This window comes from Geotrypetes seraphini, chromosome 11 (genome assembly GCF_902459505.1).
Source record: "Geotrypetes seraphini chromosome 11, aGeoSer1.1, whole genome shotgun sequence".
Classification (NCBI taxonomy): domain Eukaryota; kingdom Metazoa; phylum Chordata; class Amphibia; order Gymnophiona; family Dermophiidae; genus Geotrypetes; species Geotrypetes seraphini.
Genome location: NC_047094.1, coordinates 86037037 through 86325394, shown reverse-complemented (window position 1 = coordinate 86325394; position 288358 = coordinate 86037037). Strand labels below are relative to the sequence as shown.

General features: G+C 43.3%; 1 protein-coding gene across 4 annotated transcripts; it reads right to left on the bottom strand.

Annotated features, from left to right (window-relative positions):
- Nucleotides 1-47553: 47553 nt before the first annotated feature.
- On the bottom strand, nucleotides 47554-280863 carry KCNQ2 (potassium voltage-gated channel subfamily Q member 2). 4 transcript variants are annotated; one of them, XM_033914168.1, is made up of 17 exons: nucleotides 280568-280863; nucleotides 215020-215110; nucleotides 211298-211424; nucleotides 192139-192314; nucleotides 190335-190460; nucleotides 175712-175822; nucleotides 175165-175260; nucleotides 165331-165425; nucleotides 150905-150928; nucleotides 146318-146386; nucleotides 116603-116632; nucleotides 92279-92502; nucleotides 91608-91713; nucleotides 84367-84498; nucleotides 71808-71909; nucleotides 53449-53560; nucleotides 47554-48463 (listed from the first exon to the last, which is right to left on the bottom strand). In XM_033914168.1, the coding sequence occupies exons 1-17, from the start codon at nucleotides 280861-280863 to the stop codon at nucleotides 47732-47734; spliced, it is 2649 nt and encodes an 882-aa protein (XP_033770059.1). In that variant the 3' UTR covers nucleotides 47554-47731. The 4 variants fall into 4 exon arrangements, with proteins under 4 accessions (XP_033770059.1, XP_033770060.1, XP_033770062.1 ...); XM_033914169.1 differs by lacking the exon at nucleotides 71808-71909 and having other exon boundaries at nucleotides 91608-91716; XM_033914171.1 differs by lacking the exon at nucleotides 71808-71909 and having other exon boundaries at nucleotides 92279-92466.
- Nucleotides 280864-288358: the final 7495 nt, after the last annotated feature.

Here is a 288358-nt window from a genome sequence, read left to right as displayed (position 1 = left end):
CACTCAGAGGGTAGTGGACACATGGAACGCGCTCCCGGAGGCTGTGATAGGCCAGAGCACGCTACAGGGGTTCAAGAAGGATCTAGATAGGTTCCTGCAAGAAAAGGGGATTGAGGGGTACAGATAGAGGTGGAGGTAGGTTACAGAAATAGTCAGAAACCACTTCACAGGTCGTGGACTTGATGGGCCGCCGCGGGAGCGGACCACTGGGCACGATGGATCTCTGGTCTGACCCAGTGGAGGCAACTTCTTATGTTCTTATGCCCAGTTTTGCCTGTGTCATGTTCTACTCCCCAGACCCTCCTCCCGTGGCATCTGTGCATGCATGGATGTGACTCAATGATGTCACTGCATTGCGCGGATGCCCCTTCCCGACGCGATTTTGATGGGGAAGCTTTTCAAAACCCAGACAAAGTGCCGGGTTTTGAAAAGCCATCCAGACCCCCCGGACATGTCCTCAAAAAGACATGTCTGGGGAAATCTGGACGTCTGCTAACCCTAACCATTAGTGGGGCTTGAATGTTTATTACGTAACCATGTGAAGACTATCATCATGTTGGGACATTAGTGTCTTTCGGTTCATAGACAATGGCGCGAAAGACAAAGGCGCGCGCCGACAACCGAGCGCAAGACGGAGGCGCGCGCCGAAGAAAATTACAGTTTTTAGGGGCTCCGACGGGGGGTTTTGTTGGGGAACCCCCCCCCACTTTACTTAATAGACATCGTGCCAGCGTTATGGGGGTTTGGGGGGTTGTAACCCTCCACATTTTACTGTAAACTTAACTTTTTTCCTAAAAACAGGGAAAAAGTTAAGTTTTCAGTAAAATGTGGGGGGTTACAACCCCCCATACCCCCCACAATGCCCCCACAACGCAATGTCTATTAAGTAAAGTGGGGGGTTCCCCTCCACCACCCCCATCGGAGCCCTAAAAACAGTAATTTTGAGCGGTGCGCACCTCTGCGCTGCGCTCAATTGTCTGGGCGCGCCTTTGTCCTGGCGTGCTTTGACCTGACACCATGTCTTTCTATGCAGGAGCTTTAGAAAGTTTGCCTAAGTGGACAGCATTAGAAGTGCCCTCCGCTATATACCCTCCTCCATTGAGAAAAATGGCCATTTAACCCTATCCTCTGTTTTCTGTCTAATAAACAATTCCTAATCCACAACAGAACATTGCTTCCTATACCATGACTTTTTAATTTTCTCAGGAGTCTCTCATGAGGAACTTTGTCAAAAGCTTTCTGAAAATCTAGATACATTACATCAGCCAGTTCACCTTTATCCACAAGGACAAAAATGATCTTACTGTAAGCCTGAGAATAAGCAGTTGGTTCTGGATCCCTTTAGTATATCCGACTTACAGAGAAAGTTGATCAGTATCTTGAAGGTATTGTCATTAGATGCAGAGTCAGCAGTGAATCAGTGGAATAGTTCTTTGCAGGCTTCACTTCATTTGGTAGCCCCTATAAGGGAGAACCAGGTGGGCGGGTGGGGGCTAGGAGATTATGGTTCACTAATGATTTGCTGTTGAAGCTATGTTTAAGGAAGAGTGGCAAAAATACCCTCCATAAGACAAACAGGCAGGTTATGTTTCTTATCTTGTTATCATGAGGCTATACAAACTACTCTTATTATGATGCTAAGATTGAACAGTTGCCCCAAGGCTCAAGAAAACTATTTTGGGTGGTCTCCAGTCTGATAATGCCATCAAGCAATATGCAGAGTTTGGATTTGACTCTTACTGATTTTGCTTGTGGTTTCTTAATAAGGTGGAGACCATAGCACAAACTTTTGATACTGTTGGGTAGCTCTCAGAGATAGAATGCCCTTCACTTGATAAAGACTTGTGGGGCTCTTTCCCGAAGGTGACATCCTCACTATTAGCAACAGTTGTTCTGCGTGTGAATGATTCTAAATGTGATTCAGATATTTGTCATCCTGTGATTAAGGTCCTGCAGGAGTCAGTCTCTCCTTTTGCCACTATTATTAATAGCTGTTTTGAGGCAGGTAGTATTCCATATGCACTGAAAGTGGCAGCTGTAAGACCAGTGTTGAAGGCTGCGGACTTAGATGCTAATGTTGTTGCCAATTATAGGCCTTTCTCATCTCTTCCTTTTTTGGCAAAGAAGATGGAGAGGGTGGTGTATGCCCAACTGGTTGATTTTCTAATTGAGCATGATTGTCTTGATCCAAACCAGTTTGGCTTTCATATGAATCATAATATAGAAATGTTGTTTTCTGTTCTAGATTTAGTGCGAACCAGGTTTGATAAAGGTCATCATTATCTGTTGGTCACCCTGCAGCATTTGATACAGTACACCTTGGGATTCTGCTTGGACAATTGTAATCTCTTGGAATATGTGGGCAGGTGCTCTTTTGGTGTACATCTTTTTTATCTGACCGTAAATTCTATGTAGTCCATCAATAACAAAGACCTGCTGTTTTTTCTGCTTGTATATCTGCTTGTATATCTTTTTTTTTTTTTTAATGTATTCTTGATTCCCCTGTGTCAACTTTTGAAGAAGTTGAATGTTGTCTTCAGAATTTATGATAATGACATCCAGTTTCTGGTACCATTCATAAGAACATAAGAAGCGCCATCTCCGGATCAGACCTTCGGTCCATCAAGTCCGGCGATCCGCACACGCGTAGGCCCTGCCAGGTGTACACCTGGCGTAATTTTTAGTCACTCATATCCTTCTATGCCTCTCGTAAGGAGATGTGCATCTTGTTTGCTTTTGAATCCTAGGACGGTTGATTCCGCAATAACCTCCTCTGGGAGAGCATTCCAGGTGTCAACCACTCTCTGCGTGAAGCAGAACTTCCTGATATTTGTCCTGAACTTCACTACAGGTTGTATTTGAAGTACTGAAGTCTTGTTTGACAGTGAATCATTTACAGCTAAATGTAGAAAAGACCAGGATTTTGGTATTGGCTAGTGCTTTGTGCACTGCTGTCCCAGATTGTTTTTTTGGAATGGTGTCAGATTCTTGATTGTCAACCAGTTGAGGAATTTTGGGGTTATTTTGGATACAACATTGTCTATGCAATATCACATCCAACATGTTATTAGAATTGTATTTGTGAAACTTAGAACAGAAAATGCTGTAATTCAAACCACGCCTGTATTTAAGTCTGTATGTTACGTCTATACTGTAAACGCTGTGTCCTATGTCCACCATGTCTGTACTTTTAGTCCGCTTTACTGTGAATGTACTCTTGTAACCCATTCTGGGCTCCTGTGGGAGGACGGGTTAAATAAATGATTACATGAATAAATAAAAGTTTAAGGTCCTGTATCTTGTCTTCAAGGCTATGATGGGTGTCTATTATTTTGGCAACTACTGTTTCTGCTTATCATCCATCTCAGGCTTTGTGTTCTGGTGATCAAAGGCTGTTGATGTTTCCTTCTAAATCATTAGTGAGACTGGAGCTTCGTATGGAACAATGTAAAAATAAATAAATTTTTTTTTCTTATAAATAAACTATATACAGTACATATTAATTCTTCCCCACAGTTCAGTGGTGTGGTAGCTGCTCCTGCTGGAACATCCTGATCTCATTCAGTATGCTGAGGAATGTGTAGTTTCTGTGTCCTGTTGGGGAGCATAGTTGCTGAGGGTGGCAGGGGTGTTGACTGAGGTGGCTCATTCTCAGTGTGTTCTTCCCCCTCCAGTAGGTACATGTCAGTGTATATGTTTTCTTCCTCAACCTCCTGCTGGTTAGGCCCTTGGGTGAGATGAGGTGAGTTTCCCACTGGCCGGGGTCCTCAAACACCACCTTCTGCTCCATGTTCTCTTCTCCAGGTGCCTGGGTGGTGGCTGGTTGGTCAGCCACAGGCTGGATGCCATCCTCCTCTTGAAGGAGGGTGACCTGTATATGAGCAAAATGTGCATATCTGTTAGACATATTTTATATGAATTGCATAATAGTGCAGCTAGCCAGTGCAATGTAGATAAAGAGACATTTGGGAGCCTTTGTGTTGTTACCTTGGGGACATCAATGTTCTCTAGGACCAAAGAGATGATATGGCAAACAACCCAGGAGCCACAGATATGGTGCATGTTAGTCCCATGAGAGATTAACTTCTATAAGGGCATGTAGGATGTGGTTTGGTGCTGCTGCAGGCCCTGGGGTGACCAGCCACTGGATGCAAATATGAAGTTCCAGGGATGATGATACGGTTACAGGGATCCAGGTGTGGTTGGTTTCCCATGCCTATGAGGCCTATAGCTGACTGCAAGGTGACAACAATCCATGTTTGTTCTTCCCTGTTTTCTAGTCATCTCTTCAGGAAACTCCTTGATATAGTCACTGTACTAACTAGGAGGTGGGAGACATAATTTTGGGAGGATCCTGCTGTGGGATTAACAGGCCAAATATTTAGGAGCCCTCACTGCTACCAGTGCTTGCACGCAACCCCATGACTCGTGCATGCTTTATGGGATGCCAAGGGGACCTTAGGGGTAGGGAAGATTCCTCAAAAGTGGTGCCTTGCCAAAGGGGATGGATGTGTGTGTGTGTGTGGGGGGGGGGTGTAACAACCCATCTCTTTGGAGGTTTTATGGGCCCAACCATGGCACAGCTGGATGTTTCATTGGGCAACACTTCATAATGGCATGTGCATTCTGTGTGGACTGAAGAGCTTGCTTTTTAGGTAGCACCTTGTGCTTTAAATGCTTTTTGTGCTCACTGTGGTGTCCTTCGTGAACACTCCCTTGTCAGGTATGTGTGAGGTATACAGTCAGGGCCAGATTAATGGATAGGCCCAGTAGGCATATGTCTAGGGCCCGAAATAGTCAGGGGGCCCACTAAAGGCCAACTTACCAATATGCCAATTTTTTATTCAGACGACAATGGACCCCCCTCCACAGCAATGGGTCCCCACCTGACAATGACAACAACACCAGCCGCCCCCCTCCCCCTGGCATCGACGGACAGCAACGTGGCCTTCTGCCGGAATCAATGGCAACACGGCCAATGCAGCTCCAAAAAGGTCCCGAGATAAATGCGTCTGCCAGTCCATCCCCCTCCTACGTCACTTACTTCTTCCGGCAGACACAGTCATCGTGGGATCTTCATGGAGCTGAGCTGGCTGCGTTGCTGTTGATGCTGGGGGGGCGGTGTTGTCATCGTCGTCGATGTCGGGTGAGGGACCATTGACATGGGTGGCATTGCTGTTGCTGGGGGGGGGCGTTTCCATTGCCGTGTGGAAAAGGTGCTGGAGGGAGAGAAAAGGGGCAGATGCTGATGGAATTGGTATGCAGGGAAAGGGGGAAGACATAAGGGGGAAAGATACTGGATGGAATTGGGTTGGAGAGAAAGAAAGGGGGCTGATGCTGATGGAAGTGGGGAGAAGGGATAGGAGAAAGTGAAATGCCAGACCATGAGGGTGTGGGTGTGGGAGAGGGAAGGGAAGAAGAGGAGAGGAGAGAGATGCCGACCATTGGAGGAGGGAATGGAAAAAGATAGATGCCAGACCAATGGGGTGAAGGGAAAGATGGAAGGGTGAGGCATGCAGTTTCTGGAAGTGGCATAGAAGGACAGAAGATGAAAGAAAGAGAGTGACAAGAAGATAAGGAGAGCAGAAACCAGAGAAGACAAAGGTAGAAAAAAATTTTCTATTTATTTATTTTTTGCTTTAGGGGACATGCATCGCTGTTTCTGTGGTGTTGCATTGTATGCAGAGTCCAGCTTCTTGGTGGTTCAATTTAACCTTTGTCTATGTATTTCTATTTTATCCCCCGTTTTACAAAACTGTAGAGCATTTTTTTTAGCGCCAGCCATAATGGTAACAGCTCTGATGCTCAGAATTCTATGAGCATCTGAGCTGTTGCCACTGTGGCTAAAAACCATACTACAGTTTTGTAAAAGGGGGAGAGGTTAGTTTGTGATTACATATTTCATACTAGACAAAGGTGTTTTCTATGTTCTGTTTGTATGAAAAACATGGTTTTTGTTATCATTGACTAGCCTTTGGCAAAATGCATCGGGCATGGGTTCTTATGAGCACCTTGAATAAACCTGATTTGAATTTCCTTATTTTCTTCCAATCTTCTTTTGTTTCATGTTGGATTCTTTGGTGGACTGCTTGCCTTGTTGTTTCATTGCAAGTTAACATACATGGAGTGGAACATACTAGAGGAGTTCCAGATTTGGTTGTTTATACATACATATGGATTACAGTTGGTTGATGTAGAGTGAGGCAGTTGAGAGGCATTGTAAACTTGTTTATTAATATAGACTTATATTTCGGATAGTATTACTGCTTTACAGTATATTTGAACACTTTTATATATGCATGGAAAGGGTTCAGAATTAAAGTCCTGGGTAAGTAGGTGGGAAGGGAAAGAAGGGGGATTTGTTCAGAGATGTTTGGGGGTTGCATAGAAGAAAAAACTGTGCACTGGTATGCTAATCTTTTTTAATTTTAATTTAAAAAAAGAAAAGAAATACAAGTGGAAATAAAGAAGTAAATAAGAAAACAGATAAACGGGGGCGGGGCATGGACGGGGTGAGGGTGGGGCGGGGCAGGGCCATGGCAGCCTAGTGTACTTGTGTGCCTAGGGGCCCTCAAATAATTAATCCTGCCCTGTATATAATAGTGGTTTTTCTACACAGGAGGTGATTCTCACTACAGCTCTTTATCATTGCTTTTTCTTTTTCCTGTCATAGCTGCTACAAAATGCTAGGTAGTTGTCTGTGATATGCTTGGCACTTTGATTTTGCTTACAGAAGGATGCTGTCCTACAACCCTTCCCCCTCGCCATATCATTTCATTGGCTTGCAATTGACTGAAACACATTGTTGTAGCTATGGGGGTTGTGAGCACACTGTTTATAGGGTTACTGCATAGTCAGGCATTGCTGCAAGAGACGGCTATTATAGGAGTACTATATTGTTGGTACTCGTGTTGGATTCTGAAGTGTTCCCTCAAGTCCAGGATCAGTGCAGTGTCCTCCCTCCTAATGTGCTGGAACTGGCGGCTCAGTCCTCTAAGTCCCTAAGGATCCCAAAGCATCTGCACAACACATCTTAGTGGAGACAGGCTTCAGATGATGGCCCTTTATAGCTTGACAAACCAGGTTAACATGATATGTTTTGCTATGCTCATCACATGGTCTGTGATAGCTGAGGGCAGGCTGACTGGGGGCTTGCTAGAGGGTCTGCAATCACTGCATGGCCAGAGGTGCTGCCTGACATAAGGTGGGCATTGGGACTGTGGATGGCTTAGAACACTTTCTAGGTTACATCTGCACTTTGGCAGGAAGGTGGTGATGTCCAATCAGGCATGGTGGGTAGGACTTAGGGACTGCATAAATGAGCTGCTGGCACCATCCATATATCTATGTAGATGTGGAACAGCAGCATTTGAGCTTAAGTGAGGGTGTCTCAGAGATGTGCAGTCCCTGATTTCAGCTTTACATGCTCTTGGGGGGGATATGTTCTTGCCTTTTGGACATATGTGGCCCATGGGAACAGGGGAGGGAGCCTGAAGGCCTTCCCACCAACTCATTGTGTGTAACCCTGACATCATATGGTGCTTGCACATGGCCGATACTGAGTTTCCGGCAGCACTGCATAACCCTCGTCTTTTCAGGGTTCTCCTTATTAATCTCCATGCCCTCATGGCCACATTATGGGTTGGGGGAGGAGCAACCTGTAGTTGCCCTTAAATATATGTCTCCAGAAGGACCAGGAGGCAGCTTAGTTTTGGAGACAAGTTTGGCTTTCTGCATGCCATTTGCCAGACTGACTGCCCTTCCATATGCAGCACTATACATGGAGGTTTTGCAAATGAAAGAGGATGTCCTCCCCATCACAGCAGATGGCATCCTTCCACCACAGGGTCACCTCCACATTTAGTCATTTTCACTAAGTGATTTTGCAACATTGAAGAAGACTTATCTAAAAACATCTGTGTTGATCTGCAGTGCATCCAAAATTGGGACTTTTTTGTAGGATGATTTTTGAATATTGTGTAAAGCACAATCCTCTTTCAGTTATCAAGTGGCTTTTTGGGACATTTTATGATAGACTTTTTTTTTCACTTAGACATCATATCAAAAATGTCCCTCCCTGTAGATCAATACATGTACTGTACAGAAAGCCTTTATCAATAGGAGGTGTCCAGGGTACCTCTTGCCACATATCTTAAACATTTGGCTTTGTTCCAACTTCTTTCGGCTTAATATGTCTAAAATTTAAATCAGGATCATACAGGATTGCATGGAAATTGAGTATCTCTAGCTGTTCTTGGACAGTGACAGAGAGAGAACAATATGAGTTTTTAATACATTATTCGATGAAACTCTTGGAGCCTGTCTGTACTGACAAATATACAAATTAACTCTTTCGATATTGTTCTGTGAATTTTCTCCTCATCCATATTGATATAATTACATATTTGCAGCAAGCTAGTGACCTAGCTGGCACCCCGAGCTGGAAGGGAATGAAGGGAGCACAGCAAGGGGCATCAAGGACCCATCATCTTTCTCTGTATCTCTGCAAACATCTGTTTCTCCTACTGCCAGGTGCATTTCTAGCAGAAATGCAAATATACTTAGAAAGACAAACACATGGGGGGGGGGTAGAGAGGGAGACCACATTTTCAGCATTTTCTCAATAAGACAGAATGATTCTGTGAATAAATTATGTGGTTAGTTCTTTTTAATGATATTTATTGGCCTTACACAAAACTCAGTGTACAATATAATAATTGTGCTTTTAAACATCCTTGGTATACCCTCATTTTACCATCATTCATTTTTCTCTCTCTCTTTTTCCACTCAAGTCACACTCTTCCATTCACACCCACACTGCCTCATATCCAGTGTTTTTCCTTGCAAGGAAAATAAATTTAACCAGAGGAAACATTGATGTGCATAGAGACAAATCTCCAAGTCTCTCTTTAGTTTCCATACCTTGAAATGTTTGTATTTAGGTAGGGTTAAGAAGGAATACTGAATTCTGGCCAGCTCAGATTAACTAAAAGCCTCCATCATAAGAAAGCTTTTTTTCTTAGAATTAAAATAAAGGAAAGCTTTTAAAAATCCACATCTAAAAGCTTGTGTCTTTTAAAACAATTTTACATGATTAAAAGGAAAAAAAAACTGCTGACGAGATGGCCCCATTTTTATTATACTCATTCTGGTTTGAATTAATTAGTATTAAAAGTTTTCCCACTCACTTCTTTCTGAGGTGATGGTTTTTTTTTTTATCAGCTATTAAGAAAAAAAATCACCTTGTATTAGCTGTAGATTTTAAACAATTCATTTTGAGGGGCATTTTATTTTTTTTCAATTCTTTATTCATTTTTACACAACCAATACAAAGTACAACCAATTATACATAAGTGATACAATAGACAGCACTAATAGCAATCAAATAATAATAAGATAAAATACATTTCACCCCCTCCCTCCCTCTCACCCATCCTGAATGTGTATGACACTCATTCAGAAATCAAAGGGTGATGTTAATGGTCAATTCTTGCAATACTTCGCCAATGGAACCCAGATCTCATTGAACTTATTATAGTGTTCCAATTGTATCGAGTTTATTCTCTCAAACTTATAAAATTGGCACAATGTTTCCCACCAAAAGTTATAATTTATTAACGGGGGTCTAAGGCTAAGACTCAGCCATTTAAATCTTACCAGAGGCCTGCTTTCTCTGCATATAAAAGGCATTATCAAACCATCTCGTCCTCTTCGAAGCCACCACCACAGAAGAGACAGAAATCACAGAAACCTCAGACTTCTGCTCCTCAATAACTAGCTCAGTCTTTTTGACATGCTTCTAGAGAGCATAGCAGCAATACCCTCATTTCAGCTACCTCCCCACCTCTTCAGAGGCCAACTTCTTTTATTTCATCAATGCTGGACTCTCATTACCACAGACACTTGGGTACTCAAAGTCATACAGGAGGGTTACCCTCTTCATTTTATCACCATTCCTCCAAACAACCCTCCAAGAGAGTCCTCTTTCACATTTAATCAGATGTCCCTTCTTCTTCAGGAAATGAAAGCTCTAATTCAACTAAATGCCATAGAAGTAGTACCCCCCTTTTCCAGAAAAATCAGGGGTTCTACTCCAAAGAGTTCTCAACAAATATCTAGTAAAAGAAAAGTTTTGCATGCTATCTCTGGGGACTCTGTACCCACTTCTAGAACGAAATGATTGGCTATATTCTCTGAACCTCAAAGACGTCTACACACACATTTCCATACACCAAGACTACGGAAAGTTTCTTCATTTCTGTGTAGGTTATCATCATCTCCAATACATAGAAACAAGACGGCAGATAAAGTCCAAATGGCCCATCCACAGTAACCATTATCTCTTTCTCTTTCTGAGAGATCCCACGTGCCTATCCCAGGCCCTCTTGAATTAAGACACAGTCTCTGTTTCCACCACCTGTTCTACAATTTGCCTCGCCTCATCTCCAAGAGCATTCACATCTCCAAGAGCATGGGTGTCCTGTACAGAATCGCGCCTAAGCCTGCCTAACAACTCGATTCTTTAACCAACATCCATGTCACAGGAGCTGGTTAGAGACTGGTTGCCACTGAGCTTATCGCAACAAGGGATCCACTGCCACGATAAGTTTAGCGGCAATACATCCCCACCCCCGTGAAGACTACCGACATGAGGGATGCACAATCCCTCCTGCCGGAACCTCCACCCCCTGAACATTGCACGGCAAGAGGGATGCTCAGTCCCAGCTACTCGGCACCCGCGAACTCTCTTTTGCTGGAACCCCACCACCATCACCACCATCATGGTGGAGACAGTGGTTGCTGTCCATATGTCTTTTCTCCTCTCTCCTTTCTTGTTTTATTCTGTCACTACTACTATCTTTGATATACCGATCTTTCCTTTTTAGCTCTTCCTGCCTCTCTAATCACTCAAATTTCACTCTTGTCCTTTTTACTTTTCAGCTACTTATCAACTTCCCTTCTCCCTTTCTCATGCTCTAGTGCTCCCATTTCCCATCTCATGCCTTCTCCAGCTTCCTATAACCTTAGCATCTCTTTCCTTTCCTCCCCCTCAGATCTGGTATCTGTCTCTTTCCTCCACCCAGAGCTGGTAACTGTCTCCTCCCCCTCCACCCATGCTCTGGCATCTCTCTCTCCTCTTCTTTCCCCTTCCTTTTGTTCCCTGGTCTTCCTTGACAATTTATTTTCTGCCTCTGTTTAGATTAAATTCTTTCTTATTACCCAGTCCTCAATTTCCCTATTTTCATTGTGTCTACCTACAGCTTGCCACCTCTTTTCCTCACCCCTTCCAGTATCTCACTAACTCTATCCTCTTCCCCCCAATCCAGCATGTTCCCTTTTTTTCTTTATCTCCTCCTTCTATGCAGTATGTTCCCTCTCTCCCCTCCTTACTTCCATCCAGTGTCTGCTCCCCTCTCTCTTCTCCCCACTTCCATCCAGAGTCTGCTCCCCTCTCTCTCCTCCCCACTTACGTTCAGTGTATGCTCCCCTCTCTCTCTCCACTTCTATCAGTGTCTGCTCCCCTCTTTCTCTCCACTTCTATTCAGCATTTGTTCTCCTATCCTCCCCACTTGCTTCCAGCGTCTACTCCCATCTCACTCCCCCACTTCCATCCAGTATCTTCCCCCCTCTCCTCACCACGTCCGTTCAGCATCTGCTCCCCTCTCTCCACCCCACTTCCTTCCAGCATCTGCTCCTCTCTCTCACTCCTACCCCCCACTTCCATCCAGCATTTTTCTCCCTTTTTCTCCACACAATAAACCTAAAGTACCATTCAACCTCTTCCCCTTGTTGGGCCATATCCCTCCCTTACCCTCACCTTCACAGATGCTTTTCAACCTCAAAGTTTTCTCTCTCAGAGGTGCCAGGATGCAGCAGCCATTCTCAATAGTTGCACGCGGCTACCCCAAAGCTTCTCCTCTGACACATTTTCCTATTTCTGCCTCAGAGGCAGAGGAGAAGCTTCAGGACAGAGAAACTTCAGGGCAGCCACATGCAACTAGTGAGAATGGCTGCTGCATCTTAACCCATCTGAGATAAAAAACATTGAGGTTGAAAAGCACTGTGAAGGTGAGGGGAAGAAAGCGAGCTAGCCCAACAAGAGGAAGAGATGCCCAGTCTGCGAGGCCCTCTGGAGCTGTGGGGCCCAGGGCAGCTAGCAGTTCAAGTTCAATTTATTTAATATACCACCAATATAAACCCAAAGTTAAAATCAATTGATACTGTGTTTGGCTCTAGAATTATTCATTATGGTTTTAAGACAGCATTATTTTGTTGGCTCCTTCTCATATGTTTTATTAGTATGTTTTATACATTATTTGTTATTTTATATAAAATTTTACATATGATTATTTTTTTATATATCAATAGCCCTACTGGATATGGGCTACTTTAGGACCCTGTGGTTGGTACGCTATTTCAGGGGGTGGGGGAATCAGGGAGGGTCATGGGTTTGGAGGGGTGCTGGCAGGAGGGAGTGGGCATCTTTCCTGCTGCAGAAAGTGTGTGTGTGCGTGGGGGGGGGTCAGGGGTTCCCTGCCGCTGCCGCTCAACTGATCACAGCAGGGAGATTCCCTTGCCATGATCAGCTCAGTGGCAAGCAACACAATTCTCTAAATGGCGTCTGGTGACATAGACACTGGTTAGAGAATTGGGGTGGCTAGGTAGGGTTAGGCGTCTGTCCATTAGGACAGATGCGATGCTATATAGGACACCCATGTGTGATTCTCAAAAGCTGCTTAGATGGCTGCTGAGACTGGGCGTCCTATACAGAATCAGGCCCTAAGTGTATAGCCCTTGATGGAGTCTATGGGCTAGATTCACTAAGCAAACCGATTTTATTCCTGCCTGATTCACTTACCTCTCTGCCGATCCGATTCCGATCCACGCATGCAAATGAGGGGAACGGCATGCAAAGTAGGCAGGGATACGATTCACAACATAAATTTTTGAAACCGACTGGGATGGCCGATCGACACAAAAAGCGACTACTGGGGATCAGTTGCAAGCATCCTTTCTAACTGTCCTTGGGCCTGAAATCCCAGCCCTGCAGCCCATCTCTGCTGCTCTGCTCTCTGCTCTTTCCAGCCGAATTTCCCCCTGCTCCTGCTGCCCCGACTCTCCTGCTCTCTGCCGCCCTTCCCCACAGTGCGAGCCTATGGTTTTAAAGCGGGGCTGTACTGCGGGAAAGGGCAACCGAGAGCAGGAGAGTCAAAAATTGCAGGGATGTAAAAAAATAAAAAATACTGGCAGTTACTAATGCTGGGGATCGCCTTTCCAGAGCAGGAGAGTCAGGGCCAGTAAAACAAAACAAACAACCCCCCCCCCCCAGCAAAAATGAACACCAAATGCATGCGCAGACCATCTACAGGGAAAGCAGATGGTCTGCGCATGCGTCAGGATCACACACTAGCGATCCATGCGGTCGGAGGGGGCATTCCTCCGACCACACTCATTTAAATTTTATTGTTTGGTGAATTGGTTGGGCCTGAACGGATCGGCCGCAGATCAGGCACGGAAACAAGGTTTGTGAATCTAGCCCTAGGTTGTTTAACTTGCTTTTTTTCAAACCACCTTCGTATTTCAGTGTCATTCTGTCACTGCCAAAGTGACTAATAATAAAATAAGAAACGCTGAGCCCTGCTAATCTGCCACACAGCTTCTTTCTTCCTTAGCCTTCAGAGCAATCAAAAAGTGTCAGTCAAAACCTCAGAACAAGGTGAGCACTGTGACAGACTCTGTCTCTTGTCACCTCTGTCTCTACAGGAAGGTCAAATCTAGCTCTTACACATCCCTTAACTTAAAAAAAATAATGAGCCATACGGTAGGGCCTCAAGAGATCCATGTCTTAGATTAAGATTATTTGTGTTAGCGACTGAACTTTTGACGTATCTTAATGTTTCTCCCTACCTCCATTTTACCATTTTTATTGCCATCTTAAATATGTGTGGTTCATCTCTCCCTCCCCTGTATTCCATTACTTTGCATTATCTGATTATTGACAGTATGTCAAACCGAACTGAACTATGAACTATACACAATCTACAAATAACTTTGCATCTTTATCTCATAGAGCTTTAAGATATATTGTTTGGCCCACATGTAATGTAAATGTTTTGTAAATGGATTTTGCATTGCCTGCAGTGTAGGTTCCATGGATTATAGCCAGTTCAAGTTTCTTACTTAAAGAATATTATCAATGTCTCCATCACCCTTTAATGAAGGTTACAGAGTACCAAAGTCAGATCATATTTTTCAAATTGATAAACTGCTGTAACCATCTCTTGGATTTAAAATTTCTCTAATGGTAGAGTGCTAAGACATCAATTTGCTCCATCATATTTGACCAGTTGCTCGGAGCAACACATTTCTACTTAAGCCCTTTGATCAACTCAGGCTCTTCCAGATTTGATGCTATTCTGTTTATGAAAAGGGTTTGTAAACAGTTGTTTTAATTGAATTACTAAAAGCATGTAATGAGTCTGTTCATATTCCTCATCACAAGCAGTAAGAAAGGGATGTATTAATAACCTTCTAGCAGGTCTAGAGGAGTGGTTGATGCTTGGCTAGTACCCTTGCTTGGCAGTGTGGTATACAGGGCCGGATTTTCTATAGGCTAACTAGGCTTCAGCCTAGGGCCTCAAGATCAAGAGGAGCCTACATTCAAATTGTTAGCAAAATTAAAGTTACACTATTCTAAAAACAGTGAACACTAAAACACTGAACCGAAAATAAGGAGAAATTCTACGCTTCGGGATCGGAACCGGCTCCGGCCACAACGGGGCGCCGACTCGGCTTCTCCCTTTCTTTTTCTCACCCTGGGAGGAGGATCGGGGAGGGAAAGACGTTAGTCCGGAAACAGCTGGGCAAAGCCCAGCCCTGTGGGGAGAGAGGCAAAACGTGGATCCGTCAGGACAGGGCGGCCCAGACTGGCATCGGGGGGGGCGGGGGGTTCCAGTGGAAGGGGGATGGGAGGCAGGCAGGCTTGCATCGGAGGGGGGTGGGGGATTAATGGAAGGCAGGCAGGCAGGATGGCATGGGGGGGTGTTCAATGGAAGGGGGATGGGAGGCAGGCGGGCATCGGAGGGGGGTGAGGTGAGGAAGGACGCACTGGGGGCACTATGGACATAGAAAGGGGCAATGTTGTGTGTTATGTTTGATTAGTTATTGTTTCAAGTACTATATATGGTGCTGAGAATAAATGTCCAAATAAGTGTTCTCGACTTTTTTTTATTTATTATCCGTGTCACATTTTTTATAAAGGTTAGTACCAATAACAACATGTTTCATTTAACATATTGATATATATCACAGTAATGATGTATTTTATTATCTCTCATGTAATTTACAAACTTAAAAATGGGAGGTGAAAGGGCCTCATAAGTGGAATAGCCTAGGGCCTCTTTTCATCTAAATCCGGCCCTGGTGGTATATTTTCCAGGTAGTGTACATTATGAGGTAGGACTACAATCTTCCTACTGTATAGGTATTGCAGAGAGCTAGCATTCCTGTTTTCTGGTATCATGTGTTAGCTTTGCCACCTAGTGGGACTTCATGGCTCTTGCACCAAATTTGAAGTGCTGGGAATCAGACTATATACACTGTGTTTCACAGTCAGTAATGCAGCCCTACAGTAAAGGTCTTTGACTTGCTCCATAGTCCTACACAGGAGAGATTAATATTTCAGCATCATTCGCTCTATAGAGTCAGCATGCGTAGGAAGAGAGACATTGGGCCTGAATGGTAGTCCAGGTATGGAAACTGAAATGTTTCTTAGCATGGACAAAGAGGGGGAAAGGGGAGTGATCACTGTCAGGCCGTCAAGCTGGTATGACTGACAGTTGGAAATTAGCCATAGCTAAAGTGATCTGAGCATTGAAAACTGAGGACCAGATGCACAGAGCTCCGGCAACCTAGTGGAAAACACTGGGTTTGGAGTGAGTTCCATTCTCACGGCAATGCTCAGCACAGATAGCATGCAAATTATATGCACTGCTGTGAAAGAGGGAAGAACTGTGTCTGGCGCCTGCGCACAAGAGTTGAGTGGTAGGTGCAGTTTTTGGGCACATGCCCAGTGTAGGGCTGCAAACACCATAAATATTAGTACACTTCTCCCTCCACATTCACAGTTTCAGCAATCGCAGATTTGATTATTCGCGGTTTTTAGCTTGCTGGCCCCTCCCCCCAAATGACATCAGCTTGCATAGAGAAATCGCTGATTCCCAGCACTTTCTTCACCGTGTTTTGCCTTTCCTTCAGAACAGGCCAGGTCTCCCACCATGTTATTTGCGGTTTCACCATATTCACGATGGTTTTTAATAGAAAAACAGCGAATAACATATGAAAAAGTTATTCGTGGTTTTTCTGTATTCATGGGTCTGCTAATCTCCTACCACAGCGAGTACGGCGGGAGAAGTGTAGTAGTTTCTTTTTTTTTCACACACACACACGCGCACAAACAGCTCCTCTTCAAGCTACCAAAAGCTCCCGTCCTGCTGGAAAACTTTGACTACTGTAAGGTGGGCAGTTCATTATACGGAATGCTCATTTTAATACTAATGAGCTCGTTGTAATGCACTGGCATAGGATTCTCAGTGACTGTTACCCAAGAACCCTTTTGTGCATCAGAGGCGGAGCTAACTTGCAAGTAAGACTGGCTACAACCAGTCTTACTTGCACACCAAGCTTTTGAGCATTGGGGCCTGAGTTAGTTGGTTCTTATCTGCTGACATGTACTGCAGCACTTGACTCTCTTCCTATGTCCTTAGGAGCAGGAGTGCTGCAGGAGTCTTTAAAGTAGTTAGAACACCAGGCAAGAATTTAGAGTTCAAACTCCCTCCTCTTTGACAGTTGGTCACTGTCTCAGGTAAACATTTAGGGCATAATTGTCAGTGGCCATTGCTGCTGGGTAAAGTGGCAACACCTTCTTCATATATTTAATGACACTAGCCATTTAAATAAATTTAAGTGGTGATCATCCTACCACTTCGATGTATAAATAAGGACTGGTTCTTGCTGGTCTAATTTATGCATAGAAGAATAGGCGTCGGAACAGGGGGGACCACAGGAGCCATGGCCTCCCCCAAACTTGCCAGTAATACCGGCCAGCGTGCCTGCTGGTCGTCACTCTCGGCTGCAGCCCCTTGCCGACTTCTACTTCTTCCCACTGCGCGTACACCTTTAATTTCTCCTAAACATGCAGAGCCGTCCTGACATTGGCTCCGGCATCTTCCCTGCACTGCGGCCCGCCCTCTCTGACAACTTCCTGTTTCCGCTAGGACGGGCTGTAGCGGAGGGAAGATGCCGGGGCCGTCAGGACAGCACTGCGTGTGTAGGAGAGATTAAAAGTATATGCGCAGTGAGAAGGAGTAGAAGTCGGCGAGGAGACACGCCCGAGAGAGTCGACCAATAGGCACGCTGGCCGGTAGAAAGGTGACATTTCAGATTTGGGGGAGAGAGTGAACATATAGGTCTTGGGAGAGGTAGTGCAGGTCCAGTGTCTCAGTTTTGGTGCCCACTTTTATTGAATTGTCTAGACATTCGTGCTCATTTTCAGGGCTTTAAAGGGACATAATGCCTGAGGATTTAAAATTTGCCTCTGTATGTTATTAATGAAACTTTACTTTAAAAACAGGTTAATGAAATTTTGTGGGGATTTAGTCAGGATTTTTCCAGATGTCTCTAGGACCACTCAATTGAGAAGGAAAGAATTTCTGAAATTGAAGGATAGAGTTTTGGCCCTAGAGGCATCTTTTTACCTGAAATTTCCCTATAAATGTTTGGTCAAGTTACAAGATATTGAGTATGCCTTTTGGGATCCTATACAACTACAACAATTTTTAGTTGCGAGTGAACAGAAATGAGTTTGTTTCATCTAGCTGAGAATATGAGGAGAATTAATTTAAAATAATATCCCATTTAGTAAGGAATGATTCAAGGTTCTTTAGTGCGAACCGAGAATTATTGTCCTTTAGTTTTCTTGAATTTATTTGATTAGAAATAGTAATATGTGCTCCCCATTAATGTGGGCTTAAAAGGAATTATGTATGTATGATTTGATTATGTATTGTTTTGTGTGATCTTTCCTTTTTTCCTTTGGAATTATTGGATATTGTAATGTATTCAAAATTATAAAAAAAAAAAAATTTGCCCCTGCTGTAACTCTCCTTGACCTACAATTGAAAAAAGTGAACAAAATTCAAAACCCCTTCCCTAACCCCAGGGACTGGGATTGCTAATGTGGCTTTCACTGTTTCGGGAGGTGGCTTAGAAGAACTTAATCACAGCTCAATGGTGACAAATAGCGACTGTCCAAGATGGGAGCTTTGATTACAGAAAGCATGATCAATTTTATAGGGGGCTCATATTATACTGGACTTGGACATGGCTCAGCTGAGCTCTTATGAAATTCTTTCCGGTTTGTGTGTAAAGAAAGGCAGGTGAAGTAAACACAGTCACCCTGGGCTTTGGAGAGTAGACAGAGTAGGGAAAGAACTGGCACTTACCTGCATATTTTATAAATACCTGCATATGTGCACTGAATCATATTAACATATATACACACATACAATTACACCTGTCTCAAAGCACATATGCATGTGCACCTTCTGGAGAGCAGCCTAATAGAGCAGCAGACTGAGAACCAGGGGAGCCCAGTTCAAATCCCACTGCATCAACTTGTGCAAATCACGTCACTCTCCCTTACCTAAAATACAGTTTTACTCTGTAACTCCCTCCAGGGACAAGAAGATCCTACTGTTCTTGGACAAGGCATTGGGAAAATTCCTTCCTGCTTATCCTTTTTGCCCCATGGGGTCATTTTATAATAGCACAAAGGTGCATTATACAGCACAACTGGCATCCTGTTATAAATTGTCCTATAAAAGGATCATTTTCACAGCCAGTACAGGTTCTCTCTGTCATCTGAGAGGTTGGCTTGGGTGGAAGGTTCTTATCTCTGATTTTTCTGAGGTACATTCTGATCCAGGTCATCATCAGCAAGCTGATCCAGTCCTGGTTTTAGTAATTGCATGCATTGACTTATAGTTCTGTCTTTCTTAATGGAAAAATAAAACTACGAGTCCATAGATGCAATAGAGTAGAATATCCAGTTATTTATTTGGATTTAGTTTGCACATTGTCAGTCTTACCTCACGATGAGTTACATTCAGGTACACTGGGTATTTCACTATCCCCAGAGGGCTTACAATCTAATTATGTAACTGAGGCAATAAAGCAGCATCTCACAATCTTTACAAACTAGCGGGGGATGCAGCTCGAGGGCATCCAGAAGTGCGTGGAGGTCGACACGATGACATCATGCACATGCGTGACATCATCACGTCCATATCCATGCATGTACAGAGGCCCTCCTGATGGGGCCATGAGACACCAGTGGGAAATGGGGGGGAGGGAGGTGCTGAAAAAGAAAAGGTGTGGAGAGGAGAGACGCCAGGGAGGAGGAGAAGTGCCAACACCAGCTGACTGCCTACAGGATGTGCCTCTCGCATTCAGCCAACGCTGTTGCCTCTCTTCCTCCCTGGCGTCTGGCGGCACAACTAGAATCTTGCAAGGCGCACACTTTATGATACACTTCATTGGAAAGTTAAGTGACATGCCCAAGATCATAAGAAGCAGCTGCTGGATTTGAACTTGGGTTTCCCTGACTGTCAATTCAGTGCTCTAACCATGCTGCTGTATCCCTTTTACCAAACTGCTATATTTTTCCATTCTCTACCTGTGACTTTTCTCCTCACTCATTGATGATAAAAGTTTTAAGCATTTGTGTGTATATCACCTCTACCTTTCAGCAGTTTCTTCAGTCACCCTGGGCAGTCTTTAATCTCCCTCTTGAGCTGAAGGATGTTGCTGCCAATTTAATTGCTTTTCATGTAATTTTTTAAAAAAACTGCATTGTAATATACCTTGTTTAAATGTGTGAAATATCAATAATATTATTATAGTGTGAAATATCAATGTTTTTAAATTAAATTATCATTTCCTGTGTATGTAAATTTTCCAGTTGAAATAAACCAACTTACCCATCTAGACCTGTACACAGTCTTAGAGAATCAAACCAGAACCAAAATTGACACAAGAGAAATCTACAATTTTGTTTGCAATAAGAACCTGACAGTCACATGTATTATTACACATAAGAAAGGTTTAAAAGTTGATACAGGTTCCAAAGGCATTTTGTATGAAAGATTTCTTTGGAAAACAAAAGTGCAAAATAAGCCAAGGCAGCCAAGCAAAATAAAATGAAAATGACTGTCTTTGCTTTCCATGGACAACCCAACTTTAACTGGCTTTCCAGTTTGAAGGAGAAGCTAAGTTCTTGCTGCACGTGGAGGAGAAAGGGTTGAGATTGGGCAAGGTCTTTTTCATGGCATGTTCTAGTTAATTCACTCCCCATGGCATGGTCCCCTTGGCATGCTCTCCAAGACAGGTTTTATACACACCAAGATTATGTCCTATAATGAAGCTGGAATAGACAGTGTGATAAATGATCATGATTTATTTGTTACGAGGGCTGTCAAAGTTCTCAGCCCAACCAAGAAGAGAATGATGTGGAGCCATGAAACTTACAAGTTATTCCACACTTTTCATTTCAATTATATGAAATGAAAATTGTCAAGAAAAGTGTGGAATAACTTGTAAATTTCATGGCTGCACATTATTCTCTTCTTGATTAGGCTGAGAACTTTTCAGCAGTCCCTCCTATTGTGATGTCATAATGTCTCATTCCATCAAAGCCTATGAGCCAACCTTATCAGTGATGCCACAATGGTTTGGTTTCCCTATACTTGTGCCCATTTACTAGATGCATTGGTCTCACTGAAACAAAAAGAAAAGTGTGGAATAACTTGTAAGTTTCATGGCTCCATATCATTCTTTTACTGGTTGGGCTGAGAACTTCTGAGCAGCTCCTTGTATTTCTTCTTCTGAATCACTCATAACCCTCAAACCATTCAAAGCATCAATTACAAAAGCATACTGGTTTATCTTTATTTATCTATGTGAAATTTGTGTTTCAGTCTCCAATTTGGTCTATAATTTGTATAGAAGTAGCTATGTGAAGCTTTATTTTGCATAGGATATCTAGTTAGGAATTGGGATGTCCGGGTTAGGATGTTCACAATTCCCCAAGTATTTTGCAAACGTTTCTGTTGAACTTGGAACCTTTTATAAAATAGGTATCATTTTCAAAAACCTGTAGGCCCCTTTTACCAAGCTGTAGTAGTGATGCTGCTGTGGTAAATGTACCGAAGCCCCTTCAATTCCTATGGGCTTCAGTGCATTTACCATGGCATCATCACTACTGCAGCTTTGTAAAAGAGGCCTTATATGTTTTAAAAAAACAAACAAACTGTGATATCACCGAGAGCTTAGCACATATAAGTGCTGGCAATTACACATGCACTGTAAGGGGTGTGGTTACTAATGTGGGCTACTGTCAAGATGTGTTATTTTTACTGTGATTCCCAGTTATTAGTAACTAGGTCTGGTTGCATAAAATAATCCCTGTGCTAAAATAGCGTGAGTTCATGGCAAAATAATCCATTTTGACAGGAGCCCAGATTGATAACTTTCCCCTTTAATGTGAAAAGTTTGTCTCTGGTATCCAGAACTGATATTGTGATGTCACAATGCCTCATTCCACCAATGTCTAAGAGCCAACCTCATCACTGATGTCACAATGGCTTGATTACCCTATACATGGCTCATTTTTATTGCATGTAGCACTGATTTTGATTTCTAGAGAGATTTTTTTCCTTTAACTAAGGGAAGAAGTTATCAACATGGGCTACCATTAAAGTTGTTATTATACTTTTAGCTCCAGCTATTATTAACAAGGTCTCATTACATAAAATGGGTCCTATACCAAAATAGCAGGGGTTAGTGGCAAAAGAGCAGTGGTAGCACATGTTTGTAACTATACCCTTTAATGCTTGTCTTGAAATATACATGTTTGTCACCATTTACACAGGTAAGTGCCAGATGTCACAAAACTACACATGTAAGATGATTCAATTAAGGATCCAATGAAATAACTCTTTAAAAAAATGTTTAAGCTGCCCCCTCAGTCACTGGTAAAGACCCAAAGTTCAATGAACCTTATGACCCTTATGACATAGAAAACATTACAAGGAAATATTTAAAATGGGAAATACACTATTTTTATTGGACAGTGTAGGTCCCACCTCAGAATCTGTGCATTCTATATAGGATGGGTTGCTGGAGAAATTTTGTGTTTGTGTCATTGTATGTGTCGTTACGGAAATGCTGGGTTTGTTTGGTTTTCTTTCTGGGTTTGTTTGTTTTTTAAAAAATAAATTCTGAGATGATCATCATTAAGGATGCACTCTCCCTTAAGAGTTCACACTATTAGCAAAGAGCGTATATTCTTTTTCCAGTAGTGCATGCATGCATGAATCATTATACGTGTGCCCACATGCATTAACTATTGGGAAAAAGTGCACACATCTTTGCTAATAAGGCACACTGTTTAGTAAGAGTGCAAAGAATGTACATTATTATCAGTGCCGCCCATAAGAAGAGTGTAAACGCCTGCAGAGCTGGGGCAATTTCTTTATTTCTGATTAAACTGCTTTTACCAACCTGTAACAACGAGTTTTTCTTTGTGCAGTATTGGATAGAAACGGCAAGCAACACTCATTACAGGTTGCTGAAAGCAGTTTACTCATAAATTGGGAAGAACAATTCTAAAAAAGAAATTGTAAACATAGAATATGACGGCAGAAAAGGGCCACAGGCCTAACAAGTCTGCCCACTCTAAGGACCCTCCCCCCAAGCACTTCCACAAAGTGAACCCACATGCTTATCCCATTTTTTCTTAAAATTGAGCACGTTGCTTGCCTTAATTACCTGCAGTGGAAGATCATTCCAACGATCAGCCACCCTTTTTGTGAAGAAATACTTCCTAGTGTTGCTATGAAATCTCCCACCCCTGAGTTTCAACGGATGCCCTCTTGTTGCCGTAGGTCCTGTAAGGAAAAAGATATCTTATTCTATCTCAATATGGCCAGTTACATATTTGAACGTCTCTATCATATCTCCCCTCTCTCTGAGTTCCTCAAGAGAGTATAGCTGCAACTTACCTAGACGTTCCTCATATGGGAGATCCTTGAGTCCTGAGACCATCCTGGTGGCCATTCGCTGAACCGACTCCACTCTCAGCACATCCTTTTGATAATGTGGCCTCCAAAATTGAACACAATATTCTAGATGAGGTCTCACCATGGTCCTGTACAACGGCATTACAACTTCGGGCTTCCGGCTGACAAAACTTCTTCGGATGCATCCCAGCATTTGCCTAGCCTTGGATGAAGCTTTCTCTACTCCTAGGTCGTGTTCTGCAGCAGTTCTTGTTAAGGTCTCACCATTCAGTGTGTAAATACTGCATGGATTTCTGCTGCCAAGGTGCATAACTTTACATTTTTGGGCATTAAAACTCAGTTGCCAAGTTGCGGACCATTGTTCTAGTAAGAGTAGGTCCTGTGTTATACTGTTAGGCATTGTGCTTATGCCCACTATGTTGCAGTTTAGCGTCGTCGGCAAATAATGCAATTTTGCCTTGAAGTCCGTGAGTCAGGTCCTGTACAAAGATATTAAATAGGATGGGACCCATGAACGAGCCCTGCGGCACTCCACTGATCACTTCCGATGTTTTAGAGGGAGTAGAATTTACCACCACCCTCTGAAGTCTGCCCATGCCATCAATGTCTGCCCATGCCATGCCAAGTCTTTAACCCATGCCATCAATGTTTCCCCTAATCCCAACGAACTCATCTTGTTCAATAACCTACGGTGTGGGACACTGTCAAAAGCCTTACTAAAGTCCAAGTACACGATATCCAGGGACTCTCCCATATCTAGCTTTTTCGTTACCCAGTCAAAGAAACTGATCAGATTGGATTGGCAGGACCTTCCTTTTGTAAATCCATGATGGTGGGGATCCCTTAGTCTCTCATCGTCTAGGATCGTATCTAATTTATGTTTAATCAAAGCTTCCATAAGTTTACACACTATCGTTGTGAGACTTACCGTTCTGAGGCAGGCCCAGGTCTTTAATCAGAAATAAATAAATTTCCCCAGCTCTGCAGGCGTTTACACTCTTCTTTTGGGTGTCATTGCGTTGTGTTGAGTTTTAGAACTCCCTTTTTTGTGTTGCATTATTATCAGTGCTGCATATGTGCAGTAGCACTATAGAAATGATTAGTGTTAGTGTAGTTAGTGTTTCATTTAACGACATAAAATGACATTTCCCATTTTGTTGCAAATGACAGCACATTCAAAAATTGTTATTTAGGTGCATGTATTGCTATATACACCTTTAAATGCTGCTCTTTACATGTAGAACTGTAAGTATTGTGGCTGAATATTTCGTGCGCTCAGTGCTGCAGCCTATGGGACTCATTTTCAAAACAGCAAGACGTCCAAAAAACAGCATAAACAGCACTTGGATTCTATTTTTAGAACAGGTCTCAACCCTATAAATATGAAGCAAAATCCTTTCTCAGGAGGGAAGACGCTCACTCTCCCTCTGGAACCAGCCTGGATCAAGCTACAATTCTTCTCCTTCTTGGATCACCATGATGCTTCACCAGGCCATGCAGCCTCTGCTCCATTTTAAGGATTATTCATATTGTGAGTAACTTTTTGAATCCAGACAAATTAATCCTTCTGCTTTAGCAACATTTGTCTTGTGCAATCTTATTGTCTTTGCTCAAAAGGGCCCATTTGTAACAGCTTTACCTGCTTGATTAATGCTTAAATAAATTTTCAGTTTGCTTATAAATGTTCTGAATCTTAGTTCTTGATATTTAGGGTTCCTTTTACTAAGCTGCGCTAGCGTTTTTAGCGGATGCAGCATTTTAGCACGCACTAAACCCACGCTATGTGAGTAGAACTAATGCCAGCTCAATGCTGGCATTAGTGTCTAGCGTGCACGGTATTTTAGCGTGCGCTATTCTGAGCATTAATGCCCTAACGCAGCTTAGTAAAAGGAGCCCTTAATGAGCTAAATTTTAATCAGGCGAGCTAATTTTCCCCAAATTAATAAGCCAGAGAGGGATGTATATTATTGGTTATGTTCCGTCCATTTAATAATAATTTTTAGTAACAATGGGAAATCCTAGTAGAGTAGCAAGCAGGTATCTGGAGTAGCCTGGTGGGTAGTGTACTGAACCATAGAAAGGGGGATCCAGACTCATATCCCACTATGTTCATTACAGTTATGGTGGAAAGTGTGAAGCCACTAAAACTCACCCAAAACCTACTGTGCTGCCATAAAGATGACACCTGCATCCATAAGGGCTATTGGGGTGCTAGGCAGATAGGTATAGTAGGTTTTGGGGGGCTCACCATGAACTATATGGGGGTTATGGTAAAATATGTGCATGCCACCCTTTATGTGAAGTTCACAGCAGTGCTCCTAAGGTGCTCCACTGCTTTGTTGACATGCTTGTGTTGCCAGTCTATTAAAATGCTGGCCTCCTCCCATGTCTAAATGGACTTGCTTTAGATGTTTTGCATTTGGACATTTTGTTTTTCGAAAAAGGCCAAAAAAGACATCTTGTGGTTTCGAAAATGGTCGTTTTCCCTGCCTAATTTTTGAACGTCCTTGTAGTGATGTCAAAAGTCAGACTTAGAAGTCCTATCAAAAATACCCCTCCACATGTATTGTGTGCCAGTGTTTAAATTAATACGATCTCTTGACCTAGTACATTCTAAACAGCTGCTTCTAAACAATTCCTAGATCCGGTTAGAGGCTGAAACTTTGTGCATTTATATCCAAGTATTCAAATTAACAGCAAACATCCATAAACTAAAAATCTGAACTTCACAGGGGAAATGACCTCCCTGAATTTTCTTTCTTTTATCCAAATAGGTTAAATTGTATATCCTGAGAATTCATAGGTTGCTGATTAAAAAAAAAAAAAAAAATGAAATCAGAATTTTCAAGTTTTGGAAAATTAAGGGTATTCCCAAGAAATGTGTGTGTTGGGGGAAGGGAGGGAATGATGTCATTGTTGAAATACCTTTATGATATATAAGTTAAGGCATTTTTCTTGATCTCTTCACCCTCCATACATACACATGCACAAATACACACTCACACTATCTGTGTTTCTAGCTGCACCAACCATAGGGGAAATCTTTCACAATCAGTAATGTGTGAATATGGATAGGTCTGACCCTGTATGCTGTTACTCCCTTTGAAAGAGAAAGAAAAACATTCTAGAGCTTCTCTCTGCAGGAAACTGATCTATCGATCTATCTCATAATTAAAAGTGAAGGAATAAAAAAACATGCATGAAAGTGATTCCTTGTTCATTACTAAACATAATCATGGAAAGATTATTCACATTCAAAGGAGCCTCCTAGATATTATAATGTCAACTGAAATAAAAGGAAATTACGAGGCCATGAGGAAAATGATGGGAAAGAAACTCAGCAACAGCTCAGGGAAGATGGAGACCATAGAGGAAGCCTGGGCCCTATTCAAGGGCACGGTGCACGAAGCACAAAACCTGTATGTCCCCAGGTTTAGGAAAGGGTGCAAAAAAAATTGAACCAAAAACCCGGCGTGGATAACAAATGCAGTGAGAAAGGCAATAAGTGATAAGAAAACATCATTTAGAAAATGGAAAAAGGACCAAACTAAGGACAACCAGAAGGAGCACAAAAGGCACCAAAAGGACTGTCACCGAGTGGTTAGGAAAGCAAAAAGAGAATATGAGGAGAGACTGGCGGGGGAAGCAAAAAACTTCAAACCATTCTTCAGGTATGTGAAGGGGAAACAACCAGCCAGGGAGGAAGTGGGACCTTTGGACGATGGAGACAGGTAGGAAGTGGTTAAGGAGGAAAAAGAGATAGCTGACAGGTTAAACAAGTTCTTCTCGTCAGTCTTCACGAGAGAGGACACATCCAATATCCCAGAACCCGAGGAGAACATAAACGGAGACCATGATGAAAAGCTGGTCCAACTAGAAGTAAGCAAAGAGGATGTTCTCAGACAGATAGACAGACTGAAGAGCGACAAATCACCAGGTCCAGACGGCATCCACCCAAAGTTATTAAAGGAACTGAGAAACGAAATAGCGGAAACACTACACCAAATTTGTAACCTATCCTTGAAAACTGGGGAGATCCCAGAGGACTGGAAAATAGCCATTGTCACGCCCATCTTTAAGAAGGGATCAAGGCGTGACCCAGGAAACTACAGGCCGGTGAGCTTGACCTCGGTTCCGGGAAAGATGATGGAAGCACTGGTCAAGGACACAATCTACGAACACATAGAAAACAATGGACAACTGAAGGCGAGCCAGCAAGGCTTCTGCAAGGGAAGGTCATGCCTCACGAACTTACTGTATTTCTTTGAGGGAATAAACAGCCAGGTGGATAAAGGGGAATCCATAGATATCATTTACCTTGACTTCTAAAAGGTCTTCGACAAGGTACCTCACGAAAGACTGCTTAGGAAGCTGTGGAACCACGGGGTGCAGGGGGATGTCCACCGATGGATCAAACACTGGCTGGCTGGCAGGAAACAGAGGGTTGGAGTAAAGGGCCATTACTCAGACTGGCAATGGGTCACGAGCGGAATTCCACAGGGGTTGGTGCTGGGACCACTCCTGTTCAATATATTTATCAACGACCTGGAGACGGGGATGAAATGTGAGGTTATTAAATTTGCTGATGACACCAAACTCTGCAGCAGGGTAAGAAACAAGGAAGACTGCGAAGACCTGCAAAAGAGACCTAACGAGACTGGAAGAGTGGGCAAAAAAGTGGCAGATGAGTTTTAACATAGAGAAATGCAAGGTCATGCATGTAGGGAAAAAGAACCCGATGTTCAGCTACAAAATGGGAGGATCACTGCTAGGGGTGAGCAACCTTGAAAGAGACCTGGGGGTGATGGACACAACATTGAAAGTATCAGCACATTGTGCGACAGCCTCAAAGAAAGCGAACAGAATGTTGGGTATCATTAAAAAGGGTATCACGACCAGGACGAAGGAAGTCATCATGCTGCTATATCGTGCAATGGTGCGCCCACATCTGGAATACTGTGTCCAGTACTGGTTGCCGTGCCTCAAGAAGGACATGGCATTACTTGAGGGGGTCCAGAGGAGAGCAACTAAACTGGTAAATGGTATGGACAGGTTGAAAATGCTGGGGCTGTTCTCCCTGGAAAAGCGGAGACTTAGAGGAGACATGATAGAAACCTTCAAAATCCTGAGGGGCATAGAGAAGGTGGACAGGGACAGATTCTTCAGACTGTGGGGAACCACAAGTACAAGGGGTCACTCGGAGAAATTGAGAGGGAACAGGTTTAGAACAAATGCGAGGAAGTTCTTTTTTACCCATGGAACGCGCTTCCGGAGGTTGTGATAGGCCAGAGCACACTACAGGGTTTCAAGGAAGGTTTAGATAGGTTCCTAAAGGATGAGGGGATTGAGGGTTACAGATAGATGTAGAGGTAGGTTACAGAAATGGTCAGGAACCACTTCACAGGTCACAGACCTGATGGGACGCCGCGGGAGTGGACTGCTGGGCGTGATGGACCTCTGGTCTGACCCAGTGGTGGCAACTTCTTATGTTCTTATATCATTAACAAATCAGACTAGATATCACCTCTTCTCTCCTTTCTTCATCAGTCACCAATCACATATGGTATTATATTTAACTTATTGATCCTGACCTTTCAATCATTACGCTTAGACCGGCTATCTTATTTCTTATTCCCTTCCTTGTACATTTTCCTCTTCTTAAACACCTTTACTTGTTTTTCCTCCAGCTTCAAAAACTAGGCTAAAATTATCACATATGGCAGCTTTTGCTTTCCTTGCACCTTCCTGCAAATACCACCTGCTTGATGCTAATCCTTATATTCTTATATCTCAAGAGTTCTTTTCCTAAGTCCAAGAAGCATTTCAGAACTGTTTTATCAAAAAGTTGTTGGTTTGATCTCTGGTCAAATGTTTGCATATTGTATATGTTATATTATATTATTTTGTTATTACTGTATTAATTAGATTGTAAACATCTATGATGGATTTCTAGTTGAATTGTTTACTAGAAAATGTTTAAATCAATAAATTATTTATCATTGTTATATCATTAGATCACCACTTATTGAAATTTAGCAATTGATATAAGCAATTTAGTAGTATCAACCTTACCATGAAGCAAATTTCAAATCATAGGTGATCTGAATATAGGGAAATTCCACATCTGGTATTAATAAGAGGGTTAATTCATGAATTGTTTTTCATGCATCATGGTTGTGTTCCTTTCCACATATTTTTTTAGATCTATTTTTATCTATTTTGGAGATGTTTCTGGTTTATGGCTGCCACAGGATAGTTCATTTGTATTTTATTTGATTAGGTGTCTTGGAGAAATGCCAGTAATGATCATTTTCTTCTAATACTGTATCAAACATTGCATAAAATTTCAAATCTGGCTACAGTAACCCCAGGATAGAAACCATCTATCCTTTCTCTGCCCCCTCCTTCTACACAGTGTCCAGAAAAAAACAGAACCCGTTAGCTAGTTTCAAAATACTTTTTCAATTGTTTTTAAACATGTATTATGATCGTTGAAAATACATTAGTATAATATTTTTTCTTAATTCATAATTTGTGTTCAAAGTGCCCTCCTTCAGCCTTGATACATTCACAAAGTTTTTCATACCACTGATCTGTCGGCTTAATAAATTCTGGGGTTTCATTAAGAGCTCTACTGTTTTATGAGCTCGAAATGCTGAAGCTCTGTCCTGTTGAAAATAAAATACTCAGAAATGTCTTAAATTTCACACAGAAGTTCCAGCTGCCATAGGATGTCTTTGGGTTATTTGAAAAAATGTTGGGGGTCCCATTTCCTCTGGACACCGTGTACATTTACACCTGCAGCTCCCAGACTTAAAGTTGGGTTGCCTTGTTTGTATCTAGTAATTATGACAAAAGTGAAATATATCCTATACATGAAGTCAGTAATAATTCAGTATGTACATACATTCCATCCTGTGTGGTATTTACAGCATGTAACAGTAAAGAATACGTAGAAATAGAGGTTTAAAAATGTGCTATAGAAATAGACTTGCAAACTTGTAGTTCTGAGATAAAAGTCATTACAATTTGTAAGAGGCATTCAATGTGTTTTGTCAAAATAAAATGTTATCCATATGCATTGTGCAGAGACTGGATGGCTGCAAATAGTGAAACTGTTCTGATGAGTTACACTTAATGCACTACATTGTACAATATTTCATGACATGCAGCACGAAGGTCAAATGGCATTCTAGTTCTCAGATGGAAAAGTGAGTTCTGGTCCTGTGAAATTACTTTATACAGCATCAACCATGCCACAAACGTATAGAATAATTTGTAATTAATCCATGCTACTACTATCTGTCTAGTGACCATTTATCTCCTCCAAATTTTGAGCTCCAAGTCTATAATGTCACACATTAGTTTTTGGAGCAACCAGTTCCTAAGATGTAACAAATGTCATTGTGTTCTTGAGGGTACACTGCCATGAGATGGAAAGAAATTCCAAAACACCAGGAAATACCAATCAAGCAATGGGGCTTAGATTTTAGATGTTTCTCCTTATTTTTCATTGTCTAAAATATCTGTATTCACAAAACATATTTCTTCCAGGTCCTCTATTGGTCCCCTGGGAGATAGGATCCTGGGCTTGATGGACTGTTGGTTTGACCCAGCAAAGAATATCTTATGCTTTTCCTTAAAATTCTTACATGGTGTAAAATTTTGATTTTGAAGCTTTTGCATTGCCTGGCACCCCAAAATCTGGCAGCACGTGTTAAAAGTAAGAACCAGTAAGAACTTTCAGTTTTTTCTCAAATAAGTTTGTTGTAAGTTTTTTCAGGACGGAATTTTGTAGAGACTAAAATGCATTTTTTTTCATGTATAGGCCCTATCTATTGAAATATAAATTACATAGAATTGAAAGAAATAGATGAGATTTTATTATTTTGCAAAATGCATAAGGCTTCATTGTTTGTAACATATTTGGCTTATGAGATTTCTATGAGATTGTTAATATTTTTATGATGATTTATATTTTTATTTATGGTTTGATTTTTATGAATGTGCTACAAATTTTTGGTTGATTGTTGTGAACTGTTTTGCAAACTTCATTTAGAAGAGATGGTATATAAATTTAAAGATATAAAATATCCAGCTCATTATACATAACAGTTATGTGCATAGCACTAACTTGTGAGGCCATTTGCTTAAAACTGTAACTACCAGTGATAAACGCAGCAGACGTGCTCATTAGATAATGATATTGCTTCAGTTATAACAAGAGTTTATGAGGGACTACTAAAAAGTTCTCAACCCAACCAACAAGCTGGAGCAGTCTCCATCAAGGGCTAAACACTTACCCCCTCTTCTATGACACCGCACTAGTGGATTTTAGCACAGAGAGCCACGCTGAATGGCTGGCGCTGCTCCCGATGCTCATTGAGTTCCTATGAGCGTCGGGAGTTATGCGGGACATTCATTGCGGCTCCCTGCACTAGAAACTTCTAGCGCAGTTTCATAGAAGAGGGGATTAGCCAGTGATTTTCCATTTTTTTTTTTCATTCCATTAGAAAAATATGAAATGAGAAAGTGGCAAATTGCTGGACTAAGGGGCTCATAATCAAAGAATATAAACGTTCAAAAAGCGTACTAAATCAGCATTTGGAAGTCCTAAGCACCAGGATGTCCAAGTGCTGATAATTGAAACTGCCTTTCTGGGATTCCCAGTGAGGTGTCCCTATGCATCCAGACTTCAAGATGGGCATGAAGGAGGTGTGTCATGGTGAGCTTTGGGCATGCATAAGGGTGGGTTAGACTTGAACATCTTGCTGTGAGAATTGACTATTTTGCAAGATGTCCTGGATGAAACTTAGATGTTCAGAGAAAGACCTGCTTTAGAAGTGTCTAAGTGCCATAAAGGTGCCCAAACTGACTAGATGGCCACTACATGCTCATTGACCCCCTTCCACAACATAAGAATGAGAATAAAAAGGGTACATACCTGGCTCTAGAAAAGCAGCATCTGGTATGGGGAAGCATAGTAGAGCATCAGGTGTGTAGAGTTACCTGGTGGGTGGGCTAATGAACTATAGAGAGGAGGCCCAAAAGTCACTCTAACCACAATATCTATGGTATTGAGCTCATTGAAAACCACCCAAACCCTACTCTACTGCCATATAGGTGCTACCTGCAGCCATAAGGGCTATTGGGGCGGTACACTGTTGGGTATAATAGGTATTGGGGGAGTTTTGGGGGGCTCACCATAAATTATAAGTGGATTATGGTGAGATATACATCCGACATCCTTTATGTGAAGTTTACAGCAGTGCTCTCTAAGGTATCCCATTGGTCTATTGAGATGTCTATGTGGCCAATCCATTACAATGCTGGCCCTTCCCACATCCAAATGGGCTTGATTTGGACATTTTGAACATGGACGTTTTTGTATTTGAAAATAGGCCAAAAGGTTAGATATCCTAAAGGTCATGATGTCCAAATAGATCATTTCTCCCCCCCAAAAAAAATTTGGACATCTATCGGTTTCAAATATGGTCATTTCCCCACCCCAATATCTAGATGTCTTGCAGGAAATGTCCATATTCGGTCTTAGACGCATTATCGAAAATGCCCTTCTACATGTATAGCCTTCGATGTAGATTGCCCCAACTTTGGTTGGGCTGAGAACTTTTCATTAATCCCTTGCATGTATCATAACCATAGGGTAGAATCAGTGAGGAAAGTTTAAGATGGCTCTCATACAATTGTACTTTGATTCAGTATGACTGAGCTATTCTATGCTCCAAACCCCTACCCTATATATCTGTGTACTGTATGTGCACACCACAGACCAGTGCATGTCTTATGCATTCACTGAAATTACCTAGCTATATAGAAACATAGAAACATGACAGCAGATAAGGGTCAAATAGCCCATCCAATCTTCCCATTCGTAGCGTCCACTACTGTATCTCGTCCTCTCCCTAAAAGATTCTACATGCCTTTCCCATGCTTTCTTGAATTTAGACACAGTGTTTGTCTCCATCACCTCTACCAGGAGACTATTCCACTTATCTACCACCCTTTTGGTAAAAAAGTATTTCCTTAGATTACTCCTGAGCCTATCACCCCTTAACCTCATTCTATGCCCTCTCTCATGTATTTATACTTTGTAGGTATTTAAACATCTCTATCATATCTCCCCTCTCTCACCTCCACCTTATGATGTAAACCATCAACCTTTTTAGTTGCCTTCCTCTAGACCAATTCCATCCTATTTATATCTTTTTGAAAGTACAGTGCTTATTCTACCAGTAACCCTAAGAACTATATAGCTTTCCAATTCTTTCATTATGTAAGATTGTATTGTTGACTTTGATTGTAACCTCTTCGCTGATTGTCCAGCGCTTCTTGCTGTAAACCGCCTCGAACTTCCATGGCTTTGGCGGTATATAAGAATAAAATTATTATTAAATTATTATAGAATTGTACACAATATTTTAAATGAGATCTCACCAGTCTTATACAGGGGAATCAAAACTTCCTTTTTTCTAATGGCCATTCCTCTCCCTATGCACCCAAGCATCCTTCCAACTTTCACTGTTGCTTTTTCAACCTGTTTGGCCACCTTAAGATCATAACATACTATAATAATAACAGTTTATATATTAATAATAATAATAACAGATTATATACCGCAGGACTGTGAAATTCTATGCGGTTTACAATGGTTAAAAGATGATACAAATTAAGTAGAATTAACAAGATTAGCTAGTTATTAACAGCGCTAGAGATCAGTTATTGTGGAGTAGGATTGTACAGGTTAATTGCCTAAATACTTCAGGAACAGATATGTTTTTAGGTGTTTCCTAAATTCCTCATAAGTAGTAGGCGTGAACAGTTGTTCTAGATCTTTGCCCCATAATGCCGCTTGATGTGAGAGAAGATGTTGATGATGTTTTTTAAATTTACATCCTTTAACTGGTGGGGAAACAAAATTCGAGTGTGAACTTCTCTTATGTTTGTTCTTTGAGAAAGAGAATAGGTCAATTAAATATTTAGGGGCTAAACTGAATAGTGCCTTAAAGCAAAAGCATCCGAACTTAAACTTCATGCATGCCTCCATCGGTAGCCAATGTAGAAGTCGGTAGGAAGGTGTTACATGATTGAACTTCTTCAACCCAAAAATTAGCTTGACTGCCGCATTTTGCACCAATTGTAATCGCCGCATATTCTTCTGCGAAATTGCCAGGTAGGCGATATTGCAATAATCTAGTTGACTCAGTATAAGGGATTGTACTAGGATTCTAAATGATGAAACATCGAAATATGCTCTAATGCAGTGTTTTACAACCGCTGTTCCACGGCACACTAGTGTGCCGCGAGATGTTGCCTGGTGTGCCGCAGGGCCGCCATCAGGGCAGTACTACCAGTCCTGCATTCAGGGGCCCGGAGCTGACAGGGGGCCCGAGGCAGGGGCGCCAGTAGCTCGCCAAGGCAAAGTGAGTCGATCACCCAGGACTCACTTTGTCTTGGCAATCTAATCTATCGAGCCGATAAGTCTTCTTCTCCCCGACGTCAATTCTGCAGTCGGAGAGGAAGTTCGGGCCAGCCAATCGCTGCCTGGCTGGGCGGAACTTCCTCTCCGATTGCAGAATTGACGTCAGGGAGAGCATGCGTCGGCGTCGGCTTTGGGGCCTGTTATCCATTGGTGGGTACTGTTCCCCGATGGCAGCGGCAGTGGCAGTGGCTTGGGGAACGGCAGGGAGAAAGAAAGAAAGGGGGCAGGCAGGGAAACAGAAGGAAAGAAGAGAAACAGAAAAAAAGAAAGAAAGGTCAGGGAGAGAGGAAGAAAAAGTTGGGGGAGGGAATGAGGTGTGGAGGAGAGAAAGCATACAGGCTGATAGAAGGGAAGAAAGATTGGATGCACAGTCAGAAGAAGAAAGTGCAACCAGAAATCACCAGACAAGGTAGGAAAAATGATTTTATTTTAAATTTAGCAAAGTGGAGGCAGTATTACAACAGTTTTCAAAGGAATTTGCCCAAATAACTTAATAGTTAACCGGGTAAATTTCCAGAGTGAAAACTTCCCTTCACTTACTATGCACAGTTCTGAATTTATATCTGCTGTCTATATTTTACAATATGGTCACCTTTTACTAAACCGCAATAGTGGTTTTTAGCGCAGGGAGCCTATGAGCGTCAAGAGCAGCGCTGGGCATTCAGCGCAGCTCCCTGCGCTAAAAACTGCTATTGTGGTTTAATAAAAAGGATGGAGGGTATATTTGTCTATTTTTGTATGCTATAAAAACCAAATACAGAGAGAGACTGAGAGCTGTTGACGAAGAGCTACGTGTGTGTCTTTCTTCGATTCCAGCCAGAATATCAGCTTTGTGTTCAGCCAAACAGGCCCAGGTTTCGCACTGAATAAAGTATTTTATAATTTTTCACTATTCTGTTTACTTAATATTTCATAATAAAGTAATTATAAAATACTTTCTTTGTGTTTATTTGATTCCTATTCAAGAGAATTACTTTATATATAGTCAATATAGGCACAGAGTTAAATTTTTTAACATTTTCTAATGGTGGTGTGCCTCGTGATTTTTTTCATGAAACAAGTGTGCCTTTGCCCAAAAAAGGTTGAAAAACACTGCTCTAATGGACTGAAGCTTCCAGAAAGTAAAAAAACCCTTTCTAACTAAGGAGTCCACCTGGTCTTTCATGGTTAGACTCTTGTCCAATGTTACACCCAATATCTTCATAGTGGGTTGGAAGGGATAACTATGTTTACTAATGCACAGTGATGTTTTAGAGTCAAGTGGGTGTGGCAAAGCTACAAAAAATTTTGTTTTCTCTGAATTAAGCATCAGTTTGAATTAAGTCATCCATTGTTCCATCAACTTTAGTACTTCTGTTGCCTTAGGAGTGACTTCCGAGAGAGAGGTAGCGAATGGCATAATGATTGTAAAGTCGTCTCCTTAACTAAATAATTTTATCCCCAGCTGTGCACCCAATGATGACGTGTAGACATTGAAAAGCAGTGGGGATAATGGGGACCCTTGCGGCACACCAGATGGATTGCTCCAGGTATCAGAGAGATCATAATTAAAATGTACTTGATATGTGTGGGACATAAGGAAACCTCAAAACCAGTCTAACACTTCTCTGATACCAATTGCATCTAAGCATTGTAACAGTTTCCCATGGTCCACTAAGTCAAAGGCAGAGCTCATATCAAATTGCATGACCCTTACTAAACAGGAACAGTAAATTATCCAAGATAGCTGCAATTACTGTCTCAATGCTGAACAAAGGTCTGAAGCCAGATTGAGTTTCATGTAGAAGGGAGAACTGATCAAGGTATTCCATCAATTGGGCATGTACTAATCCTTCCATGATTTTTACAATAAAAGGGATGGATGCTATTGGTCTGTAGTTGGTTACCAATGCTGGTGATTCTTTACGATTCTTTGGAATTGGGGTTATTATGATATGACGGTTATTAGTGAGGAATTTTCCATTTTTTAAGTTATTGGTTAAATAATTCAGCAAAGATAGTTTAAAGTCTAATGGAGCTGCTTTCATAATTTCTGGAGGACATGGGTCCAAAACACAGTACGATTTAGAATACTTGTTAAATAATTTGATATAATTATTCCATTCTAAATCTTGAAAGGAACTCCAAGTCATGTCCGCTGGTATTTCAGTTCCTTGTATGTTAGTTATTTGATGTTCGTATATGTCATTTGTTGAACAGTTATTTTCTAGGTTTTTAATTTTTGAATTGAAATGCTGTGCTAAATCGTTTGCTGAGGGTAGTTTACTATTATGCATGAGTTGAGTGTAGCGTGTGGTGTCAAATAAATTCGTAACCAAGTTGAACAGCTCTTTTGCATTGATTCCATTATCCATTAGTGAATTTTTGAAAATGGAATGCTTTAATAATAAGATGAAGTTTTTATAAGCAAAAAAGATGAAGAAATATTTATAAATTTAATATGTTTAAAGAAAATTTTCATGACAAGTTACGAGTTGAACTATAAAATATAAAAATAAAAAAATATTAGGTTTGATATACACAGGGTGAACTCAGTGAGGAGTGCTGCTACGCTGATATCTTTCAGAGTAGCGTTCTGGGTCTATATATCAAAGTTTAGTTCTTTGCATTTGGAGTTATACATGGCAAGATAGCTGCTTTGCTTTGGACTGTTATTAAACCAAAAAGAAGCAGATTGAACACTATGAAGTGAGGCATAGATTTTTCTTTGTCCACAACAAGTGACCTCCTCTTCTATGCACCAGGACATTTGTCAGAAACATTAAACAAGCAACTTATGATTTGTTACAAAGTACCCAGTCCCAAGGACTCAGAGCATGCTATGCCAGTAATAGCCAGAACCCATTGTTCACAAAGACAGACTCCACCAAGGGGCTCCAATAATATCTGCAGAAGTGAACCGTCAATGTCACGGCTGCAGTTTCTAACCAGCTGATTAAAAAAAAAAAAAAATTGTATATGGAGCTGATGTGCTCCTGCAGTGTTTTATGCTTAAAGGCATTACATTTGTCAACACATAGAGCTTATTATGTTCAAATATAGTGAAAAGTGCCAGCTGTCACAAAGTCTGGTACCAGAATTGGATGTGTCATTCTAGAACTGAAACATCCTGAAGACTACAGAGCAGTAAGCAAAGGAATTCTGCAGACCATCTTCAAGAATGTGGACATTGCTGTTCTTCAAAGGAATAAATGACTTCTCCAGATTATTAGAGGATCCAATCTTATACAATGATGTCTGAACCTGTCCAAGAATCACTCCTTCCCTCATAGAAGTCTTTGCCAAGGTCATTACATACACTGTTGGGATGGTTTTTTTTTGTAAAGACTTTGTCCCACTTCTGTGTCTTTGAGAAAAGTGTTTGTTACGTCAGGCCCTGAATGCTCTGTGCTATGTAGAGAAGGTAAGCCACGCTTTGCTACTACTGAAATAGCATTCTCCAATGACGAACTACAGTTACAGGCAATATAAACAATGTCGAGCTTATTATTGGTGAATTTAATGTGCTGATGCAAACACACTAACCTGTTGGTATCTAATTTCAAGATATTAATAATGCAAACATCTGCTTTATCTGCCAAAATATCATGCCAGGACATTGTATGCAAGAGGAATGGGGGGTAAGCTAGGGAAGGGAGAAAGAAAATGGGTGAGCAGTATCTCTTATAGACCCTTCCCAGATCCCTCATATTATGACTGAATTATTAGAGTGTGTCTATATTGTGTAAACCTAACTAATCCCCCCTTTTACGAAGCTGAGTTAGGCTTTTTTTTATTGCCGGCTATGGCAGTATTAGCTCCGACACTCCTAGAATTCCTATAAGCGTTGAAGCTAATAGCCGGCGATAAAAAACCTAACGCAACTTCATAAAAGGAACCCTAAGTCTTTCCCAAAACAAAACTTCCACTATTATATCCTTCTCCCTCCCCTTCTTTCATTTTAAGATCAGATATAAAGTTCACATTGTTGGTGATATGAGTTCTTTTTAGTCTAATGTGGAGTACCCTGAGATACATTTTGTATATTAAATGCAAGAAAAAATAGGATGCTGTTTTACACTTATCACCTCACTATTCATACCCTGGGAAGTGATAGGCTCAGGAATAGAACTTTGTGGACCCCATAAATTCCCAATCAATGCAATGAGAAACTTCCAGATTATATCACACTTGCATTGAAATATTTGTGGATATACATTGTCACTTATCATGGTCACTCATCAAAACCATGAAGATCAACATGGGAGTTGGGCACTTTGGTCTGAGCTTATGACTTCAGAGTCACTTATTGGACAAAAATCTATGAAATTCAATATAAATGAATCCTCATTTCCTTGGCTTTTCATGAGGCCTAGTACATCTGGCTTTTTTAGCTGAGATTCATGAATTTTCAGGTATTAAAGACTCGCATCATTAAGGCTTTTAGTGGGTGAGGCACATGGAAGTTCATGCTTGTCAGCCCTTCTGCAATATTATAGGATTTGCCCACAGAAAGGATGATACTATGGAAATATATTTCAGAGTTCAAACTATGGATATCATTATTTTTCTAAATGCATTCTGCTTCTAGAACTATTTCAATTACAGTACCACTCTAGCATGTTTTAACACGCTGCTTTTTGCCACTCAGGGAATCCTATTTGAAGGGGTACTGAAAAGTTTTCAGCCCAACCAAGAAGAGAATGACATGAACATGGTTCCATCAATGATCTGAACCAATGTCCAAACATAGAATTTCATTTCTGCAAATTGGCACTTAACAAAATAAGATAAAACTCTTTTCAGCTCGTGGCAAAATAACTATCAGAAATTAGGATGTTGGTTGGTTGGACTGAGAACGTTTCAGCACCCCCCTCCCCCCCTGTAGGCTCTATAGTGAATTTGCCAAGTAATATCTGCAGACATTTTCAGGATTTCAGATTTTTGATCTCATAATGACCCAGGAAATTATAGCAAAAACAAAATTGAGTCCAGGATCCAAAAGACCAAAACAAAGAGCTAGACCCTAGAAACACCTAGCAGCATGGTGAAGAATGCTTTATTGATAAACTGCCTGACTTGGCCACGTTTCAGCATATGCCTGCATCAAGAGCATGTACTCATATACTAAATGTTCACATTTGTGCTAAACAATGGACTACCCCACAATGACTCAGCTCTAGTATGGGAAGCATTGAAACTCTATGGTTCATAGACAAAATCATGCGAGACAACAGCGCGCTGACAACTGAGCGCAAGGTTGACGGCGCGCCGAAGAAAAGCACTATTTTAAAGGGTTCCAACGGGGGATGTAGGTGGGGAACCCCCCTATTTTACTTAACAGACATCGCGCTGGCGTTGTGGGGGGTTTGGGGGGTTGTAACCCCCCTCATTATACTTGAAACTGAACTTTTTGCCTGTTTTTTAGGGAAAAAGTTCAGTTTTAAGTATAATGTGGGGGGTTACAACCCCCCAAACCCACCACAATGCCAGCGCAATGTCTGTTAAGTAAAGTGGGGGGGGGGTTCCACCCCACACCCCCCGTCGGAGCTCTTTAAAATAGTGCTTTTCTTCGGCGCGCCGTCAACCTTGCGCTCAGTTGTCTGTGCTCAGTTGTTGGCGCGCCGTTGTCTCGCGCGATTTAGTCCCGTCACCAAACTCTATATTCTATTCCATTCCAATTGTGATTAAAGTTAACGAATACAAATTCTACATAATCTATTGCAGTGCATACATTGTCCATTACAAGGGTGCACATTTAGGATATGAACAGGGCTGCTTTTAAATATGCTGGGGTCCAGGGCAAAAATTAAGGAGGATGCTCCCAATCTCCTCCTTGCCTCCTTCCTCGATCTCCCCATCTGCCATTAATACCACACAAAAACAACTTTAAATGAGATTACTTCTTCACACACAAAACACAGATAGACCATCACCAAATACAGAACAAGGGACTGCAAACAGAAATATAAAGACCACATTTGAACTGCTAACTCCAAGAAATTAAACTCAGCAAGTACTGCAACATTGGAGAGATAAAATGGCATAGCCGCACACAGCTCCTCATCCAGTCTGGCAGCCAGAAATTTCCAAGCTCTGTAGCTAGCAACAGTGTCCCTGAGCTGCCACCAGCCGCAGAGCTTGAAGAGATTTAGCTGCCTGACTAAAGGCAGAGATATTCAGTTGGTGGGGTTTGGAGATCCTTGCTAGATCAGGTATTTACATTTTGCATTTAGGTGGGGGGCATGGAGAAAATTTGGTGCCCACACATTTTGGGATCAGTCTTCCTCCCAATCAGCTGTGCCACTGAATAATACAAAGCTAACATATTCCAGTTAATAAATTCCAAAATAAAGTACCTTTATTCTACCTTTGTTGACTGAACATTTTATTTTTCCATCATGTTGATCCCAGTTTGTCTTTTCTGCCTTTCTGTATCTTATGCTAATTCTCTTTCCAGTGGCTGCTATCCATTTGGCTTTTCTCATCTCTTCTGTCTTGTTTCATTCCCTCACTACACCTGTTTCTGATATACTGATTATTCACTTTTAGTTCTTTTCTAGAGTTACCATATGACTCCAGAAAAAGGAGAATGGATTGAGACATCCGGGTTTTACTTCCATCTCTACTCTTTTCCCTCATCAAATTCTGCTCCCTTTCTTTTCTGCTGTTCTTCCCTACTCCTGCCCCATTATTCATCTCTCCCTCTTTCTCCTAAGTCGAACATTTCTATCTCTCTCATTCCTCCTTTCCTCTCATTCACCATTTCTCCCTCCCTGCTTCCCATTCCCAAGACCAACACCACTTTTGACTTCCTGACTGTGCTCTCATCCCTCCCTGCCTCTAATATCTCTCATTTTCTCTTCCCCCCTCCCTCCCATTGCCTACCATCTCTCTCTCTGTCATCCCCCCTCCCATTTTTGGGTTTATCATTTGTTTGTCCAGGACCCTCTCCCCAGCTTTGGTCTAGTATGTCCCCTCTCTCTCATCCCCTCTCCCAGTCCCTCCCACAACTAAATTAGAAAAGCTTCAGGGGGCCCTGTGGTACAGCATCTGCTACTTTTTCTCTTGCCTGGCCAAACATTTCCCTCTGTTCCCTCTCATTTTCCAATCTATAAAATCCATTTCTCATATCAGCAACTCCAAACAGCTGCCTTGAAGATTTTTCTCTGCTGCATTCTGCCCCCCCCCCCCCTCCCCATGCAACTTCCCGTTTCTGCTTGGTCAGAACACAGCAGAGAGAAATCTTCAAGGCAGCCATTCAGAGTCGCTACTGTAGGAAAGTGAGGGGGAAAGGAGGGAAACGTTGAGGCATGCAGAAAAGGTGGGAAATGCTCGGCCATGGGTCCCCTGGAGTTGCAAGGCCCAGGGCAACTGCCCTGTTTGCCCTTCTCCCCACCCCACCCCCCATAATGCCGACCCTGGATACGAATGTATGCCTATGATGTAGCTGTATGTTGTAATGTGGCTGCATTAGGCAGATCATCAGTAAAACTTTCTTTACCATATTGCTATGTGTTTATGGTGTCCAACTCTTTGTTCTGACAGGAAACTGTAGGTAAGCAACAACAACAAGAAAAGAGTAAAATCTAATTAACAAACAGCAGTGGCAACGTCTTTGTAGAACTTAGGTAAGGTGATTAGCCCATAGTTTGTAGGACTAATGGATGTTGTAAAAGATCATGGTGGTCTCCAGTCAATTCTGTAGTCTACAGATAAAGCCAGTGTTCCTAAGGTTTTGCCTCTGCAATGAATGAGACAGAGCTGTACTGTATAAACAGCCATGTTAAACTTTTCATCCCTCATTGGCCAGGCTGTCACACTTTCTCATTTTTGCAGTACAATAGAATCACAGCCATCTTTTCCTTTGGCAGCAGTGCATGAATTTGGAAGAAACTGGTTTACATTGTGTTTTCATAGGTTAATCAGTAATAATAGCAGCAGTAATCTTGTGCATTCTAGAATCCCACACAATGACTTATTTACCTCCTCGTCTCCTTGCAGGCTTAGTCGTGACCATCAATGCTACATGATGCCATATGATTGGTTACCAAATATTATAATTGCTCTTTCACATGAATCATCAAAAGGGCTAAGTTTCATGAATGTGTGTTCTAATATACTAATAACAGTAAGAAAAGTATAAAATTGAAGTATTTTCCTCTGTAAAAGATGTAAAATGAGTAAATGTCCTATCAAATATTTGCAGCAGCAAAATTTAGCATTTTCCTAAGGGGAGAACTAAGATGGCAGTGTCCCCCTTCTATTGATGAACTTCACTAGGTTTCACTATATGTTTTAGACTCTTTTCTATACCGAGCAACAGGAAAATTAAATGGGCTTTTCTGATCTATCTTCCTTGAGGGGAACCTAGAAATATGGTCTTTCAATCCATTGATGGTCATTGAAGGCACAAAAATCTCTGATTCACAGGCTAAGCAGATGCTCAGTCCTAACATTCTGCAGCTAACAAAGCCTACTCCACTATAAAGCCAGTGCCCCTTCAGATTTTGTGGTAGTGAAGCAGAAGAGGCAGTGACAGCTACCTCCGAGATAAGAGGGTCCTCACTGAAGATCTGAGGACATGAGGACTGCTGGTGGAAGCATTAGAGCAGGCACTTTAAGCGGTGGACAGTCTGCAAAGCCAGGGCTTTGTTTTTCCTGAGAGGCTACTTTTCCAGGTGGAGTCTACCAATGGCATTTGGGAGGATTTTATGGTTGAACTCTTGGGAAAAGTACTTTGTCTTCCACTGGATATTGTTAATAGGGTATTAACTTAGGGGCTCATTTACTAAACCATGGTAAAATATGGGTTTAATGCCTTTTAATGCAGGCTTTCCCACATGCTAAGTTCAGAGGTACTTTTTTAGGACTTCATTTAAAAATTTGCAGGTCAGGCACTAATACTCCCGTTAGAATGCAATATCTGCAAAAAAATAATGCAGAAATACTTGCAACCTTCTAAATAGGAGGTGCTAAGTGCTCCCATGTTCTAAAAATAGTGCCTAGGTTAGGGACCTTAATCATGGATGCTTAGTGATGCCTTAGTTCATTACGCAACTTAATTATTTTTCAGTGGTTTAAATCAGTGGTCTCAAACTCAAACTCTTTGCAGAGCCACATTTTGGATTTGTAGGTATTTGGAGGGCTTCAGAAAAATAGTTAATTCTTATTAAAGAAATGACAATTTTGCATGAGGTAAAACTCTTTATAGTTTATCAATCTTTCCTTTTAGCTAAGTCTTAATAATAATATTGTCATTTATAGCTAAAGAGACTTATGATCAAAGAAATAGTTTTATTTTACTTTTGTGATTATGATAAGCATACCGAGGGCCTCAAAATAGTACCTGGCGGGCCGCATGTTTGAGACCACTGGTTTAAATGGTGTGCTAATTGACCATGCCATTAAAAACCGATTTAAAAAAAACTGTGTTGAGGCACCCTCTGACACCTAACAATGACTGACCTAAAAAGTAGGCATGGTTAGGAGCGGAGGATAGGTATTGCTGACTTAGACTTCACTAGGCGTTATAGTTAGATGCTGGTAATTTAGGCCAGGAAAACTCTGGCCTAATATATTGGTGCCTACCACAAGGACACTTAGGACTCCTTTTACTAAGCTGCATTAGCGTTTTTAGCGCATGCAGCATTGTAGCATGCACTAAACCCACGCTACATGGCTAGAACTAATGCCAGCTCAATGCTGGCGTTAGCGTCTAGCGTGGGTGGCAATTTAGCGCACGCTATTCTGCGTGTTAATGCCCTAAAGCGGCTTAGTAAAAGGAGCCCTTAGTGATGCCTAAGCATGATTATATAAAGGAAGCCTAGCAGTTGATTGACAAGTACATGGAGTGGTGCCTACAAGTCAGGTGCTGCCAGGCCCTTAGAGGGAAATTCTCCAACTGGCGCCTACACTTAGGTGTCAGAAAACACCCTATCAGTGCCTAAGTTAATTAGCAAACACCGTTTGAAATGTCAAATAACTTTAAATTTAAAGCGCCTACAGAAAAGGTGCCAAAATAACTCCTCTGGAGGCGGCTACCAGTGCCTAACATAGCTATGGGCTGGAAATGTAAAGCACCTACATAGTCACGATTCATGACAAAGACGGACGTCAGAAATATAGGACTGGAAAAACCTGGCCTGCATTTCCGGTGCCTATCTATCTGGGAGGCGCGATTCTCTATATGGCACTGTCGCGTGATTGACACGAGATCGGTGGCCGCTTTTTAGAATCTGGACCTTAGTGCGCACCAACCATAACAAACTAGATGGATAAGATAGGAGTGCCCACTGCACATGACATGATCCCTCCAAAGTATTTTTTTTTTTTTTAAATTATGCAGTAGATCTGTGTCTCGCAACTCGAGTCGGCGTGCTGATAACAGCGCATGCGCAAAGGCCCTTCAAACAGGCCTTGAGCTGAGAGAAGGGCCTGCGCTGGAGAGAAGGGCCGGCAGAGAGAAGAAGTGCTGGCGTCGGGAGGTTGCTTACAGGATGTGCCTCTCTTCGCGAGAGGCACGTCCTGTAGACAGTCATCCAGCCTAGCACCTCTCCTTTTCCTCAGTGTACCGCGGCACACCTGAAATCTCGAGGCACACTGGTGTGCCACGGCACATAGTTTGCGATACACTGCAGTAGATAATGCATAGGTTACCATGTGCTATATGCTTTAATTATTTTGTAGTAGCCTGTTCTCATATGCTAATCCTGCATTAAGGGGTTTACAATTCATTGAACAGTAATCAGGTACTCAAGCATTTTTCCTATCTGTCCTGGCAGGTTCAAAATCTAATTGTGGTACCTGGGACAATGGAGATCTCATGCCCGTTAAGGGCTGCAAAAGTAAGAAAAACCATGATCATACTCTCGCTTGTCAGGCAGCTTTCTATGACAAGGACTTTCGACACCTGCTATTCACGTCTCATTCTTATTTACATTTCAGAAAAAAAACCTAAAAACTTATCTTTTCTCAAAATTTATAGCTAATTAGATCCCCATGGTTCATTTCATCTGTTATTAATTTAATTTTTTTAACTTCAAGGTTATACGGTCTAGAAATCTGATTTTATGTTATGTTAAGTGCCTTGCCCAGAGTCACAGGAAGCAGGCTGGGATTGAACTTGCAACCTCAGGGTGCTAAGGCAGTAGCTTGAACCACTAGGCCACCTCCTCCACTCCACTTTAATAAAAGGGCTCCTAATTTAGGATCTGCCTTGAAGTGTGTCAAAGCAATCATATCAATTAGTTAAGGGTGTAGAAACATTTCCTGTATCTTGGGTCAAGTATGTGAGAAACTCTCTCTTTGAGACATTACGGAAAATTATGACAGCTTGAACATGTGGTCAATCAACCAACGAAAAACTTGAGGTTAAGATTAGCCAATAAAAAAACCCCTCTTCTTCAGAAAAGGGATAATAATCTAGAGCAGAGGAGCATGGGATTCTTGGTGGTGTCTAATTCATTGATTTACTGCAAGCCACTGGCTTTGTTAGGGAAAATAGAGGAAACATGTGAACATCTTTTAAAAATTAGGAGATCAATATTCAAAAGCATTTTTTGTAGTCAATGGTGTCACTAGCTGCGTAACTGCATTAAAAATAAAATTGCAGCAGATAAACCTAACTTTGGCCTTTTAATCACAAAGAGGCCCTTTTATCAAAGCTTAGCACACACTAAATGCTGCATGTTCTATTTTATTCCTATCAGGTATTTGACACTTAGCACTTGCTAAGGTTTAGTACAAATGGCTCTAAAATGTCATATGTTTAGAAAAGGGACAGCTTGAGTTTGGGCAAAGGCATACTTGAAATGTTTAAATTCAACAGCAAAATTCAGCCACTGAGCTTACAAGTTCTCTTTCCAAGAGGTGACTGTGAAATAACAGGTCTGAATTGAAGCAAATAAGTAAGCACGTAAGTAATACATTAATTTTCTGTGGTGACCCTTACAATGATTGCAGCATTGAAACTATTTAGTCTTAGATAAGGGGTCCATAACACTATATATTGACCTTTATGAATTTAAGGATAATCAATTTTCAAAAACTCTGATTCCTTTGAAATGATTTCATTGATATACTGTATAGCTGAATCCTTGTAAATAGAAAAAGAGTCCTTCCCATTGTAATGACTTTTGATTTACCAAGCACAGGTAGTTAAAAAAAGAGGATAAAAAAATCTGAGATTACCCATATTTCTATGACAAGCCCTCCTGTGGCTAAATGTGTGGATTTGTTTCTGGTGAAATCTGTTCTACAAAACATTTCTGGGTTACCAGGTAAAAATCATTCCTTCCTGACTCAAGTTAGGTGAATGAAATATTTGAAAGGGAGGTAGTTTTGTAGGGCTAGGTGGTCCAGGTGGTCCATTTACCTGTAAATATTCAGGAAGGTGTAAAATGATTTATAAAGTAGATTTCTTTCTTTTTCTCTGACCTCGGTCGGCTAAAAACTGTTTCACTTGAGCAATATCAGTTCCTCGGTTTTAGTATTGGAGATTTGTTTTGCTGTTGCCATACGATGTCATTAACATTACATAAAAATTGAGTTCAGAACGAATCCATCTCTTCCCCCCACCCTACCTTCTTCCTGTGCTGCTCTATGGAAGGAAACCATCATATTCATTGATTAAAAAAAAAAAAGTTATGGCTTATGCAGATAAGCAGACCTCTGTACTGTAGGAGCATTAATGAAAACAGAATAAACCTTTGAGAAGAGGGGCAGAGATGAGTAGCGGGTATAAGCAGAGTGGGTACAACAGAAAGAAATTTAGAAATATAGTTCTTCCCTCTGCCCCCTCCCCACACATTCTACTTACACACTCTGTTATGGCTTCTGACTACATCATCATACAGCTCAGTAAGAAAGACTAAAGGAACCTCCACACTCATTTGTTGGGTTAGTGCAGTCCTTACTCACCACGCTGTGGTATGCATATGTTAAGATTTCTGAAAGTGGCTTTTTCTGGGAAAAAAAAAATCATTGATTTCTCTTTGTTGATAAGAAAAGATTCACAAATTAATACATGTCCAGCTGAAGAATCTTAGCACTCATCTCTTGGAGAAGTTCAAGTCCTGGCAGTGTCTATGGTCCCTATAGGGGGGGGTCAATGTTATTTAGTGCCAGACCATCCCATGTCACCATAAGGTCCCTCCCCTGTGGCTGATCTTGGTGGGGGTCCACAGGGTGTGCAAAGGTCAGAATCTGTGTCTGATTCTCCCTCAGCAATATAGGGTCGGATTTTGGCGCAAGGCGCCACTGTGGCATAACAACCATTGTTGAGTACATCCAAATTATCTTTGGACTGTGAAATGCTGAAGCCACTGAAGGAACGCTCCAGCTCATCATGGTCCACAGATGGGATAGAGATTGAAGTGTCACTGTCCCGCAAGCCACTCTCCTGGTGCTTTACAGAGCCCTCTTCATTCCGAAGATACTCTACACCTGCCCGGCTCCCTCCACTGTATGCTGATAGAGATCGTTCATGTGTTGGGGGAGGTGGGATTCTGACCAAGGATCCTGTTTCACCCACAGGAGAGGAGCCCTGGCTGTGCCGCTGGTACAAGGGTTGCTGCTGCCAGGAGGTGGAAGGTGGGCATGTGTTCATTGGCATTCCATTTCCCTGTGGGGCAGAAAAATTCTTTTGCCCCACAGAACTGGTGGAACGGATAATTTTGGTGATGCACCCATTCTTGTCTATAGGTTCCCTGCTGTCCTCTGGGCTATGGTATGGGGGTGCTGGCTCTTTGGACCCAAAGTAGGCTTCAGTTTCTGAAGGTGGGATTCCCATTCTCTGCATGTAGATATTCACCAAAAAATCCAGTTTTTTCTCCATGGACAGCACCTGCAAAAGTTCATATGGTTCCAGAAGAATTTCTTAGAAAACAATTCTGTCCTGTAGGACTAATTCTTGCTTAAGTAATGCTTGCAGTGTTTACTGTCTAAATAAATAAGCTTCACAGGTATGTTTAAATATGAAATCTGTAACCTTTAGATTCTTTCTTTCTCTCCCGCTTGCTCTCTGTTAATTTAACTGGTTTTAAAAGACTCACTTTTTTTTTTTAGTTGACTTACTGGCTAAAGTTACTTTTCAAACTGTGCCTGTCATCACTTTGCGGTCCTTACACTAACAGGCCTCTCCCTCCTCCCACTCCCCAAAGAATCGTGTGGAAACGTGAGAGCAGTTGCATACGAAGGACGGGACAGAAGGGGTGGGGGTGGACCACCCCAGGTGCACGCCCTAGAGGGGAGCACAACCGGCCAGGTCCGGAACCTCCTGGGACCTGCACTTCAGCGTGGCTGCCAGTCCATCCCTGCGACCAACAAAAAGGCTAAGAAGCTGGCGGAAGTGGCAAAAGCACCCTTTATGGAACGTCCTCCCAATCTGGCTCTATCCCACCCCCTTCATGACACCACTGGACAGTGTTCTCAGCCATTGGTCAACCTTGCCTGGGTGCTGCGACCCCAGGCGCCAAAACGCTGATCGAGAACAAAAGCGATCAGCATTCTGGCGCCTGGGGTCGCAGCGCCCAGGCAAGGTTGACCAATGGCTGAGAACGCTGTCCGGTGGCGTCACGAAGGGGGTGGGATAGAGCCAGACGGGAGGACGTTCCATAAAGGGTGCTTTCGCCGTTCCCGCTGGCTTCTTAGCCTTTTTCTAGTACCGGATTTTCCGCTGTGTTTTATAATTGAAGAGAAGAACCATAGCAGTGGCGTACCAAGGGTGGGGTGTGTGTCAAAAAAATGATGGGCCGGGGGGAGGGGTGTCAAAAATGATGGGCCCTGGGTGTCACATACCTAGGTACGCCACTGCGTGAGAGATCAAGGGTTTCAGGTTTTAGAACCTTAATAAAAGTCAGCCTGAAGAGACAAGCCACTGGAGCCACCTTTTCTTATCTAAGGCAGAAATTCCTTCTTCATTTCCAGCTGCAGTGAGAAGCTGATGCAGGCACAGCATATGGCAATTCTGTGCGTACAGCTCATTTCTTCCTCTCTCTAAGACAGTGTTTCTCAACTTCCACTAACAGGCATTAATGCGCAATAATTGAGTATTTTAACATTCAACAAGCACAATACTACACTTCCCCCTCCCCATTCGCGGTTTCTGCACTCATGATTTCACATAATCGCGATTTTTTTCTGGGGAAGGGGAAAATTAAAAAACCCATATTTTTTACCTCCTTGCCACCTTCCCGGCCTTACCTGGTGGTCTAGCGGGCTTTCGAGGCAGGAGCGATCTTCCTACGCTCCTGCCCCGTACAGATCACCATGAGGAAATGGCTGTAGGGAGTTCCCGTCGTAGTCTCGAGAGACTACGGGAACTCACAGCAGCCATTTCCTCATGGCGATCTGCACGGGGCAGGAGCGTAGGAAGATCGCTCCTGCCCCAAAAGCCCTCTAGACCACCAGGTAAGGCCGGGAAGGCGGCAGGGAGGTGGGGGTGGGTCAGAGCCGGATAATCGCGGTTTTTCACCATTCGCGGTCCGGCTCTGCCCGTATCCCCTGCGAATAACGAGGGAAAAGTGTAATGCTACATCCAGAAGGGGTGTATCCAATATTTTGTAGTGTAAACATTTGAATTAATTCTTCACCCATCCCATGCCCCAAAAGAAAAATTCTAAAAAATTGGGTAACATAGAAAAACAGGCAAACTACTGCAAAATCCCTTAATGTGGAGATACAATTGACTTTTTCTGTTCATTAACTGTGTGTGTTAAGGGATTAATGCCCTTTAGTAAAAGGTAGGGTTATCAGATTTTACTATCGTAAAATCCGGATCCAGTTCCACCCAACTCTGCCTCATTCTGCCCAAGTCACGCCGCGTTCCGCCCCGGCCTTACCCCCCTAGCCCCGCCCCCTCAACCTGCTCTCGTGCATGGAGCCGCATCAGGAGGGCATCTGCAACATGCGCAGGTGTGATGTGATGATGTAACACCCATGCGCGCAGGTGCGTGACATCACCGCATTGCATCCGCACAGGCGCAGATGCCCTCCTGACGCCATCCCGAGCCGGAAGCTTTTCAAAACCCGGCCAAAAGTGCTGGGTTTTGAAAAGCCGTCTGGACACCTGGACATGTTCTCTAAAACGAGGACATGTCTGAGGGAAATCCAGACGTCTGGTAACCCTAGTGAAAGGTTCCCTTTTTTGTTTTGAAAAGAGCATCAAGGAACAGGGAGCAGAGATCCCCTATTTGTCTTTCTGTCATGTGAGAAAGTGTCAGCCTTTTATTATAAAGCACCTGGTGTAAAGTCATGTGGTTGTTTCAAGTTAAGGTGAGGCCTTTTTAATTAAACTAAGGGGGCAAGTTATCAAAGCGGGCTGCTATTAAGACGGGTTATTTCACCACAAGCTGTGCTACTTGAGCCCAAGGTCCCATTTATGCAATAAGGACATAAGAATTGTCACTGCTGGGTCAGACCAGTGGTCCATCGTGCCCAGCAGTCCGCTCACGTGATGTCCCTTAGGTCAAAGATCAGTGCCCTAACTGAGACTAGCCTTACCTGCGTACGTTCTGGTTCAGCAGGAACTTGTCTAACTTTGGAAGGTGTTTTCCCCTATGACAGACTCCGGAAGAGCGTTCTAGTTTTCCACCACTCTCTGGGTGAAGAAGAACTTCCTTACGTTTGTACGGAATCTATCCACTTTTAACGTTAGAGAGTCTCCTCTCGTTCTCTCTACCTTGGAGAGGGTGAACAACCTGTTTTTATCTACTACCGTATTTTCACGCAAATAACGCACACCTGTGTAAAACGCGCACACGGGTATAGCACGCAGAAACCACGATTTTATGTACAAAAACTTTTGTATACCGCGCTCACGGGTATACCGCGCATGCAGCCCGACTGTCCTTTCGCCCGCCCCGACTCTCCTCTGGCCACCCCGACTCTCCTTGAAAGTCCTGTCCCCCCTTGAAGATCTGCCTGTCCCCCTTGAAGGTCTGTCCCCATCCTGAAAGCCTGATGCCTCCCCCCCCCGACGTCCGATACATCCCCCCCCCCGGCAGGACCACTCACACCCCCAACCCCGAAGGACCGCCGACTCCCCGACAATATCGGGCCAGAAGGGAGCCCAAACCCTCCTGGCCACGGCGACCCCCTACCCCCACCCCGCACGACCGCTCGCACGCGCTCCCACCCGCACCCGCATCCACGATCAGAGCAAGAGGGAGCCCAAGCCCTCTTGCCCGGCCAACTCCCCAACTCCCCGACAATATCGGGCCAGGAGGGAGCCCAAACCCTCCTGGCCACGGCGACCCCCGCACTACATTACGGGCAGGAGGGATCCCAGGCCCTCCTGCCCTCGACGCAAACCCCCCTCCCTCCAACAACCGCCCCCCCCCTAAGAACCTCCGACCGCCCCCCCAGCCGACCCGCGACCCCCCTGGCCGACCCCCACGACACCCCCACCCCCCTTCCCCGTACCTTTGGTAGTTGGCCGGACAGACGGGAGCCAAACCCGCCTGTCCGGCAGGCAGCCAACGACGGAATGAGGCTGGATTGGCCCATCCGTCCCAAAGCTCCGCCTACTGGTGGGGCCTAAGGTGCGTGGGCCAATCAGAATAGGCCCTGGAGCCTTAGGTCCCACCTGGGGGCGTGGCCTGAGGCACATGGTCGGGTTGGGCCCATGTGCCTCAGGCCGCGCCCCCAGGTGGGACCTAAGGCTCCAGGGCCTATTCTGATTGGCCCACGCACCTTAGGCCCCACCAGTAGGCGGAGCTTTGGGACGGATGGGCCAATCCGGCCTCATTCCGTCGTTGGCTGCCTGCCGGACAGGCGGGTTTGGCTCCCGTCTGTCCGGCCAACTACCAAAGGTACGGGGAAGAGGGGTGGGGGTGTCGTGGGGGTCGGCCAGGGGGGTCGCGGGTCGGCTGGGGGGGCGGTCGGAGGTTCTTGGGGGGGGCGGTCGTTGGAGGGAGGGGGGTTTGCGTCGAGGGCAGGAGGGCCTGGGATCCCCCCTGCCCGTAATGTAGTGCGGGGTGGGGGTAGTGGGTCGCCGTGGCCAGGAGGGTTTAGGCTCCCTCCTGGCCCGATATTGTCGGGGAGTTGGGGAGTCGGCCGGGCAAGAGGGCTTGGGCTCCCTCTTGCTCCGATCGTGGATGTGGGTGTGGGTGGGAGCGCGTGCGAGCGGTCGTTCAGGGTGGGGGTGCGAGCGGTCCTGCTGGGGGGTGAATCGGGCGTCGGGCGGGGTGGGAACTATGTAAAAAAAATTTTGTATACTGCGCTCACACGTATAACGCGCGAGGGGTATGCGCGGTAGGTAAAAACGCGTATAACGCGCGCGTTATATGCGTGAAAATACGGTAAGTCTATTCCCTTCATTATCTTGAATGTTTCGATCATGTCCCCTCTCAGTCTCCTCTTTTCAAGGAAGAAGAGGCCCAGTTTCTCTAATTTCTCACTTTACGGCAACTCCTCCAACCCCTTAACCATTTTAGCTGCTCTTCTCTGGACCCTTTCAAGTAGTATTGTGTCCTTGTTCATGGATGGCGACCAGTGCTGGACGCAGTATTCCAATACCATGGCCCGGTACTACAATAGCACAACTTATGACAAAATAACCCAATGCAATTAAAGCTGTATTAAGTAAGTCCAATAAAACAGTATTCTCTTTAATATTCCATTCTAGAATAATGCAAAACTACCATCAGACACAGACCCTGCAAAACCTTTTAACAAGCTGATTTCTAAAGTTACAAAGATCCCTGAAAGCAGAAGCCAAGGAGCTGTCTGATAAGCCAGCAATGCCTGCTTCTATTACCCAGAAATCCTGGTGAAGACAATGCAGAGGTGGTAAAATCAAGGAAATAACAAGGAATCAGTTTGCTGTACCTGCTTCTCAACTTTTCCAAGTCTGCCCATCATACTGGGGTCCTCAGGCATCTCCCCATCTCCTGGGCTTTTACTCGTCATCACTGGACCTCGACCCACAATCTGGTCAACTCTACCAAGAACACAAACCCGAGAGGCCCCCAGATTAGTTTCTGATGTTTAAAGGCTGTTTCCTGCTTCCCTAACACAGATGCTCCTTTTACATCATCTAATTCTGGGGTGCTCTGCACAGCTCCTCAAGTGGTAACAGCTCCAGTAAGGAGGTTGATAGAGAGCACTGGAAAACCTGGATTTTGTTTATGCACATAACTTTGGGCAAGCATGCAGAGTAATCAGCCACTCACTGTAAGCCCCTATAATTTTGCAGTTTTACTACTAATTCTATTTTTGAGGTGATTAATTGAACCATTTTTCGATAAGATGTCTAAGTTTGACTTTGGATGTTTCCCACAAGACATCCAGAGTCAGAAGTGGAGAAATGACAATTTTCAAAACTGGCAACATCACAAGACATCCAAAAATTTTTTTTTTGAAAATCGTCTACTTCGACATCTTGGCTGCCAAGACGTCCAACCCTTAGGACATACAACTTTATTTCCCATTTTCAACCACAAAATCATCCAAGTTCAAAGCATCTTAATGCAGACCATTTGGAAATGGGAGGAGTCAGCATTGTAATGGACTGGCCGCACAGACATACCAATAGAGCAATGAGGGTACCTTAGAGGGCACTGCTGTGAACTTTAGACAAAGGATGCCAGAAGTACATTGCATCATAACCCCTTACAATATATGGTGAGCCCTCCAAAACTCACCCAAAATCTACTACACCCACCTGTCTACCACCCCCCAATAGCTCTTATGGCTGCAGGTGGCACCTATATGGCAGTATAGTAGGATGTTGGTGAGATCACCCTCTCCACCATAAATGTTGTGGTTAGAGTGGCTTGTGGGCCTGGGTCCTCCTCTCTGTGACTCACTAGCCCACTCACCAGGCTACTTAAGACCCCTGTGTGCTGCTCTACTGGACTTTCCCTTATCAGGTACTGCTGTTCTAGAGACAGGTATGCACTGTTTCATTCAGATTTTTTTGGGGGGTGGGAGGGGGTCAAGAACCACTGGGGGGAGGAGGTGTGTGTGGGGGGGTCATAACTTAATCCTTCCAGTCATCATCTGGTCAGTTTGGGTACCTTTTTGGCACTTAGTCACTTGTAAAACAGGTCTAGCTAACAACGTTTAAGTTCTGTTCAGGACGTCTTAGAAAAGGTTTGATTATATTACCCCAACATGTCCAAGTATAAGCCTGCCCAAAGTTGGCCCATAACAAGCCTCCAATACGTCCCCCTGTTGTTCTGGATGCAAAGCTTGTAGAACGACTCACAAGATGTCCAAGTGTCGATTTATGCCATTTTTTTGGACGTCTTAATGTTTTCAAAATGCTCCCAAAAACTAGTTTAATGTTGCAGTATAACAGAAGTACTGAAAAGGCTTTGGATGGAATTTTGCTGTTTTCTCTCCATGGTTGCTTGGGGCCTCTTTGCAACAGTCTTTTTGGCAAACATTACGGATACTTTAAATTAGGAAACACCCACCACCTGTGAATTTGCTGCATTACTCAGGCTGACTTATGTACATGAGATGGTGGCCTTCTCATTTAAAGGCATCATAGGCCAGTCTTTATGACATCATAGTGCCACACTAACAGGGATTGTGACATCACTGTATGGATCTATAAGTGCTCTGCAGTTTGTATCACATCACAATGCACATGCCCAAAAGTTACTGTGAAGTGACTCCACTGACTGAATTAGGAGGAGGAAATGGTTGACCACAATGCAGAGCTGCTGATCAGAATAATCTTAAATGCTGTAATTGGCAAATGTAGGACAGGGTCTATTAAAAACATATATAAGAACTCTCATGATATCTTCTATCTTGAAGTTTTGAACTATTTCAAAACTATCCAGGTAAATTGACCAGTGCGCTCTTTGCTTTTGGTCCTGGTTAAGATCTGTGGACCCTACATTTTTACTCATGCATAATTTTCCTTTGGATGTCACACTTAGACTTGAGAAATCTGTCTTTTCCAAGTTCTACATGTGCATTTTGACAGCTGTGACACTGTTTGTTCTGCAGTGCATGTGATGGGAACATGAGTCATCTTGGAAGAGATGGTCTCATGGACACAAACAGACAAAACGAAAAGAAGGAAGCAGGAGGGAGGGAGGTGGGGAAAAGGGGAAGTGAGATGGGACAGGTATAAAGGTATAGCAGAATAGTAGCCTCAGCATTCAATCCAAGTCATACTTGGGGAAGGTTAAAGCATTTTCACAGTCAAAGCCAAGAAGAAAATAGGAAATATTATAACCTTAACCCCAGAAAGACTCGTGATGCTTTGCCTCTCTACAGCTCAAGCAGGGGGGTTAAGACAGCTGTGAAGCATGTGTTTAAAAATGCCAGAGGAGTAATCACTATAGGTGTAAAAGCTATCTGTAAAACATTGCAGGCTTATTGCCTCTTTCTAAGTGTCAGGGGCTGAGCCAGATAAACTCCCTCCTAGTATATATACAAGACACATAGATACCATGCACACACACATGTGCACAAATGCCCGCACACACACACATACCTGCTGGGACTTTAGTATGAGATTTTCTTAAAGGCATTTCAATGATATGGTACAGTTATTCAAATGGCAGTAGGTGAATATCAAGAAAACACTGCCTAATATATTTACTGTAAACAATGGAGCTGAATACAAAGGAACTGTCAAGAGACCCACAATTCCTCTAGTTTTGGCCTACAGTAAGATGGTAGAGTAGACCTGCTTTTCTTTGTTTTATTTCCACTACCATGTCTTCCCTTAGATTGTCCTTGTTCTTGTTCCCTCCTTATGTAGATTTTCACGCTTGAACAATTATATTTGAAAAAATATAATTAATATGATTATTACTTAAATATTGTCATTGCTCTAGCTTTCCTTTCAAAGTATGTTCTTTGATTTGTTAATTTAAAAAAAAATAAATACTGTAAATCAATCTAGGAAACTCACTATTCTGTAAATAGTCCCCATTATTCACCCTGATAGGCATCTCATTAACCTGAGAAAATCTTCTGTACTAAAGAAGAGGGGAATGAGAAGTGAAGGCAATATAATTAATTCATCAGAGATCTGTAAGTAGGATGGCTTCAACACCTCAGAGCTTGTCACTGGCTGGGAAATATGGGGGGGGAGGGGACTAGTACATCAAGGAACTGTGCCATGCAGCTCTACATTGCTTTCTAATTTATTTCAAAGAAGCATTAAACTAAACGCAGGCTCTAATGCAGAGAAGAGTATATCAGCCTTCCTCAGTACTTGGAAATTAGTTTAATAAACTAATTTTGCACTTGTTATTCAGCAACTAACATCAAATAAAATAAATAAATAAATAATGATCTAAAACTGAGAAGTGCTCAGGGGCTTAAGTACTAGGGGAATGTTCAGGGGAGGGGGAGTGAGTATGAGATTGATGAGGTTATAGTACTGAGGAGGGTTCAGTGTGGGGAGGGTGAGTGTGGGATTAATGGCGTAGTAGCTCTGGGGAAGGTTAAGTATGGGGGAATTGAGGGTGGGATTGATGAGGTTATAGTCCTGGGAATGTTCAGTATGGAATGGGGTGAATGTGGGATTGATGGCTGCTGGTCTCACATAGAACAACTTATAAAATACTCCTTCTTGTCTTCAAAATTAAGATTTAATTTAATTTAATTTTTAATTTAATTCTTATATACCGCTAATAACCGTGCGGTTTCTAAGCGGTTTACAAAAATGATGCATTAAAAGATACAATAAATAAAAATAAATAAGATAGGTGCTTGGAAATTCCCTAACTGTCCCAAAGGCTCACAATCTAACTAAAGTACCTGAAGAAACAATTTATGAAAAGTAAAGATAAAAATATAAAGACAGAGGTAGAGACAGAGATAGAAATGAATATTCCAACAAGATGGCGGCCAGTTAGGTAGCCAGTTATAATAATAATAATAATAATAATAACAGCTTATGTACCGCATACCGTGAAGTTCTATGCGGTTTACAGAAGATTAAGCAAAGGTAACAAATTGAATTGACTTTAAGAGGGGAGGAAGAAAGAGAATTAATAGGACAGGAAATTCATTGTTGAGGAGAGAGTGATCAAAAGGACAAGTTAATCGCTATAGAGGGAAGAGAGAAGAGAGGATCAGTTGTCTAGATGCTTTAGGAACAAGTGTGTTTTTAGACGTTTCCTAAATTCCCCAGAAGATCTCCCACTCACCTGCCTTCTTAGACAAATATCTTATCTCACACACCCCTTCTAAGGCCCTTAGATCCTCTGATCAGAACTTACTGACAGTTCCCTCAATCAAAGACCTATATTATACTAGAAACGCCATCTTCTCCACAATTGCTCCTTCCCTCTGGAATGCAATGCCACCACATCTTCGCCGTGAAAATTCCCTAAACAAATTTAAAACTTAAAACTAACCTCAAAACATTTCTATTCAAAGATGCATACCAAAACTGCAGTTAAGAATCCTGTTCAAGGGAAAATAAAACAAACAGAGAACCGCTTTTAAGAAGCAACCCCCCCCCCTTTTCCTCCTGTTTTATCTTCTCCCTCTTCCCTTCCTTTTATTTTTTAATGTTATTAAAATCTCCCTTCCCCCCTTCTCCTCTTGTATCCAACCTGTCTAAATTTTGTCCTTGTCTTGGCTCCAACCTACCCTATTTTATTTCTTCTTCTTTTTTTTTTAAGTTTTTAAATTTTTAATATTATAAACCGTCCAGATAACCATGATGGTCGGTATACCAAACTATAAATAAACTTTGAACTTGAATCAGTGTGGAGGGCATGAATGTGGGATTGATGAGATTATAGTACAGTCCATTCTCATTATTTGTGTGTTCCCCATGTGTGATTTTGCGTTAGAGAGTTGCGCGGGGATAGAAATCCCACCCGTCCCCGCCAAAATCCCACCCGTCCCCACCCATCCCCGTGAGGAATCCCTCCATCCCCACCCGTCCCCGTGAAGAATCCCCTCCGTCCCCACCCGTCCCCGCGAGGAATCCCCTCCGTCACCATCCTTCCCTATAAACTTCAGAAATAGTTATTTTATTTAATTATGCTACTGAATTAAAGGCTCTGGTAGAGACCCATTTACAAATAAGCAAAGAGATTTTATTAATTTGGAAATATTAATTGGGAAGAATACATACTTTGTAAATGGGTTTCTACCAGAACCTCTAATGTAAATATAAAATATAAATACTCAGCTGATGAGAACCCACAAACTGTCAGCTGAGGACTTCCTTTGCAGTTGGCCTGGGGTCCCTTTTGCCAAGCTTGGCAGGCAGCAGTAGCGTCCCTGAGTCACAGATGCTGGCACCTCAGTGGCTCATGGATGCTGCCAGCGACTGCTGCGCTTGGTGGAGGGGAGTTCTGACCATCTCTAGAGGAGGTCCTCTGCTGGCGGTGCTTGGGGATCCCCACCAGTCACAGCAACAGCAACAGGCCAACAAGTACTTCAACACTGTAGAAATAAAACCAGAAATGCATTTCCTTTTCTTTTGAACACAAAACAAAGATATCTGCCATATACATTTCCCAAGGCAGATGACTCTATGCAATGTCACCTCGGTAACAAAATACAAAAATAGACAAATACACCCCCTCCCTTTTTACTAAACCACAATAGTAGGTTTTAGCACAGGGAGTTACGCTGAATGCCTCGCGCTGATCTCAATGCTCATAGGCTCCCTGCGCTAAAAAATGATATTGCGGTTTAGTAAAAGGGAGCCATAGTGCAAAATATAGACAGCAGATACAAATTCTGAATTCAATTTAGTGATCAATTTAGTAATTTTGATCACTAAATTGAAAATAAAATCATTTTTCCTACCTTTGCTGTTTGGTGATTTCATGAGTCTCTGGTTGCACTTTCTTCTTCTGACTGTGCATCCAATCTTTCTTCCTTTCTTTCAGCCTCCTGTATGTTTCCTCTCCTCCAGACCTCATTCTCTCCCCCAACTTTTTCTTTCTGTCTCCCTGTTCCCCCTTCTTTCTGTCTCCCTGTCTGCCCCCTTTCTTTCTTTCTCCATGCCCTCCCCCAAGCCACTCGGTTTGCTGCCACCATCATCGGGGAATAGCCCCCAAGCCACCGCTGTCCCAAGCTTTCCCTGCAGAAGCGTCGCGCTGGCCAGCATTCCACTCCCTGATGTCAATTCTGACGTAGGAGAGGAAGTTCCGGGCCAACAAGGCATTTCTCCTCATTCCATCCAGGCTGAGCCCCATCTCTCCTTGATCCAGCATTTCCCTTCTGTGTTTGTCAGAATTACCATTCCACCTATTTTCCAGCATCACCCTTCTTTGTGTCCATCTCACCCATATCCCTATCTCACCACTTTTTCAGAATCTTCATTTGTCTCTGTCCTTGTCTTTACCCCATGTTCACCATTTGCCCTTTCAATGTCTTTATCTCCCCCCCACACTTTTTCAGCATTACTTCTATGTCTCTATTTCACCTCCTCTTCATGTCCCCTCTGTATCTCTATCCTTATTCAGTAGATCCTGCTTACTCTTTCTCTTCTTTGTGTCACTATCTCCATTTTCAGCTTTCCCCCCTTTTCCTTTGTTACTGCACCCGGTAGCCAGAATCTTTCCACCCTCCCTCCACTCCGGCCCAGCCCAGTATGAAATATTTCCTTTTGTTTCCCTCCCCTCTCTCTTTCTCTCTCTCTTCTCCTCCCTCACCCACGAGTCCTGCATCTGGCCCTCTCCCTTCTACCTGCACCTGGCAACACCCCCCTGCTCCGCGGCTCTCTTCAGCAACTCGTCAGCAGCGGTGATCAAGACAAGCTGCCGACATCGAGGCCTTCCCTCTACGAGTCCCGCCTTTGTGGAAAAAGGAAGTTGAAACAAGCGGGACTCGCAGAGGGTAGGCCCCGACGTCAGAAGCTTGTGTCGATCGCTGCTGCTGAGTTGCCGAAGAGAGCCGCGGAGCAGGGGGTGTGGCCGGAAACAGGTAGAAGGGAGATAGGAAGGCTGTAGAAGCTCCGGAGCATGATACCGACCCTGGCCAGGATGATTTCTTTTTCAGGCTGCTGCTGCTGCTGCCGCTGCCACCCCCCACCCGAAATGACAAAAACAGCCTCATGCCCGCGTCTGCGTCTTTGACGTCGGGGAGAGGAAGGCTGATAGGCCCGGTAGATCGGGACGGCAACACGAGTCTATCACAGAGGCCGGGATGGGCTCTGCGATCGACTCATGTTGCCTTCCTGAACTACCGGTTGATCGTGATCGACGTGTTGGGCACCCCTGACTTAGAGCCATAGAGCATGAGAGAGACTCCCACGGGGATGAAAACAGCCTACCTAAATTCTGGCGATGCAGGCATGCAGCTTAAAAGTCCGGCGTCGCGGCGGGAAATAGCCATGCTGAGCAGTGAGCTCAGCACGTACACAGATGAAAGCCTTGCTTGCTGATTGGTCCAGCAGCACGGCGGAGCGGGGCCGCCGGACTAATCAGCAAGCAAGGCTTTCATCTGTGTACGTGCTGAGCTCACTGCTCAGCATGGCTATTTCCCGCCGCAAAGCCGGACTTGTAAGCTGCATGCCTGCATCGCCAGAATTTAGGTAGGTTGTTTTCATCCCCGTGGGAGTCCCGTGGGCCAGGGGGCGTCCCCGTGGGAGTCCCGTGGGTCAGGAGAGCATCCCCGTGGGAGTCCCGTGGGCCAGGGGGCATCCCCGTGGGAGTCCCGTGGGCCAGGGGGGGAACCCGCGGGATCCCCGTTCCCGTGCAGACCTCTATTTTGCGTATCCATGATTGCATCAGTTGCTACCAATATTCCCTATTTGTGCCGCTGTTTTGCATATTTGCAGACTAGCTCTTAAAAAATGGCTTTCTTTGCTTTCACTTTCACCTTATGGTCAGGCATTTGCTTCCAGATATGGCCCCCTAGCAACTGAAGAGTGACTTACAGGTACTCCAAGTGCTGTGCCATGCAGGAACCTAACCCTATTTTCCCAATAGGATCCATTGTTCACTTTCCACAATTTTGAGGCACAATGTGTACTGCTGGAACCCAACCTCCATTTTTCCATTGACTCAGTGTTTCGTTATTCACAAGTTTTGTGTTTCACTAACATTTTCAGGAGCCATTCTACAGAGAATATTGGAATGGACTGTACTGGGGAGGTTTCAGTATGTGGATTGATGGGGTTATAATACTGAGGAGGGATCAGTGTGGAGGGAGGGAGGTGAGTGTGAAATTGATGAGATTTTACTAGTGATAAAATAAAAGCTATGATCTTCAGGCAAACTAAGGTCTAGATTCACTAACCTGCCCGAATGTGCCTGATCCGTGGCCGATCCACGGCAGGCCATCTGATCCATGATAGGTCAGCATGCAAATGGGGGCGATCGGAGGAATGCCCCCAACCGACCACACAGATTGCTAGTGAGTGATCCTCAAGCATGCGCATGCGTTTGCCCTACGTAACCCAACTTTTCTTTAACTTATTTTTAGGCTCCCGATCGGTCCGGCGGAGGAAAAGTGTACCCGGGAGGTTACCTAACTGGTTTTTGAGCTGTGTCTCTGAATAGCTGAGCCCGGGATCGGTGGGCTGGAGCTGGGACTCGTTTTTCCCCATCCTGGGAAAAAGCCAGGAGGCATAGCAGAGCTCCACCAGCAGTGAGTGGAGGCAAACGGGGCTTTTAAAGTTTCACCTTCTCTTTCCGACCCCCTCCAGAATGAGCTGCAAGTGTGAGGGGCTCCTTTGAAGTTGTTCAAGACTCCAGCACTGTGAAAATATCTTTGCCGTAGTGCAGCCCCGTCGTGCAGCCCCGCTTTAAACCCGCGGGTTACAACCATGGGTTAAAAGCACAGGTTCGCAGAGGGGGCTTCTGAGCGGTGTCAGGTCAAAAGCGCGCCGGGACAAAGGCGCACGCAGACAATTGAGTGCAGCGCGGAGGCGTGCGCCGAAGAAAATTACTGTTTTTAGGGGCTCTGACGGGGGGGTGCATGGGGGGGAACCCCCCACTTTACTTAATACAGATCGCGCCGCGTTGTGGGGGCATTGTGGGGGGTTTGGGGGGTTGTAACCCCCCACATTTTACTGAAAACTTCACTTTTTCCCTGTTTTTAGGGAAAAAGTTAAGTTTCCAGTAAAATGTGGGGGGTTACAACCCCCCAAGCCCCCCACAACGCCGCCGCAATCTGTATTAAGTAAAGTGGGGGGGGGCTCCCCCACAAAACCCCCCATCGGAGCCCCTAAAAACAGTAATTTTCTTCGGCGCACGCCTCCGTCTTGCGCTCAGTTGTCGGCGCGCGCCTTTGTCTTCCGCGATTATGTTTATGAACCCTTCTGAGCAGGTAGTGGGAAGTTCAGTCGCTGAAGAGGAATCCTGCACTGGGCTAATGGAGCAGGGCGGCAGAGAACTGGGAACAGAGAGGCAGAGAGCAGGGCACTTTTTATTGGTTTATTCAGGGCGGCAGAGAGCAGGACAGTCAGCAAGAACGTGAGCGACTGGTCCCCAGCAGTTGCTTCTTCTGTTGATCGGCAGGCCAGTCGGTGTCCCAGATTTGTTTAGTGAATCGCTGCCTGCCTGCTTTGTATGCCGTTTCCTCTCATTTGTATGCACGGATCGGAATCGGATCGGCACAGGGTTTCAAGACTACGCTGGACAAGTTCTTGCTAAACTGGGACGTACGCAGGTGAGGCTGGACTCATTTAGAGCACTGGTCTTTGACCTGAGGGCCGCCGTGTGAGCGGACTGCTGGGCAGGATGGACCACTGGTCTGACCCAGCAGCGGCAATTCTTATGTTCTTATGTAGTGAATCGGGTTGGAGGAAAATGGGGTCACAAAGGGGTCGCAAACCAATTGGTACACGATCGGTTTGTTTAGTGAATCTAGCCCTAAGTTCTTTCACGTCAATTCTTAACACCTTTTGGGCATCTCTCTCCCTGTATTGATCTCAATTAAAATGTTAATTTATACCTACAGGTTTCTAGTCTTGTAAAGAGATGTTTCTGTGTTTTATGAATGCTTTATTCCATCCATTCTCTTTTAAATACTATTGGGGCAATTCCATAGGGTAACTCCAATAGGAGTGTAGGGATCAATATTCAAAGCCGTTTAACAGGCCAGAAACGCCTCCTCGCTGGTTAATTTGCTTGTTTGATGCTAACTAGCCATATTCAACCATCAAGGTCACCGCATTAATGTTAGTTCTACCTTTATGCAGTGCTCTTAAGTGCTAAATATTGCAGTTAACTGGCTATGGTTTTGCTGACTTCATAAAGTCTGAATATGGCACAATATTGAATTTCCAGGTGGCAGTCAGGACGATACTGAGCACCACTAACTCAATATTGACCTCATTTCCACAACAAAATCTGAGCATCATCTAATATAATAAAATGGTAAGCCGCGCATGCGCACTTCCTAAGTGTGTGCCAGTTTTCCATGAGCTGTAGCGACACATAGGAAGTGTGCATGCGTGGCTTACGATTCTTTGAAAGACGCGGCGATGGCTCCTCTCACAATCTCCGCCTGCGTCAGACTTCCGACGCAGGAGGGGATCATGAGAGGAGCCACTGCCGCGTCTTTCAACTACAAAAAACCAAAAAAGCAAGGCGGATGTCGGCCCGATGGCTGGAGTTCACCGCTGAGTCCGGTGAGGAGTGCTTCCCTCAACAGGAACCGTCGGGTCTAATTCAAATACTCCCGGTAGGTCGGGAGTGGGTGGAGCAGGCTTGCACGCCTGATGGGGACCGAACGGGAACTAGACTCCCTGCAGGAGCCAGCCAGATGGCTGGAGATCACCGGACTGGACAGGGGGAGCAGGTAAGGGGGTGCTGCAGTACAGGAGGAGCAGGGAAGAGGTGATTCTGGACAGGGGGAGAGGTAACAGGAAGGGAGGCCTACTGCTGGATAGGGGAAGCAGGGAAGAGGTGCTGCTAGACGGGGGGGGGGAGGTGGGGGGGGAGGTAAAAGGAAGGGAGAAGGGCTCCTGCAAAGGAGAAGAGCTACTGCTGGATATGGGGAGCTGGAAATGGGGTGATGCTGAACAGGGGGAGATAAAAGGAGAAGGGCTACTGCTATATAGGGGGAGCAGGGAATGGGTGGGGGTGCTGCTGGACAGGGAGGAGGTAAAAGTAAGGGAGAAGGGCTGCTAGCACCCGTTAATGTAACGGGCTAAACAACTAGTTATAGAATAATAGAGAAACCTGGTATCAGTGCACCTGACATTTAAGTGGCAAGTATACAAGCTAGCAAGACATTTTTTTCTTCTTAGAAAACTTAAAAGTACTCGTAAATATTTTAATTTGATTCAGTTTAAGATTTTGGTGCCATCAATAATTCTCAGTCAAATTGATTATTGTACTATTGCTTATTTAGAGTGTTTTTTTAGAAATGACCAAAGCATTACAGACAGTTCAGAACACCGCTTTGCGTCTGATTTACTCATTAAAGTAATCAGACAGCAAAGCTCCTTACTAGAGAATGACACGGTGAAAAAATTGGTCCCCGTCACCGCCCCGTCCCCGTCTCACCATCCTCTGCACCGCCCCGTCACCGCCATTCCCTTCACCGCCCCGTCACCGCCACTGCCACCCCATTCACCGCCCCGTCACCGCCACTGCAACCCCATTCACCGCCCCGTCACCGTCACCGCTGCATATATAAAAGCCTCAAACGGGTACGATTTTAAATACTTTTCTTTATTTACGTATAAAGGAAACATTCTTTAAAACTTTAAAACTTAGTTAAATATTAGTTAATAACTATACAAAAACAAACACGACGTGTACTTTTAATGCTTACAATGTTAGCCTACATGGTAAGTAGACGCGGCCGCTGTACCTAATCACGGCAAATCGTGTACCTAATCGTGTACCAAATCGTGTACCTAATCGCAGTCACTATGCTAATCGTGATTAGCATAGTGACCGCGGCTACGGCTGCAAGTCTCCCCTCCCCCCAGCGAACACGGCAGGAGGGCACCCAACCCCTCCTGTAGACCCCCCCAACGGCCCTCCCGACAATCGCAGCAGAAGGGTACCCAACCCCTCCTGCCGGTCCTCCCAATGGCCTCCCCTAAGATCGCCGGCAGGAGGGTACCCAACCCCTCCTGCTGGACCCCCCCCCAATGAACCCTCCCACCCCGGAACCCCCTTAGTCTTACTTTCCAAGTTGGACCGGACGGCTCCTCACACGTATGGCCAGCAGGCTTGCCTCCGTCCAAATGAGGCGGGCCCGCCCCTACCCTGCCCAACCCACAGGATCCTAGGGCCTGATTGGTCTAGGCACCTAAAGCCACTCCCGCTATAGGAGGGGCCTTAGGTGCTTGGGCCAATCAGGCCCTAGGATCCTGTGGGTTAGGCAGGGGAGGGGAGGGGCGGGCCCACCTCATTTGGACGGAGGCAGGCCTGCTGGCCAGACGAGCGAGGAGCTGTCCGGTCCAACTTGGAAAGTAAGACTAAGGGTGGTGTTTCGGGATGGCGGGGTTTGTTGGGGGAGGGTCCGGCAGGAGGGGTTGGGCACCCTCCTATTGGCGATATAGGGGGCCGTTGGGGGGCCGGCAGGAGGGGTTGGGCACCCTCCTACCAGTGATCATAGGGGGGCTGTTGGGGAGCTGGCAGGAGGGGTTGGATATCCTCCTGCTGCGATCGTCGGGAGGGCCGTTGGGGGGGGTTGGGGTAGGCAGGAGGGGATGGGTACCCTCCTGCCGCGATCGTTGGGGAGGGCTGGTTCTGTCGGCATGAAGGGCTGAGCACCTTCCTGCCGGCGATCGTCGGGGGGGGGTTTCTATTGGCAGGAAGGGTTGATCTGACAAATGAGGAGCCAGTATATTGGGGGGCGGAGTCAATGCGGCAACGTGCAGGTGAAACACAGGTAAATAGCGGTTCCTAGAAGGGGGGACATTGGCCTGTGGGGACAAATCTATTCACCGTTTTTGCGGGCGGTGAAAGGATTTGTCCCCGCGTCTGCGGCGATTTGCTAATGAGGTCACCATAACCCGCAGCCAAACCGCAGCCATGCAGCGGTTCGCTGCGGGGATCGCTCCCCGTGTCATTCTCTACTCCTTACGTCTTACAATCTCATTGGCTACCTGTTGAAGCAAGGATAGTTTTTAAATTGTATTGCTTCCTTTATAAAGTTCTTTTTGGGCTAGTTTCAATCTATTTTCACAATCAGTTCATTTTAAAAAGGGAAGATTGTATTTCAAGGAAATCAAATAAAACATTTTTATGTTATCCTTCACCTAAAGGCATGAAAAGATCAAAACCTTTTGATCAATTATCTTCTTATCAGGCAGCTAAATTAACTAATTAGATTATTGAATCTTCTGTTTTACTGTATGTTTAGCAGGAATATCAAAACTTACTTGTTTAAGAAATTTGTTATTTTACATTTATATTATGCAAATTTGTAGTATCAAGGATAAATTGTTTCTTCAATTTTAGACTTTTATAATTCCTGGATATAGTCCCATTTTCTTAGACATATTAAGGGGCATTTTCAAAACATACATCTAAGTCCTATTTGGACATATGGCGCTAGACATCCAAAGTCGGCAGTAAGAAAATGCCTATTTTCAAAAGGCAAACCACCATATGTCTAGAAATAATAATAATTTTAAAAATCCTCCATCAAGACATCCAGGCCATTGGGACACTCAGACCGCCAGAACATCTATCTTTATACCACATTTTTGACCAAAATTTTGTTCATGTTCCAAACATGGCTGGGCTGAGAACTTTTTAGTGGCCCCAACCTTGTCCTGCCCACTCTCCACCCCATGTATTTTTGTATTCATTTGCATGCTGTAGCAGTTAGACTGCTGTTATAAACTAGTTGCTTTGCATACATATGCATGTAAGTGCCACTTTTCTGTGCATTTACTAATGGAAGGAGTGCACAACTGCATCAGCCTAGTTAAAGAGTTGCTTTTTAAGGTTTTACTTATTTAATTCCATACTTTGGTCTTTATTTCCTGACTTCAAGGGTCTATGTGGTCTAGTATCCGGCAACTGTAGTTAGACCAGAACATAGCTGTCAAACTAATTTTGGAAGCAAAATCTTTAGATGGGTAACACCTCTCCTTAGGGTTGCACATTGTTAGCTCTCTCTAACCCTTGCTTATAAGTCTTTCTATATTACTGTAGATTGCATCTTTTCTCTCATGTTTCTTTATGAACATTAAAGGTCTTCTCAACAAAATCTTCCGGTTGTTCCCTATTTGTCTAGAGGGCACCAGACCATCAACACTCAGGGGCAGATTCTCAAAACTAAAATATACCCTTTAACGTGCTCACTAGACCAGTTCCAGATGGTTTAGCATGCATGTATTTTCACGGCAGATTATTAAAACGGCTTTCCGTGGAGTTTTCTAGCAGTCTCCGATACTGCCATGCAAATGTAGTACAATGAGGTCTTTAATATTAAAATGAGCACTCCTTCACTTTGGCATACCCTTCCTTTGAAATGCCATTCAAGAAATTCAAACAAGCCTTCAGACCTGTTACTTTTGATCTAGGGGATGGGTGCATTAGGGCTGCTGACCTGGCAGACTGTCAGATGATGATGTTGTTTCGGATGTTTTATTTATTTATTCTCTTATTATAAACCTCCTCCTGTATATTGATTTGAATAAGTATATTGGACATTTAATTTCTCACACTGTCACATTTTAAACACATACTCCAAAACATGGCATAGCTAAAAATCTTAAGGCATCTGTTTTCAAGGGGAAGCAGCCAGTGTGCTGAAGCAGAAAGCCAAAGTGCATGCTTATTTGGGGGGGGGGGAGGGGTCAGCAATTTGTATGCCCCAAGTAGGAAAGTGCACATATGAGCTAGTTAACCACTCCAACACCTGCCCTGTTGTCCCTGTAAAACAGATTCCCAAAGTGGGTTGTGCATGACTGAGACAGCACTAACTGGCCATGCTCAAGCCATGGACAGATGGTGCTCTGTGTGCCTAGCCACAGTGCAGAACACTTTCAGTTTGGGGTTTTTTCTCTTTGGTTTCTTTGCAGCACAGAACACCCACCAGACTGTACAGTCACTCATGCTTAATTAGGCCTCATGCATGCATGCATAAAACAGAATAAGGGGAATTTATTATAACCCACCGCCCCAAGAGCAAGAGAACAAAGGAAAGAAAAAGGAAGATAGAGGAAAAATAAACAGCCAAACTGCTGAAAGAAAAGAAAACTTTAGTACCATTTTTCTGAATAAAACTCAGGCATATCAGCAAAACCCCTTCAGCTGACACATGGCTGCCTTCTTATTGTCTGGCTTATTTTTAATTCTAGTCCAGCTGTAGTGTTTCTCATTAACAGGGGATTCCATATATGAGTAAATTGGAAAGCTCATTAAAACAGATGGGTAGAGATTCAGCTTGGAAGTAAGCAGCTTATAAATTTAAATTAAAAAAATTTGGTTCTTGAATATTTAAAGGTACAAGCCCTTAAGGCTACTAAGTTTTCTTCTAGGAGCCATTTGTTTTGGTAATGACTCCTGATGCGGTGGTTTTTCTGCTTTGGCTACATCTGGACATGATGTAAGCATGCTTCCATTCCATTCACACCAGCTTTTTAAAGTGGTGTGGATGGGTTAGAAACATGTGAAAAACCAGAAGCTGATAAGATTCTTTTTCATAAGCCAATACCCCTGGGTCATACCATTCAAAGTACAGTGGGTGGTTTGATAATCCTAATGGTATTCATCTGCTAAAAATGCCATGCTGACATTACCGGCAGCATAATGACACATACTCACCACTGTCCTATATTTTATGCTACTTTGGATACTGCTTATACAGACTCATTACAGTTGGCCACTGTTCAACTGTTTTTCTTATCAGATCATAAAAAAATGCACTTATGATATTAGCAACCATATATCTAAAATGGCTGCTTTTGAAAGGTGTACAGTTATTTTTTAAGTATGTTACTATGACAATATTTTTCCAGACTGATGCTACAGCAGAGAGAGTAAGAAACTCTAGAGAGGTCAGGGCTGCTCTCATAGTGCTGCTTCTCATGGAAAACCTCACCCCACTAAGGGAAGATTTACTAATGGCTAGGACTGACTAGGACAGTGTAGAAACAGATCAGCATGCTGAGCCCTTTTTTGACCACAGAAATGTCCAAGTCCAAAATGTCCATTCCCAAACCATTTGTGTCCATTCCCAAACCATTTGGACATAGAAGGGGACCAGCATTGTAATGGACTGGCTACAAAGACATCCCAACAGAGCAGTGGGACACTTTAGAGGGCACTGCTGTGAACATCGCATAAAGGGTGCCAGATATACATCTCACCATAACCCTCTTATAATTTATGGAGATCCTCCTAAAACTCCCCCAAAACCTACTATACTCACCTATCATCTCAATAGTCCTTATGGCTACAGGTGGTACCTATATGGCAGTAAATGTTGGCTCACATTTTCTGCCATAAATGTAGTGGTTAGAGTGGCTTATGTGCCTGGGTCCTCCTCTCTATGGTTCACTAGCCCACCCACCAGGCTACTTATGATACCTGTGTGCTGCTCTACTAGGCTTTCCCATATCAAGTGTTGCTGTTCTAAAGATAGATATGTAGTGTTTCATTTAAATCTTTGTGGGGTGGGAAGGGTATAGTGACCATTGGGGGAGTGTGTGTGGAAGGGGGGGAGTCATTACTTAATCCCTCCAGTGGTCATATAATAAGTTTGGGTACCTTTGTGGCACTTAGATGCTTTTAAAACAGGTCTAGCCTAAAATGTCTAAGTTCCATCTGGAAAAGGTTTGATTATCGCTGCAAGACGTCCAAGTCTAACCCACCCAAAACCTGCCCATATCATGCCTCCCAAAATGCCCAAATGGACGCACGGTAGGAAAACCATCTTGCTAGATGTCCAGAAAGTCAGCTTCCAAAATCGGCACTTGGATGTCCCGGTGATTAGGAAGTCCAAGTGTTGACTTATGATGGTTTCTGGATATCTTTATTTTATTTTATTATGAGCCCCCATAGCATCACCAATGTTGGTTAGTAAAAGGGCCTCTAAGAAAATAAACAAAAATTTTTATTGTGTTTCTTATTTTTCTTAGAACTCTGTGGAGAAATCTTTCTGAGCCTATCACCCAGGCTTGGCTGAACATTGCCCTCTTACTGTCATTTACCTGCACACCCTGGCTTTCACAAAGCACATTCCTAAAATAGATATTCCTACAGGTGCATTCATGTCAGGGGAGTAAATAACTCAAATGAAATTTGTTGCCTGACAATGTGGTCAAGGCAGTTAGCATAGCTTGGATTGGCCATTGGTGGAGACAGGCTGCTGCTGAGAACAAGGAACCTATGGTCAGACCCTGTATGGCCTGCCTTATATTCTGGTGAACATGGCCAGACCTTTCAAGAGCACATCTGCTACCTTATCTTCTCGGCTATGCACTCCAATTACAAGTACAAAGTACCTGACCACGCCTTCTGCACATAGGTAGCAGGTGGCAATTTCTACAGGAAAACAACACACATTGTTTCCCTTAAAGAAAGTGCCTGATGTCTTTGTAAATTATATGGGCTGTTCAAACTTTGCCCTGGTGTGCCACTAAATTACTCATCCCATGCAACACTAGTGTCAAGTGCCAATGCATAAGAAAAGATGGTGACCAGGACATCCAAAATTTTCCTTGCTGGCATTTCTCTCATACTCCAATCAGAGAAGTATTTGGAGTAGAAGCATCTAGCATGTTGTACATAATGCAGATTTGGTGTAATTTCTTTTTAATGTTGTCTTTGCTAGTGATTTTATATGTTGTTGTCTTGTTATGTTTGATGTTATTTTAATGATTTAGCTAGTTTTGATTGTGTGTTTTATACTGATTGTATATTGATATTGTACTCCCTCTTGGAAAAACTGAGTTATAAATGAAATAAACCATAAACCAGAACTATGAGTATTTGCTTATATCTCTAACTCTGTGCATACTATCTAAGGATTGGTGACTTTGAATTGGAATATTCTAGATCTCACTATAACACAGTCCAAGATCTATCATACACAGGAAGACCATTCAGAGCAATTAAAGGATAGAGGTCAAATGGCTTAATCTTATAATGAGTATTTAAAGACAGGTAAAACAATTTTGGTCCTAGATTAATTGAAATAGATATCCTCAAACTCATTAGGACTAGCAAAGCACCACTGTAGCTCCGCACAACCATAGCTTAAAGGAGTGTGAAGAAGAGACAGAAGCCATTATGTGGCCTGGTTTGAAAGGGGGTTTGCCATAAAGGAAAATATAAAGCACACAGAATTGCAGATTTGGCAATCCTAACCTAGGACAGTATTGGGGTGACTCTTTAGACATGGCTCCTTTGGATGGATACTTCTTATGCCGGGGAGTTGAAGGGGGTGGGGAACCCACAATCATATCTATCCTGGCAAAATAAATAGAAAAAAAAAAACACTAGCAAAATGCAGATGAAGCAACAGGAAAGGACAAAAGAGGTCCATAGGAGAGCCACAGAAGCACAGAGAACAACTGAAAACTGACAAAAATTTGACATATAGTTCTCTTGATAAACATGAAAGCAGATTACAGAGAAGCATTAATCTTTTCTGATCACCTGCCAGATCCTAGGTAAGAGCACTGAAGCGGTATGCTCTCTCACCTATGAATTTATGAAGTGCATCACTTTCAAAGATTTCCATCTGAAATATTGCATCAATGTTGGAATATATTGGAATATTGGGAACAGAGAAACATAGAAAAATGAAGGCAGATCAAAACCAAATGACCTCTCCAGTCTGCTCATTCATGCCATCTATTTCACTCCCTCAGAGATCCTGTGTATTTGGCCCAAGTATTCTTGAATTCAGATACAGTTTTCATTTCCACTACCTCCACTAGGAGGCCGTTTCATGAATTCACCACATTTTCCATGAAGAAGCATTTCCTAAGGTTGCTTCCAAGTTTATTCTTTTTCATCTACATCCTATACCCCCTTTCAGCTGAAATTTGCCTCCTGGGCATTTATGCCATGTAAGAATTTAAACATCTCTTTCAGATCTTTCCTCCCTCTGCCTTTCTTCCAACGTCAACCACAACAATAACAAAAAAAACCAGCACCAAAAAATTCCACAGGAAAAAGCAAAATCTCAAACAAAAAGACTACGGAACTGAAGTTGCGGATGACAATATCTATTATTTATTAGCTTGTGAGACTGCTCTTGCTCCTTATGATTGCACTATTTGTGAATTTGTTTTAGAACTGCTTTTTACAATATTAGATTCACTTACTCAATGGTTTAATTTATACTAAAATATGTGTGTCATCATATCTTGGACCCCCAAGGAAGGCTATTTATAGCCGAAACAAAGACTGTGTCAGTTCCGCACCATCTACATTCAGTTCTTTGGGCTTTGTATTATTACACATTTGCTCGACATATGGGTATATTTTGTATCACATGTGTATTTTTTTTACATATAGCAGCATTTAGCTATATTGACAGTTTTTAATTTGTTTTAATAAATTTTTAATAGATTTTGTCATCCAGAACATTGGTTCCACAGTCTTTTTGTTTCTTCCCAAATCTACATATTGAGATCTTTACGTCTGTCCCCATATACTTACCCTCCCCCCCTTTTTTTTACAAAACCGCAAAAGCGATTTTTTTAGCACAGGCCAGTACACTGAATGTTCTGTACTGCTCCCAACACTCATAGAGTTCCTATGAATGGTCTGGGCTAAAAACCACTATTGTGGTTTTGTAAAAAGGGGGAGGGTTTATGATGAAGACCCATTACATTACATACCATTACAGATTTCTATTCCGCCATTACCTTTCGGTTCAAAGCGGATTACAAAAAGAGTTATGGAAGAAGGGTTACAACGTTAGATCAGAGAAGGTTTCCAAGAGAGGGAAAAGTAGGATCTGGGGTTAGGGAGGGGATGGTAAGAGGGGGGTTAAGTCATGACCATTTTAGTAGCTGCCTTTTCCGTGTATTTCTTTTTGAAGGTGAAGTCTCCAGAATTGTACACAATTTTCTAAATGAGGTTTCATCAAATTTTTATACAGGAGCATCATCACCTGATTTTTCTTACTGACCATTTCTCTCCATATGCATCCTTGAAGCTTTCATCATCACCTTTTTCTGCCTGTTTAGCCACCTTAAGATCATCATATATGATCGTACACATGTTTGCTCTTCTTTCATCCCTAAACTATTCCCTCAGGTTTTTCCAGCCCAAATGCATGACCCAGCATTTTTTTAGTACTAAATCTTAGCTGCCAAATTCCAGACCATTCTTCAAGCTTTGCTAGGTCTTTCCACATATTACCATCACCATCAGGAGTGTCTATCCTATTGCAGATTTTTGTATTATCCACAAACCTTACCAGATAGCCCTTCAGTAATACTGTTTACAAAAATGTGATATTCTCTCAGTTTAGGTTTGCATTCTGAATAGCATTAGTAGTGTTAGCAGAAGAAGCAGCTCAAGGCATTCTGTTGCCAAAGGCAAGGGATGAGAAGCATTTTCCCACCAAAAAGGGCAGGTCCACTCAGGTCAGGTAGCAGGGGGAGAAAGTCCCCTCACTCACAACACTGGTCAAGCAGTTGCCCCAAGAAAAAAAGAATGCAACTTATATTTCCAGGCTATATATTATAAAAATTACAAATGCTGATTATACGCAGCACAAAGTGTTGCAGTTAAGTTATGTTATCTGGAACTCTAACATAAAAAATACTGACCCTCCAAGCCCTCCGCAGAGAACTGTTGTAAGCTTCTGCGGGATATCAAATTTTAATAAACATAAACAAGATAAATATCTGACTATGGTGTCATCTCAGCAACAGCAAAATAAACCTTCTCTAGTACGAGGCATCTTGTGAAGTAATACAAAATCCTATAAATTCACTCAGAACTTATAGAATACATCTACTATTCCATAATAGCACCAACTTCCAAAAACCACACAAGGACCTATCTAGGAAAAGGCAGTATTGCAAATATTGCAGTGGGCCCTAGAGCATTAATACACCTATTGTGAACTGAATAAGTCAGTTTATTACAGATTTCAATAGACACTCAGTGAACAGAACACCTGGCCTCAAATCACATATGAATAACACATACATATATTCCCTCTTCAAGTACAAGATAGACCACATACTAAGGGCTCCTTTTACAAAGGTGCGTTAGGGCCTTAACGCGCGAAATAGCTCACGCTAAAATGCCACGTGTGCTAGCCGCTAATGCCTCCTCTTGAGCAAGTGGTAGTTTTTCGGGTAATCCAGTGCGTGCGCTAAAAACGCTAGCGTATCTTTGTAAAAGGAGCCCTAAAATGCAAATATGTAGACAACAGTTAAACTGAAACCCCCAAGAAGCCAGATTCAGGATACAATATAACAATAGAGAAAGAGAGATGCATTTCCTCTTGTATTGCACAAATTATAAAGATAACAGATGTAAATTCCCCAAAATAACATTCCATTCACTAAATTGAAAACATAATTATTTTTCTACCTTTGTTGTGTGATGATTTTATTGTTCTAATCATGTTGGTACCACACTCTGATTTCTGCTTTCCTCTGTCTTCTCTTAACTCTATTCATTGAATCTCCATTTGCCATTTATTTTCTCTCCAATTGACATCACTTCCTGCCTTACATCCATCTTTGACATCTTTGATCTTTTACCTTCAGCTTTCTTCCATTTTTCGACCTCTGTCTGCTGAGATTTTACCTTTCCTTCTCATTATACAGTCTTCAAGATCCCTCTTTTTATTGCATCTACCTATAGATTTTCATCTCTTCCCTCCCTATCTATGTATGTTCAGTATCTCCCCTCTCTCTTCCCTTCTCCGTGTCCAGAATCTCTACCTTTCTTCCTCCCTCTCCATATCTAGCATCTCTTCCCTTCTACTCACTTCCCCCATATCCAGCATCTCCCCATCTTTCTTACACTCCCATTTCCAACATCTCTTCCTCTCTTTTCTATTTTGTATCTAGAATCTCCATATCTCTTCTTTTCCCCTCTGTATATCAACTCTTATCTTCCCAGTCGAGCATCTCTCTCTTACTCCCACACTCATCTGTCTTCAACCTTCTGTTCCCTTCCCCCTTTGTCCAGCACTTTCCTTTCCCTTACTTCTGCCACCATTTCTCTTACTGTGATGCCTACTTGTCCACATCAGAAGCAAAATAAAAGGGCAGTATGGAGTCTTAGGGCCGGTGTACATGGTCAACATCTATACTTTTCTTTTGCTTCTGCCACTTGTCATTAGCATTTGGAGGTACTTCTGCCCCACCCACCCCTTCCCCACCCATGATGGCATAATCTCATTGGTCTGGGTGGAGGAAGAGAAAAAGAAAAGTTGTTTCCACCAGTGGAAAGAAATTGAGGCAGCCACCCCAGTGGAATTTGGTGGGCATTTGCTACTGCCCCTAAAAATGTGCTACCCGATGGCACTTAACAGCTGCTTAATGATACAATTGAATCCGGCTAGCATCTAATCTGAACACGTGTGAGACCAAGTTCTGACTGATCTATTGAAAGCAATGGATCTAAGGAACAATAAATCAAAAGTATTTGGACATATCAAGAAAAGAAGGTTGAAAACCAAACCCATGAACAGAGATGTGAAGAGATGCCCTGGCAGTTGGTAGCTCAGTTTCTGCCTACAGAGGACATCGAGCAAGGTCAGCAGGTTCCATTCATTAACCTAAATGCTCTGGTCCCCTTCTGTACTATTTCATGCCTAGTGCCATATTCCTAAGTAGTTATTCTGAAGATAAAATATCCCATTACATTTGTAATCGCATTGTAACACTCTAGGGAAACCAATGGCATGACCAGATCTCTGACGTGTGCACTGAGCAGTTCTACTGCAACTTAGCTACACAAGGGGGTCAATTTATCCAATCTGAAACCAAAAAGGGGGCCATGGTGAATGGAAATACAGGAGGGATGCATGTATATATTTGGGGAAACAGGTAATAAATGTATGTGCGAGAGAATGTGATAGGTAGAGGTAAGTGTGCTTCATAAGAATCAGGATCACCATAGGAGCTATTTTATAATTGGGTACCACAATTTAGACACCCATTTTAAATGGACTGTGAGCCTATGCTATAACATGTAATTGCTGTTATAGAACACTAGCATTACTCCTGGTGGAATTCTGTGCAACTGTGCAATGCAGAATGTACGCAGAATCCCCCAGGTATACAGAGTTCCCTGTGATCTGTGCATAATTGGCACTCTGCAGCGTGAGACATCGCACTCCCTCTCTGCAGCCTGAGGCATTTAATATTCCCTTCTGTGTGGCCCGAATTGCTGTCGGCATATCTTTAGGCAGCCTGCACGGGCTCTGCAGGCTTCCCTCTACTGCATCCCTGCCCTTAGTGAAGTCACGTCCAGGGCAGGATTAACCAATAGGCCAAGTAGGCACGTGCCTAGGGCCTGTAGTTGTCAGGGGGGCCCGATGAAGGAGGGCATCAACATTGTTTTTTCCAAACGGCAATGGGCCTCTCCAGCAACGCGGGCTCCCCAATCGGCAATGCGGGCCCCACCCCAATCGGCAATGCAGCATCCTCCCCCCCCATCGAATGAAATAAGACAGGCAAGCAACGCAGGTAAGAAAGGCAACGGGAACTGTAATTGTGCAAGCAGTGCTACTTGTCCAAAGCTTCCCTCTGACGCAGCCTCCTGTTTCCTCCTGGGCGCATGGTAGGGTGGGACAGGGCGGGGCAGGGGGCCCAGTGTACTTGTGTGTCTAGGGGCCCTCGACAAATTAATCCTGCCCTGGTCACATCCTCTTTCTTCATAGGAGGGACCGCGGTAGAGGGAAGCCTGCAGTGCTGGCAGCAAGTTGTCAATAATTGGAAATGGCGTTGCTGAGGTACAATGGGGAGAGAAAAAATTGAAGGCTCTTTGTTTTCTCTAGTATAATTTAATGAAAATACTGAATTGTACTAAAATTCTGGATAATAATTAGTAAAAATATTGTTTAAATGTTGTCAAATAAACTTGCAGAATTTGCAAATTTTGTGTTTCAGAATTTGCAAATTTGTTTGCGCAGAATTTCTCCAGAAGTCTAGCATATAGGTACTAACCTTTTATACCAATTATGAAATAGGCCTGATTTTTGTGCTATGCATATCCTTTCCATATTGTATATTGTCAATGTGTGTTTAATTGTTTTTTTTATATTTAGCTGATTACCTTGATGTCCTAGGATCATTTGATGGTATACCAAATGTTTGAATGAATGAATAAATAAATATATCAGTTCTATGACTGGCATAAATGTTAGCACCTGAATGTAATATTTATGCATGTATTTCAAAGTTAAGTTGAGCACAGAAATGTCAGCCCCTTTCATGACCCTCCCCTGTGACTGACTCCTCCCTTAGAATTACATGCTAAACCATTTTAGAGTATAATTATAGAATGGTAGTTGGTCCCACTATTGCAATTTATGTGCATAACTGTACACTTCTGTGCATAAATGCTAGTATTCTATAAATTTTGAGTGTGCAACAAGTTTGGCAACCTATTACAGAATGAGGGAGCGTGAAGCTAAGGGGGAATTTATGAAAAGGTGGGCACCTTTAGCGGGTTAAAAATACAAGGGGGTTTCAGGACTAATGAATGCAAACTAAGCCAGTGTAACCATCAGACTTATATCTGTGTCTATGGTTTGGTTTTCTGAAGTCCTTTCCCCTATAGAGGTATCTACTGGTTGGTTATTATATCTATTGGTTGGTTTCCTTCATGTTTTATGAATTAAAGAGAATACCCAGTTTGGAGGGACAGAGACAGGATGATGATAACTGACTGGAAGGTGAGGCTGGTGGGAGTTGAGACTGATTGAGATAGGGTTGAGAGATAGGTATATATTGAGAGAAGAGAGTGGTGGGGGAAATCTGGGTTGGGGGAGACAAGATGGTTAGTAGCACTGTAATGCAAAAACTTGAAGATAGAAAGGTGAGGTAAATAGAATAACTTCCAACCAAACAAATCCTCACTCAGCAGGAAAAAGTATAAAATGGAGAGACAGACCAACTTGTATCTTTCTTCTCATTTCTTTATTGAAAATTCTTCATTAAACATTGGAGCAAGAATGTTTAATGCAGTGGCGTACCAAGGGGGGGGGGGCGGGGGGGCGGTCCGCCCCGGGTACCAAGCCCTGAGGGGGTGCTCCCGGTCCGGTCCAGTTACCCCCCCCTGCGCCGGGTGTCGCGTCTGGAAACAGCCTGCAGCAAGATCGCGATGCCAGAGATCTTTGCCTGCTTCGACTGTTTCCTCCGCCATGGTCCTGCCCCTCCTCTGATGTCAGAGGAGGGGCGGGACCGCGGCGGAGGAAACAGCCGAAGCAGGCAAAAATCTCTGGCATCGCGCGATCTTGTTGCAGGCTGTTTCCCCAGGGCAGTAGCGTACCAAGGGGGGCGAGGGGGAGGTCCATCCCGGGTGCCGCCTTAGGGGGGGTGCACAGCTGGCCCGGTCCCTATCGCGCTCCTACCCTCCCAGCGAAAGCAGCATCGGCGCCATTATCGAAAAAGGTAATGGCGCCAGGCCTTGGAGCACCAAGGCAGACCGCTTCTCCCCCCTCCCAGCCGAAACCCCGCTGACCATCCTATCTCTCTCCCCCCCCCCCCAAGTGAACCTTTCTGACCCTCCCAGCGAAAGCAGCAAACCTCCCTCCAGTAGCGTCGGCTTTATCCTCCCTCTGCCGCATCACTGATGACGTCATCAGTAACGCGGCAGAGGGAGGAGAAAGCCGCGAAGGAGGTTTGCTGCTCTCGCTGGGAAGGTCGGAAAGGTTCACGGGGGGGGGGGGGAGATAGGAGGGTCAGCGGGGGTTCGGCTGGGAGGGGGGAGAAGCGGACTGCCTCGGTGCTCCATTACCTTCTTCGGGCAGCAGCAGCGTTTACAATTCGCTGCTGTTGCCGGCTTCAGGCCTTGTTCTCTGCCGGGTCCTGCCTACTTCCAGTTTTCATGAAGACAGGACCCGACAGAGAGGAAGGCCTGAAGCGGGCAACATCAGTGAATTGTGAATGCTGCTGCTGCCCGATGAAGTTCAGGACATCAGGACATCGGGGAAGGAGCAGGGAGAAATCGGCTGCTTGCTTGGGGGTGAGGGTAGGGAAAGAATCGTGGAAGTGGAGAAATCGGCACGATGGCTTTGTGCAGGCTAGGGGGAGAGAGAAAGAAAGGAAAAAATAAAGAGGGGGGGGCCAGGGGGAGAGAGAAAGAAAGGCAGAAAGAAAGAGGGGGACCAAGGGGAGAGAAAGAAAGGCAGAAATAAAGAGGGGGACCAAGGGGAGAGAAAGAAAGGCAGAAATAAAGAGGGGGTCAAGGGGGAGAGAAAGAAAGGCAGAAAGAAAGAGGAGGGCCAGGGGGAGAGAGAAAGAAAGGCAGAAAGAAAGAGGGGGACCAAGGGGAGAGAAAGAAAGGCAGAAATAAAGAGGGGGGTCAAGGGGGAGAGAAAGAAAGGCAGAAAGAAAGAGGGGGGCCAGGAGGAGAGAGAAAGAAAGGCAGAAATAAAGAGGGGAGCCAGGGGGAGAGAGAAAGAAGAAGGATCAGAAGAAGGACCAGAGACTCATGAAATCACCAGACAAAAAAGTAGGAAAAATGATTTTATTTTCAACTTAGTGATCAAAATGTGTCCGTTTTGAAAATTTATATCTGCTGTCTATATTTTGCACTATGGCCCCCTTTTACTAAACCGCAATAGAGTTTTTTAGCGCAGGGAGCCTATGAGCGTCGAGAGCAGCGTGGGGCATTCAGCGCAGCTCCCTACGCTAAAAACCGCTATCGCAGTTTAGTAAAAAGGGAGGGGGAATATTTGTCTATTTTTGTATAGTTGTTACTGAGGTGACATTGCATAAAGTCATCTGCCTTGACCTCTTTGAAAACCCGCGGAATATAAATGATAATTAACATTTTATCTGCGTACAGCGTGCTTTGTGTTTTTAAAATTTTATTGTTGGTAGATCATTTTGACTTGGCCACAAAGGTAAGGGGGAGGGAGGGAGGGGAACTGCTGAAAGACATCTAATAATCCTTGCAGGCTTGACTGCAGGGAATTATTTTTGTAAAATCATGTTTTGTTATGTGACTGGCATTATCTAGACTTTAATTTCTATGAATGAATAGAATGAAAATGATATAAAATTACTTGCTTGTTTTTATGTGCGTGCGCTGAAGGAAAGTGGAGAGAGAGTGGGCTGAGGATGCTGAAGGGAAATGGGGAAGAGAGTGGGGAGAAGACGCTGATTTATAAATTGACAATTGTACAGAATATTGTTTCTTTTTATACTTTAATATAAACAATTCAAGGCTTGTGTGGATGGAATCAGGTGGTTTGCGGGGATGGGGACCGAGCTTACGGGGATTAGTCCAATAAAATTGTATTTTTTTATATCTCATTATTTGTTTTATTTTTATTTGTTAATTTATAAAGTGGTGATTGTTATGTATCAGTTTTTTCAAATTTACATCTACTGTCTTTATATTTTGCACTGTTTTAGAGGACATGTGTTACTGTTTTTTGTGGTGTTGCATTGTATCCAGGGTCTGGTTTCTTGGCGGATCAGTTTAACTTTTGTCTACATATTTCTATTTTTAGTTTGTGATTATTCCATTTTGGGCGAGGGTGTATCTCTGTTCTGTGTGTATGAAAAAGACATAGTTTTCAGTTGGCATTGACTACAGGACCAATTGACTGTGCGGGATCTGGCTTGTTTAGTTTTACAATGTATGTGTTGGTGTTCTAGTGCTCACTGCAGTGTTTAAGATGCAGCCTTTTCCTAGGTACACTCTTGTGGTGCGATATGTAGATTGGTACTAAAAATCATATTTTTCATATAGATGGGGGGGGTGTCAAAAAATGATGGGCCCTGGGTGCCACATACCCTAAGTACGCCACTGCCTGCAACTACTCCATATGTACTTCTAATGTCATGACAATTTAGACATAATTTATGTTTTGTTATGTTTGGAATAATGGTTACATATATGAGGTTCAATAAAAGAAAATTTTCACTGCCTGTTTCTATTCTGACCATTTATTCCATTTCATGGTTATTGCAAAAAAAAAAAAAAAAAAAAAATTTTTACATGGGGGGGGGGGGGGTGTCAAAAAATGATGGGCCCCGGGTGCCACATACCCTAGGTACGCCACTGGTTTAATGAAGAATTTTCAATAAAGAAATGAGAAGAAAGATACAAGTTGGTCTGTCTCTCCATTTTATACTTTTTCCTGCTGAGTGAGGATTTGTTTGGTTGGGAGACAAGATGATCTAAGGGAGAGAGAGAAAGAGTCCGGAGTAGGAAACTTCCATTAAATTAGACCTATTTTTCTGAGTGCGCTTGGGCAACTGGTCTTACTGCATCACTGGAAAGGGAATCTCCCCCTTATCCGCTAGGGCACCACCCACTTTATCCAGCACTGCTCCTGGATCTCACATTTAGGTCTTTGTGTCAACACAAAAATAGCGAAGATCACCGACTTAGGTTGCCAAATGTTGAAAGTGCCATGTATTTATTTTTTATTTCTTTCATTTGTGTGTTGCACATACCTATACAAGCTCTAGGCAACATTACTTACATTAAGGCTATTCATCTGTGCTACTTCAAAAAGAGATATCACCATTCCTCTCTGGCCCAACACCCAAATTCCATCTAGTCTCTGTGGGAGGTCCCCTCAATTCTCCATGTTACAAGGCAGGAACAACGCCTTTACCCACCAGTCTTGCTTTACGGTGCTAGCTCCTGCATCTCCTAAGTTCTATTTTCCAAATTGCTGAACTATTTGTCTATCCTGAAAAATCCCCTGAACAAACCATTCCATGACAGTTGATATTTCACAAACCCTAAACATTCAGAACTATTCATCAAGTGGATTACACAGACTGTACCGCGGAATCAGCCCCAAGATGATTCTGCAGTACCTGAGCTGTAATTATCTCATCTCTCTAGAGCAGGGGTGCCCAACACGTCGATTGCGATCGACCAGTAGCTCAGGAAGGCAACACGAGTCGATCGCGGAGCCCATCCCGGGCTCCGTGATAGACTCGTGTTGCCGTCCTGATCTACCGGGCCGATCAGCCTTCCTCTCCAGTGTTTTCTCTAGGGCCTTTTAGCTGGACGGTCCGCCCAGCTGTCATCTGCTGCTGCCACCGCTGCTGAACATTAAAAAAAAACAAAAAAAACCGGCTTGGAGATTTCAGCCCGTAGCGAACTTATGCTCCGTGGCTCTAACATGTGCGTGCCGGCTTCCCTTCTCTTCCCTCCGAAACCGGAAGTTATGTCCGGGGGGGGGGGGGGAGAAGGGAAGCCGGCACGCACATGTTGAGAGCCCTGAAGCAAGCGTTCGCTATGGGCTAAGGCGGGAGACAGGTTAGTGAAGCATTTGCTCTTCTTGCTGCCGGGTCCTGCCTACTTTCTGTTTCCGCGAAGGCAGGACCCGGCAGCATTTCCCCCAATAGGTTGATCACGATCTTGAGCTGATCAGCCTTCCTCTTCCCGACGGCAGAATTGACGTCGGGGAGAGGAATGCTGGTCGGCCGAAGCAGGGAGAGCTTGGGGCGGCGGCGGCTTTCGGGCCCATTATTGGTGGCGGTTTGGGTCCTGGTCCCCGATGGCAGTGGCTTGGGGGAGGGCAGGGAGAAAGAAAGAAAAAGGGCAGGCAAGGAGACAGAAGGAAAGAAGAGAAACAGAAAAAAAAGAAAGGGAGGCAGAGAAAAAGAAAGGGCAGGGAGAGAGGAAGGAAAAGTTGGGGGAGGAAACGAGGTCTGGAGGAGAGGAAGCATACAGGCTAAAAGAAGGGAAGAAAGATTGGATGCAACCAGAGACTCATGAAATCACCAGACAAGGTAGGAAAAATGATTTTATTTTAAATTTAGTGATCAAAATGTGTCTGAATTTATATCTGCTGTCTATATTTTACACTAAGGTCCCCTTTTACTAAACCGCAATAGAGTTTTTTAGCGCAGGGAGCCTATGAGCGTCGAGAGCAGCGCTGGGCATTCAGCGCAGCTCCCTGCGTTCTAAAAACTGCTATCGTGGTTTAGTAAAAAGGGAGGGGGGTATATTTGTCTATTTTTGTATGGTTGTTACTGAGGTGATAGTGCATAGAGTCATCTGCTTTGACCTCTTTGAAAAACCCTGGAATAGGAATGATAATTAACATTTTCTATGCGTACAGTGTGCGTTGTGTTTTTTTAAAATTTTATTGTTGGTAGATCATTTTGACTTGGTCATTTTAAAAGTAGCTCGCAAGCCCAAAAAGTGTGGGCACCCCTGCTCTAGAGGAATCACTATGAGATTTGCAATGGGAACAGTTTAAGCATCAACACGTATGCGAGTAGAATGGAATAAAGTCACAGACCAAGCATTCGGCTATCACCGTGAAGCTGAAGTGCATGATCTGAGCTCCCACTCCACAGACCCTGAAGAGGTTCAGACTACCATTCCATCCTGTCTTCTGGTGCTGCCTACTGATTTCTCACCAAGTCCCGTCAAAGCAACAGCCCATCACAGTCACTTATTATATCAGCTCACTATGGGAAACATTTCTAGGTCCAACCAGCCCATAAAGAAGCTTACCTTGACCTAATCTGTAAGGTCAGGTATCAAAAAATATAGTAGTAAAGGAGACTTTGAAAAATCATGAGCCACTCATATCTACTGTGGGATTATGAATCTGTAGCAGTCTAATTGTTGACATAGATACCATGTGCTAAAGTGAAAATCAGCTATTGGGAACTAGTTTCAATCTACCTTCAACTGCTCAATGCTTCCTCCTTTTCCTAATGTGTTAAAGTCTGGAGCTACTATTAAAGAGAAAGGCAGGAGGTGTGTAGGGGGGATGACTTGCCTGGACTGCAGATTCTTGATGCGTGAGAGCATATCTAAATGTCCAGCTGAGTATTGCTCAATCACATCCATGACATCATAGGGCCGCAGGCTCTCCTTGAACTTTCTTTTGGAGACCAAAAATCGCATTATACTGCAAGGGAGAAGAGGGAAATGTTGGGATCACATTCTGTGAAAATCCTTCACTACTGCCTACAGAAACATATCAGAACTCATGTCCAGATGTGATTAATAAATGTGAAAATATTTGAACCCAGCATCCATGCCAACCATGGGTGAAGATATCTGCCATAGATAATCATACATGTTTAGCAGCAAATGCTTCTAACTTTGCAGATTATTTGCATTTCCATGTTTTTATGAGCTATCACCAGCAAGGCAGGGGTATGGGGAGGGGGTGCTTTGGACTTGTGGAAAAGAAATGGGTATCATTCATAAATATGGCCACCTCTGAAGATTTGTCCTAAGTTAATAATACTTGTGGAGAACACCTAGAAAAACACACAGAGCAACATCCTGCCCCTTAGAAAAAAATTTTCAGCCAAGCTTCTGGATAGTTTTTGTCCGTGGCTGAGAAAAAGCATCACAGTTCAGCACCTTTTATCTGAAGATCTATTATATGGGACTTCAGAAAAAGGGTAAGTTTGAAACCGTCATCAACAAATAAACGGTGGGATGAGCACTAAGGGCCAGGGTGATGAGCACTAAGGGCCAGATTCTATAAAAGGTGCCTAACTCAGTAGGCGCCTAGGAAAACAGCACCTACCGCATGCCAATCAAAGTTAGGCACCATTCGTAGAATTGCATCTAATGGCACCTAAATCAACTTAGGTGCCAGTATATTAAGCCAGGGGTTTCTTGGCCTAAATAACCAGCACCTAACTGAATCCATGTCCATACTCTGCCCAAATCCTCCCCTAAGAACATAAGAAGTGCCATCTCCGGATCAGACCTTCGGTCCATCAAGTCCAGCGATCCGCACATGCAGAGACCCTGCCTAAGTATGCCCACTTGCCGGTAGGCGTCATGGTGATAGGTGCCTACCGAGTTAGGTGCTTACCGGCTAATAATTTTTTAAAATTGTTTTTTAATGACACTTTCAATTATCAGGGCCAATTTTTAAAAAATTAAATTAGGTGCCTAGATCATCAGGCACCCCAATCTAGTTGCCTAACTGTAGGCACCTTTTATAGAATCAAGGCCTAAGTGCAAATTCTATATTGGAAATTCCTCATGTGATGGTACGATACAATACTAACTTAAGTCTTAAGTTATGCACCTAACTTTAGGCGCAAGGACATATGATAGCTCAAAAGCTGTGTAAATACTTGTACCTAACTGCTGCCAAGCAGGTAACTAACAGTATTCCATAATCTCTATCTGTATTAGGCATGTCCTTAACCTGCCCATGACCCGCCCAGGTCCATGAGAACTTTCAGCTGGCCACTACTGATTTTGCGCATATACTTTGCAAAATCTTGACTAAGGGCAGTTGCATGCCCTAAGTAGTATCAATTAGTGTCAACTGACACCAATTATAGTTAATAATTGGTTGTTAAATCCAATTAGCAGCTAATTGTTAAGTTATGTGCATAACTGACCCTGTTCCATAACTTTTGGGTGCAATTTTGTTCACTAAGGGCTAGATTCACTAAGCCCACTGATCAAGTTCTTACCGCTTAGCGACCCCTTTGCGACCTGACTTCTCTCCGACCCGATTCACTAACCTCTGTCCCGATCATCCTCTGATCTGCGCATGCAAATGAGGGGGAACGGCATTCAAATGTAGGCAGGCAACGATTCACTAAAAAAAAAAAAAAAGCAACACCGACTGGACTGGCCGATCAGCAAACAAGCGACTGCTGGGGACCAGTCGTTCATGTCATTTCCGACTGCTCTGCCCCGAATCTTCTGTTCTCTGCCTCAACTCAAGCCCTGATTCTCCTGCTGCCCTGCTCTGCCCCAAATCTCCTGCCCAATTTTCCCCTACTCTCTTGTCCTTCCCCGCTTTGGTTAAAACCATGGGCTCGCAAAAAAGTAAAAAACAGTAAAAAATTGTAAAATTTAGCTCTGCCAGGCACAGAGGGCCAGAGATTGCGCAGATCTGTGCATGCATTGGGATTGCTACAGAGTGATCTGGGCAGGTGGTTGGTGGCGTGATTCTGATCACCCTTATTTGCAAGAGGGCGATTCATGAATCAGCCCCCCGGACATGGATCAGATCTCTCACGGATCAGATCCGATCCATGCCCTTAGTAAATCTAGGCCTAAGGCTCAGATTCTATAAACAGTGCCTGAAGTTATTGATTGATTGATTGATTGATTCGATTTTCTAATCTATCCTCCCAGAAGAGTCCAGAACAGGTTACAAGTTTACATACATAATAACAGTGCAGAGAGTGAATTCTAGAAGTATGCAATGAAAGAAAGATAGTGTAGAAACATCTATCAATGACAACAGACTGAGTACAGAATTCTTGAAGTAGTAGGACAGTTTCATACACAGAAGGATAAATCTGATATAGGTGTTTGAGATATTTACAGTAGTTTGACATTTTTAACAATTACTCACAAAACTAAGCATAGGTATTAGGATTATTTACAGTGTAGATCAATTGTGGCAATTTCTCACAATCCAGAGAGTCTGGATTAGGTGCCCAGTTTGGCGCCTAGCCGACCTAGGAGCTTAATTTAGGGCTACTTTTACGAAGCCACATTAGTAGCTTTATCGTACGCACCTTTTTAGCGTGCACTAACCTCTGCATTAGCCGAAAAACTGCCACCTGCTTAAGAGGAGGCAGTAGAAGCTAGCGCGGCAGGCAAATTAGCGTGTGCTATTACCTGCGTTAAACCGTTAACATGGCTTCGTAAAAGGAGCCCTTAATGTTTTATATAGCTTAATTGGCATCATTAATGAGCTATAATGAGCTCATAATTGGTAAAAATTAAAATTAATTGGGTGGTAGGCGCCTAATTGGGTAAGCTTTTGAGTAGGCGCTTAGCCCAAGGCACCTACCAGAAAGTGGGTATGGTTAGGGCAGATCATGGACAGATCTTGGGAATGTTTTGCATCTAGGTGCCCAAATTGAACTTAGGCGTAAGTATTTAGGCTATGAAAAGCCTGGCATAAGTAAGGGGCGCCTAAAATTTTGATGCCTACTGGCACCTAAATCAAATTTAGGTGCCACTAGGTGCAATTCTATAAATGGTGCCTAACTAACATACATCGTCTTCAGTGTGTTAAAAATACAGCAATCAGGCTTCTAAAAAACCTCTGTGCCCAAGACCCTGTCTCCCAGACTCTAGCGTCGTCTCACTGGCTGCCTGTAGCTAAACGTTATGTCTTCAAGGGCCTGATTCTAGCATTCAAATCCTTGCATGACATGGCCTGGGCTATGTGATGGCTAAGCTTCCTCCATATGTACCGAACCAATCTCTCCGCTCCCAGGCTGAAATACGCCTCAAAACGCCCCCTAGTTGTGCCCTGCAACTGTAAACTGCCAACTGACGTTCCTACTCCCACTACATACTGAGCCACTGGAATTGACTGCCCCCGCATATCAGATCCCTTGAAGGACTCCTCAACTTTATGAAAGCAATAAACACATACCTCTTCACCTAGCACCCTGCCCTTGACTGATGGGCTACATAGAAATGTACATTGGTACCAGAACCCGGTATGTGTCACGTAAGGAAAGCTTATAAGGTAAAATCTTGTATTATAACTATGGCAAATCCAACCTGTAAACTGTCTATGTATCAATTAGGATAAAACTAGTACTGTAAGAATAACCAGGGTAAACTGTAACTGGTAAGCTGTATATTATATATATTAGTATTAGACCCTTAATATGTGTCTCGCTAGGAAAAAACTTGTATTGTAAACTTGTGCTGAAATTATGGTAAATCTAGTGTAAATTGTAACCTGCCAACTATATACTATGTATGTTTAACCTGTAATCCATTCTGAGCTCTTTAGGGATAATTGGATAGAAATCGAAATAAATAAATAACTGAAGATTGACAAGTGCTATGTGCCATGTTCCTCAGTGCCTGTCTTAGGCACCATTTATAGAATCAGGGCCTAAGTGCAGACTTGTGTGTGCAAGTTTATAGAATGAGGGGGAACATGCAGAGCCCTCAGGCTATGACCCTTTCTCATTTAACAAATGACTGTATTTCTGTGGGCTGTCCCATGGCCTAGCCTAACCCTCCTTCATGCCTCAAATACTACTTTCTCTCCCACCTGCCCTCTGACTAGTGGATAAGGCAATTTGCTATCTGGGTCTTTCCAGCTTTCCCTCTGGCACAGCTTAGTTTCTGAAAAACTTCTTCAGCCATGTGGTGCCACAGAAATGGTAAATAATTTATCAATTTGCAAACTACAGAGCCTGCCATCCAAGCCCGGATAAGCCACAGCTACGGCACTGAACTTCTGAAAAGGGAATTACAAAGGGATGAGACTAATGGTAGGGAAAAAGATTAAGAAGAGGATAAGCACTGTAAAAACGCTAGATCAAGCTTGGTCCCTTTTTAAGGATACAGTCACCAAGGCGCAAAATCTATATATACCACGTATCAACAAGGGATCCAAGAGGAAAAAGAACAAAGAACCGGAGTGGCTCACTGTAGAGGTGATGGAAGCGATCACAGACAAGAAAAAACTTCATTTAAGGAATGGAAAAGATCAAAAACGGATGAAAACAGGAACAAGCACAAACAACATCAACACGGGTGCCATAAGGCAGTAAAAGGGGCCAAAAATAGCCAAGGAGGCAAAAAACTTCAAGTCATTCTTTCAATATATTAAAGGGAAACTACCCACAAAGGAAGCGATGGGACCGCTGGATGACCATGGAATAAAGGGAGCGCTAAAGGAGGACAAAGCAATCACCGACAAACTGAACACATTTTTTTGTGTTTGTATTTACCGAAGACGATTTAGACAGCATACCGGAAACCATCAGGCTATATGCTGGAAGCGAAGACGGAAAGCTGACAGGATTGACGGTCAGTCTAGAGGAGGTATGTAGGCAGATTGATAGGCTTAAGAGCAATAAATCCCCGGGACTGGATGACATCCATCCGAGGGTCATCAAGGAACTGAAAGGGACCATAGCTGAACTACTTCAACTAATAGCCAATCTGTCGATCAAATCGGGAAAGATTCCAGAAAACTGGAAGGTGGCGAATGTTATGCCGATCTTCAAGAAAGGTTCGAGGGGCGATCCGGGAAACTACAGACCGGTGAGTATGACCTCAGTACCGGGAAAGATGGTAGAGTTGCTGATAAAGGACCGCATCATTGATCACCTTGGCGGACACGGGCTGATGAGTACCAGTCAGCATGGTTTTAGCAAAGGCAGATCGTGTTTGACGAACTTGCTGCACTTCTTTGAGGGAGTAAACAGACAGATAGACAAGGGTGACCTGGTTGACATTGTGTATCTGGATTTTCAGAAGGCATTTGCAAGCCATGGAATCGAGGGTGAAATACTCACGTGAATTAAAAACTGGCTAGAGCATAGGAAACAGACAGTGGGGGTAAATGGACTGGAAGAGCGTCACCAGTGGGGTGCTACAGGGCTCGGTGCTTGGACCCGTGCTCTTCAACATCTTTATAAACGATCTGGACATTGGTACGACTAGTGAGGTGATTAAATTTGCGAACGATACGAAGTTATTCAGAGTAGTGAAGACACAGGGGGATTGCGAAGATCTGCAATGTGACATAATCAAGCTCAAGAAATGGGCATCGACATGGCAAATGAGGTTCAACGTAGATAAGTGAAAAGTGATGCATGCTGGTAACAAAAATCTCATGCACGAATACAGGATGTCCGGGGCGGTACTTTGAAAGACCTCAAGAAAAGAGACAAGTCGATGAAGCCGTCCACACAATGCTGGGTGGCAGCAAAAAGGGCAAACAGAATGCTAGGAATGATAAAAAAGGGGATCACGAACAGACTGGAGAAGATTATCATGCCGCTATACCAGGCCATGGTGCGCCCGCACCTGGAGTACTGTGTCCAGCACTGGTCGCCGTACATGAAGGACACGGTACTTCTCGAAAGGGTCCAGAAAAGAGCGACTAAAATGGTTAAGGGGCTGGAAGAGTTGCTGTACAGTGAGAGATTGGAGAAACTGGGCCTCTTCTCTCTTGAAAAGAGGAGACTGAGAGGGGACATGATCGAAACATTCAAGATACTGAAGGGAATAGACTTAGTAGATAAAGACAGATTGTTCACCCTCTTCAAGGTAGGGAGAACGAGGATAGATTCCGTACAAACGTAAGGAAGTTCTTCTTCACCCAGAGAGTGGTAGACAACTGGAATGCTCTTCCGGGGTCTGTTATAGGGGAAAACACCCTCCAGGGATTCAAGACAAAGTTGACAGGCTCCTGCTAAACTGGAATGTATGCTGGTGAGGCTGGACTCATTTAGAGCACTGGTCTTTGACCTAAGGGCCTCCGCGTAAGAAGACTGCTAGGCAGGATGGACCACTGGTCTGACCTAGCGGTGGCAATTCTTATGTTCTTATGTTAAGCTGGAGTGGGCTCCAGGGGAGATGGACAGAGTCACAATGGATGAGAGGGAAGCTCCGGATGTGCTGCAGGAGGTGACCTCCCATTAATTGGAAATATCTATTAACCTGAAAGCTCTGGTCCTCTTCTGTACTGTGCACTTTGCCACATAAATAGTCACAATGAAATGCAGTGGATCATAAGGAAAGTTAGGTATCCTGAATTTTTCACATGCATGCCCATAGAGTTGTATATGAAACAATAAATAAAAATGGAAATCGTGAAAGTAAGGGGTTTAGCAGGTGGAGACCTTATGGTGAGGAGACCTTATGGTGCACTGAAAGAGGTCTCCTATGGACACCAGACAGATGACACCCAATATGGGCAAACCCAAGAGCCACCCTATCTTACCCATGTTCCTATGTGAAGAAATGGTTGTGAAGTGAAAGATGGCTAATGTTTTGCTCTAACGTTAAGAACTCACTTGTGAGACTCTCTTAGAAAACAAGAGGACCTCTTATGCAAAGATACACTTTGCACTGACCTGGTAAAGGGCTTATTGTTTTTGGAAAATAACCTTGCACGAATTTAGTATAAAATTATCAGCTGCCATTGTTAGGGAACTTTTCTTCAAGTATATATAGATGGTCTATCATGATGACTGTGCGACCCTGCTACACAAGGGGGAACTCTCGTTTCAGCCTTCTTCTGTATCTTACCATACAGCCCGGATGGAGACCTTGAGTCCAGGGGTTAAATCCTCTGTCACAAACTCACAGGTACAGCTCTTATTGTCATCTGCAATGTCCTCTCCAGGGAGACTTACTTCTGGGTGCAAAAGCAGAGCTGAGAAATTATACAGTCAGATCCCAAATCAAGAATAATAAGTTTATGAAAACGAGGGAGAGAACAGAATACTGGTATCACTTCTGTACATGTAAATAGCAAATGAAAGACAGATATTTACCATAAACAGAAATTCATACAGCAGTTCTGAAAAAAGGCATGCCCAAGTTTAACTACGATACTAGCTATGAAATTTCCATAATGACTACTGTTAAAAGGCATCTTGCTGGTTTCTTTGGAAAATGTCCAAGGCCTTTATGCAAATAGGGAGAACACACATCACTTGGATCTGCATTGCAACAGTACTGTATCCTGAACATTAGTCCATGGTTCTTACATGGGTTCTCATTGTTGTCTTCTGCAAAATAGCTGTAGAGAGTAAACAAACCTGGCATACAACCGCTAAACCCTTTGCACAACTGCTTCTCTTCCACTCTAAGCCTACTTTCAGTCAATGCCCAGTGCCCTGAGTTCGAAATTCAAATTTGTGAAAAAGCAACAGCCTTCACCAGAATCTGTATAAAGAAGTGTACAAACTGTTCACCTTCCGAGTTCTGTCGTGATGCAGCACCCTTTATGCGGAATGCCTGACGGCTGCGACTACGATCCCCAAAGCTCCAGCTCTTGGGCACTTTGCTGGGACTGTCGTCGATGCTCTGGTCAGCACTGGGGGACCTGCGAATGCTCTGACCTTGTGGAGAGCCTTTCCCCTTGGAGGAGACACCACGAGGGCTGGAGAATACGCGCTCCTTCAAACTCACCTTCTGACTGTTCAGAGAGAAAAAAAATGAGTCATAAGCAAACTAGCCCTGAGTAACTCCCACATCTAAAGCCTGGCATACCCAGAGAAAGCTGACCTATATACCTCTGATGAAGTCACAGAATAAGTAGATTAGCACCATATTCATGTGTGCCAGTCATGGGTCTCCTATGCACAAAAGTAAGATGAACTTGTGCTAGATGTATAAGGTAGTGGCAAACCAACATGCACTGGCTTAATCAAGGAAAGCTCTTCCCTGAAGTCTGGTTTTGTTTTTGTAAAATATAATTTGCAAGCTGCTTTTTATGTGTTGTTTAGGTATGCGTTTATAGCCAATGAGCTGCTTTAGATAATTCTGCTTTGCAATGACATTCCAGTAAAAAGATCACAGTAGAAATGGACCAGTAGCACGTGTTATCCTATTTAATACTTAGCAGTTAATTTAGCACATGAGTTCACATATGCAAATGTAGGAACACTGTAGTACATCAGACTCAGTTTGGTGGTAATAAGGAAACCAACAATTCCCTGATTCTGTTCAGTACATTCCATAATGGGTCACTGCGATCCATTATGGAAGAACAATCTCTGGTCACATGCCACAGTGCTGTGCCACAGCAAAATATCATTATCACTGTGCCATGATATCATGTACTGAGCTGCCAGAGAAGTATTATAATACTACTACGATAGCAAAAGATCACAGAATCAGCGCAGCTTAGAACCACATGGTCCAAATATGAACAGCAACCAGTGGAGCATTAATATAACCTGCAGATGAAAGTCTCTGGGTCAGTGACCCAATCTTTCATTATTTATCTTTAGTCTATATTTTCATAGAATTCTTGGTCCAACTTGATTGCATATTAAACACATCTCTTTTGTAGTTTGAACCCAGGATATCCACCTTCCTAGTAGACATTCAGGGCAGAAACTAGGGAGGAGACTCCATAATCCATCTACATTCCCCCCTCTATATTCACGGGGCTTAGGGGCAAATCTTGCCCGCGAATAAGAAAAATTTGCAAATACCTTTAGGGTCGACTCTGAACCACCGCCCGCCTCCCTCCCACTTCCCAGTCCTCTCTACACCTTACTTTTAAAACCTGGTAGTCTAGCGGTGAAGCGGGGCAAGAGTGATCTTCCTACGCTCCTGCCCTGTGCAGAGCCATGATCAAGAATGGCTGCTTTGAATTCCCACTGCAGTCTGGGAGGCGGGAGGGAGGTGGGGGTGGGTTAGAGACTCACAAATAACCAAATTCGCAAATCCTAATCCCATTAATATGAAGGGTCCCCTCCCTTCATATTAATGGGATTAGGATTTGCGAATTCGGACACATACCGGGTCCTAAGCAGCTTTCAGTATGAGGCAGGCTCGGGGCCCCCATGACATAGGAGCCCAGGGAAGTCGCTCTGTCTGCCACTCCCTAACACAGTGTCTCTCAAACATTTTTCGTTCTGGCACACTAAACGGAGCAAATGATTTTTGTGGCACATTATAATTAAAATTATAAAATTGCGAAACCAATAAAAAATAAAAATTGAGAGTTATTTCTTTAAAGTTCTTTAAACTATGTGTGGGTAATTGTAACAACAGTGAAACCAAAGTAGATAGAATAGAATTGCTAATCAATGCAATAGATATGCTTGTTTTTGAGTGCAAATTAACTCAAAATTCAGCTTGATAGTTGATGAGCAAACCTGCATTTCATTATTCACCATCTGCAGTCGCTCTCTTTTTTTTTTCAATTTTTTAATTTCTGTCAGAGCTTGAACATCCAAGTTCGTAAAGATAAGATAAGCCTTGATTGCTTTGTTGCTCAAGTTAGGATAACTATTCCATCAAAAATAAAACTAAAATTACTTTTCAAGGACCAATCATGTCAAAGAATGATGCTTGTCTGGGCAGTTGTATTCTTAAACACACAGATGCTCATAACATTGACAGACTCTTGAGTATGCAAAGTACATGTAATCTATTCTAGTGTATACCTATGAAGGGAATTTTTTAAAATAAAGTAAAATTCTGGAATATCCAGGAATCTATTTGGGGCACACAGTTTGAGAGACACTGCCCTAACACCAGCCTTCCTTATTTGTGCCTGATTTGAAAGATGAAGGTTTCCAACCTCAGGTAATGTGTTATCTGGTTCAAAATCACTGATATGCGAAAAGGATCTCATTCCCTGAACAGAGACCTATCCCACAGAGTGTGCATCACCAGAGTTTTACCACATGCTGTGATTTTCTGCCTTTCTTCTACCCTCCAGTCCATGATGATCATATTACAACATCACATGAAGTCAGACAACTTAACGTAAAGGTAATAATGCCTCAGAATGTTTCACAGTTCTTTAATGGCAGAGGACAGGAAGGCTGGAAATGCAGAAATCAATACCAGACACATGGATTATGCATTTGTTTCCAAGCACTGAGCATGCAGACCCTAGTGCTCAGGAGGGGATAACATAATGTGAAACAACAGAGAAGGGTCTCCCTTCCTCATGCAGATGAGGGATTTCACATGCAGAGAAAGTAGCACTCAGCACACAATGTCAGAAGAGGAGGACCTGAGGGAGACAGGGACAGACAAATGCTTTCAGGCAAGGTCATGTCATTGAACTTCAAGGTCATATAAGACGACAGATAAGGCAAGCACCCCCAAAAGTGGCAGAAATGTTTTTTCTAATGCTAACCAAGCCAGTACGACACTTCAGAATCAGCACTGTTCTCACCAAAACAACAACAAAAAAGGAAATGTCAGATAGAAAAGAGTCTGGAAGGTCATGAAATATAAATTTAATGATGTTTTGCAAACAGCCGCATCTGGAGAGGAGGAATGAGTAATAAGGAGGAGGTTATGTGCACTTGTGACTCCAGGGGCCTGGCCATGTTTCCTGTCTAAACGTAATCATTCTTTATTAAAATATGGTAAAGCATGTTATTACATAAACAATATTAGCAGATATTTGTTTAATTAGCAGGTAATTATTATGGAAACTCCTCCGTAGGAGCCAACTTTTCAAAATAATTGGAAGTGCTCAACTTGCCACAAGTTACCTAGTCCATATAAAGGAAATTAAAGAATGGTGGGGTGTTAACAGATCTGGGGCTAGATTCACTAAAGTCTCCGATTGTCTAACAATCGTCGCTAAACTGATTTGACTGGTTTAACGACCGATCGTATTTGCCGACCCAATGCACAAAATGATTTACCGTGTGTTTTACCGTGCGATCACTCATTCTCCGATCCAGCCATGCAAATACGTCATTAATATTAAAATGCCATGCAAACTAGATGACCGATCAATGTTCTAACATTGCTTCGCCATGCACAAAAAATAGCAATCACTTTGACCGAACAAAAAACCCCGACAGGTCGACCTATTGGTAACTGACAGGTCTGCCTGTTTTTATTTTCAGTTTTTTTTAATGGAACAGATGCTGCGCCTATGTTACACAAGCACAATATTTACCCCATTTTAAAAAAAAACCCACAAGCTGAGCCACCGCCCCTGATGACGAGCCACTGCACCTCCCACCCAATACCATCCACTCACCCCTAGATGGCGATGGTCACCCCTGCGACAGCAACGCACCCAGAGAGACAGGAGGTATGCCCACTCCCTCCTGCCTCAGCAACGCGGTTGTGCATCCAAGTCACCTAGAACACCCCTCCACGGACACTCCCTCCTTTCCGACTCTCCACTGCACTTCCTGATGCTCCCCCCAACACCTCCCACCCTTCAATTTCCCTGAACGGACAGGACTTCTCTATCGTCGATTCCATAATAATCCTGGGAGTGACGCCAGACCATTACCTCACTCTAGGTATTCACATAGAGTCACTGATCAAAAAAGGCTTCTCGACACTATGGAAACTTAGAACCATCAGAAAGTACTTCGACGTAGCATCCTTTCGCCTACTGGTACAATCCTCCATCTTAAGCCTGCTCGATTATTGTAACATCATCTATTTGGGGTCCCTCAAGAAAACCATTCAAAGACTCTGAATCATACAAAATTCAGCAGTGTGACTGATTTTCCGCATAAAAAAATGGGATCACATAACCCCCTACTATCAAAAACTTCATTGACTGCCCCTAGAAGCAAGAGTGCTGTTCAAATTTGCCTGCCTTTGTTTCAAATCTATTCTTGGTATGGCCTCCCTATACCTGGTCTCCCATTTTAAATTGGATTGTTCCACCAGGCCTACACGCAGAATACATATGTTCAGCCACCCTATAATAAAAACCTGCCGATACAAAAGATTCCTTGACAGAACTCTAGCCTTCCAAGCAAGTCAACAGAACGGCTGGCTAGGCAACATCATCAAGCACTCCTCATCCTATCTTAACTTCAGAAAACTAGTTAAACCAACCTGTGTAACCGATTTGTAACCAAGAACTCTTAAACCTTCTCCTGTACTCTTACCAAATGTACTCGATATCCCTACATTGTGACTTTAGGTAACCAAAGACTTCATTGTTATTTTTTTCACTGACTGTCCAGCTCTTCTTGATCTAAACTGCCTCGAACTACTAAGGCTTTCATGGTATATAAAAAATAAAATTATTATTATTACATGATCTCCCCTCCCACCACCCCAACAAGACTCCAGAAGACATCCCTGGTGGGTTGTGGGGGTCAGCTCAGAATCCACAACTCATGCACCCCCAAGCCCCTTCCCCATACCTCATTGTAGAAGCTGGCAAGAGGGATGCCCACTCCCTCTTGCCAGCAGGTCGGGTTCTTCAAAATAGTGGGCCTTCCCCTTCCTGATGCATCCTGGGATACACCAGGGAGGGGCCTAAAACCCCAATTGGCCTGGATACCTTAGGTACCCATGCCAATCGGAGTCTTAGGCACCTCCCCAGGGATGCACATCCAGGTTAATGAGGCAGGAGTGAGTGGGAATCGCTCCTGTCTCTCTGGGTGTGTTGCTGTCACAGGGGCGGCCATCATTGTTGGGGGTGCTTGGAGGGTATCGGGACCCACAGTGGTCATGGGGGTGTGTGTGTGCAGCAGCTGTGTCAGGAGGGGGCTAGCACGACTTTTATTTTTTATGGGGACAGATATTGTGCGTGGTTAACACTATGCACAAAATCTGTACCTATAATTAAGAAAAAAAAGGTTTACTGCCATGAACAGCTGTGGCCAGCCTTCTGTTACCCTATCCTTTTATTTTCCCTTTTTTTGTTGTTGTTTCCTTTACAATCTAATTTAGTTCTACCCCTTCTTCCCTTGCCAGTATGTTCAGGTTATTTTTCTCAGGCCTATTTTCTTATTTTTCATGTTTTTGGTTGTTTACCTGTTTAACTATGACTTTATGTAAAACCGCTTTGAAATTTGATAAGGCGGGATAACAAATTTTTTTAATAAACTTGGAAACTTGGAATACATTTATGGCAGAAAGTGTTAGTCCACCGAAATCCTACTATCAACTTCGATGTTTCTGTGGCCTCATACTTTCCACTATAAATGTAGTGGTTAGAGTGTCTTATGAGTCTTCCTCCTCCTCTCTATGGTTCACTAGTCCACTCAATAGGCTACTTAAAACACCTGTGTGCTACTCTAGTAGGTTTTCCTATACCTGGTGGTGCTGTTCTAGAGAGAGATATGTACTTTTTCATTCAGAATTTTGTGGGGTGAAAGAGGGTGCGTGTGTGGTTATCTGGTCAGTTTGGTACTTTTTGGGCACTTAGATGCTTCTAAAACAGATCTAGCTCAGAACGTCTAAGCAATGGCATAGTGAGGGTAAGAGGTGCCAAGGATGGTGGCACCCCTCCCTGCCCCCTGTTACTTCCCTGCCCCCTGCCACACACATTCACCCCTTCCCTACCCCATACCTCTTTTAATTTCCCTGGCATTAGCAGCATCACCAATGTGCTGCCCGCGTCAGCTCTTCCTCTGACATCACTTTCTAGGCATGGGACCCAGAAGTGACATCAGAGGGAGAGTCGACGCTGGTGCGAACAGCAGGTTGGCGTTGCTGCTCAAGCCAGCGAAGAGATAGAGGTATTATAATGGGGGGGGGAGTGAAGGTGCATGCACAGTGGGGGAAGGAGTGGGAAGGAGCGGGGCGATGGGTGCAGAGAGGAAGAGGGGTTCTGGTGCCCTCACCAAAACAGGGCCCAGGTCGAACCACCCCCGTCCCCCTTACTATGCCACTGCATCTAAGTTCCATCTAGGATGTCCTGTAAAAAGTTTGATTTTCGCTGCAAAATGGTCAAGCCTATCCCAGCCCATATCCTGCCCAAAACACATCTCTAACAAGCCCCTTTCTGAGCTGGACATTTTGGAGGGTGAGCGTCCCGCAAAACATCCAAGCTCTTGTTTTGAAGATTGTCACCTGGACATTTTGTGGAGAAAAACATTCAAGTACTGATTTTTGGAACTTTTTGTGTTTTGAAAATGCCCCTAATTGTGCCATAGTAGATGATGGCAGAAAAGGGCCTACACACTGCATATCCATGGAGGAAATAACCATAACCATTAACTCATAGCATGTGTTGCAATATATAGTAACTTATTTATTCTTAGTGTAGTTTGCTTTTAAGAAATGAAATAAATGCCAATGTGAAAAAAGACAAACTAAACAAAGACGAAAAACAACTCCTGGGTGAATTCTGTGTCACGGCGCTATGTAGAATTTGTGCACATGAATCCTCATGTACGGATTCTGAATTTGTCTTAAAGAAATCAGTATTAGCAGCAAGGAGGGCACTGGGTCCAGCATGGTCAGAAGGAGGAAGCAGTCAGGGCCGGATTTAGATGAAAAGAGGCCCTAGGCTATTCCACTTATGAGGCCCTTTCACCTCCCATTTTTAAGTTTGTAAATTACATGAGAGATAATAAAATACATCATTACTGTGATATATATCAATATGTTAAATGAAACATATTGTTATTGGTACTAACCTTTACAAAAAAATGTGACACGGATAATAAATAAAAAAAAGTCTTTCTCAGCACCATATATTGTACTTGTAACAATAACTAATCAAACATAACACACAACATTGCCCCTTCCTATGTCCATAGTGCCCCCAGTGCGTCCTTCCTCACCTCACCCCCCCCCTCCGATGCCCGCCTGCCTCCCATCCCCCTTCCATTGAACACCCCCATGCCATCCTGCCTGCCTGCCTTCCATTAAACCCCCCCCAACCCCTTCCGATGCCAGCCTGCCTGCCTCCCATCCCCCTTCCACTGAAACCCCCCACCCCACCCCACCCCCGATGCCAGTCTGGGCTGCCCTGTCCTGACGGATCCACATTTTGCCTCTCTCCCCGCGGGGCTGGGCTTTGCCCAGCTGTTTCCGGACTGACGTCTTTCCCTCCCCGATCCTCCTCCCAGGGCGAGAAAAAGAAAGGGAGAAGCCGAGTCGGCGCCCTGTTGCGGCCGGAGCCGGTTCCGATCCCAAAGCGTAGAATTTCTCCTTATTTTTGGTTCAGTATTTTAGTGTTCATTGTTTTTAGAATAGTGTAATTTTAATTTTGCTAACAATTTGAATGTAGCCCCTCTTGATCTTGAGGCCCTAGGCTGAAGCCTAGTTAGCCTATAGGAAAATCCGGCCCTGGAAGCAGTAGAGTGAAGCATTATTGGCCACACTGGTGATAAAACAAAAAGACTGCATTAGCAGATTGGCCTTCATGGTCAGAAAGAGGAGGCAAGAAAGAGTTAAATGTGGTGGGGAGGATATGATTTGATTGAATAGCTTAATATGTCACTTTGTACAAATGTTTTATATTCAAATCTGTTTTATTGAGGTATATAGACAGAGAAAACCAAACACAATACAGTCTAACTAGTAGCCAACAATAATGAATGATCAGTTTAGGAAATCATCCCTCCCCTACTCACCCATACCCACCCAGAATCATCCCCCCCCCCATATGAAAGCAAAACAGCAGCCGACCAAAAGATCTCAATCACTCCAGCGGTCCTTACTCTTGTGGCCCCCAGGCAACTGCAAACCTCTCCCCCCCCCCCCCCCCCCCCCCACACACACAGAAAACTACCTGTAGTTTCTGATCCCAAGCAACCACAGTGACCATAAAATTCCTTAAGTCAGTGTATTCAAAAAAAGGAAGGGTGGGGATGGTAGAGAAACTGAATTAACAGGGTTTGAGTGGAAGAGAGAATTGGGAAGGGTTGCTCCTGGGGATCAGGAGAGAGCTGAGAGGAGGAGGACATTCCCAGCACAGACACAAGGAAGTAGAAGCTTCCCGAATGCACATATTCTAGTGGTCAGAGGTGCTGCCTCAGCACCCTGCGGTTGCAAGTTCAATCCCAGCCTGCTCCTTGTGACTCTGGGCAAGTCACATAGGCCTGGATTCTGCAAACGGCGCCTAGAAAAATGGCACCGGCCATGGGTCAATCACGCTTAGGTGCCATTTACAGAATGGCGTCTAGTGGCGTTTTTGTAAAAACTTAGGCACTGGAAATGTAGGCCAGGGTTTCAAAGGCCTACATTTCAGACACCTAGGTTTTTGGAGAATCACACTTAGTGGTGACTAAGTCATGCTCCGCTCATAAAAACACCCACTTAGGTGTTATGTGTCACTAAGTGCCGTGCGATAGGTGCCAATCTTTTATAGAATCAGGTTGGCGGCTATCAGCCAATTAATTTTTTTTTCCAATTATTGAAGCTATTAAGGGGATTTTGCCAATAAATCCCCCCTCCCCCTTTTAGTAAGCCATGATAGAGGTTTCTACTGCATCCCAGAGTGCTAAATGCTCCGACGCTCATAGAATTCCTATGCTAGCATTGGAGTATTTAGCGTTCCGGGCCTTTCTAGAAACTTCTACCACAGTTTAGTAAAAGAGGACCTAATTTAGGCGCAGTGAATCGCAAACTGTGTGCCACGGCATACCAGTGTGCCTAGTGAGATTTCAGGTGCGCCGCAACACACTGGCGAGGAGGAGAGTCATCCGCGCCGGCTGACTGCCTACAGGACGTGCCTCTCGCAGCGAGAGGCACGTCCTGCAGGCAGTCAGCCGGCATGGATGACTCTCCTCCTCGCCGGCGTCTCTCCTCCTCTCTGCATATCCCCTCCTCCCCGATCCCTCCACCGAAGCGAGTCGCGACCAGATGGGCCTCCGCGCATGCACGGATGTCGACACAATTATGTCACACATGCACGTGACATCACTGCGTCAGTGGCCGCACACTTCCTGGTGCCTTCCGGCCGGGGCAATGGGTTTAGTGAGCCGCCAGTCAGAAAGTTTGCAAGTCACTGCTTAAGAGAATCTGGCCCTTAATCTCTCCTTTGCCCCAGGCACCATAGTTAGATTGTAAGCCTGCCAGGACAGATAGGGAAAATACATAAGAGTACCTGATTACTATTCAATGTATTGTAAACCGCTTTGGGTGAACCTCATCATGAAAAGGCAGTTAATAAATCCCAGTTAATAAAATAAATATTATCCCACCAATCCACTTAAACCCTACTCATGAATGACCACTTTCAGTCTCAGTCCCAATCCTTGATGCTCTTCTGAGAATGCCAGCTACCAAGCAAACTATTGCCCAGCTCAGTCGTCATATGAGTACAAATATCTCTCACCATTTTGCAGACCTCTGTGCAGGATCCGTCACTAGTGCTGAACCATGAAAAGCAAAGTGTTGTTTACAATTCATCAGCTGATCCAGTGACTGAAATTCCAGGAGCATGCACTCTTTCCAGCTTCCTGGGCAGAGTCCAAGCTCCCTTCATAGATCTGCCTTGCTCTTGAAGATCTAGATTCACTCCATCTTAATCAACATGTATCATTAATGAGACTGGAAAACTGCCTAGCGTTCTATGACATATTATTTGTATACTGTTAGTTTTTTAACAATTTCTCTTTGGAACCTCATAAGCTGTTGATGGAACCCATAGCCTACTCTGAATCAGTATAACATAGTGCAAGACTCCCTGTACACTGAGAGAGCCTATGAGTCAGTCGAATAATATATAGCACAATTCTGTTGAACTACAATACTGTGAGCACAAAACAATGTAAGAGCAGACAGTGCATTCACTTAGGGGAGGGGAGGAGGGAGGCATTTACTCAGAGCCTACACCAGTATCTCGCAAACTTTGTCAAGCCACGGCACATTGAATATAGTGGCCACAGCTTGAGGCATCCGGAAGTGTGTGGACGTTGATGTGATGATGCCCTACTGACAGGCCCTGAGCCGCCAGTGGGGGGGGAGGGGGGGGTGTGCCAGAAGGGAAGACGCGCGGAGAGAAGAAGAGGCGCTGGCGCAGGCTGATTGCCTACAGGATGTGCCTCTCGCCACAAGAGGCACATCCTGAAAGCAGTCAGCCGGCGCCTCTCCTCCTCCCCGGTGTCTCACAGCATACCTGAAACCTCAGGAGGCGCACTAGTGTGCTGCGGCACACAGTTTGCGATACACTGACCTAGACTTACAAGGGGAAAGAGGGAGAAATTTAACGGGATCCTACACTTAGAGGGGGAAGTGGGAGGTATTTGCCTGGAGCCTACATTTAGAGGGGAGTGGGGGGGGGAGAGAAAAGAGGCATTTACCTGGAGTCTAAAGTTAGAGGGGGGAGGAGGGAAGCATTTAACTGGAATCTATACTTAGAGAGGGAGGACGAAAGCATTTACCTGGTGCCTACAAGTAGAGTGGGGAAGAGAGAGGAATTTAACCAGAGCCTGCACTTAGAGGGGGAGAAGGGCCACATTTACCCAGAGCTACATTTAGAGAAGGGAAGAGGGAAGAATTTGCCTGGAGCCTACACTTAGAGAGAGGGAAGAAGGAGGCATTTAGAGTGGGGGGAGGGAGGCATTTACTCAGAGCTTATACTTAGTGGGTGTGGGGGGGGGGGAAGGGAGGCATTTGCCTGGAGCATATATCTAGAAGGGTCAGTGAGGGACAGGAATAAAGGATAATGAAAGCGGAAATTATTTATTTCAGAAGTCTAACTTGATTTGGCTCCAAGAGAGGCAGAAGATTGTGAGCCCACTGGGACAGATAGGGAAAATGCTTGAGTACCCGATTGTAAAACTGCTTAGATAATCTTGATAGGCAGTATATAAAAACCTAATAAACTTGAAACGTCTGAGATTCCATGCAACAGTTTCACAGTAAAGAAATAACTAACTAATGGGTTGTTCAACATATATTATGTCATCCCTAGCCTTAGAGCAGCAAAAGAACAATCTGAACATACTTTGTTTTCCTGCTTCAGAAAAATTAGGGCCAGAAAATCAAAGGATTTCAAATTTTGCTAAATTCTACTTTTTCCAGAGTCTCTGTGTATCCTACAAGCTTGTGCTAATGCCTAGCTGGTTTCAGGAGACCTTGTATAACAAGGATCCCTCTGCTTCCACTCATTGAGGACAGTTTAGACCAATCCTACTGTTTTCCTAATGATCCTTGTAGCTTTGATTTGACAAATAAAGTTTACGCATCCCAAGATACCAATGACTTGAGGGTCTATACAACAATGTGCTACTGCATGTGATTCCCTAATCTGTCCCAGTGACCCAATTTGGTGTGCATGTGGACTATTTCTCCAATTTATACAAATGTATCTATGTATATCGACTTGACTACCTGATCATGCCTATGACCTGTGTAAATGGCACAGAAACCTAGGCACCAATTTATAGAATTACCTCCATGATCCTTAAGCTGACAACCAGTGTCAAATGAACAGGTACCTTAAAAAAGGAGGATTAAAATAGTTTACTGTGGAAAGAACCCAAAATTGTATCATGATTTTTGAATTGCTTACTGGATAAAAACAATTTAAAGAAAGCAAACCATCCTGTGGGGAAATATTAAGACAAGCCCGTTGACATATTTTATTACATCTATGTAGTTGTTTTTGTCTTTAATTTCTGTGCCATTTCCTTACACATCTAGGGTGGGAGGGAAGGAGGAGGGATTGTACAGTTGTATTATTTTGAATAAGTGTAGGTTATTGAAAGAGTATATACATTTGTGTTATTGATTAATCTATGGGTGGGTGGGTGGGATAAAATGATTGATTTTGAATATCTGTAAGTTGAATGTGCTTTTCTTGACTTGTTATATGTTCTTATACTTGTGTGTTGCACTGTTAATATTTGAAAATTAATAAAGATTTTTTTTTTAAAAAAGACAAGCATCCATAAGAATAATGTTTTTTTCATTTGAAAAAGGTGCTTAGCTCCTCTGGATCCCTCCTCACTTACAATTTCAAGAGAAGAGAGCCCCTGTATAAGATCATATTCATGCATGCCATCTCAGTCTCTCTGCTCTAGTCTATCCCAGTGTTCGATGCATTCTTGGGCAAATGCTTTACTCTAGTTCATGTGTCTATTCTCAATCAAATTGTTCAGGCCACTATTCACTGAAGAATAAATCTGCTAATATCAGCATAGGGTTGTTCTTTAAAGCCAAAAGCTCTATTGATAACCAGGATTGGGTGCATGTAGAGATTAAAGAAAGCGAGGAAAAATGTAGTATCTTGTGGGATCCCATACTACAATTGCTTAGAGTAGAAGTTCCTCCCCTTCCAAACTACTGATTGAGTTCTTCTACACAAAAAATGTCTTGAACCTGCTTCTGGTACCATCATTCATGACTCTCAGTATCAAGATCTCATGGCTGATGGTGCCAATGGCTATAGGTGTCTGCTCCTTCACTCTGTCCAGGGATCTATATTGGGGTTAGTATCCACAATCATTTTGAAAACTTGGCTCCTATGTCAGAGTTAGGCACAAAGTCCAACAGGAGCAGAAGGAAGGTCTTATACGATATTTGTCAAAATGTATTTACAACTTATCCAGTAGAGCTACTGAAGTCCTACAAGTACAATGTGATTGGCCAGCAACTGACCAGCTAACAACATGTTTATAACAGTTTGTTGGGTTAATAAATAACAGCCTCTCTCTTCCCTTACAAGGATTTGAATTTTTTTTTTAGCTGTCTTTGAGATTTTCCTGACCTTCACAGGGCTCTTTGTCAATAAAGATTTGTTGTCCAGAGAACAAAAATTTGGGGAAGCATGCAGGACCTCCTTGTCCCCTTCCTCTCCCTCCTCATCACAGGCATGCATTGAGAGAATCCACATGACACTGAAGCGAGGTTTTCCAATCATGCAAAGCTAGAGAATATCCCCCCACTCCACCCTACCCTTAGCCAGTTTCTATTTGGTGCCCAGCCAAGTTTGGAGACAGACAGGCTTGTTACTATGCAACATCTCAGAAAAGTGCAGTGTAACCAAGGAAAGACATTCTAAATTCAGACTACAGAGGCACATACACACAGGCAGTGGTGAGTCTTTGAAGCAGGTTATTAACCTTCAGGGGACTGTCAGTTTTAGTGATGGAGAGCTTGGCTGAACAGTCTAATAGAAGATCATTTCCTGTATCATAAAGGCCCAAAAATTCTGCTGTAGTTGAGGCAATAAAAGCCATTAAAAAATAATTCATCTCATTTAGAAAATAAAATAAAAAGCCTGCAACGGCATATGCCTAAGTCAATAACTCAACTCTCAACACAACATTGTAATTCCCTAGGTGCCATATACTCAATTGTAGCAAAGGGTGAGCAGGTATTGGCAGTTTACTGAAATACTGGACTCAGAATCTATGAGTAGGTTGTGTTTTATCCTGGACTACAAAGTATAGCTTGAAAAAAAGTTACATGGAGGAACATTTTTGATAGGACATCTAAGTACAACTTTGGACATTTCCCACAAGACGTCCAAAGTCCGAGGCAGAGAAATGGCCATTTTTGAAACTGGCAAACCGTTCGAAGTCCAATTTTTTTTTTTTTTTTTAAATCACCTATTTAGACATCTTGGCCACCAGGACATCCAACCTTAAGATGTCCAATTTTGTTCACAATTTTCAACCACAAAAATGTTCAAGTTCAAAATGTCTAAATCCAGACCATTTGAATTTGGAAGGGGGCCAGCATCGTAATAAACTAGCACATAGACATGCCAACAGAGCAGTGGGGCACCTTAGAGGGCACTGCTGTGAACTTCCATAAAGGGTGCCATAACCCCCTTATAATTTATGGTGAGACTCCTAAAACTCCCCCCAAACCTACTATATCTACCTAACACCCCAATAACCCTTATGCTGCAAGTGGCACCTATAGGATTTTGGTGGGATCATACTTTGCACCATAAATGTAGTGGTTAGAGTAGCTTATGAGCCTGCGTCCTCCTCCTAAGGTTCACTAGCCCACCCATCAGACTACTTAAGACACCTGTGTGCAACTCTACTAGCCTTTCCCATACCAGGTGCTGCTGTTCTAGAGATATATATGTACTGTTTCATTCAGATATTTGTGTGGTGCGAGGGTGTTAGTGACCAATGGGGGGAGTGTGGGAGGGGTCATAACTTAATTCCTCTGGGGGTCATCTGGTACCTTTTTGGTACCTAGATGCTTTTAAAACAGGCCTAGATGCTTTTAAAACAGCGTTTATGTTCCATCCAGGACTTCTTGGGAAAGGTTCAATTATCACTGCAAGACGTCCAAGTCTTGCGCACAAAGCCTGCTCAGAATACGCCTCCAACACATCCTCTTTTAGTTTTGGATGCACAGTGGCTAGGATGCCTTGCAAGACGTCCAGAAAGGACGGTTTTGAAAATCAGCACTTGGATGTCCAAGTGCCGATTTATGTCATTTTTGCTTTAAGGTACTAATTTTGTTTCTCCACCGGTTAGAGGATGTAAATTTAAAAACACCATCAACATCTTTTCTCATATCAGGCAGCATTATGGGGTAAAGATCTGGAACAATTACTTATGCTCACTAATACTTATGGGGAATTTAGGAGACACCTAAAAACATATCTGTTCCTGAAGTATTTAGGTAACTGATCTGTAAAATCTTATTCCGCCATAACTGATCTCTAGAGCTGCTAATCACTAGCTTTTAACTTTGTTAACTCTATTCAATTTGTAGCACCTTTTAATCATTGTAAACCGCATAGAACTTCACGGTCCTGCGGTATATAAACTGCTATTATTATTATTTTTCAACGTCAAAATGTTTTGAAAATGCCCCTAAAAGTATCTGACAGACTTGCAGCATATGGATATGATCAGTTAGCTAACCACTTAAACACCTGCTTACCATACCTGAAGAGAAGGAAATAAAAATGTAAAGCTAGGAACCTCCCTCCACTTCAAAATCACTGAGCTCTGGAACAACCTTACCTCCCCTCTTCAGAACTTGAGCTCTCTCCAAGTTTTCCGCAAACATCTGAAAACCTGGCTTTTCTCAAAAAAATGTAAGTCTCCCTCCAACTTAGGAATCAAGGAAACTCTTATATCTTGGCATCCCAAGTCCTCTAAATTTTCTTCACACCTCTAAATTTTCTTCACACCTCTAACGCTTCCTATTTCTCCTACTGTAAACCACGTCGAGCTCTACGAACGTGGAGATGATGCGGTATACAAACCTAAGGATTAGATTAGATATGTGTACAAGTGAAAAATATAGATGTGTGTATGGATAATGAGAGAGAAGTATAGTGAGTGATGATAGCAGTAAGTTTTATCCTGCACAATCACTTGCAGTATCAGGAAAGCCCATAACTCTTTGTAGCTCCTTGTGTATGAGTTCAGTGTGTATCTAAATATAGAGAATGTTCCAGATATACTCAGCCTTTCTCCATCCACCACTGAACAGAGACTTGCAGATGCTTATCCTATCCTAGATTTCCTCCTGACTCTGCTCTGATTAAGTCCTTGGGAGCTGCAATCCTGTGGGGTGGAATTGTACCTCTACTAGGCAGAGAACTGTGAGGAGGGGAAAGAGTGCAGTGAAGGGAATCAGCGCGTGCAATTAATCAGTGCTGGCGTGCAGCTCACATCCCCTGGTACCTAAAGGCTCCGGCACAGCAGCTGCACAGATTTTCTCTGTATGTTCTGTCCTCACTGAAAACGAGGGGAGAGAACAGATTAACAGAGTGAAAGTAAGTTGTTTTTCACTGGTCTGGAAGAAAGCTTTCACTTCAGAACCATAGGCAGGAACATCTAGGCAGTAGCTTTATTACATGGAGGCAACCCACCTAAGGATGAATTCAAAGAGGGGCTAAGTGCACCCCTCAAAACACCTCTGTATTAAGTTTGCCATATAGCTCTAGAAAAAGGAGGACGGATTGAGACATCCGGGTTTTACTTCCATTGCTTTCATTTCAGGAGCCATATGGTAACCCTACTCTGTATTTCTGCAAGGTCAGCACTCTACAAAGAATCTTGTAACTGCTAGAATTGACTCCCTAACACCCTTCTGCCCTCACCCCCCAGAATCTCAGGTAACCTTTCAACTTCAGTCAATCTTGAAGGCACACCTTGCTAGCTAAAAGGATGAGATAGAGGCAGTCGCATAGTAAGGGGGTGAGTAGACTGCCCTAGGCGCTGCCTTGGTGGGGGTGCCAGCACCTCTCTGCCTCCCCATGCCATACTTGCACCCTCCTTTCCCCACCCCTGTACCTCTTTAAAATCTGTACTAGCATGAGCAACTACTCTAGCCTGATGCTTGCACCAGCCTGGCATTCTCTGAAATCACTTCTGGGTCGCAGGGCCAGGAAATGACATCAGAGGGAAAGCCAATGCCAGCACGAGCAGCAGGCTGGAGAAGCTGATGGCGCTGGCGAAGATTTAAAGAGGTATGGAGGTGGGAAGGGAGGGTGCGAGTGTGGTGTAGTGTAGTGTAGAGCGGGTAGAAAGGTGCTTCCCACCCTTTCTACACCACTGGATAGAAGTGGAGGGCAGAGAAATTCAGTCTCATTACGGCATATTTGCAGCACATTTTCTGGAGCTTTTCGCCTGAGTTCCATTTTTAAGTGAAATGGTAAAATAAAACAATAAAAGTGCACAAAGACGTTGAAAGAGGAGGTACTGAGATGGAAAGAAAGTGTCCCAGGCAGGTCTGTAGCTAGCCATGTGCAGCCAGTGTGGCCACACAGGGTGCAAGGGTAGCTGCTAAACTTGGCTTCCCATGCCGGAGTGATGCAAGTGGGTGGGGCACTAGGATTGAGTACATTCTGCACAAAGTATGCTTCTGGCTTATAATGTTCCTGATCCCAAGATCCCCCACCTTAATTCTCTCCAGCCAAATCCATGATCTCATGTGACACCATCAGACACAATCCTTTAGGGTCATTGAGTCCAACGTGAAAATCATTTAGGTATGAGCAGCCAAAGAGCCCACATCTAAATGCCAGAGATCCGCATGATTTAAATATTCTATTTTTATTTATTTATCATTAATCGTCCCTGTTATAAACAGGGATAGAGCACAAATTCAATCAATTCAGAAATACAAGCAAGCTTTAAATCATTCATTGCTCTCATAAAAATTGTAAAAAGTGATTATCAACTGAAACATACCTTAGCATAAGAAGGCATTGGCAAATAATTGAGTTTTCAGCATTTTCTTAAAAATTCATCCTCTCCACACAAAACCACAGGATACCAGGCAAGGCATTCCATATGTTATGCATATAAATGCAAGTCCACCCATATGTACGCCCCTCCTGTGGGCAAGGCCTTAGGCATATGGGCTGGGTTGAGCCCAAGTGCTTAAGGCCCTGCCCACAGGAGGGGCCTAAGCCTACTGGGCCTATCCCGGTTGGCCCAGGCGTCTCAGGCCCCACCTGTGGGCGGGATTTGAGCCGCCTGGGCCAATCAGGCCCTAAGGCCAGCCATTCATAGATGGCTGGCCTATCGGACGGACGGGCTTGGCACCCGTCCATCCGACCAATGATTTTGAAGATACGGGGAGGAGGGTGGGTGGTCGGGGGGTCGACAAGGGGGTCGTGGGTCAGCAGGGAGGGCGATCGGGGGTTTGGGTGGGGGCCCTTGCATCGAGGGCAGGAGGACTTGGGCTCCCTCCTGTCCGATAGTGTCGGGGGGGGGGTTGGGGGTGCCGGGGCAGGAGGGCTTGAGCTTCCTCCTGCCCCGATAGTGTACATGATCCATACAAATCCTCAGGATTCTAGGGAGAGAATTCCAGAGCTTCACTCCAGCTATAGAAAGCATAGATGCTCTAGATCGTACATAATGAACACTGTCTTCCTTCACATAGATCAGCCTCATCCCTCCTTCGGATCTCAATTTTCTACAGTTTTGATAGACCTTCCAAAGAGTGTGGAAGCTTAAAGGAACAGACCCATATAAGGTCTGGTGCACCGTAGACAGCACTTTATGACAAACTCATTTTTGTATTGGGAGCCAATGTAATTGCTTCTATACTGGCGTAATATGCGCTATCCGTGGTATTCCAGTAATTAATCTCACCACAGACTTCATCAGCTGTTATAGTGCTTTACATTTGACCTTGGTCAAACCCAGGTAGAGCATATTGCAATAATCCAATCGTGTTAATGTCAGTGCCTGAACCACAGAATGAAAGTCATACGACAGAAGCACTGATCTCAATTGATAGAGTGTGTGCAATTCTGAATACCCTCCCTGGACAACCCTGAGGATTTGTTTCCCAATTGAAAGTGCATGGGCTAAACAAACACCAAAATGACCATCTCTCTCCTAGCCACTATCTGCAAACCTTGAACCGTAAATTCTATTGGAAACTTGTCAACATCTTCACTATTCACAATCATTATTTCTGACTTCCCAACATTCAACTGTTCAAATCCTTCTCAACTCCAACATACTCTTTTTCACTGGGAAAAAGAACAGAATGTCATCTGCATAAAATCGGTAATGCACACACAGGTTATGAAACCTTTTTCCCAATGTTGCCAAATAAATATTGAATAGCTGATAGGGTGGATAACTGATAGGGCTCATAGGGCTGAATAGCTGACAGGGCGGATCCCTGAGGAACACCTTTTTTTTTACAATCTTTCTGTCTGACACTAATTGACCATTCTGGATAGAATATGATCTTCCCAGTAAATATGATGAAAACTAGGATAATATTTCACCAGAAATTCCTAAATTTGATAATTTCATCAATAATAGATCTAAGTTAACAGTATCAAAAGCCCCAGAGATGTCAAGAGAACCATACAATAGGAAACATGTTGATCAAGTCTTTATCTCCAAATTTCCACCACTGATGTTAATAGCCCTGGTTCTACAATACAGCCATGTGGACAGATAAACTGATTCCTATGGATAGGGAGAGAGTGAAGCCATCTTACTGACTGATGCCAATGGAGGCAGTGCATGTGTATAGATCTCATGTATATTCATTGGGGAAAGCCTGGAAACAGCTGGATTGTGGACACTCCTGTCCTAGAACCTCTGAGCTTGGAAATATTACTGCTAAAAAGTACGTTTAAAACGAAATCTGAATCAGGTCATTTCTATGGTGACCAATTCATGGACCAGTGCTAGCCAGCCATCAGTCAGAAGCCTGGATTCCATTTCTGACTCCTCTCCGAGGTTTATTAAATTCTGCCCCTTACAGAACCCCCATGCTCAGGCAGGGAGGCTGAGGTTGAATTTTAAAAGTGAAATTTCAGCACTGGAAAACCCTTCAGATAAATATAGTGACAAGCATCAGCTATTGCCATGGAGATAAAGAGGGCGAAGGATACATGCAGGTCAAAATTTAAAACCACTTATGTTATTGACAGAATTGTTGACCATTATAGTGTTTTTATTTTAAAATTCTGCGGCAGAAACAAATATAACTTTGGCTGTTTACATTGCTGAATAGCCAAAGTTACAGGTTCAGAAAAAGGCATGTTTTGAGGAGGAGTGGCCTAGTGGTTAGAGCTGCTACCTCAGCCCCTGAGGTTCTGGATTCAGTCCTAGTGCTGCTCTTTGTGATCCTGGCAAGTCACTTAACCCTCCATTGCCAAAGGTACCACACTTAGATTGTGAGCCTGCTGGGACAGATAGGGAAAATACTTATAGTATCTGATTTAAAAAAAATTGTACATTGTCCTGCATTTCCCAAAGATAGGGTAGTATATCAAATGCCAATAAACATAAAAACCAAGGACAGTTACAAGGTTAGGGTGGTGTCAATATTTAGTGTGGTTTACTCAAACAGAGAGTACCACTGAATACCTATTCTAACTGCTGAGGTACCCTCCAATGAGGGAGGGCAGAGCTAGGAGTTATGCAGACATGCGGCCTACTTAGGGCAGCAAAAACTATCCTATGAAAATTAGGTGTCTAGCTTAAGTGCCATCACTGAATACTGGCGGTTCCTGCGTAACTCCAACAGGCACTCAGACTCAAATATTGAGTGTCCAATGCTTGGATAGGGCACAAATGCTGACTGAATTATAGCTACTATCACTATATACTTGAATATAAACTGATCCAAATATAAATTGAAGTAACCTTTTTGTCTCCCAAAAAAAGGGGGGGAAGGTTGACTCGAATGTAAACTAATCCTCTCTTTCCTTCCTCCCCCTTCCCTGATGTTCATATTCCTGACTTTCCCAAGGTGCGGTGTCCTGTCCTGCCCAGCCCAGCTCATTCTATCCTGTCTCTCCTGTCTCTTCATCCAGCCCCCTCCCTCCCAATGCCCATTGCAGGTCTCTCCCTGGGCCTACCTTAAACCTTGGTGGTCCAGTGGTAAGCTGGGACAAGAGCAATTCCCTCTTATCTTGTCTTGGCTGGCTCTGCACCCCTTGCCCCTTCCCAGATATATTGCAGGCCTCGCCTGGGCTTGCCTTGAGTCCTAGTGGTCCAGCGGTGAGCCGGGACAGGAGTGATCCTTCCCGTGTCATATCCCAGCTGGCTCTGCATCCCCCCTGCTTCCTAGACCTCCCAAATGCCTACCTTTGATTCCCTGGTGGTGCATTGGTGAATTGGGGCAGGAGCAATCCTCCTATGCTCAGGCCCCGTGCAGGCTTGCTATTGGAAATGGTTGCCATGAGTTCCCACAGCAGTCCCATGTATGTGCATAGCTGATGTATATGCATTTCTGATAGCGAGCTTGCACAGGAGGATCACTCCTACTCCAGTTCACTGCTGGACCACCAGGGCATCAAAGGTAGGAACTTGGAAAGTCCAGGATGTGGGAGGGAGGTGGGGGGGGTTTGCAAAGCTGGCTGGGATGGGACATGGGAGGAGTTGCTCCTATCCTGGCTCACTATTGAACCATCAGGGCTCAAGGCAGGCCTAGGGGAGGCCTGCAACATGTCCAGGAGGGGGACAGGGAGGTACAGAGCCAGGGAGGACTCAAATATAAATCGAGACCCCCATTTTTGGGCCATTATCTTAGCCCCCCCCCCAAATTCTAGTTTATATTCAAATATATATGGTACTTCCTATTTTATTCCAGGCCACAATTCAACTGCTGAATAATAACTCTTATATTCAACTCTGAGCACATGGCTAGCAGATAAAGCTTTAAATATGTAAAAATTCTACTTAAAATTATATGGAGACTTTCAGCTTACCAATAATGAAAATCTGCATAACTTAAAATGTTTATCACATCTACTTTGGGATAATCCTATAAAGAACCACCTAGTTTTGGGGAGCAGAAATGCGCATAGATGTTAGTGCTCTAGCCACCTATGCATCTAAATGACCTTATTCAATACCAACTAGCAAAAAAATATGTGCCATTATTTGATAGGGTATACTGTACCAGGGAGAGTGCACATGAGCAGAGAGCCCACAATCCAACCGTAAATGATAGCATTCTACCATCTAGTCATTGGCATTTACGCCATTTCAGGCTTTTGTAAGTAATCACACCTTAAATGTAAGTGCATTTTATCTACTTGAATTACTATTCTCCAAAGGAAAGTAGGCACCTGCTTTTCTTTATTAAAAAAAAAAAAAAAAGGCTTAAAATAGATGCCTGCTTACCTTCTTATCCTAGGTGCCCTGTTATAGAATCACTCTCCAAATGTTTATTTGACTGGATTGATCTTTGGCTGGCAAAACAATACTGCCAAAACTGACCTCATCATTTTCATGTAAAAGAGTTTCCTTACTAAGGTGGAGAGCTGCAGGTCTGTCTCAGCTATGTAGATGGTTAAGAAAGGTGCTGCTTTCTAATGACCAGAGCCACTAATGTACTCTGCTCTGGCCTACAATGTCTCTTCCTTATTGTTCTGTATCACAAGGTTTCAAGGTTTTATTAAAATTAGATTTAATCGCTTATCTAATTTCTAAGCGAGTTTCCAAAATATATTAAAAAAAGAACATGAACATAATAAAAATATCATTAACAATACCATTAATACTTACAGAAAGAAAGCAATTACAAAGAAACATCAACTAATAATTGGCATATTAAAAAGGGATAAACGAGACAGACAGACGGGAAATAAAAGGAAATAGGATTAGAAATACAATTTGGATAGGAACGAAAGACAAATAAGGAAAAAAAACAAAAGGAAAGGGCTCGTTGCTGCTTAATTTCTTAAGGGAGTTAAAAAGGATACTGTAAAATTTAAATCAAATGTTAAAAGCTTCTTTAAATAAATGACTCTTAAGTAGGCTTTTGAAACGTTCGAGATTAGCTTCTTCTCTAACAAGAGCTGGTAGGGTATTCCATAATCACTCAGGCTGCAGCTCTTGCCAGTAGCAGGTTCTTTTTGACCTGCTAATATGGGGTATAGTGGCCAAAGTACCTCAAGACCCATCCTAGAACTGGAAATCATAGCTGCAAATGCCTATCCAGGACTCACAGGCGTGCACAGATCAGGTCCTCACACACAGATATCAAACATCTGGAGGGCAGTATTCAGCTGGCTAATAGTTAGTTAAAGATAAATAGATAAGATATCTAGATAAACCAGTGCTGATGAATATTACAGGATAAACTTAAATCAGATGTTTTTATCCAATTAATGGACCACTGGTCTGACCCAGCAGTGGCAATTCTTATGTACATTGAGCATGCTCCAGCTCACCCAAATAAATTTAACAGTCGTGAATATTGGCACTGTTCTGTTAACATTTGATTAGGCTCTTTGGCACACTATTTCTTCACTCAACATGTAACTAAATTCTGGAATTTGTTGATGGGGAATGTGGTGAAAATAGCTAGCTTAGCAGGGTTTTTAAAAGATTTGGATAATTTCCTAAAAGAAAAGTCCATAAGCCATTATTACATGGTCCTGTGGAAATCCACTACTTGTTCCTAGGATAAGCAGCATAAAATCTGTTTTTCTCCTTGGGATCTTGCCAGGTACTTGTGACCTGGATTGGCCACTGTTATAAACAGGATACTGGGCTTGATGGACCTTTGGTCTGTCCCAGTATGGCAACTCTTATGTTCTTATGTTTGACCTCTACTGGAAGACTGGATAAATAATAACTGGACAATGAGTTATCCAATTAAAATTCATATGGTCAACCATTCCATCTGTTCGCCTTCCCCTCCCTAAAACTATGTCATTTCAAAAGATTCCTTGACAAAACCTTCTCCTTCCAGGCGGCCAAACTGAACCCATGGCTAGCCCAAATTGTGCTCGACGCTCCCACCTATCTTGACTTCAGGAAAAAACTCAAAACACACTTATTTCACGGACAGAATCCTTAACACACCCTCTTACACTTCTTCAACTCCCATCAATGTACGTGAATCTCCACCTACTCCTTCTTATTGTACTCTCCCAACCCGTTACTTCAAGGACCTGTATTTGTTTTTCCTATTTTTGCCTGTAAATAAATTTTACCTTCCTCCTGTACACTCATGTATATTTCTGCTAACTTCAATGACCTGTACACTCCTAAAATGTATATTCCTGCCAACCTCAATGACCTGTACATTCCTAAACTGTTAACTCCAAAGACTTCATTGTTTGTAACCTTAATTAACTGATGTGAACCGCCTAGAACTCCCTGGGAATGGTGGTATATAAAATAAAGTTATTATTATTATTATTATTAAGGAAAGCTAAATGTCAGGATTTTTTAACAGAATACATTGCCTGAACTCAGAACCCCCAGTATATGAGACAGTAGGACAGAACTGCATACATAGGAATGTTATGATAATATCCACTGAGAGGGAGGAAAGGGATTTGGAGGGTTACAAACACATAGAAAGAGGGGGGGGGGGGACACATGTGAGCATTAGCAGGACCATATCCATAGTGGGGTGATATTTTCAAGTATTAGGGTGAGTATGAGCAAAGTTAAACACATGATGGTGGTGGTGGAGGGAGTATTAGCAGAGTTACTAACCTGGGTGATGGTTCAGGCTGCTGTTCTCTCCTTAAAACAAGAAGAAATGACATATATATTAGCAGTGATACATGTTTAACATATGAGCAGTGTGTATATAAAGTCAGGAAGAGAAAACAGATGAGGATGAGGTGGTAAGAGAAAGGCTTGGGGAGTGAAGGTGAAGGGATTGTGACATTTGCTGCACTAGGATAAGAACATATAAGAACATAAGACTTGCCTCTGTCGGGTCAGACCGGAGGTCCATCGTGCCTGGCAGTCCGCTCACGCGGCGGCCCCTCAGGTCCAGGACCTGATAGTGCTCCTACCCTAAAACTCACATACGCTTTTCGCTTTTGTCCTGTAGAGTAACCTTTTATCTATACCCTGCAATCCCCTTCGCTTCCAGGAAGTCATCCAGTCCCTTTTTGAAACCCAGTATTGTTCTCTGTCCTATTACCTCCTTTGGAAGCATGTTCCAGGTGTCCACCACCCTCTGAGTGAAGAAAAACTTCCTTGCATTTGTTTTGAATCTGTCCCCTCTCAGTTTTCTGAGTGACCTCTTGTTTTTGTTGTCCCCGCTAGTCTGAAGAATCTGTCCCTCTCCACCCTCTCTATGCCTTTCATGATTTTATATGTCTCCTCTCAGTCTCCACTTTTCCAGGGTAAAGAGCCCCAGTTTGTCTAACCTTTCGGCATATGAAAGGTTCTCCATTCCTTTTATCATCCTAGTTGCTCTCCTCTGGACCCTCTCAAGTATCGCCATGTCTTTCCTAAGGTACGGTGACCAGTATTGGACACAGTATTCCAGATGTGGTCGCACCATTGCTCGATACAATGGCAGGATAACCTCCTTCGTTCTGGTAGTGATACCTTTTTTGATAATGCCCAGCATTCTGTTCGCTTTCTTTGAGGCCGCTGCACATTGCGCCGCTGGCTTCATTGTTGTATCCATCAAAACCCCCAGGTCTTTTTCTAGGGTGCCTTTCCCCATCACCCTTCCTCCCATCGTATAGCTGTACATGGGGTTCCCTTTCCCCATGTGCAAGACCTTACATTTCTCCACATTGAAGCTCATCTGCCATCTTTTTGCCCACTCACACAGTTTGTTCAGGTCGCTCTGCAGTTCTTTGCATTCTTCAACAGTTTTGACCCTGTTGGAGAGTTTTGTATCGTCCGCGAACTTGATAACTTCGCACTTTGTGCCCGTTTCCAGATCGTTAATGGATGTAGAGTAACTACACTGTTCTGCACTATCACCCTTTTCCTACAAAGAGCCTCTGACAAACAGTGTAAAGCGTTTATCCTTGCTATAAGAGGCAGAATATTACAGCTGCTATGTTGCTTGAGAGAACTCAGGCATACAAAAGTCTATAGGGGTTAATTTCATAAGGGACAAGATTGTACGGAGTAGAGTTTTATATACTCACCCTCAAATTCTATATATGGCGCCTAAAGTTATGCACATTCATCAGTATACATAGCTGATGTATGTGTATAGCTTAATTAGATAATGGCTTAATTGGCACTGATAACTGACAATCAACATCTTATACTTGATGTTAATTGGAGTTAATTGAAAATTAGGCATCTAACTTGGTAGATGCATAGCGCAAAGTGGTATGTGCCTTGTCCAAAGTGCATTTTCCTCCCATGGGAGTGGCTTAGATATATCTGGCCAATTGGAGTCTTAGGCCACTCCCAGTGCATCCCAGAATGCACTTGGAAGGAGGCTTAAGACACCGGTTGGCCCAGGTGTCTACGGCCCCGGCCTTAGGTGCCTAGGCCACTCAGGGCCTTAGGCACTTCCCTGATGTGTCCCAAGATGCATCCGGAAGGGAAAGGCCCACCATTGTGAAGAGGTGGGCCTGCCGGCCTGAGGATATAGGCATTAGAGAATGACACGGTGAAAAAATTGGTCCCCGTCACCGCCCCGTCCCCGTCTCACCATCCTCTGCACCGCCCCGTCACCGCCATTCCCTTCACCGCCCCGTCACCGCCACTGCAACCCCATTCACCGCCCCGTCACCGTCACCGCTGCATACATAAAAGCCTCAAACGGGTACGATTTTATATACTTTTCTAATATCTCCCCTATGTATCTGCCATTGCCCCCCCCTGTGTCCATATACCATCCCCATGGCATGTTCCCTTTTTGTCTCTGTCCCTATGCCCCATGCACATAATTTCCCCTCTTTCTGTTACCTTCCTGTGTCCAGATTTCCCCTATCTTCCTCTTCCATACCAGTGTGTCTCTTCTTTTCAACCCCATCTAGCTTTTTTCCCTCTTTCTTCCCTCCCCCCCCCCCCCCCCCCGCCTGCTTCTAGCATCTGGCTCACCTGCCTGTCCTTCCCTTTCTTTTCTGCTGTGGGTTTTTCTTTCCGTTTTCATCACCTTGGCCCAGAATCCTTTTCCCTTTCACTCCCTCCTTACAGTCTGAGCCGGGAATACGGGTGATCGCACAGTCCTCGCAGCCCCCACCCGCCTGCCCAATCGATCCTAGTGTTTAGCCAGCTCTCTCCCTTCTCCTCACCTTAATTTGCAGGCTTTCTTTTTCAGCGACCTGCACGCTTTCCCAAAGAGCCGCACACGCGCGGCTGCTCAGTGTTCAATCTTCTGCTCTGCTGCAACTTCCTGTTTCCGGTTGAGTCAGAGCAGAAGATCGAAACTGAGCAGCAGCGGCTCTTTGATAGCGTGCGGGTCGCCGAAAAAGAAAATCTACAAACTAAGGTGAGGAGAAGGGAGAGAGCTGGCTAAACACTAGAATCGATTGGGCAGGCGGGTGTGAGCTGCGGGGACCGCGCGATCCTTCATGCCTCACTGCGGGGACAAGACCCATTCACCGCCCCGCGGGCGGTGAATGGCCTTGTCCCCGTTTTCTTCCCCATTTTCGGCGGTGACCCGCGGCTAAAATGTGGTGGCCGCGGGTAAACCGCCACCGTGTCATTCTCTAATAGGCATCCCTTTGGCTTACCTTACAACTAAAAGTATAGGAAACTTGCGGTGGGGGGGGCTTGGGAGGTGTTAGGAGTACTGTCATTTTGGCATTTGGAAGGGTCATGGGTTCAGGGGGGCCTGCAAGCAGGAGGGAATGGGCATCCCTCCTTCCTATCATGATTGGGGGGTGCTTCAGGGGTTCTGGCAGGAGGAAGTAGGCAACCCTCCTGCCATAGAACTTCGAAGAGGGGTTTGGGGTTTCCGGCAGGAAGGAGTGGGCATCCCTCCTGCCAATGTCGGGGAGTCATCTGCTGCAGCCGCTCAATTAATTGCAGCAGGGGTATTTGCCCCTGATCAGCTGAGCTGGCAGGACTCCTCAAAGCCGTGAATTTGGGGGAGCACTGCTGGCTCAGCTGATCACGGATAACTTCCCCTGCCAGTTTTTGGCTGCTGTGGCTTGACTTTAGGATCCCATGGCGGTATAGATAGGCAGCTGAAATGTAGGCCAGGGTTTTTCAGGCTTATATTTCAGCTGCCTATCTTGGCTGAATTTAGGTGCGATTCTGTAACCGGCACTGTCATGTGATTGAGCAGGGCCGCCATCAGGGCAGTACTACCAGTCCTGCATTCAGGGGCCTGGAGCTGACAGGGGGCCCGGGCTCACCCAGGGTCGCAAGCATAGTCTCCTCTCCTTCTCCTTACCTGCCCTGCCGCAGCACACAGCCGAACGGAAGTCTTCCCGATGTCAGCGCTGACGTTGGAGGGAGGGTTTAAGCAAAGCCCTCCCTTCCTCCAATGTCAGCGCTGACATCGGGAAGACTTCTGGTCGGCTGCTTGCGGCAGGGCAGGTAGGGAAAAGGCAGTCGTGTACCGAAGGGGGGGGGGCGGTCCGCCCGGGTGCAGCCATGGGGGGTGTGTGCACAGCCGGTCAGGTCTCCTTAGCCTTTTGGCGCTTCCCCCGACCGACTGACAACAGGCCCGGCCGACAAACCTCCCTGCCCTGTAGCAGCGAATCTAAATTACCTTCTTACAGCAGCTTCAATACTCCAGCTGCTGTAAGAAGGTAATTTAGATTCACGGCTACAGAGAAGGGAGGTTTGTCCGACCGGGCCTGTTCTGTTGTCGGTCGGGTGGGGAAGCGCCACAAAGGTAAGGGGCAGGGAGGGAGAAAGGGAGGAAAGGTGGAGTGGAGAAGAAAAGACGCTTAAGGGAAATGGGTAAAACTGAGGGGGGAGAAGGCCACTGAAAGCACTGGGGAAGACAAAGGGGTGGAGAAGGACGCTGAAAGGACATGGGGAAGACGGAGGGGGGGAGAAGGATGCTGAAAGCACATGGGGAAGACAGAGGGGGAGAAGGATGCTGAAAGGACATGGGGGAGAAGGACACTGAAAGCAAATATGGAAGACAGAGGGGGGAGAAGGATGCTGATAGGACATGGGGAAGATGGGGGAGGAGAAGGACGCTGAAAGGAAATGGGGAAGAGAGAGTGGGGAGAAGACACTGGCAGGGAAGAAGACAGAGATGCCAGACTATGGAGGGAGCGGAGGGAAGAAGATGGGTGCCAGACCAATTTGGGAGGGGGGAGAAAGGGAGAGGCACAGTAACAGAGCAAATGGAAGACGCAGAAAGAAGAGAGACAGTGGATGGAAGAAATTAAATGAGAACATGAGGAAAGCAGAAACCAGGCAACAAAGGTAGGAAAATATTTTTTTTTTTTTTTTTGCTTCAGGATAAAGTAGTATATTAGTTGTGTTGATAAAAATGTATAAACATTAGAGGCTCTGGTAGAAATCCATTTACAAAGTATGTATTCTTCCCAATTAATATTTCCAAATTAATAAAGTCTTTTTGCTTATTTTTAAATGGGTTTCTACCAGAGCCTTTAATTCAGTAGCATAATTAAATGAAATAACTATTTCTGTAGTTTATAGGGACGGGAGGGGATGGAGGGGATTCCTCGCGGGGACGGGCGGGACGGAGGGGATTCCTCACGGGGATGGGCGGGGATTCCTCGTGGGGACGGGTGGGGACGGAGGGATTCCTTGCGGGGAAGGGTGGGAACGGGTGGGACTTTGGCGGGGACGGGTGGGATTTCTGTCCCCGCGCAACTCTCTACCCCATGGTCCTAGGCCACCATAGCACAAATTCCTGTATTATGCTTCTGCTGTGCACAACAATAAACAATAAACACTGCTGTCATACTTTTTTTTGTCCCCTGCCAATTTCCTGATAGCACCCCCCCGGACAAAAGTGGATCCGTCTACCTGGCCCGTGGCCGCAGCCGGCGATATACTAGGTGCATGCCTCTCGTCTCCTGACTCCTTCACCAAGGCCCGCCCTGTCTCCACTCCGATTAGCTTAGGGTGCCTAGCCAATCAGGAGACACATCACTTGCCTGCCACTGAATCTGCGAAAACGGGTCGGCCGGATGACGTCACCACATCTCTAGGAGGACAGGACGAGAGGAGCAGCATGAGGAGCTGGAGAACTAGTAAGGCAGTGATCTATTTAAACATGCACCTTTCTTCCTCCATCCCATAACACACACAGCCTGGTGGTGATGATTATCAGATTGATTCATGAATAAATAATGATGTTATGAGTGTGCACCTCTTCCTTCCCATCCTCCTTAGCATGTCATATACAGCATGTTACATTACACAAAGTCTGTGTAATGTAACATGCTGTTTGTGACATGCTGAGGAGGATGGGAAGGAAGAGGTGCACACTCATAACATCTAATATAATAAAACGCAAGTGCGCATGTGCACTTCCTAAGTGTGCGTCCGTTTTCTGTGAGCTGTAGCAACCCATAGGAAGTGCGCATGCGCGGCTTACGGTCTGGCCTCATGCGAGGCAAGACAACTGCGCGCCCTTCTCTGCTCTCTACCTGCAGAGCGGCGGCTGCTGCCTTCTAGCACACCCTGCCCTCTCCAAGCCGGGACCGCAGCCAGCCAACGATCGCCTCCACCGTGTGGAACAAGTCGATGACTCCCCCCTCCGGCACCAACCGCTGCCGCTCCTGTTTGAAGCGGCCTGATGAGGTTCGCGGCCAGCTGTAGCGAACCTCGCAGGCCGCTCTCCACATGAAGCACGTTCCCTCTGACACAATCGCGTCAGAAGGAACATGCTACCATATGGAGAGCGGCCTGCGAGGTTCAAAACAGCCGCCCATGAACCTAAGCAGGCCATTTTGAACAGGAACAGGAGCGGCAGCGGAGGCACTCCCCCCTCCTTTCAGCGGCCGGCAAACAACATGGAGGATTGCTTCCGGGAGGAATCGGCTTCCAGCCTCAAATCTCAGGCCTGACCCGCGACTCAAAGGGGAGAGGATATGCTGGATGGAGGGAGCAAGACAGATACTGGTTAGAAGACTGAAAATAAAGGGGGAAGAGAGAGAAAGAGAAGATGATGGAAGGGAGGAGTTAGCAAAAAAAAAAAAACAACCAAAAAAAAAACTTCCCAAAAAAAACAAACAACTGGAGAAATAGAAGCAGATAGAGATGCAGAAAAATAAATGGAGGAAAACTGAAAGATAAGGTTAAAGTCTGAGATGGATGTAGGAGAGGAAGTGAAGACAGGAATGAGAGAAGAGCCAGATAGACTGCATACCCTGGTAAGAAAATTGAGAGAAGAGAGCAGAAACTGGGATAAATATGAATAAAATGGCCAGACAATAAAAGTAGAAAAAAAGAATTTTATTTTTAATTTCATTAACAGAAAATGCAGTTTTACTGTAAATTTGCACTGCTTTCTTTTTATATTTCAAAGTGTATAGTGTTTTTTCTCTTTCTCTGGTGTTGAACTGCATATTGCTGGACAGGGGGAGCAGGAAGAGGTGCTGATGGACGAGGGAGCAGGAAGAGGGGTGAGGTAAAATAAAGGGAGAAGGGCTGCTGTTGGATAAGGTGAGCAGTGATGGGGTGGGGGAGGACACAGGAGAGGTAAAAGGAAGGGAGAATGAACAGGGGGAGCAGACAAGGGGTGGTGGTGGACAGCCAAGGAAAAAAAAGAAAGAAAGATAGAAATACAGAAAGCGGCTAAGGACAGAGAAAAAAAAATAAAGACAGACACACACACACATATTCTAGCACCCGTTAATTTAACGGGCTATAAGACTAGTCATTATACAGTGGTGCCTCACACAACGAACTTAATTGGTTCCAGGAGCAAGTTTGTTATGTGAAACGTTCGTTATGTGAAACGCGTTTTCCCATAGGAATACATGTAAAAAAAAATAATTCGTTCTGCAGTATAAAATATGCTAAGATGACATAAAAAAGATAAATTTTTTGTTATTATTTTTATTTAGATACATCTAAAAACATACATCTCCCTGTCCTTTTACTTCCACTATCTTCCTATCCCATCTCTATTCCCTTTTGTCCCTCTCCCCATGATCAATCATCTCACCACCTCTCTCTGCCCTCACCCTCAGGGTTCAAGATTGCTTCCACTCTTTTTCCTGTTGTTCTCTCTGCCTGTCACCCTATGATTTAGCATCCCTTCTGCCCTTGTCCAATATTTCCCCTTCTCTCCCTCCCTCTCATCCCCTGCTCCAACATGTGCTTTCAGCGGCCTTCTCCCCCCTTAAGCGTCTTTTCTTCTCCACTCCACCTTTCCTCCCTCCCTGCCTCCACCTTTGTGGCGCTTTTGCACCCGACCGACAACAGAACAGGCCCGGTCGGACAAATCTCCCTGTCCTGTAGCCGCGAATCTAAATTACCTTCTTACAGCAGCTGGATTATTGAAGCTGCTGTAAGAGGTAATTTAGATTCGCGGCTACAGGGCAGGGAGGTTTGTCGGCCGGGCCTGTTGTCGGTCGATCGGGAGACCTGACCAGCTGTGCACATTCTTCGGGGCGGACCGCCCCCTCCCCCCTCTTTCGTTCGCCATTGCCTTCTTCCTACCTGCCCTGCCGCAGCCGCACACAGCCGAACGGAAGTCTTCCTGATGTCAGCGCTGACGTCGGAGGAAGGGAGGGCTTTGCTTAAGCCCTCCCTCCGACGTCAGCGCTGACATCGGGAAGATTTCCGTTCGGCTGTGTGCTGCGACAGGGCAGGTAAGGAGAAGGAGACTACCCTCGCAGCTCGACCAACCCCGCTGCGATCCAACCCCGCAGGAACCCCGGACTTCGTTGTGTGAAACGAAGTCCGTTGTACGAATCAAGACATAAAGTTCGTTGTGCGCAGCGTTCGCTGTGCGAGGCGTTCGCTGTGCGAGGCACCACTGTATATTCATCCATAGCTGCATGTTAATGATGTGCTCATATGCACTTATTTATCATCATAACATATACATCATCATTAACATGCAGCTGTGGATGTGTAAGGACAGGCTGAGGAGGATGAATGGGAAGGAAGGAAGGTGCACATATCAACATATCGTACATTTTTAACATGCATGATGCAGCTATAGGCAAGCTGAGGAGGATGGGATCATACAGATGTGTATGCTCAGATATGCGCTCAGATGTGTTTGTTTAGATATGCGCTCACATATACAGTCAGATGTGTATGTTCAGATATGCGCTCAGATGTATAGTTTTTTCTGATATATTTATAAAGCTTACAGTATTTATAAAAACACATTTAATACTTGTTACAAAAAATATTGTGCAATTGTAATCTACTTCTGGCCTACAAAGGTCAAAAGAAATCCTTAACTGAGATTTTACATTCAAAAGTGAATTATAGCTACTAGCACTATTATTTATTAGTTATTTATTATGCAGTTGTTTGTTAGTTTGTTATTAGTTCAGTATTAGACATATGTTAGTTTAGAATAGATAGGTATAGATTAATTTAGTTTAGTTTAGGTTAGGTTAGGGCCCTGCTGAAAGAGTCTACCTTGACGTGGTTGCAGGCTTACAAATCTTTTGGTCAAAGAGTGCGGCGACAGAGAAAAGTATGTGTGTATTCGGCCCATGGAAGAAGGGGGGGCCGGGGGGGGGAAGGGGTGCATGGGGCGCCCAAAGGATTGCTCAGTAAGGGGCCCAGAAATTTCTGATGGCGGCCCTGTGATTGACACACAATCGGTGGCCACTTTTTAGGTCGCCACCAACATAGGCGACAGTTACAGAATCTGACCCTCAATGCCTGCACTTCCATATATACACAAAGGGGGCCCACAGCAATGTAGCACCTACTCAAACAAAATGAGGGTAAGTTTATAAAAAACATTCCTTCCTTCTTATAAAATTATTCCATGCATACAAATACAAATATTCAATCCTATGCTCTCCTGGTTGGAGAAGAAAGGAATGAAAAGCTTGTGTTTCTTAGGCTACTGCTTCTGCCTTGATGAAGCTGACACCAACAATCTGTGCAAGGCCAGTGTGGGTCCATGAGTATCTGTGTATGGTCGAGGCCTGCCGGTTTCCACCCTCTCCGAGAATCTTGAAGGGGGGGAGCTGGCAGGCCTTGAGAATGCACAGATGCTCAAGGCCTCACTCCAGCCTGCACAGAACATTGGTGTCAGCTTTATCGAGCACCAGAATGATAAGTGCAGTGGCAGTTGGATGGGGGGAGGATAGTAGTGCTGGTCATCGGGGGAAGGGGGAGGACTTGTAGAGGAAAATAGCATTTTTCATTGGAGGGAGGGAGGATTTGTGTAGGACAGTAGCATTGGAGTAGGGGGGGGGGGGGGGCGGACAGTAATGTCGGTCTTCAGGGAGGGTTATGGAGGGCAGAAGTACTCATCCAAGTATACTGGCTACCTATGGAGGTATGGGTGGTACTCAAAACTTGTGTATTGGTATTTTTGATATTGCATGGCCAGATTCCAGCATATATGACTGGGTTAGTCAAAATCTTATTTAAAAAATTGTATTCTTTCCTTCAAATATTTTTTATCCCTTCTTTATCCAAGTGTATAAAACATTAAACATAAGAAGAAGGGAAGCCAGGGCACGAGGCAGACCTCGGCGGTTTGTCTCTTCTTGCTGCTTGACTTTTTACTTTTTTTTCTTGCAGTGCAGAGGGCCGGAGAGGGAAGGAGAGGCCGAGGGGAGGAAGGCAGAGCAGGCAGGAGGAACCGGGGTCGCGGCGAGAGGTAGCTCCGCCCACCCCCACCGCGTCACAGGTCGCGTCGGCGCCCGGGCTCCCCTTTAAGAAGAAGGGAAGCCAGGGCACGAGGCAGACCTCGGCGGTTTGTCTCTTCTTGCTGCTTGACTTTTTACTTTTTTTTCTTGCAGCGCAGAGGGCCGGAGAGGGAAGGAGAGGCCGAGGGGAGGAAGGCAGAGCAGGCAAGAGGAACCGGGGTCGCGGCGAGAGGTAGCTCCGCCCACCCCCACCGCGTCACAGGTCGCGTCGGCGCCCGGGCTCCCCTTTAAGAAGAAGGGAGCCAACGGCGCCCAGCCGTTCGACGCGCGGCCTTTGCGAAGGAGCCTTGCGAGGGAGCCAGAAACGCTAAATAATTCAATTCTTTTCTCTTTTTCCTTTCTCTTACCCACAGCAGGAGCACACCAGCACTACACAAGAGCGATGGAAGACCCAGGATCCCAGAGGTACTTTCCGGTATACTGCACAGAGTGCAATATGTATGACTACCTCCCTTTGGGAAGGCGGGAGTACATATGCAGTCGGTGTCAGGAACTGGAAAGCCTGAGGATGGAGGTCGGCAGATTGAGGGTCAGGGTACAGGAACTAGAGGGACTGGAGGAACTGCGCACCACAGAGGAGACGAGCTGGTCTACCCATATCACAGACGGAGAAGGCCCCATTGTGGACCAGGTGAGGGACCTCGAGAGATTCATCGAGGAGGCCTATAGGACGGTGGAGGAACGGGAGCAGCAGCAGCACAGACGGATGTCGGCAGACGAGACCCAGGATCCACAAGGCGACACCGGGGAAGGACCTAGCGGAGGGACCACGCAAGAGGAGGAGACCACAACTCACCAGGACCCAGAGGGAGAGACACCACACTATACCGAGGACACGGACCTGAGGCAGAGGAGGTTGCTGAGGAAAGGGAAGTCTGCTATTGTGGTGGGAGACTCGATCTTGAGAGAGGTAGACAGTCACGTAGCTGGAGGAAGGGAGGACCGGCTAGTGACTTGTCTGCCAGGGGCCAAGACACGAGACATCACTGATAGGATCGAGAGGATCCTGGACGGAGCAGAGACAGAGGAGACTGCGGTAATAATCCACGTCGGAACAAACGATGTGAGCCGGAGGAACTTCAGCATGGACGCACTGACTGACCAGTTCAGGGTCCTGGGACGAAAGCTGAAGCGGAGCACACGGAGGATAGCATTCTCGGAGATCCTGCCTGTACCGAGAGCAGATGCAAAGAGGCAGGCAGACCTCCAGGCTGTGAATGCATGGTTGAGGAGATGGTGCCAGGAGGAGGGTTTCCGCTTTGTGAGGAACTGGACGTCCTTCTGGGGAAAGAGCAAGCTCTACCGGCGGGACGGCCTGCACCTGAGCACAACGGGAACCAGACTACTGGCAACCAATTTGAGGAAGGAGATCGAGAGGGCTTTAAACTGAGGAGAGGGGGAAAGCCGACAGCTGATCTGATGTTGACGCTTCGGACAACAGCATCCAGAACAGATGCTGAACGGGCTGACTGCAGGAAGGAAACAGAGGGACCGGAAGACCTCAAAATCAGACAGCGAGGGAAACATCAGGTAAAGGGAGCTTGCTGGGAGAAGACTAAGGGGCATGGGGACACAGAGGGACTGAGTGGCATGAAGGTGAAAGCCGAGGGTAACATGGAAGTACCACAAGGCGAGGGGGATCAAACAGAGGCTCAAGGGATGATAGCCCAGGATGGGGCCGGTAGGGCTAGAAATCCCAGAGGAAAAGCGGGAAAGTGGGGTGGCAGAAATGTGGGGGAGCTGAAACCTAAGAGGGTAAAGGCTGAGGGCAAAGCAGAAGCACAGAGAGCGGGAAAACTGCCAGAAATCCAAGGGCAAGTGGCCCAGGTAAATGCAGAGGTGGAAGAAAAACGACGGGACCTGCGGTGCCTATACACAAATTCAAGAAGCCTCACGGCCAAGATGGGTGAACTAGAAGTCATGGCCAAGGGGGAGGACCTGGATATAATTGGAATTGTAGAAACCTGGTGGACAGAGGAAAATCAATGGGATGTAGCGCTGCCGGGGTACAAGCTCTATAGGAGGGACAGGACCCACAAAAAAGGGGGAGGCATAGCACTATATATAAAGGACACTATCCACTCAGTCGGGATGGATATGGCAACGAAGGCAGAGGGGCTGGAATCGCTATGGGTCAAATTACCGGGAAACAAGGACGCGGGCATAAAACTGGGGCTGTACTATCGACCACCTGGTGCGCCAGAGGGAGTCGGACGCGACTTGGAAGAGGAATTGAGACAGGAGTGCAGGACTGGAAGTGTAACAGTGATGGGGGACTTCAACTACCCAGGGATAGACTGGAGTACGGGTCACTCCAACTGCACTAGGGAGACAGGATTTGTAGAAGCTGTGAAGGACTGCTTTATGGAGCAACTAGTCAAAGAACCGACGCGAGGGGGTACTACTCTTGACCTCATCCTAAACGGATTAGGGGGGCCTGCAAGAGGGGCAGAAGTGGGAGGCCCACTAGGCAACAGTGACCACAACACGATCAGATTCACATTAGAAAGAGGGACACCCATAGTTAGGAGGACCGCAACAACTGCACTGAACTTCAAGAAAGGGAACTATATTGCTATGAGGGAAATGGTGGGGAGAAAGCTCAGAAACATCTTTAGGATGGAGACTGTGGAAAGCACCTGGACCCTATTCAGGGACACCCTGCAAGAAGCACAGAGAATGTACGTCCCCAGTTTCAGGAAAGACTGCAAGAACAAGCGATCAAAAGACCCGGTTTGGATGTCAATAGAAGTAAAGAGGGCGATAAAGGACAAAAAAGTATCCTTCCGGAGATGGAAAAAGGATCCAATAGAGGAAAATCACCAGGCGCACAAGAAATGCCAAAAGGAATGCCACCGGGAGGTTAGAAAAGCAAAGGGGAAATACGAAGAGGGGCTGGCCAGGGAGGCGAAAAACTTCAAGGCATTCTTCAGTTACGTAAAGGGGAAGCGACCAGCGAGAGAGGAAGTGGGGCCGTTGGACGATGGGGACAGGAAGGGAGTGGTTAAGGAGGATAAAGAGGTAGCTGAGAGGTTGAACACGTTCTTCTCGTCGGTTTTCACGAGCGAAGACACATCTAATATACCGGACTCAGAGGAGCTCATGAGTGGGGAACAGGCTGAGAAACTAGAGCACATAGAGGTAAGTAAGGAGGATGCCCTCAAACAGATAGACAGGTTAAAATGTGGCAAATCACCGGGCCCGGACGGGATCCACCCAAGGGTTCTGAAGGAACTAAGACAGGAAATAGCGGGCACAATCCAGCATGTTTGCAACCTATCCTTGAAAACTGGTGAGGTACCAGAGGACTGGAAATTGGCAAATGTCACACCCATCTTCAAGAAGGGATCGAGGGGTGACCCCGGGAACTACAGGCCGGTGAGCCTAACTTCAATTATAGGGAAGATGGTGGAAGCTATGATCAAGGACGCCATTTGCGAGCACATCGAGAGGAATGGCCTACTGAGAACAAGCCAGCATGGATTCTGCAAGGGAAGGTCGTGCCTAACGAACCTTCTGTACTTCTTTGAGGGAATAAGCAGTCGGGTGGACAATGGGGAGCCCATAGACATCATTTACCTCGATTTTCAGAAGGCTTTCGACAAGGTGCCACATGAAAGGCTACTTAAGAAGCTGTGGAACCACGGGGTGGGAGGGGATGTGCACAGATGGATCAAACAAGTTTCAAGTTTTATTAATTTTGATATACCAACCATCAAGTTAATATCTGGCTGGTTATCGGGTAAACACTGGTTGTCGGGTAGACTGCAGAGGGTTGGAGTAAAGGGTCAATTTTCTGACTGGCGGGGAGTCACGAGCGGTGTGCCACAGGGATCGGTGCTGGGGCCGTTGCTTTTTAACATATTCATAAATGACCTGGAAAAGGAGGCAAAGTGTGAGGTTATAAAATTCGCAGACGATACCAAACTGTGCGGCAGAGTTAGGACCAGGGAGGAGTGTGAGGACCTACAAAGGGACCTGGACAAGCTGGAAGACTGGGCAAACAAATGGCAAATGCGCTTCAACGTGGACAAATGCAAGGTCATGCATATAGGGAAAAAGAACCCGCTGTTCAGCTACAAATTGGGGGGGGGGTATTGTTGGGAGACAGCAGACTCGAGAGAGACTTGGGTGTGTTGGTGGATGCATCACTGAAACCATCTGCACAGTGCGCAGCAGCCTCGAAAAAAGCCAACAGGATGCTGGGCATCATAAAGAAGGGCATAACAACCAGAACACGGGAAGTCATCATGCCATTGTATCGAGCGATGGTGCGTCCACATCTGGAATACTGCGTTCAGTATTGGTCGCCACACCTCAAGAAGGACATGGCGGTACTTGAGAGAGTCCAAAGGAGAGCAACGAAAATGGTAAGAGGGCTGGAACACTGCTCATACGCCGAGAGGCTGGAAAGGCTGGGGCTCTTCTCTCTGGAGAAAAGGAGGCTCAGGGGAGATATGATAGAGACCTTCAAGATCATGAGGGGCATAGAGAGGGTGGATAGGGACAGATTCTTCAGACTAAAGGGGACAGCAAATACAAGGGGGCATTCTGAGAAACTGAAGGGAGATAGGTTCAAAACAAATGCAAGGAAGTTTTTTTTTCACCCAGAGGGTCGTGGACACTTGGAATGCACTATCAGAGGAAGTGATCAAGCAGAGTACGGTCCAAGGATTCAAACAGGGATTGGACAGATTCCTGACGGATAAAGGGATCGTGGGATACTGAGGGAGGAGCTGGGATGTAACACAAGTATAGAATGTTAACCAGGTAATGAGTATAAACCAACCAGGTCGTGCATGTGCAAGACTGGAGGGCTAGGACTTCGATAGGAAGGCAGGACTTAAACGAGATACCAAGGTGGCAAGGGAGCCCCTTCTAGTGATTCAGACAGGTCGTGACCTGTTTGGGCCGCCGCGGGAGCAGACTGCTGGGCAGGATGGACCTATGGTCTGACCGGCAGAGGCACTGCTTATGTTCTTATGTTCTTAAGACATTTGCAATAACCTTTACCTTTCAGGTGACTAAGATTTGGAATCTACTACCATTAACTTTGAAATATATGACCAATTATAGACAATTTCTCAGATCTTTAAAGGCATTTTTATTTCCCCTCCAGGCCTCAGACCTTCCATCCTCCATTTCCATAAGCCCCTCTGGACCTACCTTTGTGGGTCCCTAGCAGTCTAAGAAGATATGGGCAGGAGCGATGCAAAGTTCCACATTAGGAGTCAAAGAAACCTAGTTCAAACCCTACTGCTGTCTCTTGTGATGTGGGTAAGCCATTTTATTCTCCATTATCTCAGATACAAACTCAGATTTTAAGTTTTCTGAGAACAGAAAAATATCTACTGTTTCTGAATATACCTCACCTTGTGCTGCTAAATCCCAAATCCTATCTTTCCCAAGTCACTAACTTTCAAGAAGATTTCAGGACAGTCCTGCATTTTTGATAGCTCTATCCTGACACATTATGGAACTTATGGTTCTGATTTCAGTCAGGGACTACAAATCCCACATTGGATTAGGATGTATATTCAACTAGCCCAAAAATATCTCCACCCTGTAACTGGGTAACTTGGCAGCTCTGCTATATCCAATTCTCCAACTCCAAAGCCAGCAAAAATCATTTGGCATATTCAGTTCTCCCTGATGCATTCCATTTCCTGAAAATGATAGGTGCAGTTTGTGTTCTCTATTTTGTCTCACTATGAGATTATGATATGCTTACAGGAAAACCAGCAATCATATGAAATAGCAGTATTAATCTCTAGGTCACTAATGAAATGCTCAGGTCACAGAGGCATTGTGCCGGCTCCACTGCAGAAATGCTCACTGCCAAAGATCATAGCATTTAAGAACATAAGAAGAACCTCCATCTCCGGATCAGACCCATGGTCCATCGAGTCCGGCGATCCGCACACGCGGAGGCCCAGTCAGTTGTACACCTGATGTAGTTTTAGTCCCCCATATCCCTCTATGCCTCTCGTAAGGAGATGTGCATCTAATTTGCCTTTGAATCCTAGCACAGTGGATTCCTTAATAACCTCCTTTGAGTTTTTCTACTGCATTTGTGCGTAGCTATGGAAAAACTATTAGCCAGATAAGTAGGGGCTGCACCATATAAAACCTTGTAACAAAAACAGCCCAACTTAAGTACATAAGTACATAAGTAGTCGCCTCCGCCGGGGCAGACCAGAGGTCCATCCAGCCCAGCGGTCCGCTCACGCGGTGGCCCATCAGGCATATTGCCTGGTCAGCGGTCCCTGACTAATTTTATTGCCTACCTCTACACTTATCTCTAAACCTTCCACTGCTCTTATCTGTACCCCTCAATCCCTTTGTCTTCCAGGAACCTATCCAGGTCATCCTTGAAACCCTGTACTGTGCTATTTCTTATCACGGCCTCCGGAAGGGTGTTCCATGTGTCCACCACCCTCTGTGTGAAAAAGTACTTCCTTGCGTTTGTTTTAAACCTGTCCCCCTTCAATTTCATCGAGTGACCCCTTGTTCTTGTGGTTTCTTTCAAATTGAAAAATCTGTCTTTGTCAACCTTTTCGATGCCCCTCAGGATCTTGAAGGTCTCTATCATATCTCCTCTGAGTTTCCGCTTTTCCTGGGAGAACAGCCCCAGCTTCTTCAGTCTGTCAGTGTATGTAAGGTTTTCCATACCCTTAATCAGTTTTGTTGCTCTTCTCTGGACTCCCTCAAGCATTGCCATGTCCTTTTTGAGGTACGGTGACCAGTACTGTACACAGTATTCCAGATGCGGGCGCACCATAGCCCGGTACAGTGGCAGGATGACTTCCTTCGTTCTGGTCGAGATACCCTTCTTAATGATACCTAACATTTGGTTTGCTTTCCTCGAGGCTGTGGCGCACTGTGCCGACGCCTTCAATGTCGTGTCTACCATCACTCCCAAGTCTCTTTCCAGATTACTGACCCCTAGCATTGATCCCCCCATTTTGTAAGTGAACATCGGGTTCCTTCTCCCTATATGCATGACCTTGCATTTCCCTACATTGAAGCTCATTTGCCACTTTTTCGCCCATTCTTCCAATGTCGTAAGATCCCTTTGGAGATTCTCGCAGTCAACCGTGGTTTCAACCTTGCTGAATAGTTTGGTGTCATCTGCGAATTTGATGACCTCGCATTTTGTTCCCGCCTCCAGGTCGTCAATGAATATGTTAAACAGGAGCGGTCCCAGCACCGATCCTTGAGGAACCCCGCTCGTGACCCCTTGCCAGTCCGAGTAATGGCCCTTTACACCAACCCTCTGCTTCCTGTCTGCCAGCCAGTTTTTGATCCATCGGTGGACCTCCCCGCACACCCCATGATTCCATAGCTTCCTGAGCAACCGCTCATGTGGTACCTTATCGAAGGCTTTCTGGAAGTCTAGGTAAATTATGTCTATGGGTTCACCTTTGTCCACCTGGTTATTTACCCCCTCAAAGAAGTACAACAAGTTTGTGAGGCACGACCTACCCTTGCAGAACCCATGCTGGCTCGACCTTAGCTGTCCATTTTTTTCGATATGGTCACAGATGCTGTCCTTAATCAGTGCCTCCATCATCTTTCCCGGGACCGATGTGAGGCTTACCGGCCTATAGTTTCCCGGGTCGCCCCTCGAACCCTTCTTGAAGATGGGCGTGACATTAGCTATTTTCCAGTCCTCCGGGATCTCTCCAGTTTTTAGGGATAGGTTGCATATTTGCTGAAGTGTCTCTGCTATTTCATTCCTTAATTCCTTGAGCACCCTTGGGTGAATGCCGTCCGGACCTGGTGACTTGTCGCTCTTTAGCTTGTCTATCTGCCTGAGGACATCCTCCTGGCTCACCTCTAATTGGACCAGCTTGCTATCTTGATCTCCATTTTCTATTTCCTCTGGTTCCGGAATGTTGGATGTGTCCTCCCTCGTGAAGACCGACGTAAAGAAGTCATTTAACTTGTCAGCTATTTCTTTTTCCTCCCTCACTACTCCCTTTCTATCCCCATCATCCAAGGGCCCCACTTCCTCCCTCGCTGGTTGCTTTCCCTTTACGTACCTGAAGAATGATTTGAAATTTTTTGCCTCTCCCGCTAGTCTCTCTTCATATTCCCTCTTTGCTCTCCTAACCACTCGGTGGCACTCCTTCTGGCTTTCCTTGTGTTCCTTTTGGTTGGCCTGCGTTTGGTCCTGTTTCCATTTTTTGAACGATGCTTTCTTGTTACTGATCGCCTTTTTTACAGCTGCCGTTATCCATGCTGGGTTCTTTATTCGATTTTTCTTGCACTCTTTTCTGAACCTGGGGACGTACAGGTTCTGTGCTTCGTGCACCGTACGCTTGAGCAGGGTCCAGGCGCTTTCTACGGACTCTACCTTCCTTGTGCTGCCGTTGAGTTTCTTCCCCACCATTTTCCTCATTGCATCATAATTCCCTTTTCTGAAGTTGAGCGCTGTTGTTGTGGTTCTTTTCACCCTGGATGATCCCAGTTCTAGTCTGCACTGGATCATGTTGTGATCGCTGTTCCCCAGTGGGTCTAATACCGCTACTTCCTTTGCAGGTCCCCCCAGTCCACTGAAGATTAGATCAAGAGTAGCTTCTCCTCGTGTAGGTTCCGTGACCAGCTGTTCCAGGAAGCAGTCCCTTGTGGCTTCCAGGAATTTGGTCTCTCTCTCGCAACTTGAGTGCCCGATACTCCAGTCTATCCCAGGGTAGTTGAAGTCCCCCATCACCACCATTTCTTAGGAAGCATAATTTTCTACTGTGCAGAAGAAAGAGGTCACCGTATACGAGGGATCTTCAAAAAGTTGCCACGCTTTTCTTTTTTTAAGCACTATTTATTAAATATCTCAAATGCAAATGACATCATTTTTCCACATAATCACCCTGTTTTGCGATACATTTTTCCCAGCGTCCTACTAACTTTTTTGGGGTTGAGCGCATAGCCAATGTGCCGCCACTTTCATGTCATCGTCAGAGGAAAATCTTCTGCAACTTAAATATTTTTTAGTGATCCAAAAAGGTGGAAATCAGATGGTGCTAAATCTGGACTGTATGCTGGATGTTCCATGACTTCCCGGGTTTCAGCTCTCTTTGAAGCATGTCACAATAGATTGCACTTGTAACAGTTGTTCCTATTTCCTGGTAGGATTCAAGAATATGCCCTTGAAAATCCCAGAAGATGGTCAACATCAACTTTCTTGCTGACGGTTGCATCTTGAATTTCTTTGCCACAGGAGATGATGTATGCTTCCATAGCATATTCTGCTGCTTGCTTTCTAGAATCCACGTTTCATCACCGGTGACTCTTTGCTGCAGAGTTTTCACCTTCTTCATGAAAACGGGCCAAATATTGGGAACATTTTTACAGCTATCAATTGGCAAACTTTTAGTAAGTTTTATACTACGCATGTCAATTCGTACTGTAGGCTTGATAGCTGCCCCCCGAACGTTATGAGAGTTGCCCCTGTCACTTTTAAGGCTAACCTGTTGATTTGGGTTAATTTCTTACTATCCATAGGGAAGTTTCCAGAGGAACTGGGTCAAATTTTGATTACACCAATTAGAAAAAATCCAAAAGAATCATCCAGTATGGCATCTAAATTAAGACCCATTGCCAGTATTACTCTGTTAAATTACTGGAGGGTGTGGTAAACACAGAACTAATTACATACTTGGATAAGTTTAATATCTTACAAGATAATCAATCTGGCTTCCGGTCAGGCTTTAGTACCGAAACAATCATGGCCTCTTTGTTAGATTATCTTCACTCACTATTTAGTCAAGGTACAAGTGCTTTGATTTTGCAGTTAGATCTGAGCAGCGCTTTTGATCTGGTAGACCATACCATCCTTTTAGATTCTTTGGAATCTATTGGTATTGCGGGAAACATTTTGAACTGGTTTCTTGGATTCCTGGGTAAAAGATTGTACCAGGTGTTCAAGGACAACAGTTTATCCTATCGTTGGGAAAATTTCTGTGGGGTTCCGCAGGGTTCGCCTCTGTCCCCTACTTTGTTTAACATTTATCTTGTTTCTTTGGGAAATCTCTTGCAAAGTTTAAATCTTAAGTTTTACATTTATGCGGATGACGTTATCATAGTCATCCCATTAATCTGCTTGTCATCTGAGCTTAAAAATTCTTTAGCGTACATTCTGAGTCAGATTGAACTCTGGATGATTGCCTTTAAATTGGAATTAAATGCGGAAAAAACTAAATTTTTTCATGCAACTCCTAATGATAAGATCAAAGAAACGACGATACATGTGAACGGACTGCACTATAATATAGAACAGTCTCTAGAAATATTGGGAGTGACTTTAGATAGATATCTTACACTGGAACAACATACTGATTTATTACTTAAGAAATGTTTCTCGTGCTTTAGAAGCTTCGCACCATTAAGAAATATTTCGAGGAAGTTTCTTTTCGCTTGTTAGTGCAGTCTTCTGTCTTAAGCATTCTCGACTACTGTAATGTTATTTATTTAGGTGCCTATAAGAAAATTCTCAAAAAATTGCAGTTCAAAATACTGCAGTTCGACTCATTTTTGGTTTAAAAAAAATGGGAGCATATTACTCCTTTTTATCAGAAACTTCATTGGTTGCTGATTGAGTCTAGAGTTTTGTTTAAATTTTCATGTTTTTGTTATAAATCAATCTTCGGGATGTCTCCAGACTTTCTTAGTTCCTCATTTTTCTTTGAGCCACTCAACTAAGACTACACGCAGAGTCCATCTGTTTACATATCCTTCTACTAAGTCCTGTCGTTATAAGAAGTTCCTTGAGAGAACTCTCTCTTTTCAGGCCGCTGAACTGAATGCTTGGTTTGGAAAAATTATGCTAGCGGTTTCTTCTTATTTTGATTTTAGAAAATTGTTAAAGACACAACTGTTTGATAAGTTTGTATCTTAATGCTTCATGTTTTAATCTCTTAGGGCTCCTTTTACAAAGGTGCACTAGGGCCTTAATGGGCGCAATAGCATGCGTTAAATTCCCGAGCACGCTAGCCACTACCACCTCTTTTTTAGGAGGCGATAGTTTTTCAGCTACCGCACCCTATAGCGTGTGGTAATTTTGTGCGTGCGCTAAAAACCCTAGCGCACCTTCGTAAAAGGAGCCCTTAAGAGATTTTCATATTTATAATCTGATGTATTTCCATTTGTATTGTAGTTATCGCTGTATGTTTCAGCTCCATTTGTTGTGAACCGCCTAGTCTGATGGTATATAAGAATAAAGTATTATTATTATTATTAAGTGCTTACGCTTATGCTCCTCTTTAGGCACCCATCTGGCACACATTTTATGAAAGTTAAGGCTGTCATGAATCAGGGAATATACAGATCCAACACTCACATTCAGCTTTTCAGTCATCTGATCAACTGTAATTCTTCTGTTTTCACGAATCAGTTCCAGGGCTCTTTCTTCATTCTGCGTGGTAGTGACCAAGATCTCTAACATCTAATTAAAGACCAGTTGAATCCTTTCCTTTTTTTGTAAAATTCATGGAGGGCTTGGTCCAAATACAATTAACAAAATATCTGGAGCAACATTCTCTATTGCATGATTCTCAATCAGGTTTTAGATCTCATTTTAGCACGGAAACAGTACTGGTTACATTGCTGGACTATCTAAATAGCTTGCTGAGTAAGTGTCGTAATTCACTTGTTCTCAAATTTGATTTGAGCAGCGCTTTCGATCTGGTTGACCATACTAAATTGCTGGAATGTCTGGATGCCTTTGGAATCCATGGTAAAGTATTTTCTTGGCTTAAGGGATTCCTTGAATCTCGTTTATATCAGGTTAGATTCAATAATGTCTTGTCCACTATTTGGAAGAATCCCTGTGGAGTTCCCCAGGGCTCACCACTTTCGCCTATATTGTTTAATGTGTCTTCTTCTTCCCTGGGTTCCAAATTGAGCAATCTAGGAATAAAACTATTCAGCTATGCTGATGATATTACGATCATCATTCCTTAAAATATGACACTGACCCATATCACGCACACTATTGAACTTGTTCTGAATTTGATGGATTCATGGATGACAGAATTTAAACTGAAATTGAATCATGATAAGACTAAATTATTTTTTGCCTCTTCTCATAAGAATCCTCACGAACCATCTATTATGGTAAATACAATTCAATATACGATTTGTTCATCTATTAAAATATTGGGAGTCGTATTTCATCAAAATTTAACTATGAAAAAACAGATTGAGTTCAAAAGGGATATTATACATTATGGAAGTTACGCACTATTAGACCTTACTTCTAAATCTCTGCATTTAGACTTTTGGTCCAATCATTGTTGCTGAGCTTGCTAAACTATTGTAGTATCATTTATTTAACAAGTACCAAGAAAAACATAACCAGATTGAAACTGATTCAGAACACTGCGGTGAGATTGATTTATGGTCTGAAGAAGTTCGATCACGTTACTCCTTTTTATCATGAGTTGCATTGGCTTCCTATGGAGGCATGTATAATTTTCAAACTGGGTTGCTTATGTTATACAGTTGCCTATGGTTTAGCCCAAACATGGTCAAAATACGGCCTGCGGGCCAAATCGGCCTGTTTAGTTGTTTAATCTGGCCCGCAGCTGCAGGAAGGGACTGGCCAGTGTTGGCGCTCGTCTGCCAGTGGATGAGGCCCGCAGAGAGATGTGGGAAAGAGAGTGAGGCCCCACGGGAGCGAGAGAGCATGAGCAAGCAAAGTTGGCTTTCCATGGCTCTGCCTGTTGGACCCTCTGCTGTCATGGGCTGCATGCTGAGCGCCGAGTACAAGGCAGCCGAGGTAAGGAGCAAGATGGTCGACTGGAGCCTGCGTGAGGATGGCGAAAAGGCGGCCTGCAACATCAAGATCCTGCTGCTGGGTAAGAGATGTCTGCCTCAACACTCTCGAAGCCTTCTCCCTCCCTCCCTTTCTTTCGTGAGTGCGACGCCGCTCTCCTCGCGCCTCTGCCGCTAACGGTGAGACAGGAAATGGGGCTCTTGGTGCAGCCGAGCCTTCTTCCACACGCCCTTTCGCTCATTGCCTGTAGCACTAGAAAGTTTGCCAGAGCCCCCGACTCGCCCCTTCCTTCTGCCGGCCCTGGCTAGCAAATGGGCCCTTGGCTGCTTCCTCTTTTACGCTTTCCTGCTCCATCTTGTTTGATCCTTATTGAGTTTAAGAAGATGAGTGGCCCAGTTCTCTAAATTTGTGAAATATTGCTGAATTACTGCAAAAGCATCTTTCATAGGACCAAAATTTTTAACTTTAACTGTAGGTGGGTTTTTAAAAATTTGGACAAATGTTGAGGTAGACTGTAGAAACTACCAGTAACTGACTGCCTATTTATTGGAGAGTAAGTAGCATGGAATCTTGCTAGTTTTGGGAATCCTACCAACAAATAGATCAGACATGGACAAACTATGGCCCATGGGCAAGGGTTCTGCTGAACGAGGGATGGGAGGGAGGGAAGGATGGAAGCTGGGTAAGGGAACCACGGGGTGGAAGGGGACGTACACAGATGGATCAAACACTGGTTGGCAGGCAGGAGACAGAGGGTTGGAGTGAAGGGTCACTACTCGGGCTGGAGGAAAGTCACGAGCGGAGTTCCGCAGGGGTCTGTACTTGGACCGCTGCTGTTCAATATATTTATAAATGACCTGGAAACGGGGACGAAATGTGAAGTTATAAAATTTGCGGACGACACTAAACTCTATAGAAGGGTTAGAACTATGGAAGAGTGTGAGGACCTACAAAGGGACCTAAACAAACTGGAGGAGTGGGCGAATAAATGGCAGATGAAATTCAATGTAGGGAAATGCAAGGTCATGCATATAGGGAGAAAGAACCCGATGTTCAGCTACCAAATGGGGGGATTAGTATTAGAGGGAAGTAGCCTTGAAAGAGATTTGGGTGTACTGGTGGATACAACAATGAAGTCAACGGCGCAATGCGCAGCAGCCGCGAAGAAGGCAAACAGAATGTTGGGTATTATTAAAAATGGTATTACGACCAGAACAAAAGAAGTCATCCTGCCGTTGTATCGGGCAATGGTGCGCCCGCACCTGGAGTACCGTGTTCAGTATTGGTCACCGTACCTTAAGAAGGATATGGCAATACTTGAGAGGGTCCAGAGGAGAGCGACACGAATGATTAAGGGCATGGAAAACCTTTCATACACTGAAAGATTGGAGAGGCTGGAGCTCTTCTCCCTGGAAAAGCGGAGACTCAGAGGAGACATGATAGAAACCTACAAGATCATGAAGGGCATAGAGAAAGTAGAGAGAGATAGATTCTTCAAATTTTCAAAACATAAAAGAACAAGAGGGCATTCGGAAAAATTGGAAGGGATAGATTCAAAACAAATGCTAGGAAGTTTTTCTTTACTCAGCGGGTGGTGGATACCTGGAATGCGCTTCCAGAGGACGTAATAGGGCAGAGTACGGTACTGGGGTTTAAGAAAGGATTGGACAATTTCCTGTTGGAAAAGGGGATAGAGGGGTATAGATAGAGGATTACTGCACAGGTCCTGGACCTGTTGGGCCGCCGTGTGAGCGGACTGCTGGGCACGATGGACCTCAGGTCTGACCCGGCAGAGGCATTGCTTATGTTCTTATGGTTCTGCTGCACGAGGAATGGGAGAGAGGGAGGAGGGGTTCTTTCTTTCTTTCTGCCTTAGCCTTTTCTTTTACCATCATCATTCTATGGCACATCGGACCCCTCCCCCTCCGGTTACCCCCCCTCCCTCCCCCCGGTGCCTCCCCTTCCCCGGTCACCCGGCCCCTCTGGCAAATTTAAGAACCCATTGTGGCCCACGAATCAGAAACTGTGCCCACCCCTGGTCTAGCCCCACTCTATTTAGCTGATAGATTTTCAGTAGCATCCCAAAAGAATAGAAAATCACATGCACTCTTCGCATTTCCTTCTGTCAAGGGTTGTAAAAGCAAGAAATTGCATGATCATATGCTTTCATTTCAAGCAGCTTTCCATGATAAGGTTTTTCAACCATTGTTCTTCTCTTCTCATTCTTATGAACATTTTAGAAAACAACTGAAGATTTATCTTTTTTCAAAATATTTGGTCAATTAAATCTCTAATGCTTTCTTCCTTTGTTATTATGTATAACTTTTGCAAACCGCATTGAACTTAAGGTTATGCAGTATAGATATACAATGTTATGTTGTTATGTTATGTTGCTGGATGTCCAGAGTGCTCTGTATCAGTAACATTCATATGGCCATTTTCAAACATTTCTACCTACTCATAGATGACTCTATGAGAGAGAACTTTGCCCCCAAATTGAGCACACATGTGGCGATTAATTTCTACTCCCAGTACACCTTCTGCCCACAAAAATGTACGACAGATCATTGTTCCTCTTTGGTGCAAATTGTAAGTTTAGAGCCATCTTCATTACAGTGTAACAGCTCTCCTACTACCTGCAAGATGAGCTGGCTTGCCTAACTGACTAGTTAGCACTTCTCCCGCCCCAACCATTTCCTGAACAAAATATGAAAGTGCAGAAATGTTTTGAAGAACCCTCTTAGAATGTTTCAGGAAGATTTGTCCAAACAAAAGGTAAGAAGAATACTTGTCTCAATGTGAGTCAAACAAGGCAAGCGAGATGTGTATCAACCAACAATTACATTTATTATCATGTAGTCCAAATAGAGCACAGAAATGAAGTTCCAATAGTATTACTGGACTTGGAATCAGGTCTTACTGAAGAAGAAGTCCCAACTAGGATCCAAGTTTTGGCAATATGGGATGCGTTCTTCAGGGGACAATCAAATAACTCAGGAAAATAAACACTCAAAGTACATAGCGTGTCATCATATTCACAGAATAAGCATGCCAACGGGTCATTGGGAGGGAGGGGGGAAACTGTAGAGCTCAATTTAGCCACTTTTCAAATTATCTGAAACAGACTTCTTCACTGACTAGTGGGAATGAAAAATGGTTAAAATCAATCAATCCATCATACTTTCCAGACTGGACTATTGTAACTCCATCTACTTAAGTCTAACCAAGAAAAGCCTTCAAAGACTTCAGCAGATTCAGAATACCGTGCCTAAGCTAATCTTCACAAAAAGTAAAATTGACCATGTCTCCCCAAGTCTCCCCATGTCTCCCCGCTCCTGTCCAAACTTCACTGGCTTCCAGTAATCTCTAGAGTTCACTTTAAATGTGCCTGCCTACCTTTTAAGATCCTACATGGCATCTTTCCTCCCCTTATTCCACTATCTTGGAATTTCTCGAATCCTGATACCACCAGATCCACCCAAAAATTCAAACTATCGTTCCCCTCATTAAAAGGTGTATCCCATGCAGGAAAACTAGGGATATCCCTCTCCTTCAGAATCACAGAGCTCTGGAATAACCTTACTATCCCACTTCGGAATCTGGGCTCCCTCCAACTATTCCGAAAACATCTGAAAGCCTGGCTATTCTCAAAAATGTAATACTTCCTCCCTCTATGGTATACTAAGTCCCTCTAAACATTCTTTATACTAAGTTCCTGTAACCCTTCATTGGAGTTCCTTCTTTATACCAGTTCCTGTAAACCGTGCCGAGCTCTACGATTATTGAGAAGATGCGGTATACAAACTTAAGGTTTAGTTTAGTTTAGTTTAGTTAGAGCAGAAAGTTTGCTGATCCCTAACCTGGAGTCACAGAAGAAAATCCTGGAGAAGGACCGAGATTGTCTAGCAAAGTTACACGAGAAAATGGAGTAGATTCTGCGCCGTTCACGGAGGAGGGTGTTTATGAGCAACTTGAAAAACTGAAGGTGGACAAAGCGATGGGACCAGACGGGATCCATCCCAGGATACTAAGGGAGCTCAGAGAGGTTCTGGCGAGTCCTATTAAAGACTTGTTCAACAAATCTCTGGAGACGGGAGTGATTCCTGGGGATTGGAGGAGAGCGGATGTGGTCCCTATTCATAAAAGTGGTCACAGGGATGAAGCAGGAAACTACAGGCCGGTGAGCCTCACTTCAGTTGTTGGAAAAATAATGGAAGTGTTGCTGAAAGAAAGGATAGTGTATTTCCTTGAATCTAATGGGTTACAGGATCCGAGACAACATGGCTTTACAAAAGGTAAATCTTGCCAAACGAACCTGATTGAATTTTTTGATTGGGTGACCAGAGAGCTGGATCGAGGACATATGCTAGATGTAATTTACTTGGATTTCAGCAAAGTCTTTGATACAGTTTCTCATAGGAGGCTGTTGAACAAACTTGAAGGGCTGAAGTTAGGACCCAAAGTGGTGAACTGGGTCAGAAACTGGCTGTCGGACAGACGCCAGAGGGTGGTGGTTAACGGAAGTCGCTCGAAGGAAGGAAAGATGAGTAGTGGAGTCCCTCAGGGATCAGTGCTGGGGCCAATCCTGTTCAATATGTTTCTGAGTGACATTGCTGAAGGGATAGAAGGAAAAGTGTGCCTTTTTGCAGATGATACCAAGATTTGTAACAGAGTAGACACCGAAGAGGGAGTGGAAAATATGAAAAAGGATCTGCAAAAGTTAGAGGAATGGTCTAATGCCTGGCAACTAAAATTCAATGCAAAGAATTGCAGAGTAATGCATTTGGGGATTAATAATAGGAAGGAACCATATATGCTGGGAGGAGAGAAGCTGATATGCACAGACGGGGAGAGAGACCTTGGGGTGATAGTGTCCGAAGATCTAAAGGCGAAAAAACAGTGTGGCAAGGCAGTGGCTGCTGCCAGAAGGATGCTGGGCTGTATAAAGAGAGGCATAGTCAGTAGAAGGAAGAAGGTGTTGATGCCCCTGTACAGGTCATTGGTGAGGCCCCACTTGGAGTATTGTGTTCAATTTTGGAGACCGTGTCTTGCGAAGGACGTAAGAAGACTTGAGGCGGTCCAGAGGAGGGCGACAAAAATGATAGGAGGCTTGCGCCAGAAGACGTATGAGGAGAGACTGGAAGCCCTGAATATGTATACCCTAGAGGAAAGGAGAGACAGGGGAGATATGATTCAGACGTTCAAATACTTGAAGGGTATTAACGTAGAACAAAATCTTTTTCAGAGAAAGGAAAATGGTAAAACCAGAGGACATAATTTGAGGTTGAGGGGTGGTAGATTCAAAGGCAATGTTAGGAAATTCTACTTTATGGAGAGGGTGGTGGATGTCTGGAATGCGCTCCCGAGAGAGGTGGTGGAGAGTAAAACCGTGACTGAGTTCAAAGAAGCGTGGGATGAACACAAAGGATCTAGAATCAGAAAATAAGATGAAATATTGAACTAAGGCCAGTACTGGGCAGACTTGCACGGTCTGTGTCTGTATTTGGCCGTTTGGTGGAAGATGGGCCGGGGAGGGCTTCAATGGCTGGGAGGGTGTAGATGGGCTAGAGTAAGTCTTAACAGAGATTTTGGCAGTTGGAACCCAAGCACAGTACAGGGTAAAGCTTTGGATTCTTGCCCAGAAATAGCTAAGAAGAAAAAATTAAAAAATTAAAATTGAATCAGGTTGGGCAGACTGGATGGACCATTCGGGTCTTTATCTGCCGTCATCTACTATGTTACTATGTTACTATGAGAGTCAGATACAGGAGCTCCCTGGGACTTCACCATCTGATGGTTGTTTCTTCTAAATTCAGAACTATTCAGATTTATGACTTTTAAAGCAGATCTGTTCTACAAGCATAAGGAGGGCTGCTAAAACCCACTCAACATGAAGGGAGAGATTTGGCCAACCTCAAGAATCTTAGATAGATGTCATCCGCACAAGTAACAGTTCATCTTCCCACAGCATCTTCATGCCTTGGCTATCTCCACAAGAGACTTTGAGGATAATTTTATAAAACATTTTCTATATGTAAAGTATGTTTTCCATATAGAAAATGGTTATTATAAAATAGCTCAAGGATCTACCTGTGTAAGATATAGGTACACAGAAATATAGCACCTACTTTTGCACAATATCTCCCGTCTTTCTGTAACATGATCACCTAAATGTAGGCAGAACTTGCACACTCAGATTATAACAAGAAATTTTCAAAGCTGTCCAGAGCTGTGCCAAGTAAATCAGGTGTACATTTGTCATAGAGCATCTGTGCATTATTCCGTCCAACTCTGGGCATAAAATAAATGTTCCTTTGAAAATTTCTTTAGGTGTTTTGTTATTAGAGAATCCTCCACAAGGACAAAGCTTAGAACAGTGGAAACCTGAAGTATCTTTTCCTAAATCTTGAAGGAAGCATTTGGAACAATGTTACCTGTCTAACAGTGGCAAATAGTCGCAGGAAATTGTCCTTGAAATAGCAGGATACCTTCTAGATGCTCATCCCCACCCACCCTGCTCTGTTTCACCTCACCCAACACTTGTGAATAGATACTTTGGCGTTACTGTACTAGAGACATGCTGCTCTCCTCACACATCAGAACAAGACACTTATCTTAACACATATATGAAATAAAGGTCAACAGGCAGTCTGAGCCAGGTCAAACCTATTGCCCCACCTCACATTCCTTCACATTAAGAATAAACCTAATGTTTTAATCCACCCAGTACCTCCTCTTGATTCACTAGAGTTCTAAATACGAATTACAAATGAGTTTCATTAGTCACATTAAAGGGTCTTTCTTGCATCTTTTCACTGATTTGGATTTCTCTTTCTTCTGTAACTCTCTCCATAGTGCCCCTCTAAAGGTGTGTACCCTCTCCTTGCACCCCTGTGATGATATGCCCCCTCCCCATCTAACCTGAATGCAAGTCCTGACTTGCTCTTCAGATTCCGCAGGAGGTCCAGCTGGTTCAGTGGTGGAATTAGCCTGAGATAGTAAGAAGAGAGAAGTGTTATAGTCTTATAGTCACCCCTGCAGACAGCTCCTCCTCAGCAACTCTGCCAATATGCTACGTATTTCTGCAACATTCTATGTGCACTGCAGGGGAAGTAGCTTTTACTATAAACACTACTCATTGCTTTGCTGCACTGTAATTGGACTTCTAGAACTAAATGCATCTATAATATGTAATAATTACTAATCTCACAATCATCAATCTGGTACATCATTAATTTTTAACCACCATGCAGCCACATTGTAACTGGATGGACATTATTTAGCAGTTACATTTTAGCAATCACATCCTTTGAATTAAAGAGACACTGTCCACTAGTGCTGCCCAATTCACGATTCAAATTGATTTACCGATTCGAATCAGGTGAATCAATTCGAATCGATTCAATTTAAAAAAAAAAAAATCGGCCTCCCGATTCAATGACGAACCCTTCCTCCACACCTTCCTAAAGCAGGAGCGGTGGCGCTGCCTCTTGCTGGCCATCCGCTGCCGCTCTTGCTTGAGGGGGGAGGGTCAGTCAGAAAGGCCTGCATGTTACCCCACCTTCCCTGCTCTTACCTTAAGCAGCTAATACGGCAGCCTGCAGGATTGCTGGTGGGGTCCTGCCCCTGCTCTGACGTCAGGGGCAGGATCGCGGCAGAGAGAACGTGCAGCTGAGGATGACGGGCAGCTGCAGGGATCGCTATAGCACCAGCAATCCTGCAGGCAGCTGTATTAGCTGCTTAAAGTAAGAGCGGGGAAGCTGGGGGAACATGCAGGCTTGCGGGGGGAGCAGACCTTTGCAGCGGGGAGGAGGAGGAAGAGTGCCTTCATGGCAGGGGAGGGCAGGCCTGTGCGGAGGGAGTAGGCCTTCACAGCTGGGAGGCAGGCCTGTGCAGAGGGGGGAGGAGGAGGAAGAAGTAAGAGAGGGGAGGGGAGATGCTAGACCTGGGATGAAGTGAAGGGAAGAGAGAGACCAAACCAAAAAGAGGGGGAGGAAAGTAGAGGAGAGGTGCTGAACTAATGGAGAGAGGGAGAGAGAAATACAAGACCACATGGGGAAGGGTACAAGAGGGACAGATACTACTCCAAAGTAGGTGGGAAGGGTGCAGGATGGCAGGAGAGATAGTAGGATAAAGCCTGTACCTGGGGAAGGGGATACAGGAGGTAAGGAAGAGAGAAAGAAGAAGCTGGATATGGGGAGAGATAAGATGCTGGGCATGGAGGGAGCATAGGAATAGGGACACAAGGGGGACAGTACTGGAGAGGAGAATAGGGACAGGGACACAGGAGAGAGATGCTGGATGAAAAGGTAGTTGAGAAAAGGAGAGATGGTGGATCTTCCATTGATGAAGCTGCAGGGGGATGAAGATGAGCAAAAGGAAAGATGCCAGGCCTCCAGGGGAGGAAAGGGAAACAGAAGGGGAGGACAGAGATGGAAGATGGATGGTTAGCACGGAGAAAGAAAAAAGAAGGAGAGCCTGATCAGAAGACCAACATGGGACCAACATGATTTGAAAAATAACCAGACAACAAAAGGTAGGAAAAATAATTTTATTTTCTGTTTTGTGATTACAATATGTCAGATTTCAAATGTGTATCCTGCCAGAGCTGGTGTTAGACCGTGAACGTGAGCTAGGATTTAACAGAGAGGAAAAGTTTTTTTTGTTTGTTTATTTTGTTTACACCACAGTGCCAGTGTGGGTAGGAGAGGGCAAAGGGGGTGAAGAGGCTATAAAATAAACCTTGGGTGATTTGGAAAAAACCACCCAATTGGGCAGGAAAATCGATTCAATTGGCTGAATTGAATTGAAAATTTTTTTCCTGAATCGGGCAGCACTACTGTCCACCATTATATAAGTTGTTGCCTCCAAGGAGTGGCTGTAAAATGAACACAGTGATTGGTGGGAATCACTGTAAAGGCTCATAAGTTTTTCCTAACCATGACTAAGGTCAATTGCTTTTTATATTACAGCAAAACCCTTGATGACTTTTAGATATTGCTTTACATAAAAAGTTTAAATCTATACTTATAGCAAAGTTTCACTGTCTGCTGAGAAGGAAACTGGAGCCCTAGTGACAGACTGCTCCATGAGTTAGTGTGTCAGGGGTGCCAAAAAGTCCCCTGGTTCAGATGGGCATCCAGAAAATGTTCATTTTGTGTCATTTCCTTTGTCATTTCTGAGAATGTTTGTTTTATTCATTTTCGTTTGCCCATTTTTTTTTTTTTGTCACATGAGCAAAAGTCATTGCACGTGCGCTCTTTGGAAAGAGGGTGTACTGTGTGCAAAAAGCAAGCACTATCTATGCGCGTGCCGTGGTTTGCACGTGTGCAATGGGTGCTCTCTTTGCAAATAGTGTGCACTCTCTTGAAAGAATGTGTGCTATTATCAGCAAACAATAAAACAATCATTTTTTTTTGTTTATTCTGCTCATTTTCATTTGGTAGTGACATAGAATATGTTGTTGACATTTCATATATTGTAGAAAATGAATACCCATCCCTATCTTCTGGTGACTGCCCTAGCTAGCAGTGCTGCTCCTTGTCTTTATTAGAGATCACGTTTGTCTTTCCATATCTAAGGCACCAAGAGAACAAGCTGATTGGCTAACGGTGATCACATGATCAGGTCTAGTCTGTCCTAACTTTCTCCCCATGTTCCAGTAACAATAGGAATAGGATTCATGTATCAAGCAGTGAACAAGAATCAGTCACAACATGAAGCACAGCTTGAGATATGTGATAATCACTTACACAAGTCCAATCATGTCATATTCCATTGCTTATGCAAGACACAACCCACAAATTATTGTTCCAGTACAAAGTGCAACACAATAGCCACAACCACAACACCACCACAGAATACACTAAGGAAAGCAGAGGTGCAAGCACATCCTGAGGGCTTGAAAGGGAAGTGGGGAGAATACTGGGATCAGAAATACCCCCCTACCTATCACAAATCAGAGTCAGGACTCATCTCTGTATTCCAAGATGAGTGGGTGGATGGATTGTACACTTCCTGCATGCTGTAAGACCTTCTCCAGAAGAGAAGAATTATTCTAAACTATCACTGTTTATGAGTATTGGAGACCACATGGGCCCTTCAATGGCATGGAGGAATCCCATTATTGGTATATTAATGTGGACCCATGAAAGCGATCAAAGTCTGCATAGAATCCAGGTTTTCCATGACCAATATGTAGTTCTATACTACATAATCTGTCTGTCTGAATACAAATGGGGATCTAAGAATTCTGTAGAAATGTGTGGATGCTTATTTATTAAAGTTGGTAGCCTGCCTATGATCTAATCCACCTTGTAAAATTGTGGTCTTTACATTAATCATGTGAATTTCCCATAGATCCAACTCAGATGTGTTGTTGACTATATGTAGTATGCCTAATATCTATCAAAAGAGGAGTGCTGACCTTGTTTGACATCATCAGTCTACAGGATAGTAATTGATGACATCAGAACCCGAAAGTCACACTGTAGCTACACTGGCTGCCCAAAGTCACCTTTTAATTAAATTGATAATTAATTATAAAAAGAATGATATTGAGTCTTACCCTACCCCCTCCCCCCCCCCCCTTTATGAAGCCGCATTAGGCTTTTTTTTTTTTTTTTTTTTAAGTCCAGAAAATTTTTATTAAAGGTTTTAGTAACAGAACATGCAGATTAATATGGCATCGTATTAAGGATATACAATACAGAATATTAAAAACTGTGAAAACACCACAATGCCTCAATTAGGTTTTTTATCACCAGTCACGGTGGTAAAAGCTCAGACGCTCATATTATTCCTATGAGTGTCAGAGCTAATACTGCCACAGCCAGCGATAAAAAAAGCCTAATGCAGCGGTTTCATAAAAGGGGGCCTAGCTCTTGAATTATTCCTTTAGAATTATAATTCTCTGTTTACATGAGAAGGGGTGGAAGCTTCTCTAGCTACAATATACAAACAGACTAAAAAGCCAGTTACTGTTCCAGCCAGTTAACAAATGTCCAGTTCTGTATGAGACAATGAGAACAACAACTACCGAATTAAAACAGTTCAGGACCAGAGACAGGAATGGAGCTGCCATGCAGCAATGTGAAGAAGAGAGGATGATGGGTAATGAGCAGCAACCTCAGACAAGAGCAGGATGAGAGCAAATCCATGGGCCAGCTCTTGCCAATGAAGTGGCAACACAGCATGTTGCTTTGAGACAGATCTGGTAAGGAGATGGTACCAATTATTCTTACAATGTATCTTTCCCAGAATTTATGGTTAAAGATCCACATGAAGAATGGAAAAGAGTCACCTGGCTTGGTTTGCTCCTTTATGAGGCAGAGGATTATTTGACAGGTAGTTTAAGGAAGGGGGACCAATGTGTTTTGAATGTATTTGCATCTGAAGTTGCTGCGTTCATGCTCACACTCACATTATCTGAGAAAGAGGGGACGATATGGAGAATTACTCTGGCACAAGTAGGACAAGCCCCTCACCCCCATCACATGCACTTCATACCTGGATGCACCATAGGGCTGCGAGCTGGGCAGGTGATTTCACACAAAAAAGAGGGGACAGGAGAAAATAAAACCAGAAAGAACAAAAGAAAAAGGGAGAAATTAAAGTAAAATTAGCCAGTCTGCTGCTGGTATTCACCTGGTATATGCAGAGCTGGTGCAGATACCTCACACCGCAAATACCAAGTACCACAGATACTAAGCATTGCACCCACCGAACACTGCAGACACTAAGCACTGCAGAAACTAAGCACTGCAGATATCAAGTACTGAAGACATTAAGTACAGTAGGTATTAAGTACTGCAGATACCAAGATGAAGAAAGATGGTATATTTTCATATACTTGCCCAAGGGTTTCCCACTTTTGTGAATATTATTTTTTCTATTTTATTTTTATACGGGCACTACAGGCACTATTTTTTTAAATATTGTTATGTGTTTTCTAAATACAATTCATTTTGAACAAGTTGAACATCTACTCTCATATGCCAATGATATATTTACTTTTCACGACATCCTTTACAGATTTTGGTCTTATCGGTTTGAAAATTTCTAACTCTATAGCAAATCCAATAATTGGACTGTCTCTCATATATTAAAGTTTAATACTGCTGAAAAATTATTACCCATGACTATTTTATTAGGCTCTGGTGAAGTTCTGTCAGTTAATACATTGGCCCAAATCTTGTGAATAAGTTTGAATCTATCTCAGAAGTACCACCAGTGTTAATATGCTGTTTGCACTAGGTTTGTGTACACATTTTTGTGCACAGAATCACTGTTCCCTCTAAGCTATGTGGCAGTCCTCCAGCTACAGTCCTGCCAGGGAGGTGAGGTGTCTCAATATTGTGCTTTCAATCACTAAAGCCATGCAGGTTCCCTGGAGTCCTGCAGAGCTTTGCCTGTCACTCACTGAAAAAGTAATAGTGAAACAGCACTCCCCCCACTGACAGGACTGTAGATGGAGGACTCCTGCTCAGCTTAGTGGGAACAATGCACAGAATGCTCAAATGGTTTCCTTGCAAGCGCTGAAACCATTAGTGAAGCCAGGCTGCATTTAAATACAAGGTACATTTTAATTAAAAGCTAACTAAAACCTGTGGTTTGGGATTCAGCCGAAACTGGATCCATGGTTGAAACTCGTCTCAATTTCAGCCGGAACTGAAGCTGAAGCCAAAAATGTCAGTAGGGTGGGATGCCGCCATCATGGTAATGGTGGGGTCCAGAAGCAGGGGCGAATGGGCGTCGTTCCTGTTTTCTTCCAGTTAGGGGGGCTGAAGTTGTTTTGGGTGAGGGTCTCACTGGACTATCAGGCTTTTTTTTTTTGTACTGTAGGGTTCACTATACCACCAGGATTTTTTTTTTTTTTAACAATGGTGGGGGGGGGGGGGTTAGGAAGTGGGCTGGAGTCCACTAACCCACCAAGTTCTTTTTTAACAGTGAAAAGGGATTGGTAAAGTGACCACCAGGCTACTACAATGCTATCTATTCTGGGCTTTCTGTTAAGAACTTGAAGTAGCTTTAACTGCTGCAGACCATGGTCACCAGACTGATTTTTAAACAAACGAGGATTACGGTACTAACTTGTTTCCTTGCATTGGCTACTTTTATTTCTAATCTAATCTTCCATTTGTGAGTCGCACAAACAAGTTATTCTTAAGATCTTACATGGTCTTGTCCTATTCTCCTTGTCAATTTCATTATATTTTCTTCTAAGAGGTGTACATTTAGAACCATTGGTATTATTATTATTATTATTATTATTAAACTTTCCTTCTTTTAAATATATTTCCATGAAAACAATTTCTTGAAACCTACTTTTTATCTCAAACTGCTCAGGTCTGCAATGGCCTTCCTCTCCAGATAACATTTTAATCAACTTATCTCTCCTTTAGAAAACATTTAAATCTAGACATTGGGATACTGGATCATCTGTTGTTCTATTGTCCTTTGCTACTCAACTTTTGGAAGTCAATATGGGATAAGATTAACAACATATTGGAATCATCAATTCCACTGATGTATGAGGCAGTCATATGTGGAACATTATTACATGTTAAGCCCCCTATGGATCAATATAAATGCCGTCTTTTCCTAATCATGACAGCGATAACCATGCAGATGGTAACCCATAATTGGAAGAATTACGATCACCTAAATTTTCCTTTCTGTTGGGCAAATCTGTGCTCCAGCTATAGGAATGAAAAAATGAATGCTGATAGTTTGGGGCACAGTAATTTATTTAAAATGGTTTGGGGCCCATTGACATCTTATATTACTTCACTATAGTAGGTCTTTGATTATGAGTCAATTTTTGTTTATTTTCTTACACATTCAGGGAAGGGGGGGCTATTTCTGTCCTAATTTTGACTTTTGAGTATTTACACCTGGGGTAATAGGGCAAGGTTATTGGGGAAATCTATGTTTCTGTGTTTTATTCATTAGGCATGGGGGGGGGATGGTTGCTTATGTTTATATGTAAGTTAAATGTGCTTTTATTGACTTATTATATGTTGTGTCTTGCACTATTGACATTTGGAAAAAAAAAAAAAAAGAAAACATTTGAATACTTTTATTTAAAAAAAATCTTCATTAACTTATTTTTTTAATTATTATTATTATTCTACTTTTTATTGTTTCTTTTTCATATACTGTTGCTTTTCCTTTTTTTTCTTTTGGAAGCCACTTTCAACCTAATCAGGGATTGAGTGGCTTATAAGTAATCAAATTAGATTAGACTAAACATTGCAGATACTAATTACTAATTTCTAAAGATACTAAGATCCAGCTATAAAACTTCTAACTGGTTCAAAAAATGGGATCATGTAACTCAAGTTTCAAGTTTAATAAGATTTGTTATCTACACAATATCATATATTTCAATGTGTATAACAATTTTCCAATGCATAAAATAAAAAAAGGGTGGACAAAGTATGACATTACATACGAATCATATATGTTCTAATACAAACTGATACAAAAAGGAACACTGGCATCTCATTATTAATCGAACACTTTTAAAACCCTCATTCTAGACCACAAATTCTTTTGCTCAGGAAAACCATTATATATCTTCCAATACCTCATTCCTTATGCTCTTCCCAGAGTCCTTTGATCCTTATAGTCTAATTCCCTAGTCATCCTCTCATTTCAACAAATATGCTTTGATTCCATCAGATCTAAGAGCTTTAGTATTATTTGTTCCTGCTTTATGGAATGCACTTCCCATACAGATCCACTTAAAACAATTATTCCAAACTTTCCGGATGCATCATAAAATTTTTTTATTCCACCTAAAGCCGCTAACTTTCTCCTTCTTTTCCACCAGTTTAGGTGTTTGGTCACTGACCAAGTCAAAGCCTGTCCTACCTCTGTCATCCTGTTTATAAATAGAGTTCTCCCCCCATTTACCTTCCTTCTTTCCCTTTTTAATTAATATTTTAATATTATGTTAACCATCTTGAATAAATCCCTTCTCTAGGGTGGTATATCAAATCTTAGTATACCTGGAACTTAAGCACTGCAGATACCAAGCACTACAGTCAGTTGTTGTATTATGGTGATACTAATTATTACTGATTACAAGAAATGAAAGATGTCATTGTAAATTATATGTTTTGTATCTGGCATCTACGTAAATGTATGCTGGAAAGCCAAATCTGAATAGGATAAGGTGTATATGCCAGATTTTCTCTATGAGGACAATATGTAGCTAATAATGCTGCATCACTTTTATTTCAGAAACAGTTATCAGCAGTTTAAATTCAGATTTTAATAAGTATTTCATAGCACAGCCAATTAAAATATCAAAAAAGGGGGGAAAGTAAATAAAACAACAAAAGAAGCCTGTTATGAAACAAATTATAATACAGGAAAAAGTGGGTACCCTTCTTCCTTAGGCCAATAATGTCTAGGACTTAAGATGGGGCAGGGGAAGTTGGGAGTGCCGCTTGCTTTGGAGACTCCTCACCTCTGTGTCCAGCCTCATCCAATAGGAAAGAGGAAGAGCAGACACCAGGGTCTGCTGAGCGAGCAGCATGAGGGCCACAGCTTCCTGTTCTAGAGGAAAATAGCTTCTATTGTATAATGCACTTCTATTAAGATTTAAGAGGAATATATTATTATTATGAGATTCTTGATATACTGCCTTTCTGTGGTACAATCAAAGCAATACTTTCTCTGTCCCTAGTGGGCTCACAGTCTTAGGGCCTCTTCTATCAAATTGCACTAGCAGTTTTTAGCGCAGAGAGCTGCGCTAAGTGGCCCTCTATGAGCGTTGAGAGCAGCACAGGCCATTCAGCACGGCTCACCGTGCTACAAACTGCTAGCGCAGTTTGATAGAAGAGGCCCTTAGTCTTATATCTGGGGCAATGGAGGGCTGAGTGACTTTCTCAGGGAATGAAGTATTCCAAGTAACATAGGCAGGCTGAACTAACTTGTGCTGCTCGACTCATACACATAACATTACAATAAGCCAATCAAATGCAGTGTTGGAGAAATCATAGGCTGCAGCTTTATTAAATCAACAAACCACACAATTATTTGGAGGGCACCTGAGCCATGAACTAAGCAGTCTTTATTACCCTTTCGCCAACAGCTAGGCAGTTATCTCATGTGAAGCCAAGCAATGACCTGACATGTCGTCTACCAGTTGGGTTGCAAAATGCATCAGATTTTCCCGGCTGCAGCACTTAACAACCCCATGCCCGCTGTGCAGTCCAGCTAGGTTCAACCACAAAAGTTATATGCTTATGATGTTCCAAGGGATCTGTGCAGGGACAGCTGCTTTTTAACTTATTTATCAATGATCTAGAGATGAGATAATTAAATTTGCTGATAACACAAAATTGCTTGAAGTTGTTAAATCACAAGAGGATTGTGAAAATTGCAAGAAGACCTTGTGAGACTGGAAGACTGGCTATCAAAATGGTACATGATGTTTAATGTGAGCAAGTGCACAGTGATGCATATGGGAACGAGGAACCTAAACTATAGCTATGTGATGCTGGGTTAAGAACATAAGAACATAAGCCGTGCCTCTGCTGGGTCAGACCAGAGGTCCATCATGCCCAGCAGTCCGCTCAAGTGGCAGCCCATCAGTATTATAGAACATTTTTTTTTTGTTGCATAGAAGTTTTTGGACCCCTGTTCGTTTGCAGAAATTAGATAGTTCTAAGTCAAATAAATGCTGGCACTGTCATCTCAATATAGGGACACTGGATCATCTTCTATTGTCCTTTGATACTCAGTTTTTGGAAAACTATATGGGGACATATTACTCTGATTCTGGAGACTGTGGTTCTGCTTTCATATGAAGTGGTATTATGTGGGACGCTGTTATCTCCTACATCTCCAGTAGACGGGCATAAAAATAGGTTATTGGGTATAATGACTGGGGTAGCCATCCAAATGATTATGAAAAACTGGAAGAATTGTGACTGCTTAAATTTCACTTTTTGGTGGAATTTGATATGCTTGTGTTATCGTTACGAGAAAATGATGGCTGAACAAAGGGGTAATATTAAGTGGTTTAATCTGACGTGGGGTCCATTGACCAATTTTATTGATTCTAATTGAATGTTTTTTGCCTTTACTTTTGGTTATACTTTTTACATCCAGGGAAGGGAGAGTGGGTGGGTGGGAGGGAGAAGGATAATGTATAGGGACTGGTTTATTTATGAGTTGTTAGTACTATTGTATGGGTATCTTGAATATGTTGAAATCGGGTGGGGGTGGGGGGGTGAAAATTATTCTTATGTATTTCACTGATGGATATAAGTGCTGTTTTTTCAGGTAACTTGTTATGCAATTTTTGTATGCACTGTTTTTAGAATGAAAATGAATATAGATATATAGATGAAAGAATGTAAGAGATCCACACCAAAATTACACACAGGTCCATAAGCCAATAATGAGATGGACTTGGGAAAATCCACTGTTAATGTCAGGTACTTGTGACCTGGGTGGGCCACTGTTGAAAACAGGATTCTGGATTTGATGGGTCTTCGGTCTGTCCCAGTATGGCAGTGCTTATGGCTTTATGTTCTTAAGAGGATTTACACTAGGTTTCAGCTGGTGTAAATCCTCATGTCCAACGATGGGCGAAAATCGCACCACTACCTGCTCTTCTGTACAAGTCTAACTCAGACTGCTGTTTATGGAATTGCACCCAGCAAACACTCTTTTGGGCGCCCAAATTTGGATACCATTTACTGAATCTAGCCCTTACTGAATAAGTTCTTTATAAGTATTATGAACTAACTCAACAGAGTTCAAAATCTCCTTTCTCCACCATTTTTCTGAAACACTTAGGGGTCCTTTTATCAAGCCGCGCTAGCAGCGTTAGCGCGTCAGACATTTCATCACTCGCTAACCCCCGCGGCCGGCTAAAAAACTAACGCCTGCTCAATGCAGGTGTTAGCGGCTAGCGCAGCAGGTGGTTTAACGTGTGGTATTACGTGCGTTAAACCCCTACCGCAGCTTGATAAAAGGACTCCTTAGATCAGGGGTGCCCACACTTTTTTGACTCGTGAGCTACTTTTAAAATGACCAAGTCAAAATGATTTACCAACAATAAAATTTAAAAAAAACACTGTACGCATAGAATTGTTAATTATCATTCCTATTCCGGGGTTTTTTCAAAGAGGTCAAAGCAGATGACTCTATGCACTGTCACCTCAGTAACAACCATACAAAAATAGACAAATACCCACCCCCTCCCTTTTTACTAAACCACAATAGCAGTTTTTAGCGCAGGGAGCTGCGCTGAATGCCCAGCGTTGCTCTCGACGCTCATAGGCTCCCTGCGCTAAAAAACACTATTGCGGTTTAGTAAAAGGGGACCATATTGTAAAATATAGACAGCAGATATAAATTCAGACACATTTTGATCACTAAATTTAAAATAAAATCATTTTTCCTACCTTATCTGGTGATTTCATGAATCTCTGGTTGCACTTTCTTCTTCTGACTGTGCATCCAATCTTTCTTTCAGCCTGTATGCTTCCTCTCCTCCACACCTCATTCCCTCCCCCAACTTTTTCTTCCTCTATTCCTGGCCTTTCTTTCTTTCTCTCTTCATGCCCCCTTTCTTTTTTTCTGTTTCTCTTCTTTCTTTCTTTCTCCCTGCCCTTCTCCAAGCCACTGCCGCTGCCATCGGGGAACAGGACCCAAACCGCCACCAATGGATAACAGGCCCCATAGCCAACGCCGCCAACGCCCCATGCTCTCCCTGCTTCAGGCCGACCAGCATTCCTCTCCCCGATGTCAATTCTGCCGTCGGAGAGGAAGTTCCGCCCAGCCAGGCAGCGATTGGCTGGCCCGAACTTCCTCTCCGACGGCAGAATTGACATCGGGGAGAGGAAGACTGATCGGCCCGATAGATCGCCAAGGCAAAGTGAGTCCTGGGTGATCATAGAAACATAGAAAGATGACGGCAGAAAAGGGCTATAGCCCATCAAGTCTGCCCACCCTACTGACCCACCCCCTTTAGTCTATGCCCTAATAACCCAATTCCTTAACTTAACCTTCGTAGGGATCCGACATAGGCATCCCATTTATTCTTAAAGTCTGATACGCTGCTTGCCTCAATCACCTGCACTGGAAGCTTGTTCCAATGATCCACCACTCTCTCCGTGAAAAAATACTTTCTGGAGTCGCCATGAAATTTCCCGCCCTTGAGTTTGAGTGGAGGTCCTCTTGTGGCCGAGGGTCCTTTGAAAAAGAAAATGTCATCTTCTACCTCGACACGTCCTGTGATGTCTCAATCATGTCTCCCCTCTCCCTACGTTCTTCGAGAGTGTAGAGTTGTAATTTGTTCAGCCTCTCTTTGTACGAGAGATCCTTGAGGCCTGTAATCATCCTGGTGGCCATCCGCTGAACCAATTCAATTCTGCGCACATCCTTACAGTAATGTGGCCTCCAGAATTGCACACAGTACTCCAGATGAGGTCTCACCATGGCCCTGTACAACGGCATTATGACTTCAGTCTTCCGGCTGATGAAACTTCTATTAATACAACCCATCATCCGCCTTGCCTTGGATGAAGCCTTCTCCACTTGATTGGCAGTCTTCATGTCTGCACTGATGATTACTCCTAAATCTCGTTCTGCTGAAGTCCTAGTTAAAGTTTCTCCATTCAAGGAGTACGTCCTGCATGGATTACCGCTTCCGAGGTGCATGGCCTTGCACTTCTTAGCGTTGAAACCTAGTTGCCAGGTTGAGGACCAACTTTCCAAAGTAAGCAGGTCCTGCTCCATATTATTTTTTAAATTGCAATCACCCACTATATTACATAGTTTGGCGTCGTCAGCGAATGATCAACTCACTTTGCCTTGGCGAGCTACCCGTCAATCGCGATCGACCTATTGGGCACCCCTGCCTTAGATAATTCTGAAGTCCCCTTTGATTCTCTATTTGGAACTCACTACCATTACATTTAAGATTAGAACAAAATTTGATTAAGCTTAAAATGCTTCCTTTTTAAGGATGCATATGCTTGATGTAACCCATCTAGCCTTGATGCATCCTCTATCATCTTAATGCATCCTTATTTTTTATCAATTTTAAAACTCTTCCCAATCCTTTCCTTTCGTTTTTTTAAATTAATATTTTTTTAAGAATTGTAATTTTTCCCACTCTTCCCTTTTGTTCTATTCCTCCCCCCCTGTAGTATATCTGTTCCTGTATTGTTTTTATTCATTATTTATTTTTTATTTTAATTGTACAACGCTTTGAAATGTAATATAAAGCGTTTTATCAAATTTTTAATAAACTATAAATACTCTGCAGCAGTAGTCTCCAACTCAAACCCTTTGCAGGGCCACATTTTGGAGGGCCTAAAAAAAATAGTTAATGTCTTATTAAAGAAATGATAATTTTGCATGAGGTAAAACTCTTTATAGTTTATAAATCTTTCCTTTTTGGCTAAGTCTTAATAGTAATGTGATAACTTATAGCTAAAGAGACATATGATCAAGAAACTGTTTTATTTTACTTTTGTGATTATGATAAACATACTGAGGGCCTCAAAATAGTACCTGGTGGGCCGCCTGTGGCCCCCGGGCCACGAGTTTGAGAACACTGCTCTATAGGTACCTAGAGGCATTTGTATGTCTATAATGGTAAAGTATTTTATACTATACATATAGAAATATAGAGATTCAGAGTTACTGTCTAGTTGGGCCCGAAACACGATTGTGTCGACGCTTGAGATACAATAAAGATGATTGGACACCAGAGTCTCCTTCGCTATTTGTTCTTTCTTTTCATTCTTTGGGAAGTTGTCATTTCCTGTTTCTCTAAGATAAGACTGTCTTGTGGTAACATATCTCCCATTGAGTTCAAGGTTTAGCTCATGGCTTCCATCATTGGCACAGCAGAGATTTCTCTGGAGGTTCTGCATTCAGCACTCAGTATAGAAATACAGAGAGACAGAGTTACTGTCTAGTTGTAACATATCCCTCATTGTGTTCAGGGTACAGTTCATGGCTTTTACTGTAGGCATAGCAGAGGTCTCTCTAGAGCTTGTGCGTCCTGCTACATTTCAGCATTCACTTACTATGCTGAGCAGGCAACGTGCCAGGAAGCTGCTGGATCAAGTTTCCAGTCACTCTAAAACTTTGCTTACACATCACATTCTCTCACTCCATGTACCTAAAAGTTCACAGAACATGCTGATCTAGTACCCAGCCACCATTGATTCTGGTGCTTTCAGAATTTATTTCTTCCCTTATATTTTATTTTTGTCTTTGAAGGTTGATCAGAAGAATGACTTGAACATAAATGCTACATTCACTTCCTTCCCAAGTCAACTCTGGAGGAAATTATGTATTTTTAAGTAGTGGCTCATTACATTATGAACAATGCCGTATTCAGCAAATGAAGATAAGAACCAGAGGCCCATCGCATTGTGCTCTCTTGCCTCAGACAAAATTACTCTGCATTAACATGAACAGTTGATTTTTCCAAAACCAGAGACAGGTACTTAAAGCGCGATGGTTTCCAGCTCTCCACGAAAACCCGAAACCAGATGACGACAGCATTTCTCAGCAGAGGACAGCAGAGGTGGAGGCAGATTCCATGCCTCAGCACTGCCCCAGAATCTCAGCTGCTCCTCATCAGACCCAAGAAGAAAACTCAAAACACCAGCAAAGATTCAAAAGCCAAAAGGATGCTTCATTACCAATCACTGTGTCAGACCTCAAAGACAAATTCCTTCAAAACCCTTATAGCGCAACATGAAAAGGGACGTTTTCAGTACGATGTCTGCATCCAAGTTTATACGTTTTTGGAAGTGTGTCCAAATATAAGGTAGAGAAACTGGCCATTTTCAAAACTGCGAAATGTCTTTTTCTCCCGAAAATGATCTTTCTACATGTGTTCACCTTTAATGCTCTATCTTTATTTGACCATTTTCGAAAAGCAAAATGTCCAAATGAAAAATGCACAAAACAAGCCATTGGGATGTAGCATTTTTAGTAGACAGGTCACACAGACATCCCAGCAGAGCAGTGGGGCACCCTAGAGGGGCATTGCAGTGAACTTCATATAACCCCTTAAAGTGTGTGGTAAACTCTTCAAATTTTACCCAAAATCTACTGTACCCCCACTGTATACCACCCCAATAGCCTTTATTTTATTTATTTAAAAAATTTCTATACCGTTTTATTTCAAAACAGTTTACAATAAAATTACATACATAAAATATTAAAACAGGTCAGAACAGATAAGTACAAAAGCAGAAAGATTCAATCTTTTTTTTTTTTTAAATCATGTTGGCATTTGTATTTCTTGATTCAATCTTTATGCTTGCATGTGTCACCTATATGTCAATACAGGAGGGTTTTGGTAGACTCACACTTTCCACCACAAGAATACCAGTGAGTGGGATATGGGTCTGAGTTCCTGCACTGACCACTACACTACTCCAGATACATAATTACTGCTGTAATAGGACTGACCATAACATTTGCAGCTGTCATACAAGGCAGTATATACTTTTTCAATCACATCTTTGGGGGATAGGATGGGCTCAGTGACTACTGAAAGAGTGTGTGGGGTTATGCCTTCATCCCACCCGTAGTACCTGGTCAGTCTGGGCCTCTCGTTGACACTTATTCGTTATTAAAACATGTCTAGCCCCAAATTGTGCCCTGGATGTTTTAGAAAATGTTTGATTATAAGTCTGCCCTAGTCCCACCCAAAACACGCCTCTAACATGCCCCTTTGGAATTTAAACAAACTACTGATAAATGGCACAGAAAACCGTCTAGAAAATAGATTTTGAAAATGGTAATTTGGATGTCTTGGCGAATAAAATGTCCAAGAGCCACTTTATGCCATATTTTGGACGTGTTTATCTTTTGAAAATGAGCCCATAGCAGAGAAGTGAGGTTTAAGCTCTTGGCTTCCAGCTCTGGAGCGTACCATCAAATATCTCCTAAGACTGCCTTGGCACTGTGTAGTTAGTGCTGGGGTGGTCAATGGGCAGAGTTCGAGAGGTGCTGGCAGTTTTTTGCACATTCACCGGCCACTGCCATATAGTTATGCAGACCGATTGGTTCTCACAAAAGGCAGTCCTATCATTGTCTGCTTACCTATGTAGGTGCCAGCGCTGAATATTATTTGGCATCCATAGAACTTCTGGGTTGGTAGCTGACCCAAACACTCAATACTGGTGCCTGGACATGGCCCAACATTGACTATGTGGGTTAGATTCACAGAAACATAAAAAATAAAGGTAGATAAAGACCTTATGGCCTATCTAGTCTTATAAAAGCAAAAAATAAAATATAATTATATATTTAGTGTCAGATTCTATAAATGATGTCTAAGCATGTCTACATTATAGGCACTGCTCAGTGCGTTGTTAATCAACCACTATGTGCTAATCGTGCCTAGGTGTGCTTAGGCATCACAAGGCATCCTAGAGGTAGGTGCCGGCATATTAAACTAAACTAAACTAAACCTTAAGTTTATATACCGCATCATCCCCACGGAAGTAGAGCTCGGCACGGTTTACAAGAACTTAAAATGAGAAAGGGTAGGAAAAGGTTTACATAGGTTTATAAGTCGAGTGGGAAAGTAAGGGAAAATAAATTACATGTTAGAGAAGAGCCAGGTTTTTAGTTGCTTGCGGAATAAATGGATGGAGCTCAGGTTCCGCAGCGGGATAGTGAGGTCATTCCAGAGACCTGTGATTTTGAAAAGAAGTGATTTTCCTAGTTTACCTGCATGGAGAATACCATGAAGGGAGGGGAAGGATAATTTTAATTTGTGGGCGGTCCTGGTGGAGTAGGGGTACGAGGAGTTAAAAGAAAGTGGGATTAGGGAAGGAAGGATGCCGTGAATAATCTTAAAAGCCAGGCAAGAGCATTTGAATTGGACTCTGGAGATCACTGGGAGCCAGTGAAGATTGGCCAGGAGTGGGGAGACGTGGTCAGATTTACGTTTTACAAAAATCAGCTTGGCTGCCGTGTTCTGAATAAGCTGGAGTCTTTGGAGGCTTTTTTTTTTGTTTTACTTCGCCTAATATACCGGCGCCTAACTTGGATGCCTAGTGACACCTAAGTCAACCACAGTTATTCTCCACCCCTGACCATGCCTACTTTTAAGATAGGCATAGTTAGGTGTCTGAGGACACCTCCGCTTTGGCGTTGCTAGGCATCCTGAGTTCGGCGCCAAATAATAGGTTATTCTAATTGTTTTTGATTGGCTGAAAACTGGTATGGTGACTTACCAAGCCAATTAAAAAAAAAAGTTAAGCACGTATTCCAAAGTTAGGCATCCTCGATTGGGATGCCTGATTGCACGTAATGCAGGCGCCCTATACAGAATCTGGCTCAATGTGTTAGAGTTTAAATATTAACCAACAGAGAGAGGGACAGAGCACAGCAAACATAATATAGCAAAAAAAAAAAGCACAAAGGGCCTTAATGAGCAGGAACTTGTCTTTATTGACCCAACACAAGCCATGTTTCGGCATACAACACCTGCATCAGGGATCGGCCAATGAGCATAATACGATTACCAAACTTCAGGGATCAGAATTAGTCCTGAATACCTTTCCTGCTGAAGTAACACAGGATTACAACATTACACTCTGTGCTTGTGTTGGGTCAATAAAGACAAGTTCCTGTTCATTGAGGCCCTTTACGTTTTTTGTGCTGTAGAGTTTATATATTAACCACTTAATTACAAACTTGAACGCAAGGTACATTATAAGGTGTATACAGTACAAGTATTTCCCTTGGCTGGGAGGCTTTCCTTCTACATTGCTCCTAGGGTGGTAGGTGATGGAGACTCACCCAGGGTCACAAGGAGCATCGGTGATCTTTCTCTGGTTTGTAGCCTGATGTTCTAACCACTAAAAACTGCTGACCCTCACAGGCTAAATATCAGGGCGTGGGGAGATTTTCTAATGTATATAAACATTTCGTCCATATTAATTAGAGCTCTCTTGAAAGCCAAAGCAGAGCCTCTACAATAGGTCTGCACTATTGCAGCACTGATTAAGGAAAAGGGAAGGGGAGTGACCCTGGTCAGAGGCTTCTCAAATTCAGCAATAGCCCAATTTAAAACCTTTGTTAATTCTGCAGTTTCATCCTCAGTTGCTTGGCTGCAGTGTAAATCTAACTAACAGGGAATATACCCCACACAGCTTACTTGGGTTCACATACACTTACAGACATTCCGATGTATAATCTTATACACACAATCACGCGTGAGTTCATATACATATACACTGCATGCTTGCCAATGAATATGTATAGGCTTACATACAAAGTCACATGTGAATTCTTACGTGGACATGGGCAGATTCTCAAATGAGTGTTCTAAGAACTGATGAAGAAGTGCCCCCAGGACCAGTCCTCTCCCAGTTTATACTGGTATCGGTTTCCTCAGCTTCATATTGGTATTCACACTCACAGGAAGAGAATCTTATAGAGCCACATTAACTTTATTATCTGAATCTGCCTGAATATATTAATAGGCTCATACGGACACATGTACTTGCAAGTTCTTTCAAATACACACATACCAAGAACCACACACACAGGCACATGTGATGTGACATGCAATTACCTATGTCCCCAGGGCTGTTCTTGAAGGTGTCTTCAATGGTAAAACTGTCACAACACAATGTTACAAACTATGGATGGGATAAAGGAACAGAAAGAGAGAATGAAAACAATAAAATATATAACAAAAAAAGGAGAAAATTAATTTTAACATGGAATTTACAAAGCACAAAAAAAATAAAAATAAAAAATGCAAAAATGAAAAGCTAACTGAGAAATAAGAAGAAGGTATGCAAGTGCACAAAGATGAATGGAAATGTATTAGGACTATGAAAAGCTGCCAAAATTAGACACATGTCGAGTTCACCGTAGACAGGGGGAAAGCAAGACATGAAAAGAGATACCTGTACATGGGCACAGTGACCGTGCGCTCGTAATATTGCCAGGTGGAGTGAAGGTCTGTCCGAGACAGGTTGGTGGCGTAGAACCTCCAAGCAGCCTGAGGAGAGACAGAAGAGATGTTTTTCAGATCACAAAAGAGGAGACTCTGCACTTAGTCAAACCCAACAGGCAGAAAGTTCTCTCTCGTCCGCTCATTGGGAGGACAGAGGAGGAATTCACTCTTAAGCAAGAAGGAAACAGTCAAACAAATAGAAAAGCATTTGAAATATACTATGGCTTTAAGGGCTCAGTTTATTCTGTAGTTTAAACCCTACATTTGAATCTTAGCCAAGAATAGATGCCTTCCATCTGAAATATTCCAAGCACACCAACCACATCAGTTCAATTGAATTCTTAGTTCAGGTGCTGTAGATTAATATGTGTGTGTTATGCTCTATCAATTCCACATGAGGGGTACACTATACAACAAAGTCCATTTGATAACATTCTGCTCACAGAATAAATTGACTTGTTCTCTCTTCCTAAATAATTCTTTGGTTTCATTGCGATCTGTGAAATTTTAATAATTACTTTAACAAAAACAGAAAAGAGCAGCTTGACTTGATCACAACTGACCCATCGGTAGATTGTAAACCAGCTAGGTAGGGGCAGAAGGATCATGAATTAAAGGGTGTGACCTTTCTGCCTCAGCCAGTTATACTTGATTGACAGCTGGCAGATCCTGCACCTGAATGAGCTAGAGTTTACGTTCTTTTCTAACCCCCCTAAGGTGTATGCAAGATTGGATTATTGTTACTAAGTAAATCCATGCTCTCTATGGTAGATGAGGTGCAGATTTGAGATGCATCTTTGTCGGATCATTCTCCAGCCCTCCTATCTTTGCAAATGGCACTAGAGACTAGAGAAAAGACATGGAGATTTCCTAGTTATTTAATGGGCGATGGGGACTTCCATAAATTCCTCGGAGAGCACTGGCTGGAGTACAGTGAATTTAATTTGACCTCCAATATTGACCCTAAACTCTTTTGGGAAGCCTCTAAGGCAGTGTTGCGAAGGCATATTATAGCTTATGTCTCAAGAAAAAAGAAACAACAAGAAACAGATCTTCAGGTCTTGGGGGAATTAAGTACTCTGAGACAGCATCATGTCTCTACTTTAGATGAGAGTACTAAAAAAGGTTGCAGGAAGTTAGGCAGCATATAGCTAAAATATTGCAGGATAGGGCTACTAGAGATATTTACTATCAGCAATACAAGCTCTATCGCTGGGGGGAAGGGAGGACAAGACAGGCAAGTTATTGGCTAAGCTAGTGAGGCCCTATAGGAAAAACAGGTGGTTCTCTCCATCAAGGATAATAAAGGCCAACTTTATACATCAGAGTCCCAAATTGTAGCTCAACTTATTCAATACTACAGGGATTTTTATGACCGAAAACCTCTAAATCAGGGGATCAGAGTGAACCTCATGAGATAACCATTTTCCACAATATCACGCTCCCCAGATTATCAGAGGATCAGAGGCAGTGTTTAAATAAGCCTATAACTCAGGAGAATTAAGAACATGAAATTGTTCAAAGCACCTGGCCTAAATGGCTATGGCCCTGAATACTATCAGATTTGGCAGATCTAGTGCCTGCCTCTCTCTCTCTCTCTGAGACCCATAATAGCTTGGAGGAGGATAGAGGCATCGGACAGGCTAACATTGCGCAATGTAGTTTTGTTGCCAAAAACCCAACCCAACCCAAGTAGACTCCTACAGACCTATTTCATTACTTAACCAGGATGCTAAATTGCTAGCAGCTATTTTGGCGAATTGCTTAAATGCTTATTTGTCACAGTTGGTTCATAGTGACCAAACAGGGTTTGTTCCAGGCTGAAATGCCTCTATGAATTTACTTCAGGCAATGCTCACGGTTCATGAACACAGGGGTTAAGGTGGAACTTCAGCTATTCTGGGCTTAAATTTGGAGAAAGCCTTTGATAGTATTTTGTGACAGTACCTATTTTGGATCCTTGGGCAGTATGGCATATTGGGTGACTTTGTGATTTGGATAAGACGCCTATATCATGAGCCTCAAGCTTGTTTATTGATTAACGGTAACCTTTCTGAGAGTTTTCCTTTAAGGAGGGGCACCAGACAAGGTTGTCCCCTGTCTCCATTATTGTTTGTGTTAGCCATTGAACCTCTGGCTATAAAAATTAGGCAGTGCCCTAATATAAGAGGCATTTGATTGGGGAGTCAAGAGAGTAAAATCAACTTATTTGCAGATGATATTTTACTGCATTTAGACCAAGCAACTCTACATCTTTTCATAAATCAGAGCTTTTGCCTCTAGCTTCAGGGCATTCTGAAGGTTGGCACAGTCATCTATCAATACCCTCGATGAAGAAACCCATGCGATACTTGGACATATATTTAAGAACCAATCCTAGGGAGATATATAGATATAATATTCTCAATCATTTTCAATGTTTATATGTCCTCCCTGAAACTCCTCTAACTGTCCCCCTTGGAAACACTTTACACTTACGCCGATGACATCCTTGTCCTCCTCGAGACCGACTCTAACCTCACCAATCTCGCTGAGAACATCTCTTCATGTATATCGAACCTCCAATCCTGGGCCCTCACCGTACAAATGAAATTAAACGAGACCAAAACAAAACTACTTTGGCTCGGCCCAAAATTAGATCAACTACCCACCCTCATCCCACTATCCTCTGGCACCACATTGCAGATTGAGCACTCATGCAAAGTTCTGGGTATCATCATTGATTCCACACTGTCCTTCAATGACCACCTTAATTCCTTAGTAAAAAAATGCTTTTTCAATCTTCACATGTTAAGGAAAGTTAGATCCTGCTTCCATCATCAACACTTTGCCATCCTCGTACAATCCATCATTCTTTCCAGACTGGATTACTGTAACTCCATCTACTTAAGCCTAACAAAGAAAAGCCTTCATAGACTCCAGCGGATTCAGAACACCACGGCTAAACTAATCTTCGCAAAAAGCAAATTTGACCACATCTCCCCGCTTCTGTCTAAGCTTCACTGGCTCCCAGTAATCCTTAGGGTTCACTACAAATGCGCCTGCCTAACCTTCAAGTCTCTACACGGCATCCTGCCTCCCCTTTTTCCACTATCTTGGAACTCCTCTAATCCCAACACCACCAGATCCACTCAAAAATTCAAACTATCCTTCCCCTCTTTAAAAGGCATATCCCATGCAGGAAAATTAGGGACTTCCCTCTTCTTCAGGATCACCGAACTCTGGAACAGCTTTACTACCCCGCTTCGGAGCCTGACCTCCCTCCAACTCTTCCGAAAACGTTTGAAAACTTGGCTTTTCTCTAAAATGCAATGACCCCTCCCTCTTCGATATACTAAGTCCCTCTAAACTTCTCTTTCTAAGTCCTTCTACTTTTCATTGTAGTTCCTTTCTATATCAATTCTTGTAAACCGTGCTGAGCTCTACTTCTGTGGAGATGATGCGGCATACAAACTTAAGGTTTAGTTTAGTTTAGTTTAGTTTAGGAGGAGATCAGAAAATTGTGCGTTAAATGAAAGGATTTACTTTTATCCTTGTGGGATAGAGTGGCACTGGTTATGATGATTATGTGTCCCAAGATTTTGTATCCTCTACAAACTACTCTCAATTGGAACACTAGGCAGGAAGAGCAGGTGTTTCGCTCAGTTGTTAGTTCTTTTATACGGAAGAATAGGAGCTCTCAAATTAGCTACCACAAACTCACAATTGATAAGTCTCTTGGGGGCTGGGTCTTCCGGACCTCCGTCTCTATAATGTAGGTGCGTTAATGTGCATTATAAATGAAAGCATTACGGGCATTAGCAGGTTCATGCCGCAAAAGTGGATCCAGAACTGATGTGCCCCATTCACTATGGTGAACTTCCTGCATGAAACCTCGCATAAATATGCAGGGGTCGCAGTTAAATCTAGATTTTTGGCACCACTGAGATCTGCCTGGTGGAGAAAAAACCCAAAATAGAATTCCAGAGACCTCTCCCTTCCTACAGCTGGTAGACAATGAAGACTTTTGCTGGGTATGGGTAATTCTTGGTTCCAGCTGTGGAAACAGAGAGGCCGCAGTGCTTTATACCAACAGTTAGAGCTGGGGGGGGGGGGGAGAAGGAGATTTCCTGTCCTTTGCCCAAATTCAAATTCAAGAGACCTAGGGTATTCCCATTTTTGGGTGTATCTCCAGGTTCGTCATTATTGCCAGACCTTACAGAATTACGGGGGTTGGGTGGGGGGGCAGTGGAGAAATGGGAGTGGGGCATTTTGGATATGCAGCTTTCTCAGATTACTCCCAGTTTTAATAAATTTTCCACTTCGTATAAGATCCTGAAATCTACTCTCTCTCAACAGCCTATGGAAAAGCTGATACAGTTGTGGACTAATGACTTGTGCTCAGAGTATGAGCATTCTCAATTTAAGGCCCTTATTGTTAATATAGCCTCCTTGGTTAAGAATGCTGACTAGAGAGTTGCACGGGGATAGAAATCCCACCCACTCCGCCCATCCCCACCAGGATCTTCTCCGTCCCCACTCGTCCCCATCAGGATCCTCTCTGTCCCGACTCGTCCCTGTCAGGATCCTCTCCGTCCCCACCCATCCCCGCAAGGAATTACCTCCATCCCCGCCCGTCCCCATAAAAAGCAACAATTACTTCTGATAGGATCATCAATTCCACAGTTTCTTTTATGTTTGTGCTGCTGTTTTCCTTGTGGATCTCTTTGGTGGAACCCTTTTTTTGTTTTCTGTTCAGGTAATTAACTTATAAACCCCCTCTTTTACTAAGGCTGACGTGTCCATTATATTATATGGACGAACCCTGCTTCCAAAGCCTTCCATCCCCGTGGGAGTCCCGTTGGCTAGAGGGGGATCCCCGTGGGAATCCCATGGGCCAGAGGGGAGTCCCTGTGAGAGTCCTTGGGTTAGGGTGGGATTCCCGTGGGAACCCCGCAGGACCCGCGGGATTCCCGCAATCCCCGTTCCCGTGCAGACCTCTAATGCTGACTTGCAAGAGATGCAGTTCTGTATCTTACATGGAGCCTACCTTATTAGAGGAATAATGGAATAATTATTCTAATGAAGCATCACACAGTAAAGTCTTCAAATAATTTTGAAAGACTAGAAAAGATGAACATATTCTTAAATCTAGCAATAATTCATTCCAGAATGATATAAAAAGGAATGAGAAACCCAAGTTTTAGACTGAATTCCCTTAAAAGAGGGAAAAGATAAAGGACTATTATTAAACGGCACTAGAGGTTTATAGCACAGACCGGCGAGGTGAATGCTCCAATGTTCATTAATTCCTATGAGTGTCGGGGCATTTACCTCGCTGGCCAGTGCTAAAAGCCCCTAGTGCCATATAGTAAAACTCATCTAACAGTACAACTGACCTAGATTTGTTACAAAACCTGTGGAGAGTGATCAAACTTAGATTTATAAAAATACTCAGAGATATGAAACTCTGTAAGGAAGGCTGAAAAACCTCCCTTGGGTGAAGAGTTCACCTTCCAGTCATTGTTATTTTATAAAAACTTCGATCACTGGCTCCAAAGATAGTATATTTGTTCAGTTTCAAAAGAATTTTCACATAGTTGTTGGCTGGTATACTTAAAAGTCACTGTATGGTATAGATAATGCAATTTGCACTTAGCTTCAGCAGGATTCAGGGGGTCCCAATGTGGCCCCGTTTCGTTCCCTGCCTCAGGGGACCCGAGTGTGGATGTTCAAAACAGGTGCCTGGTTCAATAAGTGTGCATTCGTGACTAATAGATAAGCGGTTCACTGCTGAAAATCGATGGAGTAGTTTCTAAAGATTCAAAACTACTCCATCGACTTTCCAGCAGTGAACTGCTATCCTGACCTCAGTGACCTGGGTACTGCCAAAACAATGAACAAAAGGACAGTAAAACCAGATGGAAAGCTGGTCTCTGCAACAAGTCTGCTTATCTGCTATCCTGACCTCAGTGACCTGGGTGCTGCCAAAACAACGAACAAAAGGACAGTAAAACCAGATGAAAAGCTGGTTTCTGCAACAAGTCTGCTTATCTGCTATCCTGACCTTAGTGACCTGGGTGTTGCATGCCTGAGTCATAGTGAAGGAAGCTGATTACTGCAGAATCAGCTAGGATAACTATGAACTCAGCAGTTTTCACCCTATATAAGAATGGGACTTTGCCCCTAACATTAGAATCCAAGACGTTGCAACCATGGGACAGTCTCCTTTGGTCCACCCACCTATCAATTGCAGGGATTCCCAATTGTTAAGGATGGTAGTTGCCTGGGATCACGGTGAAGCTATTTTATTCTTATATTCATATATATATATATATATATATATAATAAAGGGTTATTGTCTATGCTTTTATATTGTCTATGTCTGAGTGACACTGATCATCCCATCTGACAGAAATAAGTGGCGGAACAATACCCTACTGTTTTTGGCTATAAAAAATATTTTGCATTGTTGGAAGGACTTATCTAAAGTAGAATTTATTGTATGGTGGAACACTGTATGTATAACTACTAAATTTGAAAGAGTTATTGCCGATAAACATCACTCTACTAATTCATTCCATAGAGTACGGAGCCCTGTCCAATCTTATTGTATTTTAGATCGTTGACATATAGTATTTCAGAATAAAATTCATAAGTTATATATTAAGTCACTTCTCATTTTAATTTAAGCCATTTTGTGATGCTCATACTTCGCATGCATATTCTTAGCTGAGATTATATGTACTGGCTTTGCCGTATATGTATGATATGAGATACTGGTTGTATTGCCTTATAATCAATATTCTTCTCCTGTATATTAACTGTGATATGTAGAACTAGATGGTCTCATGTTTTAGTTAATTTCTGTATATTGGTATATTTCTAGTTATTATTTGTATAATTTGTTTATTTATCTTGAAAAATTAATAAAATATTTGAACACTAGAATATCATGATCCACAACGTTAAATGCTGCGGAGAAGTCAAACTGCAACAGAACTGCAACATGTTTCTTATATAACACATTCTGAATATTAGAAATAAAAGAAAGGAGTAAGGTGTCTGTACCATAACTTGGTCGAAATCCATGTTGAAATGGATGAAGGACAGAAAATGTATCTAAAATCTCAGAGTTGTCTAGATATAATAATTCCAATAATTTACCCTCTTTTTTACAAAGCAGCATTAATGGCTGCTGCTCAGCAAAAGTCCTGAAGCCCTTTAAATCCCTATGGTCTTTGGGGCAGTTAAGAACAAGCTCCTATCCCGTTTAGGAAGGTGCGAGGCCAAATCGGCTGAAGCCATTGCTCGGGGGGGGGGGGGCGAGAAGAAGGGCTAGGGTAGAGAGGGCTGAGATAGGGATAGGGTAGGGCCAACGAAGAAGGCCAATCAGGGAAGAGTAGGGGCCGGAAAGGGGGATAGCTTAGCCAGAGCGGAAGGGAGGTCGCCCCCCTTTTGGATCCGCAAGCTGAGCAGGCAGACGCCAGGCCATGGTTTCACAGCAAAGTACTGCTGATGAAAGGACCCATCCTTGAATGGGCTGGGTCAGGTGAGCAGTGGAAGCTTCTACGGCACCCCACAATGTGAGTTAACGGAGAGGCATATGTTGTGCACCAGATCATGTGGTGGTTATATGTTGCATACTACTAACACGTGATGTATACAGAGAGTGGTATGTCATGGTTCATATGTTCAGTTGTGATGTACGTTTGATTGTTGTTCATGATTGGTTATTCTGCTCAGTTGATTATGATTCATGCTTTGTTGTATTGTGCAGTTATGGCTGCGGCCAGAATAAAATTCCACACTGGTTGACGAACACCTGAGTATTGTCATTGTCTCATGATCGACGGTAAAGGGGGTAGAGCAACATGTGCTAAGTGCATGATTTGCTACAGCAGCAGCCGCTAGTGCAGTTTTGTAAAAGGGAAAAGGGGGTTAGCTAATTGCACCCATACCACAAATTGAAGGAACCTTGAGGTTAAAAAAGTGAATGCTAGCCTGTATTTTCATCTTTAATTTGATGAATTCTTGTTTTAACTGGGAATATTTGAAAGAAAATCTCAGATTTCACCTACCTAAAATAATCAGAACTAGGCCAGACTGAGACTGACCTGCACAATCCAAGGATACCATACGTTAGATCACTAACTAGAAGCTTGAAGACTGGGAAAATTAAATGACCCATTTTTGGTTGTCAGAGCATTGTTTTTCTTGCACAAAAGCTGCCAGTACTCAGGGATGGGGTAATCACTGAGGGACTTGCCCAACCGTAGACACGCCCCCTGCAATCAGTCACAGAATACAGTGGTACCTCGGAATCCAAATGCCCCAGAACTCGAACGATTTGGAATCCAAACTTTTTTTTTCTTCATTTTTGACCCAGAATCTGAACGCTGCTTTGGAATCTGAACTGCAAGCAGTGCTCAGCCCAAAGCTTCCCCTCTGCCTCTGGGGATCTCGATCTTGCTGCCTCTGCCGCTGGGGATCCCGATCTTACTGCCTCTGCCGCTGGGGATCCCGATCTTGCTGCCTCTGATGCTGAGGGTCCCGATCTTGCTGTTTCTGCCAGGTAGGCCCGATCTTGCACAGTTTGTGGGACCAAGGAACGGATTAATCCAGTTTCTGTTCTTTTCAATGGGAAAACTTGTCTTGGAACTCGAACATTTTGGAACTTGAACAGGGTTCTGGAACGGATTAAGTTCAGATTCCAAGGTACCACTGTATATGAAAAGGTAGAATTGGTGTGCAGAGCCTGGGCTTTTTCTTTAATAGATGGGGACGTGGGTCGATTTTAGCAGAAAATTGAAAAGGTGCCAATACTCAGTACCCCCTTAGTATCCTCTGAAAAAAAAGCCTGACGATAGTAAAGGTTCCAAGCTCTCATATTTCCTCAACACATAGCAGCAGCTCCCTCTTTCTGAATAAACCTTTTCATCCTGTGGTATCACTATCCAGCCTTTGTGTCATCATAGCGTAGAGCACAGAACCCAATTAAACTTCCCCTAAAGGAATTGTAAATGTACCTATTTACTTTTCAAATACTTTCACTCAATACTTTCAAGTGTATTTGGAAGGCATTTGGAGAAGTGATGCATGGAGTGTGCTGTCCCATTAGTACAGGAATCTAAGAGGGTTGGGGAAGGCTGATCATAAAGGAACAGTGCTGAGTTTCAAACATGTGCTTCAGTAATCAATAATCAGTGGTCAGAAGAAAGAAAAATCTTAGAAGACTCAGAAATTGAGGTCATACCATGGTAGAATTTTAAAGAGACATCAAGTTTAACTACAGCTAAGCACACCACCATTATCAGAAGGCATCCATTTTTGCAAATTATTTTTTTTTCTCTCTCTCTCTTTGCACACTGCAATATACTAAGACTATATTTTATTCTCATTCTGGTAAACCACTGAATCACACTTCCCCTGCGTCACTGAGCAGAGGAATGGGGGGAGGGGGAGAATGTGCTGAGCAGAACTTACACATCCCACACACTGCCTTTGAAAGAATCACCTGAAAAGTAGATTGTAGCATTTCTGAGTTATTATTAGAGGGTGAAAATCAACTAGTCCTTGTTTTCAATGTCTTTCTGATCTAATTTCAGAAATCTGGTGATGCATAAAAGTAATACAGACTATTTAAGTATAGCAAGTACCTGATATATAGATATATATATAGCAATACCACCATCTGTATATACAGAACAAATCACAGAGTTACAGGTATTGCCAGAGATTCAGGTTTCATTTCTTCATAGTCTATAGTACTGTCAACATTTGACTAACATGCCCAGCTCCTGACCTGTATCAGTCCTGCTGCTGGATTCCGTCTCTTCTCAAAGTGCTTCTGACGATGCTGTTCCTGCACCTTAAGCGCAAACCCGGATCCCAAGATCCCCTGAAACCAAGAATGAGTCATTTAGTAAGAACCACGAATTTAGCCCAGCAGCAGTTGGCAGTGAAAGCTCACAGGAAAAGCGAAGCGGAAAAATTCTGACTCGAGACACAACGTGAACATTTTCACTTCACACAGGAGCTTAAAGAAAGCTATTTGAGTTCTGCTGAATAAGTGATATAGCTATAGGGAGTCTGGGGAAGTTCAACACAGGATTCTCATTCACTGGATCATAACGCTGCCCGATATCAGACACTCTTTTCAAGGCACTTTGCACTCCTGGTTCTTGAAGAAGATTGAGTCAACTAACAGGGATTCTCTGGGCCCAAATCATAAACTCTGTATAATGAGGGAGCTGAACAAAATTATACATTCTGAGCACAAGACTTCATGGAATTCTGTAGTGCAACAGCGTCATAGCTACTCTAAAAGGGAATTAAGGAGTTTGACTTACAGCAGGAAGAGCAAAGAAGGACACACCAATTAGGGTAAAGGTTGCTGCCAAAAGACGACCATTCCAAGTCTTTGGATACTTGTCCCCATAGCCGATGGTTGTTAGGGTAATCTGGAAAAAGTGTGACATGGTTAATAGTGTCTGGTCTAAGCAGCTGCTGGGTAGTAGGGATAGGTAACTATAAAATTGTTGTGGTGGGTCATTTCCTGAGGTGAAGCTGGTTAACTTACGCTCAATTCCATGATGAAGCTTGGTTGCGAAAGAGGGAGCCCTGTTGGAGATTGTGGAGATATACAGCAAGTGGTGAGGTGTCTGTAGCCGCTGTGCCTGGCTCAGGCTCCACTGTGCAGATTTTTTCCTGCTTTTACACCCCAGTATTATGATGAAGACTACTATGAACACCATGTTTGATGTGATTTTGATACACTATAGAAGCAATTGAAGTTTAGCAATATATTTTTCCACTTATCTTGGAGTTTTTGACCAAGGATGTGTCTGCCTGCCTCAAAGTTGGTATTCTGAGAGCGGCTTGTCTATTTGGGCAGTGGTTTTTGCACCCTTTTAGACACTGAGGCCTTTTCTCCATTTTTTATGCATGAATGTCCTTGGGCTGGGTAAATACTTGGATGTAATTTAAGAGTATTTAGTTTTTGACATCCTTTCTTGTTTGGGAGTGTTTTGGGTCATTTCCTGTGTCATTTGAAGAAATGTTAGTTCTATTTGGGGTTCCCCCACACCCTTTTTTTTCCCCCAGGACGTACAAAGTCTGACAATTAAGTTTGCAAACTTGCCTCTATGCGCTTATGTTGGCAGCACTGTACAAACAACTTGGTAAGAATTCATAACCTTGGTATATCAGTGTCTCACAGCTGTGTTCGTGTCGACGTGTGGCTGTGTCTTGCTGAGTGGTGTTCGTTATTGTTGTCGCATGTTTTTGTTTGCTGTGGCGAGAATGTCAGAGCTCGAATTAGAGCAACAAACAAACATTAAATTTCTTGTTAAACTTGGCAAGAGTGAACGTGAAGTCAGGGACATGTTAGTACAAGTTTATGGGGATAATGACATGAAGAAAATGGCAGTGTACAAATGGATTAAACGTTTATTAGAAGGAAGAGAAAGCATCACTGATGAAGAAAGGTCAGAGCAGCCAGTAACGAGCAGAACTGATGAAAACATTGCAAAACCTCGTCAAATTGTCCATCAAAATCGTCGGCTGACTGTGAGAAGCATAGCAGACTAAGTAAACATCGATAGAGAAACAGTTAGGAAAATCTTAAGTGAAAATCTTGACATGAGAAAGGTATGTGAAAAATGGTCCCAAAGGAGCTCACCAATGAACAAAAGCAAAGTTGAGTCAAAGTTTGCTAAGATCTTTTGGAGAGGCAAGACGATGTTTTGGATCATGTTATCACCGGTGATGAAACATGGGTGCACCAATATGACCCTGAAACAAAGCATCAAAGTGCACATTGGAAGTCAGCCAATTTTCCATGATCAGAAAAGTTCCACCAGTCGAAATCAAGAGTCAAAACAATGTTGCTATATATCAGAAGGATTGTTCATTATGAGTTTGTACCAACTGGACAAACAGTTAACCAAGTTTACTATTTGGAAGTGCTGAAAAGGCTGCATGAAAAAGTTAGATGAAAACGACCTGAACTTTTCACCAACTCATATGGCTCTTGCATCACTACAATGTACCAGTTCACATGGCACTGTCTGTGACAGAGGTTTTAGCCAGAAACCAAATAACTGTATTGTATTACCCTCCCTACTCACCCGATCTGGCCCTCAATGACATTTTTCTTTGTCCGAAGATAAAGGAAATATTGAAAGGAAGATATTTTGATGATATTCAGGACATCAAGGGTAATACGACGACAGCTCTGATGGGCATTACAAAAAAGAGTTCCAAAATTGCTTTGAAGGGTGGACTAGGTGCTGGCATTGGCGCATATCTTCAAACGTGACCGCAGTGATATTCAGCAATGAGGAATATAGCACTTTTTCTAGGATGAGTTTGTGAACTCAATTGACAGACCTCGTATGCCATCAGAGCAGCCTACTTTTTCTAAAAAGTGTGCAACATTTTGAAAGATGCTATACTTTCCCTAAAGATTGCACACTATTAGCCAAGAATGTGCACTATTTGGAAAACAGATGTACTCTTCCTAGAGACTGCACATTGTTAGCAAAGAGTGTACATTATTTGGAAAGAGACTGTATGGTCCTTAAAAATTGCACATTTTTAGCAAAGAGTGTGCATTGTTTGGAAAGAGGCTGTATGAGTGTCAATTGAAAAGTTTCTGGCCTAATCAAGAAAACATTTTTTTTTTTTGGGGGGGGGGGATTAAATTTAGTCTCATTTTAACTCAATATATTTGCTCTAATGTTTTTCCAGATCTTTCATGCCTTCAGTAAAATACGAAACGTCTAAACTGAAAAAATAGCTATGACAGCAGAATTGAAAAAACTTTCTTCCCAGACAGTCATTTTTCAGGTTTGGAAACAGAAAGAAGTCACATGGGGCCAAATCCAAAGAGTACAATGGATGGGGAATTAATTTGAACCGCAATTCTTACAATTTTGCCATCGCAATTGTTGATGTGTGAGCCAGTGCATTTGTCCTGGTGGGAGTGAACCTTCTTCTTGGCCAAATGAGGACAATTTGTCTTGATTTTGGTGCTTAGATGTTGTACTAAGCAAGCATAGTATTTGCCATCAATGATATTTCCCTTTCCAGATAGTCAATAAAAAGTATCCCATAGAAATCCCAAAAGATGTTTGCCATCCCCTTCCCAGCTGACAGAGCCATTTTCGCTTTCTTCAGTCAGTTCATCTCTTGTTTGGATTGTTGTTTTGTCTCATGAGTATAGTGATGAACCCAGTCTCATCCACAGTCACAAAACGCCACAAAAAGTCATTCTCAGTGCACTTAAAATGTTCAAAACACATTTTTGAAATGTCCAATCTAATTTGTTTTTGGTTAGCAAACCTGGCACCCATTGCGCACTCTACTTCTTCATGCCTAAATATTCATGTAGGATGGTATGTACATGTTCTGATGAAATGCCAGTAGCCTCTGCTATCTCATTTAGGGTCAATCAAGAATCATCCATCATGATTTGGTGAACTTCATTAACCATTTCATTGGTTAATGAATCATAGTACCGGGTAAAGCTTTGGATTCTTGCCCAGAAATAGCTAAGAAGAAAAAAAAAAAAAAAATTAAATTGAATCAGGTTGGGCAGACTGGATGGACCATTCGGGTCTTTATCTGCCGTCATCTGCTATGTTACTATGTTACTATGGTTGTTGATGTTTTTGGACATCCGGAATGTTCTTCATCAACATTGCTTGTCTAGCCATGTTTAAACCCAGCAGCCCACCCTTTCACCATTGAAAATGAAGGAAACATATCATCATATACCATGTCTAACTCAGATTTAATTTTGGTAGGTGATTTTCCCTTCAAATGAAGGAATTTTATCATGGTTTGATACTCAATTTTGTTAATTTTTTTTCTTCTTCGTTTATTTATAAATTTTCAAATTACATATCAAGTATACACTTGTACTGAAAGTTGGTTAGACAGGATATTAATTTCTCAAAGTATAAAACATTTACTCCTTGATATTCCTTAAAACAAAACAAGGAAATAATAGATTTGACTAACTCAACTCAAGTCCTCCAATTTGGATCCAAGATTACAAATAAGCGAGAGAAAAAAAAGACAAATTTAAATCAATTAGGAATATTAATTTTCCTAGACTGACAATGGTAACTCCTAGGGAAATGCTTAGGAGATATCCGGTAGAAATTCTACAAGTCCTGGAAGAAACATTGCCCCCATTTTCTCAAGTGTACTATTTGCCGAATAATAATGGGCCTCAATCACAGAAAAATATCTGACCAAGCAAAGTTGAATATATCAGAAATTTTAGAAACGTCCGATAAGAATATAGTAACACCTTCTACATTGATATTAACTGTAGCTCTCTCAATTGATAAGGTTTGGTTATTGAGGCTTTTCTTCAAAAACATCAATTGCAGCTGTTCACTTCAACAGGCTGGCAAGATAAAACTAGACGTCAGACTGACTTGAAAATCTAGCTGTAGATGTTTGTCAATGCCATCTGCTGCCATCTAGCATTGTGATGCTAATCTTGCTCTTTCTTGGTCAGGCCGGAAACTTTTCAATTGGCCCTTATACTCTCCCTAAAGACTGCATGCTGTTAGCATGGAATGCTGCTACTATTTGGGCTTTTGCCAGGACTTGTGACTTGGATTGGTCTCCACAAAGACAGGATACTAGAATGGATGGACTATTGTTATGTTCTTATATTCTAAATGTGTGCTATTTGGAAAGAGGCTATACTTGCACACTCATTGCTAATAGTGTGAAATCTTTAAAAAGAGTGTGCCCTATTTCTACAATAGTTCATCCTCCTTCCTAATATTGCGCATAGAAACATGATGGCAGATAAAGGCCAAATGGCCAGTCTGCCCATCCTTAGCATCCGCTATCTCCTCCTCTCCCTAAGAGATCCCATGTGCCTGTACCACGCTTTCATGAACTCAGACACAGTCTTTGTCTCCACCGGGTCCATCAAAAAATTATTCCATGCTTCTACTAACCTTTATGTAAAAAAGTATTTCCTTAGATTACTCCTGAGCTTGTAGCCTCTTAACTTCATCCTATGCCCTCTCATTCCGGAATTTTCCTTCATTTGAAAAAGGCTCACCTCCTGTACTTTAATGCCACAAGATATTTAAAGCTCTCAATCATAGTAACATAGTAACATAGTAGATGACGGCAGATAAAGACCCGAATGGTCCATCCAGTCTGCCCAACCTGATTCAATTTAAATTTTTTTTTTTTTTTTTTTTTAATTTTTTCTTCTTAGCTATTTCTGGGCGAGAATCCAAAGCTTTACCCGGTACTATGCTTGGGTTCCAACTGCCGAAATCTCTGTTAAGACTTACTCCAGCCCATCTACACCCTCCCAGCCATTGAAGCCCTCCCCTGCCCATCCCCCACCAAACGGTCATACACAGACACAGACCGTACAAGTCTGCCCAGTAACTGGCCTAGTTCAATATTTAATATTATTTTCTGATTCTAAATCTTCTGTGTTCATCCCACACTTCTTTGAACTCAGTCACAGTTTTACTCTCCACCACCTCTCTCGGGAGCGCATTCCAGGCATCCACCACCCTCTCCGTAAAGTAGAATTTCCTAACATTGCCCCTGAATCTACCACCCCTCAACCTCAAATTATGTCCTCTGGTTTTACCATTTTCCTTTCTCTGGAAAAGATTTTGTTCTACATTAATACCCTTTAAGTATTTGAACGTCTGAATCATATCTCCCCTGTCTCTCGTTTCCTCTAGGGTATATATATTCAGGGCTTCCAGTCTCTCCTCATACGTCTTCTGGCGCAAGCCTCCTATCATTTTCGTCGCCCTACTCTGGACCGCCTCAAGTCTTCTTACGTCTTTCGCCAGATACGGTCTCCAAAACTGAACACAATACTCCAAGTGGGGCCTCACCAATGACCTGTACAGGGGCATCAACACCTTCTTCCTTCTACTGACTACGCCTCTCTTTATACAGCCCAGAATCCTTCTGGCAGCAGCCACTGCCTTGTCACACTGTTTTTTCGCCTTTAGATCTTCGGACACTATCACCCCAAGGTCCCTCTCCCCGTCCGTGCATATCAGCTTCTCTCCTCCCAGCATATACGGTTCCTTCCTATTATTAATCCCCAAATGCATTACTCTGCATTTCTTTGCATTGAATTTTAGTTGCCAGGCATTAGACCATTCCTCTAACTTTTGCAGATCCTTTTTCATATTTTCCACTCCCTCTTCGGTGTCTACTCTGTTACAAATCTTGGTATCATCTGCAAAAAGGCACACTTTTCCTTCTAACCCTTCAGCAATGTCACTCACATACATATTGAACAGGATTGGCCCCAGCACCGAACCCTGAGGGACTCCACTAGTCACCTTTCCTTCCTTCGAGCGACTTCCATTAACCGCCACCCTCTGGCGTCTGTCCGTCAGCCAGTTTCTGACCCAGTTCACCACTTTGGGTCCTAACTTCAGCCCTTCAAGTTTGTTCAACAGCCTCCTATGAGAAACTGTATCAAAGACTTTGCTGAAATCCAAGTAAATTACATCTAGCATATGTCCTCGATCCAGCTCTCTGGTCACCCAATCAAAAAATTCAATCAGGTTCGTTTGGCACGATTTACCTTTTGTAAAGCCATGTTGCCTCGGATCCTGTAACCCATTAGATTCAAGGAAATACACTATCCTTTCTTTCAGCAACACTTCCATTATTTTTCCAACAACTGAAGTGAGGCTCACCGGCCTGTAGTTTCCTGCTTCATCCCTGTGACCACTTTTATGAATAGGGACCACATCCACTCTCCTCCAATCCCCAGGAATCACTCCCGTCTCCAGAGATTTGTTGAACAAGTCTTTAATAGGACTCGCCAGAACCTCTCTGAGCTCCCTTAGTATCCTGGGATGGATCCTGTCTGGTCCCATCGCTTTGTCCACCTTCAGTTTTTCAAGTTGCTCATAAACACCCTCCTCCATGAACGGCGCAGAATCTACTCCATTTTCTCGTGTAACTTTGCCAGACAATCTCGGTCCTTCTCCAGGATTTTCTTCTGTGAACACAGAACAGAAGTATTTGTTTAGCACATTTGCTTTCTCCTCATCACTCTCCACATATTTGTTCCCAGCATCTTTTAGCCTAGCAATTCCATTTTTTATCTTCCTCCTTTCACTAATATATCTGAAAAAATTTTTATCTCCCTTTTTTACATTTTTAGCCATTTGTTCTTCCGCCTGTGCCTTCGCCAAACGTATCTCTCTCTTGGCTTCTTTCAGTTTCGCCCTGTAGTCCTTTCTGCTCTCCTCTTCTTGGGTTTTTTTATATTTCATGAACGCCAACTCTTTCGCCTTTATTTTCTCAGCCACTAGGTTGGAGAACCATATCGGCTTCCTTTTTCTCTTGTTTTTATTGATTTTCTTCACATAAAGGTCCGTAGCCATTTTTATCGCTCCTTTCAGCTTAGACCACTGTCTTTCCACTTCTCTTATGTCCTCCCATCCTAACAGCTCTTTCTTCAGGTACTTTCCCATTGCATTAAAGTCCGTACGTTTGAAATCTAGGACTTTAAGTATCGTGCGGCCGCTCTCCACTTTAGCCGTTATATCAAACCAAACCGTTTGATGATCGCTACTACCCAGGTGAGCACCCACTCGAACATTAGAGATACTCTCTCCATTTGTGAGGACCAGATCCAATATCGCTTTTTCCCTTGTGGGTTCCGTCACCATTTGTCTGAGCAGAGCCTCTTGAAAGGCATGCACAATCTCCCTACTACTTTCCGATTCCGCAGACGGAACATTCCAGTCCGCATCCGGCAGGTTGAAATCTCCCAACAGCAGAACCTCCTCTTTCCTTCCAAACTTTTGGATATCCACAATCAGATCCTTATCAATTTGCTGCGATTGAGTCGGAGGTCTGTAGACTACACCCACGTAGATAGAAGTTCCATCTTCTCTTTTCAGAGCAATCCATATCGCTTCTTCCTCTCCCCAGGTCCCTTGCATTTCGGTCGCTTGGATATTGATCTTTACATAGAGAGCTACTCCTCCACCTTTATGACCATCTCTGTCCTTCCTAAAAAGATTATATCCCGGTATGTTTGCATCCCATCCATGTGATTCACTGAACCATGTCTCTGTGATAGCAACAATATCTAGATCTGCCTCTAATATCAGGGCTTGCAGATCATGAACTTTGTTGCTTAGACTGCGAGCATTTGTGGTCATCGCTTTCCAGCTATTTTTCAGCGATAATCTCCTTTTTCGTATGGATTTTTGTGTCGTTTCACTTTCCGTTGCAATACTAAGAAATGAGTTGCTGATATTGCTTATGTTGCAGCCTTTACTACTATCACATCTTTTCTTTTGCCGGGGGTGGTCTCTATAATTGTCCTTCGTACATACACCACACCCACCTTCTAGTTTAAATGCCTAGAAAAATATTGTCTAAATTTCTCTGCAAGGTTTCTTTTTCCTGCTGTAGTAATATGTAGCCCATCAGTGCAATATAGCTTCTTGTCCTTCCATGTATTTCCCCATCCTCCTATGTACCTGAAGCCTTCATATCCCCTCTCTTCCACCTTTCTTCCAGAGTATACATATTGAGGTCTGTTTCCATTCGCTTTATGACATAAACATAAACATAAAAATCAACTTATAGACCGCATAGCTGTGAGGATCTATTCTAAACGGTTTACAAAAGATTAACTTATAATTACAAATAGAACAATAACAAAATTTAATTACCCAAAAATCTAGAAAATAGATGGGTCTTCAAATGTCTTTTAAACTCCAGATATGAAACAGATACAAAGATAGTTGCCTAAAATCTTTGTCCCAAAGAGCAGCCATATATGATAATATGTGTTCATGATATCTTTTAAATTTGCAGCCCTTCACTGATGGATAACTGAAAAAGCACAAGCTTTAGCATAAGAACATAAGAAGCGCCATCTCTGGATCAGACCTTCGGTCCATCAAGTCCGGTGATCCGCACACGCGGAGGCCCTGCCCGGTGTATACCAGGCGTAATTTTAGTCACCCATATCCCTCTAAGCCTCTCATAAGGAACGGGCCAGGAGAGAGCCCAAGCCCGACCCCACTACCCCCCCCCACCCCCACCCCTTCCCCGTACCTGTAAGTTGGCTAGATGGACGGATGCCAAGCCCACCCTTCCGGCAGGCCAGCCGGGTCCAGAATGGGGCCGGATTGGCCCAGGTGACAGAAACCCCGCCCACAGGTGGGGCCTGAGGCACCTGGGCCAATCAGAATAGGCCCAGGAGCCTTAGGCCCCTCCTGTGGGTGGGGCCTTAGGCACATGGGCCAACCCATGGGGGTGTCGTGGGGTCAGCCGTGGGGGTCACGGGTCGGCAGGAGGATGATCGGGTGTTCTGGGGGGTGGTCATTGGAGGGAGGGGGGTTGTGTCGAGGGCAGGAGGGCCTGGGAACCCTCCTGCCCGTATTGTAGTGGGGGGTAGGGGGTCGCCGGGGCCAGGAGGGCTTGGGCTCTCTCCTGGCCCGTTTCTTTCAGAGGGGAAGTCGCCGGGACCAGGAGGGCTTGGGCTCTCTCCTTGCCCATTCCTTTCGGAGGGGGGGTCGCCAGGGCCAGGAGGGCTTGGGCTCTCTCCTGGCCCGTTCCTTTCGGAGGGGGGGGTCGCAGGGGCCAGGAGGGTTTGGGCTCCCTCCTGGCCTGCTCGTACTCAGCTGGGGGGTAAGATCCCCAGGGCAAGAGGGCTTGAGCTCCCTCTTGCCCCAATATCGTCGGGAGGGGGGGTTGCGGTTGGACAGGGCAAGAGGGCTTGAGCTCCCTCTTGCCCCGATATTGTATGTGTGTGTGGGGGGTGATGCATCGCGGCAGGAGAGATGCCTCATCTCCCCTACCGCGATGCCATCACTCCTCTACCCGAGCTGCTGCGATAGGGCATCTCTCCTGCCGCAGGTCGCAGCAGTTCGGGTAGAGGAGTGATGGCATCACGGTAGGGGAGATGAGGCCATCAGCTCAGCGGCCCCTTTTTCGGCACTTAGACCTGGTTTGACTTCGTCTAAGTCAAAAAGGTCTAAGTGCTGACTAGGCAACCTGCCTACGGTTTTGGTTATAACTGTTGTACGCCTAGGTGTAGATCGGCTCACCTCCCGCCCTTTCCCCTCCTCTAATCACACCTCTTTTCTCTCTGTGCGTCTAGAGGCAGGGGAATGGCATAAGCTGTTTTTAGATACGTCTATAAACCAGCTTTGCTTATGGGTACTTGGACGATCAGGTTTTTGATTGTCCAAGTAGCCATTTAGGACACTTTTTAGATGGGGTTTTTTTTAAATTATGAACCCCCTATTATTCATTTGAACACATTAAGAGCGAGAAATCAAAATTCCTTGAAACCAGGCATATACCCTATCTTGGATCCCAAAGGCATCTAGGCATTCTAACAATTTGGGATGATCCACCAACCAATTTTGTAGCAGCCCTATGAACCGACTCCATCCTATTTATTTCCTTTTGAAGGTGTGGTCTCCAGAATTGCACAGTAGTAAATGGGGCCTCACCAAAGACTTATACAATGGCACTATCACCTCTTTTTTCCCACTGGCCATTCTTCTTCTTATGCACCTGAGCATCTTCCTGTCTTTGGCTGTCACCTTTTTTATCTGTTTTGCCACCTTAAGACTGTCAGACCTGATCACCCTCAAGTCCTTCGTGCAATCACATTATTGAGAAATGAAAAACCACAAAATATTGTGTGTGTGTGTGGGGAGGGGGTGTGTGTGCTCATTTTCATTTGTTAATGACATACAGTAACATTTCCCATACCATTGCAAACACAGTCCATCATTACTGGGTAGATATGTTTCAGGCATAAACCTAAGACTATTATTTTCAATGAAACCTACTTACTAGTAATTGCTCAAATATTAACTAGTAATTGCTAAAATCTAATCTAATCTAATCTAATCCTTAGGTTTGTATACCGCATCATCTCCACGTTCGTAGAGCTCAACGCGGTTTACAGTAGGAGAAATAGGAAGGAAATACAACAGAGGGTTATAGGTAGAAGTGTGAAGAAAATTTAGAGGACTTGGGATGCCAAGTCTTCTCGTCAGTCTTCACAAGCGAGGACACATCCAATGTACCGGAACCCAACGTGATCTTCCATTGTGATCAAGAAGAAAAACTGTCGGCAATAGAGGTGAGCCATGAGGATGTCCTCTAACAGATAGATAAATTGAAAAGCGACAAATCACCAGGCCCAGACGGAATCCACCCTAGCGTACTAAAAGAACTAAGAAATGAGATAGCGGGAATACTCCAACGAGTTTGCAACCTATCCTTGAAAACTGGAGAGATTCCAGAGGACTGGAAGATAGCAAATGTTACACCTATCTTTAAAAAGGGGTCAAGAGGAGACCCGGGAAACTATAGGCCGGTAAGTTTGACATCGGTTCCAGGCAAGATGGTAGAAGCACTGATAAAGGACAGCATCTGTGAGCACATCGAAAAAAATGGGCTGATGAAAGCGAGCCAACATGGCTTCTGCAAGGGAAGATCGTGCCAAACAAACTTACTGCACTTCTTTGAGGGGGTAAACAGCCAGTTGGACAAAGGGGAACCTGTAGACATCATTTACCTTGACTTCCAAAATGCCTTTGACAAGGTACCCCATGAGCGGTTACTTAGGAAGCTGTGGAACCACGGGGTGGAAGGGGACGTACACAGATGGGTCAAACACTGGTTGGCAGGCAGGAGACAGAGGGTTGGAGTGAAGGGTCACTACTCGGGCTGGAGGAAAGTCATGAGCGGAGTTCTGCAGGGGTCTGTACTTGGACCGCTGCTGTTCAATGTATTTATTAATGACCTGGAAACGGGGACGAAATGTGAAGTTATAAAATTTGCGGATGACACTAAACTCTGTAGAAGGGTCAGAACTACGGAAGAGTGTGAGGACCTACAAAGGGACCTAAGCAAACTGGAGGAGTGGGCGAATAAATGGCAGATGAAATTCAATGTAGGGAAATGCAAGGTCATGCATATAGGGAGAAAGAACCCGATGTTCAGCTACCAAATGGGGGGATTAGTATTAGAGGGAAGTAACCTTGAAAGAGATTTGGGTGTACTGGTGGATACAACAATGAAGTCAACGGCGCAATGCACAGCAGCCGCGAAGAAGGCAAATAGAATGTTGGGTATTATTAAAAATGGTATTATGACCAGAACAAAAGAAGTCATCCTGCCGTTGTATCGGGCAATGGTGCGCCCGCACCTGGAGTACTGTGTTCAGTATTGGTCACCGCACCTTAAGAAGGATATGGCAATACTTGAGAGGGTCCAGAGGAGAGCGACACGAATGATTAAGGGCATGGAAAACCTTTCATACACAGAAAGACTGGAGAAGCTGGAGCTCTTCTCCCTGGAAAAGCGGAGACTCAGAGGAGACATGATAGAGACCTACAAGATCATGAAGGGCATAGAGAGAGTGGAGAGAGACAGATTCTTCAAACTTTCAAAACATAAAAGAACAAGAGGGCATTCGGAAAAATTGGAAGGGGATAGATTCAAAACAAATGCTAGGAAGTTTTTCTTTACTCAGCGGGTGGTGGAGACTTGGAATGCGCTTCCAGAGGATGTAATAGGGCAGAGTACGGTACTGGTGGTTTAAGAAAGGATTGGACAATTTCCTGTTGGAAAAGGGGATAGAGGGGTATAGATAGAGGATTATTATGCAGGTCCTGGACCTGTTGGGCCGCCGTGTGAGCGGACTGCTGGGCACGATGGACCTCAGGTCTGACCCGGCAGAGGCATTGCTTATGTATCTTATGTATATAAGAGTTTCCTTGATTTCTAAGTTGGAGGGAGACTTACATTTTTTTGAGAAAAGCCAGGTTTTCAGATGTTTGCGGAAAACTTGGAGAGAGCTCAAGTTCTGAAGAGGAGAGGTAAGGTTGTTCCAGAGCTCAGTGATTTTGAAGTGGAAGGAGGTCCCTAGCTTTCCTGTGTGGGAAATACTAGTAATTGCTAAAATATTAACACATAAATGTAAATTAATGCATAGTAATGCATGAATATAGGTTGGTAAATCTAGCTTTCAGACTCAGATTCTATAAATGGTGCCTAGATCGGCGCACCTCCCTAATCTAGGCGCCTAACTTCATTTTTAAATTAGCTGAATGGGTGAAATTAATGAGTAATAATGAGCTCATAATTAAAATTAATTTGGGGGCAGGTACCTAAGTCGGTAGGTGCCTACCAGAAAGTGTTTGTGGTTATAGGTGGATTGTGGGCAGACCTTGGGCATGTTTTGCTGCTAGGCACCTAAATTTGACTTAGGTTACGATATTTAGGCCAAGAAAACCCTGGCATAAATAGGGACACCTAAGATTTTGACACCTGCCAGCACCTAAGTCCAATTTAGGCAACTAGGTACAATTCTGTAAACAGTTCTTAACTGAAGATTGACAGCTGTTACGCACCGCGTTCTTTGATGCGTATTTTCTAGGTGCTATTTATAGAATCAGGGCCTTAGAAACATAGAAACATAGAAATAGACAGCAGATAAGGGCCATGGCCCATCTAGTCTGCCCACCCCAATGACCCTCCCCTACCTTTCTCTGTGAATAGATCCCACGTTTCTATCCCATTTGGCCTTAAAATCAGGCACGCTGCTGGCCTCAATGACCTGAAGTGGAAGACTATTCCAACGATCAACCACACTTTCAGTGAAAAATAATTTCCTGGTGTCCCAGTGCAGTTTCCCGCCCCTGATTTTCCACGGATGCCCCCTTGTTGCCGCGGGACCCTTGAAAAAGAAGATATCTTCTTCCACCTCGATGCGGCCCGTGAGATACTTGAATGTCTCGATCATGTCACCCCTCTCTCTGCGTTCCTCGAGTGAGTACAGCTGCAACTTATCCAGCCGTTCCTCGTACGGGAGATCCTTGAGTCCCGAGACCATCCGGGTGGCCATTCTCTGGACCGACTACAGTCTCAGCACATCCTTACGGTAATGCGGCCTCCAGAATTGCACACAGTATTCCAGGTGGGGCCTCACCATGGATTTATACAATGGCAAATGACTTCTTAGAGCGTAGGTCCTCTGGGCCAGCAAATGCCTAATGTATCAACCAAATTGTAACTTATCTTGAGCTTCTGTTTGGAAAAGTGCATAATTAAATATAAAATAATTTTAAAAAAATGAAGCAAAGCCAGAATTATGCTGTTGGGTCAGTTTTCAATAGTGAATTTAGATCCAAATAATAACAGGATAGATGACTGCAATATATGCTAGACTGTGAACGCCAATATAACCAGACAGATTATTACATGGCTTAGTTTCAAGTTCAGGAATGTATTCCAAGTTGCAATTAATGAGGGCTACCAGATGGCCCCAGACCATGGAGGACAGGCTGAGCCTGCTCTTGTTTTGCTTCCAATGCACTTGATTGAAGCAAAACCAGGGCTGGCTCAGCTGTCCTCCATGACCTGGAGCCATCTGGTAACCCTATAACACAGCTGGCATTGTTCAGATTCCCAGAAGGTCTGAAATTCTTGTTAACTAGGTTGAGATCTTTCTCCTACTGGTCCAAATCTATGAGCTTCTTGCCACTTGCATTAAAACAGATAATAGAAATTAGGGCTTTCTATAACTATTGTGAAGCATACTTTCTTGCATGCCTTTTCTTAAACCTTGCATAATTAATGTTTTCCTACAGATTTTTTTAAAAAATTGTAAGTTATAAATTATGCATGATTCTATATTTATCCGCGTAAACTGCTTTGGAGCCTGGTATGGCAGAACCAATACAATTGAGACTCTTCTCTGATTCTCTGTAATCCTGGATATGTGGGCACATAAAGTCCCATGCCAGATCCTCTCTCCCCCCACCCACCCCCACCCACCCAATTGCTATTATATGAGGTCTTTGCTAGAAGGGAAGAATCAAATGCCAGCTCCCGCCTTTCAATCTCTAATACACAAAGTGTTTGTTATTTGGGAGGGGTACTTACCAGACCCCACCAGAGTGCATCTGCATATGTGTCAAAGTGGTCATTTTCACCCTTCTCAGCCAGGTACACCAAGAAAGAGGCAAGGACGAGACAGAGGAAACCAATATACCAGGCAGTAATTAATTCCTGCAAGACAGCAATATAGTAATGAAAGGAACGTTCAAAGTTAAATACTGGAGAACACTGTTGTCTTGAGACTAGATCAGTGTATCTCAAACTGTGTGCCTCCTGAAATTCCAAGTGTGCCGTGGCACACTGAAGAGGAAGAGAGGCACCTGCCAGCTGACTTCCCTATGTGGTACAGCGCCAGTGCTGCCCGATTCGCCGAAGGCCTGCATGTTTCCCCCTTCTCTCTAGCATCCTCCAGCTTCCCCCCGGCCTCCCAGTTTCACCTTTAAAGCTAATTACAGCAGCCTGCAGAGGATTCCAGTAGGTAAAATGATTTTATTTTCAATATAGTGACTGAAATGTGTCAGTTTTGAGAATTTATATCTGCTGTGTATATTGTGTGTATATGAAAAACGAATGGAAAAAATTGCATTACAATTAGTAAAGGGGATGGGATCTGGGGCAGAGTTTGGGTGGGCCTAGGGAGGTCTGTGGTTGGGGTACTCAGTTGATATTCGTTAGACTTAGGGGGTACTTAGTTTGAAGTAGTTGAGAAACACTGCTGTAGGCAATCAGCTGGCGCCAGTGCCTCTCCTTCTCTCCAGCCCTCTTCCCTGCTGGCACCCCCTACTGGTATCTCAGGGCCCATCTGGAGGGCCTCTGCACATGCGCGGATGTCAACGTGATGATGTCACGCATATGCGTGATGTCATCACGGTAACATCCATGCACTTCTGGGTGCCTTAAGCCATGGCCACTACCTTTAGTGCGCCCCGGCTCCAAAGAGTTTAAGAGACACTGGACTAGATAAACAAATTTCTATATAGCAGGTTGTTTGTAATTTGTAATGGAATTTAAGCCAGTTATGATGCTTACTACTTTGAGTGATAGATGAGTACCTGAGTACTTGTTGACTAATGTCTTTATTTTGAGAGCAACATTTAATTAACAATGACAAATAATACATGATATAACAAATAACTTAGTATAACATAAACATAACATAACACTCACTTGTATTCATTTCCTTTATGTTATATTTTTACATTTTAAACTTTTTAACGCTTTGTATTAATTGGAAACTGCTTTGACTATAAAAGCAATATATGAAGATTTGAATAAACATGACACTTGAAATGCCATTAAGTTCTATGCAGTTCCAAAGACTAGTAATACAAATGAATAAACATCCAATTTCTAACTTCCGAAGGATTCCCTAAAAAGATACTTTTTAAGGCACGCCAAAATTGTTGATACAAAATTGGGAATGTGAATATATGAGTTAAATCCCTAGTCCATGAGGCTGCCAGAAATTGTGATTTAGCGTTACAAGTGAAGCACAGGCAATTTCAAAGAACACTCAAGGCTTCCCACAACTTGCAATAGGATTGAATGTGATTGAGACACTCAACAGCTACAGCCTCATATGTAGAAGTAAGACAAATCACATTCCACCATACATTACTTGTATAATCAACAGCCAAAATGGTTTTCCAATTAAGCAAAGTAACTTGAAGAGGCATGGTGATTAGAAAATAAAAATGTCTTTGATAAGGTTTTATAATAATCTGTGACAAGACAGAGGATTTCCAGTGAATTGAAAAACAGCAAAAAGCTTCCCCCATGCTTTGCCAATAGCTTCGATTGATCGACTGCAAGCTAAATGCTGAATGATGATTGTTGACTTATGTCCTACCTTGCTGTGTGCATACACCACAGAACCCAAGAGCTTCCAGGTACCCCCTCTACGGTCCATGCGAATCATACGTAGAATTTGCAGGAAGCGTAGACTCCTGAGCGCTGATGTGGCAAAAACATTTCCCTGGGAGCCGGCAGCCAGAACAGCGATGGAGGCGATCAAGACCATGATATCTGTGTGCAGAGGCAAAGGAGAAAGAGCTGAGGTAATTTGCACTTTTATCCCAGGCTTTCCCTCTAACTCTTCACTCCTACCCCATACTTCTCATTGTTGTGTGTCTCTTATACAAAAAATTGAAAATTCATGTGTTGTTGACCCTGTGGACGAGCTGAGGTAATTCGCACTTTTATCCCAGGCTTTCCCTCTAACTCTTCACTCCTACCCCACACTTCTCATTGTTGTGTGTCTCTTATACACAAAATTGAAAATCCATGTGTTGTTGACCCTGTGGACACTAGAACTTCACACCCCATTTCTCCTAGGACCATGGTGCCAACACAGAGAAATACATTGCGGCTATTGGGCATCTTCTCACATTCCACAGTTTGTAACTACAGAAGTAACGCCATCATCAGCACCGTGTATTTGTGTCACACTTTTCCAACCAAAGGGAGCAAAGCAAGTCAATAAACATAATCAAGCTCAATTCACACAGGGTGGGGAAATACCTTTAATTTAATATATTGTTGATTGAAATTTTTGTGTGTATAAAAAGGGGGGGGGAGAAGAGACATGTATTTGTTATAAAATATAATTTGATAGAATTTAAGTGCTGTTTAAAGTGTAAAATGTCTGTATAATATGTTGCACTTATTGTTAGCTTTAAAATGAATAAAGATATTTAGAAAAAAAAGATCAATTCACACCTTGAGAGCAAAAGATACAAAAATGAATGCATAATAAATGATAAAAATCATAGCAAGGACAAGTGTTCAATGGATGTACTGCAGGCTATAATCGCCATATCGAGAATGAGTAGTATGCTTAGTAAATACAGAAGATGTGGTCTTCATGGGTGGTTCGTGGATATAATACAGGGACTTGCAGCAATACATGATATATCAAGGTATGTGGCCATTTTTACGCCTGGTGTCTTCACGTCCTGCAGTTAAATACTTGGAGGCGTTCTTCTCTGCTCAGCACCATTTTCAACTTACCTAATTATTTTTGCTGGTTACTTTAAGAGCATATAGCAATCGCAGAGCTGGTTCCTAAGGAAGGGGGTTTTCCCTTGAAAGGGAGCCCCGTTAGATGGGTTCATTTGATGCTGGCTATTTATTTATCTACTCCAAATTCCTACGGAGAAGCTTTGGACGCTGCTATACCCTCGGATGAGGGGCAGAGAAAGCCTAACTTACCTATTGATGTGTTCATTTAATTATTTCATTTGTTTTCACTTTTAGCACACTGGTTTGTGCACTAGTTTATTCCCGTTTAATTCACATTTGAGTTAGCCTGGGGATGTTTCACAGATAATACCCTTTTGGATGGATAATTGTGACACCTGGTGCATTAGGGGCTTGTTCCTACTACAGGCTGTAAGACCGAGGGCTTCCCTTTCACTCCAATAAATTTTGGTAGGTTGTTGGTCGTTGGGCTGTCTCTTCCTCCCACCCCTCCTTTTGGGTCTGGGGAGACTTGTTCTCTCGATATATTTTCAGTACTCCTCTTTCTGGGTTTTTTGTTGCTAGAATATTCATGGTTAGCACATAACTGGGAGCGGGTCACATTTAGGACCCAATATTCAGCACTAACTGGGCAAGGTTAACAAAAAATAAGACGACATAAATAGCTGTCCTATCTTTATGCACTAGCTGATGGATGGTTAGTGCTGAATATCTGTGTAACTGATTATCAGCTGGTGGTCAAGAATGAAACTGGCTATTCAATGCTTGTTGCCAGCAATGGCCCAAAATTAAATATTCAGGTTCAGTGCCAGTGGTGGGCACTATGGTTAACATCTACCTCCTGCTGAAAATCGAGCTAATTGAAATCATAAATAAACAATAATAAATAATATTAATATGATAATGTAAATAACTTGTTAATCATCGCTCCAAAATTATAAATAAAAACAATAAAAGTTACAATAAAAATCATCAAAATGCTAGAATAGATACACAGGGGCAAAATCTGATGGAAACTAAACAACAAAGTATGTGGTATTAAAAAAAGAAGGTGTGGAAGAAGTCTAGTAGACACTTCAAAAATATAAGTATAAAGCAGATGACAGATAGAAGAGAAAAAAGAAAACAAGGATAAACTTACAGTATCTCTCCCTCAATTATGAGCTTTGTTGCTGTAACAACAAACTTTACTACACAGACAAACCTTTAAACCTAATGCTGATCACATTACTGGAAAAATCCAAAGTAACTTAAATAATTATGGTCTTAATAATTGCGCTTGAAAACATATGTCAAAAATGCCTCAAAACACATTCAATCTCATACATTTACAAAATACAACATTCAACTAAAAGCATAAAATTTCCATAAGAAACACTATTGAAATAAAATTGTACAAACTCATGTTAAAAGCCACATTCTTCAGTAAAGCCAGTGTAGGTCACTTAAATCACACTAGTTATGCAATTTTAAATGATAAGAAATGCAAGAAATGATCTAAAAAATAGTGTAAAAACCAGAGAAGCTTGAAAGTAATCCTAAATTCAATAAGAAGCCAATGGAATCAAAATAGGTACAATGGGGTAAATTCTCTATTAGTACGTCTAACATAGGCGTGCTTTAGACGTCCGGGAACCGCAAGTGTCAATCAAACGGTACTTAGGTGTGCGGTAGACGTCCCTACAACCTCTTCGCGCAAAATAGACGCAGGTTTCTGAAAAGTCATTAAGACGTCTCCAATGGACCCGTGATAGACGTGGGTACGGGTTTTTTTTTTTTCTCTTAAGATTATACTTTTTTTATACTCTTTATTATCACTCATTCAGCATTGTAAGTATAGGATGATGAAAAAGATAACCAAAACACAGTATACCATTTTGTAAACTATATATTAGTTGATCTAGCAATATCAGTGAGGTAGGGAATGGCAGACAGAGAACACTGCTGTGTTGTATCTTTTTCCTCTAGGATATCAGAATTGTACAGTTTACCATTAATACAAGGAAAAAAATATGTTATGTTTCAAAGGAGAACTAGAAGATGAAACGTACCAAGTGGGTGTTGAACTTACATTATCAGTATGGAAGGTGGGAACCGGTAGATGTATGCTACACAGAAAGCTGTACAGAAATGTCATACTCACCTCCTATTAAAAGTGGAAAGGATAGGACTTTGAACACCATATAGACTTCTTATAAACTTCGTTTAAGTTCCACAAAGACTGGCAGGAAAGGCACCCTAAGTCATCCAATAAGCTTTCTCTCGATTTCCCAGAGACATTATTTCAGAGAGGATAGTTTAGAAGTGATATCTTGCTCGAAAGAACACTCTCCTGGTCTTAAAACATTGCAACAATCAGCTCATTCTTCAGAACAAAGGTAAATCCCATAACTTACACTGGCCCAACTTAGAAACAGAATCAAAACACAGATTAGACTTGAATGTGGCTTCTAGTTCACAGGAAGAGGAAGTAGCAAGCAGCACAATGCTGATCTCATTGTGACATCATCAAGATGCACCTGGAAGGTAGATATGCCACAAGTAAAAGACAAGCCGGGAGTTGAACTCACAACCTATGGATGATTGGTACAGCGCGTTTTACTCACTGAGCTACTGAACTCTAGCCCTAACCCTAACCATAAAGTAGCGTCTGATGTCATAGAAGCCGTTAGAATTTTGAAATCGTTTTGGACGTTCATTGGGTGTTCTCAGATCAAATATACCACTGTCAAAGCTTGTACGTAAAGCCATTTCTGGAGACTCCCATTCCCAAATCCCCAACGTAGCTCAGTGCTTAAAAGCACTGCATGTATCTTCCAAAGGTCAGGGATTCAAGTCCTGACTAAGGTTACTAAAGACATAATATTATTTTTTTTTCCACCCACCCAAACATGCATAGCTAAGCTAAAATATGTGAACCTCACTTCCCAATCTTCATTTATTTAATTTATAACTTGTCATTGTGTTTGGGGGAGGTGAAGTTTCATTAGGTTTACATGGTAAGCTTCTAAGCGTTCTGCTATACTTTTTTGTATAACAGCGATATCGGCGTGGTTTAGGATGTAATCAACAGTGTTGATGTAGCGCGGATCGGCCGCTGCAAGCACGCCCAAGTGGCACAAAAACGTCATCGTGTTGTTTTGCGTTGTGACGTCATAGAATCGCCTGTTCTTCATACGCAGTTATTTCTCATAAAATGGCTGCCAGGAGACAGCCCAACTTCAGCACTGCTGACAGTAAACTCCTGGCAAGGCTGTTTTTGGTGCGCGAGCACCATTATTTTGTTATGCCAGGACATCGCAGGACATACCTGCAGTTCAGGCAATCCTGGACCCGCCTAACCCAGCGGTATAATAGAAGAGCCTCATGTCCCCGGGAACTAAGTATTCCAAGTCAGGCCCTCACAAATAATCATGTCAAATGTAATGATGATGGAAACCTGTCTCAATCAAATTTCATGTTTTTGTGGGTAAATCTTGATTCCTTTTAAAAACTACAATTGTACATAATAAATCTTTTACATTGAATACTGAAATTAAAGCACATCCCAAAGGAGCAGTAGTAGGATTTCAAATGACAAATTCAGCTCCTAGAAGGCATCTATTCCATTCACAACATGCACACAACTAATTTTTGGGTCACGAGCTTCGCATTTGTAATAGAAACATCTTGAAATCAACTTTGCCAAAGGAAAACAAATATATTAAAGTGCTGCTATGTCATTTCAAATACCTTCACCTTTCCTGTATCAATCTGCTGGTCTAGGGAGATAGTGGCATGACGTTTAAAGTGACAGCGTCAGTACCCTGACGTCAGGGATTTCAAGCCACGCTGCTCCTTCTGACCAAACTATTTTATTGCCCCTGCTGCATGATTGTAAGCTCACCAGGACATGCTGTAATGTGGGGCAGTGCTGATAGGCTACAGCCTCAGCACCCTGGGGTTGTGAGTTCAATCCCACACTCCTCCTTGTGATGCTGGCCATGTCACCTCACCCCCCCCCCCCCACTGTCCCAGGTACAGTAGAGAGATAGCGATGCCTCCAGCACAGAAAGGGGAAAATGCTGGAGTACGTGAATACATTCATGTAAAACATGTGGCAGAAGGGGGTGGAGGCAGGCAGCAAAGCGGATAGGGGCTCTTGGAGGGCAGCATACTCCATTTTTATGTGCTTATAGAGGTCAATACTTAAGTAAACATGTTATGCCACAGTGCTAGATGGCACTCATCATATCCCTCCCTCTCCGTTCTTTCTCTCTCTCTGTCTATTATCCAGATTGAGGATCTCAGGAAACGGGGTCGGCTGCTGAGGCACCAGGAGCGGGCCTTCCTTGAGGGGGTGAGGGAGGAATTGCGCGCTGAAGCCGGTGAGTAATGAGTCCAGCGTGTGTTTCTTTGTGATCAGCCTACCAGAATAAATAGATGAAAATGCTTGAGTAGCTGTAAACCATTCTTAATCATAAAATCTGCAGTAAAGCTGCTATTGTGATATCATGTCACAATGGCTTTATGGTGTTCTATTTGCCTCACTTACTTATGCTACATTTTGATGTTTACAGTGGAGTAGGTGCTTTGCATCCTGTTATTAGCATTTGAAGAAAATAATGTAGTAAAGAATGTCATGTTCAAAAGTGTTGTGGACATATCTGACTGTATCCTATTTCTCTCTTGTCAAGCAGCAGCACAGGCACCCCCTCAGGAGGTGGCACCCATGACCCCACCCTGGGCCCCGGAGGTGAGGGAGGGGGCTCCGCCCTGGTCATCGGCGGAGGAGGAGGAGGAGGGGGAAGAAGAGGAAGATTCCCCGTGGCAGCTTGCTGAGCCACCCACACCGCCTGCCCCAACACTGCCCCCTGGACCACCACCGCCTGCCCCACCACTGCCCCCTGGACTGCCTGCCCCACCACTGCCCCCTGGACTGCCTGCCCCACCACTGCCCCCTGGACCCCCACCGCCTGCCCCACCACTACCTCCAGGACCCCCACCACCATCCCCTGTTGGACCTTCCCCTTCCCCCACCCATAGCCCTTCCCCTCACTCTCCTGCCCTTCCTGTTCCTGATCCCATCCCACCCCCTTTCCTTGCTGTTCCCCCCCAGGAGCAGCCCGACCAGCCTCAGGAGGGGGCGGGCAGGGAGATGGAGCCCTACTCTGCCCTCTTGGAGGAGGTGCAGGTATTGAGAGGGTGTGTGGAGAGGATGGAACATGCCCTCTTGCGGCTGGTAGCTGAAAGAGGGCATGGTGCCAGCAGACATACACCCTCTCAATGACTGCACCTTTCCGCCCCCCCCCTTGCCTGAGGTAGCTCAAGCTGCTCTTGGGGGGCACCCACCCTCTTTCCCTGTGTTATGTGTATGTAAATAGTTATTTTAAAAAAAGTTTTACGTTTTAAAAAGTTTTATATTTTAATAAAAAAAATTGTTTATAGTTTAAACTTTCCTGTGTGGTTTTAACCTTGTAGCATCAGCAGTTTAGTGGACAGAGTCCAAGGTAGATAGGGGTTCAGGAGGGACTGCTGAATGGGCCCTTTTCAATATAACAACAAGGTGACATATAGAAAGTTTGACAATCTTTATTGGGGTCTGTCATTCATTCTATTACCTGCTAGCCACTCTGATGTCAAATCATTGCAGAATCTAGGAAAAAAGCAAGTGAATGCAAGGGTATATGCAACTGTAGGTAGATGACGACATCTCAGCTATGATGTGCAAAGTAAGCCAGTCCCTGTTCCAAAGTAAATGGCTACATAAGGAAGAGAATATAAGTCACTCTGGTAGATTTGTTGTTAAGGAATAGGGTTACTGCTAGTAAGAGTTGGCTCCACACCAGGAGAATCCAAATGAGACATGTGGGTTTTTCTTCCTTTCACGGAAGTAAAGGCCAGATACCTCAATCTATCCTCCTGGTTCTTGAGCTGCACTATTTTGGTTAAGCAGGTGTGAAAACCACAAAGATGCTCACAGCTGCACTGCTCTCAGTAATACAAAACTCCATCTGACAATACTGCAGGAACAACTACAGTTGCCTGAAAACAGAAAAGAGAAGAAGCTGGTTTACACAAGGTTCACAAACAGGGGGGTTCAACCCCCAAGGTCCATATCTGTCCTCCCTTCCCTGAAGCAAAGTGTTAACCTCATTTATGTTGAGCTGCTTAGATGTCACTGTGGTATAGTTGTTAAAGCAATAGCCTTAACTCGCTGATGATGTGGGTTAATATCACCTGTAATCCTCCACTGCTACTGTTTAGAACTCATGTGAGGGAATAGACTAACTGAAAACAAAAAGTTTGTGTGCATATAACAGCAGGAATGCGTGCCATGGTGTTCTACGAAGCCAACATTATCAATTTACTATTGTTCCTGAAAGTCATCAAGGATACCTGTGTGAAGAGAACAATAGAAGTGTGAAACATGTTAGCTTTGTGAACATTTATTTCACTCATCAGAAGAGTGACTCAAGTGAAGAATAGTAGAGTAAGCAAATAAAGGTTACCATATATCATTCTCACCTACAACTGTTTGGCTAGGTGCAAGCTGGTGTGCTGAGCTGCTCGTCTGGTCTCTCTCTGGCAAACACATAGGTGATGAGCATAGTTAACCTGAAATGAAGAATAGAGAGAAACTGTTAACAAAGACCTATGTCTCCAAAATTAAACACTGAAGTTGTGGCAGAACACACACCTAGAAGTAACAGAGGTGCTAACATACCTTTAGACTCCTTATTAAAAATGGCAGCCATTAGGCACTCATAGGAGTTTTCCACCTGAACCATGTACACTGATTGGATGTCCACTGAATGGCAGTGTTCCCCCCCCCCCAACACACCCGACCTATTTTTATCAATGAGTTAGTACACAGAACCATTCCTCACCTGATTTTAACTTGCCTGTAATTTGATTCTACAAAGAATTAACTTTAGCTCTATGAGTAAACCCTCTCAGATGTGTGAACACTTCCATTTTACTTACATATCCATTTTTCTACCAGCAAAATTTCTACCAGCATGGTCTTTATCAGTCTTCTCAGTCATTTTTGTCAGCCCTGTGGAATGGAGAGTAGGAGATATCAGAAATAAAATAACTATTATAAACAATAGCACACAATGAAAGCCCATAAAGAGAAGTCAGTTTTTCTAGTTGGTTTCTTTAGTTCTATCATAAGGACACCTAAGTAGCTTACAAAATATCATTCTCACCTGGACTTACTATCTGAGCTGCTTCTAGAAAAGATAAAACAACATATTAGAATGACATGTAGCTTGTTAATGGCTCTGTGGAATAGAGAGAAATGGGAGGCAGAGATAGGAAAAAAAATGTAAATATCTGCATAAGCAATAGGACAGAATAGAAAGGAAACACTGCTCACCTGGACCTTCTTATACCCATGCACGCCTATGTAGCGTCTGACGTCAGTAGGGCAGGAAAACTTTCTCTATGCCTATTGGGCGCCGTTCGGGTGCGGTTCCTTGGTCCGCTTCCTAACCACGCCCATCACACCTCATTGGCTGTCCTATGGGGGGGTGTTTGAACGTGTTCTACAAGTAGCCTGAAAAGATGTCTTCACCTTACAACATGGCTCCAAAACGGAAATCGAATTTCTTGCATGGAGAGTTGCAGATATGGAAAATGGAGGTGGGGCAGACCATGACATTATGAAAGCAGGGAGAGTGGTGGGTGTGGGCATCTGTGTGTAACCTGACCTGGCCCCTTCTTTTCCCTAACAATTGATTCCCCTCCACACTTAACACAAAACCTAAGTCCTCAACAATCCCTCACACCAACACCCAGAAAAATCCATAAACTAAAGAAATACAGATAATGGGGGTGGGGAGGAGTGTCAAAGGCAGAAGGGAGTATAAAGGAGAACAGGCAAGTCATAGCACAAAGTTTCATCATTGAGGAAACGGAACACCACAAACACCAACTCACATGAGGGGGTCTTACATAGGAAAAATGGCTGTGCCAAAGCTTTCTATATACTAAAGCACACCTAATTAGCGTCTGACATCATAGGAACCGTTAGGATTCAAATATAATTGGATGTGCATTGGATGTCGTTTTGCAATATACAGCTGTAGTGACGTTGTAGTCATTTCCTTCACATCTCTAAGCTTTGATACGAAGCTCTATGTTCTAAACAAAGTTACCTCTATAGCTCTATGCCTTAAGGCAGTGATTCCCAACCCTGTCCTGGAGGAACACCAGGCCAATCGGGTTTTCAGGCTAGCCCTAATGAATATGCATGAGAGAGATTTGCATATGATGGAAGTGATAGGCATGCAAATTTGCTTCATGCATATTCATTAGGGCTATCCTGAAAACCCAATTGGCCTGGTGTTCCTCCAGGACAGGGTTGGGAACCACTGCCTTAAGGCATTGCTTTTCATCTTCCATACATCAGGGGGTTCAAGTCTTGAGTAAGGTTAGCAAATAGGTTATATTCATTTCTCAGCCAGGACACCTGGTAACTCTTTAGCCTTGCTTTTACATATCAATATTTTGCTTCAGCTTTTATTATGTGCAGCCCATTGTCTATTATTTAATGCAACCTGTTCTCTCTCATGCTGAACACCCTCCCCCACCAAAAACATCCCCCCCTAACTGGATCATTCTTCAACACCTGTCCAAGCCCTCTGAAGTTTGATTTAACTCATAGCTGTTGGCCAATGCTTATATTGCATCAAAAGAAACACATTCCTACTAGAATGGCTTGTAGTTAGGAGTAAATGAAAGTATCTCATGCACATGTGGCTGCAGAATGCTGAGGAGAAACAGCAAATTCCACCACTTCTGAGAACTGTTAGGATGCAAGGAAACAAAAGTGAACAACAAACAGCACTGCAATCGGCTCTCTTTTGAAAGCAAATAAAAAACAGCACACATTCTCAGCACTTAAAAAGAGAATAAACAGATACACACCTTAACATTCAAGCTTCCCTCATTGCAAAATGGAGGTCTTCAGTTGCACAAAACTGACCTCATTGTGACCTCATCAATCTGCACCTTCAAAGTAGTATGCCACAATTAAAAGATGTGCTGGGTGTAGAATTCACAACCTCTGGATGTTAGGAGCACAGGCTGGCGCCTAACACATAGAGCTACAGCTGCTTCTACTAAGGTCCATCTCACCACCCGTTCATATCATACTTGACTGAGCTGTCTATGCTCATTAGCTATCATATCAGGATGAACTCAAATAAGTTTAAGCAAAGGAATGCCTAAAGATTTGGAAGGTTTTCAAGTAGAAAACAAATATCAACTATGTATTAAAGAATTGCAGCACAAATGACGCTGATCGGTAAGGGCAAAAAAAACACCACTTTTCCGGTATGACGCCTAAACGGAACAGATTACTTACAGTCATATATGCATTAGTACAGTGCTTAGAATGAAGATTAGCGTGTGAGAAAAATGGAGCTTCACCTCACATGCATTCAAGCACACTTGGGAATATGGGTTTGGGGCTCAGTGAAAGCAGCGCTTTTAACCATTGAGCTACCACTCTTTTGTCTCAGCCTACCATGACATTATAGCTAAACTCCTTTTCCCTTAGCACTTCACTAAGATATGATATGACAAGGGAGCCAGAGACATTGGAGCAAAAGTTGCTGTAGCTCAGTGAGGAAAGGCACTCTCTACCAATCTTCTGGGCTTTGAGGGTTCAAATCCCAGTCTGTATTTTACTTGTGGCATATCTACCTTCCAGGTGCACTTTGATGATGCTTTCCACTTCTTATAGGAGTTGAATATAACATTACTGTACAACTTTGCTGTGTAGCAGAAAAATAAACTTTTCCCCCTTCCATGCTAAGAAATTGAGTTCAACTCATCTTATATTTCTCCTTTTAAACATGGCATACTTTGTTAGTTTTTATCATGGTAAAGTATACATTTCTGAAATGGTGAAGAGCACATTAACCAGGCGATCCACAAATGTCATCTTGCTGTCAGAGGAAAGGTTTCCTCTCATCACTGCTTAGGATGTCCGAGCCATGGTAAGTTGAAAATAGGTTTGCCTGGAAAGGGAAATGTGCCCCTTACAAATGGCAAAGGCCACCATGTAGACCCTGTTATAAGAGCTAATAGGAAAAAACTAGGACCTTATTAAAATGAGCAAAGGTGGGAGTTGAACCAGGGAGTTTCAGAGGTCAGAGCTCGGAACAGGAGCATTACCGTGTTGAGCTACAAATGCTTTCTTGTGCTTATAGCAGTTTGGTGAGACAAAACACTGCAGTTGTATATTATTGTTTCTTCACCATTTCAGAAATGTATACTTTACCATGATAAAAACTAACAAAGTATGCCATGTTTAAAAGGAGAAATATAAGATGAGTTGAACTCAAATTCTTAGCATGGAAGGGGGAAAAGTTTATTTTTCTGCTACACAGCAAAGTTGTACAGTAATGTTATATTCAACTCCTATAAGAAGTGGAAAGCATCATCAAAGTGCACCTGGAAGGTAGATATGCCACAAGTAAAATACAGGCTGGGATTTAAGAACATAAGAACATAAGCAGTGCCTCTGCCGGGTCAGACCACAGGTCCATCCCGCCCAGCAGTCCGCCCCCGCGGCGGCCCAACAGGTCATGACCTGCCTGAATCACCAGAAGGGGCCCCCTTGCCCCCTAGGTATCTCATCGAAGTCCTATCTTCCCATCAAAGTCCTAACCCTCCGGCCATTCACCTACAAGACCTGGTGAGCTGTCTATACCCCACGATCCCCTTTTCCATCAGGAATCCGTCCAATCCCTGTTTGAATCCCTGTACCGTACTCTGCCGGATCACCTCCTCCGGGAGGGCATTCCATGTGTCCACGACCCGTTGGGTGAAGAAAAACTTCCTTGCATTTGATCTGAACCTATCCCCCTTCAGTTTCTCCGAGTGCCCCCTCGTACCTGCCGTCCCTTTTAGTCTGAAGAACCTGTCCCTGTCCACCTTCTCTATGCCCCTAAGTATTTTGAAGGTCTCTATCATATCCCCCCTGAGCCTCCTCTTCTCCAGAGAGAAGAGCCCCAGTTTATCCAGTCTCTCGGCGTATGGGCAGTTTTCCAGCCCTCTCACCAGTTTCGTTGCCCTCCTTTGGACTTTCTCAAGAACTGCCATGTCCTTCTTGAGGTGCGGCGACCAATATTGAACGCAGTACTCCAGATGTGGGCGCACCATCGCTTGATACAGCGGCATGATGACTTCCCGCGTCCTGGATGTTATGCCCCTCTTGATGATGCCCAGCATCCTGTTGGCTTTCTTCGAGGCTGCTGCACACTGTGCGGATGGTTTCATGGATGGATCCACTAGCACACCCAAGTCTCTCTCAAGTCCAGTGTCTCCCAGCAGTCCCCCTCCCATTTTGTACTCGAACAACGGGTTCTTTTTCCCTATGTGCATGACCTTGCATTTGTCTACGTTAAAGCGCATTTGCCATTTGTTTGCCCAGTCCTCCAGCTTATCAAGGTCCCTTTGCAAATCCTCACACTCTTCCCTGGTCCTAACTCTGGCTTGAACCCTCAAAGCCCGGAAGATTGGTAGAGAGTGCCTTTCCTCACTAAGCTACAGCAACTTTTGCTCCAATGTCTCTGGCTCCCTTGTCATATCATATCTTAGTGAAGTGCTAAGGGAAAAGGAGTTTAGCTATAATGTCATACTAGGCTGAGACAAAAGAGTGGTAGCTCAATGGTTAAAAGCGCTGCTTTCACTGAGCCCCAAACCCATATTCCCAAGTGTGCTTGAATGCATGTGAGGTGAAGCTCCATTTTTCTCACACGCTAATCTTCATTCTAAGCACTGTACTAATTCATATATGACTGTAAGTAATCTGTTCCGTTTAGGCGTCATACCGGAAAAGTGGTGTTTTCTTTGCCCTTACCGATCAGCGTCATTTGTGCTGCAATTCTTTAATACATAGTTGATATTTGTTTTCTACTTGAAAACCTTCCAAATCTTTAGGCATTCCTTTTCTTAAACTTATTTGAGTTCATCCTGATATGATCGCTAATGAGCATAGACAGCTCAGTCAAGTATGATATGGAAGGGTGGTGAGATGGACCTAAGTAGAAGCAGCTGTAGCTCTATGTGTTAGGAGCCTATGTGTTAGGAGCCTATGTGTTAGGAGCCTGTGCTCCTAACATCCAGAGGTTGTGAGTTCTACACCCAGCACATCTTTTAATTGTGGCATACTACTTTGAAGGTGCAGATTGATGAGGTCACAATGAGGTCAGTTTTGTGCAACTGAAGACCTCCATTTTGCAATGAGGGAAGCTGAATGTTAAGGTGTGTATCTGTTTATTCTCTTTTTAAGTGCTGATAATGTGTGCTGTTTTTTCTTTGCTTTCAAAAGAGAGCCAATTGCAGTGCTGTAAAAGGGGGTTGTAAAAGCCATGTGTAAATTATATTATTGTTTGGGCAGAAATGTGGTTTGTTATCCATGCAATATAATGTGTTCCATTGTTATGGTGTCATTATATTTATTAGGACAGAGAAAAGATGAAAATTACCTATTCAAACTCACTATTGGAATTATTGATGAAAAAACACAGCGGACGTCTGCCTCGCGTCTAACAAAGAGCCGCAATTACGATAGTTGAAACGGCATTGAAATCCAAGTTAGACCAGGGTTTCTTACGTCTACATAATACACGATATTTAGACGCAGTTGCTCGCTCTGGTAGCGCTCATCTAGCGTCCCCATTTGGCACGCCCATAGAACGCCCACGGAACACCCACGTCCAGAGCTGCAGACGGGACTATGCTTTCTATAGACGTCAGTCCGTCAACTACCTCATAGGGACGTCTATGTGTCGTTAATTTCCCAATTAACATTAATTAAGACCCTTAACTCCGTAATTATTCACTTACATCGGACGTCCAAAGCACGCCTAAGTTAAACACAGAATTTACCCCAATGTGTCCAAATCTCCAAATGTTGAATACTGGGGGATAAATCAGATGGCAACGGCAAGTGTTTACAAAAATGCTGAACTCTGGCAGCTGAATATCAGGGATGAAATATGAATGTGTTTTGAGGTGTTTTGATATGTGTTTTCAAGCAAATATCATTTTTAGGACTATAATTATTTTAGTTGCTTTGGATTTTTCCATTCATGTGACCAGCACTAGGTTTAACAGTTTGTCTGTGGAGCAAAGTTGGTTATTATAGCAACAAGACTCACAATTGAGAGACAGAGACTGCGGGGCTGATTTTCAGACCACATGAGGCTGCATGGCTACCTCCCACCGTCAGCGGCAAACCTGGATATTTAATGCCAGGGCTGTATCTAGCCACTGGCATTGAATTTCTGGGCTTACTGCAGCCGCATCTCACCTGGCCAGCCAAACTGATATTCATTGGCTGACAGGCCTAGCAGACAAAGATAGATAGACCAGTTTTTCTAGGCAGGTCTATCTGGCCAATAGATTTAGCTGGTGACCCAATGAATATTGGCAGTGACCAACTATTCACCAGCCAATCCGCAGCTCACCTAGCCGGCCAAACTGATATTCATTGGCTGACAGGCCTAGCAGACAAAGATAGATAGACCTGTTTTTCTAGGTAGGTCTTTCTGGACACTAGATTTAGCTGGTGACCCAATGAATATTGGCAGTGACCAACTATGCACCGGCCAGTCCACTAACCAGGGGAGATAGCCAGCTAAATACCACTGAATATTGATGATGTAAGTTTATCTCTGCTTTTTTTCCCTCTTTTTATTTTTGCACATATATTTTTGAAATTTGCATTAGATCTTGCGTATCTCTTATACCACAATGCTTTGTTTTTTAGTTTCTACCAGATGTGGTGCAAGCTGCTCAATACATCTGTCTCCTGTCTAGGTATGTACAGTACTATTCAATTAGGTGCCCTTGTGTGTCTGTTCTAGCTTTTCATGGTTTTTATTATATAACTTTTATTATATTTTTATTTATAATTTTGGAGTGATGATTAACAAGTTATTTGTATTATCATACTAATGTTATTTATGATTTCAATATTTTTATTGCTATCTTGGCTAAATATTTGATCTTTTGTGGTATTTACACTTATTTTTGTTCTAACAGTACCATTAACTCCAGAGGCAGTCCCCAAAGGGCAAAACTTGGCCAAGTGGGGCATAGAATTTACCCCTCCAGAATTGTTGTTAATAAGTTATTTTGGGATCATTTTGGACTGCTTCAGTGTTTTCACCACTATGCTGCTTTAATGAAGATTGACAGATAATAAGAATATGGGACCGTGTTGTCAGTGACAATTATAGAAGACTTTCAATATTTTCTGTGGTTAGACATATGCAGTGCTGTACAGAGTCATGAAGGAATCAGTCCCTGCTTGAAAGAGCTTACAATCTAAATAGACAAGACTCTGGTAGCGCTCTAGAAATAATTAATAGTAGTAGTTCTGTTTGTATGTGTGTCACCTTATTATAATGTAACAAGCTTAATGCAATGAGTGTCTGATGCCAGGATAGAAGATAGACAGGAGGAGGATCATGGGAGCTTATTTGCCACCTGGAATAATTCCTTGGGTGAGCTCTACTGCCATTACTCTCAGCTTGTGATGCTGATGTCTACCACTTTACTCCAGTCTTATTTCACTTTGTCCCAGTTTCCTTAGTTCTAATGTAAACCAAGGGCAGAATTTTGCTGGGGCTAAGGCATCAACCAAGAAAGTGGCTGAGGAGGGGCATGATCTCTTGTTCTGCTTCTGGAATGTATGTAGAACAACTTCCAGGTTAATGAAGACAGCTGGTCCAACCAGTTTCTTGCTGATTGTATTTCTGGCTTCCTATGTCAGTAGTGGCTGTAGTGCGACTAGGATCCTATAGTAGTCAGAGAAGGAGAACTGGGGATCTCAGGCTCTCACTTGATAAACACTTTCTGGATCCAGATCAGAGTTTCTGAACTAAAGAGGGAACTCCCCTCTCTGAGATAACAGAAGAACGATATTTACTTTAGCCATATTTTTCATATCCATTCCTTAATATTCCATTCTGTCACAGACTCAAATATAGATGAACACATGTGAAGAAAAGATGTGTAGAGGCCTCAAAGACTCAAAACTTACAACACACCACCAGTGACATACCTAGCATATGTGACACCCGGGGCCCATCATTTTTTGACCCCCCCCCCCCCCATCTATATGAAAAATATGATTTTTAGCAACAATCTACATATCGCACAACAAGAGTGTTCCTAGGAAAAGGCAGCATCTTAAACACTGCACTGAGCACTAGAACACCAACACATACATTGTAAAACTAAACAAAACCAGATCCTGCACAGTCAGTGCCAACAGAAAACCATGTCCTTTTCATACACACAGAACAGAGATACATCCTCGCACAATATGGAATAATCACAAACTAAAAATAGAAATATGTAGACAAAAGTTAAACTGAACTGCCAAGAAACCAGACTCTGCATACAATGCAACACCACAACACCACAAAAACAGTAATACATGTCCTCTAATACTGTGCAAAATATAAAGACAGTAGATGTAAATTTGAAACAACTGATACATAACAATCACCACTTTACAAATTAACAAATAAAAATAAAACAAATAATGAGAAATAAGAAAATACCATTTTATTGGACTAATCCCTGTAAGCTCCCCACAAACCACCTGATTCCATCCACATAAGCCTTGAATTGTTTTATGTTGAACTTATTATATTAAAGTATAAAAAGAAACAATATTCTGTACAATTGTCAATTTATAAATCAGCGTCTCTCTCTTCCCCATTTCCCTTCAGCGTCCTCAGCCCACTCTCTCTCCATTTTCCTTCAGCGCACGTACATAAAAACAAGCAAGTAATTTTATATCATTTTCATTCTATTCATTCATAGAAATTAAAGTCTAAATAATGCCAGTCACATAACAAAACATGATTTTACAAAAATAATTTCCTGCACAGTCAAGCCTGCAAGTATTACTAGATGTCTTTCAGCAGCTCCCCTCCCTCCCTCTCCCTTACCTTCGTGACCAAGTCAAAATGATCTACCAACAATAAAATTTTTAAAACACAAAGCACACTGTACGCAGAGAAAATGTTAATTATCATTTATATTCCGCGGGTTTTCAAAGAGGTCAAGGCAGATGACTTTATGCAATATCACCTCAGTAACAACTATACAAAAATAAACAAATATACCCCCTCCCTTTTCACTAAACCGCGATAGCGTTTTTTAGCGCAGGGAGCTGCGCTGAATGCCCCACGCTGCTCTCGACGTTCATAGGCTCCCTGCGCTAAAAACTCTTATTGCAGTTTAGTAAAAGGAGCCCATAGTGCAAAATATAGACAGCATATATAAATTTTCAAAACAGACACATTTTGATCACTAAATTAAAAATGAAATCATTTTTCCTACCTTTGTTTCAGCAGTCTCTGGTTGCACTTTATTCTTCTGACTGTGCATCCAATATTTCTTCCCTTCTTTCATCCTCCTGTATGCTTCCTCTCCTCCAGACCTCATTCCCTCCCCCAACTTTTTCTTTCTTTCATCCTGCCCCCCTTCTTTCTTTCTCTCTCTCTCCATGCCCCCTTCCTTTCTGTCTGTCTGTCTTTCTCTCTCTCTCCGTGCCCCATTTATTTCTTTCTTTCATTCACCCTGCCCCCTTCTTTCTTTCTCTCTCCATGCCCCCCTTTCTTTCTGTATGTCTGTCTTTTTCTCTCTCTCTCTCCGTGCCCCATTTCTTTCTTTCACCCTGCCCCCTTCTTTCTTTCTCTCTCCATGCCCCCTTTCTTTCTCTATGTCTGTCTCTCTCTCTCTCTCTCTGTGCCCCATTTCTTTCTTTCACCCTGCCCCTTTCTTTCTCTGTCCATGCCCCCTTTCTTTCTCTATGTCTGTCTTTCTCTCCCATGCCCCATTTTTTTTCTTTATTTCACCCTGCCCCCTTTCTGTCTTTCTGGCTCCCTGTCTCTCCCCCCCCTTCTTTCTTTCTCCCTGCCCATCCCCATGCCACCGCCATTGGGAAACATACTGCTGCCAACACCGCCGGGGAAAGGCTGCCACTGGCCATCGGAAACAGGCCGGCGCCGAATTCGCCCTGCTTCTTTTCCCGCGGTCCAATCAACTATCACTGCCCGACCTCAATTCTAACGTCGGAGAGGACATTCTGGGCCAGCCAAGCAGCGATTGGCTGGCCCAGAACGTCCTCTCTGATGTCAGAATTGACATCGGACGGCTAGAGTTGGTCGGCTCGCGGGGAAGAGAAGCAGGGAGAGAAAACTTGGCGCCGGCTTCTTTCAGATGACAGCAATGGCAGCCTTTCTCCGGCGGCAGCCTATTCTCCGTTGAGTGGCCAGCTGTGCACCCCTTTGGGCTGTGCACCCAGGGCGGACCTCCCCCCCCCCCTTGGTACGCCACTGCACACCACACAAAGTATTGGGACAGGTGACCACAGGTTGCAACTGTGGTCTTCTTGCATAGTTGAAGAATATTGGGTGTAGAATAGTCAGTGAGAAAAAGACACAGTGAAGTCTGAAGTTAAATACCAAATTAAACAAGAACAAAACGGCTTCAGTCAAAATTTGCAAGTTGTCGCAAACACAGAGTGTAGTTCTCAGAGACATATATATATTTACATAAGGGAGTAAAAGACTTCAGTAAAAACAAGGTAGCAGTCAGTAACCCCAGGCTTAAATGTTTTCAATGCATGAAAAGTTTTTGAGACTGTTTTGCTATGATTCATAATGTCTATGTTGCTAACCTTATTAATCTTATGTAAGCCGCAATGATTCCCAATTGACATTCGCGGGGTATAAGAAACAATATGGTATGGCATGGTATGATGATGATGAAAAACATTGACGATTGTGGATTTTTATCTTTACCTTGATTTTTCTGAAGTCTTGGAGGTCCAATGAACTTATTTCACCAATATAGAAAAAGAATACATGCCATTATCAGGTCTGCAAGGTTATACATCATTAGAATGTAAAGAGAGTTTAGCGCCAAGCTCTGCGTGGTGGCACCTGGACACAACAGGGCTTGGACTGAGCAGACAGAGTGATCCCAGAAGTAATTATTACCAATGATGCAGAAAGGTTTCCGGGCAAATTTTAATCTTCCTCTCCAGCCCCGATACCGACAGCAACAGCCTGCTGCCCAGATCCTCACAAAGTATTCCACACCAAACACCACGATGGTAACAATCTCCTGTAGGAAAAAGCAAGGGGTGAGCGCAGAGAAATGAGGCAAGGGAGACAACATCAGACTGCAAGAGAGAACACAGACACAGCGCAAAGCTCTCAGCACTAGAAGGAGAAGAGTGGCAGATCCCTTAGAGACAAGGAGGAGAAAGCTGTGCAGGGATAACTACAGGGTGGGATAACATATGGACAGAGGCTATGCAAGGTGAGTCCTTCATAGGGTACCAGATGTCCACATTTTCCCAGACATGTCGTCCATTTTGAGGACATGTCTAGGGGTCTGGACGGCTTTTCAAAACCCGGCACTTTGTACAGATTTTGAAAAGCTTCCAGCTAGCAGCGACATCGGAACGGCATTTGCACAGGCGCGGATGCAAAGCGGTGATGTCACTTGCATGCGTGTTACATTGCGTCACACCAGCGGAGGCGCACATGCCCTCCCAACAAGCGAACAGGGTGAAGGGGTGGGGTTGGGGGGCGGAACAGGGCATGACTCGGGCAGATCAGGGCGAGACTGCACTGGGCGGGCCCAGGGGTGGGGCTATGGGTCCGGATTTTCGTTTCAGAAAATCTGGTAACCCTAGTCCTTCATGAAAACTCATGGAAAGCAGACAGGATAGAAGACATGGTCAGTGGCTTCTTGGTGAATACTAGACAGAGAAGTGCACTGGGCAGGTATATTCAGGACCAAAAAAAGTTATGCACTTAAAGAATATACTCTAAGAGTTGGATTCTATAAACAGTGCATAGTAGCACTAGGGTTACCAGATTTTCCAAATTGAAAATCCAGACCACCTAGAATCAGGCCTGCACAGTTCCACCCATTCCCACCCCAATACGCCCCAGTCCCACCCCCAATTCTGCCCTAGCTCTGCCCCATCCCCTGCTGCCTACTCTCATCGGGCAGTAGGGCATTCGCATATACCCTCCTGCCCAACTGCGATTTGTTGGAAGCTTTTCAAAATCCGGACCCCCCCCCCGGACATGTCCTCAAAAGGAAGATATGTCCAGGGAAATATGAATGTCTGGTAACCCTAAGCAGCACCTATATTGTAGGTGCCGCTCAGAGCGGTTGTCAATCACCCACTAGGTGCCGCATTTAGAATCCCACCTAGTGGCACTTAGGCATGCTTAGACGTCGCTAGGCATCCTGGAGGTAGATGCCAGTATATTAGGTCAGGTTTTACTTGGCCTAAAATTCCGGCGCCTAACTCAGATACCTAGCGATGCCTAAGTCAACCATGTTTGTTCTCCATGCCTAACCATGCCTTCTTTTTTAGGTAATAAATAACTAAAAGAAGTCTTCCAATAGTTCACATTTAATAATTGTTCAGGCTAACAGACCTCAGAAGTACCTTACTGTATACCTCTAAGTTTTTGAGATCATACAGAATTAATTGGCACCCATGGTCGTCATCGGCCTCTACAATACTTTTTTTTGGTAATTTTATGAATATAAATACTTTAAATATATATCAAAATATATATCAAAATATATGAGTATATTTTAGTATATTTTGATATATATTTAAAGTATTTATATTCATAAAATTACCAAAAAAAAGTATTGTAGAGGCCGATGACGACCATGGGTGCCAATTAATTCTGTATGATCTCAAAAGCTTAGAGGCATACAGTAAGATACTTCTGAGGTCTGTTAGCCTGAACAATTATTAAATGTGAACTATTGGAAGACTCCTTTTAGTTATTTATTGCTTTAAGGTAAAGGAGGTCTTAAACATTTGAGCCTGATAGTGTTGTTCTTTTTTAGGTAGGCATTATTAGGTGTCGGAGGGTGCCTCGACTTAGGCATTGCTAGGCATCCTAAGAGTTTGGCGCCAAACTCTTGTTAATTTAAATTTTGTTTTGATTGGCTGAAAACTGGCACCAATTAAGTTGCGCTTGGATTCTACAGTTAGGCATTGCTAGGCATCCTTGATTAGGGTGTCTAGCAGCACCTAATGTAGGCATCCTATATAGAATTTGGCCCCAAGTGTCCCTTTTACTAAAATACACTAGTACATGGGTGTAGTGCACCCTAACATGGGACTTTCCCATGCACTAAGCCCATCTACAAAATAAGTACTTTTTCTATTATTTGTGTTTCTGGTTGTGTACTAACGTCAGTATTTGCATGTAGCCATTTAAAAAATTAATGCGGGAGCACTTACTACCTTCTGTTTAGAAGGCCCTAAGGGCTCCCACATTATAGAAGCACTAACCAGTTGGCACATGCTAATAGTATGTCCATGCTCATTCTCCACTTCCAACATGCCCCTCCCACCCAAAAAAATAAGTATCATGTGCTCACCATGCATAAATAGCAAAACTAACATAATTAATTGAAATAAACTTGAATGCCATGCATTATATTTTTTTCTATTAATTAATTTTTACACTTGATCATTTCTAAAAAAAAAAGGTTAAGGGCTCCTTTTACAAAGGCGCATTAGCGGTTTTAGCACGTGCTTAGTGCACACTAAAATGCCGTGCAAGCTAGCCGCTACCACCTCCTCTTGAGCAGATGGTAGATTTTCGGGTAGCGCATGCTATAGCATGTGCTAAAAATGCTAGTGCACCTTTGTAAAAGGAGCCCTAAGGCCCGGATTCTGGGAGGGGCCTTATGCGCCTGGACCAATCAGGTCCTAGGATCCTGTGGGTTGGGCAGGGTAGGGGCGGACCCGCCTCATTTGGACAGAGGCGGGCCTGCTGGTCAGAAGTGCGAGGAGCCATCTGGTCCAACTTGCTGGTAAGGTCAAGGGGGGTTCCGGGGTGGTGGTATTCGCTGGGGGGGGTCCGGCAGGAGGGGTTGGGCACCCTGATACCGGCGATCTTATGGGGGGCCATGGGGGGGGAGGCAGGCAGAGTTGGGCACCCTCCTGCTGGTGATCTTAGGGGGGAGCGTTGGGGGGGGTCGGCATGAGGGGTTGGGTACCCTTCTGCTGCGATCATCGGGAGGGCCGCTGGAGGGTCAGCAGGAGGGGTTGGGCACCCTACTGCCGTGTTCGCTGGGGGGAGGGGAGACTTTTGCGGCCTTAGCCACGGCCGCTATACTAATCACGGCAGGGAGATCCTTGCCGCGATTAGATACAGCGGCCGTGTCTACTTACCTGTAGGCCAGCATTTTGCTGCCTACATTGTAAGCGTCTCCCGTTCTGCTAGGGAGACACGTAGGGCCGCCTAGGTTCGCTTAAGGCTACCGCCTGGCCTTAGGCGAGCTTAGGCGGCTTGCGGGCCTTTCTAGGCTCCCTGAGGCACCTTCAATATAGGTGGCCTGCCTGGGGAGCATTTTTTTTTTTTTTTTTAGAAAAAGTGCCTCCTGATTGGCTGATTAGACCACTGTAGGACGCCTACAGCTGCCTACAATCAGGAGCACTTTGCAGAATCAGGGCCAAAAATCAGCCATATATCCAAAAATAAAGCAACCTATATGAGGAATAAAGACAAAAAATAAACCTGAATCAATCAGCTTAATGCACCTAAAACAAACCAAGCAGGACCAAATTAAAATGCATGAAAAAGCTATTCCCTCAGTGACTCTTTGTGCAGACAGAGCAGGATTAAAACAGCCAGACCACAGGGCACTGCCAAATCCAACATACCAGTATATAGAGAGCTCCTTCTGAGCTCTTCTCATATTCTTTAATGGTTGAGAAGACAGAGAGCACCAAGCAGGAAAAGACCAGGAGGAAGCTAAAGAAAACCAAAAACAAAGCAATTAACTTTGGAGAGTAAGTAACACACGAGGGTAATTTTTTTAAAATGGTGTCTATTGTTAGCACCAAGACAGTGCCTATTTGGAGCTTATTTTATAAAGAAATGTAGGCAGCTACTTTTCTGTACTTAATACTAGAACAGGTCAATTACACTGGTCAAAAATAAAAAAAAGGTTTTTTTTGCTACTGAGAACTTCAGAAGTGTTCTTAGTTAATTTAATGACGCTGATTTCAGATCTGTAATTGAAATTCAGCTAGCAAATCAGGTTTCTGAGATACACATTACTGAATTTTTAAACAGTTTGCCATGTCAACACAATTTTTCAAGTATGAACTGTGTCCCACCAAACTTGTGTTAAGGTGTTTACTCTGAAAACAAACACAAAGACAATAAGGAGACATATTACATCATATATTTACGCCTCTCTTAACTCACACAAAAGTGATGTCAGCATGTTCAGAAATGTTTGAGACACTTGCTTTTACGCTTGTACCGTACATTTGTTTCTCTTTGCAAGAAGCAACAATAGTCTCCCATCATACTGGGATTGAACTTTCCCTGATTTCTGCTTTCCATCGCCTTGATACCTTTCCCCATGCTCATCACTGACATCACCAAGATTAGGTGGGAAGAAGTCGGTCATTAAGATAATAATAATAATAATAACTTTATTTTTCTATACCACCAACCCCCAGAAGAGTTCTAGGTGGTTTACAGATAAGAAGAACTGGACAATCAGTGATAAAAATACAGTGAACATAAGACAAATATAATTGCACTAGTGTTTAAGCCCGTTAGATTAACGGGTGCTAGATGTGAAATGTTAACAACGGCCCCACACTCGCGGTCTGGCTGGCTTACGTGTCGGCGCCTTGCTGCGTGAAGCCAGAGTTAATGCACCCTCGGGCTATCCTTCTCCACGCCACATCCTTGCCCGTGAAGTGGTGAAGCCTGCGGCACACTTGGCCGAGCCTGCCAGCGCCTGCGAGTTGAGGTAAGAGAATATGAGGAGGAGGATTTCTTCGGGCAGGCCCAGAGGAGAGAACATGTCCAGCCCGCCGGCCTCCAGCGATTTCCTCTGCCTCCGGGCGTCTGAATCCTAAAGCTTGTGGGCAGCCGACCTTCCTTCCCATGGTGTTTTCTGAAACAGCAAGTCAGAAGTAGCTCGGAGCAGAAGCCATCATAATCGGAGCGTCTGAGAGTCACATGGCCCGGCAGCTGCCTGTCAATCAACGGTGCCTCTGCGCGTAGGAGAGCTGGAGCAGATCGCGCGTGGGGCCGTAGTAAGCGCACATGCTCACTCTTGTCGGCCACAGGCCTACGGATCATGGAAGCATGCCGATAAGAGTGCGCATGCGCCGCTTAGGGTTTTATTCTAAGAGATAGTTCTTAAACAGATAAAAATTTATTGAACAAGTCTTTACTAGCTTCCTGAAAGAGCAATATGATTTAGTTAGCAGGTGAGGTTGTTTTTCATCCACTTCAGGTTCATCCAACCCCGCCACAGCAGCAGAGGCACATTCTTCATCTGAACTTTCGTCACATTGTGCTGCAGACGTGGAAGGAGGAATTGGAGCTGGATTCTCCGAGTCACGAGGAACGGGTTTAATTGCTTCCATCATTGTAGTTCTCCCCTTCTTTTCCACTCGTACCTGTTTGCCAGTCGTGTATGTCATTGTCTTTATCTAATCGTGTATGTTTATTATCTTAAAGTTATGTTAAATTATATTATCTGTTTCTGCCCTATTTTAAAATGTATAACCACCCTGAAATAAATAATAAGGTGGTATATTAAAATGTTATTAAACTTGAAACTTGAATACACAATTTTTGATTTATTCCTCTTTGTGAATCCAGCCATTTTTGTCAAGCCAAAATAACAGTCTGAGTGATGATTTGTTGATTCACGCCACATCATGGGTACAGCGAAAGGCATCTTCTTCTGTTTCCCATTCAGCCACTGTGTTAATCCGGAATAACAGACAGACACATGAGATACTCACGCTTTATCTTGGTTGCCAATTTTACAGCCAAAATAATGCTTCTATGCACTTTGAGGTCTGCTGGACAGATTCTTTCACTAATCTTGTTCAGTAAATTCTCCACAGACATAACAGAAATTATCAGGACGGTTAACATAACCTCGTCTGTTCATCTTAAATAATAAAATGCTAGCCGCGCATGCGCACTTGCCTCGCATGTTCCCTGATCTCTTTTCTGTCGGGATGTGGCAAGACAAGTGCACATGCGCGCTTATTATGTCACTGAGAGCAGCGAATGCAGGAAGCGGAGTAAAAAAAATAAACAACCGAGTGAGCCGGGCCGCTGAGAAAGTGCGGGAGGCCTGGCCCGGGCTGCGGACGGGTAAGGAGCTGGGGCAGTGAGCCTTCCCTGTGGCTGAAATGGAGCCTGGCCACCCTCCGCGACAGACCACAGGAGTCCGAGTCCTTTTCCGCTCACCCCCCTTCCCGCGGACCCAACTACCTTGGCGATTCAAGCAGCGTGTGCACCAGTCTTCACACGCTGCTTCGGGCCCTTCTACTTCCCTGATTTGCTCTGCTGCGTCTCTGATGATGTCATCAGGGACGTGCCAGAGTAAATCAGGGCAATACAAGGACCCGAAGCAGCATGTGAACACTGCTGCACACGCTGCTTGAATCGCCGGGTAGGTAGTCAGGTCTGTGGGAAGGGAAGGGGGGGGCGCAAGGACTCTGGGGAGAATGGCAGACACCAGCCCTGTACTAACTCCCGTAGACAGGGGGAGCAGGAAGGGATGCTGATGGACAGGGGTGGGGGAAATGAAGGGAGGCCTATTGCTGGACAGAGGGAGCAGGAAGAGGTGATGATGGACAGGGGGGGGAAAAGGAAGGGAGGCTTATTGCTTGACAGGGGGAACAGGAAGAGGTGCTGATGGACAGGGGGGGAAAATGAAGGGAGGCCTACTGCTGGACAGGGGGAGCAGGAAGAGGTGCTGATGGACAGGGGGGGAAATGAAGGGAGGACTACTGCAGGACAGGGGGAGCAGGAAGAGGTGCTGATGGACAGGGGGGGAAATGAAGGGAGGCCTACTGCTGGACAGATAGAGCAGGAAGAGGTGATGATGGACGGGGGAAAGGAATGGAGGCCTATTGTTGGACAGGGGGAGCAGGAAGAGGTGCTGATGGACACGGGGGGGAAATGAAGGGAGGCCTACTGCTGGACATGGGGAGCAGGAAGAGGTGCTGATGGACAGGGGGGGAAATGAAGGGAGGCCTACTGCTGGACAGAGGGAGCAGGAAGAGGTGATGATGGACGGGGGGGGGAAAGGAATGGAGGCCTATTGTTGGACAGGGGGAGCAGGAAGAGGTGCTGATGGACACGGGGGGGGGAAATGAAGGGAGGCCTACTGCTGGACATGGGGAGCAGGAAGAGGTGCTGATGGACAGGGGGAGAAATGAAGGGAGGCCTACTGCTGGACAGAGGGAGCAGGAAGAGGTGATGATGGACACGGGGGAAAAATGAAGGGAGGCTTACTGCTGGACAGGGGGAGCATGAAGAGGTGCTGATGGACAGGGGGGAGTTAAAACAAAGGGAGATTGGCTGCTGCTGGATAAGGGGAGCAGTGAAGGGGTGGTGGTGGACACAGGGGAGGTAAAAATAAGGGAGAATGGACAGGAAAAAGCGGCTAAGGAGACAGAGAGAGAAAGAAATAAAGACAGACACACATATATTCTAGCACCCGTTAATGTAACGGGCTATAAAGCTAGTAATAATTATAATATCTTAGACAAAAACAAACAAAATATAAAAATTCACAGATAAAAAGAGCAGCATAATCACTTTTTAGTATAAACTTTCAAATTACTGGTATATGTGATCGATGAGCAATGCAATATTGTGTTACAGAAACAGTACAATACCTACGCTTCACAGTAGCGTTATGATGACAATGATATAAACACAAACTGACGCATAACTTAAAAACAGGATGAAAACTGTTTTCACATTTAGAGTCAAGTGTGGCCTTGTTAAGGTACAGGTGACAGGACTCCAGTAGCAAAATGCTTGTTGACCAGTGTTATCACCCTAATTCTATAAATAACACTCGAGACTGCATGTGCAATTTTTGTATGCTCAATTTAATTACAAATGAGCCAATTAGTGCTGATAATTAGGCACTAATAATCAATTATCAGTGCTAATTTACATTAATTTAATTTTGGGAGTCATGCATACATTTTATGCATGATCAGAAAAGAGATCCTCTGCATCACCTCACAGCCACCCAATTCTTCATAAGTCCCTTGCCTTCATATGATTTTTTACAAAAACTTTCAAATTTTAATAATGAATTAAATTTAAAGAAAAGAAGACTTAGCTTGCTTTGCAGTGGTCTGGTGAAGTGGCTGCAATGCAAGCTAAGTCTGAATTCAAGAGGGCCTGGGATAGGCACGTGGGATCTCTTAGAGAGAGGAAGAGATAATGGTTACTGCGGATGGGCAGACTGGATAGGCCATTTGACCTTTATCTGCCGTCATGTTTCTATGTTTCTAGAACATTCCAAAGTGGAGTATAACTACAGATACAATTTATAAACCACAATCAAATGTAATAGAAGATATTGTTAAAAGACCTTTAAAGATAAAATACAAAGGAAGACCATGAGCAGCTGATCAATCAATCTTTAAAAGCATTTTTAAAAAATACATGACAAGCAATTATGCTATACACAATCATCCCTAGCAAGGAAATTTCATCCTTAAGACTCTAAGATTTTCCTAATGCAGTTAGATTTATTAGCTGTGTTTGATTTAGTCCATCATGATTGCCTGCTGGATAAGTTGAGGGACTTCGGAATTCCCAGAAAGGTGTGGATCCGGTTCTGTGGTTTCATAAAAAATAGATTGGTCCCAGTAAATTAACAAAAAGAACGCTGTAAAGAGTGGAATTTAGTGCAGGGTGTTCCACAGGGATCTTCCTCTTCCCAATCTTATTTAATGTTTATCTTAGTGATTTGAGGGCAATTATTTCAATCTTTGAAAATCTATTATTTTTCATATGTATTGTAGATTATATTGTTCACTTATTTCCTGTGCACCTGGATTTGTCTTCAATTTATATTTTAATGAATGAGGTTTTTGATGTACTTGAATGTCTATGAATCATCTCAAAATCAATCCTTATAAACAAATATTTTATGGGTGGGGAATTCTTGACAGATCATGCCTCACAGAAATCTGAAATTAGTAGGAGTTGAAGTTTAACTAAAATCAAATATTAAATTGATGGGAGTTACTGTATTTCTGATTCTGTCTATGGACCCCTATATACAGGTATGTTGCGTAGTTCAGAAGTGGTTGGGTTTTTTTAAAATTAAAACTACTGAGGAGACTCAAGAGATATTTTGAGGAGTACTAATTTCAGTAGATTATTCAATCTTTGGTTAATAAAATAAGAATTGCCATAATGGAACAGACCAAAGGTCCATTAAGCCCAGTATCCTGTTTGTAACAGTAGCCAACCCAGGTCCCAAGTATCTAGTTACATCCCAAGGAGCAAAACAGATTCTATGCTAATTATCCTAGGAATAAGCAGTGGATTTCCCCAATCCATCTCAATAATGGCCTTTGGACTATTCTTTTAGGAAATTATTCAAACTTTCTTTATACCCCGCTAAGCTAACTGATTTCACCACATTCTCTGGCAAAGAAGTCCAGAGTTTAATTACACATGTGAAGAAATATTTTCTTTGGTTTGTTTTAAATCTGCTACTTAGCATCTTCATCACATGTCCCCTAGGCCTAGTATTTTTGGAAAGAGTGAACAAGCGATTCACATCTACCCTTTCCACTCCACTCCCCTATGGGAGCAGCCTAAGGGATCTGGCCAATCGGAATCTTAGGCCACTCAGTGCTTCCCAGAATGCACTGGGAGAGAGGCCTAATATTCCAGTTGGCCCAATCAGAGCCTTAGGCTCCTCCTCCACTGGGAAGGTGTAGGCCCGCCAGTCAGTCCTATTAGAATGTAAATTCATAATAAAATGTGGTACCTGCATTTCTGATATGTAGGGAATGAAGAAGAGTATTCCGCAGGGATCCTCAATGTCTGCCCTACTGTTCAATATTTATATTGCACCAATAGGGAAGGTTTTTCAAGAGCTTGGAGTTCATTACCGCATTTATGCGGATGATATCAACTTTTTCTTCCCTGTGATCGGGGGATTACAGTTTGTTAAGATGAAATTGGCTGAGTGTATGGAGTGCATAACATCGTGGATGCATAAGAATAAGCTAGTTTTGAATATAAAAAGACAGAAATGATGTGTGTCAGAAATGATGAAATCCTGTTAGAGTCAAAGGAGTTGAAGATAGGTGAGGTGGTTTTTACCAAGGCACCACATATCAAGATGCTAGGAGTTATTGTGGATGCCCAGCTTTCCATGCAGTCACATATCTTGCAAGTGGTCAAAGGAGCATTCTTTCAATTACGATTATTGTCAAGAGTAAGAAATATGACGTCTAGGTTTGATTTTCAAACTGTGATACAGAGCTTGGATTTATCCAGATTGAATTATTGCAATTCCCTGTTGTTAATTATTGCGAAAAATAAAATCAAGGCACTACAAGTTGTGCAAAATGCTGCGGCGAGAATGATTACAGGGATGGCATGGAATGAGCATATAACGTCAGTATTGAAGAGTCCCCACTGGTTGCCAATTCAAGGTAGAACTGAATACAAAATTTTGATGGTTATTCACCAGGTGATCTATGGGGTAGCACCGTATTTAAAGGAAGTATTAAAACATTACATACCATCTAGAATGTTAAGATCTGAATATGCCATGAAGCTATCAATAGAGGTGCTTGGTGAAGCCCATTACAAGAAGATGCAAGCAACAGCCATTTCTGTGGCGGGTCCTCTGAAATAATAATAATAATAATAATAACTTTATTTTTCTATACCGCCATAGTCAGTTGACTTCTAGGCGGTTCACATCGAAAGAAAGCTGGACATTCAGCGAATTACAAATGCATGAGGGAAATGTTACAGAAGAAAAGGGTTGTAGGGGAGGGAAATGTAAGAGAGGTTGAAAGGGGGAGGGAAAGTAAGAGGGGTAGGAATTGCCTGAAGATTGCTTCGGGTTTGTAGGGGGGAAAAAGCATAGTGAGCGCGGATTGGTCTGTTTAGGTTATGAATTTGTCAAACAGAGTGGTTTTGATAGATTTTCGGAATGTGTTGTAGGTCTGTCTGGTTTTATTTATGCAGTTTCCCAGCCAGGATTGTTGTTGGTTAGCTTGAAACATGAAGGTTCTGTCAAGGTAGGATTTGTATTTGCAGCCAGTAATTTTAGGATAGGCGAAGATGTTTTTGCTTCTGGTTGTTCATGTGGGGTTGTGTAAAGCAAAGCGTGCTTGCAGTTAGGAAGGTGCTAGGCCCCAGATTTGCTTGAAGCAGATGCATGCAAATTTGAACTGTATTCGCGCTTCCATTGGGCTAATGTGGTCTTGTTATCGCAGTCTGAAGATTAAGCGAACTGCAGTGTTTTGTATTAATCTCAGTTAAATTGTTTTTTGTGGGATACCCAGGTAGACGATGTTGCAGTAGTCCAGGGTGGATAGGATCAGCGATTGCACCAGTAACCTGAAGGATGTAGTGTCAAAGTATTTTTTAATAGTCCTTAGCTTCCATAGAGTATAAAAGCATTTCTTCACTGTTAAGTTTGTGTGGTCAGCCATGGTCAGCCATGGTTGGGAAAGCTTCTAGCCCCACAGCCAAACCCCCAGGTGGATTTAATTTTTTTTATTTTTTTTTTAATGGCACTGGGGATTCATTGAATCCCCCAAAGGCCCTAGCCTCACTCCACTTGGGCAAACCACAGTCTCCTGCTGTATGCACTCGCTGGGATTCAGTGCCTGGAGATAATCCACCTAAAGGCTTTTTATTTCTTTTGTTTTAATTTCATTGGTTGCACAGGCTCAGAAGTCCTGACAGCTCAACTAATCAAATAAAAACAAAACATCTTTGGGGATTCTGTCCAGGCTCTGGATCATTACATTACATTACATTAATGACTTCTATTCCGCCTGTACCTTGCAGTTCTAGGCGGATTACAAAAGAGCTAACTGGATATTTCCAGGATAGTTACAATTTTTTGTTACAAGTGAGATAAGAAAGCTGGATATTTCCTGGAGAAATTGTGAATTCGATAACAAATAAGATAAGTGGACATTTCTAGGCAATATTACAAATAGGATAATAATTTTTTTGTTACAAGTGAGGTAAGAAAGCTGGATATTTCTAGGAGAAATTGCGAATTAGATAACAAATAAGATAACTGGACATTTCTAGGCAATATTACAAATAGGATAACAATTGAGAAAGCTGAACATTTCCAGGAGCTTTACATTTTAGGGGACTGTAATCTTGGTTGATATTTAGAAGAGGAAAAGCATGAATCCTCGATGCTTCTGTGCTGGAGGATGGTAGGATGCTACAGAGAAGGAGCCTGAATGCTGTATTGGCCTCTGATTGCTCAGCCAAAAGCCATGAGGGGATTTGAGAATCCCCTGATGATATGAGGCACAGTTTTGCATGGGCACAAAGAGGAGCCAGGAGTGAGCAGCCTGAACAGAAGTACGGAGCCAGGAGCAAGCAGCACAGTGCAGAGCTGCAGCCGCGTCAGGGCCTTCACTGAGGTAGGGTTACCAGACGTCCAGGAAAGCGCAGACATATCCTCTTTTTAGAGGACTGTCTGGGTGCCTGGAGGGATTTCCAAAACCCGACAATGTGTCCAGGTTTTGGAAGATCCCAAGCTTGGGGCTGCATCTGGAGGGCCTCTGTGCATGCATGGATGTTGATGTGATGTCATCGGAATTCTATGAGTGTTGGAGCATTTATCATGCCAGCTCACGCTAAAAATCTTTAACATAGCTTGATAAAAGGGGCCCTTAGATATTAAATTATACATTCTCCACAGTGCATACCTAGCATGTGTGACACCCGGGGCCCATCATTTTTTGGCACCCCCCCCCAATCTGTACGAAAAACATGATTTTTAGTAATAAGCCACACGTCACACATGAGTACCTAGGAAAAGGCAGCATCTTACATACTGCAGTGAGAAGTACAACAGCAATACACCCATTGTAAAACTAAACAAACCAGAATAGTACAGATCAATCCTGAAGTAATCCTAACAGAAAACCATGTCTTTTGAACATACAGAACACAGAAAACACCTTCGCCTAGTATGGAATGTCATCACAAACTTACCCCTTCCCCGTTTACAAAACTGTAGTGTGGATTTTAGCCACGGTGGTAAAAGCTCTGACGCTCATAGAATTCTGAGCATCAGAGCTGCTACCACCATGGCTGGTGCTAAAAAACGCTCCACAGTTTTGTAAAAGGGGGGATAAAATAGAAATACATAGACAAAGGTTAAATTGAACCAGCAAGAAGCTGGACTCTGCATACAATGCAATACCACAGAAAGAGTGATACATGTCTCCTAAAGCAACAAATAAATAAAAAAATTTTGTTCTACCTTTGTCTTCTCTGGTTTCTGCTTTCCTCATCTTCTTGTTACTCTCTTTCTTTCATCCACTGTCTGCCATCTCTCTGCCCCTATATGGCATCTTCTCTCCTTCTATGCCCCTTCTAGAAACTGTATGCCTCCCCCTTCCATTTCTCCTTTCACCCCCATTGGTCTGGTATCTGTCTCCTCTCCTTCCCCCCTGCTCTGGCATCTCTCTCTCCACTCCCTTCCTCCTGTTCTTCCCTGGTCTTCCTTCTCAATTTATTTTCTGCCTCTGTCTAAATTCTTTTTTACTATTCAGTCCTCAATTTCTGTCTTTCACTGTGTCTACCTATAGCTTGCCACCTCTTTCCCTCACCCCTTCCAGTAACTAACTCTATCCTCTTCCCTCAATCCTGCATGTGCCCTTTTTTTCTTTCTCCTCCCCACTTCCTTCCAGTATCTGCTCCCCCTTTCCCTCACACTTCCATTCAGCAGCTGTCCTTCCTCTCCCCCACACTTCCATTCAGTGTCTGTTTCCCTCTCTCTACCCCTTCCATCTACTGTTCACCCTCTATCTCGCCCCTTCCATTCACTGCCCTCTGTGCTCTTTCTATCCAGAGTGCACCCTCTCTCTCTCTCTCTTCCATATGGCATCTTCCCTCTTTCTATGCTCCTTCCATAAACTATCTATCCCGTGTCCCTTCTCTCCTTTGTACATGATTGATTTCAACTCTGTCACCTCTCCGTTTTTCTCTCTCTGTCACCACCCCTCCCCTATGCTCTGGCATCTCTCTCTTCTCCTTTCTTTCCTTCCCACCTCACGGTCTGGCATCATCCCTTCCCTGATTCCCGGCATCTCTCTCCTTTCCTTTTCTTCCATCTCTCCCTCCCCCTCCATGCTCTGACATCTCCTCCTTCCTTTCCCCCTTCCTTTTCCCTTGATCTGGCATACCTTCCTCCTTCCCTCCAAGCCCTGGCGTCTCCTTTCATTCCCTCCAGTTGGGTACAGCAGCACTCTCCCCAATTCTCTCCCCCTCTGCTCCCTTTCCTCCTTCTGTCACCCAAAGCCTGGTGTCCTGAACTTCATCAGGCAGCAGCAGCATTCACAATTCACTGCTGTTGCCGGCTTCAGGCCTTCCTCTCTGTCAGGTCCTGTCTTCATGAAAACAGGAAGTAGGCAGGACCCGGCAGAGAGGAAGGCCTGAAGCCGGCAACAGCAGTGAATTGTAATAGCTGCTGCTGCCCGAAGAAGGTAATGGCGCCAGGCCTTGGAGCACCGAGGCAGACCGCTTCTTCCCCTTCCCAGCCAAACCCCTGCTGACCCTCCTATCTCTCCCCCCCCAAGTGAATCTTTCCGACTCTCCCAGCGAGAGCAGCAAACCTCCCTCCAGTAGTGTCGGCTGCTTCGCGGCTTTCTCCTGCCGGTGAAGCGTCACTGATGACATCATCAGTGACATGGCAGAGGGAGGAGAAAGCCGCGAAGCAGCCGACGCTACTGGAGGGAGGTTTGCTGCTCTCGCTGGGAGAGTCGGAAAGATTCACTTGGGGGGGAGAGATAGGAGGGTCAGCAGGGGTTTGGCTGGGAGAGGGAAGAAGCGGTCTGCCTCGGTGCTCCAAGGCCTGGCGCCATTACCTTCTTCGGGCAGCAGCAGCTTTTACAATTCGCTGCTGTTGCCGGCTTCAGGCCTTCCTCTCTGCCGGGTCCTGCCTACTTCCTGTTTTCATGATTGCTGCTCTCGCTGGGAGGGTGGGAGTGCAATAGGGACCGGGCTGGCTGTGCACCCCGCCTAAGGCTGCACCCAGGGTGGACCTCCCCCCCCCCCCCCCCCGCCTCCCCCCTCTTGGTACGCCACTGATTCTCCATGAGGCTGAAATTCAACCCCTGAATGTAATTTTTTATTTTTAATCAGGTCAGTTAGAAGCATTTCTATGTCTTTTGGCACATTTTGTTGATTTTTATTGCATTTTCTAGTGCTTTAAGGATCTTGTCTCTCCAGGATAATCATTTGGCAGTGACACCTGTATTAGAAATGCAGTTCTGGTATATTTCTCCTTTACTGCTATGTTTATTTTTCTTACATCCAGCTTTTTATCAGCTCTAATTTATTTATACATTGGGGCTCATAATCAAAACAAAAATATGTCTAAAAACCCACCCGTCGGCACTTGGACGACCTAAAAGACAGGTTGTCCAAGTGCCGATAACCGAAAAGGGTTTTTAGACGTATCCAGAGACTTTTTAGGCCTCTAAATCCCACTGTGTGCACAGAACTGAAAGGGGCATTTTTGAAGGAGTGGTGAGGGCGAGATGTGCCTTTAAGAAATGCCAGGTTAGAACCCAAGCTAGGGAGTAAAGACCCCTTTAAGAGTCTGCTTGAAGCTACCAGGGGGGTGGGGAGAGGAGAAGCAGAAGTGTCACAGGTGAAGAGGGGAGGGGAGGTGAAGAGGTGTCACAGGGGAGAGGTCTATCCCCATGAGCTCAACCAAGATAGAAAAGGGCCAGCACTGTGTGAGTGACTGGGAAATGTCTGAGAAATTAAAGCCTAAGAAATAAGTTCAGGAGGAAAGCAAACGGCAAGACACAGAAATGGAGTGGAAGAATTTATCTTGTGAAGACCTCAATGCTGAAGAAAGTATGGACCTGTGCTAACAGCCAAATGGCAGGTTAGAATATTCTTCTGTTTTGGACATTATTCTGTGCTGCATGTTTGTTTTTTTTCATGAGCTACCTGGGCTTGGCACTGAAAGCTGAGAATATTTTTGAGCTAAAGAGTTGCTGCTAGTCAGAAAAAGATTTTTTTTTTCCTTATGCAAACTGAGCCCTAATGTGAGGGGCTGAAACTATTCATACAGTTCTAACAAGGACTTTGTGGACTACAAAAGTAAAACTCAATTTTGTTTGGAGATATTTTGGATATTTTGTTTGGAGATATTTTGTTATGGCCATCTGACTTAATTGAGGGAAAGTACTGTGAAACATTATTATCTGGACGTTTTTGGTATTTTTCCAAGAACTGTGAGCCTGCTAGCAATAAAGCCTCTGAGTATTTTACAACAGTGGGCGTGGGAGACATTGTGTATTCTTTTGACTACTGTTTTCCTTTGGACCACACACCTGCATATTACGGCAGGGTACCTTGGCTAGTTGTCACGTGACCAGCTGAGCATCCCTGCCACAATATCTAGGCATACACATAGGAGGAGTCTGGGCAGACCATGGGCAGCACTCACATGTGACTTATAAAATGCTATAGGTTACATGCATATCTTCAGCATTTAGGTGTAAACACTTATGCTGGCTCTATGACTGATGTTCATGCCCAGATTGCAGGAGTGTATTTTTGCTCTTATGCTAAAATTTATTTATTTATTTTTAAAGTAGACACCTTCAGTCCTTATAGAATAGTCTCTAGGTGAATAGTTATAGATTTAAGTCCTGACAGTGCTGTAAAAACAAAAAAAGGTTTCAAAAACATAAAGCTATTTTATGTTCTTCCTCTGAAAATGAAGATGGAAAAATAATATGTGGTACATAGTGGCTGCTGAGTACTGCCACTGCTATCTAATATAGAGGGGTCAACATTCAGCCTGTGTCTTGTGAGTCACAGTTACAAGTTGAGCTAACCCTGGGCATTCAATATTGGGCATATACGTGCAGATCTTATCATTGAATACCCAGGTATATGCACTGACCCAAAGCTATATTTCTCCCTCCTTGCTGGCTCCTCCACCCAAATTACATCAGCTTAGTTGCATAGAGAAATCGCTGATTCCAAGCGTTTACAGAGAAAATTGCTGATTTCCAGCACTTTCTTCACCGTATTTTGCCTCTCCTTCAGGAACAGGCCAGGTCTCCCTTCATGTTATTCGTGGTTTCACCATATTCATGATGGTTTTTAATAGAAAACAGTGAATAACATATGAAAAAGTTATTCAAGGTTTTTCTGTATTTGCGGTTCTGTTAATCTCCTATCACAGCGAATATGGAGGAAGAAGTATAATCAAATGCCAGTCTGGAGCCTGTACATTCAAAAGAATATAAACATAATGGAGACAGTTCAGAGAGCAGCTATAAATTGGTCAAGGATCATTTCATATAGCATATGGGGGTCAGACTGAAAGATCTAAATACTGTATGTACAGTTTGGAACAAAGTCAAAAGAGTATGAAAGAGGATAGAGTCAAGAACAGTGGCATACTTACTAGGTTATGTGACACCCAGGGCTGATCATTTTTTAACACCCTCTCCCCCATAAAAAGAGATCAGAAGAGCACCCCTTAGGAGCTGCACCCAGGGCAGACCACACACCCCTCACCTTGTTACACCACTGCCTGAGGAAGGGGATTTTGGTCTCCAAAAGTTAATAAAAATATATTAAAATTAGTCCAATAAAAAGATTATTTTATTTCCATTTTCTATTAATAAACATTTATCAATACAGCTACAATACTATTTTATTCTAAAGCAAAAAAAAAAAATTTTCTATGAGTACCTATTGTTTCTGCTTTAATTATCTTCTTCATTGAATCCTTTCTATCCATCGAATGTCTTCTCTCTCTGTTCCATGCAGCATCTGCCCTCTCTTACTGCCCCTACCATCCGGTCTCCACCCTCTCCCCTTCCATATGGCATCTTCCCTCTATGTCCTTCCTCTCCTTTGTACATGTTACATTTCAGCTTCCCCCCCCCTCTCTATTTTTCTCTCTGTCTCTACCTCCTCCCAAATTATCTGGCATTTCTCTCTTCTCCTTTCTTTCTTTCCTTCCTTCCTTCCTTCCCATTGCACACCACGAGCTGGCATCTCTGTCTCCTTCCCTTTCCTCATGCCTTGGCATCTCTCTCCTCTCCTTCCCTTCCATTTCTCCCTTCCCTTCCATGCTCTGGTATCTCCTCTCTTTCCTTTCCCTCTCTCACTCCCTCCTTTCTCCTTGGTCTTGCATCTCTACTACTACTATTACTACTTATTACTTATATAGCGCTGAAAGGTGTACGCAGCGCTGTACATTTTGACATTTATAAATGGCCCCTACTTGAAAGAGCTTACAATCTAACTTGGACAGACAGACATGACATATAGGGTTAAGGATGCAGAACCTAAGGTGAGAGGAGTTAGGAATTGAAAGCACTTTCAGAGGTGGGCTTTTAACTGGGCCTTGAACGCTGCCAGAGACTAAGCCTGCCATAGGGATTTGGGCAGCTTGTTCCAAGCATACAGCACAGCAAGGTAGAAGGGACAGAGTCTGAAGTTGGCAGTTGAAGAAAATGGCACAGATAGGAGGGACTTAACAGGTGAGTGGAGTTCATGGGGGGGGGGCAGGTAGGGAACACAGGGGAAGATAAGCAAAGAGGGGCAGCTGAGTAAGTATATTTATAGGTCAGTAAGAGGAGTTTGAATTGTATTTGGAAACGGATGGGAAGCCAATGAAGTGACTTTAGGAGAGAGGTAATGAGTCATGCAGCCGAATTCTGGATGGATTGGAGAAAAGCGAGATGGCTAAGTGGAAGACCTGAGCATAGCAAGTTGCAGTAGTCTAAGCGCAACTCGCAGTCTCACGAAGTTTGTTGCGGGAACTCGGGGCAGTCATTTTTTTCATTATGGAGATTCCCGGGAAGGAGCATAAAGGGATCATTCCTGCCCTGCCTCACCGCTGGACCAGCAAGGACCTAAGTTAGACCTGCAGGGAGACTGGGAGGGGAGGGATAGCCTAGTTGCACAAAGTCGCTGGGAGGGAGCAATTGAGGGCAGCTCCGGTTCCCCGCTCCACTGGGCCACTAGGGCAGTACTGGAGGCCAGCGGTGGGTCCATGAAGGGGGGCAGACTGACCGTCTGTCTACACTACTGGACCACCAGGGCAGTACTGCATGCCCATGGTGGGTCTGTGAGGGGGGACGTTCTGGGTAGGGGCGGATTGGCTAGCTGTTTGGCTGCAGACCCGGCAGACAGGACACCAGGGAAAAGAGGAGGAGTCGCTTCTGCCCTGTACCGGTACTTGAATATAAATCATCAGTTTATATTTGAGTCAACCTTTATTCCTCCTTTTTGGGGGGAAAAAGGTTACCACGGTTTATATTTGGATCAATTTATATTTGGGTATGTATGGTAGTTCTTTCAGTAGCGGGATGGAACTTAGCAGCCTCGATTTTTTTTCCTGCAGAAATCTCGCTGCTGTGTTTTATACCATTTGAATATGCTTAATCATGTACAGTACTTTGGAATGCCTACCAGAATCACATTACAGTAGTCAAAGATTGAGAGTTCAAGGGTTATTATTATGTTGGGCATTGCTTGGTGGATAAGGTAGGGTTTAAGTCCTCTGACCCAGTAGTTTTTGCCAGGACTTGTGAGAGAAGCATTATGGGCAATGTAGTCTGAGAGATGTTTCAGTTACCCCTGCTTGCCTCTATAAAATTGTGTCTATGGTCTTTATTCTGCAAGACCTCTCCTCTCTCTCTCTATCTCTCAGCTAAACTTGATTCTTTTGTCTCTCCTCTCACTTCCTGGCCATTTCTGACCTCTTCTTGATAAGGTCATTCAAGGTGCATCCTTTCCTTGGCCACATAGAGCTAATCTCAGCTCTGATTGGCCTCTGTCTTGCTCCCCCTCCCCTTACATGGGTGGGTTCCCAGAAGACCTTTTTTTTTTTTTTAATTCTTTATTCATTTTCAAAATTACATTAAGTGTTAAATATATTCATTCACATTAACAATAAATACATCACTTACAAACAATCATTGATACATTTCATAAAATCTTATCCCTTCCCCTTTCCCATCCCTCCCACCCATATATTCCATTATCATATAAAACATGTAATAATAAAAATTCCCCCCTCCCTGCACCTTAAATTGATAAAAATAAGGGAAATAATTTTAAATTAATCTGTACAATACTTTGTTAATGGTTTCCACACATGCTGTATGTAGCTTTACTGGATGTCATTCCTGGCTACATGCTTTCTGGCCACATGGCTGCCCAGACCTCACTGCTGTCCTTCTTTGGTTAGAGGACCATTTGTTTTCACCCTTATCCATCTGACCTCACGCAAGAATCATCCTGCTATCCTCTCTGGCACCTGTATTTTTCAGTCTCTGCCTCTCCCCCTATCCCCTGCTCTCCAAGCCTCACTACCTCTGCATCATACTGGAACAAAGAAACTGTATCCTGCACTATCCATCTATTCTCTGAGAAAGTCATCTCCTGTGAATACTTGTATTATGTTTACTCAATAAAGCATAATCTCAGAAATTATGAGGATTATCTGTCAGCAGTGTGATCCTGTTCCTGTTCTCTCTAGCTCAATGAGGGCTAGGTTGGCATCTGGTACCATGAGCCCTCACCTACACTACATAGCATTTTCCCCCTATTTTATACCCTCTTCTCCTTTCCCACCATCATTACCAAACATAATTCACCACAGCAACCATCCTGGAACCTTACAAACTCAGACCCTGCTTCAGACCATCCAGGCATCACTCTCCCCCACCCCCCCCCCCCACCCTCAGGGCTGGGAATCTTGCATTCACAGTACTGCCAGTACTGACCAACCTGAGATGCGGAAGGCCCAAACCCAGCGATTTTCCACAAGATATTAAATAGCTCCCAACTCCTGAACTAGCAGGCAATCCCTGCATTGAATAAATACCCAGATTACTGTTGAATTCTACAATGGCTTAACTGAATGGAGAAGGTTTCTGTTGTAAATAGCTCCCACTGGGAACATCACTGATTCCTTTCCTTACTGCTCTGCAGTCACTCAACCTTGTCCTCCTCCCCTGTCACTGGCACTTCACATATTCCAGTCTGGAGACAATACAATTAGCTGAGGAAGAGAATCATCCCAGGGGAATTAGGTGCCTCTACATTATTATTGCAAAGGCAGCTAATTAGAAATAAAGGATATTAATCACATTTCTAAATGTTTGCTGCATTGCTCACTTCCCATCCTGTGAAGAGATGCTCCCTTTCCTCCAGTCTACTGTGGGTGGAGGCAAAGAGGAAAGACACAGCATTTAAGGAAGGTTATCTGAGCCCAGCTCCTTTCAGCATGAGGGCCATCTCTTGCCATAAGTGCATGCTAGCAAGGAAAAGGTTTGGTTTTGGGAGCCTATGAAGGAACTTGAATGACATGTAGCAATGGACTTCAAAAATGATTGGGATATGCACAGAGAATACCAAGAGGGTGAAAACCAAACCTTGAGTCTGTTTCGATGAAATGACTTTGGAACTTATTAATATGTTGTGGAAGAAAGGCATTTACAACTCTATATAAAGGTATGGGGGTAACCTGCACAGAGTGGCATTACACACAAATCATCTTATGAGGAAGACTGGATGTCTGTTTAATATGTAGTCATGTCCTGTGTTATGAGCATTATATTACTATGGAGGGCATCACACTTGGGGCTACCCAGTAGAATGCTGACCACCAATTGAAACTATCTTGAGTTATATCTATATATATAAAATCGGAGGTATGTATGTGTGTATGTATGTGTGTGTGTATGTGCCGCGATCACGCAAAAACGGCTTGACCGATTTGAACGAAACTTGGTATGCAGATCCCTCACTACCTGGGATGATATGTTCTGGGGGTCTCGCGGCCCACCTGCACACGTGGGCGGAGCTACAAACAGAAAATCAGATTTCACCCATTCATGTCAATGGAAAAAATGTAAAAAGCTGCCATTCTCACAGTAATTCACAAGCGGCTTCACCGATTTGAACGAAACTTGCTATGCAGATCCCTCACTACCTGGGGTGATATGTTCTGGGGGTCTCGCGGCCCTCCTGCACACGTGGGCGGAGCTACAAACAGAAAATCAGATTTCACCCATTCATGTCAATGGAAAAAATGTAAAAAGCTGCTATTCTCAGTGTGATTCAAAAACGGCTTGACCGATTTGGACAAAACTTGGTATGCAGATCCCTCACTACCTGGGGTGATATGTTCTGGGGGTCTCGCGGCCCACCTGCACACATGGGCAGAGCTACAAACAGAAAATCAGATTTCACCCATTCATGTCAATGGAAAATATGTAAAAAGCTGCCATTCTCACATTAATTCAAAAATGGCTTCACCGATTTGAACGAAACTTGGTATGCTGATCCCTCACTACCTGGGGTGATATGTTCTGGTGGTCTCGCGGCCCACAACTCTATGTTGTTTGCTCAAGGGTGGGTTCACCCAAGAATTTATATGTTCTTGCTCCAGGAGGTGAAACTAAAATTGTTGTTTATAATCACGTTTTGCGTTAGTTGTATTGTATTCATTTTGTCAAATATTTCACATTATTATTTGAATATTGTACTTTTTATTAAGCTGTAAAAAAATACTTTCATTCACCACTATAAAGTATCTTTATTTGAATCCATTTACAGTGTTATTGCTATAATTAAATACCCGTGCAACACCGGGGCATCAGCTAGTTTTCCATAAATAATAAATAGGAATCACAGTAATCTGAATTTATTGGCCATTTTATTAAGTATCTCCAGAAAAATTAATCAGTTTAAGGGAACAGGAAATGAATTCCCCTGTCCACTTTCTCAGGCTGAAGGTGAAGGGGAGCAATGCAGCAAAAATCTCTGGAGATCCCTCTCATGGGCTCAGCTGTATTTTGTTAGACTTAGAAATTTCACCAATTTTTAAAGCAAGTGTCTGGAAGACACTTTTTCCTTTCTGAGTAAACATAAGAATTCCAGCTGCTGGGTCAGACCAGCAGTCCGCTTACGCGACAGCCCCTAGGTCAAGACCAGTGCTTCAAATGAGTCCAGTCTCACCAGTTTAGCATGAACTTGTCCAACTTTGTCTTGAAACCCTGGAGAGTGTTTTCCCCTATAACAGACTCCAGAAGAGCGTTCCAGTTTTCTACTACTCTCTGGGTGAAGAAGAATTTCCTTACGTTTGTACAGAATCTATCCCCTTTCAACTTTAGAGAGTGTCCTCTTGTTCTCCCTACCTTGGAGAGGGTGAACAGACTGTCTTTCTCTACTAAGTCTATTCCCTTCAGTATTTTGAATGTTTCGATCATGTCCCCTCGCAGTCTCCTCTTTTCAAGGGAGAAGAGGCCCAGCTTCTCCAATCTCTCACTGTACGGCAACTCCTCCATCCCCTTAACCATTTTAGTTGCTCTTCACTGGACCCTTTCGAGTAGTACCATGTCCTTCTTCATGTACGGCGACCAGTGCTGGATGCAGTACTCCAGGTGAGGGTGCACTATGGCCCGGGACAGCGGCATGACCTTCTCTGATCTGTTCGTAATCCCCTTCTTGATCATTCTTAGCATTCTGTTCACCCTTTTTGCCACCACAGCACATTGTGCAGATGGCTTCATGGATTTGTCGATCAGAATTCCCAAGTCCTTTTCCTGGGAGGTCTCTCCTAGTACCGCCCCCAGCGTGAGATTTTTGTTCCCGACATGCATCAGTTTGCACTTATCCATGTTGAACTTCATTTGCCATGTTGATGCCCATTTCTCGAGATTGATTGAATGAATATATCAGCTATCAATGCCTGGCTCTTTCTACTAACCTTATAAATTCCCACAGGAAATGAACCATTTCTGGAAATATTATAGAACTGCATGCAAATGTGTATCATTGCTCAATTTCCCAAAGCATGTTATCTTCAAGCCATTTATTTTTTACCACACATTTCCATATTTTCAACATTTCTGAACTTCTATGCATCTAGGGAACTTAGCTGAACAGGAATAACATAACATAACATCGTACTTATAAACCGCATAACCGCATACGCTTCTTTAGTTTGCATATGCTGAGGAAGGTTAGACATCTTTTTCATCACCGTCATATTTCTATCTTAGTTCAATCAATTATATTATCTCATCTTGATTACTATCTACCTCGGCATTACAAAAATTTGTCTTCATAGATTACAATTAATTCAGAATACTGCTGTGAAGCTGATCTTTGGAAAATGTAAATTTGACCATGTGACCCCTTTGCTTCAGAGTCTTCATTTGCTCCCGGTTTATTTTAGAATTCAATTTAAATGCACTTGTATTTCTTTTAAAATTCTATATGGTATCTTTAATCCTCTTATTCCTTTATTTTGGAACATTTACCGATTCTCCTTTGCAAGAGGTATCCAACAATTTAAACTCTCCCTTCCTTCTTAAAAAGTGATTAAAGGAGTCAAGATCTTCAGTCAATCTTTGGTCTTTAAATTCTCTCAACTCTGGATTGATCTCCCCTTTTTTTTAAGAGTTTCAATTTGTTTCAATTTTTCCATAAATCTATTTGCCAAACATTTTGAAAATTAATTATTTTGAAATTTTGCTATCATCTTCTATTTATCATTTGTAAATCATTCCCTGTTTATTTAATTGCTGTAAACCAAGTCGAGCCTTCTCAGTTTCAATGCAGTGAACAAAAGATTAAAAATAACATAACCTAATGATGATTTAAATTAGTTTGCTAAATATTTTGAAAAAAGATGAGCTTACAATTGAATTCTAAAGTGCTTGTAAGAGCAAGCACTACGCAACAGTGGCCTAAATTCCCTGTCATAGAAAGCAGCCTGAAATGCTAGCGTATGTTCCAAGGATTTCTTGCTCTTACAACCTTGAGCAGATGGAAAATTAAACAATGCATGTGATTTTCTCCTATGTTTATGGAATGCTATGAGAAATCTATCGGTCATATAGTTTGGAGCAATACCATACGTAACTTTGTAACAAAGACAACCCAGCTTAAACAAAACATGTGTCTCCACTTTGAGGTAAGTCCAGGAGTCATAGGCTCTGACTAGGGAATCCATTGAACTAAGCACCTAGGCTCTGATTCTATAAAAGAAGCCTATAGTTAGGCACCTAGATCGGCATGCCTAGCCAATCTAGTGCCTAAGTTAAATTTTTTAATTGGCTTAATTGGCACTGATAATTGAAAGTGCCATTAAAAAACAATTTAAAAAATTATTTGCCAGTAGGGGCCTAGTGCTTTGATGTAGGTGTCTATACTAAGGTGCCTAACGACGAGTAGGCATGCTTAGCGGCAGATTCAGGGTGGAGTTTGGACATGGATTGAGTTAGGCACTAGTAAGTACCTACCTTAGATACACTCATTTAGGTCAAGAAAATCCTGGCCTAAATGGAGTATGCCTAAAGATTTTACGCCTACCTGTGCCTAAGAATACATTAGGCCTGATTCTATGAATGGTGCCTAGCAGTTGATTGACAACCAGTGCCCTATTTGAGTCTAGCCTTACCTGCGTATGTTCTGGTCCAGTAGGAACTTATCTAACCCTTTCTTGAATCCCTAAAGGGTACTTTTCCCTATAATAGCCTCCGGAAGAGCGTTCCAGATTTCTACCACTCTCTGGGTGAAGACGAACTTCCTAACATTTGTACGGAATTCATCCCCTTTTAACTTTAGCGAGTGCCCTTCCTTCCATAGAAAAGGCATTTTACTGTGTTTCTGTTCAAGTCCTCTAGAAATGAGAAAGAAACACTTCATACATTCGAGTTCAGAAGATTGGAGTTTTATGGGCCAGGTCAAGCCCACATTGTCACCTCTCTAGCTGTGCTAAACTTTCTGAGCCTCAGTCTTCTGAAGCAGTGTCTGAGGCCCTCACAGAGACTATTCTACTAAACTGGGGGGCACAAGTTACCCAGTGCTGTACAGACAAATAGAAGATAAGTCCCTGCTTAATCTAGTTGGCAGATTTTAAAAGAAAATAGACACTGAGGATCAAACATGGCGTCCATAGAGTAGTCAGAGCGATTTTACATTCACTCATTAACAGATGACTAGTTATACTAAAATATGTGGTCTGGCGATTCTCAACCCAGTCCTCAGAAACATCCTGGCTGTTCAGGTTTGCAGAGTCTCCTTCATGAATATGCATAAGATATATTTTACATATGTCATCCTGTTTCTTAGATTTACTGTATAGGCAACTGTATAGGCAAATATATCTCATTAGTGTTTAAGCCCGTTACATTAACGGGTGCTAGAGTAGATGTCTGTCTGGGGTTTTTTCTTTGTCTCTCTCTCCTTGGACGCTGGCTGGCTGTCTGGCTGTCAATCTTTCTGTCTTTGTCTCTCCCTGGCCCCCTATCTGTCTGTCTTTATTTCTGTCTGTCTGTCTCCCTGGCCTTCTGCCTGCCTGTATTTCTCCCTTATGTCATGCCTGCCTGTCTCTCCATGGCCCCCTTATGTTCCCCCCCTCCCAGAGCAAAGCATGATTGCTGTCTGCCCCCAGCACACCCCTCCCCCCCAAAGCAGCCCCCTTTCCCTCTCCCCCTCCACTTCTTACCAGCATGGGACACATGATTGCTGTCTGCACCCCAGCACACCCCACCCCCAAAGCAGCCCCCTTTCCCTCTCCCCCTGCCCCCTGTTGTGCCATGCCTGCCTGCTCCATGGCCCCCTTCTTTTCCCTCCTCCCAGAGCAAAGCATGATTGCTGTCTTCCCCCAGCACACCCCTCCCCCAAAGCAGCCCCTTTCCCTCTCCCCCTGACCCCTGTTGTGCCATGCCTGCTGCTCCGTGGCCCCCTTCTGTCCCCCCCCATGATTGCTATCTGCCCCAGCACACCCCTCCCCCCAAAGCATCCCCCTTTTCCTCTCCCCCTGGTCCCCTGTTGTGCCATGCCTGCCTGCTCCGTGGCCCCCTTCTGTCCCCCCCCCATGATTGCTATCTGCCCCAGCACACCCCTCCCCCCAAAGCAGCCCCCTTTTCCTCTCCCCCTGGTCCCCTGTTGTGCCATGCCTGCCTGCTCCGTGGCCCCCTTCTGTTTCCCCTCTCCCATTCTACCTTCCCTCCATCCCTGGTTCCTGGTGTCCTTGGCCAACTGGCACGAACCACTGCCGCCGCCGCTGCTCCTCTTCAACAAAGCAGCCTGCTGAGGTTTGCCGGCCGACTGTAGCGAACCTCGCAGGCCGCTCTCTAAATCAGTAGCACATACCCTCTGACACGATTGTGTCAGAGGGAACGTGCTACCGAGGTGGAGAGCGACCTACGAGGTTCGCTACAGCCGGCCGGTGAACCTCAAGAGGCTACTTTGAAGAGAAGCAGCAGGGTGGCAGCGGTTGGTGAGTGAGGGCGGGAGGGGCAAGTCGCTGGCGTGTTCCCTGCCTCCATGTTCCAAAATGGAATACGGCCAGGGAAGGACACAGCACGCCGCAGGAATCACAAAACCCTAAATGCACATGTGCGCTTAGAGTTTTATTATAGAGGATGAATATTCATGAGGGAGAACCTGGAAACCAAAAAGAGCTATAGTATTGCAGAGATGTGGGTTATAAATTACTGCCCTAAAGAGATGGGGAGTGGGAAGGGATGGAATTCGCACAGAACTCCTTTATACTTGAAGCCAGGGGACACTTGTTTTTCCTGAGATGCCCTGAGCAACAGGATGGAAGAGAGATTGCAAAGAGGCAGAGAAGCATCTAAAGAACAATCACAAACTCAGAAGTTGTGGATGCTCCAAATCAGGGCTGTCCAAGTCTGGTCCTCGATATCTACTGGCAGGCCAGGTTTTCAGGATATCCACAATGAATATGCATGAGAAGGATTTGCATACCAAGAAGGCAGTGCAGGCAAATCTCTCTCAAGCATATTCATTGTGGATATCCTGAAAACCTGGCCTGCCAGTAGATCTCAAGGACCGGACTTGGGCAGCCCTGCTCCAAATTCTCCGAGCAGCCCTGGACAGCAGGTCAGTAACCAGCCTCTCCCCGCAGCTCATATTGGCATGCAAATCTAAAATAATTTCACTTACAGGACAAACAATATTAAACTGCTGTGGCGAAGGGAGTACGTCTCAGATTGCTGACGTTAATCCAGTTAGAAGAATAATTAGGAAGGAAATAAAAATCAATTTGATAAAAGTCTGAGTATCTGGAATTTTATCTCTAGCTGCATGGCACATTATTCAAGGGCTAAGTATCACGCAGAGAAGTAAAGACCATTGGAACATGGATAGACCTTCTTCTCCAGCAACTGAAAAGTAGAGCTTCTTCCAATCCCTTCTGCCTTTTTGTCAGCTGACTTACTGTAAATCTCTTGGCACGACCAGAAAAAATTCTGGTCTTTGCTATTGATACTAACTGTGCAAATGCAATGGAAAGCTGTTTTCCATGATAAATCAACAAGGGTTTTTTTTTTTTAAACTAAAGCTTAGCGTGCACTAAATACTAAGAAGCCCATTCCTAACATTTACCGCTAATTCCATTAGTGTGCACTAAGCTTTAGTAATAAAAAGTCCACTAGTCAATGCTGAAAACAAAATAAAATAACCTGCAGTAGAAGGAAGTAGCACTGAAACCAGTGCAATCTGAGTGTCTACCTGCATTCATGATTAATTCCTCACTTTCATATTACAAAGGTTGCAGCAGCGCATTTTGGCTTCATTAGAAAGCTGAAGCCTTTTTTGGAAAACAGACCTACTCACCATCCTGCATGCCTTGTATGTTGCAATGATACTATAATTAGGCCTGGAGGAGGAGTCTAGTGCTTAAAATAGCAGATAAGCCACCAATTTCATGTCTTGTTACCTTGGGCATGTCATTTCACCATCTATTACTTCTGGTCCAAAATCAGGCCTCTCTAGTTCTAAACTCTGCTAATGAGATTCCATGCATGTTACATAGCAGAAGCCCCATTATTCCCAGTGGGGTCCTATTTACTAACTCTGGGTATGGATTTATAGCAGGGTGTCTAAGTCCTAAAAGGCAAAATAGGCATCTACTTTATGAGCCTTTATAAAACAGACTCCTAGAACCAGCCCCATTTCTGCACAGATCCTCTCGCAGAAATCTGTGCCTGCTGCAAAGATGGCAATATGTTTAAGCATACTTTAGAATGTATATATGTACTTTGCAGCTCCACCCCTGGTCTGCCTAAATGTGCGGTCCACATAAAAAAGCATGTTATCTTTCAGCATGTCTGATTTTACATGCATAGTCCCATGTGCCATTTTATGGATAAAGACCATCCTTTTCATATGATAATAAACTTTAACTAATAAACATTCAGTGGGGGAGAAGCAATGAGGAGGAAACACTGGCCAAACCCCCACTTGGAACACAACAGGATGAGCACAGGAAAATTCACAAATGCAAAGTATATGATAAATAAAACACAGATAATAGAAGTATAATGTATATACATAAAATGAATGTATTATGGTATAAATATGTAGGATAAATGTAGATATAGGGTAAATATAGCAATCTAAAATACACACATATAGGGTGAAGATAGTGTGTACATTCATAAAGGATATGTAAATGCACCACACCAGAATCAACAGCAGAAACACCCTAACTCTGTACTAAAGCTCATATATCGTAGCTCATGCATTGTAACACCATTACTGAAGCTCATGTATTGTAAACATCATTACCGAGCTCATATATTGAAACATCATTTACTCATGTATTGTAACACCATTACTAGGGTTACCAGATTTTACATATGTAAAATCAGGACCCCCCTAGACCCACCCCCAGGCCCGCCCAGTTCTACCCATCCCCGCCCCGTTACACCCATTCCGCGCCCCAGCCCCACCCCAAGCCCCTAAGGGGTGTCAGCCTGCTCATCTCAGTCAGGAGAGCATCTGCAGTTTGCTTTTCAAAACCCAGATAAAGTGCCGAGCTTTGGAAAGTTGTTCAGATGCTGGACATGCCCTCTAAAAAGAGGACATGTCCGGGTAAATCTAGAAGTCTGGTAACCCTAACCATTACTGAAGCTCGGGTATTGTAACATCATTACAGAAGCTCATCAACTGTACCTCAGGTATAGTAACACCATTACTGAAGCGCATGTATCGTAACACTGTTATAGAAGCTAATGTAAACCACTCTGAATTGACTACCCGGTTCATAGACAAAATCGCGTGAGACAACGGCGCGCCGACAACTGAGCGCAGACAACTGAGCACAAGGTTGATGGCGCGCCGAAGAAAAGCACTATTTTAAAAGGTTCCAACGGGGGGTGTTGGTGGGGAACCCCCCTATTTTACTTAACAGACATCGCGCTGGCGTTGTGGGGGGTTTGGGGGGTTGTAACCCCCCTCATTATACTTGAAACTGAACTTTTTGCCTGTTTTTTAGGGAAAAAGTTCAGTTTTAAGTATAATGTGGGGGGTTCAACCCCCCAAACCCCCCACAACGCCAGCGCAATGTCTGTTAAGTAAAGTGGGGGGGTTCCCCCACACACACCCCCCCCATCGGAGCCCTTTAAAATAGTGGTTTTCTTCGGCGCGCCGTCAACCTTGCGCTCAGTTGTCGGCGCGCCGTTGTCTCGCGCAATTTAGACCCGTCACCAACTACCCAGTCATTAGAAGCTGTATAGAAGCTTTCAATAAACAATGATCATGTCTACACATGGAAAATGCTACATAAAATGATCCCCTGAAGTGCTTAACTTACATTAATGTAGCTTACTGAATGAAGAACTTAGAGAATGACATGAGAACAAATTTGTCCCCATCCCCACAGGATCTCAACATCCCCATCCTATCCCCGTGAGTTCTGTCCCTGTCCCGTTCCTGCAAGCTCTGCCTTAACCACAAAAACCTCAAACACTTATGATTTTAAAGTGTTTGAGGCTTGAGCAGATGAGTACAGAGTTTGCAGGAATGAGGCACAGGGCTCATGGGGATGGGACAGGGATAGAGAGATTCCGCAGGGATGGGCAAGATATGTCCCTGTGTCATTCTCTAATAAGCTCACTGGGGTAGCTCACCTTGAGCCACCAATGAAAAGTGAGAGCGAAATCTAAATCAGGAGTTCTCAATCCAGTCCTCGGGACACACATAGTCAGGTTTTCAGGACATCCACAATGAATATACATGAGATAAATTTGCATACGCTACCTCCATTGTACGCAAATCCATCTCATGCATAGTCATTGGTACTTGGGAAGATTGGCCTAGTGGTTAGCACTACAGCCTCTGTACCCTTTGGGTGTGGGTTCAAATCCAGCACTACTCCTTATGACCCTGGGCAAGTCACGTAATCTTCTGTTGCCCCATGTGCATTAGGCAGATTGTGAGTCCACCAGGACAGATAGGGAAAAATGCTTGAGCATCTGAATGTAAAAACTCTCAAGCAACCAGCAAAAAAATACTGTAATACTTTAAATGAAAATAAATTCAATTTCTGGCAGAAATTTGAGTGTAAACTTGGCACACCACACCTGAGTACGCCCATGCTTTGCCTACCACATGCCCGGTAGTTTGTCTGGAACTGTTTATGGTATGACATAGTATGGGGTATACAGTACTAGTTAGGCCTACTTTTAATAGTAACTCTCAGGCAACCAGAAACTACATTTATCTGGCATCTATCAATCCCCAGGGGTGCTGGTTAACTGAGAGTCTACTATACCTATAATATAAAAATGAACTACAATGAAAACTGCAAAAAAAATTTTTAAAAACATACCAAAACACCTTCATGTTAGGCTACCTTTAAAATTAAGTCTTAGAGAGCTTACAAAACTATAATAAAACATCTTGCATCTCAACAAAGACAGTATTAGAAGTGAGGACCTAAAGCAGTGGTGTCAAACTCAATCACATTAAGGGGCCGAAATCCATAACACAGGCTAAGTTGCAGGCCAGACCCCGCCCAATCTCCGCCCCAGACCCCGCCCCCATAATAGTACTAATTATAACACCATTTTTTCCATTCATTTTTCATATATACACACACACAATATAATCTTATTAACGCATAATGGTTAACCACAAAATTAAACTACACAAAGCACACTGTATGCTTCTCAACATTCATTTCTACCAGAACACAGATAACCCCTAAGCAAATACGGGACCAAAAACTAAAAGTACTAATATATTTTTTTTTTAAACCTAAGATTCAAAACTCTGCATGCAGTACAACCCCCAGAGAAAAAGAAACAAATGTATTTCTTCCTGAGCAGTGCAAAATATAGACAGCAGATTAAAATTCTCAAAATTGACATAATTCAAACACTAAATTAAAAATAAAATCATTCCCCTTACCTGGTGGGTGTCTTACCTTCTGGCCGTTTTATGTGGCCTACAGTCCAATGTCCCTGGTGTTATCTTGTGGCCGGCTCCCTCCTCCTCACAGCCGCGTGCAGTGGCTCCTTGCGCGTTCTGCGCCTAAACCGGAAGCCTTCTCTCTGATGTCACAACATCAGAGGGAATGCTTCTGGATGAGGCACGGGACGTGCAAGGAGTCTTGTGCACATTGCAGCTATGAGAAGAAGGGAGCTGGCCACAAGATAACACCGGGAGCATCAGACTGCGGGCCACATAAAACGGTCAAGCAGGCCGGATTCGGCCCGCAGGCCTTGCGTTTGACACCTGTGACCTAAAGACTCTTCTGGGAACATATGTAATAGCTCTATCCATTCCTGTGTGCTTTGGCCTCAAGATAACGTCCTATTGTTAGTTCCATTCACCAAAAAAGTCAGATTAGCATTGACCTGAAACAAAACCTCTTTTCATCTTTGCCCTTCTTTGGAATAAATTTCCCAGGGAGATTAATTTAATTAAGGAACAATAGAAGCCCAAATGTCAAAAAAATAAAAAAGGAAAGGAATGTTAATATTACTGAAATTGCACATTGCAAACAACCTTTTCTACATAGCAAACAATCTTTTGCACATCTGCTTCCTTCACCCTTTTATGCTCTCCTATTTGATTCCTGCTTAGTAGGGTGTGGGAGATAGTAGGTGGATTACCTGGAAATAAGGAACCCTGGAGTCCAAAAGCAGGACTCCTCTTAGAGAGGTTTGTATTATGCTGCCTTTGTCCCTTCATTGGGCTCCTGTTTTTTGCACATTCACAAGTAATAAGAACATAAGAATTGACATACTAGGCAGGCCGAAAGTCCATCAAGCCCAGCATTCTTTTTTCATCATTGAACAACCCAGGTTCCAAGTACCTAGCTAGATCTCAAGTAATAAAACAGATTTTAGATAGATTGTGATCCCACCAGGACAGACAGGGAAAAATGCTTGCGTCCCTGAATAAACTCATGTAAACCGTTCTGAGCTCTATTAGGAGAATGGTATAAAAAATTAACTAAATGAAAAAAATAAAAAAAATTTATGCTGCTTATCCTAGGAATAAGCAGTGGATTTCCCCAAGCCATCATGTCTCTTTTAGGAAATTATCCAAATCTTTTTTAAACCCTGCTAAGCTAACTGATTTCACCACATTCTCCGGCAATGAATTCCAGAATTTAATTGCATGTTGTATGAAGAAATATTTTCTCCAGTCTGTTATAAATCTACTATTTAGTAGCTTCATCGCATATCCCCTAGTCCTAGTATTTTTGGAACGAGTAAACAAGTAATTCATATCTACCCTTTCCACTCAGTATTTTATAGACTTCTTATCATATCACCCCTGAGCTATCTCTTCTCCAAGCTGAAGATTCCTAGCCTATTTAGTCTTTCATAGGGAAGTCGTCCCAGACCTTTTATCATTTTTGTTGCCCTTCTCTGTACCTTTTCTAATTCCGCTACATCTTTTTTGAGATACGGCGACCAGAATTCCACACAGTATTCGAGGTGCAGCCATACCACAGAGCATTATAACATTTTCATCTTTGTTTTCCATTCCTTTCCTGATAATTCCTAACATTCTATTTGCTTTCTTAGTTGCTGCTGCACAGTGAGCCAAGGATTTCAACGTATCCTCAACAATGTCTCCTAGATCCTTTTCCTGGGCAGTGAGCTACTACCTTTTCCTGCAGCTCTGGTGCTGGTTTAGGAGATATAGTAATTTTATAAAGAAGCTTGGTATGTAGAGCACTACTTTTACACCCTTTTATTAAACTGCGCTAGAAGGTTTTAGCGCAGGGAGCCTCGCTGAATGCCCCACGCTGCTCCCGATGCTCACAGAATTCCTGTGAGCGTCGGGAGCAGCACGAGGCATTCAGCGTGACTCCCGGCGCTAAAAACTGCTAGCGTGGTTTAATAAAAGGAGGCCTATATGTCTTCAAGGAAATCAAGAAGTCTACAGTTTAAAGGAGGAATAGAGAAATCATATCACCTTCTTTTACAAGATACATGCATGACACATTTTCCCAAGGGTACAGAATAGGCAGAGCATTTGATGGATTGTCACTACATATATACTATTCATAACAGCACATACACACAATTTCAACTGCCTCAGAGCAAAGGAAAAGATATGCATCTACTTCACCAGGGTAAGTTTATAAAGGCACATAGGTGCAAATGTTGCTTGTATAAAAACAATGATATAATGTAATGTAAATGTGCGTGAGTCGAATCTCTTTAATTTGAAAGGAAACTCTGCAATGAGAGGGCATAGGATGAAGTTAAGAGGTGATAGGCTCTGGAGTAATCTAAGGAAATACGTTTTTACAGAAAGGGTGGTAGATGCATGGAACAGTCTCCCAGAAGAGGTGGTGGAGATAGAGACTGTGTCTGAATTCAAGAAAGCCTGGGATAGGCATATGGGATCTCTCGGAGAGAGAAAGAGATAATGGTTACTGCGGACGGGCAGACTAGATGGGCCATTTGGCCTTTATCTGCCATCATGTTTCTCTGTTTCTTAATACCTTCAAATCACATTAAAATTGTACAATGGGCCATCAAAACATGAAATAATCCACTGTATCACAATCATATAGATTTTACCACTGCAATTTCATCATCAGTCCACGTGCTGGTGGAACTGTGCAAGCACTGTAATCAGGGCAGGATTAACCAATAGGCCAAGTAGGCACGTGCCTAGGGTCCGAAATGGTCAGGGGGACCCGATGAAGGAAGGCATCAACATTGTTTTTTCCAAATAGCGATGGACCCCCTCCAGCATCAATCAGCAACGCGCCCCCCCCCCCCCATCAACGGAAAGTAAGACAAGCAAGCAATGCGGGTAAGAAAGGCAACGGGAACTGTAATTGTGCAAGCGGTGCTGCTTGCCCAAAGCTTCCCTCTGACGCAGCTTCCTGTTTCCGCCTGGGCGCATGGTGGGGTGGGGCGGGGCAGGGGGGGTCCAGTGTACTTGTGTGCCTAGGGGCCCTCGACGAATTAATCCTGCCCTGACTGCAGTATCCAATTCAAAATAACAAACATATCATGGTCACTAATGTTTATACTCCTTTACTTATCTTAAATTAGAATGCATTTTGAACTGCTGTAGAGTAGGATGGTCTCTCATACATTTTGAATATGATTTGAGGGTACTGATTGATTATTGTTATTGAGATTCCTGAATATTGAATGGGTTTTGCTTTTATGAAAATGATATACAATGTGGTCCTGATTCTATAAAGTCCACTGATATTGAACAAAAGGCTTGATCAGTGTTTATACTGACACTCAACACCTCACAATCAGCCTTCATTGGACTTAATTGAAAGTTAAGCCCTTAACTCAAACATCTCAGTTCTATACACTAAAAGATGGCGTGGTTAGGGGCAGGTCATGGGCATATTTTTGAGTTAGGCGCCTTTTTGTGAATCAGGTGCCGTTAGGTTTTGATATGGGCGCCTAACTTTAAGCATAGAAAACCATGGCATAAATTGGGCTGACTAAATGTTAGGATGCTGAGTGCTACCTCAGTATGCTTAGGTGACGCGGAGCACGATTATATAATGGGCACCTAAGTTATATACAGTCGGTGCTAATATCAGTATGTAACTGTAAACGGACTTTGTAGAATCAGGGTCTATAGGGCCAATAATCAATAAACATAGACATCCAAAAAGCATCCTAAATCAGCACCTGGACATCCTAATTGCCAGGACGTCCAAGTGCCGACAATCAAAATCGTCTTTCTATGCATCTAACGAGGTATTCCAGCCTCTGTACATTCAGAGCATGAGATGGATATGGTGAAGGCGTGTTATGGGCGGGCTTTGGGCGGTCTCAAGGGCGAGTTAGACATGGACGTCTTGCAGTGATAATCAAACATTTTGCAAGACATCCTGGATGGAACTTATACGTTTGGAACTAGACCTGTTTTAGATGCGTCTAAGTGCCACAAAGGTTCCCAAAATGACCAGATGATCGCTGCATGCATCAAGGTAAGACATTCCCACACTCCCTCATTGCTCACTGGCCCCCTCACACCCACAAAGATCAGAATGCAAATGTACATACGTGTCTCCAGAACATCAGCACCTGGTTTAGGAAGGCCTAGTAGAGCTGCATACAAGTGTCTTAAGTAGTCTGGTGGATGAGCTAGTGAACCAAAGAGAGGAGTAGCAAGTCCCATAAGCCGTTCTAACCACTACATTGATGGTAGAAAATGTGAGCCCACCAAAAAAAACCCAAAACCCTACACTACTGCCATATAGTGTAAGTGCCACTTGCATCCATATGCTACTGTAGGTTTATCTGCCACATACTGTAGGTGCCACCTGCAGGCTATTGGGGTTGTAGACAGGTGGGTATAGTGAGTTTTGGGGGGGATTACCATAACCTATAAGGGAGTTCTGGTGAGATGTTTATCTGGTACCCTTTATGTGATGTTTACAGCAGTGCCCTCTAAGATGCCCCATTGCTCTGTTGCCATGTCTGGGTGGCCAGTCCATTACAGGACTGCCGCTCCCACATCCAAATGGTCTTATTCTGGGTGCTTAAGACTTGGATGAAATTTTGTTCGAAAATATAGAAATATAGAAACATGATGGCAGATAAAGGCCAAATGGCCCATCCAGTCTGCCCATCCACAGTAACCATTATCTCTTCCTCTCTCTAAGAGATCCCACATGCCTATCCCATGCTTTCTTGAAATCAGACACCATCTCTACTGGAAGACTATTCCACGCATCTACCACCCTTTCTGTAAAAAAGTATTTCTTTAGATTACTCCTGAGCCTATCACCTCTTAATTTCACGCTATGCCCTCTCATTCCAGAACTTCCTTTCAAAACAAAGAGACTCGACCCATGCACATTTACATCACGTAGGTATTTAAACATCTTTCTCATATCTCCTCTCTCCCGTCTTTCCTCCAAAGTATACAGATTGAGATCTTTAAGTCTGTCTCCATACGTCTTATGACGAAGACCATGCACTATTTTAGTAGCCTTCCTCTGGACCGACTCCATCCTTTTTATATCTTTTTGAAGGTGCGGTCTCCAGAATTGTACACAATATTCTAAATGAGGTCTCAGCAGAGTCTTATACAGGGGCATCAATACCTCCTTTTTCCTATTGGCCATATCTCTCCCTATGCACCCCAGCATCCTTCTAGCTTTCACCGTCACCTTTTAAACCTGTTTGGCCACCTTAAGATCATCACATACAATCACACCCAAGTCCTCAGTTTTAAGTGTTTCCATTAATTTACATACCACAGAAGTCAGACTTACTGGGCTGTAATTCCCTACATCTTCCTTACTTCTACTTTTGTGGAGAAGGATCACATCTGCCCTTCTCCAGTCCTCCGATACCACTCCCGACTCTAGAGAATCATTGAAAAAGTCAGTCAGCGGAACCATCAGAACTTCCCTAAGTTCATCCAGCACCCTCAGATGTACACCAACTGGCCCCATCACTTTGTCTGCTTTAGCTAGCTTCTCACAAACACAACCCTCTGAAAATCGATCAGGGTCTACCACTCCATCCCTATTCATGCTTGTCTTCTGTGGTCCCACTCCCGGCACTTCAGCCGTGAACACAGAACAGAAATACTTGTTAAGCAATTCAGCCTTTTCTTTATCAGCTTCTACATACAGTATTTCTCCCCTTCACCTTTGAGTCTCACAATGCCACTTTTGCACTTCTTCCTTTCACTAATATATCTAAAAAATGTCTTGTCTCCCCATTTTACTGTGTCAGCAATTTTTTCTTCCATTTGGATCTTTGCTTTCCTGACTGCATGACCATCCTCTCTTAACTTTTTAAGATATTGTTCCTGTCTTCCTCTTTCTGTGATCTTTCGTAGTTTATGAAAGCTAACCGCTTGTTCCTTACCTTCTCAGCTACTACTTTTGAGAACCAAAGCGGCCTTCTTTTCTTCTTGCTTTTACTTGCTTGCCTCACAAAAAGGTTTGTCACTCTTACAATTTCTCCTTTCAGTTTTGTCCACTGCATTTCCACTCCTTCCAGATGTATCCATCCAACCAACAATTCCTTGAAGTAATCCCCCATCCAAACAAAATTAGTTGCATTTGAATGAGCCCTCTCTATATCCATTTTAATATGAAACCGTACCAAGCAGTGATTATTGAATGCCAGATAATCACCCTCTGTAACATGAGAAACACTTTCCCCGTTTGTAAGCACTAAGTCCAGTATGACCCCATCCCGCGTGGGTTCCATTACCAACTGCTGGAACAGTTCTCCTTGTAGAGAATCCAGGATCTCCCTACTTCTAGAAGACCCCCCAATAGGGATTCCCCAATCAACATCCGGCATGTTAAAATCACCTATTAGTAAAACTTCCCCTTTTTTAGATATATTCTGAATGTCTACTATTAAATCTCTGTCCACTTCTTCCGTCTGTGAAGAAGGCCTGCATATCACACCAATGTAAATATATTCACCATTCCCTCTTTCCAAATTGATCCACAGTGGCTTAACCTCAAGTGGGGTTTCTCTAGATCAAATACAGTGACGAGAGTTCTCAACTTTAGAGGCACAGACTTCGAACGCATGGGAGATTTTGTCCATCGGGAGCTGCAAAACCAAGCACAAACTGACAACGTGGAGAATATGTGGTCGACTCTGAAATCCACCCTGCATGAAGCAACAAATCGCTACGCAAAAACGGTCAGCAAAAGTCGGAGAAACAAAAGACCCCAGTGGTTCAGTACTGAAATTTCGGACCTCATTAAGGAGAAGAAAAAAGCATTTATTGCCTACAAACATTTAGGAAAGCAGGAGGCAAAAGAAGACTATCAGGACAGGTCTAAAGCTGTCAAGAAGGCAGTCAGAGAGGCCAAGCTCCGAATAGAGGAGAATCTAGCGCGGAACATTAAGAAAGGGGATAAATCCGTCTTTAGGTATATTAGTGACAGGAAAAGAAACAAAGAACGACTCAGGAAATCGGACGGGAATTATGCAGAATCGGATTCCACTAAGGCCGAACTACTAAATGAATACTTCTGCTCGGTTTTCACCTGTGAGGAGCCGGGATCCGGTCCACTTTTACGGACAAGGGAAAGCCAGAAAGACCCGTTTCAAGACTTCAAGTTTACGCCCAGTAGCGTCTACTGCGAACTTTCAAGACTCAAAGTAAACAAAGCCATGGGACCAGACAACCTACACCCCAGGGTGCTCAGAGAGCTGAGGGAAGCCTGGCGGAACCATTATCTGTGCTCTTCAATCTCTCCCTAAGCACGGGAAGAGTCCCCTTGGACTGGAAAACAGTTAACGTTATTCCACTCCACAAAAAGGGCTGCAGGACAGAAACGGCGAATTACAGACCGGTAAGTCTCACATCCATAGTATGCAAACTCATGGAAACACTGATCAAACAGAAACTTGATACAATCCTGGATGAAGAAGATCTACGTGATCCCCATCAACATGGATTTACCAAAGGCAGGTCCTGCCAATCAAATCTGATTAGCTTCTTCGACTGGGTAACAAGACAACTGGATGCCGGGGAGTCCCTGGACGTAGTGTATTTGGACTTCAGCAAAGCTTTTGACAGCGTCCCACACCGTAGGTTATTGAACAAGTTGAAATCGCTGGGATTAGGGGAAACACTAGCTGCATGGGTTAAGGATTGGCTGAGCGGTAGACTTCAGAGAGTGATGGTAAATGGTACCCCATCCAAAACATCGAATGTGACCAGTGGAGTACCACAGGGCTCGGTCTTGGGTCCAATCCTATTCAACATATTCATAAGTGATATGACCCAAGGGCTCAGAGGAAAAATATCATTGTTCGCCGACAACACCAAACTGTGCAGCATAGTAGGTAAAAGCACTATGCCTGACAATATGACACAGGACCTACTACTATTAGAACAATGGTCATCGACTTGGCAGCTTAACTTCAATGCTAAAAAATGCAAAGTGATGCACCTGGGTAAAAGAAATCTGTGCAGGACTTACACGTTAAATGGTGAGACCTTAGTTAGGACCACGGAAGAACGGGATTTAGGAGTAATCATTAGTGATGACATGAAAACTGCCAATCAAGTGGAAAACGCTTCCTCTAAGGCAAGGCAAATAATGGGTTGTATCCGTAGAGGTTTTATCAGCAGGATGCCAGAGGTCATAATGCCACTGTACAGATCCATGGTGAGACCTCATTTGGAATATTGTGTTCAATTCTGGAGACCACATTACCGGAAAGATGTGCTGAGAATGGAGTCGGTTCAGCGGATGGCCACCAGGATGGTCTCGGGGCTCAAAGATCTTCCGTATGAAGTAAGGCTGAATAAATTGCAGCTGTACTCACTTGAAGAACGAAGAGAGAGAGGGGACATGATCGAGACATTTAAATATATCACAGGTCGTATCGAGGTGGAAGAGGATATCTTCCGACTTATAGGACCTTCTTCCACCAGAGGGCATCCGCTGAAAATCAGGGGAGGGAAATTTCATGGTGACTCCAGAAAGTATTTCTTCACTGAGAGGGTGGTCGATCATTGGAATGAACTCCCACGGCAAGTGATTGAGGCCAACAGCGTGTCAGATTTCAAAAATAAATGGGATATTCATGTGGGATCTCTAATGAGGTAAGAGCAGGGGGTGGTGAGCAAAATCAAGGAGAAGGGTCAATAGAGTGGGCAGACTTGATGGGCTTTGGCCCTTTTCTGCCGACATTTTCTATGTTTCTATGTTTCTTGCTCTGTAGAAAAGGGAGAAAGAAAATCCAACGTAGTCTGCAGTAAACAACAGCAACCAGAAAACAACAAACAGACTGCAGACAATGTACAAGATGCAGGCGTTGTTTATTAGTAAATGCAGTAACATATACAACCTTATAGCCAACCAAGGGACCCGACACGGTCCGTGTTTCGGATGACACGCCTTCCTCAGGGGTCCATGGTGGTTAAGGTATAAAGCAAACTGCGTAAAAGATAACAAACACACGCCAATCACGATCAAATGGGGTCAAGCAAGTCTTACACAATGGTAAAAATGCTCTGTAGATCCTGCAATTGTGTGGCTTTAATATGAGCTTTAACATATAACGCTACTCTCCCTCCTTTTCTTCCTACCCTTTCTTTCCTGAACAGATTATAGCCCAGTATAACTATATCCTAGTCATGGTTCTCCGAGAAACCACATCTCCTTGAGCTATATCCAACTCTTCCATCACAGCTTCTAGATCCAGAATTTTGTTTCCCATACTTCGAGCATTAGTATATACTGCTTTCCAGACATTGTCCCCTTTTCCCATCCATGTAGAAGTATTCAGTGATTTACTTACCTGAGGACTTATACTCACCTGGGGGCTTTTGATCACCCTGCCCCATCACTTCTAGTTTAAAGCCCTCTTCAGTATATAGTATAAAGATAGATGTCCTGGCAGACTGGGCATCCCAGTGGCCTGGACGTCCATATAGAGGATTTAAAAAAAAAAAAAAAATTATTTCTAGATGTTTGGTGGTTTGCCTTTTGAAAATGGGCATTTTCTTAGTGCTGACTTTGGAGATCTAGCACCATACATCCAAACTGGACTTAGATATATGTTTTGAAAATACCCCTCCATGTGTCCATGTATCTTGATAGCCTATGAACCATGTATAAGAAATCACTCCCAACATAATTTCAGATTCACCAATCATAATGTGATATTCTATGCCTTTAATCAGAAGAATGTCATTAGGATTTGCATTTGTTAATCACCCCATACAAGATTTCAGAGCACTTTTCAAGCCTACTAGCTGCTGAGTGTACAGCCACTCCTAGAATACAGGGAGGAAGCATATTATGAAAACACTATTTAAAGGATTTATTGATGCACTGACTGCATAATATGGTAAAACGAGCTGAGGGCATGTGGTTGGTTATTTGAAACACAGATTAACAATGAAATGCTTGAAAGGATTTTCTGCTAATTTAATTAAAGAAAAAAGTTGCACTTCAATCTCTGCTAATTATTACCCAAGTTCTCTTTATTTCCACAAGTAATAAAAAGTGACATTAATTATGAATATGATCTAATTTCCAAACCAAGTGCATTATTTTTTTCTTCCTGGGGATTCCATTTTAATAAAGAAATTGTTTTAAAACCTGTAACAAAACATAACAAATTTCTCATATACCGCAGCTACCTCGCGGTTCTGTGTGGTTAACAAAAATTAAAATACAAGTGTACACGGTATAAGCATAGTTAATTAATACACATCCTTTTAAAAAAGGAAAGTTAAAGATCCGAAGATGTTTTCTATTGGCAAATTTAAAATGATCCATGAGATAACTGAATAATAATCCACTTAAAACATATACAGCCAAACTTAAAGATCACTCTTGCCTCTATTGGCAACCAGTGCAGTTTATGGTAATACTGCGTCACTGTAAGCTTATCTACTCAAGATGAGCTGGAGAACTGAAGAAGAAACCAGCACCAGCCTAACCTTAGGTGCTGCCTATTTATTCCAGAGTTTTCTTGGCCTAAATACCAGTGCCTAAGTTAGATGTCTACCAGTATCTAAGTCCACTCTAGGCTCCTACAAGCAAAACACCCCCCACAATCTGCCCATAACCACATCCACTTTCTGATAGGTGCCTTGGACTATGCATCTATTGACCAATTAATTTTAATTTGCCAATTATGAGGTGCTAATTGCTTGTTATTGGCAATGATTAAGCTTTTTAAATAATTAAGTCAGGTGCCTAGATAAGCTAGGCGTGCAAATCTAGGCACCTAACTTTAGGCTTTGTTTATAGAATCTGGGTCAAACTGTTTTGGGTCAAGTATCTGTAGCTGTTAGCTGAGATGTATCCATATAGAGTGTACAACTAATAAATGATTGGTACTATAAATGATATTATCTTCAGTGGATGTCCCCGGGGATGATACTACTAATATATATATAAACCTTGATAAACTATAAATAAAAAAATGAAAAGATGATAATCAATCAATCAAACGGATCAAAAGAAACAATCAGTACGGGCCGTACGCTCTCGTTTCAACCAATGGCCCCGGGCAATGCTTATGCAGTGACATGCACTTAGAAATAAATCTAGATAAACCGTGCCCAGTACATCATTTTATTCTTTTGAAACGTATCAAAAATTAAATGAAAACATTCATCCCCAAGCGTGGACTTCTGAAGAAAAGATCATGAAAAAGAATATCTCCCTGAAACCTCAAATGCAAAAACACCAAAATGTGAATGATAAAATGAAAAAATTATAATGCAAAAAAATATATGATTGTAGTGACTGTAGTGACTCCCAATCAAAAAACTTTCTAAAATAAGTACGTGAAAATAAACAATGTCCTCAATCTGTGTATCAAAAATTCAAAGTGTCTGTCAATGAAAAGTCTGAAAGACGTGATGCAAAGTGGAAACCAATAAAAATCAATAAAAGTACTTAGCTCAGTCCTTTAAGAACGGGATGGGGTTCAAAAATCAAAGTTCAAAGTTCAATCATGGTTCTGTGATGCCTCTGCTTGATCAATCCCGCTCACTTACGAAATACTTATAGAAGAATGAACTTGTAGGTACTGTAGCCGTGGTACTTGAATATAGATCCAAAGAGCTGATCGAAAATGTCTCTCCAATTTCTAGCACTGGTGTTATTCACTCATTCAACTCACTCATATGTCTCATATATCTCGCTCGTTGGTCTCATTCATTCTGTTCATTGGTCTCATCCATTCTGCTCGCTCGACAGGTCCTGTTTCAATTTCCTCATCAGGAGGGAGCAAAAGAGTTAGGAAAAAGACTAAAGATATTGTCAAAAAATACCACGTCCTCGGATTTAAAGGACGAAGTGATCCTACGCAGCGGCACAATCACGCTGCTCTGACAAGTGAATGCCTGGAAACAAGGAGTTCTTATATTACGATTTAAAGAGCTCCACCTGGTTCAACGTATGCGTAATGACGTAAAACAAACAATGTCAGTAATATTGTGAGAAATAAAAAAGAAAAAAGAAAAAACACAGTAATTATGTAAAACATTTGTCAACGTTTTCATTCATACCAAAAGGAGAGAATGCTTGTAACGTAAAAATCCAGAAATTTTCTCTCAGCAATAAATAATTTTGTCTATCTCCCTTGTAAGTGGTGGGAATTTGTTCCAACACGCACCACCTGAGTTGAGCAAAGGTGTGATGATATTTCAAACTGTGAGCCACCGTAGGAGCCGTTGTTTTTTCAGTCTTAAGGCAACTGCGGTGTTCAATTAACCTCACTCTAATAGCCCGGCTAGTTCAGCCTACATAGATTAATCCACATGGACACTCAATGACGTACACAACAAAAGATGAAGTGCATGTTGTGGTGGCTCTCAACTGATAACTTCGCCGAGTTTTAGGATGTGTCCAAGAAATACCCTGGTGTGATGTAGCACATACCGAGCAATGGCCACACGGACCATGCCTCCCTTCTGTTATTCCGGGGAGTTGATGGGTGGTGAAATCTGAATGAACTAGATGTTCAGATAAATTTCTGCCTCTAGTGAAGGCAATACAAGGATAGTCTTTAAATGCCGGGTGTAACTGTAACACGTGCCAATGTTCGTGAATGCTCCGGGCTACCTGGGCGGATTGGGTGGAATGAGAGATGACACAAATATGATTAGTGGATGTTTCTTTATTTTTTTGCATGAGTAGTAAATCTCTGTTGGCATAACGTGCCCGCAAGTATGCTTTCCGAACAACAGACTCAGGATAGCCTCTACTCAGGAATTTGTCTCTTAGAATTCTAGCTTCAATTTGAAAATCATGGAGATTGGTGCAAATTCTTCTTGCCCGTAAGTATTGACCTATCGGGATCGCCGCTTTCAAGCGTCTAGGATGGCAACTAGTATAGGATAATAGGTTGTTTTTTTCAGTATGTTTATGATGCATCTTGGTATGGAGATTGCCCCCCTCGCAAGTAACTTCTGTATCTAGGAATGAGATGGTATGATCATGACAGGTATGAGTGAATTTGAGATTGGTTGAAAGCGAGTTTATCCAAGAAATAAACAACTGAAGAGACTCCCTAGAGGATGTCCAGATGAAAAAGATGTCATCTATGAATCTCAACCAACATGCCATATTTTGAAAATATGGGTGGGCATAAAGATGTTGTTCCTCAAAATTTGTCATGAATAAATTAGCTATACTGGGAGCGGCCGTGGTGCCCATAGCCACCCCTCTGTTTTGTTGAAAAAAATCTTGGTCGAACTTGAAGTAATTCCTAGTTAGAACAAGAGTAGCTAAATCCAGCAGAAACTTGGTGGGAACTCTATCAGAGGTGTCCCGACGATTTAAAGTGGACTCGACGACTTGAAGAGCCTCGCTCTGAGGTATACTTGTGTATAGGGACACAACGTCCAAAGTTACCAAGATGCTTTCAGGAGAAAGAGGACCAATTCCCTCGATACTGCGGAGAAAATCCGAAGTATCTTTAATGTAAGATTTAGCCTGACATACGAAAGGTTGTAAAAAATAGTCAAGAAACTGAGACAAGGGTTCAAGTACTGTATTTCGCAGGGAAACAATGGGTCTACCTGGAGGAGACGTGAGAGATTTATGAATCTTGGGGACGGTGTAAAAAACAGGGATTCTAGGACTGGTAGGAGTTAAAAAGCGTTTTTCTGCCTTTGTAATTATACCCTGTGTCCACGCAGTATTAACTAACTGAGCAATGGCTCCTTGGAGTACCTTGGTGGGATCACCAGTTAGACGACTATAATTGACAGGGTCTCCTAACTGTCTCTGGACCTCCTCCGAATATTGGTCCCTGTTTTGGACTACTATAGAGCCCCCCTTGTCGGCAGATTTAAAAATGAGCTGAGGATTCTTCTTGAGTGTGTCTAGAGCCTGAGTTTCCACAGATGTCATATTAGTGTAATATTTTTTGGAAGGAGAAGAATCCAGTTTACGCAGGTCCCTTAGAACCAGATCTCTGAAGGTTGCAATAATCGGATCAATGGGACCAGGGGGTACCCATGTGGATTTGGGGCGTAAAATGGAAGTATCTTGGTGGGGGGACTCTAAAGAAAAATAAAGTTTAACCTGAAGGTTACGTATGATTCTGGCCAAGTCGCACCGGCTCTTGAATGGATTATGTTTAACGGTAGGAACAAAGGACAAACCCTTGTTCAGAACCTGAATCTGGTCAGAAGTTAGACTAGTCCCTGAAATATTGGTGACTAATAAGTTTGGGGACTGTGTGACCGAGTTTGAGGTCGAGACCCTTGATTGTATTGGGTTCTGCCTCGACCTCTCCTGCGTCGATTCCACTGGCCTTGGCCCTGCCGAGTGCGACCTAAAAAATTCTTATTGCCAGGCTGATTTCTAGTGTCCTCCCCACTGGTCGAACTGTTATTGTCGTCCGAAAATCCCTGATAGCTCACTCGAGTGTTCGTATCTACTCGGGATCCCCCTTGTGGATCTTGTGGATCCTGTGGCTTCCCCAACCAGGGATAAATAGACCCTTGGGTGTAATCCTGGGTATCCCTATGAAGTTTTTTTAGCTTATCCTGTTTGTGTTTTTTTCGGAAGTTTTCTAAAATGTGTTGAAGCTCTCCTAATTGGTCCTGAAATTGTTTGGTGTCTGGACCTGTGGTTAATTGTAAGAATTTGTCATCCGATTCTCTGGTCACTTCTATGGTGGTTTCATTAATGGTGTCAACCATAAGTACCATCAAATCGAGAGAGCACTTGTTTAAAATGGCTGCCCATTTTTCTAGAAAGATGGTATTTTCTTGGAATATACCAGGTGGTTTTTGGATTCTTAACCCCCTGGGGATCATTAATTTCTTAATGTATTCAATTAGGGACATGCTGTGCAAGTCCATACGTATTAATGTCCTCTGCAGATTCAACCATTGGTCTTTAACAGTGGAAAAAGATGACGTAAATTCTAAATGATTGTCCTCCAAAATCGAGGATTTTGTAGTCAATTGTTGAACATAATCATTTGAAAAGCATAACGTACGTTGCCAGGCTGGGGTCTCCATGTGGGTAAAAATATTTACCAAAAAAGGCCTCAAAAGCTATACCAAAATGTAAATAAATACCAAATAATATGAAAATACAACTAATAAATTGATAATATCATTTATAGTACCAATCATTTATTAGTTGTATTTTCATATTATTTGGTATTTATTTACATTTTGGTATAGCTTTTGAGGCCTTTTTTGGTCCATATAGAGTGGTCAGGCGCATATATGTTAGCATTCTTCATTGTAAGCCTCAGGACCTAGTGGTGATATTCATGAGCTCTAAATAAGAGTCCCTGATTATATTTTTTCCTACAGCAATATGATGCTCTCACTCAAGTGTACAGGTCGATGGTGAGACCACATCTGGAATAATGTGTGCAATTTTGGAGGCCACGTTATCAGAAGGATGCTTAAAGGAGCTTAAGGTAGAAATTGGAGAACTATTACAAACCATAGCTAACATGTCAATTAGAACTGGGCAAATACCAGATGATTGGAAGATAGCAAATGCCATCCCAATTTTCAAAAAAAGATCAAGAGGAGAACCAGGTAACTACAGACCTGTGAGTCTCACATCGGTTCCTGGGAAGATGGTTGAAGCACTAATTAAAGATATCATTGTGCAACACCTGGAAAATCACAACCTAATAAGAGATAGTCAACACGGCTTCAGGAAGGGGAAATCATGTTTGACAAATTTACTTCAATCCTTTGAGAAGATGAATAAACAAATTGACAGTGGAGATCCAGTGGACATAATTTACTTGGACTTCCAGAAAGCATTTGACAAGGTCCCGCACGCAAGGCTTATGAGGAAACTACTAAGTAATGGAATAGGAGGTGACATACACAGATGGATCGGCAAATGGCTTGAGAACAGAATGCAGTGGGTGAGCATAAATGGGAAATTCTCGGACTGGGAGAAGGTGACTAGCGGCGTGCCCCAGGGCTCGGTTCTTGGGCCCATCTTGTTCAATATTTTTATAAATGACCTGGAAGAGGAAACAACAAGCAATATAATCAAGTTTGCAGATGATACAAAACTATGTCGTGCGGTTGGCACTCAAAGGGACTGCGAGAATCTTCAGAAGGATCTGAACCAGCTGGAGAAGTGGGCGAAAAAATGGCAGATGAAATTTAACATAGACAAATGCAAGGTGATGCATCTGGGTAAGAAAAACAAGGAACATGAATATAGGATATTCGGTGTGACATTAGGCAAATGCGAACAAGAAAGGGACTTGGGAGTACTGATAGACAGGACCCTAAAGCCATCGGCTCAATGCGCGGCGGGTGGCAAAGAAAGCAAACAGGATGCTGGGCATGATTAAGAAGGAGATCACGAGTAGATCGGAGGACGTCATAATGCCACTTTACAGAGCAATGGTCAGACCAGACCTGGAATATTGTGTCCAACACTGGTCTCCATATCTTAAGAAAGATATAACTCTGCTGGAGAGGGTGCAAAGGCAAGCCACGAAACTAGTCAAAGGTATGGAGAATTTGAGCTACAAAGGACGCCTCAGAAAACTGGGACTGTTCACCCTAGAAAAGAGAAGACTGCGAGGGGACATGATAAAAACTTTTAAAATATTAAAAGGATTTGACAAAATAGGCCAGAAAGCAGAACTACTGACTTTCTCAGATGTGACACGGACAAGAGGTCATAGCCTGAAACTGAGTGGAAGCAGGTTCAGGACAAATGTCAGGAAGTTCTGTTTCACACAGAGAGTGGTGGATGCTTGGAATGCTCTCCCGGAGGAGGTTGTGACAGAGACTACTGTTCTGGGTTTAAGCGCAAGTTGGATGAATACCTCCTTGCAAATCATATCAAGGGATACGGGAAATCCGGGTCTTCAACAGGGAGCACCTAACTGGGCCTCCGCGTGTGCGGGGTCGCCGGACTAGATGGATCTAGGTCTGATCCGGTGAAGGCCCCCGGTTCTGGGGAAAATGGTGGAAGCACTGATAAAAAAAAACATCGATGAACATTTGGAAAGAAACGAACTTCTGATAACAAGCCAACATGGTTTCTGCAGGGGGAGATCATGCCTAACGAACTTATTGCACTTCTTCGAAGGAATTAACAAACGGATGGACAGAGGAGACCCCATAGACATCATATACCTTGATTTCCAAAAAGCCTTTGACAAGGTGCCTCACGAGCGTCTACTCCAGAAACTGAAGAACCATGGAGTGGACGGAGACATACATAGATGGATCAGAAACTGGTTGGCGGGTAGGAAACAGAGGGTAGGGGTAAAGGGCCACTACTCGGACTGGATGAGGGTCACGAGTGGTGTTCCGCAGGGCTTGGTGCTCGGGCCGCTGCTATTTAATATATTCATAAATGATCTAGAAACAGGCACGAAGTGTGAGATAATAAAATTTGCGGACGATACAAAACTATTTAGTGGAGCTGGGACTGAAGAGGAATGTGAAGAATTGCAAAGGGACTTGAACAAACTGGGGGAATGGGCGGCGAGATGGCAGATGAAGTTCAACGTTGAGAAATGTAAAGTATTGCATGTGGGAAGCGGAAACCCGAGGTACAACTATACAATGGGAGGGATATTATTGAATGAGAGTAGCCAAGAAAGGGACTTGGGGGTAATGGTGGACATGACAATGAAGCCGACGGCACAGTGCGCAGCGGCCGCTAAGAAAGCAAATAGAATGCTAGGCATAATCAAGAAGGGTATTACAACAAGGATGGTAGAAGTTATCCTGCCATTGTATCGGGCGATGGTGCGCCCGCATCTGGAATACTGCGTCCAATATTGGTCGCCGTACCTTAAGAAGGATATGGTGTTACTCGAGAGGGTTCAGAGGAGAGCGACACGTTTAATAAAAGGGATGGAAAACCTCTCATATGCTGAGAGATTGGAGAAACTGGGTCTCTTTTCCCTGGAGAAGAGGAGACTTAGAGGGGATATGATAGAGACTTATAAGATCATGAAGGGCATAGAGAGAGTAGAGAGGGACAGATTCTTCAAACTTTCAGAAAATAAAAAAACAAGAGGACATTTGGAAAAGTTGAAAGGGGACAGATTCAAAACTAATGCTTTACCCAACGTGTGGTAGATACCTGGAATGCACTTCCAGAGGACGTTATAGGGCAGAGTACAGTACTTGGGTTTAAGAAAGGATTGGACAATTTCCTGCTGGAAAAGGGGATAGAAGGGTATAGATAGAGGTTTACTGCACAGGTCCTGGATCTGTTGGGCCGCCGCGTGAGCGGACTGCTGGGCATGATGGACCTCAGGTCTGACCCAGCGGAGGCATTGCTTATGTTCTTATGTTCTTATGTTATGTTCTTATGATGTGCTGAGAATAGAATCGGTTCAATGGTTGGCCACCAGGATGGTCTCAGGACTCAAGGATGTCCCATATGAAGAACGTCTAGGTAAGTTGCAGCTATACTCTCTCGAGGAACGCAGAGAGAGGGGGTCACATGATAGAGACATTCAAATATGTTACTGGCTGTATTGAGGTGGAAGAAGACATCTTTTTCCTTACAGGACCTAGGAGTCAAGAGGGCATCCGCTAAAAATCAGGGGCAGGAGATTTCATGGTGACACTAGAAAGTACTTCTTCACTGAAAGGGTGGTTGACCATTGGAATGATCTTCCACTTCAGGTAGTTGAGGCCAATAACGTGACTGACTTTAAGAACAAATGGGATCAACATGTGGGTTCACTTCAAAGAAGAACTTAGGGGGGAGGGTTATTTGAGTGGGCAGATTTGTTGGGCCGAAGGCCCTTTTCTGCCGTCATATTCTATGTTTCTTTTCTTTTTTTTTTTTTTTTTTATTTATGCAGATTTAATAGTTACAATATCAGATGATACCAAGGAAAAAAAGGATTCTTAACATAATTTAACTGTATTTATACATACCAAACAAAATTCCTTTCAAAGCCCACAACAATGAGGAGACATGGCACCATTTCTAATTACAAGAAAATATGAAGAAAACAAAGAAATGGTTCTTGATTCATACTTATGAATCTTAAACCCTTCAACATTACTCGGGACTTTTACTTCCTCCAATTTCTCAGTTGTGAAACAATAAAAACTAAAAAATCTGTTCTCTAGCTAATAAAAACTGTTGCAATTGAATGGGGTCCCAAAATACATATTCAATGTCTTGTATTTTGACAAGACATTTACATGGAAATTTTAAATAATATGATGCATCAAGAGCTAAATCCCTTGTTTTTAACTTTAGAAATTATTTTCTTCTCAATTGTTTAGCTCTTGATACATCAGGAAAAATCCTAACCAAATCTCCACAAAATTTGCTCAGCCTATTTTTGAAGTAAGTTTTCATTATTAACATTTTTTCTATCTCACTCATGCATGTTATTACCAGAGTGGACCTACTCTGGATCACATCCTGACTATCCTCCAAAAACTCAGTTTATTCTATGTTTCAATGTAAGTGAGTCTGAGCTTTGCAATGGCCAAACCTCTGCATTATCAGACTGTGAGAATAGTGCAGAAGTTTGAGTATCACATGGTTCAAAGGAACAAAACAGAAATGGTACCAACAGAAAGCCCCCCAAAATATTAGGGGAGAGCAAACATGAAAGCATAGGGGGTGGGGACGGTGTATAGGTGAGGGATAGTGGTGGAGAGAACATGGCAGAGACTGACCGGTGGAAGAGATGGATGGAAATTGAGACACAACATGAAAAGAGTGTGAGAGAAGGGAACTGGATTAGAGTGGGCTGGGGGGAGGGGAAAGCGAGACCGAGTGGAGAAAGTTTATGTAGAAAAAAACTTACTTTTATTTACAGAAGTCTCTCTGGTTGTATTTAAACACCTGGATTAACTGATTTGCTGGAAGGGAACTTTCACAGGACCAGAGCCTCTTTGTCTAGTGCTGGTTTGAGTTTTCATACTGAAGTTTTTGTCAAAGCAACTCTCAGTTGAAAAATAGGACACAACTGTCTTTAAGTGCTATCATTTCTTAGGCTGCAATGTTAGTATACCCTGTAGTGGGAGTTATCAGGTGACTCCAAGTCAACAGAGACAGAATGAGCCAGTTAATTTGATTCTGGAGACTGTGGTTCTGCTGTCGTATGAAGCGGTAATCTGTGGGACATTGTTATCTCCTGCACCACCAATGGATAGACATAAAAGCAGATTACTTGGTATAATGACTGGGGTAGCCATGCAAATGGTCACTAAAAACTGGAAGAATTTTGATAGATTACATTTCACTTTTTGGTGGAATTCATTATGCTTGTGTTATACATATGAGAAAATGAATTCTGAACAAATGGGTAATAATAAGTTGTTTAAACTGATGTGGGGTCCATTGACCAATTTTATATTAATTAAATGTATTATTCCCCTATTACCTGTTTGATTTGTACATCCAGGGGAGGGGGAGGGAGAGAGATATTTTATTAGGATTTGTTTATTAATTACATGTATGTACTGTTGTATGGTTTTATTGTATACATTGGAATTAGGGTGGGTGGGAGGGGGGGGGAAATGATTTCTCATGTATTTATTGATGGATGTAAGTGCTGTTTTTAAAATTATTTGTATGTATTCCTTTATGCACTGTGTTTAGAATGAAAAATGAATACAGATATATAGATATAGATATAGATAGATATAGAAATAGATATAAAGAATGAGCCAGTTCAAGTTTTGACCTCATTCCACCTATGGGCTTGTTGCATTAGTTTCTGTACAAAAAATCAAATCAATAACTTCATGGATGTAATGGAAGAAAACCAGAACTGGTTCAGCCTGTTACCGATGACCTGGAGTCACCTCATGGCACTGCTTTGTTCTTGGCATTCCTGTATAATTAGGGAACAGATGGGTCAATGGTTTTATATTTCTAGGTGAGCTGACTGGCTCAAACAGCACCTAAAAGTAGCAAAAAATAAAAAAATAAAAAATCCAACTCTACCTACTCATATTCCATTGTGGTCCTGTCTTTGAGCATCCTGATTTAACAGGAAAACCAGTAACAGTCCTCCCCCCCCTCCACCCTGCCCCTATCCCAGTAGAAGGTTGTCACTGCATGGGCATTGCTGAGAACTCTGGTATCATTTTCCTTGGAGACAGAAAAAGAACACGAAAGAGTAGCAATAGGAAAAGATTTCCATTCTAATCCTAACAAGACATCATCTTGGGAATGAAGTGGATGGGCTACCTCTTGTGAGGAAGAATCAGAGCAGCACAAACTTAGCATTAGCAGCACATTTGCTATTCGTAAACATCTTGTAAACAAGCTGAACTCTAAATCCCCCAGCATGGGATTCAACAGAACTCTGAGAAATCTTTTGCTTTGCCTGCTTTTTCATATTTCATGCTAAATGGCCCAGCTATGGAAATTTCTGGATGACGGGCTCAAAGCAGTTAGCACAGCTAGTTTAAAAGAATTTGGACAAGTTTGGGAATGTCACCACTTATTGCTGGGCATCAGCAACATGGAATGGGTCTACCTCTTTGAGATCCTCCCAAGAATGTATGATCTGGATTGGTCACTTTATAAAAATTTCTTATACATTGCCTACAAGCAGGGCAGCATTAATTCATTGAGGGCCCCTAGGCACACAAGTACACTGGGCCCCCTGCCCTGCCCCACCCCACCATGTGCCCAGGCGGAAACAGGAAGTTGCATCAGAGGGAAGCTTTGGGCAAGCAGCACCGCTTGCACAATTACAGTTCCCGTTGCCTTTCTTACCCGCGTTGCTTGCTTGTCATACTTTCCGTCGATAGGGGGGGCCGTGTTGCCGATCGGGGTGGGGCCCGCTTGCCGATCGGGGGGTCTGTGTTGCCGATCGATGCTGGAGGGGGCCCATCGCCATTGGGAAACAACAATGTTGATGCCCTTCTTCATCGGGCCCTCCTGACCATTTTGGGCCCTAGGCACGTACCTACTTGGCCTATTGGTTAATCCTGCCCTGCCTACAAGCCCAAAAGCAGTTCATGTGGTATACATTGAGATATAGTAGGCATTTTTTCTATCCTTTAAGAGCTTACGGTCTAAGCTTCTACCTGAGGCAATGGAGGGTTAAGTGACTTGTCCAAGGTCGCAAGGAGCTGCAATGATATTTGATGCTGTGCTCAATGGACCTTTGGTCAGACCCAGCACAGCATATGATATGTTCTTAGATTGAAACTAGTGCACTTTCAAAAGAGTTTCTACTACTCACCACAAAATGGACATGTCATGGTTAATGACTGCAAATGTGTGTTAGCTGAGGTCCCTATTCTAGCTCTCAGTACTGAGCTGAAGAAGAGATCAATCCACTGACTTAAAACCATCCCTGTTCCGATATCATTCAAACAAAATTTTAGTACAGAAGATTTTTCAGATGTCAGAACTTGGCGCTTTACACCTAACAACTAGATTTGTGTCAGAGCAGGCAGAGGAAATGGGGCATATAGTATGTACTCTGGTCATTATATTCAGGTGAACAGACAGGACAAGGTATCCACAAACACAGAAACCTTGTGCTAGAGAGCAAAGCACTTGCTGAGTACTGCAGAAGGACAGCATTGCCTTCCATGTATCCATAGTAACAGTACTCTGCAGCATCTTTTGATAGGATGCTAAACTAGACAAGCACAGAATGGCACGGTCCCCAAATTTTCAACTTGTTTTAAAGAAATGAGAGAATGATATGAGTCACTTGTTCCCTTTAGTTAACTTCTGTTGCAAAGAGCTTAGCTCCTGCAATTAGTCTGTTTCCCAGAACAATCTGAAGTACTTTTATTGGACTAATTTAGGGCATTCATCACTTGCTTTCAAGAATCGTGCTGCCATTATCAGGTCCAGCAAAGCCTGGATGTACATGGCTATTGTTAATTAGATTCTAATTTAAGAGCATCCGAATTGCCATATTGGGACAGATTGAAGGTCTATCAAGCTCAGTATCCTGTTTCCTATACTGACCAATCTATATGTCACAAGTATCTGGCAAGATCCCAAAAGAGTAAAAGAGATTTTATGCAGATATCCCAGGAATAAGTAGTAGGTTTTCCCAAGTCCATCTTAATAATGGCCGCCCAGTGGTATAAATTATTAAATGGGTTTATTAAAAAAAAAAAATTAAACACTGGTTTAAGAGACATTTGGAGCATTGAGATTAAGCATCAAATTACTGCATCTCAATGGCCACGAATTTGGTCTTGGAGGATGAGATATACAGTGTCAGCATCTATGAGACAAACTTGGTTTTTTCTGTTACATAGAGCGTTATGGACCCCTGTTCGGTTACAAAAATTGGATAGCTCTAAGTCTAATAGATGTTGGCACTGTCATCTCGAAGCAGGGACTTTAGATCATTTATTATTCTATTGTCCATTTATTATGAATTTCTGGAAATCAATTTGGGACCAAATTAATTGTTTATTAGATAGCCCAGTTGCATTATCCTATGATACTGTGCTATTTGGTATGGCAATGAGAGCAAAAAGTCAGATTTCTACATAAAATAACAAATTATTACTCATAATGACTGGTGTTGCCATTCAACAAATTACGTATAATTGGAAAGATTGGAGTAGATTAAATTATAATTTTTGGTGGAATTCTTTATGGAGAGATTTATTGCAATACAGCGGGGTTGTTTTAGGAAATTTCAGGATGTGTGGGAGCCATTAACAAAGTATTGTACTGATTAGATGAGTTTGTTTCCTTTAAATTTACATGTTTAGTAGTGAGGGGGGAGGGGGGTTATTTTTATTATTACATATTCTACAAGATATTTGATCATATGTTAGGAAAGGATGGGAAGGGGAGGTGATAAGAGTTTATCATTTGTATCATTGCTGATTATTAAGTGATGTATTTATTGTTAATTTGTTTGAACATTTGTCACACATTCTAAGTTTGAAAATGAATAAAGAATTAAAAAAAAAAAAAAAGGTTTATAGACTTTTCTTTTAGGAACCTGTCCAAACCTTTTTTAAATTTTGCTAAACTGCTTTTACCACATTCTCTGGCAATGAATTCCAGAGTTCAAATACATTGCATGAAGAAATATTTTCTCTTATTTGTTTTAAATTTACTACTTAGAGCTTCATTGCATGCCCCCCGGTCCTTGTACTTTTGGAAACAGTAAACATGAAATTCAAATCTCCCAACTCCATTCCACTCAGTATTTTATAGACCTCTATCATATGTAATACATTGTTTTATTGATAGGATGTGCCAAGACAGGGTGTGACAGATATTTCTACAGTCTGCATTTTTGTCTTTCTTTTCTTACACTGGTAAGGAAAGCCAAAGAAGAAGTCAAACAGTTCAATATTTAGCTGTGTGGAGAACATAGAATTTGAAACATCAACCTTCACTCCTTTGGAGGAAATTGTGTACAAGTATCTGTGGCCAAGCTTTCTGTTAGGACCACGACGTCGGCTCTTTGAGCCTCTTTCCATGTTTTATAAAATTGTTTTGTGACTGACTTAGAAGGACAGTGTACTTAATCAACACTATGACTTCAAATTTCTGAGGCAGGCTCATTTGGGCCGAAACACGATCATGTTGAGTCTTGACATACAATAAAAGGTATTGAACACTAGAGTCTCCTTCACTGTTTGTTCTCCACTTTCCAAGTTGTGGGACGTTGGTATCTCCTGTTTTCCTGGGGCTGAAAGTTAGTGCCATTTATAGAATAGCGTTTGGCAAAACTGGGGATTGTGCCTAACTCTAGGTAAAAAGCCTAGTGCCTAAATTAGGCATGATCCTCCTTTTCTACAACCAGGCACATAAATTGCAGAAATGCCCCTGATCCACCCACGACCCTTCTATGGGCACAACCCCTTTTCGGATCCTGTGCCTAAATACACATCCACACATTTTAATTTTTCAATTAGCGCCAATAATTGCTTGATAAGATCCCAATTATTGGCACTAAGTAGCTCGCTTTATTCAATTCAATTGCACACGTGTCCATATTTGCACATGCAGTTTTTAGCACCTGTTGTACAATTAGGCTGTAAGGGCCTGCAGACCTTGCTGGGGGGAGGGGGAGAAAGGAGGTAAGGTCAGAGGGATACGGACACATTTTTTATGCAGGGCCCAGCCCAATATTCAGACAGGGCCCACCTAATTGTCTTCAGTGGTCCCAGCTGAATATCATCAGCTGGGCCTGCATAAGCTCCAGGTGGCCATCCCACAAATGTTAGCCACTGACATTCAGTGCAGATTTCCAGACATGGCTTAGCACTGACTATTAAGGACTAATCTATCCGCCAATGGTCAGCATTTATAACAATGCTGACCTCCGGCAACCTAATGTTGGGAGGAATGAGTTTGTGCCCAAGATGATAAAAAACAAATAAAATTAATATTCCTGGAAGTAACACAGGGGATGACACAACACAAAAATACTCTGGCTTCCCATCCCTAGAAATTTATTCCTCAACTGGACCCCTCTCTGCTTGTTTCATAGTGTCTGGTCATCTTTGATTCAAACGTCTTATGTTCCAGGATGGCTGGGAAGCAGGAATAACGCTCCTTACCTCTCAGCTTATTGAGAGTTTGCGGGGCAGTATTTTACCGACTGATTATCAGAACGGCTTGCCGTGGTCTTTTCCGAGCTTCCTAGCTGTCTCAAAATGCTGCCACACAAATGTAGCACAATGAGGTCATTAATATTGCAATGTTAGTAAAATGTGCTCATTAATATTAAAAGGAGCACTCCTGGATGATTCTCTGTCGTCGCTGGGTGTACCACATTTGCGGGCAAAAGTTTCCAGCAGGGTCTGAGCTGTTGCAGCCTTACTTTCCGATCAGTGCCTGAGCGCCAATTAGAGCCTTCAGCAGAAATGAGAGGCTGATAAACTGCTGTGATTGGCTGTGCCTAGTCTACAGCTCTCTTGATATAGGATGCAGTGGATTGGATTGACAAGATCATTATTTCCACGCATATATAAGAGAAGCCAAGACCAGGGACATTTCAATCCAATCATCCTACTGCTTTCAGCACAAAACTAGAGAACATGAGACCAAAAACAAATACTGTACTGTAGCATCATTCAGAAGAGCTACAAAATTGCATCAGAGCCAATTCTTGCTGGCAACACAAGGCAACATCATCAAGCAGAATGATTTCATCTTGACGGGGAACTTGAAGGATGGTTCTTTTATTATCATGAAAACTGTACTAGGAATATTATTTTCTTTTATCAGAACCTCGAAGTATGTGAGGATAACTTCAGGGATAATGGGAGCCTCTGCTCAATGACCTGCAGTGCAGCCTGTTCGTTCTGATGTCCCACAATTACAATGAACAACTCCGTAAAAAGGAAATATTTATAATAACTTTAAACAAAGAAATTAAAACAAAAATATGAGAGGGCTCAAATATTAGGAGATCGCTGTATATCAAAGGTCCCTCAAATATCATCATAGCACATTTCAATTTAGCAAGACAAACTTGCCCTTAGCAAAAAAAAAAAAAAATGTTAAAATCACACTGAGTTATCTTAATGTCTATAAGTAACAGAATTTCTGCAGCTCAAAATCATGGTATTCCCACAGCTGCCTCGACCCAGCCAATGGTTTTGCCCAAAATGGGCTTCCTCAGTAGGCCTTTGGAACAAGCAATTACGTTCATTGGCTCTTCACAAAAATTATTCAGAATGTGACACTCATTTGCTTCACTCAGAAGAAAAGCAATGCATGCGGTGAGAATGAGCATGCTCGTGTTTTTCAATCTGACAATGTAGTTCACAGACACCAAATGGTTAATAGTAACATAGTAACATAGTAGATGACGGCAGATAAAGACCCGAATGGTCCATCCAGTCTGCCCAACCTGATTCAATTTAAAATTTTTTTATTTTTTTTTTCTTCTTAGCTATTTCTGGGCGAGAATCCAAAGCTTTACCCGGTACTGTGCTTGGGTTCCAACTGCCGAAATCTCTGTTAAGACTTACTCCAGCCCATCTACACCCTCCCAGCCACTGAAGCCCTCCCCTGCCCATCCTCCTCCAAACGGCCATACACAGACACAGACCATACAAGTCTGCCCAGTAACTGGCCTAGTTCAATCTTTAATATTATTTTCTGATTCTAAATCTTCTGTGTTCATCCCACGCTTCTTTGAACTCAGTCACAGTTTTACTCTCCACCACCTCTCTCGGGAGCGCATTCCAGGCATCCACCACCCTCTCCGTAAAGTAGAATTTCCTAACATTGCCCCTGAATCTACCACCCCTCAACCTCAAATTATGTCCTCTGGTTTTACCATTTTCCTTTCTCTGGAAAAGATTTTGTTCTACGTTAATACCCTTTAAGTATTTGAACGTCTGAATCATATCTCCCCTGTCTCTCCTTTCCTCTAGGGTATACATATTCAGGGCTTCCAGTCTCTCCTCATATGTCTTCTGGTGCAAGCCTCCTATCATTTTCGTCGCCCTCCTCTGGACCGCCTCAAGTCTTCTTACGTCTTTCGCCAGATACGGTCTCCAAAACTGAACACAATACTCCAAGTGGGGCCTCACCAATGACCTGTACAGGGGCATCAACACCTTCTTTCTTCTACTGACTACGCCTCTCTTTATACAGCCCAGAATCCTTCTGGCAGCAGCCACTGCCTTGTCACACTGTTTTTTCGCCTTTAGATCTTCGGACACTATCACCCCAAGGTCCCTCTCCCCGTCCGTGCATATCAGCTTCTCTCCTCCCAGCATATACGGTTCCTTCCTATTATTAATCCCCAAATGCATTACTCTGCATTTCTTTGCATTGAATTTTAGTTGCCAGGCATTAGACCATTCCTCTAACTTTTGCAGATCCTTTTTCATATTTTCCACTCCCTCTTCGGTGTCTACTCTGTTACAAATCTTGGTATCATCTGCAAAAAGGCACACTTTTCCTTCTAACCCTTCAGCAATGTCACTCACATACATATTGAACAGGATTGGCCCCAGCACCGAACCCTGAGGGACTCCACTAGTCACCTTTCCTTCCTTCGAGCGACTTCCATTAACCACCACCCTCTGGCGTCTGTCCGACAGCCAGTTTCTGACCCAGTTCACCACTTTGGGTCCTAACTTCAGCCCTTCAAGTTTGTTCAACAGCCTCCTATGAGGAACTGTATCAAAGGCTTTGCTGAAATCCAAATAAATTACATCTAGCATATGTCCTCGATCCAGCTCTCTGGTCACCCAATCAAAAAATTCAATCAGGTTCGTTTGGCACGATTTACCTTTTGTAAAGCCATGTTGCCTCGGATCCTGTAACCCATTAGATTCAAGGAAATACACTATCCTTTCTTTCAGCAACACTTCCATTATTTTTCCAACAACTGAAGTGAGGCTCACCGGCCTGTAGTTTCCTGCTTCATCCCTGTGACCACTTTTATGAATAGGGACCACATCCGCTCTCCTCCAATCCCCAGGAATCACTCCCGTCTCCAGAGATTTGTTGAACAAGTCTTTAATAGGACTCGCCAGAACCTCTCTGAGTTCCCTTAGTATCCTGGGATGGATCCCGTCTGGTCCCATCGCTTTGTCCACCTTCAGTTTTTCAAGTTGCTCATAAACACCCTCCTCCGTGAACGGCGCAGAATCTACTCCATTTTCTCGTGTAACTTTGCCGGACAATCTCGGTCCTTCTCCAGGATTTTCTTCTGTGAACACAGAACAGAAGTATTTGTTTAGCACATTTGCTTTCTCCTCATCACTCTCCACATATTTGTTCCCAGCATCTTTTAGCCTAGCAATTCCATTTTTTATCTTCCTCCTTTCACTAATATATCTGAAAAAATTTTTATCTCCCTTTTTTACATTTTTAGCCATTTGTTCTTCCGCCTGTGCCTTCGCCAAACGTATCTCTCTCTTGGCTTCTTTCAGTTTCACCCTGTAGTCCTTTCTGCTCTCCTCTTCTTGGGTTTTTTATATTTCATGAACGCCAACTCTTTCGCCTTTATTTTCTCAGCCACTAGGTTGGAGAACCATATCGGCTTCCTTTTTCTTTTGTTTTTATTGATTTTCTTCACATAAAGGTCCGTAGCCATTTTTATCGCTCCTTTCAGCTTAGACCACTGTCTTTCCACTTATCTTATTCACGCAGCTCGGGCCAACTGACAGCACTATCTGTATTTTAGGTTGAGCCCAAAATTTGACGTGTGAAAAATTTAAGGACATTGCTTAAAGCACTTCCACATGAAAAACATGTAATGAGCTAATATCCGCAACACCAAAACAAGAAAAGCAATGAACGGCTGGCGCAGATGAATTAGCAGAGACGCAAGTCATGGACGGACACACATAATAATAATAATAATAACTTTATTCTTCTATACCGCCACAATCTTGCGACTTCTAGGCGGTTTACAATCAAGAGTGCTGGACATTCAGCGAAATACAATAAGTAGATATTCAGAGGAAATACAGAGATCAGAGACCTCAGGAGGCAATAGTATAGAAATAAAATTTGCTGAGCGAAAATGTAATATGTACATTTTAGTAGGTGATGTCCGACAGGACCTGTTGGGGATAAATAGCAACGTAAAGTTACGATAAGATGAAGATAACAGATTATATTTATAACAGTGCTGTAAGTTCAGGTGGAATAGGGAGGGGGGAGGGAGAGGGAGGGCGGGTCAATTGTTTAGGGATCTGAGAGTCCAAAAAGGCTAAGTTCCTAAATTTAGGTACCTAAGGGGTCCTTTTTAAGCAGCAATAAGCACTAACGTGTGCTTGCTGCTGTCCAAAAAGGGTGCAAGTGACACATGCTCAGGAGCCATGCGCTAACTGTGGGCTCAGCACGCACCACCCGTACACTAAAAAAATACATTTTATTCTTTAGCATGGGGATATGTTTGGGGGTCAAAGTGTAGGCACGTCCTGTGCTAATCGGTTAGCTTTGGCCTGCATCGGTTAGCTTTGCTATTTGACCAAATAGCAAAGGAGCCCTGCATGCCTACTACATAGGTGGCATTGAGAACACAGACGCTAATGGCCATATACTACTTTGCAAGTTGTGCATGGCTATTAATAAGAAAAGAGGCCTCAGCACATGGGAAACCCACACACTAAAAACAATGCTGGCCACATTTTTGGGTGGCTTGGTAGAAGGACCCCTAAGGGCTAGATTCACTAACCTGCCTGATCGTAACCGATTCGTGTCTGATCCGGGCAGGTCCGATGGATTCTTCAAGCCACAATATTCAAATGGGACACCCAGAGGAATGCCCCCATGCACTGACATGAATCGCTAGTGTGCGATCCAGATGCATACGCAGACCTCTGTTTTCCCTGTAGATGGTCTGCACATGCACATGTAGTCTTTTGCTGCATTTTTTTGTTTGTTTGTTTTTTGGGGGGGGCCCAACTTCATCCCCAGGGGCAGCAGCAGCCTCTTTTTAAAACTTTTTTTCTCAACTTCTTTGTGAGCCTGTGGTTTTAACCTGCTTAAACCCACGGGCTCACTGTGCGGGGAAGGGCAGGAGAGATTCAGGGCGGCAGGCAGGAGAATTCGGGGGAAAGCAGGGTGGCAATTCGGGGGACAGCAGGCTGGCGATTCAGAGGAGAGCAGGGCGGCAGGCAGGAGAGATTCGTGGGAGAGCAGGGCAGTGATTCTGGGGAGAGCAGGGCAGCAGGCAGGAGAGATTCGGGGAAAAGCATGGTGGTGATTCGGGGGAGAGAAGGACGGCGATTCAGGGCGGCAGGCAGGGGAAATTCAGGGCAGAGAGATATAATTGTTGGGGCAGCAGAGAGCAGGGCATGCAGAGAGCAGGGCGGCAATGGAGCTGGAGAGTCGGAAAGCAGTCGCTTCTTGGTTTGAACGGCCAACCCAGTCAGTTTGTAAAATTTGTTTTGTGAATCACGTCCCTGCCTACTTTGCATGCCATTCCCCTCATTTGCATGCGCAGATCGGAATCAGATCGGCAGAGGGGTAAGTGAATCAGGCCAGAGTAAAATCAGGTCGCAAAGAGGTCGCAAACCGATCGGTACACGATCGGTTTGCTTAGTGAATCTAGCCCTAAATTAGGTATCTAAATTTATCTCCTATTTCAGTAAAACAGGAACCTCAATTGTGACCTGAAAATTTGCCTACATTTACATGCTTAAAAGTTTATGCTCTTAAATTCAGGCCTGTCATTCCTTTACCTAGATTTTGGAGCCTCATTTAAGACCTCTTTTAATCAAGCCACAGTAGCAAGTGCTGCATGACAAATACACTGAAGCCCATTCAATCCCTAAGGGGTTTGGTACATTTACTATGTTGTCCTGTGCTATTCAGCTTGATAAAAGAGATCCTTAGGGTCGGATTCTGTACATGGTGTCATTATTGACAGCCATCTAATAAACAGCCACCAATCATATGTTAGTCACGCAACAGTGCCATTTACAGAATGGTGGCTTTCGTCAAAGGTAGGTACTGGATATGTAGGCCAAGGTTTTAAAGGTCTACAATTTTGGCACCTACCTTTGATAAGAATCGCATCTACGGATGTGCCTTAGAATGCCTAAGGTCGTTTCTGTCATTGGCCACACCTACTTCGACCTTAGGCATTCTAAGCTACCTCCATAGATGCAATGAAGGCACTATTTTTCTAGGTGCCTACATTTTTTAATGATATTTTAATCATTTTTAAATGGCTTGTACCACTTAAGTTAAGTACCAGAAGGGTGCCTACCGGCATCTAACTTAAGGTGCCGTTTATAGAATATGGGCCTTAGTTGCCAAGTGCTGAAAATCAGTGCAAAGCACCTAACTTTTTTTCCCTATTCTAAATCCATCCCTGGTGCCTTCTACTTTTTAGGCTGCTAAATGTAGTAAGAATTTTAAGAATAAATGTGCATTTGTACATTTTCAATTTAGAAGCCTAGTTCTCAGTGTTAGACACCTGAACCTTTTGAGTATTGACCTTCAAAGTTTTTTGTATTCCATTTTGTTTCTATAGGAAGAATACGTGGATGGATCATTTCCTGCCCCCACTCATACTGGGAGAGAATGCGGGACTGAATTTCTGTGGGATATACAGAAGGGTCCCCTGTTCCATTATCTGTGGAGGTCACATGGAAAAAACTAAAATCCTCTTTTCTAAAATAAATAAATTCAAATAGAGATATCTTCTGCGAAACCTTTTACTTAGGATCTCATATCATAGGGTATAATAGGCCTTACTTGCTTCTGTATGGGACAGGACATGAATCAAAGTATCCCCACAGTGGGCTCACATTTCCCTGTATTCTATTACTCCAAGGAATCCTAGCTAAACACATGGGATATGAATAAGTATCAGTGGTGGTGTATGAATGACTCACCAATTCAGTCATTCACAAAGAGTAAAGCTAATATATGGCATTTTCCCTGTTACCTCCTATTTGCAGATTGTTCCGAGAGGTAGGGGTGAGATGGTGGTGCAGAAAGGGAAGTGCTCATGAGCAGAAATAGACTTTAGTCCAGCTTTGCAAAAGATTCATCCTTGTAGTTATTGTGAAAAAATATATATATATATTTGTTGTATGTGTTTGATGTATGTGTTTAAGGATATATGTGTTTTGATGTATGTGTTTAAGGATATATATATATCCTTAAACACATACATCCATAATGACAATACATACTGAATCCATGTCTGCTTTTTCTGCCTGCAGCTTGTGTTTCAAACATGTATGTGCTTTCAGACATTAATTCAACAGACATTAATTCAACATTAATATTTATATTGTATTCATCACTAGTGAAAGAAGTAGGGCTATTCCACACTAGTGACCTCAGAATGGATTCATGATCTTCTCTGTAGTTGATGTTTTATGATCTTTTGACCCCTTTCTATGTGTCGTGTCATGTGATCTTTGTATGACAGATATTGACACTGAAGCTAAAGATCAGAGTTCCAACCCTATAGTGGGAATGTGGAAGGGTTGGTTCATCCATTAGAGCTTATTTTCGTGAACATCATTTTAGATTTAGTCCAGAGCTTGATTTTATTGCAACTGGACTATTGCAGTATTTTATATCAAGGCATATTAATAAAATTGAAAACCCATTTACAGTTGCTATAAAATACGGCAGGCAGAATGATTTTTAGGCAAGGAAACATTTTCCCATGCCATCTTTGCTTAGGGAACTGCACTGGCTCTCATTTCAGGCTTGGATAATTTTCAAATTTTGCTGAATTATTTTTAAGATTTTCTACAATCTAACTGCTTCATAAGCGATTCATCTTATTATGTTATCACCTAGAGTAGGCTATAACCATGTGCTTTGGTAGGTCCTTCTTTTAAAGTATAAGATTCAAAAGGCCTTACAAAAGTCTTTTTCCTATCAATCTGTTCAAATGTGGAGTACTCTGCCATTGTCTTTAAAACTTCAATTTACTTATATATAGTTTTGCAAGGGTCTGAAGGCTTTTTTATTTGAGAAATTTGTAAACTGTGACAGTTAATAGGGTTTAATGATATAATGTTGGCTTAATTTTATTGCAACTTTTGATATATGAGTGTAATTATATATTGCATTTAACAGTTATAAATCGCTTTGGACCTTAAGGGTATTAAATCTATAGGAAAGCTTAGTCAATCTTTTGCCTTCAAATTGGTAGAGATGTGGAATGGACTTTCTGACTTCATTACACTGATAGGACAGCTACAACCATTTTGTAAAGCCCTGAAAACTCTACTGTTTACACAAAATTTAAATGGCTTAACTATAGTATCACAGAATTGACGATAATCCAGGGGTTGTTTTTTTTTTTTTCTTTTATGCTCTCTTTCTTAGGTACTCTAGTCTTAATTGCATGTGAACCGAGTCGAGCTCCGTTGGGAGATGACCCAGTACATAAATTGAAGACTAGATTAGATTAAGTGGGTTAGAAATGACAATTTAGATTAGATTAGATTGGTTTACTTACAGTACAAATTAGAACACAGAGCCTGATATTCAAAGGATTTATGCCCCTAACATAGTCTCTTTGAAAATTTACTAGAGTTGAGTGCCTTAACTTTACACTCAAAATCTCACTAAATTCCTAAATTTAGAAAAATAAAGAATAAATGGCAACAAGGGAGGAATTAGGGTGGGGGAAAAAAGGTCACGCACTCAGCAATAATTTTCAGCACTGGGCTCATAAATCCAGGCAAATGGATTGCAGTACTAAATCTATATGCATAACACTTTTAAGCTCCCTTCAGGCCCAATAATCAGAGAATTTATGCTTCTGAATCTGGCCCTCTTACTAAGCCATGGTAGAGGTTTCTACCGCAGGGTGCCAAAGGATCGGACGCTGCTCTGACATTCAAAGGAATTCTATGACCGCTAGAGCAGCATCAGATCATTTAGCACTCTGGGCCACGGTAGAAACTTCTATCATGGTTTCGTAAAGGGAGGTGGGGAGTTGAGAGTTATGCTCATAAATTGGACTCTTTGAACATTTTCTAACCCCCCCTCGTCTACGAAACTGCGCTAGCGGTTTTTAGCGCAGAGAGCCACTCTGAATGGCCTGTGCTGCTCCCGACCCTCACTGAGTTCCCATGAGCGTCGGGAGCAGCGCGGGCCGTTCAGCATGGGTAAGATAGAGTGCATACATTTTTACTCAAATTTTCCACTCAATTCTTAAATTTAAATGCATTAAAAGTGGGTGGTAACAGGGGTAGATTTAGGGTGAGGAAAATAAATTAGGAGCTTAGCACTGATTTTCAGAACTGGGATCATAAATTAAGCTCATACAGCAAGGCAAACAAATTGGCAGGCCTAAATTAATAAGCGTACATTTGAAGCTTCTAAATTACGATGAATGTTTGGCTGCAAAGATACGTTCCTAAATTTGGCTGAAAATACAGTAGGACAGAAATTTAGAAGGCTAACTTACCCCCTCCTTTGCAAAACTGCGCTAGCGTTTTTAGTGCCGGTTGCCGTACTAACAGAATTCCTATGAGCATCCAAGCTGTTACCGCCCTGGCCGGCAGTAAAAACACTAGTTCAGCTTTGTAAAGGAGGGGGTTTGGCAGATAAATGTAGCAACTGGTGTTTTCTGAATATCGGGCCTTTCATTCACAAAATGGCTGAGAGAAATGAGCTATATGTTTAGACTAAGGACCTTTTTTAATCAAGCTTGGTAGTGAGTGCCTGCAGCAAATACACCAAAGCCCATTCAATCCCAGCATCCACTATCCAGCTTGATAAAAGAAGCCCAAGTTCACACACATTCGCTGGCTTTGACTAAACCGGGGAAGGGGTAAAACGCAGACCACACGGACCTGACGTGGATCTAAAACCGCACGTCCTTAAAAATCCACATGTAGTTTCTGTCTCTTACAGACCTCGATGACATCTTAGTGCTGACGGATTCATCTCAGCATAGGGAGGGAAAAGTATTAGGATCCGTCAGCGCTAAAATGTCATCAAGACTAAAAAGTGGCGCGGACCTCAGATTTTAGGAAACCGGTTTAAAGGATTCATTTTAGAGCTGCTCCAGCTTTGGCTCTGTCAGACTCTATGACATTTTAGCGCCGACGGATCCTAATACTTTTCCCTCCCTATGTTGAGACGGATCCGTCAGCGCTAAATTGTCATCGAGGACTGTCAGAGCCAGAAACTAACTACAAGTGGCATGGACCTCAGATTTTTGAGGACGTGCGGTTTTAGATCCGCGAGGTCCGTCAAGTCCGCGCTTTACCCCTTCCCACTAAACCGCGGTAGAACTTCTTACCCCAAGGTAAATGCTCTGACGCTTATAGGAATTGAATGAGTGTTGGAGCATTTACCTCGCTGGCCTGCGGTATGAAGCTCTACCGCGGTTTAGTAAAAGGAGCCCATTTGTAAAACCTGAACTCTGACCACTAAACCTGGAGTGTGCTGGGAACTGAAGACACTGAAAAACTCCCACTGGACTCTGGTTGACATGAAGCTCCAGATCCCATGCTCACTTAACAGCCCTGGGTCTTGTCTATCCACCGAACATTAACAGATAAGAGCCGTTTCAGAAGCGCTGTCCAGCAAATAAGTCAGAGAGGCCTACGCAGAGACTGCTGGAAACAATCAGCTTCATTTTTAGAAGACTTGTCCAACCAACCTCCCTCCCCCACCCCAGCTAATTAGGAATTAGACATAAAATGGAATAAAAATCCGACATTAAATGGCCTTTGTTTATCAAAGCACATCTATCTGCGTTCATACCTAGAACAGCATTCACATAGCATGGATCCTGCCTTTGCTATATGAAACTAGATTTTTTTTTTTCCTCCTGGGATCAGTGGAATTAAGAAATAAAATAGCAAAAAAAAAATTATTTTTTTTAAAAAGCCTCTGCAATACAGTGTGTAGTATTAAATATTCCCTAAGACAGACAAGCAGACAAATGAGGGGTGGGGTAAGACCCTGAGCATCAGCCTTGTCTTTGTCTTTTCAGTCTACATTGCTATGGAGACTGCCTGCAAGCAGAACACCATCAACAAACACAAGTGCACGCATCTAGGAATGGGGAAACCCGAAGGACGGGGCACACGACCACATCCAAGCACTAAGCCAAGAGAAAAAGGAATTCTAAGATCTAAACGCCGCAGAGAAAATGCCCCGAAGAAGGCAGGCAAGCAGGCAGAGACCCTTTACCCGAAGCTTGCTCTGCAGGGTCAGAAGAATGGGGCCCAGAGCAGGTGTTAAGCAGTAGCTTGCCAGTTTGGTCACAGCAGACTTTATCAGCCTAGTCCTGAGCTGGTGGAGATAAAGGTGGGAACAATGACCGTAGAATATAGAGTTTCATGCAGCAATCTAACCAAAACAGTAGCTATTCTAAGCTGGTGGCAAGGGTTATTCGTCTGTACTGTACAGCTGGAGGGAGATCAGATGCTGACAGAGTCCATCTGATGCCAACCATGCTGCCAGTGAAGGCTGCAGAGATCAGATGACGGTGTATTGGTGTTCGCAGCCCTGTTCTACCTATACGCAGCCCTGGGCATGGTACTCACACGTAAGCATGGTATATGAACGCCCAGCCCCGAGGTCTCTCCAGGACATTGTAGAGGAAATTCTGTAGCTTGCGGTAAAGGGCGTTGCGTTTGGGGGGTTTGCCCGTCCCGGAGACCCCCGAGCGGGGTTTGCTAAGGATGCTGCCGCGCTTGATGCTGTCCGAGCCCGCTATGAGCAAAGCCCCGTCGCGGCTGGAGTCGGGGCCGCCCGGGTCGAGCCCCACGAAGCCCACTTTCAACTTCTTCTCGCCGGAAGGGGCCGGGTACACCCCTCCGTTGCGCGATTTCTGCACCATGGCTCGATGGGGGAGGGGGGGCGAGCAAGGGCCAGTCCCTGCTATGCCATCGGGCCTCCGTGAAGGCCGGGCGGGGGCAGCGGGCGGGTTTGGAACCCCGGGGCGTCGGGGGGGAGCATGGCGCAGGTACGGGCAGAGGCTCTGCTCTGCCGTCCTCGACGGTCGCTGGTGGAAAGTGAGACCCAAAACCCGCAAAAGCAAATCTCTGCAATCGCTTCCCGAGCTCCTCCCAGCTCTGGTAACCCTTTATTGCCTGCCCCGAAGAGGAGAGCCACCAAAAGGAAATTGAAAAGCAGATGGTACCTTTGCTAAAGGACCACAGTAAATAGTGTTTGGGGGGGGGGGGGGGAGCGGTTTCCAGAAAAAAAAAACCCCCACACATAATAAAGTAAAACATCCTGTGCTTAGTTTATGTAAGTCAGTAGAAGGAAAGGTTGATGGAAGCCTGTGGAAATTTGAAGCTATTGTAGAGACATTCCTAATTGCACAGCTAATGTCTCTAGACCAGGGGTGTCAAAGTCCCTCCTTGAGGGCCGCAATCCAGTCGGGTTTGCAGGATTTCCCCAATGAATGTGCATGAGATCTATTTGCATGCACTGCTTTCGTTGTGTAGACTAATAGATCTCATGCATATTCATTGAGGAAATCCTGAAAACCCGACTGGATTGCAGCCCTGGAGGTGGGACTTTGACACCCCTGCTCTAGACATAAAAGGTTTTCTATCCCGATAGATTTAAATGAATCTTTAGCAATAAAAAAGTCCTTAAGAATTAGAAAGTAGACATGATAAGCCTGCTAAAAGTCAAAAACAGGCTAGTGTCCCTCTGGCATTAAGCTGCAAATAAAGGTGGTAAGTAAAAGTTCAGACTGTCTCTCAAACTGTGTGCCACAGCACTGTGGTGTGTCCCAAAGAGAGTCTTGGTGTGCCACTAGAGATTCCAGAATTTTAATTTTTTTGTAAAAATTCCCCTCATAAGTATACACTAGAATAGGTGACATTTACTTCCAGTGGTGTACTAAGGGGAGTGCAGCGGGTGGGGGGAGGGGGGTCCTCCTCGGTGAGGTCTTTGTAACGAATGCAGGCATCCGTCCTCTTCCCCGTCCCCCCCTGCTGCAGGCGTGCAGCCTTTCCCTTCCCTCGTACCTCTTTAGTTTTCCCTGTTCGAGCAGCATTACAAACTTGCTACATGCATCAGTGTCGCCTCTCTCTGACGTCACTTCTGGGCCCCGCACCCAGGAAGTGACATCATAGGGATAGCCGACAAGTTCATACTGTTGCTCAGGCCTGGAAAATTAAAAAGGTACAGGGGAGGGGGCGTGCGCGCAGCAGGGGGGGGAATTGGAAAGGAGCAGGGGTGGAGAAGAGGGTGGGAGAGGGGTGCCCCTCACCCTCACCACACCACTGTAAGAATCGTGGACGCAAGAGTCTGTCAATATTATGAGCGTCTGTGTATGTAAGGTTACAATTGCCCAGACAAGCATCATTCATTGACGTGATTGCTCCTTGAAAACTAACAGCAAGTAATTTTAGTTTTATCTTTTATGCAGATAGTTATCCTATCTTGAGCAATAAAGGAATCAAGGCTTGGTTACCATTTGGGCCTTCTTATCTTTGTCAACTTGGCTTTTCAGCTCTGACAGAAATTAAATTAAATTAAGTATAAAAAAAAAAGAGAACGCCTGCAGATGGTGGATGATGAAATGCGTGTTTGCTTGTCAATTATCAAGCCACATTTTGAGTTAATTTGCACTCAAAAATAAGCACATCCACCACATTGATTAGCAATTCTATTCTATCTACTTTAGTTTCACCATTGTTACAATTACCCACACATAGCTTAAAGAACTTTAAATAAATAGCTCTCAAATTTACCCCCTTTTTATGAAGCCATGTTAGGCTTTTTTTTATTGCCAGCCGTGGCGGTGAAAGCTCCGATGCTCATAGAATTGCTTTGAGCATCGGAGCTAATACCATCGCAGCCAGCAATAATTTTAAAAAAAAAAGCTTAACGCGGCCTCATAAAAGGGGGTCCTTAATTTTTTGTTGGTTTTGCAATTTTATAATTTCAGTTATAATGTGCCATGAAAAAAAATTTGCTCTGTTTAATGTTCCAGAATTAAAAATAAAGTTTAGAGAGACACTGCTGTAAATAGTAGGTCCATTATGTTTTTTCTTTAGCCATCTGCTTTATTGGGTTTTTACACCATCTTCATACTTGAATATATTATTAGCAGTCATATGTAAGGATATTTTTGGTCCGGATTCTACACTGCAGTAATGAGTTCCACCTGCTAGTTGAACTGCTTCCATACAGGAGCTGTCCTTTCAGCACCAGACACTAGAGCTATTCCAATACATACATTACACGTGTGTAAAAGCCTGTGCGTTGTTTCTGTAGTGTTAACTAAGCTCTTAACCTCCGTCTCCTCCCCGCATACTTTGCCTATAGGGCAGGGGTGTCAAAGTCCCTCCTCGAGGGCCACAATCCAGTTGGGTTTTCAGGATTTCCCCAGTGAATATGCATGAGATTTATTTGCATGCACTGCTTTCATTGTATGCTAATAGATCTCATGCATATTCATTGCGGAAATCCTGAAAACCCAACTGGATTGCGGCCCTCAAGGAGGGACTTTGACACCCCTGCTATAGGGAAAGAGTTCTAAAGCTAAGAGCCTGCAAGTCCTAAGCAGCTCTCAGGAAAAAATCTTCAATAGAAACATGATGGCAGATAACAGCCAAATGGCCCATCCGGTCTGCCCATCTGCAGTATCCACTATCTCCTCCTCTCCCTAAGATCCCACATGCCTGTCCCACACTTTCTTGAATTCAGACACAGTCTTTGTCTCCACCACCTCTACTGGGAGACTATTCCACCACCCTTTCTGTAAAGAAGTATTTCCTTAGATTATTCCTTAGCTAGTGAAGGCTGAGGCTCCTTGTAATATGAGGCCCTAAACTGTAGATTGTCTAGCTTATAGCTTGTACATAAATCCAACACTGCCTACCAGCGAACCCATTGGGGCTGGAACTGTGGGAGAAAGTGTAGAAGAGCCTGTTTGAAATGATCTTATTCTAATGAGGGCATGGTCATTTTCATGAAGGTCAAAACTGAACAGAGCTTCAGATTTGGATACATTTCTGGTTTGCCCTTTTGATCTGTTTCACAGCTTTTTATTAAAACCTTTATGATTATTGTGCTACTTAAAGGAGCCAAGGATTTCTCATTCAGTTTATCAGGGGATTTATGGACTCAATTACTTCATCCATGGTCATGTAACTCAGGTATAAAAAGAGGACTGAGTTACCAAATTTTGTGCTAGCTGTGACTAACAAAAACAGCTCTTTATCTTTGCATTCAAGAAACTTTATTGTTCATTTCTGCACAAATTCTATTCTGTGCAACTATGAGGGATAATATCCTACTTACAATAGAAAAGATTTGGTTTACAACTATGAATACTGCTGATTTCAGGAACTGTATGAGCATGCCAGTGGGGAAGGAGAGAAACACCTCCTGATAAGAACATAAGAATAGCCTTACTGTGTCAGACCATTGGTCCATCAAGCCCAGTAGCCCGTTCTCATAGTGGCCAATCCAGGTCACTGGTGGATTCTTCTAGAGCAGTAGTCTCAAACTCGCGGCCCGGGGACCACATGCGGCCCTCCAAGTGCTATTTTGCGGCCCGCAGTCTGTACTAGTGCTGCCGGCTCTTTGCAGCGTCCTCCGGCTTCCCCCCTGGCCTCCAGTTCTTACCTTCAGATAATTGCAGTAGCATGCAGAGAGGATTGCCAGTGCTGTAGCGATCCTCAGAATCATGTTCCCTCTGCTGCGATCCTGCCCCTGACATTAGAGGAGGAGCAGGACCGCGGCAGAGGGAACATGCGGAGGCCGATGGCAGCCTGCAAGGAATGTTACAGCACCGGTGATCCTCTCTGCAGGCATGGTAATTAGCTGAAACTAAGACCGGGAGGCCAGGGGAGAAGCTGGAGGACGCTGCAAAGAAGGGGGGAACATGCAGGCCTTTGGGGGGGGGGGGAGAGATTTATAAACTATAAAGAGTTTTACTTCATGCAAAATTGTCATTTCTTTAATAAGACATTAACTTTTTTTCCTGCGGCCCTCCAAGTACCTACAAATCCAAAATGTGGCCCTGCAAAGGATTTGAGTTTGAGACCACTGTTCTAGAGTGATTCCCAAAACTGTCCTAGGAAAACACCAGTCAGTCAGGTTTTCAGGATATCCATAATGAGATTGATTTGCATACACTGTCTTCTTGGTAGGCTAATCTATCTCATGCAGATTTATTATGGATATCCTGAAAACCTGAGTGGCTGACGTTTCCCCAGGATAGGTTTGGGAATCACTGAGAGAAAAAAGTACAGTGGAGATGAGTAAAACAAACCAAGACAAAGGTGCTCAGATGTCCTTTAATAAAAATCTTCACTTGAGTCAACATGAGGTGTGTTTCAGCTAGATAGCCTGTGTAATTGCCTGAACAGGGCTTTGCGGTGAGGTTTACGTACACAAAGTCAAACACACACAATACAAGGTGCAATAAACTCTTTATTAGTGCAGAGCCTGAATCCTGTTACTTCACAGGCTCAGGAACAGAAAAGTAATCTCTTAGTTCAAGCAAAAAGTCTTACAAGAGGCCAGAATCTGTCATGCACCAAACATGGTCTTTCATCAATCAAGTACCAGGGTCTGACTCCAATAAGCCCCGGATCTAAATCCACATATATGCCACATAAGAAGTTGACTTACCTCAGCCAAGCAGAATCTAGCTATCTAGTTAAGGCGTATACTGGGCAGCACTACTTTCTTCCTTCCCCTGGGCTATTTCTCAACCTGCACCCTGGGAAGGTCTCTCCTTCTTGAGCCCTCTTGCCTCGGGGCCTCTCTCTGGAAAGTCTCTTGCTGCAGGACCTCCTTGACAGACTCCACTCTAGGGTACAGTGGCATAGTAAGGGGGTGTGGGGGTGCAGACCTCCCTGGGTGCCAAGTCAGTGGTGGCACTCGTACCTCTCCACCCCACCCTGCCACACCCTGCCACCCTTGCGCCATTCCACTCCCACCCCATACCTCCATATTATCTTTGTTAGTGCAAGCAACTCCTGCCTGTTGCTCGCATTAGCCTGGTTCTCCTCTGAATCACTTCTGGGTCATGGGCCAGGAAGTGACATCAAAGGGAAATGCAAGGCTGGCATGAGGAGCATGCTTGAAGCCACTTGCGCTGGTGAAGATTAAGAGGTACGGGGAGGGAGAGCGTGTGTGGAATTGGGGGTGGGAAGGAGCAGAGGGGGCAGAAGGAATGGGGGATGCAGAGAGGAGGGCACGGATGGGGGCCCCCACCACCCCGGGTGCCTCCTACCCTTACTACACCACTGCTAGAGCATATGAACTCCTCCTTGCCTGAGTCCTGCCCGATGACTACCCCCCTGCTGTTCAGTGGTATAATTGCAGTTCCAGTGAGGGAGTGCCCCTCACTCCCTCACAGCCTGCTTCAGAAGTCTAAATGTTAAAAATATTTAAAACATAGGACAATGAAATATCAAACCCTATTAACAGATGAAAAATCAAAGAATATGTCATAACTTTTCACATTACTTGTAACATATAGAAGAGGTAAGAATAACTGAAGTATTTAGGAACAAGTCTACAAAAGAGGGGTAAGCACAGTACCGTTAAATGTATGAAAATCAATCTATGATATTCATAAAGAATCAATAAAAAATTTTCCAAAAATAAGTATAAGCCATGATCGTAACATGTATGCATGTAGGGCCATTTTCAATATGACGTCTAAGTTTAAGTATGGATGTTTTGTGAAGTATGTCCAAAAATTGGGTAGAGAAAATGGCCATTTTTGAAACCACAAAACATCTTTTTTTCAAGAATGACCTTTCTAGATGTGTTTGAAACCACAAAACATCTTTTTTTCAAGAATGACCTTTCTAGATGTGTTTGCCCTCAGTGCCTCTATCTTTATGAACTAGTTTTGAAAAATAAAACCTCCAAATGAAAACCACACAAAATATACCATTGGGAGGTAAGGGGAGTCGGCATTTTTAGTAGACTGTCTACACAGACATCCCAGCAGAGTAGTGGGATACCCTAGGAGGCACGGCAGTGAACTTCACATAAAGTGTCCCAAAACCTACTATACCCAACTATAAACCACCCCAATAGCCCTTATGCCTACAGGTGTCACCTATATGTCAGTACAGTAGGGTTTTAGTGGGTATTGGTGATCTCACACTTTCCACCACAAGTATAGTAGTTAGAGTAGGATGTGGGCCTGCGTCCCCTTCTCTGGAGTCCACAGCACTGACCACCAGGCTATTCCAGACACCTGCTTGCTGCTCTATTAGGATTGGCTATAACGTCTGCTGCTGTCATACAGGCAGGTATGCACTGCTTAATTCACATCTTTGGGGATAGGAGGTCAGTGACTATTGGTGGAATGTGGGGGGTAGGGGGTTATGCCCTCATGTCTTCAGATCTCACCACAAACATCCAAAATGTCCCCTGGACGTTTTGTGCCTTGTTTATCGCAGCAAAACATCTAGGTCTTAAGTCCTCCTAGTCCCACCTGTAACATGCCTCCAATATGCCCCCTTGAAATTTAGATGAACTATTGAGAAACAGCATAGAAAACCATCAAGAAAATTAGTTTCAAAAATAGTGATTTTAATGTTTTAGCAATTAAAGCATCCAAGTGCTACTTTATGCCATTTTTTGGACATTTGTCTTTTGAAAATGGACCTGATTGCATGATACACAACATAACAATTTAAAATAAAATAGTTATAAAGTTAAACAAATTTTAACATACAAAATATTTTTTAAACATCTATAAAACATGTTAAAACATGTATACAATTATTATTATTAAACATCTATACAAATATTAAAAAACATGTGTAAATAATTGTAGTATGGTCAAAAGGTTTCAACTAATATTTAAAAACTGGTATACATATTTGTACCAGATTATGTGCATCCTCTGTTCCAATCTGTACCAAAATATGCTAAAGCCTATCAGAGTTGAAAATCATAATGCACTCATAGAAGATATGCGTGAAGATTATCTTATCAATGATGGGCCCAAGCCACATGAAATAGGGATGAACCAGGGACTTCCAGAAAAGAAGAGGTCTCCAATTTGCAACTATAGACTTTTGCCCTTTTATACTAAGCCGTGGAAGAGGTTTTACCATGGCCCAGGGTGCTAAGTGCTCCAACATAGGAATTCTATGAGTGTTGGAGCAACGTTGGAGCATATAGCAGTCCAGGCCATGGTAGAAACCTCTACCAAGGCTTAGTAAAAAGGGGGGAGGGGGTGTTATTAGGAGACAGATCCTTGAAAGTCAGCAAAAATGAACAAGACCCAATACAGGATCTGTGTTTAGGCCCTAGGTCTGCATCTACAAAATAATACATAATGTAAAAAAATTAAATAAAATATAAACTGTATGTATATATGAAACCCA

Bases quoted from the DNA above. Each gene is read 5' to 3' on its own strand.
- KCNQ2 (XM_033914168.1), bottom strand. From the start codon at position 280,863: ATGGTGCAGAAATCGCGCAACGGAGGGGTGTACCCGGCCCCTTCCGGC. The intron at 92,503-116,602 runs GTTAGTAACTCT...CTCTCTGAACAG, and splicing joins CAGCCTGAACCATCACCCAG to TCAGAAGGTGAGTTTGAAGG. The intron at 84,499-91,607 runs GTAAGATACAGA...TCTCCCTTGCAG, and splicing joins GTCTCCATCCGGGCTGTATG to TATAATGCGATTTTTGGTCT.